This window comes from Momordica charantia (genome assembly GCF_013281855.1).
Source record: "Momordica charantia cultivar OHB3-1 chromosome 8 unlocalized genomic scaffold, Mcharantia_2.0 BLBB01000008.1, whole genome shotgun sequence".
Classification (NCBI taxonomy): domain Eukaryota; kingdom Viridiplantae; phylum Streptophyta; class Magnoliopsida; order Cucurbitales; family Cucurbitaceae; genus Momordica; species Momordica charantia.
In genome coordinates this window covers 10,763,375-10,983,667 of record NW_028275166.1, presented here as the reverse complement: position 1 = coordinate 10,983,667, position 220,293 = coordinate 10,763,375, and the positions used below count along the sequence as shown (strand labels likewise).

The following is a 220,293-nucleotide window of genomic DNA, read 5'->3' as shown; positions in this document are numbered from 1 at the left end:
AAATAAACAGAATTTAAAAGTACAAAAGCCAAATTAAACGTTTTGAAAGTACATTGATTAAAATTAACCAAAGTCGAAAATACATGAACAACGATAATATTTAAACCTAAATTAAAATACCATAAAACAAATATGTTTAAAAACAGTGTTTTCAATAAATATAGGAAGTTAATAATTCATCATAAATCAATTTCATAATATGGGCCGACATAGAATTCTCAAAATAAAAAATCCAATCTACAAATTAAACTTCATATTTGTTGGCCACCTAAAAAGAAGATCTCAAAATCAATAGATTTATGAACTTCGTTAAGACACATTAATGTCACATCCATCAATTGGAAATAATTTCAATTTCAAAAATTAGATTTTTTGCAAAACAAATAAATAATTGAATGAATTAAAAGTAGAATAAATATTAACATAAATAAAAGAAATAAAAAGGAAATCATAAGGACTCCCCAACCACCCCATGACCCTTCATGCCTTTCCACTGCACTTCGAGGGACCCTCCAGCGTGGCACTCTGGGCCCACTTTTTCCTCCCAGGGCGGCTTTATCATAAAACTATTTATTGCTACGGGCGCCACCTCTGGAAAGACCATTTTGCCCCTGCACAGTTGGAAAACACATTTGTTCAATTATACTCCTGATCAAGTAACGATTTATTTCCTGATATTTAGTTTGTAACGATTTAATATTTGTACTTTTAAATTGGTAACAATTTAGTCCATAGACTTTAGTGTGTAGTAACGTAATCCATGTAGTTAGTTTTTATCATATAATTATTTGATCTTTGTGATTTATAAATACATTTTGTCCATCATCGGTTTGTCGATCTAGAAACTGAATAAAAAAATTACAAGAGAGACTAAATTGTTATAGATTTTAAACTATAGGGACTAAATTGTTGTATACTAAATTTCATCGATTAAATTGTTATCTGTTTGAAAATAAAGAGACTAAATCGTCACAAACTAAAGTTCAATGACTAAATTGTGACTCACATGAAAGTATAGGGGCCAAAAGTGTGACTAAATCGTTAATCTAAAAATCATATAACAATTGATTTTTTGTTTTTCATCAATTTAATCGATCTATATATATAATAAACTTAATAAAAAATTTCACGGTAAGCACTAAATCATGACAAACTTTAAGCTACAGGGACTAAATTGTCGTTCGAGAATTAAATTGTTACTAATTTGAAACTACAGGAACTAAATCGCTACAAACTAAAATTCAGGGACTAAATCGTTATTTCAATAAAATTACATTGACCAAAAAGTTTTTTTTTCACCTAATTATAAGTTTAATCCCAATGTATTATGAGTCTATTCACTATGCAATATAGATTATGTTTATTATTTTACTGATTTAGTGAATATGTGTTTGCAAGATTTTGAATTTGAAATTTTAAAATGTATAATTACATTTAAAAAAATTAAAAAATACATCTCATAGTTGATAAAATTAAACAGGTAAAATTTAATATATTATAGGTTATATTATATTGTAAAATAATAATTCTACAGATTTGTAACATATAGGTTAATAAATGAATTAATAGTATTTTATATGGTAAGTAACTAACAATTCTACACATTTATAACATATTAATAAATAAGTTAATAATATTTTAGATTGAACTAAATGTTAATCGGTAGCCATCACTAATTTACAAATATATTAATTGATATTCAATTTCCAAATGAACTATTCAATTTCTATTGTTTTATCACCAATAAAATGCATCCTAAATTTGTGGGAACATCATTTTCGTAAGTTCATGGGTTTGATACAATTGACATGGACATAAAGATGAATCGATATTTTCATTGTATAATTGAAAAAATTGATGAAGTAAGAAAAATATAAAAAGAAATATCACTCATATACACATAATATCTAATAACAAAAATTTATAACTTATTTAAGAAGAGTAAAGTGCTTATTTATTAATTTAAATAGTCTTCATAATTTTCCATAAATATTTAAAATTGAGATATGGATATTTTTATCTACATCAACATTTAAAAACATTGTTTAATCCTAAGCTTTTGTTGATATGTTTCAAAAATTTTCAATTTTTAGTTCCATAAATTTTAAAATATATTTAATATATTCATGATTTATTAGACATTTTCAAAGTTTAAAAATGTTTTAGATACAGCCTTGAAAGTTTGAGAACAAAAATCTAAAAGTCAATTTGAGCATAGCACAATATATTAACATCTGTTACATTAATGATTCAATCTCACAAACTTTCATTGGTTAAACTAAAAAAACAGAAAGGCAAATTCTAAAGATGATTTTGCCCTTAAAGTAGCTATGAAAAATATTGGAGGGAGGAAAATATAGTTAAAATTACAAAATTGGTCTCCTTAATTTTGTTTCTATAGATTTCTAAATTTTAAAATCTGTCTTATAAATACTTAATTTTTTATTTTAAATTCTTGAATTTAAAAAATCTAAATACAAAGTTTAAAGTTGAAATACCTATCAGTCACTTTTAAGTGCATAAGTTTAAAATCAAAATCTTCAGAGGTAAATCATTTTTTACCTTTAATTTTAAAAAATTATATTAATTTTGACTGTAAACTTTCAATTTCATAAAATTAAACTTCAAACGTATCTAAGTGTTGCAATTTTGACCATTTATTTAATTTTTGCTATTTTGCTCACTAATTTAATGAAAATCAACTGTCAAATAACTTTGCCAAACTTATAATAAAAAAAAAAAACTACACTCTAGTGTCGTTTTTATCTAAATCTTATCAATTTAATTTTATACCAAAGATATGCTTTATAATCTATTAACCACATATGATAATACATTTTTTTCTAACAATTTTGCTAATAAAAATCTATCATATAGTAAAAATTACGAACGCTTCTCAAAATTAAGGTGAATATTTCAATACTTTGAAATTTGATGAAATTAAAAAGGGTTAAAAGTTAAAACTATATATTTTTTTCTCAAAAATCTTTTATCCCAAAAAAATAAATCTAAAAGACGATTTTACCCTTGGGAAGTGGGACCCCAGTTAATAATAGTGAAAAATTAGAAGGGGGGAAAATATTTATAAGCGCGCGGCCGCTTTTATTGGAGGGTTTTGTTACGGTGAAACGCGCCGTATGGGAATACAGCCGTCCACGTGCTTGGTGGTTCTGTTCACGTGCGTGCATGTGACTTCCCGCCAAGGAGTTAATGATTAATAATGTTCATTTTAATTACTTTCCCCTCCCCCATGTGATTTATATTAATATATTCATTTTGTGAGTTTTTTGTTTTAATGTTAATATATTTGGACATTATAAGACTTAAGTTTAGTACTAGTATTTATTTTCAATTTCGTGATTTATTCACAAGAGTTGGTGGAAATTCTACTTTAAAATTTTTAACTAATAAAAAAATTATAAAAATTATATTTTTGGTTAAAATAGACCATTAGTCTATGTGATTTTGATTTTATAATACTTTAGTGATTATGGGATTATTTGTTACATTTAATCAATTTTCACTTACTATTAAAGTAAAAAAAAAACACTCATATGCATAAAAAGTGCAGGTTAATGAAGCTAACGTAGTGCTTGTAGAGTATTGAATCATTAACTTTAGGAATGGTAATAGATATCTTATCTATTTGAGCTATACTCGGATAATTAGCATGGATCTTGTACGATTCAAATCGAAAGTGATTCAATTATCAGCCTATTCATATGATTCGATTATAACAAGCTCTTTAATGTATATGACTCAATTTTTACATTTATTTTAACATATATAGAATAAATCATTATAAAAAAGTATAAGTTTCAAAATCTTCCGAGCTAAAACATCATTTTGATCCTTACATTTTAAGACTTGTTGTTTTATTTTAGCCTCCTTAGTTTCAATAAATTTTTAAAATAGTTTCTATTATCAGTGGGAAGTTAATTAAAAAAAAAAACACAATGCCAATATGGTTCCCAAAATTTAAAGGGATAGACTACTTTTTTTCCTTCTTCATTTTTTTAACATCAAATTAACTAATGGAACTAATTTTAATATCTATACATGTTTAAAGACTGAATTTGGATATATGAAAGTATATAGACTAAAATAGAATAATTCTTAAAATATCGAAACTAAATAATATCAATTTTTAATATAATCACTCTTCTTATATTGTTGCCATTATTGTTCAAAGGAAATGAAATAACTTTGCATAGTTGAAACCAATAATGAGACATATTCAAGAACAAGCAATAATAATAGTTGTAACAATTTGATGCAAAATAAAGCTGGTGTTGCATTATTCACCCAATTTTTTTGGTTAAATCATAAGTATGTATAATATATTTCAATAAATGAGGGTGAGGATTTGAGCTTTTGACTGCTAGTCGATCATATATGTGTTAACCAGTTGAGATATGCTCGAGGAGACATAAATTTTATTTATATGACGACATTTATTTTTCTAAGAAAAAGGTAGAATTAAATGCATTTAAATTTAGGGTAAAAAAATATGGCCAAAATTAATATATTTAATAATGTAAATGATCAATTTGAATATAATCTAATAAATAAAATATCTATTACCATTTGAAAGGTCGATAGTTTGATCTTCACCTTATCATTATAGTTGAACTAAAAAAAGATTATGACGGCTACTAGAACCTAAACCAGACATGGAAAAATGTTAATATTGTTGAACAAATTTTTGAACATCAAGAAACTAAACACACACACAAAGAGAGACCAAGCTAATTAAAGTAGACACAATCATTTAGTCCTAAATTGATGGGTCTATAAATAACATGTTTGGTAATTTCTTGTTTCTCGCTTTAAATTTTCTTTAGAAATCTAAGCATTTCGAACTTAACTATGTTTCTTGTTTCTCCATATTTTGGAACATTATCAAAATTGTATAGACGTTTTGGAAACAACAAAAACAAGTTTTTCTTTCGTTACCAAACGAGCTATATTTTAATCCTTAATATTTTTCATATTTTTTTCATTTCAATTTTAGTTCCTACGGTTTAAAAAGTTACAATTTAGTTTCTCACGTTTTAACACTTTTCAATTTAGTCTCTCACTTGTGATAAATGTTAAAATTAGCTAATGATAAACTTAAATAACATAATATATAGTTATTTGAAATAAAGTTTCTATTCCTCCTCAAATTAGTAAAAGTTTAGAGTTTTCTTCTCCTATGACATTTTTTCTCCTCTAAATTTCTACTAATTTATTAATTATTATGTCATATAAATTTGTCATCAACCAATTTTATCATTTTCCGACATCCAAAGTCTAAATTAAATAATGTTAAATAAAACCTTTAAACAGGAGGGAGTAAAAAACTATATTTAGCCTTTAAAAAATGACAAAAGCTCTTCTAAATGAATAAACTTACTTTTGTGCTAATAATTAAAATTTAATTCTTATTTTTTTTTTATACACATGGTTAAGTTTATTTTTAATCCAATAATGGTAATGTAGTGTACTTTTCCAAAGGTTTGATTATCTATTTTACCAATGAATCATGACCAACATATTACTAAATAATTCCATTGTTAATAAAGTTTATTTAATTAAATAAGTCCACTAAAGCTATCTTTTATTGTAGGTCCATGGACTTTATCAATCATGAATTTTTTAAGTGAATTCCAATCTTTTTATAATATTGAGATTGATTGGAGCTAGTAAAAGCATCAAATAAGCTATTAAAATCATAGGCTAAAAATAAAATGTCGTATTTTCAATGTCTTATTGTTTGTTTGTTAGAAATTTGGATACCCAATATTTTTAGACGAGCAATATTCTTAGATTTTGTTAGATATCTTTTAAATTTATCCTAATTCATCAGTTTAAGTTTTTTAAATATGTTGAGATGATATCAACTAATCTCGTATGTAATTTCAATATTATCTTTATATTTATACAAAAGTGATACTTTTATTATTATGCTATTAAAGTATTAGCTAACTCGATTTAATATATTGAATGAATTTTTAATTAATTCAGTATTCTATTGTAAATTACATATTAAATTATATCGATTTTATGTAAAGTGTAAACAAAATATTTTCATTTAGTTTTAAATTAATTGTATATCATTTTAACATGTCAATTATTATAATTTTTTTATTAGCATAGTTATACTTAAATTAGTATGTAAATTTAGGAATATTATACAATTTAAATGAAGTCTACTTTATTTTTGAAAAAAGAAATAAAGCCTACTTTATATATGAAATGTTCTATAAATTAAAATAGTGAAACATATATAGTCATTTATTATTGAATTAATACCGCGGTTTTTGAAACGTGAAATAAAAAGTAAGAAATAAAGGGAATTAATGAAAGATTATATCAAGTGAAGAGCAAAAATATCATAAAAGATGCATTTACGCAAATATTTTCGGGATGACTTAGTATCGTACCTTTAAAAAATAAGCACGAAAATCTATATACTAGTTCTATAAAATCTAAGATTATTAGAAAAGTAACGCCTCTTTGTAACATTTGGTAGCATTAACTAACTCTCGTATCTTACCTATAACTTTTGGTGGGAGTTGTATGAGATGAAGTGATTTTTCAATGAAAGAAAAATGATGTCAAAATCAAACTTTTTTGAAAAAAAAAATTAACCTGGTAAAATTGATCTGAATTGAATTAAGATTGACAAATTTTCAAAATTTGTAATAAAAACTAATAATTAAAATATTATTTTTATGCAAAATCTAGAGATCAAAATAAAATAATTAAAAAATTAACGGTCCATTAATAACAAAAATACCATTTAAACTACTTATTATATTACACTTCATTATGGCCACAAGCTTTTTTTTTTTTTTTTAATTAAGTGTGGAAGTCTACCTGGCAAAGTTAAAAGTTAGCTTTGCCTTGAATATTGATATTTCTCTTTTTTAATCAACAAATAAGTGTTTTGAGAATTATTAAATATTAATTGATAATATATTGTTATTTTTGCTTGCATTATTAACTATAATCATTCAAACAAAAATTGTCCATCACCTGTTTTCATAAATAGATAAAAGAAAGTTAAAAAAATTAAGGTGGCCAAATTTTGGCAAATTGAAAATTATTGTTTAATAGTGATATAAATTGGGGTATAAGTATTTCGACTTCCAACCTCATGAGAATGAGCAAACGACAATTACCTCTGTGAGCTATATTTATGTTGATATTTTGGTCGACGTGATTTTCGAAAAAAATTGGTTCGACATAATTATTATATCGTCAAGTGTTTAACAAATTAACGACATGTACTTATTGGACAAGCCGAACAATTGATGGTAAAATAAGAACCAATGACTAAAGTGGTAAGTATTTTAAAGTTGTGTGACTAAATTGAAATTAGGATCAAATTCTATTTTGGTAATTATACTTTTTTGGTCTATTTTTATACATACACTTTAAAATATACCTTATGAATTTTTAAAATGTGGCTATTTTAGTCGCTTCTACAAAATTCTAGTGAAAAACATCTCTAAAATTCTCCCACACAAAACTATGATAATATTTCATAAAATTTATTGAGTGTAATATTTATACTGAAATTGTGATCAAAAAAATAAAATTAAGAAAAAAAATTGAGAACCAAAGTATCACTTTTTAAAAATTAAAAATATATATAGACGAAGGCAGACAAAACCTAAAAATTTAAGGTCCAGAATCTTTTTCTTTTTTTGGTTTACTGTTCTCTTTTTTTTATTACTATTATTGTAAAATCAGACAGAAAGATGTTTATTTTTTATTCTCTAAAATTTTAAATTAAAAAAAGAAAAATCTTTTATATGAAAATTAATTTTCAAATTGAAATATAAAATTTGTATCTTACATTTATTACGAATTTATAATTAAAAAATTATAAAATAATGTTTTTATTTATCTTTTAAAAAATATTGAAAAAAATATAATTTAAAAAAGGGTAACATGAATAATTACCCAACAATAAAACACATACATTTTAAAAAAAAAAAGAACAAAACAAGAAAGAACAGCGTTACGAAACATACCATTAAAAATTAAAATAGATAAAATAAAATAAGATTGAAATTAATTCAATTATAAAAATGAAATAGGTGACCCATAACAAAAATTGAGGGAGTGCCCCTAACATTTCCACTGGGTCCAATCACTTCAAAAAAAAAAAAAAAAATTATTAAACAAAAACAAGAGCTTAAGAACAAGAGGAAGAAATTTTCATGTAGGGAACATCTCAGAGATAAAGACTGCCATTTGTAACTTTGCTTCCGAACTTTGCTTCGTTTTCTTCTCTTAATTTCTCCTCTCGTCGTCGTCTTCTTCTTCTTCCCTCAAACGACGAGAAGATTAAAGAAGAAAAAAAAAGTTGCAGAAAAATTTTGTTTGCAATTATTATATTCTTCCTGTAATCCGAACTCTTTCTTTCTTGTGTTGGATCGGATCTGAAAGTACTTCGGGAACTCGGGAAAAAAGGGAGAAGAAGCTCTTAAAGTTGCTTCCCTTTTCTCTCTGAGGTTGCATTTTTGGTGGGTCTCCCTCGCTCTTCCCTTTTTTTTTCCCCTCTTTTTACTGCCGCCTGTCTTGAAAGATTTGCTTCAACTGCATTGTAGTTTTGAGGTTCGTGGATTTCTTGTTCGGCGTTTTTCGCTTTCTTACTGTTACTCTCTGGCTTTTTAAAGATTTGGGGACTGTGTGCTGAGTTTTTGTGCTTGATTTTGATTTCACTTACAAAGAATCGAAATCAGTAGTCGGAGCCAGTGGAAATTTGGGTTTTCGTATTCTAAATCTCTTGAAAAACTCGAGAGCTCAGTGTTGGAGATTTTGTTGAAGTTAGGCGTCTTTTTGTTTTTTTTTTTTAGTGTTTTCAAGCAATCGGAAGTAAACGTAGAAATTATTAGACGACGGATTAAAGAATCTGTTTCTGTTGTGTGATTACAAAGATATTTAGAATTTACTTCACATGATTTTTCCATTTGTAGGTTTTGATATTGCTTTGATTGTGAATCAAGGTTCACTGCTTGAGTTTCGGGTCAGCCACCAACAGGTACTTGTTATTTTCTTCATAATCTTGGGGGATTTTCTTTGATTGCTTAGATTGCTGGAGAATGGTATCTTCAATTTCTCTCATAGTTATCTGAATCAATTTTAGTTTTCAACTTCCAGGACAGATTTATATTCATTTGCGTTTGCAAGAAGGCATTAATAAGCGGAAGATTTTTCTAATAAATGACTGTAGCAATTACCATAATGGTTGTAAGCAATTGCTGCATCCCTTTCACCGCACCCTAAGATCTGGCCTGAGAGTGCTTGAGCCAAGGTGCTGCTGATGGAATCACTTGTTGATGGTATGAGTTCTTTGTTGAAAACTCAGAACCTGACGTCTACATCGAGGATTCCCGATTTGTCTCGCCACCCTTCTCCTAAACAATCTAGGGATGAAGCAACTTCTTCGACATCCTACAGTGCTGCTTCTCAAAGTTGTGCCAAGAAACCCGTTCGTCATCCAAATGGTTCTTCTGTAGGTAATAAAAAGCATTCTTACAATTTGAACCATGATGTGCAGCTTGAAGGTTTAACTGATGTGAAAAAACATACATACATTTCCAATAAGGGGAAATCCGAGCTTTTAAACCCGACGGATATTGTATATAAATCAACTGAAAGTTCTTTTCAGAAGAAGGTTCCTTTCGAGGGAGGTGGAGAAAAACCTCTCGTGAAGCATATTGTTGATGATTCTAAGGATTGTTGTTCGAGTGGCTCGGTAGAATCTGGGAATCAAGTATTGAACACATCGAAAGGAGCTGCCACACAAATAAATGATAAACAAAAGTCTCAGCCAGCTGAAACATCTTGTCCAAGTCCTCAGAACAGCTTATATTCCACGACTTTATATGCAGAGGCCAAACAAAGTTTCTCGAACACGGAAGTCAGTGAATGTGCAAGCAGCATCGAAAAGTCTTGCGAAAGTGTCGACATCTCAAATTCCTATGATCTTGATAAGAGCAGGAAAACGAGTGTTTACCGAGGTAGCACGGGCAGTGATATCAGTGATGAGAGCAACTCTAGTAGTTTAAGCAATACCATGTACAAGCCCCATAAGGCAAATGATACAAGATGGGAAGCAATGCAAGTTGTGAGATCTCACGATGGGATGTTAGGTCTGAATCATTTCAGGTTGCTGCGGAGACTCGGATGTGGCGATATTGGTAGTGTCTATCTCTCAGAGTTAACTGGTACCAAAACTTACTTTGCTATGAAGGTTATGGATAAGGCTGCTTTGGCTAGTAGGAAGAAGCTTCTGAGGGCTCAGACCGAGCGCGAGATATTGCAATCCCTGGATCATCCATTCCTGCCAACTTTGTATACACACTTCGAGACAGAAAAGTTCTCTTGTTTGGTTATGGAGTTTTGCCCCGGGGGCGACTTGCATGCGCTTAGGCAAAGACAACCCGGAAAATACTTTCCAGAGCATGCTGCAAGGTCTGGAATTGCTTTCTTACTCTTTAGCTCTATCTTGCTTTTCACTCTAATAACTGAACAGGATCCTTTCCAAAGTATAACATAGAGCTACAACATGAAATCTTGATAGGATCAAAGAATATATAAACGCTTGTATTTTCCCATGAAACTATTTTCTCTTATAGCTAGCAATTTGCACATTAATGTGGCTTTTGCGGACAGCCCCTTTTCATTAGAAAGGAAAATAATTATGGTTCACTTTCATTTTCACTTCATATTTACTTTTTAACTTTTTTCAGATTCTATGTGGCTGAAGTTCTCCTTGCTTTGGAGTATCTGCACATGCTTGGGATAATCTACAGGGACCTAAAACCTGAAAATGTGTTAGTGAGAGATGATGGGCACATAATGCTATCTGATTTTGACCTCTCTCTTCGATGCGCCGTCTCCCCGACTCTTGTCAAATCATCGAACTCGGGTTTAGAAGCTAAAAGCTCAGGGTACTGTGTTCAGCCTGCTTGCATTGAGCCAACTTGCATAATGCAGCCAGATTGTATCCAGCCAGCATGTTTTACGCCCCGCTTCTTAAGTAGGCACAGGAAAGAAAAAAAGTCCAAACCAAAGAGTGAAGTATATCATCAAGTGAGCCCTCTACCGGAGCTCATTGCCGAACCCACAAGCGCGAGATCGATGTCCTTTGTTGGTACACACGAGTACCTGGCACCTGAAATCATAAAAGGTGAAGGCCATGGCAGTGCCGTGGACTGGTGGACTTTCGGGATCTTTCTCTACGAGCTTTTGTTTGGTAGAACTCCATTCAAGGGGGCTGGAAACCGTGCTACTTTGTTTAACGTGGTTGGTCAGCCATTGAGATTTCCAGAGTCTCCTTCTGTGAGCTTTGCAGCAAGGGACTTAATCAGAGGTTTGCTTGTGAAAGAACCACAGCATCGTCTCGCTTACAGGCGTGGAGCTACCGAAATCAAGCAACATCCATTCTTCCAGAGCGTGAACTGGGCGCTTATCCGCTGCGCCAACCCCCCGGAGGTGCCAAGAGTAGATGTCATTGACTTCTCTTCAAGAATGGAGACACCACATGCACCGGCAGGCGAAAAGATGCCCGGAGTTGATGTGAAGCCTTCAGGTAATTATTTAGAGATTGACTTCTTTTGAATCTTATTGTCGTTTTTCGTTTTTCGGGTTTTCGACCAATCTCCCTTCTCCTCATTTGTATTGTGCTTCAACTGAATGCTTCCTTTTCCATTGCAATGAGATATGGGGAGGTTGCAGAAGTCCTCCTCTTGTGGTTTCATTTTTTAACTCACTTTGTAACTCTCTACTGTGCTGTCTGCTGCTGCATAATAAAACGTCTTGAGAGATGAAAATAAATATATATATATATATATATATATATATATATATATATAACTGGGGAATGGAATTGTTGGATTTCCTAAACTGACATAATTCTTTGAAACCGGGTTCGGGTTGGTTCAGTTCAGTTTTATCCTCCCCTTAACCTCGGGTTTCCTCTTTTGCCCGAAAACCTACTCGACCCGACCCAGTTACACCCCTAATTCGTTCATTATGACTTTGATTTATATTCAGACAGTCTGTTCAGGAAAAGATTATGCTACTTTCTCGTTGACAGCCAGGAGACAGTCTGTTTGGGAAAAAGTTCCATTCCTTTAGAGAAAGAAAGAGAGAAAAAGAATTGATAAAAAGATTGAATTCAAGTTAAATTATAAGTTTAGTCCCGAGATCTTGAGAGTTGTATCTATTCTGTCCTACTTTAAATCATTCTCTTTGGTCCTTATACTTTACCATATACTTTACAATTTTTAATAAGTCTATGAAATTTCAATTTTAATGATCAATAAGTCTATGTTGTGTTGTTAATGCCTTTTGTGTTTACAATTGCGTCACCAAACTTTGCCTTATAATTTGTAAATATTATTGTTATTATGTCATTTATTGTAGGTGTTAAATTGTGGATTTAATCATAGAGATTTATTATTCACAAAATTGAATGTACCGAGATTAAATTGACAGAACTTTGAAATGTCAAGAACTTATTGTAAACTTTTAAATTATAACTTTGAAATTTCAAGAACTTATCGTAAATTTTTAAATTATAGGGACTAAATAGATGAAACACTCAAAATTAGAGATTAAAGTTGTTATTGAACCTTGAATTTAATGACAATTTTGTTTTTAGTTCCATTTCTTTTGTGGAATAAACTAGGTTAAATTTAAGTTAAATTACGAGTTTAGTTCAGTATTTCAAAAATATTTTAATGGATTTTTAGACTTTGTTATTTATCTCGTTTCTATGCTTTAAAATATTTATAATAGGTTAATGAATTTTTAATTTTGTCTCGAATAGGTCTCTAATGTTAATGTTGCTTATTTACAATTGTACCACTGGACATTTTAACCTATTTGAAATCAATTCATCGTCTAATATTTAAATAATACCGCACCATGCTATGTAAGGATTTATTAAAAGTTTAAGTATCGGGGATCAAATAAACACGACTTTGAAATGAATCTATTACAATATTTCTTTAAGTACAGGGACTAAATAGATACACACTCAAAATTTAGGGAAAAATTTATAAATTAAAACACTTATTTTGTTTTTAATTTTCTATGCTGGAAAAAGTTTGATTTTACAAAATACGACATTGTTTTCTTATATTTTTATAAAAACTATTTAATTTTTAACGTTGGTACTACTTGCACTATGTTGGTTAGCCTGATATGTCCATTAAATAATTTTTAACTAAGTTGGAATGACATGATAAGTAACTAAATATAAATAGATTAATGGACTCATAACGTCATATTTTGTTAATAGTATTTATGATATGGGTAAAATGCAAGTATAGTTTAAATACAAAATCTACCCTCAAAAAAATTTTAAAGTTCAAAACTAAATAGACACCATGCTTGAAGAAATAGTTTAAATCTATAATTCCTATTCGACCTTCATTGAAGTTTTAGATGTTAATTTTTATTGAAATATGGTGGATGTGCTGTAATATGTTACTTTGACATGCCTGAGATTACGTTCTGTATATGTCAATTCATGTACTCTTCAACTCATTTGCATTGACAACTTGTCAAGTGCTATGCTTTGATATTTGAAAGGTAGATATGATCATGGTTTATTCTTGGCCAAACCACCAAATCCTTCTTTACAGCTATGCTTATACAGGCTACACTTTTGACCATGATGATTGAAAATCTACTCTAAATTTTGCCCCTTTTTTCAGGGATAATTCCACTATTTAGGACTCTAAGAAGCATATTATAATTTCAAGTTCTAGCATCAAAGCAGACTTTCGTCCATTTGGCACTAGTTATCACTTAGTTGTATGACTATATTCTTTGTTTAAGGAACTTCATATTCCTTTGCAGTGGCTCCCTACTGTTTTGGTATGACAATCTTAGTGGAGTCCACTTTAGTGTTAATTATATACTTCACTCGTAGACTAAACATGTCGAGATTGACATCTATTTTCACTCACCGACCACCGCTCAGATAGCAGATATTCTGACCAAGACTCTTTGGTGTTAATTTTTGTTTGCTCAAAGCCATGCTCAAGGTATGCTCTCCTTCATCTCTTGGCTGGATGCAGTGAGTTGTACACTGGGATTCAATTTTTTTTCTACCCTAAAAAATGGCCACACATGCCAAAAAAAGAAAAAAAAAGAAACAAATTCAACTATAAAAGGGAACAAGTAACAAAACACTAAACTAGGTATAAAAACCGATTCATACACCTAAACATATAGTTGTGGAAATAAGTTGTTTTAGTGTCCGTGAATTGATCAATACTGCAGTAGGATTTCATATTGCAACATCACGTAGTGTGATTAAATGAAAAACACCGTAACACATTTGATTCTAGTTGAATTTGTTTATTTATATTTGACTTGTAAATTGTGTAATCAGTATCATGTTGTTCATAATGCGGTCGTGTTACTAGATGGTCATCGCGTAACGTAAATCCTATCGTGATATATATTATGTGAAGAACGCATCTTGATGTAATACGATCAAATAGGAGAACATAACCATTTGATCGTGTTAGTGGGGATCGGACTCACACCTCTTAGTTGTAGATGCAATTACTGTTGAGCTATGCTCACTTTAACATATAATGTTATTTAAATTATAATTAAATTTGAACTAGATATAATTTAAGTTATATTATTTGAATTAAATTTATAGTTGAAATTATGATTCAAGATTATATAAATATAAATACGTTGTTAGTTTGTACGTACAGCAATTCAATTTCTCTCCACCCCTGAAATTATCGTATTAGAGGGGTCCAAACTTCAAGCAAACCATGGACTAAAAGAAAAAAAAGAGTATTTTTCCTATTTTCATTATTTCATTTTTCCCCCCAAAAGGCGCGCATTTATTTTCCCGATCTCAGGCGAGCTTCGCGACCGGAGACACGGCGGCGCCGCCCAGAAAGCTCAGCTATGCGATTTTGGCGTCCAAATCGTTCCCTCTCATTCGTCGGTAAAAAGCTGCGTGAACCACTCTTACTCTTTCGCTTTCCGAATCTCTCATCTTCGCAGCGAATTTCGTCGCCAATTTTGTTCAGTTCATCCGAATCTCACCATTTCTCCACACTGTTAACTGCCGAAGACGAGAAGTATGGCTTCCGTCGGCCGGAGATGTATCGGAGCAACCTTGCTGGAACAGTTGCTGCTTACGAGCGCCATGTGTTCCTCTGTTACCGAAGTCCTGAGGTCTGGCCCTCCCGCGTTGAAGACTCGAACGCTGATCTGCTACCTAATCTCCTTTCCGCGACCATTAAAGCTCGTAAAAATCGTACTGCTATCAAGGTTCGTAAAGTCATCTTTGATGATTGAATTTGAACGGTGGTGTCTTTGTTTTTGAGCTGGCTTTTGTTATTAATGTCGTTCAAAATTTTGTTCATAGTTTACAGAACTTGATTACTTGAGTACTCTGCCATCACTTTTATGGTCCTCTCTTTCGTTGTTGCTTGTTAGACGAAGCTGACGATATGCGAGGCAGGGGAGGGAACTGAGTATTCAGATGGAGATGTATTGATTTTTCCGGAAATGGTCAAATACAGGTGGGAGAATTGGTTATTTTCATTATAGATTGCCTAATTTTCTCATAAACTAAAAGGTAATGTTCGTTAACATATTGCTATTACGATATAAATTAAATCATGCTTTAGTCCAAAAGGAAAACGAGCTGTAATCCTTGAAGATTATAATACTGATTCCAATTATCTGGCAATTGTTGAGGGCCATTAACGATTAATGACACTGTTCTGATATGTTTTTTGCCTCGTGTACTGCTTCTCGGGTTCTTGTTAAGAACTTTCGATCATGGGTTCGTTTCTACTAAAGTATTCATAAATGCTTAAATTTATCATAACTCATCAGCTCAAGCATTTAAGTTTGAGTGGTAATTTAACAATAAGGTTTATTTTGTCCAGTCCAATATATTATCATTATCACTTTTACGTCTTAGAATTTTCCTGTTGAAACGACCTTTTAGATAGTAGCGGATCCCTTGTCAGATTAGGGGTTTTGTCTTGCTTCAAAGGTTGTTGGTGCAATCTCTCTGGCTGGATTCTTCATTTGGTCAGGGCTTTAGCTTAAGTGGCTCCTTGGTCTTTGCATTTCTACTTGTCGGATTTTATTTGTTTGCTTCTCCCATGGGCATTTTGTTCTTGTAATCTGGGAAACTTTTCACTCCTTTTGGGAGTTTGAATCCTTAAACTTTTTTTTTCTTTCTTTTCATACATCAATGAAAAGTTTGTTTCTGGTTAAAGAAAATTATTCCGTCAAAAGATTGAGCAATGAATGACCCCATCTCCCCCTCACACTCACCCATAACACAGGGGTTTGAAAGATAAAGATGTGGAGAGCTTTGTTGAGGAGGTGCTTTTGAATGGTAAACTGCGAGCCTCTGGAGTAGATGATGTTTTGGCTGGCTCTTATATTTTTGTATGTGCACATCGTAGTCGAGATCAGAGATGTGGCGTCTGTGGATCAGTTCTCGTTTCAAAACTCAAAGAGGAGATTGAACTGAGAGGACTGAAGGGTCAGATTTTTGTTAATCCATGTTCACATATTGGTGGACACAAGTACGCTGGGAACTTGATTATATATTGTCCAGATCCAGATGGGAGAATCGTGGGCCACTGGTAAGACGAGTTTTAAATGGAGACATTGTTTATTTCACAACCTTTTAGAGATATTTTCTATTGCTTAATTAGTCCATTATATATATTGATTTTAGGTATGGCTATGTTACTCCCGATGATGTGCCTGAATTGCTTGACAAACATATTGGAAAAGGAGAGATTATAGGAAGGCTTTGGAGGTCAGTGTTTTTCTTGCTTGTCAGGTTTTTTTTTCCTGATATCTCATTGGGAGTCCTGTTGACCCACGTAACTACTGTATATTAGTAGCTGCTGCTAGCAACTTATCTTCTTGTTAGTCTTATACACCTGATTTTAAGTACTTGCCTCTCCAGTATCAGTCAGACCATGCTGTTTATAGTCTGATTTCATATTTTAATGTTCATAGTCTTTAGTAAGATATGGATAAAATAAAAACCATTTTCTAAGTGATGAATGAAAAATCATCTTTATGAGCTCAAACTAGATAAGAATGTCTCCAATCTTGAATAATCATAGAGAGGTTGTAATTACAAAAAAAAATTGTATGTTTGTGGCACCACCGAGAAGAGGTGAGCTGTACGCTATGACAAAGAGAGTCACAAGAGGGTCTATCTTCAAAAGATCTATGAAAAGCCAAGTAGTCCAAAGGAGAGCTCCAGCCCCAAAATTCCAACAAACCTTTTGCCTTACCATTCAGCTGCCAACCTTGCAAAACTTCAAACAACCAATCATTGATGAGTCGCGGCTTACACCCAGGTAAACCAAAAAAATTTAAACAAAAACTGCCAACACTTTGCTGCATACTGACAGTGGATAAAAACGTGGTCTAGCGTTTCTGCCTTCCTAGTACAAACCAGGCAAATGACGGGGAAATGGTCCAGTTGGGGCACTTCCTTCGCAACATGTTAATAGAATTAAAAAGAAGCTTTCATGCGCTCTAACTTTTTGGGGATCGCTCGGGATAGTTAATGCTTCGGGGTGGACATAGACTCTTAAAATCCAGTATGCATAAAAGATCTAAAAAGATCTAATTATATGGCAGTAGAGCATTTCTTTTCTCGTTGGCCAATAAATTGAGAAATGATTGATATTGTCAATTGCAGGGGTCGAATGGGGAGGACCTATGATGAGGAAGGTAAAAAAGCAGTCGAAGATAAACTCCCTAGTGCCGAAGTCTGCAAGGGAACGGGAAACAAGCCTTGGGAGAATGACAACCGGGGAAACAATTAGAAAATAAGCTGCAAGGAAATGGGCAGGGCACACACTCCTGCTGGATCACAACTTTTGATCAGAGTGGTATTCTTGCTTCTCCTGTAGTTGTTGGAGCTCTGCCAACATTTCTGTGGCCTACAACTCCTAGCAGAGGTCTAGCTAAAATAGTCTTAGATTATGTTTATATTTGCTTGTGCTGAGTCTTTTCTTTAGGGGACGGGGGATTTGAACTTCGAACCTTTTAGGAGGTGGGTAATAATTTGACCAATGAAGCTATGCTCCTGATGTTCGGTAAGAATGCTTATTGGTAATTGTAATATTTTTCTTTAACGAGGATTAGGAGATTATGAATTGCCAAAACATAGCAAATAAATGGAATTCTTTTTTTTCTGCTCCTTTAGTCGTGGTTTTAACATTCTTAAAGTTAAGCACAAATCTTGTGTGAACTGATAGATTATACTAAAGTAAATGCATTATAATCAAATCACAGGTTAAAGGTGTTGCCTTGACTTGCATGACACCCTCAGCATAATATTAACTATAAAATTTCCTCAATGCCATGTAATAATATTTTGAATTAGAGTTATAATCTTCAACTTTATCCCTCATATTAACATTCAAATTTCCTAGCAACCTATAAATCTGGTCAGATTCTGGGTGTAATCTGTCATCAGCTACAAAACTATGTACCTCGCTTCCTACTTCAATCACACTTTTCCCAAGCATCTTCTTCAAACCCTTTTCCTTTATCACATGTCTTAGTTTTCCCACATTGTCCCAATTCTTCTCCACAGCATAGATGTTAGATAGCAGTATATAGTACCCAGCATGATTAGGATCTAACTGGAAGAGATTCTTTGCTGCAACCTCTCCCAACTCAGATTTGTGATGAATACAAGCAGCACCTAACAGGGCGCCCCAGACATGCGGCCCTGCAGGAATCGGCATTTTCTGAACAAAGTCTAGCGCCCTGTCGAGTTCTCCTGTTCGGCCAAGAAGGTCGACAATGATGCCATAATGTTCTGTGTTGGGCTTTATTCTGTATTCATGCAACATATAGTTGAATATCTTGATCCCTTCTTCAATCAGACCAGCATGGCTACAAGCAGATAACAATGAAATAAATGTTACTTCATTGGGCATAATTCGTGATGTCTCTGTCATTTTGTGAAACAGTTTCAAAGCTTGTCTTCCTTGTCCCTGGATTCCATAACCTGCAATGATGGCACTCCAGGTAACAATGTCCTTTACTTTCATTTCTTCAAATACTTTCATGGCATTAACTATGCTGCCACATTTTGAATACAGCTCAATAAGCGAAGCTCCTACAAAAATGTTGTTGGTGAAGCCACTTTTAACAACATAGTCATGAAGGCAAAGCGCTTGTTGGAGAATCCCCAAATCTGAACAAGAAGCAAGAATCTTCACCATGGCAACAGCATCAGGTTTTATTCTGTTCAACAACATGGTATTGAAAATTCCCATTGACTTGGATGACATTCCATTTTGGGAATAACCACTTAACAAAGCTGCCCAAGAAACCACATCTTTCTTGGGCATTTTTTCAAACACGTCAAGGGCGTCTTCAGGTGAAAAGCACTTCATGTACATATCAATCAGAGCTGTGGAAACTGAAACATCCATCTCCAAACCTTTGCTGGTAACTAGTTTATGGATCGTCTTTCCCTCTTCCAAGTTACATGCAACCCCACATGCCTGTAATGCACCAATCACTGTAACTGAATTGAATTCGATTTTCCTATCAATCATTTCATTGAACAGATTTAGAGCTTCAGCTGCAGCGCCGTTGAGAGAATAACAAGCAATTAAGGAGCTCCATGATATTACATCTTTTGCCGGCATTTTCTCGAACAAGTTGGCCGCACTTTTTACAGAACCCGTCTTCGCATATAGATTCAGCAACGAGTTGGCCAAAGATAAGTCATAGTCGAGATTTCGTCTGGTTATAAAGCCATGAATGCTACTTCCGAGCTTTGAATTTGACAGTTGAGTACAGGCCGACACTAAGCTGACAAGCGTGACACGGTCGGGATTTACATGCTTGATCACCACCATTTGAGAGAAAAATTCAACAGCTTTTTCGGGATTTCCATTCTGCTCATACCCAGTTATCATCGAAGTCCAAAGAACCACATCCGGTTGAGAAAATCCCAGGAAAACTTGAAGTGCTTCGTCCATTTTTCCACATTTCGAGTACAGTTCGATCAACGCAGCCCCCACAAACATGTCGAGGTCAGTTTTCTCATTTCTCTTAACAAACCCATGAATAGTTTTTCCAAGTTTGAGTGCCTGCAGCCCTGCGCAGGCCTTCAAAACTACAGGAACGGTGAAATTATCAGGTTTTCCCTCTGTAACTCCATGGGAGGAAGAGGATACCATGTCATGAAAGAGATGTAAACTCCGTTCCCACTGATTCTCTCTGCAGTAGCTTCTGAGAAGAGCATTCCATAGGTGTACGGTCTTGTGCGGCGTTTCGTCGAACACCTTGCGTGCGTGCACGAGAGAGGCGTATTTGGCATACAAAGCACTGAGTTTGGTGGCGAAGAAACTGTCGTGGGCAAGCCCAACTTTGAGCGTATGGCACTGCAATTGCGCCAGAATTTTGCCATTGTTACATTTCTCAAATAGCTTCACTAACTCCTCTCTGTTTCTCATGTATATGACTCACGAAAGTAGTTTGATCGCCGAGGAAATTGCTGGCAATTATTTGATCGGCGTTACAAGGAAGGTCGCCATTGCCAATAAGGTACCACCTTCTGTCTTCATTTTGTTATTACATGTTTTTCTTATAATTGGGAGTTTATCCCAGCGGCACCCATGCCCACCTAAGGCCCGGACCTAAGAGCTATCAAAGATTTTTTAATATCAAGCTCACCCGAACTTGAAACCTCTAACTCAGTATGACTAAGAGATTCCATGTCCTTGCCAATTGGCTGCCCTTTGTGGGCTTCTTACATGTCATATTAGCAAATAGCATTTCATGACATCGACATTCATTGAGAGAGAAATAGATTCCCATCATAGAAACGATAGTTACTATTTTGCTCATTTGATTAATATCCGCAACAAAGTTATTCCCATAGCTACTTCAATAATACTTCTTCCATACCATCATGAAAGAAGATTCAGGTAAAATATGCACTCGAGGATGAAAAAAGATTGACCCACTTTTATTTGTATTTGGTACTTCGGCTTAAGTTTTGACTCTTTGATATTCAATAATATCTTCTTTTTTAGAATTGAATGCACCCTATAGTCTTATATTTAGACACGCCTAAACTATTTATGAATTGGGATCATCGAAATAAGCCAGGAGATTATTTCTATAGAGTCCTTCAGGGAACTCACTTGTCTGCATCCTTGCATTTGAAACGGGGTGCTTAATTAGAAGTTGTGATATGAGTCCGTAGTCACGCATCAACTAGAAGCAGAGAAGATGCGAGTATTGTAAATATCTCCTTTGATACGAAGCCTTTGGGATGCAACTAAAAGTAAATCTCAATAAACTTAGGTCTAAAGTGGACAATCTCATATTATTGTGAAAATATAAAGAGGTCTATTGTCCTAACAAATGTCACTCTACTTATATAGATATAAAATTTATATAAAATTTTGGCAACTGATGAAGTGTCAAGGGTGAGATTTTCAATCTATTTGAAATGACAACTTTGACCATTTCCTAAAATCTCATGGGGTCGAGTTTTCTCGAGGCAAGACCTGATTGAACTCGACTCTTATCTTAATGTTGTCTACGAAGTAGTCAGTGAGGCATTCATTTTCTTATACCTAGGTTATAGGGTAGCATGTAACTGAGCAACCATGTTTTGTTCTTTCATTGCTTCCTATCAACCAATTTGATGAGAAAGGAATCTTTGATTCCATTTCAACTAGCTTCCTTGTGACCTAACCATAGGAGCTATATTCTTCTCTATGTCTATCTATTTTCTACTTTGATTATAAGCCTTTTAACCCGTAGAAAATACTTAATAACAATTCATTTTGATGTTTGATTCTACACTTTTAAGAGCTTTTGTAACAAGCAATTACAAATCACTTACAGACGTAATGATTTTGAGCGGAAAGTATTTAAGTCATGGTAAAAGTACTTTTAGACAAGCCTTATAACTGATATCACTGAGTGAAATGATTAACGAAAGGTTAAGTCTCATTTATAACAATTTTATTTTTAATCTATAGTTCAAAAAATTTAAACCATCTGTGAATGATTTATTTGTTTAGTTTTTTTTTTAATTAGTATACTTTATGAGATCTTGACCAAGTTTCAAAACAACTTAAAAAAAAAAAACTCGTTTTGCTATCATACACTTTTTGAGCAAAAGGTGAAAATAAGGTTTGAGTTATTTTCCCAAGTAGAAATTGGGAAATGTTTTCGGATAAATATATTTTCTGTTTACTTAATTGGAACGAAAATGAATGCTCAAAGTGAATTGTTGTTTGGAATATAAATTAAATTTAAGTAGTTCTCAAAAACGAGTATATCCATGTCATGTCAAAACAGATCCTTTATTTATTTTTATGTGTATATCGTGGGTGGCCCTTATGGGTCCTTTTTTTTTATAAAGATTATCCTTGTCTTTGTTTTTGTCTCGGATTGGAACAAATTACCATAATTTGTCTCTGCCTACGGATTAGTCGACATTTTTCACAAATTTTCCAAATGGAGGCCCTTATTTTCATATTTGTTCAGAAAAAAAAGGAATTAAATTTAAGTAGTTGTGGGCCATAATAAAAGGAGAGAAAAAAAGGAAAATGATAAGGAAAGTTGTGAGACTAATTAATGTAACATGTTAAAGACCACGATTTAAAGTCTTTTTTAAATATGTTATTATCTATTTCTATCGTCTTAAAATCTCTCTCATTTTGATTGGTCGTTGATTCAAGTTGAAAAAAATACATTGAGTAATAGATTACAATATAATTGACTACAAGTAAAGATGGTGTATATATTAGGAAAAAAAAACTAAAAATAAACTAGAAAAGAAATACAATGTCAGTATATGATTTGATAGTAGTTGATGAACAAATCGAGACACCGTGTTTATTCATGTGTACCTTTACCTAGAAGCCTACTTGAGAGCCAATGCTGGTTTGTGTCTTCTATTTCTACTCTCTTTTACTTCAAGTGTCTTTTTTCAATTAATTTTTGTAAAAGAATAGAAATGGAAATGAGGAAAAATGATTAAATGGGATGTGGTCTTATTTCTCAAAAGCAAACAAAATCAAAACTACTATGTCTAGGACTACACCCAAATTTGGGTCACATTTTGACCTAGACCTAGACATGGACTAAATCTTACCAAACCCTACCCCTGAGCACAGAGAGAAATGAAAAAGATGAAAAGAAAAAGAACATAAAATGATTCACCTCTAGATTTAAGAGAGCAGTAGACAAATGGGAGTGTTAAAATATTAAGAAGATGAGGATCACGTATTCATAAACGTGTTACCGCTTCAAGTCATGATCTTCAATTAGGTACGAATGCATCGTAAGATCATTTCACCAATGATAATGTAGATCTCCCTAGTGAATATGGTTTTAATTGAAGTCTTCGACACTAATTTCAAATTTGATTTAGCGCTACACACTTGGCAGCCAATTCTGTGTTGTCCTCTATTCTTGTTATTCGGTAAAGGTATTTATCGCTCAAACTGAGCATAGCGCACATCATTTTTTAGAAATCTCTACTCAATGATAGAATAAAGCAAAAAATTTTGGATTCGAGCTCCAAAAAAAGTCTACATAGCAAATTCCTTATTTTCTTTTCTATCTATACATGGATTAAGTTCTGTACAACGGTCTAAAAACGACCTACTGAAAAATAGATTGACGATAGTAAATGTGGATGCTTCGCTTTTGTGAGGAGTAGGTGACTAGAAACTTTTATGTCAACTTTACTGAGAAATTAGTTTTTTTTTTTTTTTTTTTTTAAGTACAATTTGGATGATTTGTTGAGAGTTGGGGAGATGTAAGGGAAATTGTCAAATCACTAATTCACCGACATCTCATTTTCACACACCAAAAAAATACTATTATCTTTGACAAATATAAATAAATAAAGACTTCTTTTTTTCTTTTTCAATTCTACTCTTCATGGCAGCTTTATAGAAACACAATCTTTTAAAACTCTACAAATTCAACTTTTTCATGGCCCCATTTTGCCCCTTTTTCCAAACCAACTATTATTGGATTTTAGAAAGCGCTGTGGAATAATCCTTTTAACTTTTTAGATTCAATTATTTGTGTGGCAAGAGAATTTTGATAAAAATGATTGTTCTTTTGAAACCGATTTCGGAACAACCAGGGTGTTAAATCGTATGAATGTTGGTTGCTAACGCAACACCCAACTCGATCGAACATGCATTCGTTAGAGCGGATTTGAATTGAGGACTTGCTTAGAATTTTGTAAAGAACTAAGAGAGAAACTAATAGAAATGTGCGGAAAACCTTTTGTAATTCTACATATGTAGTCTTCCAAACCAGCAAACCGTATATATGAGTGAGAAGCAAACCACGTCATAAAATAAATTAAACGTTATTAATACATACAGTTACTTTATAAGCGTTACAACAATTATAAATTAATGTCACGAAAATAATACGTTTAATTATATAAAACGGTTATTAAATCACTACGTTTAATAAAAAAATCTTTAAAATAACCAATTTGCTTGGCAAAACATATTTTTGCTTTGTCGTTTCCAACAATTTCATCTAGAATGATGATGGAAGTTTTTATTTTTTTTATTTTTTTGCGGTGGAATTACTATTTATTTTCACCAAAGATGTTTTATTGCATTCTCAAAGAGATATTTTGTTAGCGTTTTGGGAAAGGGAAATGAAGCGTTAAAGAAAAACGCGACCCTCAATTTGGTGCTTAATCTTTCAAAATTCTCTATTTTACCTTTGATGTATTGAAATTCTCAATTAAGTCATACTACAGAAATAATTATAGTTTGATAGCAAAATATTTATGTATTATTAAATTGTTGTTTTATCAACATATTAGAACACGTGGCCACGCCACCTAGATGTCTTTGACACATAAAACCCAAATCGTGCCTATCAACAAAACTCAACCATCCATCCAATAATTTCTTCAAATTGACATGTTATATCCTATCCAAAAATATTAATAATACAATAATTTAATGACACGTCAATTTTATATTAACAATTCTTTTGCAAAACAATTAACTGAATCACCTTAACAATTGGGGACAATTTAATATTATTGTTTGACCTTTAGAAGAATTAATTCCTAATCTCCCTCAATAAGATTTCTCTAAATTTCACCATTGAAACTTATCTCTTCTGTTCCTCCAATTTGATTGGCTGCATTTTACTTTCCCTATCAACTCTTTGAAGTTTGAAGAAATTAGAATTTTTCAAATCTCTTTCATTTGAGATTCTTTCTTTGATCTTTTCAAATACAGACCATAGAGAAAAGTCAAAATTTTCCATTCACAAAGGCATGTGAGAAGATGAAAATTCTTAGAGAGAGAAATAGGAGGTTGTTAAATATTGGATTGTTGAAAAACATAAGCATTTGATAACTTATTTTTTTTTTCCGATACTTTTAAAATTGTACAGAAATTTTAGTTTACAACATGATAAGTTTTTTTTTAAGCTTTCAATTTTTTTCAAAACATAAATAAAAGTATTATTTTATCGTTATTGACTCATATAATAAATATTAAAAATAAATTTTATATAAAAATCTTATTTTTTTTTAATTTGAAATTTTAGAGGAGGGAAACAAACCATTCCTTTTTTATTTATTATAAAAGAGAAAATAAGAAACAAAAATAAAAATAAAATAAGAAACAAGAAATTTATCTATTTAATCTTTATATTCTAAAAATATTTTAATAGACTCTTAAACTTTCAATTTTGTGTCTTATAGAATCTTACTATAAAATATGTGAGTTAAATTTAGCTAATACCTGAACTTATTGAGACCGACTATCAACATATCATATAAACATTAAATTAACAAAGTTCATTCTAAAAATAAAAAATAAAAATAAATTTTTTTTTGGACAATTTTAATGATAGAAATATATTGGATGCGAAATAAAAAATTTTAGAGCTCATTAAAAATTTTATAAAGTGCATGAATAATATATATGATTTTGAAGTTCATAAACTTAATTAAAACTTTTAGAGCTTTTTTTTGTTTTTTAATTCCAATCGAGGCGGGATTAGAACCGCGAAATCTCGTAAATAACCCATCAGTTAATTGAGTTATAGTCTTAAACACAACTTTAAAAATGGAGGAACCCAAAGTATAATTCAATTATAATAATAATATTAAATTCAAAAACTAGTTTTTTTTTAATATAACACATGTGGGTTGGAAGATTAAATCAACCATTTCAAAAAATAATTGTTAAAATATTACTTTTGTTCTTACTTTCAAGTTTTGATTCGTTGTATTTCATGTACTTTCAAAATTTATTTTGATCTCGTAACTTCTAAAATCTTCATTTTGATTTCTATATTTTTAATCTCATTTCTTTCCATCACAATTTCAATATAATATTAAATTCAATGTATTTCTTAAAATGTCCATAAATTTATATTAAATGATTTTCGTTAGGCGTAAAATTTATATTAAATTTTGAATTAAAAAAAAACTAAAATAGTTGCTCTTTGAAAGTATAAAAACCAAAAGAATATTTTAAGAGTACAACGATTAAATTGAACCTTTTAAAAATATAATAACAAAATTGAGGGTAAAAATATCGAAACTAAAATAATATTTTAATAAAAAATAATTAATATCTTATCTGAAATAATTTGTATTTTTTTTAGTACGACATGTAGAGATAAAAATTTAAACTCATAATAATTTGATTTAACCACACTTGGTTTTACAACAATTTCGAAAGCTGAGATTAGGTTTGAAAGGCTAATAATTCATTTTACCCGACAGCTCTAAAGTTAATGAACCGACGTGACGTCATGTCGTTCAACAATTTTGAGATTTTCAGACATGTCGAAGGTTCTAAACGTGTCGGTGTTTCCCAGTCAAACTCTGCGTTCCGCCACGTGCCAAATCCGACGGACATCCTTTCTCACACGTGCCACTTGCCGGGCCTTCAAATCATTATTTTTTCCCTCTCATTTTTCTCATATTTATCTTATGATTCTTATCCCAAATAACATTCATCAAATTTAAACCCTATTAAAATCTTGAATTTTAATATTTATTTCGTATTAAACTTTAAAATTGAGTACGGAATGGAATTATTAGTAAAGTTTCTAATTTTTAAAAAGGTTTGTTAAGCAGATTAGTGGTATCATTATTGCTTTTTCTAATCCTATTGGATACATTATTGCTTTTAATTTAATTGATTTTCTAGGTTTAACCATTTTTTAGTTAGTGGCATCTTTATCCCTCTCTTTTGTTAGTCAAATTTTGAATTATTTATGGGATAGTTTGTGGGCAATTTTTTATATTTAATCCTTTAAAAAAGTATTGATTCTGGGAATTCAAATTTCATGTTACATCTTTTTCTGAATTAATCTCTGATATTCAATTTATTAGGTTACGAGATCTCAAATAAGTGTTTTCAGCCACCCTATTAATTAGCAGCTCGACTTCGTTCGCCTTCATTATTTCTCTTTGAATTTCAAATAATAGAAGTGGGTTCTATCAATTTTTGTATGAAATTGATAGTTTAAGGAGAAAAAAATCGATACACTTATGTAAATGTAGTAGAGAAAATAATTTCGTTTAAAATGTGGTTTTGTTTTTTTTTTTTTTTCTAAGGATAAAATGTGGTTTGTTTTGGTTCTTACAAATCTTTATTATAAAATCTGATTGTTGTGTTTAAGCCAAATCTTACTGATTTGTATTACTGTAAATTGATAATTTAATCCTTGTTTTAGAGAAGATTCTTGATAGGAAATTTACATTATTATATTAGTTATAAATGTTTATGAAAAGGAATGTAGAAAAAAAAAGGTTTTTTTAGAAGGTGGAAAAAAAAGTTTAAATACTTTCAATTTTGAAAAAAGAACTACATTAAAAAAAATGAAGCTCTAACATTATTTTCGTCCTCTACCATTTCTTTTTTCATTTTGCTCCACACACTTTCAAAACACTCATTTTAATTATTTGTATTTTTAATTTTTATTTATTTTAGTTATTATAATTCCAAAATAAATCCATTTATTTTAAAAAAGAGATCAATTTAGTACACTATCTATAAAATTTTAACACGAATATCACAAATTTTCTCTTCTATAATATTATTCATATAGATTAGATTTTATGTGAGATAACTCATTTAGATATGTGATAATAATTTAATATTTGAATTATATTCTAACATTATTTATTTAAATTGATTGTTTCAAATTATTATTCACAAATCAAAATTAACATAGCATTTGGTGTACCAAATTGTTTCTTAAGGAAAGAAAGTGAAATGATTGGAGAGACGACAATAGAGAGAGAATAAATGTAAGTGGAGAGGGAAAGATGTTTAGAGAGAGACAATATTTTACTACAAAAATGAGATTTTCGTTTTTTTTAATAGAAAAATTTACTTAAACTTTCATAATTCACGACAAGAATGAGCTAAATTACCAATATTCAAACTTTTGACTCTATGTTAGGTAGACTTCTGAACTTTAATTGACCGTCGTGCGGACCTCCCGCTGGGGGCCGTTATGCCAAAAGCGAGAGAAATCTCATCCCTCTCTTTCTTTTTCTCACCCACATGTTGCCACACAAGAAATTGTAATAAATCTTTGAATTTTCAATTTTGTATTTAATATGTCTCAAATCTATTCAATAGTGTTAAACAGGTTTATGAACTTTTAATTTTATATCTAATAGACATGGACTAATTATTTGACTTTTTTTTAGTTCACAAACTTATTAAACATAAAACGAAAAATTGTGTCTAATAAAATCATAAAATTTCAATTCAGTATCTAATAGATCAATGATCGTTTGACATAAAATTGAAAATTCAATAACCTAGAGGAACTAATTAGAAACAAAATTGAAAGTTCGGGAACGTACTAGAGACGTTTTGCAGTTCATAGACCTATTAAACACAAACTTGAAAGGTTATAAACTAAACTTGTAATTTGAACTCAATAATTTGAACTTATATTTAATATAATCAATATAAATTTCTTTATATTGAATTATAGATTGATTGATTTACAATCACATAAATGTTAACTTAGGAATTAATAGAAATGTTGAATTGGCCAACATTAGCATAATTTAGTGGTAATTGACATGTAATCTTTCCTTTGAGGTCGGAAGTTCGATCCTCTATATCTCCAATTTGTTGTACTGAAAAGAAAAATAGAAAGGATCATGGATAGTTAATCATCGAACTCACGATCTTCTAATTAATAATAGGTATCTAACCAATTGAACTATACTCACGTTCGACTTGCCGGGCTTTTATTAATTTTTTTTAGGCCAAATATAACTATTTTGTGAATCATCATTTATCTATTTGTCTAAATGTTTAGATTTTTTCTTTTCTTATTGCTTTTGATATCATTGCATGGTTTTATTTTTAAAATGTAATCGATTCTTTCCTAATATACCTTATTTAATGAATCAAAATCACTTTTTTTTTTCTTATATATTTTTTGTTATTTTTCTATGTTTTCTAATTAAAAATTTATTTATGTTGCGTTTTATTTTTCCAACAAATGTATGTGTTATTTTCCATATTGTTATTATTTTAAATTACTATATGTTTTCTTAGTACAACAAATATGAAGTATAAATTTTTTTTAGTTCAATAGTATGTCGGGTAAAGATTCGAACCTTTAACTTTGTAGTAAAAAAATAAATGTCTTCATCAATTGAGCTACGTCATACGGTTGAGTTATATTCTTGTTAACTTTACTATATTATCTTTTTGTTATTGTGTTTTTAGTTGTTACATTACATTTTTTTAATCTGTAGGATAAAACTAAAAAGAATATTAAAGTATATGTAACCAAAAACATTATTTTCGAAGAACCACGAGAACGTCGTGTCTTTGTCTTGAAATTAAAATGAGGCAAAAATATTTCATCTCTATGTGAAAATTTAACACTCCTAACAATTTCACTATTTTAGATATAGAAACACTTGAATTTTAGGTTAAATTACAAGTTTTGTTCTTATACTTTTAGAATCATATATCTTAACTTAAAAAAGTGTCTATTAATAAGTTCTCAAATTTTTAATTTTGTGTCTAACAAATTTTTTACTTATTTGACATTTTATTATAAAATTCAAAAATTTGTTAGATACAAAACCAAAACGTCAACATCCTATTAGGCGTAAAATTCACTTCCATTTACATTTTTAAAAAGTGTTGAATAAGTTAGAGAGGTAAAAAATTAGGTTAGAATAATATTTTGGTCCATGAACTTATAGTTTACTTCATTTTCTAAAAAAAGGAACAAAAGTCGACTATTTTGGTCCATTAATTTTATTTATAATCTTATTTTTTTAATCACAATTTCAGCATGATGCTATACTCAATATTTCTTGAAATGTAACTATTATTTTATATTAAAGAGTTTCATTATGTGTGTAATTTGTGTTAAAATTTTACAAATAGGGATAAAACATTCCATTTTTCAAAGTATAGGAACCAAAACGAACATTTTAAAATTACGTGGACTAAAATGAACTAAAGTTAAAAGTACATTACCAAAATAATTATTTTGAAAGTATGGGGATCAAAATGAACTAAAGTCTAGCTTAAGTTCGAGTTCTTGAGTGGTCGTAGAGAAGGATGATGGATAACATCAGGCTAAGAGAGGACTATCAAAAGACCTAGCATATTATTTCCTAAATATTAATCCTATAGAGATGGCTAATTATTTGAACAAGAAGGCCGATGTGGTATAAGAAAGCTGAGGAAAATGAGTTGAGACGGCTTCTGCATTGTATTCAATTTTAGTTGTTTAAAAATAGAGAGGGCTAGAGAAGACTATTGATCTTGTTTGATCATAAAAGTGATCAAGTATGTCCGATATGAACTGACGTAGGAATTAATGACCTACAAAACAAGAGTTAGCACTCAGACGCTTAAGTTAGTACACTTAGTTGATCAGTACTCGAGACATAATATTGTTTCACGTACCTTGCGTGGGAGGCGGGAGTTCTCTATTTATAGATACGAGTTCCCAAGAGGGCTTCCGACCACCCAGGATCGTATTGTCATGTTGGAAAACGTGTGTGTCACCTTTGCGCCTGCTAATACTCTTTAAGGGCGTCTCTTACCTGTAAGTCGGCCGGTATGCAAGATGTAGATCGACTCTACTTCTATTGTCAAGTTGCTTAAACTTGTTTCACACGAGTTTTCTTATTTGATTCTCCTTATCATTTCGTCAATCGATGACTTTTGATGTTGATACGTGGCGAATGATAAATCGTCTCCAACCAATTTTTAGAGTACGAAAATCAAAATAGTATTTTAACTTGAAATTGAAAGGTAAGCAGGTAAAAAGTTTTAAACTCCTTTTTTAACTTTCAAGAACTTTTTAAAACCACTCGAAAAAATCATAAACTAAACCTGTAATTCATGGTTCTCTCCTTCTCTCTGTGAATCAAACCAAAGGGATTGTTTTTTAGCCCTTTTGGAGGATCACAGATCTTGTCGTTATCCGGGCATCCGGATTTCCTTCAATTTCAGCTTTCTCTCTCTCTCTCGTTTTGTGCTTCAATTTTGCATTCAAAGTCAAATCACGAGCCGCTGTACAGTGACAATAACTCAACTCTTTTGCAGCTTTAAATTGCAGATGGGAAAGGTAGTCAGTTCCATACGCGGAGAACGATCGCCATCGCCACTGCTCAATCTCCGCCGCTCCCTTCCATTTTCATTTCCCGTCGAGATAAGCCAATCTCTGACACAACCCCTTTTTCCGGTTTCTTCTAATTTAATTTCCTCCCTAAACTATTTAACAAATTCCCCAATTTTAAATTCTTGGGCTGCTGCATTTGCCCCTTCCCACATGTGGAGGAGTATATTCTTCCCCCACCAAGCAGAAGCATCCGCTCGTTTTTCTGGATCCGCGGGCGAGATTTTAGGGATGGGTCTGTGAAGAATCGGACATGGTTTTCTTTACTTCTTTGTCTTCTGCTGAGTACTGCGTCCGTACCCTTTGAAATTCGGATGGGTCTTTTTTGGGAAAGGTTCGTTTGTTTCATAGAGAAGAAGTAAGTTGGAAACTGCACTGTAAGTGTTTGATAAAAGTCCTGAGTGAAGAGATATGGGTTCTGGTAATGGGTTTTACTCGACTTGCGAATTCAATTTGGATGCCAAATGGCTGATCGATCCCAAGCATCTTTTTGTTGGCCCGAAGATTGGGGAAGGTGCTCATGCCAAGGTGTATGAGGGAAAGTACGTTTATCTGAAATCAATTGGCTTTTCTGTTTTTCTGTTTTTCTTTGTCTGTCCTAAATCTGATATAAATGACCCCTGTCTCTTTCTCTCTTTAAACTCTTTCTTTATCTCTCTTATCTCTCTCTCTTCTGTCAGGTACAAAAACCAGATTGTGGCTATCAAAATGGTGGGTAGAGGAGATACCCCTGAGAGGATGGCCAAGAGAGAAGCTCGGTTTGCCAGAGAGGTAGCAATGTTGTCCAGAGTGCAACACAAGAACTTAGTGAAGGTAATGATCAATTTTACTTCTATAACTTTTTTCTTTTTCGTCTGAATTTCATACTTAGTACTCAAATTTGTCGTTGTCATACTTTTCATAATGTTTCTCAGGCTTTAACAGAGCTGTTTTATTGATACCTCTTTTTCACCAGTTTATTGGCGCTTGCAAGGAACCTATGATGGTTATAGTGACTGAATTACTCACAGGTGGCACATTGCGCAAATACCTCTTGAATTTGAGGCCAAGTAGCCTGGAACTTCACGTGGCGATCGGGTTTGCGCTCGATATTGCTCGTGCAATGGAGTGTTTACACTCCCATGGAATAATTCACCGTGACCTTAAACCAGGTACACACATTTGCACTGTTCTTTGGAGACTTATATCAGGTTTTTGTAGTTTTGTCATCCACTTTGCCTTCTTTGATTGAGCTGTTGCCTTGTAAGAGAGTTGCTGATTTTGGGTTCTGAGATTGTAGTTAGAATTGGTTTTTGCAGTTTGAAATGAGGTCTTCTTGAGCTCTATCTTAGAGTTGCCAGCCATAGATCAATTGGGTTTCTTGAAAAAAAAAAATTTAAGATATATAAAGTGGGAGCTTAAGACATAACTTACGTGTGGATTCAATATAATCATGTGAATGTTGTAATCCAATACTTGGATTCGAACTACAAAAGGTTCAAAATCGCTTCGAGTTGAATTTTAGAAATTCCTTGTCTCACTGTATATTTACTATGACTGGTTTCAAGGTATGTAGTTGAGATGAGGAAACTCATTGGGTCATCCACAACACTAAATGCAGATTCCAACTGCGTACCCGTAAATATTTACGACACGTTGAGTAGATAGCGTTCGAGTGAAGTAAATCTTTAAAATTTCTGGCCTGTAAGTTTTTTTCTTTTTCTTTTGGTAGAGAACTTGATATTGACTGCAGACCATAAAACTGTTAAGCTTGCTGACTTTGGTTTGGCAAGAGAAGAGTCAGTAACAGAGATGATGACTGCAGAAACAGGAACATATAGGTGGATGGCTCCAGAGGTGCTTTTTCTGTTCTCTCTCTCTCTCTCTCTCTATGGCTGAATATTGGGAGATATTGTTCTTATGCATTTCCCTTGGGCTAAATTACAAAATATATCCGGAACTTTTCTCTTTATTTCAAAAATACCCCTGTCCTTTTAAAAATTTCAATACTACCTTGATCTTTTACAACTTTTCAAAACATACCTCTTGAACAAACATCCATTAATATTTGAACGAAAAGTTGACAGTGACAAAATGTAGAACCATGTTACGTGGCAATTATTGTCCTAATTTTGTCCGAATTTGCTTCTCGATTTTGCTTTTAAAAACGATAGTTTCTCCCATATTTTCTTTTTTCAAACTTAATTCAAACTTCCACATTGATTATCACATTGTTTCAGATTCTGTCACGTTCAACTTCCCGTTCAAAATATTAACGGATGTTTGGTTAACGGGTATTTTTGAAATCTTGATCAAATGTCAAGGTAGTATTGAAACTTCTGAAAGTATAGGGGTATTTTGAAAGTTGATGAGTATTTTCTGTAATTTAGCCTTTCCCCTATGGCTCTTAACAATTATATTTCATGTTTTTTGTTTTGTATGGTGGCAGCTCTATAGCACAGTAACTCTAAAACATGGAGATAAAAAGCATTATAATCATAAGGTTGATGCCTACAGCTTCGCCATTGTATTGTGGGAACTCATCCTTAATAGGTTGCCTTTCGAAGGCATGTCGAATTTACAGGCAGCCTACGCAGCTGCTTTTAAGGTAAGCAAGAATCATAATTAATTTCTTTTTTGTTTCATTAGAACTCATTTGGTAACGTACTCGTTTCTTGTTTCTCATTTTTTTATTTTTGAGAAACATAAGTTTTTATAGTTAGTTTTATTTCTTATTCTTCACCTTTTAAGAAACTTTTCTAAAATTGTGTAGAAATTTTGGAAATAACAAAATTAAATTTCTTGTTTTGTTCTTTTCAAAACATAAATGAAGGTATTATTTTATCATTCTTTTTAACTTATAAAATGCATAATAAATATTAAAAAATAAACCTAGGATAAATTTTTTTTAATTCTTAATTTAAAAAATTGTTTTCTATATAAAGAAAAGAAACCATTACCAAATGCAATTTTGTTTCTATTTATTAGAAAATAGTATAAAAAAACAATAAATGGAACTTTACCAAGCAGACCCGTACAAATTCAGTCTCAAAATTTGGACGGTTCTCTCGATTTAGTCTCTAAACTTTTTAAAAGATCTCATTTTCAGCCGATTCATAAAATTTAAAAATCGGTTTAGAATGTATTTTGCCTAATGCCTTTTCAAATTTTTTGTGAAGCTTTCCTTATTTTATTTAGTTGGTCTATTCTCTTTGCTACTCATTGCCACCTTATATAATATTGACTTCATTATTCCAAGACTTCCAAGACATAAATATAAATAGCGTTTTATCATTCTTGAATCAGAATCGATGAGTGTTGGAGTCATGCAATTCTATTTCTTTATTAAAAGAGATGAAACAGAAGCGAGAAATGGAAACGTTATCAAACGAGCACTAAATAAACAACCCCATATATTATTATAGCCTTTGCAAATATCCTGTTTTGAATCTTAGCTTTGGTTTGGTGTTTCAGAACATGAGGCCAAGTGCTGAAAATCTTCCAGAGGATTTAGCTTTAATAGTGACATCATGCTGGAGAGAAGATCCAAATACAAGGCCAAACTTCAGCCAGATCATACAGATGCTCCTACAGTCTCTCTCCCGAATATCGCCACGAGCACCCGTTATCCCAACTCGGATATGTGCTTCAGAAAACGTTGTGATGCCACCAGAATCGCCTGGTACAAACTCCTTGATGGCTGTCAGGCATGGCTCGGAGGAACCCTCGCACAGCATGATCGAAGAAACCCCGAGAAGCTCCTTCTTCTGCTTTAACAAGTGTTACTGATCCAATAATATTTGTAGTTGTATGAGAATACCCAATAAGCCAAACCATGAAGTGTAACAGAATTTGAGATTGTTCTCAACTTAGAAGTTTGAGAATCTCAGGTTTGTTCAACAGATATGTAGGATCATGAGAGAAGATGGCACTCATCTGTACAACTGGCATGAAATGTTCATGATTTCTGTTGGGAATTAGATGGTGGAAAAAAATTAGCGATCATAATGGTTGTAAACAAAGGGCTAAATTACCAAAAATACCCTTGTTTGATGAATGTTTCAAAAATACTCTTTCAACGGATATCTAACGTGACAACTAACGTCTTAATTTTCTTCAAAACATCCTCCTCGTCACGTTTCAAATTCTATCATGTCAACTTTGGCTCAAAATATTAACGACTGTTTGCTCAAATAATATTTTTGAGACGTTTATAAAGAATCAAAGATAATGTTGAAATTTTTGAAAGGATAAAGATAATTTTTAAATGGTAAAGTTAAAAGGGTATTTTTTATAATTTGTAATTTATGCTCAACAAATCTTTGATGTTTTTCCTGTTCTACTAACTAATATGAAAAAGGCAAATCTACAATGCCACCCTTCTGACCAAATGTTATCTTGGGGCAAAAGCAAGTCTATACATTGAAATCCTATATTTCCTACTGGAAGCAACATCAAGAATCAGAAAAAAAGAAGAAAATATTCATCAACATGTCTATATTTTCACACTTCCATAAAATGAACATTTCTAACAATATCAACATTTAAATTCTTACAACAATCTACAAAGAAGAGCATGATGTCTGATGAGGGAGAGGCACAAACTGTGGTCTCCACAAGAAGGCTACAATTTGGTGATTTGATAGTATTCAGACTAGTTTTACATAGTAAGATCTTACAAATGGATGCTCCCAAGCTGCTGTTCCTCTTCATCGCCTTCTCGCACCGTTACTCGTCACACAGTGAGGCCATGAGCTCGCGGGGTGATGCCCAAATGGGAAGGTCGATTAGACACTGTTTCAATCTGTCCTCTTGTGTCTGGCACAGAGCTTCGGCTATATCACAAAGCTTTGAAACATGATGAATGATTGATTCCTGAGCTTCCACCTGCACAGTTCACACTGAAGATATTAGGATGGATAACCTAATTCAGAAATTCATCTGTTTTCACGACGGAGTATGTTTGAGTTTCACTCCTTGTATTATGCTCGAAACTTGCCCCCCCCCCACTAATTCCCATGGCTGCCAACCCAAAGGCTTTTGCTTCAAATTACAAAATTTTTAAAACCAGGCTTGAACTTAAACCTTAAAGTTATCTTCAAAATCTAAGGCCTTTGCCACCAGATTTTGAAAGGTATCTTCAAACATCTAGGCCCTTGCCATCCGAGGATACACCCCTTAGGGTAACATGAATGAGAAATTAGAACAATAGTTAGTGTTTCCTCTCATGAACCAAGCCAGGGTAACAAATTTGTCTTAAACTAGCCCAGTAGTTGGGGCGAACCTGGCGATGAAATGATAAGAATTCCAAAATTTTATGTTCTCGGAATCAAATGTTTGGCTTCATATGGTGTTGATTTGTTCTGGTCGATTTTCCAAATCTAAACCTAATACCACTAAAAGAGAAACACTGTTTTATTCGCGCAATTTGTCGAGCGAGCAGATGCATAATTAGTTCGACGCAATTTCACTCCAATTTGCAAATAAGGGCAAAAAGGAACTAGAAACGTGTTCTCTCCTAACATGAAATTATACCAACGAATGATGAATTATGAGCAAATTGAAGAAATTCCTTAACAACACGACGCTTGAAGCCGTAAATCTCAGTTCCGTGCGTAATTTCCGATCTTAAATTGCGATACGAGACCGAAGGCGACTTACCTGAGAGAGAAGATCTTCCACCATTGACGCGCGTGATAGCTCCCTCTGCTGAACAACGGACAACGAGGAAGCCTCCGCAAGCGGCACCGTTCCTTCTTCCCCTTCCCGCCGGTACTGTTCCTGCAGCCTCCGATTCCGCTCCTCCATCGCCCGCAAGTTTCTCGACAAAACCTCCCACTGCTCAATCTCTCTCTGATACTTCGCCCTAACCTTCAACAACGTCTTCCTCCTGCGCTCTCGCCGCCGATTCTCCTCCGCCTCAATGTCCGCCGCTTGGGCCACCGACGAGCGAGCTGCGACGGCTTCCGCCGGGTCGAGCCGGCGCCTCTTCCGCTTGTAGACGAATCCGTCGTCGTTGCAGAGCTCCCAGTCCTCTTCTTCTCCGGCGACCGTCGCTACGGCGGCCGCTGCGTTCGAATCCATGAACCACAACGAGCGGGAAATAGAGAGAAAAGAGAAGAAGGGGCGCTGTCAATCAGATTCAGAGCTCAGTTTCTTCCGTCGAAATTTCGAAATCTGATAAAATTTGTGGGAGCGTGAGAGCGCGCGCACCAGAGAAAAAAAGCGTTTATTTGGGCTCCAAATTTTTACTAGAAAAAAGCCCAATTTCTAAATATGGGCTCCAAATTTTTCGGCCCAAAACTTATCTACTCCTCCCTCCCTCTCTCTTAACCAAAAATAAATAAATAAATAAAAATAAAAATAAATCAATTTTTATCTGTTTACTTGAGTTGGTAAGTCCATTTTGTAACTTTAAATGTTCAATTTCATCTATTTAAATTTTAGACTTATAATTCGTGCAACTAGTATCTTCAATTAATTCTCCTTTTTCCTTTTCAGATTTGTAGCCAGCTACTAGTGTTCTTATAGTTGAATAAGACTATTTTTTTTTTTAGTATTGATATGGTATTTTATTGTTCAGTTTGAGTATTTGTTATAGGATTAGTTTTGTGACTAAGTTCTGAGTATTTTGTGATTGGATGATTTTGTCTCTGTATAACACGATGTTGAGTATTTTGTTGATTAAATTTTGTGTGATTTGTTGGTTATCTAACAATCTCATAATATAATTTTTATATTTTGAAGATGTATTAATTGCTACATTTATTTAAAATTTAAAACTTTATTGAATCAAATTGTATGTTTGAAGTCAAAATAAACTCTCTTAAGAAAATAAGGGGTAAAAACTAAAATTAAAATATCAATAATACACCGTTAATGTAAATATTTACAGATGTGTTCAAAATATATATACACACACAGATATAACCTTTCTAGTACAGTAGTACTCTCGCTCTTTAAAATTGAGAGAATATGAGGTGGGCCTCAAATTTATTCCGCTCAAAACTCACATACTCCTTTTTTTTTAAAAAAAAAAAAGGAAAAAAAGATAACAATAGAAATAGCTGTTTAAAATGAGTCCATTCAAAAAATGACCAAAAAATGGCCAAAGTAAAAATAGAAAAATCTCTGCTAATTTTATCGGTACAAAATTGCCGTTCCGTGATTTTTAAATGAATATATTATTTGTCCTTTTTATAGGAGAATGATACCTATATTTTTTTTCTAATGAATCATTCAAATATTTTGAGAATCTTACTTGTATTAAACCTTAAAAAAATACTAATTAAATTAAAATAAATTTAAACAAGAAAATCATTTTAGAAATGAAAATACAAATCCTGAAGATGGAAACAAATACAGTAACAAGCATAATGAACAAATACAGTAAATGAACAAATACAGTAAATGAACAAATACGGTGAACAAATGAATAAATATGGTGAACAAATGAACAAATACAGTAACAAGTATGATAAACAAATACGGTGAACAAATGAACAAATATGATGAATTAATGAACAAATATACAAATGAACAAATACGATAAATAGAAGAACAAATGTCTATGAAAAATAAGGTGAACACATAATGTTTATTTTTGTGACACAATTAATACAAAAAAAAAAAATTACCCCAATAGAAACTCATACGGTTGACATCTCTTTTCTTTACCCTCTGTCATTCCTCACCCCACTTACAGTGTTGTCAACCACCTTGTTGTTCCACCGTTGTATCCCTCTGCGCCCCATCTACAGCCTATCTCATCTCCACAGTTGTCTCCCTTGTTTAATTTCATACCTTCCTTGCTCAATTTCCGTCCATTCTTGTTGTCTCTCTCGCGATGCTCATTGATCATTGTTAAGGTTAATCATGAGTAAATGTGTATAAGTTCTCTGTTAGTAGTTATAACAAATAATTGGTTTAGTTTTCTGTTATTGTTCACTTGAGCCTATATAATCAAAGGCTTTGTATCTGTTGAAGAATGAATGAAATGTATCGAATTCAGTCATGATAATTCCTTCTTCTCTATTTTTTATGGTATCAGAGCATGTGTCTAACGACATTCAGACATTTCAAGATGAGTGATTCAATGGAAGGAAACTCTGAAATATCAGCAAATCAAAGCACACAGTTCATAAACCCTGGAAGCAAAATTAATACAGTAAAGTTAGGCGATGATAATTTCCTATGTGGAAATTTCAGATTCTTGCAGCCCTTGATGGAAATGGATTAGAATCCTATATTGATCCAGATTCAGAAATTTTGTCGAAGTTTATTACAGTCACAGAAGGTGCGTCATCATCTCAGATGATTAATCCATCATATGCACAATGGAAAAGGCAGGATCGATTGATAGTCTGATGGTTACTGGGCTCAATGAAAGAAGAAATTCTTTCAGATTTGCTACACTATCAGAATGCAAAGGAGATTTGGAGTAGTCTTGAACAAATCTTCTCTGCTCAGAATCTTGCCAAGCTAATGCAATTAAAGACAAAATTGCAAAATCTGAAGAAATGAGGTTTAAGCCTCAAAGACTACATGCGACAAATCAAGATTTTAATGGAATCGTTGAAAGCTGCCGGAAAAATTATTCCTCCCGAAGACCACATCATGCATGTTCTTTCAGGTTTGGGCTCTGAGTATGAATCCACTATCTCTGTAATCACTGCAAGAAAAGAAATATCAATTCAAGAAGTAACTTCTTTGTTATTATCTTGTGAAAGTCGAATTGAGAAAGACTATATTTCAACCTTTAAGAATATATCTCTCCCATCTGCAAATTTGGTTCATCAACCAAATTCTTCTCAATCTGCGAATGATCACTCAAGATTTCAGCAGAATCAATCCTATGATAATAATAGAGGCCGTGGTAGATATAATCGTGGTGGCGGTCATCAATGGAATCAACGAAATAGAATTCAATGCCAAATTTGCTACAAATTTGGGCATACTGCAGATAGGTGTTACTTCAGAATACCAAATAACTCAGGGAATACCTCTGGTCGAGTTCCTTTCTCTCAGTAACAACCAAATTAGTATCACCAGCCGTCTCAAACGTCTGCCATGTTAATGACACCAAATCTGAATAGGGATACAAATTGGTATCAGACTCTGGAGCTACTAATCACATAAGTCATGATCTTGGTAACCTATCAGTAAGTAGTGAAATGGTAGGAGGACAACAAGTTCATACAACAAGTGGAGTAGGTATGTCCATCACCCGTTCTGGCCATTTATCTTGTATTACTTCATCAAATCATATATTTCATCTCAAAGTCTATTACATGTTCCAACTATTACTAAGAACTTATTGAGTGTCAATCAGTTTGCCAAGGACAATAATGTATTTTTTGAATTCCATCTATCTTTTTGTCTTGTTAAGGACCAAATCAGTGGCACTACTCTACTCCAAGGGACTCTTCTTGATGGATTATATGCTTTTCAGTTGAATACTGTGTCTCCCAATTCTAAAGGCTTCACATCTCATAAATCTTGTAATTCAATTACTCTTCCCCACCCAAATTCGTTATCTCCATCTACTTGTAATTCTTTTGAAATGTGGCATAAAAGACTAGGTCATCCCTCCCCCACTGTTATAATCAAGTTCTCAAATCTTGTACTCCAAATGTACCTATAAATAAAAAGCTACCTTTTTGTAATAACTGTGCTCTTGGTAAACATCATTCCCTTCCCTTTTTACCTTTTGCTACAATTTTTACTGCACCACTTCAACTAATAGTTTCTGATCTATGGGGCCCTGCACATAAAATGTCTAGAAATGGCTACAAATATTATATTAGCTTCATTGATGTTTATTCTCGTTTCACTTGGGTCGACTTCTTAGAATCCAAGTCTCAAGCCTTCTCAGCATTTCTCAAATTCAAAATCTATATTGAAAAACTTCTTGGCACACTAATTCTTAGATTTCAATCTGATAATGGAAGTGAATTCAAAGCCTTTTCATCTTATCTTCAAAACAATGGTATCGAATATCGTTTTTCCTGTCCCTATACTTCCCAACAAAATGGAATCGCCGAAAGAAAACATCGTCATATTGTGGATATTGGTCTCACTCTCCTATCTCATTCCTCAATGCCTTTAGAATATTGGGATGATGCATATCCGACTGCAGTCTATCTTATTAACAGACTACCATTTATAAATCTTAAATGGAAAAATCCCTTGGAGTTACTTTTTCATCAACCACCTAACTACAACTTCTTAAAATCATTTGGTTGTCTTTGTTACCCATGCCTTAGACCTTACAATGACCATAAACTCCAACTCCGTTCCACTCCATGTACATTCTTGGGATATAGTAACTTTCACAAAGGATATAAATGTTTGTCATTTGATGGGAGATTATACATTTCAAGACATGTCTTCTTCAATGAAACTATTTTCCCCTTTGCCACAAAATCCTACCCAACAAATAACTCTGCTACTTCGTCTATCTCTACTTACCTACCTATAGCCTCTGTCTCTAATACTTTTAATCCCACTTCCACTGATACATCTCCTTCTTCCTTAACAAGACAGTGCACTAGTTCTATGAATCATTCTTCTACTCCACCTATTGACACCATACAAAACAATACTACACCTACTGTCCATGCCGACATCAGCTGAAACTTTACCTTATGACTCTTTTAATCCACCTATTGATACCACTGCACCTCCTCCATTACCTGCTAATGCTCCTGCTGTTACCTCTCTGCCTTCACCTACTGTTACTGCTCCATCTATGAATATACATCCGATGGTAACTCGAGTTAAGAATGGAATTTTTCTACCAAAGGTTCTTCTTACAGATTATAAAGACGTTGAACCCTCTACTGCTAAAGAGGCTCTTAAACACCCCCATTGGAGAAAGGCAATGGAAGAGGAATATACAACTCTAATGAGAAATCAAACATGGGAACTAGTTGATCCATCACCAAATCAAAAGATAGTCGGCTGCAAGTGGGTCTTCAAAATAAAACGTAACACTGATGGATCTATCTCTCGCTATAAATCAAGGTTAGTGGTAAAAGGTTTTCACCAAACAGCTGAAGTAGATTACTTCGAAACCTTCAGCCCCGTTGTCAAACCTATAACTATCAGAGTTCTCCTTAATTTGGCTGTTGCTCATGGTTGGGAACTAAGACAAGTAGACATAAATAATGCTTTTCTCCACGGGTTATTAAATGAAATTGTTTTGATGTCTCAACCAATTGGCACTACAAGAAATATATGTTTCAGCGACGAAAATAATGTGATAAAAAAAATTAGTCGCAATAAATGCGACGAAAAGAGCTTTCGTCGCATTATATGCGACGCAAAGTGATTTCATAGCTAAAATATGCGACGAAAGTAGCTTACGTCCCATATTTATGCGACGAAATCACGTTTCGTCTCACAGCCCTTAATACAAAATCCCTAATTTCTCACCATCACGTCTCCTTCCTGCTCTCTCTCTCAGTCCACGACCCTCTCCCTCTACTCTCTCCACTACTCTCTCCACTGCCACTGGTTGCTGTTGCCTCACTGCCCTCCTCCTATTCGGCTTCACGTGCTGCCGCTGCCGTCCTCTCTACTCTCTCCCCACCGCCTCTGCCTTGTCGTCGCCTCGCTGCCGCTTTGCCGCGTTTTTGTTAATGTCTGTGCTAACTTTGGTTTTATACTTTGTTGAACGCATATCTTTTTCTGCAGGTACAACATTTTAATGCAGTAATGCCTTTATGGATCTTATTATTACATTTTCTGCTGTGCATTTCTTTTTTATATCAATTGGATTAATTACATTTGGAAGATGGTGCTTGTTTTGTATCTTCTGGTACTAGTCATTCAGTGTGGAAACTAAAGAAGACATTGTACGGCTTGAAACAAGCCCCTTGGGCATGGTTTTAACAACTGAGTTCGTTTTTGTTATCACTTGGTTTTGTATGCTCCAAAGTTGATCCATCCCTATTCTTTCAGTTTAAAGATGGACACTGTTGCCATGCTTTGGTATATGTAGATGACATTGTTTTAACTGGAAGTTCACCTTCTGCCATCAGTTCTTTGGTTTCTTTGTTGCATCAAAGATTCTCTCTTTAAGATCTAGGCAAATTAAGCTACTTCCTTGGCATTGACATCCTTCAACTGGTGGCCTTTTTCTCTCCCAATCGAAATATATCACAGATATTCTCTAAAGGACAAAAATGCTTAAGGCTAATGCAATCTTCACACTTATGGTCAGTGGTTCCTTATTATCTGCAAGACAAGGCGATATTTTATTTGATATGTTTCTTTATCGCAGCATTGTGGGAGCACTACAATATGTGACATTAACCCGACCTGAGATATCTTTTTCAATCAATAAAGTATGCCAATTCATGCATTGTTCTACTACTGATCATTGGCAGATGGTAAAGCGTGTCCTTAGGTATCTAAAAGGCACCTATGACCATGGCTTACATCTCACTAAACCAACTGATTTTCAAATTCAAGGATATGCCGATGCTGATTGGGCATCCGACCCTGATGATAGGAAATCTACCTCTGGTTTTTGTATATATTTTGGTGGTAATCCTATCTCTTGGGAATCAAAGAAGCAATCAATTATCTCAAGATCCCGCACAAAGGCCGAATACAGGGCCCTTGCATTGCCTGCTTCAGAATTAATATGGCTGCAGACCTTGTTTCATGAATTAAAAATACCTTTACTGAAGCCTCCTAACTCTATGGTGTGATAACCTAAGTGTTGTACATCTTAGTGCAAATCCCATTTTACATTCCATAACAAAGAATGTTGAGATTGATATTTACTTTGTTCGGGATTTAGTTTTGAATCAAAGGCTTCAAGTTCAACACCTTCCTTCGACTGCTCAACTTGCAGACATACTGACCAAACCGCTATCTGCTGTTATATTCAAATATATATTTAAAAAGTGAGATAGATGGTTTCTAAAATCTATGAGAGAAGATATAGGAAAGTGAGATAATATAACAAGAAATAGATTTGAGAATCTGAGGATAAGATGGTCACAATCAAATTTGTAAAATTGGAAAAATCGGAATTGACATTTTTTACTATCTAGCTATTTTTCAAAACCAAGTGATAAATAGACACATGTAAATTCTAAAAAAAAGAAAAGGAAAAGTATTCCATTTTTATCTATTTAAGTTAATTAAGTCAACTTTTAATTTTAAAATTTCAATTTCATCCATTTAAATTATATTTTTATAATTTATTGTGCAACCAATATTTTCAATAAATTATTTATTATTTATTTTTATTTTTATATTTGTTACTAACTACAATGGTTCTTATAGTTGAGCAAGAATAGTTGATAAACTTTAATATTTTTTTTATCTTATTGGTTTTATGAATAGGATCGAAAATTGTTGTAGTCATATTATTTGATCCTTTATATGATTTTGAGTGTTTTGTTTATTGAATTTGTGTTGGTCACAATTTTATAATTTAGTTTTAAATATGTATTAATTGTAACATTTATTTAAAATCCATAACTTTAGTGACTGAAATTGGATTTTAGAGTTAAAAATTAAAATAAAACATATCTGATGATAAAAGTGATCAATAATACACCATTAATGTAAATATCTACAAATATATCCTCCATAATCCTCGCACTACTTAAAATGGGCCAAAAATGCGCCGGCAGAGAATATGAAGTGGGCCTCAAATTTATTCGGCTCAAAACTCACCTTTTTTTTTTTTTTTCCAACCAGAGATATAGCTAAATTAAATAGTTTGATTTGAAAAATGACCAAAATAATCAGATATCAGAAAAATAGCTAAATAACAGTTAGAGCCGAACTACGTGATTTTATTATGTAGACAAATTTACCCTCCCCATCAAAATAGTTAAATTTATCCTACTATTACCTCTATAAATTCGTGACGAAACTACCCTTCAATAAATTTGTAGTGCACCTAAATTGTAGGAAAGAAGATAGTGAATGGAAATTATAGAGTTCAAAAATTTTAAATAATATATAGATTTCAAAATTTCCAAATTTGTAAGATAAATCTGTTGAATACTTTGAAATAAAAAAAAAAGATTGAATCAAAGTGTAAAATAGACTAAAAAAAACGTAAAATCAAATTAGAAAAGTGGAAAAATAAAAATTGAAATCGTAAAGTACTGTTTTTAAAATTATAGATGGTGTAGTTGAAGATTAATATCATATTAGGATTCATTATGGAAGGGAAGACAACTCAAATGACACCTTCCCACTTTTGCCCTTAACTCCTTATTCCCACACTTGCCCTAACTCTTCCTTCCCAAAATCAAATAAAATTTGATTCAATCAAGTCTCAAGCCCCTCAAGCCTCGTGTGCCTCAAGCTTTCGGCGTCCCTCTTCGGCGTACACAATCTTCGGCATCCATCTTCCCACTCTTTCCAGAACCTAAATAACCTCCTTCGGGTAAGCTTTCGGTGTCCCTCTTGGGGTACACAATCTTCTAACTTCGTAATCTCTTATTCCTCTAGTTGAAATCAAAATCTCTTGATTTCAATGGGTGGATAGCTTTAGGCAAAATCCCTTGAAATCAAAAATTGAAATTATAAGTGATTGTGTGATTTCAATTTTGAAGCTTCAATTGAAATCCTGTGTGATTTCAAATTGGGTACAAAATCCCAATTTTAGTTTCTGGCATTCCTTCGGCAAAATCCCTTGAAGCTTTCAGGTACAAAATCCCTTGAAATAAAAAATTGAAATCATCCATCGGCGTTTCTTCTCAAATCCTCCAAATTTCGACGTTCCTCCTCCAAGGGTAAGTAGTCGACTGTTTTTTTTTAATCGACTGTTTTGTAATACTCCAAACCTCATTGTTTTTGTTATCCAACAAGGGTATTCATCGATCGATTTTGAATGTTGTTTAAATAAATTAGGTTTAAATAATTGACCGTCTGTTAGTAACCTCAAATATTGAAGGGATTTTGTTGGACACAATCTGTTTTTAGGACACCTTGTAGATATGGTCAGTTGGGAAGATTATATTGAAAGTATAATTTAGATTAAATAATAAATAATAAAAATATTGTTAAAATTAGATTGTCAGGTAGTTTAGTTTGCAAAAAAAATTAAATAAAGTTTCATTCTTAAATCTCATCTTAAATTTCAAATTTCAATAAATTTAAACACAGATCTCAATTCTGATGTTTCAATAAATATCATTAGTACCTGGAATTTGTCAATTCCGATGTTTTTTAGCTCAATGTAACCATTTTATTGTTAAATATTTAAAATTTATTGTAAAAAAATCAAGAACATCCAATTAGATTCCCGTAGAACTAATTGATACTTATGTGGTAGGAACTAATTAATTTTAACAATATTAGGAATACGCATTCTTATTTGTTGGTTATACCGAACGAATTTTTTTTGGGCTTGATTCAATTGTTGAATCTTGTGGAGTTTTCTTTTTTCGTTAAGAATCTAATTTTCTAAGAACTGGGTTTGCTGCAATAGGAAGATTCTTTCGAGTAATGTTTCAGTAACTCGATGACTAATTCTCATATATCAAGAATTAAAATGCAGCTTCTTAGAATGTAATAATCGTGGCATATTAGTCATGAATGTTGATGGACAATGATAACACAATCAAAATAGTCATCTACTCTATAGAATCCTATATCTACCGTATTGACGTCTCTTGCTTATTTTGTGAAATAACCTCTAGTAGCCATATATTTACACATCCATCGTATCTCTCCTTAGGTAAATATTAATATATGTTTACTTGATTGTTAATATGCATTTTTGATTTTGTTGGTTTTGGTTACCTGTTTGTCATATTTTATACATTGATCTTTGTTTCGGTTTAGTGATAAAGAAAGATTGTGATGTAAAATATGACTATTTTCTGCAGATTCTTTCGAGTAGTGTTTCAGTAACTCGATGACTAATTCTCATATATCAAGAATTAAAATGTAGCTTCTTAGAATGTAATAATCGTGGCATATTAGTCATGAATGTTGATGGACAAGGATAACCCAATCAAAATGGTCATCTACTCTATAGAATCTTATATCTACCTCGTTGTATTGATGTCTCTTGCTTATTTTGTGAGATAACCTCTAGTAGCCATATATTTACATAACCATCGTATCTCTCCTTAGGCAAATATTAATATATGTTTCCTTGATTGCTAATATGCATTTTTTATTTTGTTGGTTTTGGTTACCTTTTTGTCATATTTTTGCATTGATCTTTATTCCGATTTAGTGATAAAGAAAGATTATGTGATGCAAAATATGACTATTTTCTGCAGATGGTTTTCAATCTATTTTCGGCGTCTGAACTTTCACTACCCCTGTAGATGGTGTTATATACGGGGTCAGTATCTACAACTATGCCGTAGTCGTTGCACCTGACAACCGCCAACAAGGATATGGCTCACGCCACGTCCTTATCTACTAGCATCCTCATAATTATCAACTTGCCAGTACCATTTTTGAAAAGTGAAAGACGTGTAATTTTTTTTCCTTCTAGAAAATGAAGATCTCTAGAGATACATTCACAGAGTTGTTGAGGGTGGAATCGAATGGAATTGAAACGTGCTCGGTAATGAACCCTTGATAATTGTTGTGCTCCTCCCAACTAAAATCGTCGCTAACAATGATCGCATAATGTTCCCGTGTTGATTGATTTAATTCTTGAAAAATGTAAAAATAAAATGGCTGATGATTATACCTTGTATAAGAATATTAAAGAAACATTGTATTTAAGGTTGCTGATTACAGTGGAATGTTCAAACCAATTAGTTAGGTTTATTTAAAAAAATTAAACACATTTTAAACTTGTTTGAATCATATATGTAGATTTGGTGGTTTAAATTTTGTGGAAAGATTTTAGAAATTATATAGATTTTATAGTTAAAGGTGGTTTCAATATTAAGTATGATATAGGTAGATTTTGTGATTTAAATTTTGTGGAAAGATTTTAGCAATTATGTAGATTTTGTAGTTAAGGTGGTTTCAATATTAACTCGATAACATTGATAGTTTAGGAGAGATTTAAAGGAATGTAGTGAGTAAAATGGAGAAAGATTGCAAGGGCAATATGGACATGAAATGTGTAGAGGGGTAGATAAGGAATTATACACCTCTCCTAAAATGTAGAAAACCAACTTTAGCCATGTCATGCAATTTAGAAAAACTTTGGCCATTTTGCTTAACGATAACGTGTGAGTAGCCATTCCTAAGGATTTCCTTTAAAAAAAATCAATTTTTATGTGTTTGCTTACGTCGATAAGTCAATGTTTAGAAATTTAATTTCATCGATTTAAATTCTACGTTTAGAATAAATTGTGCAACTAATATCTTCTATTAATTACGTTTTCTTTTTGTTTTCGTTATGAGTGTTTTATGTTGGAACAATTAGTTTTAATATAAAAAGATAGCCACGGTCTTGAAAGCAATTTCGATACGATCAACGTGCTAGATAATATGCTCATCGATGCTCCCCAAGGTTAATACAACTTCGAACCCTGCACTCGTCGAAAAAGTTTTCTTTAAAATAAAAACAAGTGAAAGATATTTTTGGTGGTTTAAAAAATACTAAAGTTAAAAATAGCATACTATAAATTTATCAACAAATTAGTCATTACCAATATTTTATAGGTTTTTTTCCAAAGTACAAACATAAAAAGTAGAACAAAATAAATTAAGGGAAAAGTGCATATTTGATGATAACTTCAAACCTCAATTTTGTATAGTTATTACAATTCAACAATACCATTATACTATTATTGATGATTATATTATTTTATTTTTATCTTTTATAAAGAATCAATATTTTTTTTATATAAACTATAAAAAATGAGTGGAACAATATCATAATACCATTATTAATCATTATATTATATTATTTTATCTTTTATAAAGAATCGATAGTTATTACAGTTGAACAATATCATTATACCATTATTGATCATTATATTATTTTATTTTATCTTTTATAAAGAATCGATCATTATTAATATGCGTGATGTTTTTAAAATTTATGAGTTTGAATATTTTTTATTTTATTAGTTTTATGAGTAAGCTCGAGTATTGTTGTGATTGAGTTATTTGATAATTTTTATGATATAATTTTGAGTGTTTTATTGGTTGAATGTTGTATGATTCATAGGTGACAATCTTATAATTTAATTTTGAAGATGTATTAAGGGCACCATTTATTTAAAGTTTAGAAATTTAATGAATGAAATTGGATGTTTAAAGTTAAAAATAAAAAATAATAATAAAAAAACCCTCTGAATATAAAAAGTATCAATAATACACCGTTAATGTACATATTTACAAATATGCCCTCCCTAATACTCGCACTCTTTAAAATGGGCCGAAATAGTGGGCCGAAAGAGATAATATTAAATGGGCCTAGAGACATGGAAATTGCAGTTATAAGGCCCAACATTCAAACAACTTCCAAAGCTGCGTCGGTAGTTCTATTTTCTGTAAAATATTTCCAGAAATTTTTTAAATGCTTCTTCAGAACAATCATGGAATTCTCTCAGCTCCCTCTCTCTCTCTAGAAACTCCAAAAAGGGAAAAACAAAATTATTTTTCAGTTGGAAAAAGGGCATTGGATGAGAAATCCAGAGCCAGAAGCCCATTTTTTCAGGTAGAATTTAGATTTTTTTTTTCTGTTCGAGAATTGATTGCCGGAGGAGATAGGAAAATTCGCCGAGTCGGAACAGTGAACAATGTCGTCGCTGGACATTGACGGAATTTTGGTTAACACCAAGGAGCTCGATCGGCTCCGGAAGGAGCTGGAGGTGGTTGTTATCGAGATTAACAAGATGCACAAGAAGCTTCTCGCCAGTGAGTATTTGTTTCATTCTTAACGCTTTGATCGAATCATGCTTGTTTTGTTTTGTGAAATTGGTGATTTCTCGCTTGTTTGAGATCACGCCTGGTAGGAATTGGCCGAAATGGCCGACTGTTGGTCTGCTGCTGCTTTAATTAGTTTTCTAAGTCGATAAACCAACGGTTGAAATTTGGATGAGGTGATGATAATCTGATTTTTCTTACATTTCGTTATCCTAGTGGAAGTTAGTTTTCTAATAAGTGTTAGATGAAAAATCTGAGGTTTCTGTAGATTTTTGTGCCGGTGTATCTTAATTATTGAGGAATAATTTATGAACTATAAGTTCAAACTGTCTTAATTAACTAAACTAAACTAATTTACTATCCTATTACTTTCCTACAGTCTCAAGATGATCAGAAGGGGCGAGTTTGTTTTTCCTTTTATTTTATTTATTTAATTTTTTTAAGGGTTGGGAGGAATATGGTCATAATCATGGGTGTGCTAGTTACGCCACTTGACAAGATACTTGTTAGAGATGTCAACACGGTGAGGTTTTATAACAAGTTTGTGAAAAAAGTTTTGAATTTTCTCTTTTTCCTGATCCGAAAATATTATGGTGCATTGTAGTAGTGTTGAGTGATTGCATCATATTTTGGTAAAATTTTTTGTGTAGGTCGTGTAAAGGCTAGTTTCTGCGATATTCTTTTGTTATGGAAATTTTAAAAGTATCACCTCATCTTACGTTTGATGCTCGTGTTTATTAATTGATGACAATGAGGTCAAATATGTAAGAAAAATGTTTTCTAAAATTTGTTCTAGATCTCCAACGTTTATATTAACTTGATTGGTGAGGATTAAAGCCTCAGTTATTCCTATTATTTTTGGATTGTTAAGTTAAAAAAAAAAAAAAGGTATCAAGCGACGGTTGTTTATCATCTCACTTTCTTTCTGGTGCTTCTAGAGTTTTATTTTCACCAATACTTGTCACTTTGATTTCCTTCAAATTTCTGTTTGTGAATGGCATTATCCTTTATATTTGGTTGTTTGCAGCTCCTAAGGTGGTTGAGAAGCCTGGCGATAATTCATTGTCAAAACTGAAGCATTTATATACTCAAGCAAAACAGCTTTCAGAGGATGAAGTGAGGTTGGTTTACTCTATTTTTCCCGAGTTTGTTCACTTGTGTTCTTTCTTTTGTGTGTCTAGATGCATACCAAGTAAAATTCATTTATCTATCCCAAGTATATCTGGATCATAACTATTGCACCTGGCTAAGTCCATATTATTTTTTATTGCAGTGTTTCCGCCGCCTTATTGGGCCAACTTGAAACTTTGTTACCCGCTGTACCTACTGGGCAACAAAGGAGAAGGATAGGTGTTTACAAGAACTATTCAATTATACTGTGTCTTAATGATAACTTCCCAAAAAGCCTTTTGATTTAGGCTTTTGATAACTTCTAAGATATGTTATAAACATTATCATGAAAAGAGACCCAATCATATTTTCCACTCTTCTGCTCCACTTACTCCTGTCCAAGTACTACACACTTGGATTAACCACGGGAGAGGACTTGTTTGTGTTCTTATAAAAACCAATCATATCATAATTAATAAAATGGTTGTATTAATTATCATAGTGGAGATGATCAGACTCCTGCTGATTTTATCAGGAAATTGAATACTAAATATGTTTTCTTCCTCTTTGTTCCCGAGTTTGAAGCTTTTTTTTTTTTTTTTGGATGGTCGATTAACTTGAGTCCATGGATTGAGTTGCTAAATTACCGTATATTATTTATGATGCCTAATACTCATGGACATACTGATGGTGTCTGAAATAGAAATTTTCAGTTTCTATTCTTGAGGAAACAACCATATGTCCTGTTATACCTCTTCTGATTACCAAATGCATGCATTTGTGTGGCTCCGAGTTTTGTCTACACTTATAATTGCTGCAAATGGATAACAAGACTGGTAAAGAAAAGGAGAAAGGATATTGACTTTTTTATTTGTTTGCTCAATAGGGCACCATGGGTAATGGATCACCTAAAATGTCATCTTGGATTTATTTATATGACTACTTACAGCTATCAATTATAGAGCAATCATTAATTCCTTACTGCTTTTTACCTTGTTAGAAACAACCATTAGTTAACTACTGCAGCTTCTCTTGTCAAATTCTAGAGAAAGGTTATGAAGCAGTAATCTGTTGATTTACTGATTGAATGCATATGGCAGATAAAGGGAAAAGAATGAAGGCAGATTCAGATAACGCTCGCTCACCTTCCATGAGAAACCTCGAGGCTTGTGCGAATCTGAAGGATGAACAGGTCTGTATGTCATTTGCCAGTTTGTCTTGTCTTTTTCTTTTTCTTTATCTTTTATCTTTTTAGTTTTAAACAGACTCAAAAATAATTCCATTGCTTTGATTAATTTCAACTAAAGGCAGCTATTTAGTTAGCATCTATTGTTATCTTCAGGTGGCAGCCAGGGTGACACCAGATGGGGCTGAGAAGGACGAATGGTTCATTGTAAAAGTGATGCATTTTGATAAGGAGACAAAACTGTAAGTCAAATCGTACTAGCAAGTTTTTAATAGCAAGGCATGTTGTAAGTTTTGTTGAATTAATATTTTTATTTGAAAGAAAAAGATAAACTAATTCGTGGGAAGTATTTTTACAATTTTTTCCTTTTATAATTAATTGCATATTTGATTCAAAATCTAAATCTTACTTTAGTTCTTGAACTTCTATGCTTACCCCTTTGCTTTCAAACATTTTCTTTTAGTCCTTCAACTTTACATTAAAAAAAAAAAAATTTAGTCCCTTTTTTTGGCATTTGGATAGGGAGATAAAACTGAGTTAAATCGTACTAGCAGGTTCTTAATAGCAAGGCCTGTTGGAAGTTTAGTTGAATTATTATCTTTATTTGAAAAAAAGAATACTAATTAGTGGGAAGTTTCTTTCATGGATAACTCGGTCCTCATCATGCCTATGAATCAAGGTCAAAATTCACTCTTGCCTTCTCACAGGCCTCCTCAAGATTAATAACTGACTAGTGTCTTTGTGTAAGTTTCCCTTGTTGGATATTAGAATTACTATTTCTGGATGAACTGGATGTATATGTAAAAGGTTGTCAAAGCAAAGAAAGATATAGGACTTAATAATTAGAGATCAGTAACTTAAACATTTCAATTGTGCTCCTTGCTTTGTCATTCATTCATTATTGTTTTATATGTTTGATTGCGTACACTGTTTTGAGATCACTTTGGAGCTTAGTTTGTGAATTTTCAGAACTAGACAATTCATTTAAAACATGCTTAATTGTTATTATCACACGTAGATGATCTTGCAAATAGAATTTTCTTGTCCTGTTTACAGTTGTTGGTTAAATATTGAGCATCGTGCTGTAAGTACAAGTTTGATCTTAATCTTGATGAGAAATCTCATGGTTTATCTTCTATAGAAAAAGAAAAGGAAAAAAAGACCACTCTAAAGATTAAAGCATGATTTTTTTTTTCAAACACCAAAGCTCCTTCATTATATATATTTTGTTGTTTAATATATAATATGCCCATGCACAGATTTGATGTACTAGACGAGGAGCCAGGTGATGAAGACGAAGGTGGAGGGCAGAGGTAAAGTGTTCTACGTGATTATATCCTCGCCCTCAACTTTCTTTCTGCACAATTATGTAGTCTTTTATTTATTATCCTTTTTCTTGTTATAGTTCTAGTAAATTGGAGCATTTCTCCTTTCAGTTTGGTGCCTAATCAACCAATGTTTAATTCAAATTTATTTCAGAAAATACAAGTTACCAATGTCAGCAATCATTCCCTTCCCGAAACGAAATGATCCTTCTACCGTCCCCGAATTCCTACCTGGAAAACGAGTTTTAGCTGTTTATCCAGGAACAACTGCTCTTTATAGGGCAACAGTTGTCAATGGTCATCGCAAGGTCAATATTTCATCCCTGCACCATCCATGAAATTATCTCAATTACATTGCTTCTATCCTCTAAAGGCTAAGGCTATTTTATCATACATTATATTTGTTCATTTTATGTGCAACTCACTGACAAGCAATTTCTTGTGCATGGATGTCATCCTGTTAACAACTCTGCGTGCTTCCAGAGGAAAACCGATGAGTAAGTTACCTCACATTTAAAAATTCGTTACTTCGTTTCTACTTTGATGATCCCCTCTTTGATGACTCTGGTATTTTGATCTCTTTATCTTTTCATGTGAAATAACATCTCCCTAGACCCTGATTGGCAATTAAACTCGAGAGAAATTTTTTTTTGACTTTTCTGCTGTCCATTTTGATCTCTTACAAAGTATATATGGGGTTCACTCAGGGTTTCTTTAGAACTTATTTCCTTCATGTCAGAATTGGTGTCGTGAATGCTGTTTCGACCCGATCCTAAATGTTATGGTACAATATACGCTTAGATGGTGCGGTATTAGTTTTGTTGTTTCTGTTCAGAGTTTCCTTCCTGTTCATGGTATATATATATAGCCTGGTTTTTTATCTCTCTTGTACCACTTTGTGGTATAGTCAATTGTGTTGGTCCAGGATGGTCGGATGTGGTTTGTTTTTCTGTTAATTTTGTGTTTTACTGTCGTCATTGATTACTGTCTTCTGCCGAGTTCGATGTGTTCATTATCTTTACCGTCCAAGTATCACTTGTAGAAAGAACACAAATTCCTTCTATGTTCTCGTGCTTCTTCTACACATGCAAACACTTCCATGATCCGAATATGTACGCCCCGTTTGATAATTGTTTTGTGTTTTTGAAAATTAAGTTTGTAAACAAAACTTTCATTCATCTATTTCTTTGTTTTACACCTACTTTTTAAATCGTTTTTAAAATCTAAGCCAAATTTTTAAAACTATATTCAAAAACTGCTTTTTGTTTTTGAAATTTAGCTACAAGTTTAAATGTATCTTTAGGAAATGTGAAAATATACCAAAGAAATTTTGAGCAAACAAGTATAATTTCCGTAAACAGAAAACTAAAAACAAAATAGTTATCAAATGGGTCTATATATTCTATTTTGAATTGCTATGCATTACATTTTCACCGTCATGTTTCTTCTGGACAGTTACTTGTTGGAATTCGACGACGACGAGGAAGACGGGTCATCAACGTTGCCCCAGAGAACGGTACCCTTCCATAAAGTGGTTGCCTTGCCTGAAGGACTTCGCCAGTAAGCTACTTGTGTTTATATTTGTGAATAAAATATAAGGTTGTAAATCGTAGACCTAAAATTATGCATTCTCTACTTAATTTGTCTTTAAATATTTGAGCGATGACAAATGGATTCAATATCTTCACTCTTGCCCTCTAAGATCTAACTACGTAAGGAATACCGACATCCATGAGTTTCATCTCAAAACTAATTGTAATTGACAATGAGATAAGTAGATTATATATCTTATAAACCGTCATTAATTTTTTTTATCTTTTCTATGTGAGATTTTTAACATATCCCTTCAAAATGGTGGTTCTTTTGAACTCACTGATCTTGGACGAATCTCATTTTACGAGATATTTGTCCGAGTCTATTGAGCTCTAATATCATATGATTCATGGAGTTATTGACAAGGAGAGGGATAGTAATATATATTATAAATCTAGGACTTGGTTGTATGTCATTTCAAATTTACTTATTCAAATGGAATAGTAATATACGTTTGATAGATTTTTTTTCTTTTTTGATTCAATGATCTAAATAGTGTAAGTTCTAAAAACAATATTTTTATATTTTCATTATTTTAAGATTTTGAATCTAAAACTTTAAAATGCATTTTTATTTAAACATAAAATGCATAATAAATAGGTACACTATTTTATGTCGTAAGTTCATTTCTTTTTTTTTATTAAAATTAATACTATTAAATTGATACATATTATAGTATATTGTAAAATATTGTAAAATAATAATTCTAAGAAATGTATAATTAATTAATAATATTTTAAATTACACTAAATATTTAGTTGGTAACTATCCATGATTTACAAATTTATTATAAGACACTTTGAACAGCTTTTTATAATTGAAACTTAATTTTCAAATCTACTACCAAATACATCCAAAAATACAAACGTGTTCTTACCTTTTCCATGCGTATCCTTAGCCAAATTTATTTAGTAATAATGTATTTTTGTTTTGTAATCTACTTTTTAGACGTGTTAAAAGAAATTATTAATTTGAGTTTTGTTTTTTTTTTATAATTAAACTTGTAAATACAACTTTTATTTATATATATATATATATATATATATATATATATTTAATTTAGCTAAGAATTCATATGTATTTTTAAGAGAAATTAAAACATATTAATGACATTGTTAGCCAGTCAAATTATATTTTTAAAAATAGAAAACTAAAAATGAAATAGTCATCGGACAAGGTTTTAGCATGTTTTTTTTTTAAGTTTAATTTTTGTTATATACTAGTGATAGGATTGATAAAATCTTCATGTAAGATGTCTCTATTGGATAAATGTCTGTAGCTGAGCATTGAGCATGATACATATAACATGGACAATTGAACAGGTTGAAGAGTTGAACCCACAAAAGATTGGGTGAGTTAAATTATTATATCCAAAGTTTATTCAAAATTTATTTGCTAAACATGAATATAGCTCGCCAAAACATCTATTACTTCCCTTAAAATCAAAGTCTCATCCGTCATATTTGCTAAACTAAAATTAAAAATTAATTAAATATATAATTCAAAGCTTAAAAATTTAAATTTATAATTTAATTAAAAAAATATCACTTTCAAAATTTTTTTTGTTGGAGAAACTTGGTTAAGAATTTGGAAGAGTGTTCTTAAAGGGTATGAAAGAGGCAACTGGAAGAAATTGTGATTCTAAGTAGATTATTTTTTAAAAAATTAAAAACAAGACATGAAGCTATTTTCAAGTAAACTTAAAATGTTCATTAAACTCATTATAGATTTTTGCCAAAGGCAATATTATACGAGAGAAACCGAGAACCCTACCCATCACCGACCTAAAAAACTTAAGTTTTTTTGTTTTTTTTATCGGATATTAAAAAATAGAACATTTATAATTTCTAACCTATAAACATTCTTTTAAATTGAAATTCTTTTTAATTTAATTAAGCCAACTAGTCAACCTAAACACATCTCAACTAATTAAGACATTTATCCCCAATCAGTATCCCCAATTAAAAAAAGATTGAGAGTTTGAATTCTCATTTATATCAATAATAGTTAAGTTTATCACCTATTTGAAACCATCATTTTTGCATGTCTATTTTTATTTGTAAATGAAAGTTCCAATTTCTTGATTTAAAAAATATAATCTTTTAATTTTATATTTCTTAAAATTATATTTTAAGAAAATAATGTGATATGCGACACTAACCAGGTAAAATCACTGTTAAATAACAAAATAGAAATATAATTCAAAATTTCAAAACATAACTAAAATATAAATAGACCCAACACTTTCAAGTCATAAACTAAATTTATAATATAATCCTAACAAAAAAAAAAAAAAAAGTCCTCAATATTAGTAATAGAACTTCAATATTGCCTAATATATATATATATATTAATAAATTTAACTCCTATGGCATGCTTGAGTGATTGGAATAGGAGGGGTTGAGAGAGAACCATTGAGAATGTGATTGGCAACAAAGTGATTAGCTGCCTCTGAATAATGGACTCCATCCCAACTCACAAACTGAGCTTTGTTTTCACAGGCACCTCCATACACCAACCTCCCATTAATGCTTGCTTTTGTCCCACACCACACATGGTCATACCTCACATGGTACCCACAGCACACCTTGAGCGGGTCGGGAAACCCTGCGAAAGTTCGGTTTCGGAGATACATATCAATCGGTTGTTATTTCGAATATATGTGGACTTAGAAAGACATGTAGCTGAACTAACCAGGAGCATAGGGTTCTTTTACCTAATTTGAGTATAGTCTACCATCACCCAACAGTTTGGCGGTTCTGTTTCCTATCCTACCCTCTTAGAGTTCGTTTGTTGTTTCCGTAATGGGTAGAGTCTTCCTTTTATGCTATTCGGGTCTTCCTTTTATGCTATTCGGATAGAATTAGGAATATTATTAGGATATCAAGGTATAATAGTAATGAGTTAGGGAGGTGGTTGATAAGAATTTGTTATCAATAGAATGAGGGCGAAGGGATGGAGGTATGCAATTGTTTAGTGTGGTTTAGGCTTGAGTAAGAATATTCGAGAGAGGAAAGGGTCCAAATACCTCGAATTACTGGACAGTTATTCTTCTATCTTTTATATTTTAATCTATTTCTAGTTGTTTGGGTTCGATCGCATACATCCATTTTCAAGAGTGTTGAGATGCTTCAACATAGATTGTGCACAATTGTGTCCTATACGAGCACAAGATTGACAACCGCTCATAATATCATTAGAATAACCCAAGCTAAAAAAGAAAAACTCGTTCCAAAAGAGTTCAGGACGTGTTCTAATTAACCTAACTACACACCACAATCATGTCCTATATGAGCACGTGTTCATCATAAGGAAAATATGATGGGTGAGCCTACCAACAGAAACACTTCTCTTTCGTTCCTATCCTCTCGGTTCAAGGCAATGGACTCTTAATCTTTTATTCCCTCGATACAAAACAAGACAAAATTTATGCAATACTTTCAAGTGTTGATGAGGATGGTGATGATGATTAAAGGGATGGAACTGACCTTGAGTTTTGCCATTGCTGATTAGGGCATACTTGGCAGCATAAGCATCCACATAGGTAATGGCAGCTTCAGGGAGCTCTGTCTTAAGCTTGACCAATCTGGCTTTGAGCTGATTATTGAACTCCACAGACATGTCATTTTGCGCCTTGATGCAGCCATGCTCATCAAGGAAGCCAGGGGCAGGGTTCAGTATGTAAAATTGGTTCACTGGAAGGCAACCAAATGGACCTGTGTTGTGTATCCAGAATGATCTCCCTCCTTGCTTGTATATTCTCTGAAATTAATCAAATCCCGCCAAATTTCGCTAACATTCTCACAAATAACAACAAAACAAAACAAAACTATGATCTTCATTAGTTTGAAACTTGTTTTAATTTCAGTCCAGACCGGTTTTTGGCCAAAAATGATGGCCATATAAGTCTAGGGAAATAAAGAAAAGAAGAAGCTGCCAAACCCTTTTGCAAACCGAATCGTAACAAAAATCTATATATATTTTGATAACCCGGAATTGAAGCTATTTAGCTTTTGGCTTACTTCCCTTTATCTGGGACACCAGCACCCGTCCCAAAGTTCGGATCCGGAAGACATTAAGGATTTTTTTGGTATTAAGATCGCCTGAAGGTTTAAACATGGGACCTCTTTGATAGGTGTTACCAACGGGGCTGGCTGTTAGGGGCAATCGTAACAAAAATCTATATAAAATGAACTGGGTGACTATTATTTGGTTTTAGGCTTTAAAAACCAGAACTAACCAACGAGCCTAATTCAAACCAACCTATAACCAAAGTCAATATTAAGTTCAAAGCATGTTGGAGTAATTTTTTTCCAAAACTCATTTCCCTTGCATTCTTATGGCAAAAGACTGTTTTCCAGCACAGTTGAAGTTGTAATTCTTTCTACGACGGACTGTTTGAAAGAAATTCGAGTAAGTTTTAAACAACTCTGTAAACTGGAAAAGTAGTTTTCAAAAACCACTAATTCAGAAAATACATCTGAACTAAACAGCCAAAAGCCTATAATATAGACAGGATATCAACAAATGGATGTTATTCAAATGTATCAGATGACATAAGAATGGGATGAAAACAATTTAGTGAGAAAGAGGAGAGAATTTTGGTTACTTGAACTGCAGAGGCAAACTGGTTCACAATGTCAGGCAATGCAGCATGAAGTTGATCAGTGCTCAGCTTTCTAAACCCAACAGAAAGATCATTCTGCCCAATATCAAATGTGTAGAGTGCTTTGGAGAAATCCTCTGGTCTTGGAAGTTTGTCTCTCTCAGATGGATTCTTGGCTAATAATGATCATCAACAACAAAATTAATAAAATAAAATAAATCAAGATAAAAAGAGAAAACGTCAAATTACGAATTTAATCTGAACTTTGATGATCGTGTTATTTAGTCTCTGATCCTTACAAAATTTTCTATTAGATTTGCAAACTTGGAATTGTTTCCTCTGTAGGTTAACTCTATCATCTAAATGATGATGTAATATGCTTTTTTATTTTTTTTATTTATTTAATTTTTTTTTTTTTGAAAAGGATGTAATATGCTCATTGGACAAACATTAGCTTATATGACATATGGTGACATACAGATGAAGAAGAAAAAAGATAATTTGGGCAAAATAAAACAACATGATCTATAAAATTTAAATGACAATATGACATGTAAACATGAGCTTAGCTCGTAATTGGAACCTATCTCTAACTAAAAAGGTCATGAATCCTCCGCCCCATTTATTGTACTAAAAAAAATGACAATGTGACACCAAGACAAACATTAGTTTATTTGACATATCATGACATATAATGAGAAAAAATAAATGGATAATGACTGACACGTTCAAAAATTTAATAAAATTAAGTCAAATTATAAGTAAGCACAAAATTCAATTTCCTAAATATTAGGATCTTGACTTTTCACTCGGTGTCTAATAAATCTATGAATTTTAAAAAATATTTAATATTTAATAGGCCAATCACCTATTAGATACAAATCTAAAACTACAAAAATTCAACTATGTTTCGAAAAGAGAATAAGTTGCACGACACCTTATCCAGATATCTACTCATTTCTACTATCTACTTATCATCGATGATAATCACAATTCAAGCTTTACTGACCTAATTGATTTTTTTTTTTAAACTTAAGGCTGAGTAAATGCAGCCAGAGTTTAGGGACCCAGATTTATAATTAAATTGAAAAGAATATGAAGATATTTATGGCCTAAATTTAGGATGAAGTGAAGCTTTAATTCATGGCATTTTGAAACCTTGGTTGTAGAGATCAATGGAGCGAGCTTTGAACTGTTCAAATTGGATAACCTGAATGTCGAGAGAAAATGGACTTATTCCATATTCAAAAATGGTTTCATTCTGCCTCCTCACCGTCGATCCGCCGGTGGCAAAATTGGCGCCGTACCGGAAATTAGCGCCGAGCGAATTCAGGTAAGCATTCAGGTACGGCAATCTCAACATCTCGGCTGCAAAATCAGAAGCCCTAAGTGAATTTCAACAACTTCGCCGGAAAGTGAGGGAGAATGACGGAATGTTACGTCACTTACCGATGAAGTCGATGATGAGACGGCCGTCGCTGTCCCGTCCAGACGGCTTGTGGAAGAATCCTTCTCCATACGGCGCTCGAATCGGCTCGAATGCGGCGGAGATACCGCCGGTGTCGGAGTTCGAGTCGCCGAAGTTGAAAATCGCCGGAAAGTCACACGGCTGGGAAGACACAACCACAACCTGTAAAACGAAAATCGCAGTCACTAACATCGCCGGAAACTCCATTTTTCTTCTGCAACTGCTTCCTTCGTTACTCCCTCGAGGATTGGAAATGTCGAGATTCTGAGTCCTGAAATAAGCTTTTTCAAACTTCACAATGCGAAGAGTGCTCCACAGTTGCCTCTCTCTCTCTCTCTCTCTCTCTCTCTCTCTCTCTCTCTCTCTCTCTCTCTCTCACATCAGAAGCGCCATTCTCGGAGCCTTGCGGCCATGGCCAGCGCTTCTGTAATCTGTTCCGTGGGAATAAAAACTTTTTGACGTCTTGTTATAAAGTCGGTGGGAGTGAAATTGAGAGCGAGGATCGTGGACCGTTGGATCGTGATTGTGCGGCTGTGATGGAGTTGCCCAATCGAGGAGAAGAATCCTGTGGTGCAATGGGCAATGGAAAACGATGTCGTTTACCATGTGATGGATATAATTAAACGGGGACCATCGTTGTCATTTTGTGGACAATACGGGGATCCCCCTGGCCTCTGTCACGTGAGACTTCTGTTTCTTTATCTCAATTATTTTCTGCTGACTTTTAAGTCTTAAATTTTTTGTTAAAATACATTTTTCATCACTTAGGACTTATTTGTCAATTTAGCAAGGCACTTATTCTTTATATAAAAAAAATCTGAGTTTTTCTACATATTATGTATTTAAAAAATACTTGTGGATCAACTACCATTGTGCAAAAGAAAAAATCATAATTAAGGTAAGGTCGGTCCCCTCTAAACAGCTCCTCGTGAGTATTTGACACACTCTCAAACATAATCTATATTACTATTCTTCTACTCTACTCTATTTGCTTCATACTCGTTCGCTTTCATTTTGAATTTTAACTTAAGCATTGCAGTGCATTCGACGGAGCACTACACCCGTACTAACGAAGACGTACATAGCACCACTAACACCTATCTGGCAAATGCCAATAAATGAGCATTAATAATAATCTAACCAAAAATAATGGCAGATTAAAATGATTTATATCTAGAGTTAAGAGATAAAACATAATATTAAATAATTGAAAAAATAGAAAATTACGTAAATGGTAAAATAAAATATGTATTCTTAAATATAGTAGCAAGTTTAGAACTTTACACGAATATAGAAAAACTATGTTAAAGACATTTTTGGTCCATATATGTTTTAGTTGATGTAACGATTTTGGTCAATCTACTTTTAAATTGGTATCAATTTAGTCCATGAACTAGTATGTAATAATATAGTCATTGTAGTTTAAAATTTTGTAATAATTTATTCTTACCATGAAAAATCTCATCAAAATTAAGTATCGTTTTTTATTATTGTAACAATTTAAATTCGGTAGTTTATAAATACATTTGACGATCATATATAGAAAATTCTATTATACCTTAGCAACATCTTTCAGATAGACACTAAATTATAACAAATTTAAATTACAATGACTAAATTGTTAAGTAAATTATTATAAGAAATGAATTATTCTAAGTACAACTACCAAAAATGTTTTTAACAAAAAAAAACTATTATGTGAGAAGAAAAACATGTCTAAGTCGGTAAAGCAGAGAGATAAAGTATATATATGAAGATATATTAAAGTCATTTATCTTCAACAATGACTTCAAAATAATTAATTAAAAATTTTCAAGTTAAAATACTATTTTGGTGAGGTTAATTTCAACTTTTATTGATTTTGGGTCTTGCATTTTTTAAATGTTGATTTTGACTTTTGTCATTCTAGTCCATTTTAAAAGGTTAGTTTTTGTCATGGTATTTTAAAAAAATGATAATTTTGATTATTATTTACAAATTTTTAATACAAATTCTACACATAATATAAATCTTTTAATATAAAGTATAGCTACGTTTCAAAAATTATATTGAGTGTAGTGTTGTATTTAACCATGATAGAAAAAGTCATATTAAAAATAAATTAAGAGACCGAAACGATCACTTTTTTAAAGTATATATATTCACAACGAATTTCAAGAATATAGAAACTAATATCAACAAAGTTAAATTTACACAAATCAAAATGAATTAAGTCAGAAAGTCAAAGACCAAAGCAGTATTTTAACCAATATTTTATTAGTCTCCATTTAATTTGTTATGAAGCAAGTCTTAACCTTTAACCAATTTAGACACCTATCTCGACTAATTCAGGAGTTCCGCTTTCAGCTCATATCTTATACTAAAAAAACGAGACTGTGTCAACTAATCACAGCCGTTGAAATCCAATCAGCCTTCTGAAAATCTACGGCAAGCGTGTGTGATGGGAACTTGTGGGTCCGAAAAATAGCCGTGGAGAATCCGATCGGCGATCCAACGGTTTGCAGCTTCCGTATAGTGGACCCCATCCCAGCTGATAAATTTGGAAGGATCAGGACAAGATCCAGCGTACACGTCGCTGCCGTTTATGACTGCTCTGTTCCCGCACCACACGTGATTATAGCCCTCGTGATACCCACAACATATTGCCCCCGTCTCCCTAAACCCTGATTAGATACATATGAACTTTAATAAATTCTTACAAAAAAAAAATAATAATAAAGAGAGTTGTATTGCCATTTTAGCCCTATAGTTTTTGAGCTTGGTTTTACTTTTTCAAAATATCATTTATAGGGTAGGATTGGAGGTTAATTTGGCTTATTGTTTATTGTATTATGGTTTGAAGCTTTAAGTTTGATAAAAGAAAATTTAGGAAATAAGGTAAACGTTTGGGCAAAGATAATGAGTTTGGACAGAAAATTGTTGAATTTTGCTCATAGATTTAAATTTCTTAATCGCAACTTTGGTTCCCACCTCAAAATTTTGTCCATTTTAGACTTAATGCTTTTAAAATATTTATTTTGATCCCCACACATTTTGACTCATTCATTTTTATTTTTATCTAATTTACTTATTATAATAATAATTTTGAAATATAACTATAAATTTGTATTAAAAAATATCGGTTATGTATAAAAATTTATTAAAAATGGGCCAAAAATTATGTCAACCAAAATAGTTTTTTTTTTTTGGCTTATATTTTTACCTTCCTCCTTTGCATTAGAGATGAGTTTGGTCTTAGCTGCAAACACATCCACATATACGAGAGAAACATCGGAGAGATTTGCTCTGAGTTGGAGGAGTCGTTCTTTGAGCTGTGTGTTGAACTCCGCAGCGGCGTCGTTTTGGTACTTGACGCAGCCGTTCTTGTCAAGGTCCCCCGGAACTGAACTACGAATCGCCACCGGAATGCAGCCAATGGGCCCACTGTTGTGTACCCAAAATGCCCTCGCCCCCTCTTTATATAGATCCTATCAAAGGGACTCCAAATCGAATAAATTGATCTAATTGAAACTTGACTTAGCTTTACAAAATAAATATTAAAAAAAATATTTCTGAGATAAAACATCCATTATTTTACTATACTATAAAAAAATAATATTAACATATATGCTTGTTTGATTAAAGTATATATTTAAGAGCGAAAAGTTATAGGTTATTTGTTATTAACTTAATACAAAATACAAGCCATTTTAACATTAAGGGGATGTAGCTCATATGGTAGAGCGCTCGCTTAGCATGCGAGAGGTATGGGGATCGATACCCTGCATCTCCATATATTTATGTTAATATTATTTCCTTGATTAATTTTTTTTTTTTTTTGTTAAATTTGTAGTAAAATCCCCACCCCACAATTTTTTTTAAGTACTCCTCGCCATACATGTTGCTGTACTAAAAAATACATTTTTATTGTGCTTATTGAGACTATACATATTGATTATTGAACATGATATCCATTTTAAAGAATAGTCTAAAAATATGTAAAAGAAATAGTTCTTTTTTATTTTTAAGAATACAACAGTATACACGTGGGTCAATTGAGTAAGAAGACGTTAAATCACTTCGAGTTAAAAATTCAAAATTTCGTAAAACAAATCTATGGCAAAATCCAAACTTTCACTCTATAGGAAAATTCATTGGTGAACATGAGAATGATTTAGTAGTTAAGACATCTCTGTTAAATCATAACTCTACTAAATCATAAGTAGAAACTCTCACATCCTCACAAGATAATATTGGAAATTACCTATGTTTCAACTCGTTAAAATTTGGCTCATCTCTACTTTGTGGGTCCAAGATAAAAGTACCAATTTCTCATATATCATGTACAAAAATTTTCGTAAATCAATGAAGATTAGGTAAGTTTCGAGATTGATGGAGATGATAGTTTATGAACTATAAACCTATAGAAAAGTTAAAAGTATAATTAAGGATTTACTTGGTAACTTGCTTTCGAGTTTTCTATTATTTCCTCTTCTTTTCAACATAATTGCACTTAACTTTTTCGTAAAAAAAAAAAAAAAAAAAAAAGACCCTTTTTAATTTTTGTGTTCACTAAAATTTTAAATTTAAAAAAGTAAAGTTTTAACATGAAAATTAACTTTTCCAAATTTTTATGTTATATTTAGTTTTTTATATTTATTATTACCAGACAAAAATAATATTTTGAAAAAACATTAAAAACAAGAAAGTCTTTGGAAAAAAAAAATCTGAAACATTTCATAAAAATGAAATAGGATAAGTTACCAAATACTTCTTTTTTTCAAAAGTTAAATTAGAAATTAGAAAGAAACAAACAACTTCCCAAACGTTAAGGTAAGGTCGTGGTTTCGAATCCCAGAATATGGTGTATTAAACAAAAGAACGTCTAAATTTTCAAATATTGCGCCTCATTTTCTCTGGTCAACAAATTTCAGAGTGCGGAAATCGTAATACGATTGATAGAAATCGACTTACTTCGACAGCGGTTGCAAATTCTCCGATTATATCCGGAATCACCGATCGAAGTTGTTCGTTCGTCATTTTCCGGAATCCGGCGACCAGATCGTTCTGGCCGATATCCATGGTGAAAAGAGCCTTCGAGAAATCTTCCGGTACGGGGAGAGTGCTTCTAATGGATTTCTCCGCAGTCGCTGCAAGTTCGTAACACCACAATTACAAACAGAAGAAGAAATCTCCACGATTCAACCAAAAATTTCAACAAAACCTTCGCGGTAGAGATCGATGGTACGATTCTTGAACTGACGAAACTGCACGACTTGAATATCGAGCGAGAACGGACTCGCTCCGTTCAAGAACACCGATTCGTTCTGACGCCGAATCGTCGATCCACCGGTCGCGAAGTTCGCGCCGTGGCGGAAGTTCGCTCCGATCGAATTGAGGTACGCGCTTAGGTAGGGCAATTCGAGATGATTCGCTGCAGATTCAACTCAATTTCATCAGCAGAATCGAAATAAACGGAATGTCGATGCAGATTTTTTTATTTTGGATGAGAAAAAATGGAACAGAGAAATTGAAGTTAACCAATGAAATCGATTATGTGGCGGCCATCGCAGCCTCGTCCGGCGGCTTTGTGGAAGAACGTCTCGCCGCAGGGCAGTATGGTCGGGTAAAATGCCGCCGAGATTCCGCCGGTGTCTGAATTCGAATCGCCGAAGTTGTAAATTGCCGGAAAATCGCAAGCTCTCGAATCGGCCATTGAAATCCATGCCGCGGAAAGCAGAATCCAAGCTACAGTAAAAGCCATTTGAATCTTCATGATCTCCAATTGAGGCACTGAAAGGAAGGCTCTGTTCTTCTTCTTCTTCGGATTCACGTGAACCGCTGCAGGATTATCAAAATTTATTGCAGAAAATCTGAAAGTGGAGCGGAGGTAAGATCATTGCTGCTTTGCTTTAATTAAATTATTGGGTGAATCTTTGTTTTTTATAACCATATGCACTGACATTTTCATCTTTCAATTTTATTTTAATTGAATAAACGTTTTCTTATTCGATAAAAAAGTTGATAATGTTGTGAAATTGAGAGAATAAAAGAGGAACAACAATACAAAATATTTTAAATTAAAAAGATTTTAATAATTTATATATTTTACAAATTTTTATTATTTATTTAAAGCTAATAATTTATACTTTGAAATTTATATGGTAAAATTTATTTTATTTAATAAATTATATTCTCAGAGTATATTTTATATCCTTTTATATTATATTTAACTAAAAATAAAAATAAGCAAACCTGAGTTAATGTATAAATTCTCAGTCAATAGGTCATGGATTCGAATTCCACCATACTGAACTGAAAAAAAATAGAAATATAAACAATAAATAGGATATAATTATCAAACATATTTTTCTTTCTATTTTATTTCGAGAAACAAGTACTCGAAAAAAAATAAAACGAGAACATTACTAAACGGGTCCATAAAAATTCCTTCTGGATTTATGGGGGAGAACATAGAAGTTTTTCCTAAGATTTGCTTTGATTTCTTCCATCAATTGCAAACAATAAACCTTTATCTACTTATAGCTGGCTATGAGGACTTGGGAAGCAAAGCTAACACCTACATGAGTTTTGTATAGGTGTCGTAAGCTTCGTGAATTAGGTGTCATGAACTTCTTGAAGATGGGTGTACAATTTGGTGAACAAGAAAACAAGGCAATTTTGGAATCGGAAAATCGCGTTGGTTTAGTAACATTATTATTTTTTGTTTTTTATTTACAATTTTATTAAGAAATCTAAGTATTTTACAACTAACTATATATCTTGTTTTTCCTTCTTTGAAAGCATTCTCAAAAGTATATTAGACATTTCGGAAACAACCAAAACAAGTTTCTTTCTTTTTGTTCTCATTTTCAATTTGTTTCAAAACATAAATAAAAAATTATTTTATCATACTTGAATTTATAGATGTCGGAGTCATGCAATTAATTTTTCTTTATTAAAAATAAGAAACTGAAACAAGAAAGAAAATAACAGAAAGGTTACTTATGAAACTTAATTAAACAAATAAGTTTTATAATAAATAATAGTCTTTCTGGTGAGAAAAATGTTTTAATCAAACAAATAAGTTTTATAATAAATAATCGTCTTTCTGGTGAGAAAAATTTAATAAACATTGTCCCCACGGTTCTTGGTTAGAAATTTGAAAATGGCAAATATTGCGACAAAATTTACGATTATTGTAAGTTGAGAGTCCAAGAATGTTACGCTCTTTTAGGTCAAAGTTCACGTGTATTGATTTGAATGTTAATTAAACCACTATTCTTTTTTTCTTTTTTTTTTTGATATTTGAAATTTATTTTTGTATTAAAATTTTCCCTCAAATAACTAGTGCTAATCTCCTTCCATTAAAAGTTAATGGGGGCAAATTAGGTCAAGTTTGGTATAGAATATGAAAATAATTTTATATATGTTTTAAAAAATATTGAAATTTTTTTCCAATCCAAGACAGGAGAAGGACATCGGGATTGTGATTAGAACTTTCAACTTTTTGACGATAGATGTTGGGTAAATATAGGATGTATGTATAAACTGTGTAGCATTGACAAACAGATTACAACGTAGTTGGCTACGCAAACAATACATATTCTGACAACTTGATGAACGTCAAAACTTCAATTGCGGGTGTACGCGTCCCGTAGTCTAACTGGTATTCATGTCTTCTATAGCAGTATGGTATATGTAACGTTGTTGGTTCCAGGTTGCTTAGGACTGTCAGGTTGCTAGTCTTTCGATGGTTCCCAACCCCTTTTCTCAAAAATCTCATTTCCTTCCATGAGAAACTATGAGAAATTTTTTAGTAGTATCCATTGAGTCACCTATCATATCAGCAGGGGAAGCAGCTCTTTCAAACGCACCCAAATTTGATGAAGGAACTGTGGAATCAGCGGTTTCTTTTATTCGCTGAAAAAACAACGCACCGAAAATCGAATCAAAATAATCTGATGGATCATAGCACATACATCATCCCAAGAAGCGGGTAAGGTTGAGAAAGAAGCTACCCCTTACTCACCTCTTCAACATGTAGTGAGGGCACGATTGATAAATATTGCGGAGGTATGCCTCAATAGTGCTGACATGAAAACAATTTTTCGCTCTGCTTAAGTTGCTAGCAAACTATCTCGATCGTCCCAAGTAGGATACAATGACTAACTCCGGTAGAATAGCAACCTCGAATTATTCGGATCTGACAGAATTTTTAGATACCTGCTCTCAACACAAACAAGAATAACAACTCAAAAAGAAGAGAGAATTCTTGTGATAGGAGGAGTAACTCAAATGAGAAAGTTTGATATCTCAAATGAGGAAAACTACAACTATATATAATTGTCCAAACATGCAACATCTCACAATTACCTTAAACACATGTAACCTTTTTACATATATTACATATGTAACTTTAACACATATAAAGTTACAAATGTGTAACTTTGTAAATTTAACCAATTAAAATATATGTTGAGTTTTAGGATCTTAATATACTTAAGTTAATAAATATATTAATATATTTATTGATAGAATTTGTATGTTGTATCTTAAAAAAGAAATTATAAAATGTAGATTCTACCAAACAAATACTTGAAAGTAGTCAAACGGTACACAACTCTTGTTTTCATTGAATTAAATGATAAAATACTGTCTTTATTTATGTTTTAGATAAAAAAAAAAAAACAGAAACAAGAGACTTTATTTTGTTGTTTCCAAACTTTTTATACAATTTTAAAAATTATGAGTAACAGAAACAGTTACCAAACACTTATATTTTAAAAAAATTAGAAACTAGAAAGTATGTTAGCAACATCATCTTTTTGTTAGATTAGCTAACAATCAATTGAGTTTATAAACTATTTAAAACTATTTTTCCGTAAGATTATTATGCACCTATATGTCACATATTAATAATATTGAATAATTAAGATTGAGTAAGTGCTTGTGCTCATGTATATGTGTGTGTGTATATTTTGATAGTGTAGGATGAGTCATACTCGATAAGATAGCTATCCATTCTGCAGTTATATTATAAAAAAATTAAAACCCTCATTTGGACAAATTCTTTTTATGAGATATTTAGGTTAGAATATAAATATTTATTAGACTCTCAAATCTCAAAACTAAGTTAAAATATTAGTTTTCATTAGAAATTTCCTGTTGAATTATTCTCATGGCAGTAATTTTAAGAATTTATTTATTTAAATAAAGACTTTTGGTAGGGAAATTTGATATGAACCAAGGAGCTACCGTTGTTATGCCTCATGGACCGATTACAAGATCGAGAGCTAGGAAACTTCAACAAGCTTTGCTACTTCGTGTCCAAGCGTTCTTGAACTCGACAAGAGAAATAAAAGGAAGATGTGCAAGAAGTTAGAACTATGCACTTCAATTTGGTGCAAGTTATGCATTTTTAAGTGTTTTTATGGCAAGTTAAAGTCCACTTGGTCAAGGTCAAAGTCAACTCCATCAAGACAAGTCAAAGTCAACTCATTCAATTCAAAAACCAAGTCAAACACTCACATCCCTCATTATGGACGGGATTGCAATTATTTTGGTTGGCTTTCCATGTTCTTAACCTTTTCATTTGCTTGTCTTTTCATTTCTCGTAAGTTATGTCTTTTCATTTACAAGTCTTTTCATTTCTTGTAAGTTACAAGTCTTTTCATTTGCTTAAGACTTTTCATATGGCTTGTTAGGATGGCTATATATAGCCTTGAGATGTCTTGTTGTAACACAATTTGAAGTTGAATGAAAAGTGAGTTTTCTCATTAGCTTGGTTGAGAGATTTATCTCCCATTTCTTGTGCAATTTCTTGTGTCTTTAGAATTTGCATCTTAGGATCATTCAAGCGGTGTTGATCATACCTCTTGTGGAGTGATTCGAATCACGAGTTTAGAAACAAGTTTTCTCTACTCTTGATATTGATCATCAAGGTAATCCGTTCTAAAACTTTTCCTTGGGTTGATTCCATACTTGTTTTCGGGGTTTTTGGGATTGAGTTCTATGGGTCTTGTTCGTTAGCAAGGTTCTTAGATCCAACTCTCAAGGGTTTCTTAACATTTTGGTATCAGAGCATTAGGCTCTTTGATCGGATATATGTTTCCTTGCATTTATCTCTTTGAATTCTGTGTTCCTTGCTTATGTTTTATTATATCTAAGCATATGCATTCTGTCAAAAAAATTACAAAAAAAAGTATCAATTCCATTCATCTTTTCCAATTTTCGTCTTCTGCATTATTATAGATCTGGATCTTATCTACAAATCTGTCTTCTTTGAAGTCTTATGATTCGACTTTCTTAGTGGTGAAATTCGTGCACTTTGCTGATTGATTTATAAAAAAAAAAAAAAAAAAAACTGAACGTGAAAGCATTTATTGTTAGCATTATTGTGCTTTTGCTGATCCATAACTGAAAAAAAAAAAAAAACGAAAGAAAGAAGAAAAAAAAACATAGAAGACCCCATTTGTCATTACTTCTTTGTGTAGCCTTGCATTGAAATCTCATGCTACTTCCTTGTTGCTTAATTCCCAACCATCTTTATCTTTAACTCTACTTTGTTTCTTTCTAGCTTCCATTATAACTCTGTCCATTATTTTTTTTCTTAACTTGTTTCTTTGTTGTTATTCGGGTTACTCCCAAAATCACACTCTTGTTTGAGTTCTTATGTGCTGTCTAAACCACTTGAAATGCACATAGCTTTTAACTTTGCTAGACTCACTTACCGATTTGTTTGAAGTGCATAAGAGTGTACTAAGTTGTGAGGGAGAGATTGTAAGGGAGCGATACATATTTTGAGTGTTGAGGGTTTAAACACGAGTGAACTTCACTAACGAGTGAATTAGTGAGGGAGTGCTTGTGAGGTCCATTTCTTGTCACTCTATTTTGTTTTTACAGCATGGCTAATCTTGGAGATGAAGGCAATATTTCTGATGCCCGGAGGAGAGAGGCGCTAGAAGGAACTGTTGAACGAATGATTCGTAGCATGGAGGCATTGACAGAACGGATAGGAAGGTTAGAGACTCAAAACCAAGCTCAGGAGAGAGTTCCACCACCTCCACCACCACGTGTTATGGATGAGGATGAGTATGAAGGTGATGGATCCGATCATTGGGAGGACGATCAGGCTACAGTTTTAGCGGGTCCAAGAGGGGGTGATAGACACGTTGGTCGTGGCTTAGATCGAGGGAGAGGCCGGGGAAGAGGCTATCATAATTTCCAAAGAGCCCCACGAGCGAATGCTCAAGTTGATCGAAACTTGGAAACATCAAATTAAAACTTCCGAAGTTCTATGGTAAGACTGATCCGGAAGCGTACATTCAATGGGAGAAAGAAGTGGAGTTCGTGTTTGATTGCCATAATTCAGTGAAGAAAAGAAGGTACGACTATGTCTTGCTCAATTCAAAGATTATGCAGTAACATGGTGGGACAAATTAATGTCAATTAGGAGACGAAACCTTGAGGCGCCAATCGATTCATGGTATGAGTTCAAGGAGTTGTTGAGGAGGCGATTTGTTCCTAGACATTTCCACAGGGACACAGCGCAAAAGCTCCAAGTGTTGAGACAAGGTAGTAAGTCTGTGGAGGACTATTACAAGGAGATGGATACGTTGATGAATCGGCTGGATCTTGAAGAGGACATGGAGAATCTCATGGCACGGTTTCTTAATGGCTTAAACAAGGAGATTGCGGATAAGGTTGATCTACAACCTTACTTTAACATCGAAGAGATGTTGCACCTTGCCATCAAATTGAGAAGCAGCTCCAAAGGCGATCTAAAAGGTATTCTACTAAGCCCTTTCCCATTCATCTTCTACATGGAAAACGGATAGTAAGAGTGCTGATTCTAAACTTAGAAATCGAGAGGCATATGAGAGAAACCAAAAGAAAAGTTTGAGAAAGGAGAGAGTTCCAAGAAGGGGAAAGAGAAAGTTGATGAACCTAATGTGAGGAATCGGGATATTAAATGCTGGAAATGTCAAGGAGTAGGACATTACAGTCGAGACTGCCCTAATAGAAGAACTATGATAATTAGAGAAGGAGAGTTTGTAACAGAAGATGAGAAGGAAGATGAGGTAGAAGAGGACGACAATGGTGAATGTGAGAGTGAGGAGTATAGTGAAGAGGACCCTACACATATGTCCTTAGTCACTAGGAGAGCTCTCAGTACTCAAATTAAGGAGGATGGCCTAGACCAACGAGAGAACTTATTTCACACTAGGTGTCTTGTCCAAACTGTGCCTTGTAGTGTGATTATTGATAGTGGTAGTTGTACCAACGTTGTAAGTTCTATTCTGGTCAAGAGGCTTACTTAGAGACAAAACCACATCCTAGACATATAAACTTCAATGGTTGAGTGATTGTGGGGAGGTAAAGGTGAGTAGACAAGCTCTTGTTTCTTTTGCTATTGGAAAATATGTTGATGATGTTTTGTGTGATGTTGTACCTATGCATGCCGGGGATATATTGTTGGGTAGACTTGGCAATTTGACCGTCGGGTAATGTATGATGGGTATGCCAATCGCTATTCTTTTACTCATCATGGAGAAAAACTACTCTTGTACCTTTGTCACCAAAAGATGTGCATGTTGATCAATGCAAACTTGAAAAGAAGAGGCAAGAGGCTGATGCAAAAGCAAAAAGTGAAAAAGAAACAAAAGAAAATGAGTTGAGAGAAAAAAAAAGTTTGAGTGAAAAGCAAGGGAGTAGTAAGTAGCAATCAGCCTAGTGGGAAAAATGAGAGAAAAGCCAAAACGGTGAGCTTGTATGCTAGTTCAAGTGAGGTTAGGAATTTTTTAATGGCGAAACGGACTGTTCTTGTACTTTGTACAAAGGGTCTTGTTTTCTTACTAACGAGCTTAACACCTCCTTGCCTAGTATTTTTGTTCTCTTTTACAGGAATTTGAGGACTTGTTTCCCGAGGAGATGCCCAAGGAATTGCCACCACTTCGTGGCATCGAGCATAAGATTGACTTCATTCCAGGTGCTACCTACCTAACCGACCAGCTTATAGGACTAATCCTACTGAAGCCAAAGAAATTCAAAGGCAAGTGGATGAATTGTTAGCTCATGGGTATGTACGCGAAAGCCTTAGTCCTTGTAGTGTGCCTGTTATTTTAGTGCCTAAAAAAGATGGAACTTGGAGAATGTGTGTAGACTGTAGGGCCATTAATAAGATCACTGTTAAATATCGTCATCCTATTCCTAGGTTAGATGATATGTTAGATGAATTGCATGGCTGTAGTCTCTTTACTAAGATTGATTTGAAATCTGGGTATCATCAAATTCGTATGAATGTTGGAGATGAATGGAAAACTGCATTTAAGACCAAATATGGATTGTATGAGTGGCTTGTTATGCCTTTTGGTTTAACTAATGCTCCTAGTACTTTCATGAGGTTGATGAACCATGTATTGCGTGAATATTTGGGAAATTTGTGGTTGTTTATTTTGATGATATACTTGTGTATTCGAAGTCTTTGGAAGATCATGTAATGCATGTGCGTGCTGTTCTAACTACACTTAGAAACGAGAAATTGTATGCTAACCTAAAGAAATGTAATTTTTTCATGGAAAGGGTTAATTTTCTTGGTTTCATTGTGTCTAGTCGAGGAGTTGAGGTGGATAGTGAGAAAGTTAAGGCTATTAGCGAATGGCCAACTCCCACGAATGTTGGGGAGGTTCGAAGTTTTCATGGGCTAGCTAGCTTTTATCGGCGTTTTATTAAGGACTTTAGCACCCTAGCTTCACCTCTAAATGAATTGGTAAAGAAAAATGTTCCTTTTGTTTGGGGTACATCCCAAGAGCATGCTTTTAATGTTTTAAAGGATAAGTTGTGCAATGCTCCTCTACTTGCTTTACCGAACTTTGATTTGACTTTTGAAATTGAATGTGATGCAAGTGGGATTGGAATTGGGGCTGTACTAATGCAAAACCATAAGCCACTAATGTTCTTTAGTGAAAAGTTGAGTGGTGCTTCTTTGCGGTACCCAACTTATGACAAAGAACTTTATGCTTTGGTACGAGCTTTGCACACTTGGCAGCATTATCTTTGGCCAAAGGAGTTCGTCATTCATACGGATCATGAGAGCCTAAAGCACTTGAGAGGGCAAAGCAAACTGAATCGCAGACATGCCAAGTGGTTGGAGTTTATAGAGACATTTCCATATGTGATTAAGTATAAACAAGGTAAGGAGAACATTGTTGCAGATGCTTTATCACGAAGGTATGCTCTCTTTAATACTTTGAATGCTAAGATTTTAGGATTTGAACATCTCAAGTCCTTGTATCTAGATGATGTGTTCTTTGCTCCTTTTGTTGAATCGTGTGAAAAAGGACTTGTTGTTGATGATTACATGTTGTTTGAAGGATTTTTGTTTCGAAAAGGAAAACTTTGCATTCCATCTTGTTCAATTCGTGAATTGCTTGTAAAGGAAGCTCATGGGGGTGGTTTAATGGCTCATTTTGGTGTTTCTAAAACTTATGATATGCTTGCTGAACATTTTTATTGGCCTAAGATGAAGCATGATGTGCATAAAGTGTGTAAGCATTGTATTGCATGCAAACAAGCTAAGTCTAGGTTACAACCACATGGTTTATATTCACCTTTGCCTGTTCCTACTACTCCTTGGGTTGATATTTCTATGGATTTTGTCCTTGGTTTACCAAGAACTCGGAAGGGTAGGGATAGTATATTTGTAGTGGTTGATAGGTTTAGCAAGATGGCGCATTTCATACCATGCCATAAAACCGATGATGCTAAATTGATTGCTGATTTGTTTTTTAGGGAAGTTGTTCGTTTGCATGGCATTCCTAGAACTATTGTTAGTGATCGCGATGTAAAATTTTTAAGTCATTTTGGCGTGTGTTATGGGGAAAGTTGGGAACCAAACTTGTTTATTCTACTACTTGTCATCCCCAAACTGATGGACAAACTGAGGTAGTAAATAGGACAATGGTTACCATGCTTCGAGCAATCATAGATAAAAATCTTAAAACTTGGGAGGATTGTTTGCCATTAATTGAATTTGCATATAATAGGGCTGTCCATTGTACTACTAAATGCACACCGTTTGAAATTGTATATGGTTTCAATCCTATCTCCCCACTTGATTTGTTGCCTATGCCTCCTAATGAATTTGTGAGTTATGATGCTAGCACAAAGGTTGATCTTGTCCATAGGCTACATAAAGAAGTTAAGGAAAGGATTGAGAAGCAAAACACTAAGGTTGCTTCCCGCATCAATAAAGGACGCAAGCTCCTTGTTTTCCAGCCAGGGGATTGGGTTTGGGTACATTTTCGAAAGGAACGGTTTCCAACTCAACGAAGGTCTAAGTTGCTACCACGAGGCGATGGTCCTTTTCAAGTCCTTGAACGGATCAATGATAATGCTTATAAGATTGATTTGCCAGGTAAGTATGGAGTGAGTGCTACCTTTAATGTTTCTGATTTGTCTCCTTTTGATGTAGTTGATGACTTCGATTCGAGGACGAATCCTTCTGAAGATGGGGAGGATGATATGAACCAAGGAGCTACCGTTGTTATGCCTCATGGACCGATTACAAGATCGAGAGCTAGGAAACTTCAACAAGCTTTGCTACTTCGTGTCCAAGCGTTCTTGAACTCGACAAGAGAAATAAAGGAAGATGTGCAAGAAGTTAGAACTATGCACTTCAATTTGGTGCAAGTTATGCATTTTTAAGTGTTTTTATGGCAAGTTAAAGTCCACTTGGTCAAGGTCAAAGTCAACTCCATCAAGACAAGTCAAAGTCAACTCATTCAATTCAAAAACCAAGTCAAACACTCACATCCCTCATTATGGACGGGATTGCAATTATTTTGGTTGGCTTTCCATGTTCTTAACCTTTTCATTTGCTTGTCTTTTCATTTCTCGTAAGTTATGTCTTTTCATTTACAAGTCTTTTCATTTCTTGTAAGTTACAAGTCTTTTCATTTGCTTAAGACTTTTCATATGGCTTGTTAGGATGGCTATATATAGCCTTGAGATGTCTTGTTGTAACACAATTTGAAATTGAATGAAAAGTGAGTTTTCATTAGCTTGGTTGAGAGATTTATCTCCCATTTCTTGTGCAATTTCTTGTGTCTTTAGAATTTGCATCTTAGGATCATTCAAGCGGTGTTGATCATACCTCTTGTGGAGTGATTCGAATCACGAGTTTAGAAACAAGTTTTCTCTACTCTTGATATTGATCATCAAGGTAATCCGTTCTAAAACTTTTCCTTGGGTTGATTCCATACTTGTTTTCGGGGTTTTTGGGATTGAGTTCTATGGGTCTTGTTCGTTAGCAAGGTTCTTAGATCCAACTCTCAAGGGTTTCTTAACAGAATTTATGATTTTTTTTTTATATTGTTAATTTTGAAATTTATTTTCAAACCAATATCCATACTTATTCCAAAAATAATCCTCTACAAAATTAGTTTGAAGATACCTCTAAATATGGTACTTTGTTAGCGTACGTCTGATTAAAAAAATATATATTTAAAAAAATCAACTGCATATTTATGGAAATTCAGATACTCCCTATTGTCATTTTATGAAATTCAGACACTCCCAATTGTCATAAAGGGATTCTCCAAATTTCCCTAAATATATATTTTATAAATTTCCCTAAATATATATTTTATAGTCTAAGTCCGTGTTATAATTTTAGTCTGTAATATTTTTACATATTTTATTTTAGTCTATCACTTTTGATACATGCGAAAATTGATTGATATGATAAATTTATATAACATAATATTTAGTGAATTGTTATAAATTAAGGAAGAAAAAAAAGTCTATCTAAGAGATTTTTTTTCTTTCAATTCTTGACATTTTTCTTATCTAAAGTTCCGTAATTCAATTACATATTATGCCATGTACATTTATCATTATTCAATTTTAATATTTACCAATGATGAGAGGCTAAATTAAAAAATATTAAAATACGTGATTAAAATGGTTACTTTTTGGACAAGAAACTAAATTGAAAAATATCAAAATATTGGTAATTAAAACATATATTTGGGCTGTTTCTATTGGTATATATAGAGCAGGTTAAATTTTATAGTTTTCAACCAAAATTTAAGGGCGGTAATTATATTTGCATTTCAGGATCGATATTTTTAGGTATTTTAAATATATGAAATTGTCCTTAAAATTTGCTAGGTAATTATCAATTTTATGATTTTATCATTAATATTTTAAAATTCTCAAAATTTTTTACAACAAATATGAGATGAGAAGTTCAAGGTTGGACTAAATAAAAAGTAATAAATATAAGATGCATTAATTATTAAACTATATCCGTGAAAATTCTCATTTAAATCCTTATGAAAAAAATCATGTTAGAATTTGTTGAGAGAGAGGTGCATGTGAATTAATTATTGCAAGGGCCTTCCATATCAATGATGTTGGGTATTTTGGTAGTTAAATTTTGTATGATTTATTGGTGAATTAGTATTAATTGCGGCTTTATGAATTAATTTAATAAAATCAAAAAATGGGAAAAAGAAACAATTTTTATCCTTGAATTTGAGGTTTCTTCTTCTTTTTTCGAAAATTGGCAAAGTTAATCAATTTTCTTCTCTACTTTTTTTTTTTAATTTCATCAGATTAAATCTTTTCTAAGAAAATCAAGATTTCATCTAATTTTAATCTCATCAAATTAAATATTTAAAAAAAATTTCATCAAATTAAATCTTAAGGTTCGATATTTCACCCCATATAAATCGTCCAAGTCTCTCTAATTTATTTTTATGAAGGCAAATACGGTAGAATGAAAGATTCAGGCCAATACATTAACTTTTATAAATCTGTTATCTACTATTTTTTTTCTCAATATTTTTTTAGTATAACATCTGGGGTGGGGATCGAACTCACAATCTCTCGAAAAATATATGTCAATTATCGTTGGCAATTATGACAACAGTCGCGACTATAAACAGATTCGCGACTATGGCAGTTTTAATTTATTTTTTCAATGTTCACAGTAATTGTGGAATAGTTTTTAAAATCTCTTAGGGAGCTAATGTGGTATCCAATTGAGGAAATTACTTACTACCTTCGTTGCTAACAAAGTGCAAAAGGGAGGAATTTTTTTTGTTTAAAAAAAAAATTAAAGAGAGAGTGTGGCAATCAATTCAATGATGGAAGGATAATTTATTTTCGTCGAGGGCAGGATAGATATTGGTTGAGTATTGTCCAACTTACGTGATGGGTTGTTTTAAAGTCCGGAGAGTTTCTATAATAAAATAATTAGAGAAATAATTAGATTTTGGATCCCGTTTATTTACCTACAACAAGCATTCTACGGTGTTTACCAAATTATAGAAATGGAATTAAATGGTGAGACTCGCCTCAAATTTTATAATCTGATTCCTAAAATAGTAATGGTTTACTTCTATTACAGTTCTACAATCATTCTAATTCTTTATTCCGTAGGCCCCACGTATTTATTATAATTACTTTACAACTTTTATCCTTTCTCTCCTTTATTAATTAATCCCTACAATTCATTTAATTATTCATTATTTATTTGAGGTAATGTTATTTTAATTATAGATTATTTATTAATATTAAATAAATTGTTATAATAAAAAATATTTAGTATCAATAATATAGTAATAAATTAAATTAAAATTTATTATTATTGTAATTAAAAAAGATTTGTGTAATTAACTAAAAATGAGAAAGAGGTATACTAGTAATTGTTATATATTTGATTCCGATTTCATACCGTTTTAATTCTGACTATGATTCCATAAAATTTATGGTAAACAACATCAAAGAAATAACATTCTCATTCTGATTCATTTCCATTACGATTGCGGATAAGTAAACGGGGCCTTAGTGTGGATCATCTTATCTGGATCCATGCACAATGTCATTGGTAACTGTTGCGTCCACACAATTGTCTTGGATATACGTGCAAGTGTACACTATATCCATCGATTGTAGTACGAAACGAGGTCGAATCCACAGAGACTTAGGAAAATATTCTAAACTATGTTTGAGGATATCAAAAGTACAAAAACAATAAAATATAGATTGTGTCGAAAGTAAAGAAAAATATCATAAACAAACAATAAACGATCCCAACAGTGAACACGCTTTAAAATATTGACAACAAGAAGAAATTACAATACAGAATAACAAAAGTGGGTAGTAAACAAATATGGAAAGACGGGGAGACATGACATGCTTTCTTCCCTAAGTGGATTTTATAATTAGTTATTCGACTAAGTGGATCTTCATATATTGAAGAAAGCATGGTTCCATTTATGAGGAGAATCATTCGTTGATGCTCAACTCGACATGGTTCCCTTCCGAGACACCCAAATATGAATACACACAACTCCTGTTGCTAAATATCCAAGCAATAAGCATAAGTTCTAAGCACGATTAGGGACCTCATTCCTAAGTATCCACAACCCTACTAAAAAAAAGTAGCTAATCACAAATAACGCGAGTCAGCTACCCGTAAGCCTTCCCGAGACATACAGACGCTTGCATACAAAATAGAGTTCCAACAATATTAAGTAAGGATTAAGAAATAAACACAACTCTATTTAATAACAAAGGAAATCAGCTAGAGTTTTAGTTGTTCATCAGTTACTGCATGTAAATCTCCCCCAAAATGACGTGGAGGAAGAAGAAAATACAATGGGTAAATAAAGGTTACAACCCATTTCAAGAAAAGAGAAGAAAGCCGAGAATGGAGATGACAGCTCGAAGCAGCATCCGAATATCCCTCTAAGTCGTTAGCTCTCAACCGAAAATGGTGAGATTCTTCTTCCTTGTCTTTTCCAACACTCACAATTGTGCCTCTCTTGGGATATGTGTGTGTCGGCCAGGTCAAAATGTCCTTTTTATATTGGGTCCCAATTTTAGGGCACCCGGCTGGAGATTGTACGGGTAGTAACTTGTCTGTATCTGGGACAATTACTGCTCTGTAAATCCATGCTCCAGCGATTCTTTGCTTCAGCTTTCTCCTGTCATGCCTTGAACATATCTCATCTACTATTTATGAGCTCAACGCTTTCTACATACTTTGTCTTTTCTTTCCAAACCAGCTAAAAATAAGAGAGTTTAGCATAGTTTTTAGCCAAAAGCATCCAAGACATGAGACTTTTAGCTCGTACTTCGATTTCTAACAATATTTATGAGATTTGAGAGCTAAATTAGACACACTTTGACATTTCTTCACACAAAAACATCTAAATATTTACTAAAATAACTCTCTTTTAGAGAGTTGTCAAACTGAACATATCTCAAGTGGTTAAGACAACTATCTCTAGATCATGAGTTCGAACCTCCATCCCACATGTTGTACTAAAAAAAGGAAAAAATAAAGTTTCTGAATTTTAGTTAAACAATTTAGTTCCTGTACTTCCAAATTAGTGATAATTTAGTATTGGAACTATTATTCTTTTGTAATGATTTGGTCCATATTATAATTTTTTTTAATTCATATTATAAATTTTTTTTGTTAATTTTCTTATATATATTAGACGAATAAATTAAAAAACTAAATCGTTGTATTGTGAAAATTTACACTTAATTTTGATGAGACTTTTTAAGATAGAGACTAAATTACTACAAATTTAAATTTTAGATTCTAAATTGTTACCTATTAAAATTTAGGAACTAAATTATTAATAATTTAAAAAGTATCGGAATTCAGTTATTACAAATTAAAGACTAAATCATTCTGGTATCTATTTTTTAACCAAAAAAAATATATATGTAAAATTCTCATAAAACTAACTAATTTCAACAAAATTAGCTCGACTAATATATAAGATCAAATAGGGCATAAAATCAAAAAAGAATTTATTGGACGAATAGAAGGAAATTTGATCGAGAAACCGAATTAATTTACTGAAAATGAAAACCCAGTTAAAATTTGTTTTTTGCCCTTAAAAATTTTAGGTTAAAATCGAAAAACCGAATTAATTTAATTAGTGAAAAATGAATTTCCCCCTTTCAGCAACGAATCTTGCAAAAAAACCCCCATTTCCGATTGACATTTCTCCCAAATTGTACAAGAAATTAAGCCCCCGCCATGGCGACGACCACCGCCGACGAGAGGGCGGCGGCGAATCTGGAAGGGGCCGAACTTCTGGGACAACCGACCTTCACAGAGCTCGACAATGGCCGCTTCCGCTGCGTGGAGACCGGCCACGAAGTTCTCGCCAAGAACAAGGACTCCTACTCTCGGACCAAGCGCTGCCGTCTCGGCCTGATCGACTTCGCTTTATGCCGTCGAAAAGTTCCCCTCAATATGTTCGAGCAGGATCCTCTCTTCTGGTACTCTAAACTTTCTCTTCTTTAATTTGCAATTTGCATGTCTCTGTCTTATCGCCTGAATGGTGTAGAAAGTTGTGGGAATTAGACATTGAAATGCAGTTTGTGTTTGATTTGATACAGTGCTGCTGGAGAACTGAGAAATTAAGATGAAAATAAAGTCAAGAGAGTTATGAGTACTAATTATGCTTGTTCTTGTGTTTTCTTGAGCTGCAATGTGAACTTGATGAATCATGAAAGTTGGTATTCTTGGCCTCTCAGTAATAGTGGTAGCAGTTCTAGAGTATATTTGGGAATGCTTTTAGGATAAATGCACTATAAACTTTTGATAAACACTTCAGTAAAAAAAAATGCTTAATAACAAAGTATTTTGATGCTTGGTTCCATACTTGTAAAAACGCTTTTTAAGTGCTTTCTCAGTCAACATTTTCCAAAGTATTTCATATTACTTCCGTACATGAAAATTTTGGGGGATGCGAATAGCACTTGCACACATAACCTTATTCTTTTTTAATGGCTTTGCTATTGTTAGTCATTTCAATTTCAGTTAACCATGGCATTCCTTTTGTTGCAGTTCGAAGTTAAAATGCAAACTTACTGGGGATACCATCAACAAAACAGAGGAACATATATGGAAGCACATTAATGGCAGACGGTTCCTCTACAAATTAGGTCTGTTCTCTGCGGTGTATGTGGATTGTTATATTTATCCTTTATCTTATCAGTGACCTGGAGGGCAATATTCGTGGCAAGTACTCTTATACTTATTAAGCTCAAGAAACCAGTTACATGCAGTTCGTACTATTTACAAAGTTTGTATTTTCATCACAGAGCAAAAGGAGTTAGAGAAAGATACATTGTCTAGGTCAGAAGAGCAGCAAGGAAAGAAGAATGCTGCTAAGGCTTCAAAATCAAGTACAGAAAATTCAAAAAGCAAAAAGAAGAAGCGTCAGGATTGTGACAATGGAGGAGATATATCGGCTCTAGTATCAGTTGCAGAGCATGTAAGTGATGGGGCTGCTATAGGTATGTTTTTTAGTCAATTTTGGTCATGTTGTTTGGAGAGAAAGGAATAGTAGGCTTTTTGAAGATAAAAAGTCCTTAAGAGGATTCTTTTTGTATGTGTATAACATATTTCTTCTTGGTAGACTACCCACTGCAAGAAATTCTTTTGTAATTATTGCCTACGGCTACATATAATCGTATATGATTGGAAAACTGTAATTGTTTAGAGCTTTGGGAGGGTGGCCTCCTCCCTGAGGCCTTAGGTTGTTCTCTCCCTTTTGTGTTGTTCTTGGAATATATTGTCTCTTATCAACAAAAAAAAGAAAGAAGCTAAAAGCACTTCCCACTAAAAATCAATCACCATGTCTTAGAGTATCATAAAACTTCTTTGGAAAAAGCCACTTTAAAGAAGAAGCTTTTAAAGTGCTTTGGCCCGAATGTTTCATCAGGAAAGTACTATAATCAAACATTAAAGTGGTTGTTATGTCTATCCTTTATCTTATCGATGACATGGATGCATGTCAAGTACTCTGAAGCTTGTTAACCTCAGAAACCAGTTGCATGCACGCGGGTACTGTTGTCAAAGTTTGTATTTGATTGCAGAGGAAGAGGAGTTAGAGGAAGACGCAGTGTCTAAATTAGGAGAGCAGCAAGGCAAGAGGAAAGCTTCTAAGGCTTCAAAGTCAAGTACAGAAAATTCAAAAAGCAAAAAGAAGAATCGTCAGGATTGTGACAATGGAGGAGACAGATTGGCATTAGTATCAGTTTCAGAGCATGTAAGTGATGGGACTGCAACAGGTACGTTTGCTAATCAATTTTGTTAACTTTGATTTTGTATTTACGCCATGTTTATAATTGCTTTTGGTCATGCCAAAAATACTGCCCATTCAAAATCAATCATCATGTCCTAGAGTAACTTAAAAATGTTTTGGAAAAAGTTACTTTAAAGAAGAAGCTTTTAGAGTGCTTTAGCCCGAATGTTTCATAACAAAAGTACTAGAATCAAACATTAAAGTGATTATTATGTTTATCCTTTATCTTATCATTGACAGGGACGACAATATTCGCGACAAGTACTCTGATGCTTGTTAAGCTCAAGAAACCAGTTGCATCGCATTGGTGCTATTGACAAAGTTTGTATTTTATTGCAGTGGAAGAGGAGTTAGAGAAAGACACAGTGTCTAAATCAGGAGAGCAGCAAGACAAGAGGAAAGTTGCTAAGGCTTCAAAGTCGAGTACAGAAAATCCAAAAAGCAAAAAGAATAAGTGTCGGGAATGTGACAATGGAGGAGACAGATTGGCTTTAGGATCAATTTCAGAGCATGTTAATGTTAGTCATAGGGCCATTGCGACAGGTATGTTTGTCAGTCAATAATTCTGTTAACTTGATATTATATTTAGGCTATGTTTAGAATTGCTTTTGGTCATGCCAAAGACACTTCCCACTCAGAATCAATCATCATGTCCTAGAGCAACCTAAAATGTTTTTGAACAATGTCAAAATTACCTTAAAATACTCTATGAGAAGCACTTGTGGAATGCTTTAGCCTTAATATTTGACTGGTGAAGTACTAGAATCAAACATTGAGTTGTTACTAAACATTTTAACTAAGGTGCTTATAATCACTCATTACTCATTAGCTCTGATTTTTGTAAGGTTATAGGGTCTCTTCTTGTTTTAGTTTAGTTGTTGGACTGTCTTTTTTAGGTCCTTTTGTGTTTTTTAATTCCTCTCAGACAAAGCTCAGTTTATCATTCAAAGGAAAAAATGATCGTTTTTTTCATTGAAATTGTGTGCATGGTAAAGAGGAACTGGAAGTGTGATAGGTCATTGAATGCAGAATCTAGAATGAATTAGGTAATGATAGTTGTTGATGGCATCAAGCATGAACTTAATGTAGATTAGTCGAGGTGCGCGTAAGTTAGTCCGGACACCCACGGATATTTTCATGATTCATCAAGCACATAATGTATTTCAACCCTCATGGAAGGCCGTTCCTTTTGCTTTTTCTTTGGGTCTTTTTCCCCAATTGCTGTTTGTTTCATTTCATGGGACAATGCACAACCTTCAAGTAAGTTTGTTTTGTTTAGTCTACTTCCTCCTTTTCATTGCCTTATGCTTTGGAAAGGGTGGTTTTCGATGATTTGACTTCTAGATTGGGGATGGGGGGTGGGGGTGGGGGTTCTTTGTTTTCTTCAAAACTAGTTTTCTTATTTCTCTTTTTGTCGAATTGTATATATATTCATATATGAACTAATATTTTTAATTAATAAATTATTTGTTCTTTTTGTTCAGTATCAAAAATGGATCCTGGACCTATTAACTCAGCTATATTACATTTACAACCTACACACCGTTCACAATTGGTATGGACTGACCAATCTGCTAATTGTTTGCAATGTCGGAGGAGAGAAGCTATCTTGCATCGAACCATTAATTTGGATGCACGAATAGTGCCTTACTTAAAACAGTCTGGATTTTGGGGGGTTGCGCGTATTGGATTCACCCAATTAGATTGGCATCTCATTACTGCTCTAGTGGAACGTTGGAGACCTGAAACCCACACATTTCATATGCCGGGAGGAGAGTGCACAATTACATTACAGGATGTGGCTATCCAATTTGGATTGCCGGTTGATGGAGAACCTGTAACTGGATCGTTACAACATGATTGGGCAACAATATGTGAGGATTTGTTGGGAGTACGACCCACACAGCTTAAGGGGTCTAGGTTAAGCCTACCATGGCTAGCATCACAATTCACAAAACTACCCGTTGAAGCAGACGAGGTCATGATCAAACGTTATACGAGGGCATATATTATGCAACTTATTGGAGGATTTCTATTCGCTGACAAGTCTAATACGCTTGTTCATCTCATGTTTCTTCCTCTCTTGAAAGATTTTGAAGAGGCTGGGCGATATTCTTGGGGTAGTGCATGTCTTGCATGGCTATACAGAGAATTATGTCGAGCCAGTCAAATTGATGCATTGGAGATAGCAGGCCCACTCATATTACTGCAGGTATGGGCTTGGGATAGATTTCCTGCCATTGCACCACAACGCAAACTAACAACGCCTAATGAATATGTTGGATGCCCTCTTAGTGCTCGGTACGTATTTTATTTACTTATTGTTTTATACTACAATCGTAAATAACAGTATTCTCATCCACCCTATAGATGGAGTGGTTCATTAACGGTCACCAAGGTATCCACACATGTGCTAAGTCAATATCGGTACACATTTGATCGACTTTCACGAAATGAGGTATGATAAAAAGCATTTTTTATTGTTCATTGGAAAGTCTGGCCTTATTAATACAATAATATTATTTATTTATTTTGTCGAATATTATTGATTTCAGATTGTGTGGATACCATACATGCATGAGATTATGTCCATCTTACCAGAATATTGTCTTAATGGGCAAGATGTTTGGTTGACTATAAGTCCTCTCATATGCTTCCATATTGTAGAGTGGCATCGGCCCGATCGAGTGTTAAGACAATTTAGATTACGACAATATGTGCCACCACATTGTAATACAGATACACAATTGCATCAGTTAGACTTGCGAGGTAGGTATGACAATGATTGGAGACGCGAACATGCACGATATATATCAGCATGGGGTCTACGCCGAGAATGTTGTGCATCTGGCAAGGTAATACAAGACGAGTCTGATGTATCGGATGACTACTTATCTTGGTACAACTCAATCACGAGGAGATACATTACACCTCAAGGAGCAGCCTATGAATACATGGCAAGTTCTCTATATGTATGTATATTCAATTGTGCCTAAATTTTGTAGTTTTAATTAATTATTTACTCTTCCACAGGCAAATATCATCAAGCAAATACATGATATTTCGTCGCAAGACGAGATCAAGTCTCTATGTGATAGTTGTTTCAAAGTAATGGACGATCTTCATGGTAGGAATAGCGTTAGACCACTAACTTATGATCCCGACAAGCGACAAAATTGTCGTAGGCGTCAACAGCCACCAACTGAGGACAACCTTGATCCTTGAGTCGACAATCAAATTCGGGCTACCCTCGTAAGTATGGATCTTGACACTCACTAATCTTTTGTCTCGGTACATATATCCAATCACCCCATAAGAAGAAAAGGAAAAAGAAAAACCTAAGGATGAAGAATATGCACAAATAACGTTTGATTGTACTCAGATGTTTTTCTAAGTTTTGATTTTGTTTCGAAGCTTGGAAAATTGTGAAGCATGTATTGTCATCGTTGGTTAGAGAAGAGAAAAAGAACGAAAAGAAAGAAAGAAAAAAAAATAGTGTATAGTTCAATTGGTTAATATAGAGGTTTGAACCTCGCATGTTGTTGAACTGAAAAAAGGCAACCTAATTGAAATATATGAGATTCTCCTCAACAAAATCAAGGTTATAAAGATTTTGAAGTTATCAACATATTTGTTGTTCCCTTCACAAAGTTGAGCTGAAAAATGAAAAATAATGCTTAGACGATGAGAGCTCATTTTGGTTGTCTAATGTTTTTCTTTCATTGTGTATTTTCTTCACCGAGTGGATTTTACCATTTTAGTCTCTATTTGCAAAATTTTAACATAAATTTTTATTTACAATAGAAATCTTTTAATATAGTTTTATGGCTACATTTAAAAAAATTTTGTGAGTGAACTGTCATGTTAGAATAGTGATGGGGATAACTTAGATAAATGGCTATTTTTTAAAAGTACATTATCAAAATAAACGTTTTAAAGGTATATAAACTAAAATGAATAAAAGTTGAAAATAAGAACCAAAATGAACTAAAATTAAAAGTGGAGGAACTAAGTAGTGTTTTAGTATTTAAATTTTAAAAAATCTTAAAATTTATTTATTGACATTTAAAAAATTGCACAAGAACTTTGAAGGTTCGCTTTAAATTTTAAAAAGTCTATAATTATAATAAATCTCGTAATTTAACAAGTTTATAACAAGTCTGCCTATACTTACTAATAAAATTAATGGGAGACAGAGTAAACAAAAAATTGAAAGCGGTAGGAGTTACTGAAAATTTTTAAAATACGAGAATTGTATAAACACAATTTTGAAGGTTTTTTTTTTTTCATTCTTTTTTCTTTCCTTTTAACTAAGGAAACTTAACAAATACACCTATTAGATAAGGGATCAAACTTATAATTTAATAATGGTGAAAACTCATTAAAAATTATGCTAAACAAAAACATAATATGTACACAATGTCTAAGAATATTTTTTTCAATTTGGTATTTAATGTTTTAAAATTTTCAATCTTAATGTATTGAATGTTTTTTCAATTAAAACCTTATTTTCACTGATTGTTAAAATGAATTGATTAAATAATGATGTGATATGAAAACGCACTTTGTTAGTTGAACTAAGAGTACCATGTATTTTAATTTGATGAAATAGACATATTACGTTATTACTTGCTCATAAAATAAAAAATTACTCATTTTATACTACTTAAAATGTAGTAACTCACTAGAGTTGAAATTGATTGTTCTTACAAAAAGTGGACGAGTAAAAATATTAATATACTAACAAATTGACAAACTCGTAAAAGTCACTAAAAATTACCATTGTTCTTTTAATGTTTAGTTAGTGTAAAGACTCAATTAAAGAAAAAATCAATACATAATTGAAACATTTAAAATATTAGTAATCAAATTGAAAAATGCAAACTTTAGAGACTAAAACATGTATTTATGGCCATCACATAAATAGTCAACTTGAGCTTGATGGTTAAGACGTACAACATCAACAAAAATAGTAAAAGCTTAAATCTTCACTTTCCACGTTACCCAATCTATCAGCTTAAATTTTTGGGTTGAGTGATGGTTTATTCATTCTTAACATGGTATCAGAGCGGGAGGTCTTTGAGATACTCATAAATGAATTAAATTTAGCCAACTCATCAATTCAAGCTTTTGGGTTGAGTGGTGATTTATTCATTCTTAACAATGCCAACATAAGCAAGACTAAGCAGTATCGATATCTACTATTTTTCACATTGGAGATTCAAATTTCCAATAAGATTAAAATACTATTTTGGTCACTCTACTTTCAGCTTTGATTCGTTTTAATCTCTATATTTTTAAAATGTTAATGGTTTCTATACCTTCAATTTTTATTCATTTTAGTCCTGTACTTTTAAAGTGTTCGTTTTGGTTCATGTGCTTTTAAAAAGTAACCATATTGATTTCTTAATTTTATTTTTAATCTCATATTTTTTTCACAATTTCAACATGACCACTATACTCAATGTATTTCTTGAAATGTAAGACATTTTAGGGTAAATTACATTTTTAGTTCCTAAATTTGGAGATAGGATTTTGTTTAGTCTTTGAGTTTCAAAAAGTGACAGCTTGATCCCAACATTTAGATAATGATTTTAAAAGGTCATTGAGGTTAAACTTGCGTTAAAGTTAACGGAACGTTGGTGTGGCTTAATGAGTTGGATATTTATTTAATTTTATATACATAATATTTAACTCCAGGGACGTAGAACCATTTTCTAATGATTGGGGGACTAAATTGTCCATTTTTTAAATTTAGGGACCAAATAGAAATATATCTCAAGACTACTGAACTAAAAATATATTTTACCTTTTTTTTATTATTAAAGTTGAAACGATGGTTCTAAATATCCGTCGACATTTCCATCGACATATCCATGTTTCCATGGGTTCGACATCGACATGAGGGGTGATTCGACATTTCCATCGTAGTACAAGAAAATTGACACAATATGAAAAATATCAAGAAATGTCACTAATATATATATATATATATATATATATATATATATAATATATAATATTAATATTAATTATTTTTAACTAATTTAAAAATGAAAAAATGTTTATTTGTTAATTTAAATATTTTTTACGATTTTTTAATTTTTCTAACTCTTATAGAAATATCCATCGACATTGATATTTTATTGATATTTCGTCGCGGAGCGATCTCCATCTCGACGCTTAAATGGTTTTCTCCGACCCTGCAGTAAAGGAAAAGTTCTTTCCCTAAATCGGGCCCGGGACATTCGACGAAAAAGGAGGACCCAATGTTATGCACTTTATCCCCCCAAAAAGACCCGGATCTCCTATTTCTTTTTTTATAGGAAAATCTGCCCGCCCCGAAGAAAAATATGTGTCCAGAAAGACTATGTAAATTAGGGTCTTTAAGCCCTCACCCAACATCTATTAGTTCAATCAACCAACATTTTCAAAATCATTTTGAAGCCGTATACCCATTTCGGCCTGACTCCCGGTTCTCTCTTAAATAAAGCTATGAAAAAACGTGAGTACATCGACATTTAAAACTTTAGATCCAATAAACCGTTTGAAAATATCCAAAACAAATAAGAGTGGAAATTGCATTTTAACCGATAAATAAATAAACAACCCTCATATTGTCCAAAACCCCCGAAGCCCGCCGACATTTGTCCCATGGCGACGAGTAGAGCCGAGGAGAGGGCGAATGTGGAAGGGGCCGATCTTCTGGGGCAACCGACCTTCACAGAGCTCGAAAATGGCCGATTCCGCTGCGTGGAGACCGGCCACGAACTCCTCCCCAAGGATAAGGACACCTACTCTCGGACCAAGCGCTGCCGCATCGGCCTCATCGACTTCGCTTTGTCCCATCGAAAAGCTCCTCTCAATATGTTCGACCAGGATCCTCTCTCTCGGTACTCTAAATTTCCTTATTGTTTACGCGTATCTCTGTCCTTGTTGGCTTAGTGGTTACGTTTGATTGGTTGGGTATTGTAGAAAGTTGGGAATTATACATTGAGTTGCAGCTCGAGAGCCGAAAGGTTGAAATGAAGATGTAGTCTAAGAGACCTGTGTGTTTGGGATTGATTTTTAAATAAAAATTCTTTTTCTACGAGCACTTTGAAAGAATTACTGACTTGGAGTGTGATTGATATAGTTTCGTGTTTTTTTTTTAAATATATAGTGTTTGGTACTAAATTAAAAAAAAAAAAACTCTAAAATCTGATGGATTTAAAAGCCATTTTTCAAGAAACGCTTATTTGAAAAGTGACTTTAAAGTGATTGGAATTTTTGTAGTTTAAGCCCTTTGAGAGATGATTACTTAGAAGGAACATAATTCAAATTGAAGCAATTGGATATCAGCGTGTCGGTACAAAAAAATGCTTAAACTAAATGATATGTTACCACTCCTAGAATACTATTTATTTGCTTTGCTGGCTGTTGCTTTGGATTCTAGGCCATAGTGAGTGTATAATTTCTGTTGTCTTGGTAATGGGTTGTGGTTATTTGATGGACTTCAGTTGGAGAACTGATAAATTAAGATGAAAATGAAGTCAGGAAACTTATGAGTGGAGTACTATTTGTTTACTTATCATCGTTTTTGCTTGAACTGCAATGAGAACTCGATTAATCTTGGATTTTGGTGATCTGAGTCTTCTTGAGTGTGAAATTTGTCTTTCCTTGGTAATTGGGCTGCTGTTATTTTGTTCTTTTTGAATGGTTTTTGCCCTTTCTCTTGTCAGTCATTTTAATTTCAGTTGGCCATGTCATTCCTTCTTTTGCAGTTCGAAGTTAAAATGCAAACTGACTGGTGATACCATCAACAAAACAGAGGAACATATATGGAAGCACATTAATGGCAAGCGTTTCCTCAACAAATTAGGTCTGTACTTCTCTTTCTACGTGGATTGTTTATGTTTTTCCATTATCTTATCGATGATGTGGTCATGGCAAGTTCTCTGATTCTCATTAAGCTCGAAAAACCAGTTGAATGCACGTTGCTACTATTGACAAAGTTTTTATTTTCATGGCAGAGCAAAAGGAGTTAGAGAAAGAGTCGGCTAAATCAGGAGAGCAGCAAGCCAAGAAGAAGGCTGCTAAGGCTTCAAAGGCAAGTACAGAAAATTCAAATAAGAAGAAGAAGAAGGAACTGGAGAAGACTACTTCTGAAGCAAGGGAACCCAATGGGGGGAATGACTCAGAGGACGCCTTCTGGATGCCTCCGGTAGGGCAGCGTTGGGATTGTGACAATGGAGGAGACCGATGGGTTTCAGGATCAGATTCGGAGCATGAAAGTGAGAAGGTCATTGCAATGGGTATGTTTTTCAATTTTGCAAACTAGACAATGTATTTAGATTTCCATTAAATCGCACTTGTGCTAAAGAGGAAATGTGGTAGGTCATTGAACGCAAAATCTAGAATGAGTTGGGTAGTAATTGTGAACCTCATGTATATTAGAAATTGTTTAAGTCTAACTTTTTGTGTGATTACTCTCTTGTTATTTTCAAAGTAGGCCAGTGAGTTTGTTTGGGGTTAATGGTTGTGTCAGGGGGACCTTGGGGGTCCTTTCTTGGTCTCGGTTTCTGGTTTGCTTGAGGGAGTTGGTTTTGCTCTGGGTTGCTTGTCTTTGGCTGTTCGGATATCTCCTACTATGCTTTTAAAAGGCAACATGGTGTTTTCAAAGGAAATCAAAGAACCATTGACGGAGGATCTGATACATGCAGCTCCGGTGAATTGCCATTCAAAAATTTGTTCAAGTTGCTTGTGGGTTGTCAAGGCTTGCATTATTTGGGTCTTTGGGTGGAGTTCTTTGGTGATTTTGAAGATGGCATTTGCCTAGAAAGCAATTTTCTCACTCATTTTTGGTGGTTTTTTTGGCCAGTTTTCTTTTTTATTAACTGAAGTTTTTGTATTTCTGTTCTTGTTCAAAATGTTTTTGTATTTCGGTTACTAAGGATATTTGTAATTATCGATGAGGCACTACTCTTTTGGATTGAAGTCCATTTCTGCAGGTTGGCCTCACTTTCTTTTTTTTTTTTTTTTGTATTGCCTTATACATCCTTTCATTTTTCTCAATGAAACCTCGATTTTTGTAAAAAAAAAAAAAGAAAAAAGCTGAGGTTTTTCTATTTCACTTGTACTTTTTTCATTTTATCAATGAAAAATAGCGTATTTTTGTGAGAAAAGTAAGTGCCAAGCATCCACATAATGACAATACCACCAAAAGTCCAGTGAGAAGTAGAGGTTAAGTGGAAACTTAGCCCGCCCGGTGTCTCGGGTTCAAGCCTCTGAGTTGAATTTAGCTAGAGAAAACTCTTGTTTTCTGTCCAATGCCATTGAGGCATGTAAAGTCTTCCCAAAGGAGTGGTGTGGAGTCTGATACCGTGAGATTTCAAAAAAATAATCTTTAGAAGCTTGTTAAAGCCTGCTCACCTGTTTTATTTTGATGAATTACTGCTTATTCTTCTATCCTTCCCAATGATAAAGGATTTTTCGCCCGACCAGTAGGATCTCATCTCGTGCCTGTAACATCTTGATTGGCTTTATTATGAACTGTCACGACACCCGAGATAAATTAGGTTGCCAGGACTGTATATTCTCTTTTAAAAACTTCTTTCACCTAGTTGTTTTGTGTTTGGCCACTTCCTATTTTACCTTAAATTGATTGTTTCTCCTCTACTCTACAGATGACGAGGATAAACCTGGTGAAACCGAGTCAGATGAATTATCTAAGCAGTATGTGAAACCGATAGCTAATATATGTTTAATTTTTTTTTTTTCATTCCGGTCTGAATTACGTCAAGTCCTCATGTTGATCATCATATTTACTTTCTGATGATCACAGGACCAAAAGAATGTCTATAGAGATTGGACCCAGTAGCTTTGCTTCAAGAAAGAAGAAAAGCAAGAAAAGCTCTAAGTGAGCAACATTTTCTCAAGCACTTCCGATAATCCGACCGTATTCAGGTTACTTAGGTGAGCACGGACCGCCTCCGCTCGCCATCTGCAGTATGCTGCATCCATCTTCATAGGTCCTTATTTAATCACCATTTGTTTTTATCTTCTTCCCTTAATGTCTGAATTGACTGTACTCTTCTTAGCTTAGCTGATTGAAGTTTTGCTCTCTTGTTCCTTCTTTTGTAGCACTAGATATATAGATATATAGACTGGTCCCTAATTTTTGTTAAAATTCCGATGGGTCCCTAATATTTATTACATTTCTCAATTGCCCCTATTTTTGTAAAAGTTTTCAATTTTACTCTTAATGAATCACTTTAGCTTAAAATTTCCTGAAAATTTTATGGCTGGTGTTGTCGGGTTTTTTTTGTTTTTTTATTATTTTTTTAAATAACGTATTTTAAAAAGAAAATACAGAAATAATGTGATTGGATGCGATTTCACTTCAATCGCAGCCATTGGATGTGAGTTCACCGTTACTTTTCCAGCTGGAGCCATGTATTTGATGGAAATCGTGCATGCCATGCATGTGATTTTCGTCTGTCTTCGGTGCAGTGCCTTCCCTTTCCCTTGGCGTTTGTGGTTCGATTTTAGTTTCACGTACATTTGTTGTCTCTTGATCTAATTGTTGTCGACAACTTCAAAGTTTAGTAGGAGTCCATGACTCCAACCAAATTGTTGAGTATTTCTTGTTTATTAAATTCAAAGTAAATTTTAAATTGTTAGTCCATAACTTATATGTATTTGGCATAATTGAAATATTTTTGGACTTATTTGAAAAGTTTTGAGCTAATTTAATGTTTAATTATTGCCAAATAAAATTTAAGACTATTGATACTGAAGAAGGGTTAATGTCCATGAAAATCGATCGAAATAAGTATAAGCTTAGGCATAGGGTCGAAATTTGTGAGCGAATAAGCCCTACCATTTGTTGTAAAAAAACCCTTACAGTTTAAATTCTGACTCAATTTTTACATTAAATAGTAATTTAAATTAAAAAATAAAAAATAATCTCTATATCAGTTTTGAAATTTCTTATTTAATTTACATTTCTTTGAAATCTACATTATTTTTGTAATTTATTGTGGAATTTATGAGCAATACAGTCATCTAATCTATTTATTATTATTTCATAAAATATATTTATTATCATTCCAGGCAGGTGGGTGTCATCTAATTATTAATTATATATGTTAACAAAACTATGAGAGAGTATTAAATTACAATTTTTTTTCTTTTGATTGAAATAAGACTCTTAAACTATAATGAGAGCATAGTTTAGTAGTGGGTGACTCGTTCATTTTCTTAAGGTCGGAGGATCAAGTTCTCGTACTTCCAATTTGTTGTACGATCTATTTGAGGTTTGATAGGTGAAGTGTTTAAATTTTTATAGCATGGTTCATAAAAATTCAGATCAATGTTTTAAATGTTTAGGTTGGGGGTATTTGTCAAAAATTATAAAAGAAATAATCAAATTAATAAATAATGATTTTACCATTTTTAAATTAGTGAAAGTTTCTTAATACTAATATTATGTCTTGGTGATATTTTGTTGACTTTTTTATATATTTTATTGATTTTTATACTATGTCGAGGTTGAGACATGAAAATGTCAATAGGTTGAGTTCTTCCAACTTTTTTAGTTAAACAAAATTGTCATATGCATGTAAACGTGAAACCTTTAAAACAAATGCATAGTGTCTTACCTAGTTGAGACTTAAGTTATCAATTTATGTTAATAAAACAATATTTTAACGTGACATTAAAGGTAAAGTTAAGAATTATAAAAAGAAGATTAAGGACTATTGATATATTTAGCCTAAAAAAAGTGGACTAAATACCTTCTTGCTCCCTAAAGTTTGGAGTAGATGTCTATTGGTCCTGAAGTTTGTAAAATGGGGCACTCAAATGTTTTGATGGTTAGTTGACTAACTTGCTTGATGAGTTGTTAAATTGATGATTGTAATTAGTGCAAAATATATTATTTAAATAAAATTTTCTTTTTTTTTTATTGTGATTGGATTATATTCTTCCCTCTTATATTTATTCTCTCCTCTCCTCCTTCCCCGACAAACTTCATCGCTACTCGTCTATCGCTTGTCTCCTCGTGTCGTTCGACTACCACAAGACGATAGGTGAGTGCATATGATAGATGAGCGATATTTGATGGGCGGACAACGATGAAGAGGCATGCTACAGGTGAGCAACTACGAATAGGTGGTCGACATGCCACCAAATATCAATTGGAGGGGAGGAAGAAGAGAAGGAGAAGATAATCCAATCAACACAAAAATATTATTTAAATAATATATTTTTCCATATCAATTACTACATTTAGTAATTTAACAGCCACATCATGTTGAAGTTAGTCAACTAATAATAAAAATATTTTAGCGACTATTTAGAATAATTTTACAAACTCCCCAAACTAAAAGTGTACCAAAAGTATATTTAGTTCAAAAAAGTTGATTTCTTTTAATACAATAAAGTGGATGGAAAATTGAACCTCGAAAGAAGAAAGAAGGGGATATCTCATGTTCACCTAAAAAAAGTAACTATCAGCTCCAAATTGTTCAATGATAAAGGCAACGTTAGTATATTTTGTTTTAATTAATTAATTTTTTTACAGACTTAGACTTGAATTTAGAAAATTGGTTATTGTTTTCTGTTAAAATATAATTTTGGTCTGTAAAGTTTACGTTTGTTTTAAACTTAATCTCTAAAGTTTAAGACTTCTATATTAGTTTATTAAAAAAGATCCTATATTAATTGTTCAAAAATTTATAAGTTCCACATGAGGCATTTATCAACAAAACTTGACTTGATAAGGGATTGACAAAAATAAAAAAAAATTAATTAATAATATTTTAGATTCTTGTTTACAAAATATATTACTAATAAAACTGTGATTCTAACTCCTAAATCTATCATAATGATTCAGCAACTTTTTATGCAATCTATTATTTTAAATTTTATATTTTCAAATAACTGAAGAACAAATTTAATTTTTTAAGATTAAAATATTATTTTGTTATTTTTATTTTCAGCTTTAGTTCTTATTAGTTTTTTTTAAAACATTTATTTTCGTCCTTATACATTCAATTTTGATTTATTTTACTTTAAGTGACAACTTTGGTCCCTCAATTTTATTTTTAGTCTCATTTTTTATCAGTATTTCATCATGATACTATACCAAATATATATTTTTGAAATAAAACCATGACTTTATATTAAATGATTTCCATTATGTGTAGAATTTATGATAAAATTTTGCAGATTTAGACCAAAATGACTATTTTTTAAAGTAAAAAAATTAAAATGAACATTTAAAAAATATATAAACTAAATTAAATCAAAATTAAAATTACACAGACTAAAACAAATATTTTAAAAGTAAAGTTTAAATTGAACCAAACTTAAAATTACACTACCGGAACAGTATTTTAAGAGAGAAAAAATTCAAAAAGGTATAAAAACCACCTCGTTTCGGTAAGAAATTTCGTAAATGACACAAAGCAAATCCGACGTCGTTTGGGCTTGAATTACTTTCACTTTTTCTTAAAAAATCAAAACGTCGTCGTTCCGTGTTCTTCTCTCGTCGCCCTCTGAACTTCTTCTTCTATCTACCCATCGGCGACGGTTTCATCATTCTCGTCGGCAAAGCGATTGCCGCCCCAACGGAATGGCTTTTAAACACCATTTTGTGCCCTTCGATTTTCGTTTCCTGGTCTCAACAAAAACCCTAGAAATTCGCCGCTGCCCTCTTCTTCTCCGGTTGCTCCACTTGCACCTCCGCCGCTTTACGCCCAAAAAAGTTACCGACGTCATCTGATCCCGGTAATTCCCCGGAGCTTTGGTCGTTGCTTTTTTATTTCAGTAGATCAGCTCATATTATTCTGCTGGCCGGTGATTATGCTCGAATACCCAGCCCCATTCCTTTGTTTTTGTTAAATCTTGCTATACATTAAACTAACAACTGATGTTTCTCCTTCATTAGGGACTGTAACTCTGCCACTCCAATTGATTTGTTCTTTTATAATTTTTATTCTCCCTATTTTGGATTTGGCTTTGATTTGATGGTCTGTGCTTTCACTTTCTGACAATTTCTAATTTGGACGGGCTTATTAAGTTGTTGGTTGGTTAGACCTGATGGTATAACAAATATTTGATTTTAGATCTCCTTTAAAACAGGGGGGAGAGAGATTGTTGGAGACCACAAATTGGTTTGGAATGATTTGTATGTTTGAATGGGTGTTTAATTTCAGGGGAAAAAAACACCTTAATTCATTGTTAGCTTTAGAAGTAGAGACAATGCTCATCTTATTTTATTGCTTACTTTCTTCTATTTATCTTAGATCCACTCTATTAAGTGTTTTCAAATTTCTATAGGAAACAATCATGAATGCCCCATGTGAAGATGTGGTATCTCCACCGAATGCTACTACCAAAGGTCAAAACGATAGGAAGCGAAAAGGTCTTCATGTGAAGTGCATGACATGTGATGCTTTATATCCTGGTCACTTTAAGAGAAATGAGATTGAAAGGATGAAAGCATATGGCAAGAACTACAGCCATGGCTTTCGCAGTCGTTGTCATTTTTCTTGCGGGGGAAAAGAAGTAAATAGAGAGTATTTGGATTCCAAAAGTAAATTTGTAGAAAATATTAGGATACTTATTGCAAAAATGATCATAATTGGTAAATTGCCCCTCAACTTTGTGAAGAATGAAGGGTTTAGGAGGTTTATGCAGCAGAGCGTGCGTCCATTTTGTCCTGAGTTTGTTATTCCCTCTTTGGCCACAGTTACTAGGGATATATTGGAAATATACAAAAGGGAGAAGGCATTAATGAGAACCATGATTGTAGATCAGAATAGTACGGTTTCTCTCACGGTGAATACTTGGACGTCGGATCAAGACATGAACTACATTGTTCTTACTGGACATTTCATCAATCTTGGTTGGAAAATACAGAGGAGAATTCTTAATTTTCGTCAAATTGAGAATCTCAGAGGAGAGACTATAGGAAGAGAAGTTGAAAAATGTTTGAAACAATGGAGTATTAAAAATATATTGACATTGACGGTAGACAATGCTCCTTCAAATGACACCGCTATTTCTTATTTAGTTGACCGTTTCAAGAATGGGTTGGTTTTGGATGGTAATTTTGTGAATGTTAGATGTTGTGCACATATTTTGAAATTGATTGTATGTGATGTGATGGAAGATTTTCATGAGTTGATATCTAAGGTTCGAAATGCTGTTAGATTTGTGAGGTCTTCTCCTACACGATATAGAAGCTTTGAAAAGTGTATCGAAGAGGAGAACTTATCCAACAACTTTGTGTGCCTTGATGTTCCAACTCAATGGGACAATACCTACGTAATGTTGGAGAGTGCTGAAAAGTTTGAAAAAGCATTTGAGAGACTAGGGATCCATGACACAACCTTTTTGAACGAGGATATTCCCGCTAGTGGAGATTGGGAAGTTATTAGAACACTTGTTCAATTCATATCATTATTTTATAAAGCGAGTTTAAGACTTTCTGGTTCTGTTCATGTCCTTTCAAATACGGTCTTTCATGAGATTATCACCATCCAAAATTATATCAAAAAGCATTCTTCCAATAGTGATAATCTTGTTCTCAATGACATTGCAATGAAAATACAGGCTAAGTATGATAAGTACTGGGGGAACGATGAAAATGCAAATTACCTTTTATATATTGCCGTGGTTTTGGACCCTCGTTACAAGATGAAATTTCTGTTATATTGCTTTAGTGAATTGTTTGGGGCCAATGTGGCAAAAGAGATGTGCAAGAAGGTTGAAGATATTTTGAGGCAATTATTTAGTGAATATAGATTGTTAATTCGTGACTATCACGACTCACCTACATCAAGCATGGACGGTTATTTCAATACTAGAACATGTACTACTGACGATGAGGATATTTTTGATGATGAGGCTTACCATTTGAAGGATATGTTTGAAAAAGTGAAGGAAGAAGATAAAAATGTTGATGCAGCCACAGAGGTGGACCTCTACTTGTTGGAGCCTCTTGTGGATAAATTCAAGGAATTTGACCTATTAAAATATTGGTGGCGTAATTGTCATAGATTCAGGGTTCTCAGTGAAATTACTCGAGAAATATTAGCAATCCCAGTATCCACTATTGCTTCGGAATCTGCATTTAAAATCGGTGGGAGAATGATTGATTCTACGTGCTTAACATTGGCTCCAAATTTAGTTGAGGTTCTCGCATGCTTGCAAAATTGGCTTAACACGGATAATGTGGGTATTGATCTTCGAGAACACATAAAGGACATTATTGGCATGGAAGAAGGTAAGGGAATCTTAGATTGTCTCCACGTCTTCTAATGTGTTATTGTTTGTTAATGTTATTTGTATTTTCTTTTATGTTTTTGATTTTGAAACAAGCTTAAAGGAAGCATCAATCATGGGAGAGAGGACGATAATGCTTGGTGAAAAGAAGGAATAAGATGTTCTAAATACGAACTCTTTAGAATTTCTCATCCAATTGATCTTTATGGTATTATGTTGAACAAACCATTTCAGGATTTTACCTTGAAAATTGTTAAACTGTGTCGTTAAGTTTTTGTTGCAATGAAGATTTTTGTTTGCTCAAGATGTTCTCTCCAGGTCATGTAAACAGTTTGAAGGAGGAGAACGCTTACACGGGACGGTTTCAAGGTACCCTTTTAAGTTTTATATTTGCATACTTCTAACCCAAAGTTATATGGTCGTTGAACAAACATGAATGGTGATGATAATTTTGCTATGTATTTTGGAATGGATTCTGGCTATTGTTCTCTTTTCTTACAAAATCCTTTATACGGTAGTTTGCAATGCCTTCCAATACAGCAGTACAAGCAGTATCCCATTTGTTAATTCAGTTTCATGACCCTTGTCTCTCAAAGATCTTTGTTTGTTTCTTTTTTTCGTCTTCGTGTTTCCGTGTATCAAAAGCTCTAGGACTAAGAATCATAGTGTAAGGAAACCCTCACAAAACTATATTCAGAATCAGAATAGAAGAAGCCTTACACAAGTTTCTCAAAACAATGAGGCAACCTGCAGCATAGAAATCCAAAAGCATATATAGACTTCTAACTAACTTGAAAAGACATAATTCCCAAACTAGCCTTTTGGAAATTCCCTCCCTGCCCCTCCTAAGTTTCTAACATAAGTATTGACAATTGGGGGTCTCACACATAGTCTACGATGATGTTTGTCGAAACGAGTCGATATATTTGGAGAGCAAATGTATAGTAAAACTAGGGCCCTTAAACTATCCATGGGCAAATTATAGTTATATGGATGTCTTATAATTCTCTTGAATGTTGTATACATATTTTGAACTTCTTTGCAGTTGCTTGTGATTATAATCAGGTGAAGAATTCTGAATATAGCAACAACAATCTCTTGAAATTCAGGATATTGGTTTTCTTATCAACTTTGGATTCTTGAGAGTGAAAAAGTTTAGATGAAATCTTATGAGATGAAAACTCTTAGGTGAAATATTTTCTGATATTTATTTATTTATTTACTATTATTATTTTTTTGAGTTCTATCACCTCTGCTAGAAGAAGGAAATACAGTATTGTTGTTGCTCGTGAACAAATTAGGTCTATTATTAACGTGTGATCCATCTGATTTATTATTGTTGATTAATGAATGAGCAGTAATCAGTATTAATAATTTCCCCAACACGTCACTCCATGGGCCATGTGTGGGCCTGCTTATTATGTTAAACTGGCTGATGATATTTATTTTCATTTTTATGAATGCATGTAAAAAAAAAAAAAAAAAAATCATCCTTTTGGCCACATCGATAATTATTTAATGATAAAGTAATGTTTTCTTGGCGATTTTATATTTATAGACTTGTTTGAGAGTTAGTTTGAAATTTTGACTTTTTTTTTTCCGTTAAAATATAATGTTCGTAAGTCTTTATCATCAAAACTTGAGTCGGTAATTAATTGGAAAAAATGATATAATTTTTTATTTATTGTTAACATCTATGTGCAATTAACTAATAATTCATACGGGAAGTATTGATTAAGTAACTTTGCGAGGATAATTACACAAATAGACAATTTCTTAGATCCTATTTACATAAAAGTCTATTTTTCTGTTACCAAAATTACCCATGTAGCTATTATTTTAATAAAGGAATAAAAAAAATCCCTACAAATCAGCATGAAATTTTATGGGTACAAATCATGGTTTCCATATTAAAAAAAAATTGTCCACCTTCTTCCGAAAAATATTATGCAATTTTTGCACTGACATCATCAGAAAAATCACCATCCTTCCAAATATAACCATTGAAATCTAAAACATATTAAACGAGTATATGTTTATTATGTTCTATATTATATTATAAAGTATGTATTAAATAACCTACCATTTTAATATATACTAATAAAATGTATATATTATTATAACATATTAGACTATTATATGTTTATCATACTATAGGTTAGATTAAAAGGCATATATTATATAATGGTAGTCGAAAAAATGAAACAAACCGCTGGAAAATTAATGGGTCATCGAAAAAATCAAACCTATGGAAAAACAATAGAGTAGTCATCATAAGTTTGAGAAGCTAAATAATAGAGAAGTTAAAAGAAAAACTGTCGGAAAATTAAACTTTTAAAGTGGCATGAAAATAGTACCCGCTGAGATGGAAAATATCATTGTAATTAAAATGGAATAAAAAAAATATTAGGACAAGATTTATAATATAATAAATACATAATGTCATAATAGCAATATATGACAATGAAGATCTCTATTAATTTGAAAATAAATAGTTGAATTTTATATAATAAATATTATAAGACAACATTAATTAAGAGTAATATTGAAACAAAAAAATTGAAATCGAAATCTCGAAATCTAGATTTATAAAATTTAAAAAAAAAAGTGTATTTTATGAAATATCATTATTAAATTTAGGTATTTCAGATAATTTCCCTAACTAATAATTAATATCTATGTGAGGTTATGAAACTATTATGAAGATAGATGGAAAAAATGAAAACTATAGAGGTTATGAGAATTTATGAAAAACAAACTCACATGTACAATATTACTTATAAAGAACGTTGAATAATGATCTAATCGTCAATAAAGTATGCATTGTCACTCAACTTTTTTATTTATAATTGCCGAGAAAATAAGAAAGTTCACGGCCAAATTTCACACTTTCAAGTTTAAAAACATTTTTATGATTTAGTGTTTTAAATTTTAAAACATAAAATACGTAAGTAGAGATAAAACTTTCTGGTAAAAGTAGAAATGATAATGAACTCCCTGAAATAATAATTATACAAAATTTATATTATCTATATTTGAGAAATTTATAAATAATATTTTAAATTTAACAAAAATATTTAGTTAACTATTACCCTTCTTACTTCTTTATAAATATATTACTAAATTCATTGAATAATTTTTTAATTGAGACTTAACTTGTCAAACCGAACATTTCAAGTGGTTAAAACACATATTTTCACCATATGTTGTATTAAAAAAATAATAATAACAAATTATATTTTCACCCAAAATTATATTTATTAAAAAATCTAGAAAATTCCGGATTGTCAATATAGATCTTTTATTTTCATTCAATCTTTTATTTCCAGATTATGAGTGGAATGCATTATTAGAAATTTTACTTTTTCAAAACTAAAATAAAAAACTCAAAAGCCAAACAAACATAACTAAGCGGTAATTAACATATATTTCAAATCAAGAGGTCGTGAGTTCGATCCTCCACTCCCACCTGTTGTACTAAAAAAAACGCGGTTACTTTACGCATTGCATTGTCAAAATAGTATTCAAACCACCAAAGAAAAAAATTAAAAACAAAATCTTAAAACAAAAGGAAGAAGACATAGACCTAAAATCGTCACGAAAACCTATATTTTGCCTTGACGTTTTTAAACATTCACGAATATTACTTTTCGTGATGTTTTCTAAAACATCACGAATACCTTTTGTGATGGGGGCATATGTGACGTTGTAAAAACGTCACGAAAGGATTTTGTGACGTTTAAAAAATGTCACCAGAATCCAAATTTCACTAGTAAAGTGACTGGTAAAGTGATAGAAGAAGATAAAAATCTTGATGCAGCTACAAAGTTGGACCTCTACTTATTGGAACCTCTTGTGGGTAAATTCGAGGAGTTTGACAATGCAGCTACACATAGAGATTGGATCGTAAAGGAAGAAGGAAGAACTGAGACCACCGATGACTGGGGCCGGCCCACTTGAGAGCCGACCCCACCTTGGCGCCGAGACGTTGAGTCCTTCTCGGCTTTAGGTCGAGAAGGTTCTTGACCTCTCTCTCGGTCCTAGTGCCAATCAATCGATGTTCGGGCCCAAACCTGATAAAAAGGCATGTGTGTATCATGATCTAGTAAGCCCAACTATCTGGAGATGACCTAAGGTTGGAGTTCGGGAAACTCTAAGGGGGAGATCAACCATAAATAGAGGAGGAATCACCCATTAAAGGTAAGTCGAAATACACTAAGTACTTTGCTTAGTGATTCTCCCATAGCTGACTTTTGCATTGGAGCCCATGTGACATAAGTCACACCGGTTTAGGGTTACTCGGTTTTACAAGTATCCTGTCTCTTTATCATCGAGTTTGGTATGCATTTTAGAGAGAACCGAGAGGGTCAAAATCCAAGCATCAACCCCTGCAATATCTTTTGTTTATTGATTAATCCATTAAAGTTGTCTGCAATGGAGATTTTTTGTTTCATAAAATCTAAAAAAGTTAAAATATAAGCTCTTCAAATTTTGAGAAGTTCCACATTTATGTCCTTTTTATTTTTATTTTTTTTGGGAAACTGTCATCAAAATTATAGTTGATAATGAATAAAAATGATATAATTTATTTTGTTGTTAACAACATCTAGGTGTAATTAACAATAATTAATGGTGTGAAAACAACGATACAAAGATACTATACAGATCATTAGAAATATTTCCAGCATATAATCTAGGGTATTGGGAGTGATTTTTGCTCCCCAAAATCAATTTTTCATTGTCAAAATCACTTCCATTTTAATTGATATGTTTGACAAATTAAAAAATTGATTTTAGGAAAACTTAAAATCACTTTAAATTGATTTTTGAGGTATCACTTGAATGGATTTGTAATCCGTTAACTACATATAAATTATATAATGTATTTTTGTACCTTCTTATATATTATAAATTCAATTAGTCAAGAAAAAAATTAAATTCATTAATACTACGTTAACTTAGTACAATAATAGAGATTTGAAACCATAATGATCAGAGAGATGTGTCAATTATTGCAGCCCACATGTTATTGACACAACGCTAGGATAAGTTTAACTACATGGATTTTTTAAAACTATTTTCCATCGCTTGATAACTAAACTAATGTAAAAACATATTCTCATATTAAGGGCTAAAAGTATATTTTACCGATTTTTTAAAGAAAAAAACTCGGAAATAAAGTTTTGGGGAAATGATACTGAGCCAAAGCGACGTCGTTTAGTTTAATGGCATTATTTTATCATTCTTTTATAAAACAGCAAGATGTAGCTGTTTCGCGTTATTGTTCTCGGTTCTCCTTCTTGGCTCTGAACTTCTTCTATATGTTCAGAACAACAGCGACGGTCTCATCAGCCTCGTCGCACAAACCAATGGCTTCTAAACATGATTTCCGTTTTCAGCCCTTCGATTTTCGTTTCGTGGTCTTTTCAAAAACCCTACCAATTCGCCGCTGCCCCCTTCTTCTCCGGTTGATCCCAAACAAGTTACCGGCGTCATCTGATATCGGTAATTCCCCCAAGATTTCATTCGATTTTCTGCATCTCTTGTTCGCTTCTTCATATCACAACTTTTTGCACCTTCATTTCTTTCATATGTTCTTGGTATTGTTTTAAAATTGGATTTGGCTTTGATTTGATGCCTATGTGCTTTCACTTTCTGACGATTTCTGCTTTGGATAGGCTTATTAAGTTGTTGGTTGGTTATACTAGACTAGGTGGTATAAGTATAACAAGTATTTGATTTTAGACCTCCTTTAAAACGGGGGAGACAGATTTTTGGAGACCACAAATTGGCTTGGAATGATTTGTATGTTTGAAAGGAATGGATGTTTAATTCAGGGAAAAAAAGAAACCTTAATTTCTTGTTAGCTTTAGAAGTAGAGACAATGCTCATTTTCTTTTATTGCTGCCTTACTTCTATTAAATATTTTCGAAGTTTTTTTTATAGGAAACCATCATGAATACCCCTTGTGAAGAAGAGGTTGAGGTTAAGGATGTGAAAGAGGATGAAAATGTAGGTGTATCTCCACTGACTGCTACTATGAAAGGTCAAAACGGTACGAAGGAAAAAGGTAATGTTGATGCCCCTCATGTCGAGCGCAAAAACTGTGGTGCTTTATATACTAGTCACTCAAAGAGAAATAAGATGGAAGAAGATCTTGAGATCTACAGCGACAAACATCCCCAGCATTGTACTTTTTATAATGGGGGAAAAAATGCAAATGAAGAGGATTTGAATTCAGTAAGTGAAGAGGAGGTAGAAGACTATCCAGACTTATGGGATTCATTTGACTCACCAGACTCATCAACCCCTCGTGGAGTTTTCAACGCAAAAAGTGCAAGAATACTTATTGCAGAAATGATCATAATTGATAAATTGCCCCTCAACTTCGTGAACGATGAAGGGTTTAGAATGTTTATGGAGAAAATCATGTGTGCATTTGCTCCAGAGTTTGTTGTTCCCTCTCTAACCACAGTTGCTAGGGATATATTGGAAATATACCAGAGTCGGAAGGGATTCTTGCGTAGACTTATTTTCAATGACAATAGCACAGTTTCTCTCACAATCAATACTTGGACGTCGAATCAAGATATGAACTACATGGTTCTTACTGGACATTTTATTACTTTTGGTTGGACAATAGAGAGGAAGATTCTTAATTTTCGTCAAATTGAAAATCTCAGAGGAGAGACTATAGGACGAGAGGTTGAAAAATGTTTGAAACAATGGGGTATTGAAAATTTATTGACAGTGACAGTAGACAATGCTTCTTCAAATGACACCATTATTGCTTATTTAGTTAGTCGTTTCAAGGATGGGTTTCTTTTGCATGGTGATTTTGTGCATGTTAGCTGTGGTGAACATATTATGAATTTGATTGTACGCGATGTTATGGAAGACTTTCATGAGTTGATATCTAAGGTTCGAAATGCTGTTAGATTTGTGAGGTCTTCTCCCACGCGATATAGAAGCTTTGAAAAGTGTATCGAAGAGGAGAACTTATCTACCAACAATGTCGTGTGCCTTGATGTTCCAACTCGGTGGGACAATACCTACGTAATGCTGGAGGATGCTGAAAAGTTTGAAAAAGCATTTGAGAGACTAGGGATCCATGATACGACCTTTTTGAACGAGGATATTCCCTCTAGTAGAGATTGGGAGGTTATTAGAGCACTTGTTCAATTCTTATCGTTAATTTATAAGGCCAGTTTAAGACTTTCTGGTTCTGTTCATGTCCTTTCAAGTACGGTCTTTCATGAGATTAGCACCATCCAAAATTATATCAAAAGATGTTCTTCCAATGGTGGAAATCTTATTCTCAATGATATTGCAACGAAGATACAGGCTAAGTATGATAAGTATTGGTGGAATAATAGAAATGCAAATTACTTTTTATACATTGCCGTAGTTTTGGACCCTCGTTGCAAGATGAAATTTCTGATGTATTGCTTTAGTGAATTGTTCGGGGCCAATGTTGCGAAAGAGATGTGCAAGAAGGTAGAAGATATTTTGAAGAAATTATTTAGTGAATATAGGTTGTTAATTCGTGACTATGACGACTCACCTATTTCAAGCTTGGTGGATGATTCAAATACCAGCAAATGTACTACAAATGATGTTACAGAGGATATTTTTTATGACAAGGCTTACCATTTTAAGGATATGTTTGAAAAAGTGAGGGAAGAAGATAAAAATGTTGATGCAGCTACAGAGGTGGACCTCTACTTGTTGGAGCCTCTTGTGGATAAATTCAAGGAATTTGACCTATTAAGATATTGGCAATGTAATTCTGCTAGATTCCGGGTTCTCAGTAATATTGCTCGAGAAATATTAGCGATCCCGGTATCCACTATTGCTTCGGAATCTGTATTTAATATTAGTGGGAGAGTGATTGATTCTATGTGCCTAACATTGGCTCCAAATTTAGTTGAGGTTCTTGCATGCTTGCAAAATTGGCTTAACACGGATAATTTGGGTATTGATCTTCGAGAACATATAAAGGACATTATTGACATGGAAGAAGGTATGAGAATCTTCGATTGTTTCCATGTCTACTAATGTGTTATTGTTTGTTAATGTTATTTATATTTTCTTTTATGTTTTAGATTTCGAAACAAGCTTAAAGGAAGCATCGATCATGGGGAAGAGAACGACAATGCTTGGTGAAAAAAAGGAATAGAATGTTCTAAATATGAACTCTTTAGAATTTCTCATCCGATTGAACTTTATGGTACTATGTTGAACGAACCTTTTCAGGATTGTACCTTGAAAATTGTTAAACTGTGTCGTTAAGGTTTATCCTTTTGGTTGCAATGAAGACTTTTGTTTGCTCAAGATGTTCGTTCTAGGTCATGTAAACAGTTTCTGAAGGAGGAGAACGCTTTCACGGGACGGTTTCAGGTACCCTTTTAAGTTTTATATTTGCATACTTGTAACTCAAAGTTATATGGGCGTTGAACAAATATGAATATTGATCATAATTTTGCTATGTATTTTGGAATGGATTCTGGCTATTGTTCTCTTTTTTTACAAAATCTTTTATATGGTAGTTAGTTTGCAATGCCTTCCAATGCAGCAGTAGCCCATTGGTTAATTCAGTTGCATGACCTTTTTCTCTCAAAGGTCTTAGCCCTTTTCTTTTTCTTCTTCTTCTTCTTGTTTGCGCATATCGAAAGCTCTAGGAATCATAGTCTATGATGATGTTTGTCGAAATGAGTTGATAGATTTGCTAAATCTATTGTACAACTAGGACCCTTATGAATTCAGTAAACTATCCATGGTCGAATTATAGTTATATGGATGTCTTATAATTCTCTTGAATGTTGTATATATATTTTGAAATTCTTTGCAGAGGTGAAGAATTCTCAATATAGCAACAACAATCCCTTGAAATTCAGGTTACTGGTTTTCTTTATCAACGTTGAATTTGTTAGAGTGAAAAAGTTTACAGTTACAATATTGATGAAACCTTATGAGATGAGAACTTCTGGATGAAATATTTTCTCATATTTATTTATTATTATTATTATTATTATTATTATTATGATTTTGGGTTCTGTCGCCTCTGCTAAATGAAGGTAATATAGTGTCGTTGGTCGTGAACAAATTAGATCTATTATTAACATGTGTGATCCATCTAAATTATTATGAAATGTCATCATACTGGAGATAGTTTAGCAACAGGAAGATGTAGAATCAATGGCCAATAGTCGTTTGGTTTGTTTCATTATGTTCCAATTTGATGTCGAGATCTTGATCTCGTGGTGATTGTTACTCACCGAATCGCTAATGATCATTGAACCAAAATAATGTCCATAGATATTAGATCCAGCAGCTTTCCTTATAGAAAGAAGAAGAGAGTGAAAATCTCCATGTGACCGATATGTACTTGAGCATTCTTGATAACCCAACTGTATTCACCCATTTTCTCCCTTAAATTTTTTTTTAATACAATATGTGGGCCTAGAGGATCAAACTCACAACTATATCAATTATTGTTGAGCTAGTCTCGTTTTGGCTTTTCCCTCTGGAGTTAAATTTATTATTTATGTATAATTCTTTAATGCCAAGACTCTGCATCAGCAATGAAGAGTAGTCGGTATTAATTTGGTAATTTTCCCAACATGTCACTCTATGGGCCATGTTTGGGCCTGCTTATTGTGGTAAATTGGATAATGATAATTATTGTCATTTTTATGAGTGCATGTAAAAAAAAATTATATTTACCCATTTTGCCACATTGATAATTATTTAATTGAGATTTAACTTTACTTCCAACTGTAGAAGAAACTTCCGATAAATCGAAAAAATTCTCTAAAGATCGCTAGACTGTCTGTAGATTTTCGAAGATTATAATACTTAAAATACTTTAAAAACTTAAAAGAATTATGAATTTATAAAGATATGTCATGCATACTTGTTTTTCATTCAATCTTTTATTTCCAGGTCACTAATGGGGTCAAACCGAACCTAGCTAGCTTAGTGGTAATTTACATAGAAACTGAATAACATCTTTATATTTTTGGGTTTTTTCTACCTATTGAAATTATAAAAGCACCTCAATCTTTGAGGTAGCAAAGACGAGACTTAGTAGGGTTTTAGATTAAAATTTTTAAATTTCTTGAAATGTAGTTAGAAATTTGTATTAAAGAGTTTTATGGAATATAAAAATTGTGTTAAAATTATGGAAGCATAAATTAAAATGGTCACTTTTTAGAACTACATCTAACAATTGGTTTGACAGTTGAGTTTCTTTTTCTTTTTCTTTTTCTAAAAAATTGAAAGTTCAGCAACTTTGATCCTCATACTCGGAACCGATCTAGTGGGGACGGGTGGGGCCTTGGTACTTATTCTTTCCATTTGCACTTGAAAGTTTCTTTATAATAATTCTTTAATGTTAGATTATACATCATTCTTAATTTATGTTAACTTTTTTTAAGTACAATGATGTTGAGGGTGGATATTCCAACCTATGATTTTTTGGTCGAAGATATATATCATAACTTGTTAAATTATGTTTAGGTTGGCAACTCATGCACACTTTATTTTTTTTAGTACAACAAATGTGGAGGTGGGGGTTTGAACTCTCGACCTTTAGTAAAAGTCTAAGATCCTTAACTTCTGAATTAAACTCATGTTGACTAATGCTAAGTCATCAGCTAAGATTGATAGATTTTGGTGGACGACAATGATAATATAAGGAAGATTTATTGGATCAAATTGGAGAATTTGCATATCCCAAAGTTTCAAGGGAGATTTGATTTTAGGGGGAGAGTGAATTTCCATTTGAGCGATGAGATGCGTAGAGATCGGAAAGGACACTAACGACGAAAGCATTCTGTTGGGTCGATACTGCATCATTTAAGGTGAAGGTTGTGCCTATCATGATGATTCCAATGACTAGCAACCAACCAGACAACCATATGTTTCGATCCGCATTGAACGTCGGACTGACTTATCACCGACGGTTTGTTCAGGGTTCCAACCTCAATGGTTGACAACTAAATACGAGGGTTGCGCTTGTTGCAAGATAGCTTCAATCAAGTACTTTTGGCAAGACGAGGAGGGCGTATTCTCACAAAACCCTACTCTCTTGTTGCTAGGGTCCTAAAGAGCAAGTATTTTCGAGCCTCATTCTTTTCTTGAACCAAATTATATGAACGAGAACATAAATTTGTTAGTCGCCAATTTAATTAACCTCACTTGACATTGAACCAAGTCGTTGGTCTGACAGCTGTTTGAAGAAGAGGGGGTAGACGGAATTCTTGGTATCATCCCCCCAAATTTATGTAGAGCTCCACTAAAAATGTGTTGTTCACGGTAAAAACTGCCTAACAAGGTTTTAAATATCAATAAAAATGTAGAGGTCTCAATTTCATGGAAATATCGATAATGTCAATGTCGATGAATATTTCTATAAAAGTTAGAAAAATTAAAAAATCGTAAAAAAATAAACAAATAAACATTTTTCCATTTCTTAATTAGTTAAAAATATAATTAATCTTGATATTATATATATATTAGTGACGTTTTGTTGATATTTTTTTATATTTTATCGATTCTCTTGTACTATAATGAAAATGTCGATTTACCCTTCATGTCGATGGAAATGTCGACGGATATTTAAAATCATGCTACCAAAACAGTCACTAATGAATATTTTAAAAATACAAGGACTAATATAAACAAAAATTGAGAGTGTTATTTTGAGAGAACTAAAATGAAACCAACTTCAATAACCAAAATGACATTTTAACCTATTTAAAAACATAAAACAAATACATTATCAAACACCACGACTAGATAATTAAAATTTACAATAATTTTGTTGATTATTTTCTTGTCAATAAACCATCTTAGAGAAATTCTTAGCATTTAGTTAATCAATGATATTATAAATTAGAGACATGACCACTCCCAATCAACAAATATGAAAAGTTTAATTCATTTGAACTGAGTTTATATATCACCACATCATAATTCAAAATGTGGGGTAATTATTATGGACTGTGGATCAGAACCTATCGTTTGCATGCAAATTGATTATTTAAACTAACCATTAATTGATATATATTTCCAATTAAGAGGTTGTGAGTTTGATTCTCAATACTTTCAACTTTTATTTGGACGTTTTGAAAGTGTACCTAGACTAAAGTGAACAAAATTTAAAAGTCCAGAGACAAAAATAAATTAAATTTTGACGTTTTGAAAGTCTATACAGACTAAAATAAACAAAATTTAAAAGTCCAGAGACAAAAATAAATTAAAACAAAAAATACAGGGATCAAAATAGTATGATAAACAAGAAGAGTGGGTGGAGAAAATATTAAATAAGAGGAACACTAAACAATGAATACACCCCTTCCTATGACTTCCTTTACCGTACAACTTTATTTACTCTTCAAAAGATTTATCTCTAATAGAAAGATGGTATGCTATTCTAAAAGGTTTATAATTAACTTTAATATTAAAAAAATTATCAATTTTTCTTTTAGTACGACATGTACTAGGATACATTTTTTGGTTGAGATATATATCTTAACTAGTCAAGTTATATTCAAATTGACCAAAAAAGAATTTGAGTTATATTTTTATGTTAGCGCGACTCAAAACTCTTCTTAAGTGTTAGTGGTAATGCATTAAATTTTCTTATTTAACCCCTTATTTAAAAAAAATGTTATAATTATTTAATATATAGTTGATGTGTCAATCAATTATTATTCTATTAACATGGTTAAACACGTGGACATGCCACCTAGAAAAAGCACAAAGTAGCATTCGATGTGAGGCTATTTTGTCTATTTTGCCTCTTACTTTTATAAAACTAGGGTTGAATCTTATTTTGGTCTTTAAACTTTCAAAATTATTTTATTTTAGTCATGAACTTTCAAAATGTCAATTTTGGTCCATGAATTTTTAAGTTTGTTTCATTTTGGTCCCTCAACTTCTAAAATGTCTATTTTAGTTTATAAACTAATAAATATATGTATATATACATACATATTACATACGTACGTATATACATACGTGTATATATATACGTACGTACACACATATATATAGACCATTTTGGTCCTTACTTTTATTTTGATTTTTACAAATTAATAACATGGCTTCGAATATGTGCACAATCACATAGGTCAAAAACAAATATTGAGTAAGCAAAATTAAGGTAGAAAAATATTCTTACAATAACCAATGGTTAATTTGGCAAATATGAACCAGGCTTAGTAGTAATTGACATATACTTATTGTCTGGTTCGATTTCCACACATTCCCAAACTATTTACTCAAAAGAAAGAAAAGAAATAAATTATTAATTTGAAGTTCAGTGACTAAAATAAATATTTTAAAATTTAAGAGACTAAAGGAACAACGCTGGGAGTGCAAAGATCAAAATAAAATAAAATCGTTAAAACGACTTCGTTTGGGTACTAACAAAATGATACTAAGCATAAAACGACGTTATGTTATGTACTATCTTTTTGAAGAAAAGCAAAACGTCGACGTTCCGCTTCTTCTTCTCTCTGCCCAGCCGCCGCCCGCCTCTGAACTTCTCCTCTCCGTCCACGCGCCGTCGGTTTCATCGGTTTCGGTCGGTTAGCCGAATTCCGCCGAACCGAGTTCGATTTTGATCGGATTTTGAATTTCCTTATTTCACCCCACGCCATTAATAATGGGTTTTAAACACGATTCTGTGCGCTTCGATTTTCGTATTGCGGTCTCAACAAAAACCCTAAGATTTCGCCGCTGCCCTCTTCTTCTCCGATTGCTCCTCCGCCGTTTCCGCCGCCCAAAGAAGTTACCGACGCCATCTGTTATCGGAAATTCCCGAAGCTTTGGTCGTTGCATTTTTATTTCGGTAGATTAACTCATATTGTTTCGCTGGCCTGTGACTATGCTCGAATACCCCGTTCCTTGTTTTTGTAAAATCTTACTATACGTTAAATAAACAGCTGATGTTTCTCTTTCATTAAAGATTTTTATGATAATGACTGCTCCAAATTTATTAAAATTTGAACTACTAATGTCAGGGGAGCTTGGGTTTTCTCCCCACTGTTCTTCTTCTTCTTCTAGTCTACTTACTCTTATTCATCGGAAGTTTTTTTTTTTTTTCTTTAAGATATCCGCGAGCGTTTTAGCCACCTTGCCTTGACTATTTTTTTTTCCGTAGATAACCGTCTTATACTACTATATTTAGTTGGCTCAAGTATCCAGAAAGATATTAAATCTTAAGTAGGCGGTTATCGTGGTCTTGGAAGATGACTTTCAAGGATCTAACTTCAAGAATGATTGAGGCATGTCAGTATTCTCTTAAGACTTTCTTGAAGGAGGATACTAATATGTAGGGGAGAATCTTTGTTTGCCCACGACTGCAATTGATGTTAGTTTTGGTTGAATAGAAGTAATTTTTCTTTTTTCAAGTACAACATGTGGGGTGGAGATCTGAACTCAGAATCTTTTAGTCTGTGATATATCTCTTAATCAACTATGGTTAGGTTGGCTAGAATAAAAACAATTTAGAGACGGTAAATCCGACACTTGAATTCTCACCCTACCATGATTATTATTTATTATGCTTCAATTGTATTTAGGCTAAAATCCTACTGATCACTCATTTCTCTATTTGACTTCAATTTTACTTTCCATCAATCTGAATTCTTGATGAATTAACCATTTGTCTATCTCTGTTTCTTTGATCTTTCAACCTTTGCCACTTATAAGTTTGTAGCTTAAATTATTGTTACAGTTAACCATTTTAACCTAAAGCCACATGTCTATATTAACAAATTTCTATCTTTTATGATGTTTTTTCGATTTTTTTTTTCACTTTTTTTTTTCTTTCAATTTTGTCTCTTTCCTTCGTGTGTACTTGAAATTGTTTTAAAAGTTGGATTTGGCTTTGATTTGATGGTTTCTGCTCTGGATAGGCCTATTGAGTTGTTGGTTAGTTAGACTTGATGGTATAACAAATATGTAAACCTCCTTTAATATTAAACTTTGAGTTGTTTTCTTAGTCGGGAAAATTTTAAAATGGGGGGAAGAGAGATTGTTAGAACCAAAAATTGTGTTGGGATGATTGGTATGTATAAAAGGATGTTTAATTGCAATATAGGAAAAAATATATTTGAAATAACTTAGAGGCTTTCCCTCTTTGATTGGATATTATTGTTAGCTTTATAACTAAAGACAATGTTCATTACCACTTATTGCTTACGTTCTCCTATTGATTTTAGATCTACTCTAATAAGTATTTTCAAATTTTTGTAGGAAACCATCATGAATACCCCGCGTGCAAACGAGGTTGAGGTTGCGAATGAGGATGAAAATTTACGTGTATCTTCATCAAATGCTACTACGAAAGGTCAAAACAATAAGAAGCGAAAAGGTAATGTTGACGACCCTCATGCTGAGTGCAAATTCTGTGGTGCTTTATATACTAGTCACTCAAAGAGAGATGGGATGAAAAATATGAATGCACATCTTGAGAACTACAACCGTTGTACTTTTTGTAGTTGGGAAAAAGATGCAAAGAAAGAGGATTTGAATTTAAAAAGTGAAGAGGAGGAAGGAGAGGATTCAGTGTCATCATACACATCACCTAATAACGGAGCTTTCGATGGAAAAATAGCACGAATACTAATTGCAAAAATGATCATAATTGATAAATTGCCCCTCAAGTTTATGGAGAGCGAAGGGTTTAGAAGATTTATGGAGCAGACCGTGTGTGCACTAGCTCCCGAGTTCGTTATTCCTTCTCCAGCTACAGTAGCTAGAGATATATTGGGAATACACGGGGCTGAGAAGCAATATTTGAGAAACCTTATTGTAAATGAGGGTCATAGAGTTTCTCTCTCAATTGATACTTGGACGTCAGATCAAGATATAAACCACATAGTTCTTACAGGACATTTCATTGATGTTGATTGGAAATTGCATAGGAAGATTCTTAATTTTCGTCAAATTGAAGATCACAAAGGAGAGACTATAGGAAGAGAAGTTGAAAAATGTTTGAAACAATGGGGTATTGGAAAAATATTAACATTGACGATAGACAATGCTTCTTCAAATGACACTGCTATTGCATATTTAGTTAACCGTTTCAAGAATGAGTTAGTTTTGGATGGTAATTTTGTGCATGTTAGGCGTTGTGCACATATTATTTGAATTTGATTGTTTGTGATGTCATGGAAGATTTTCGTGAGTTGATATCTAAGGTTCGAAATGCGGTTAGATTCGTGAGATCTTCCTCTCCACGATATAGAAGCTTTGGAAAATGTGTCAAAGAGGAGAACTTGTCTAGCAAGATCATTATGTGCCTTGATGTTCCTACTAGGTGGGATAATACGTACATGATGTTGGAGGGTGCTGTAAAGTTTGAAAAAGAATTTGAGAGACTAAAGATCCATGACACGACCTATTTGAATGAGGATATTCCCGCCAGTAGAGATTGGGAGGTTGTTAGAACACTTGTTGAGTTCTTATCGTTATTTTATGAAGCGACCTTAAAACTTTCTACTTCTGTTCATGTCCTTTCAAATAGCATCTTTCATGAGATTAGTACTCTCCAAAATTATATCAAAATGCGTGGTTTGAATAGTGACAATCTTGTTCTCAATGGCATTGCGATGAAAGTGCAGACTAAATATGATAAGTATTGGTGGAATAGTGAAAGTGCAAATTACTTAATATATGTTTCGGTGGTTCTGAGCCCTTGTTGCAAGATGAAATTTCTATCCTATTGCTTTAGAAAATTGTTTGATGCCAATGTGGCGCAAGAGATGTGCAAGAAGGTTGAAGATATTTTGAGGCAATTATTCAATGAGTATAGTTTGTCTATTGACAACAATGACTCGCCTACTCCGAGCATGTTCCATCATTCAAATACCAGAGAATGTTCTACAAATGATGCTACGGATGATGAGTTTGATACTTTTGATTATTATTATGATGTTATCCATAAGTTTTATGCGGCGATGGAAGAGGAAGACAATCTTAATTTAGCTACAGAGGTGGATATCTACTTATTGGAAGCTTGTGCGAATCAAGGGAAGGATTTTGACATATTAAAATGGTGGAAGGATAATTCTAGTAGGTACAAGGTTCTTGGTAAAATTGCTCGAGAAATATTAGCAATTCCAGTGTCCACTATTGCTGCAGAGTCTGCGTTTGATATCGGTGGGAGAGTGATTGATTCTGTGTGCTTTACATCAGCTCCAAATTTAGTTGAGGTTCTTGCATGCCTGCAAAGTTGGCTTAATGAGGATGCTACGAGTATTGATCTTCGAGAACATATAAAGGACATTAGTCACATGGAAGAAGGTATAGAAAATTTAGAATATGCTCATGTTTACTAATGTGTTATTTTTTTTGTTAATGTTATTTTTTTTTTAATTTTCTTTTTTGTTTTAGATCTTGAAACAAGCTTAAAGGAAGTATCAAGAATGGCAGAGATGTCTTTTCTGTTGAACTTCATGGTACCTTGAAAACTGTTAAACTTTATCGTCAAGTTGCGTATAGTATCCTTGATTTAATCCATTAAAGTTGTTGTATCTTTGGCTTAAATGGAGATTTTTGTTTGCTCATAAGTAGGATGTCGTATAATTTCCTTGCATTTATTTATTATTATTATTTTCTTTGATATCTGTGAGTGTTCGGACAGCTGGCACGTACCTCGACTATTCTCACAAGACAACTTCCTGACCATATTAGTTATATATATATTCGTTCCAATCTAACTCAAGACTCTAGCCCTTGAATTACCCGCTCATAAAAGTTGTAGTTGCTTGTAAGGTTATCTAATGAAGAATTATTGATGATACTTATGAATCGCTCGATCTCTTGAAATTCGAGATATCGTGAAGTAAAAGAATCACTCAGTCTCTTATGAAATGAGAGCATTTTGGTGATATACTTTGTGATTCATTGTTTGGAAAGACTTCGAGTTTTGAGTGGAAACTTAGCCCAATTTCTTAATTTCAAGCTTCCAAGTAGAATGCTTAACAAGAGACTTTTGTCTGTCTCTCGGAAGCCACTAAGAAAATATATATTTGGAAACTTGTTAAAGCTTTTCAACTTGCTTTATTTTGATGAATTACTGCTTATTCTTCTATGATTTTTAATGGCAGAGTTCTTGAATATGATCTATATGAACGACATTTCCTCAAGCGCTCCCCGATAATCCAACCGTATTCGAGTTACTTAGGCCTGCACCGACCGCCTCTACTCACCATCTCCGGTAGGCTGCATGTTCATAGGTGCTGAGTTTTCCAGTTTCAGCTGCTGCTTATTTAATCACCATGTGTTTTTATCTTCACCCTTGAATGTCTGAACTGGTATATTCTTCTTAGCTTAGCCTTATTTTGCTTGCAAACTTTCATATGGTCGATTGAATCTTCATTCTGCAGCCTTCTTTTTATTTTTGGAAGAAAAGTATATATAGATTGACCCCTAATATTCAGTAGATTTTTTAACTTTAATTCCTGATAGTAGTATATTTTTCAATTTTGTCCCTGTTCTTTCTAAATTTTCAATTTTGTTCTAAATCTATCTATCATTTAGTTCTTTTCCTTTTTCTTTTTTGACAAAAAAAAAGAGTCAAATTTGTAATGATAATAAGATTAAATATAAGAGGGTCGGCGGCGTTAAGTAGAAGTATTATAGGTGTTGAAAATAAAATATTATCATATATGAGATTACTTTGGAGGTGATTTTTTTTGGTCTGAGTGATTGACCAAGAATCGTCTAATAACATAATCATTACTTTTGATGTGACCTAATAGTAATTCAGCTATTCAAAAATTACTTATAAATAAAATATTAATCATTTAAATTTACTTTTTATGAAAATATTTTTTTTTTTTTTACAAAACTACTTAGAATCATGGTGCTAAATATTCGTCGATACGTCGACATTTTCATCGACATATCTATGTTTTCATGGGTTCGACATCGTCATAAGGGGTGAATCGACATTTCCGTCATAGTACAAGAAAATCGACAAAATATGAAAAATATAGATAAAATGTCACTAATATATATATATATAATGTTAATATTGATTATTTTTAACTAATTTAGAAATAGAAAAATGTTTATTTGTTAATTTAAATATTTTTACAGACTTTTTAATTTTTCTAACTTTTACAGAAATATCTATCGACATCACTTTTTTATCGATATTTTCATTAAATTAAGACCTCGACATTTCCTAGTTAACGTACTCATCTTCGACTAAAAGGTCTTGAGTTCAAATTTTCATCATGGCATGTTGTACTAAAAAAAAAGTTTCTTCCTAGAATTAGATTGAGCAATCCATTTACTCTCCTAGATTAGATAAATTATGTGAAATATTTTAAAAGAATATATATATAAAGAATATAACTATTCCATCTAAGGATGTTGAAGACCTCAACCTTCGTGTACAAGGTTGATACGGGACAATTAAAACTGCAATATTTTTAAAGATAGTTTGCAAATAATAATATTTAAATAATTTGTTTTATTTTTTAGTAATATAAAAAAAAATCCTAGGTTAGGTAGGTAAACTGTGTAGCTTTTTTTCAATAATTGAGAGAGTTGGTATGTATAATTAACAACATTGATTTTTGTTAGTTGATTTTTTTTTTCACTATGCAAATTTGAAAGTTGAGTTTGCGGTTCAAACTTAATTTTGTAATTAATTTAATTAGAGTGGATTATTCATGAAAATTACTCTTAATTATATCAAAAGAAAACAATTAGGAACACCAAACTTAAAAGGACAATGAGATTTTGCTTGCGTGTGAAGAATGCGAGACAATCCACGCAACCTTTTACTTCATATGGGTAAACATGACACGTGTCACTCTCACGTGTTTTGTCCAGCATCCGTTTACTTCCAGAAAATGAGCATCAATGAATCAAAATTAAATTGCTCCTTTGGTAACTTTTTTGTTTCCAATTTTACTATAAAAAGTTAAGAATTTTACAACGAACTATTTCTCATTTCTTCGGAAATATTCTCAAAAGTGTATAGAAATTTTGGAAATAACTAAAACATATTTCTTCTTTCTTGTTCGAATTTTCATTTGTTCCAAAACATAAATAAAAAAATTATTTTGTCATACTTAAATTCGTAAATGTTAGAGTCAATTAAATACATTTTATTTATAAAAATGAAAAAACATAAATAATAAATGGAAACGTCACCAAACCTAAAATTTTCATTTTCTTGATGTATTTACTATGAAATCAATTGATGTTGGATCGACCCAAACTTTGTATTCTCCCTTTTCCTACAATAGTATAATCTCATTCTTCCGGTAAGATTATTACTTTTTAATTAATTGATTTAAATTATTATTATTTCTTTTTTTTTTACTACTAATAATTTTTCTTCTAATAAAAATTTATTAAAATTTTATTAGTTGATATGATTTTACTCTAAAATATTACAAATTTCTATTTAGTTTTTTAGATAATTAGTTTTACTTATTGTTATTATTATCTTTTGTTACTATTCATTAATCTCAATACATTTTTAAAATATAATTTATTATTATTAAATGTTACAACACAAAAATTTAATAGTATTTTATATTACAGAGAGGTTACTCTAATAAAAAATTATTTTAATTGATGTTATTTTATTTTAATTATTTATTATTTGTTATATTATATAAACCGTAATAAAATAAAATAAATTATTATTATTATTTTAACTAAAAAATAACAATGTAACAATGTAATTGTAATTAGTTAGAAATAATAGTGCCGTATATTAGTAATTACTATATATTTGATCCCTATTTCGATTCTAGATAGCTTAAATAAATAAATTTCTTATCCTGATTCCAAAAAAAATTTAGTAAACAACATCAAAATGAATAATATGTGAACTTTTTTTAAAACAACATGTTGGGATGGAGGATCGAACTTACAACCTCTTGGTTGGAGGTATATGTTAATTATCGTGAGCTATGCTCGTTTTGAAAAATTGAAATGAGTTGATAACAAAAATTTAAATGCCAAAAAAAATGTGAAAGTTTGAATTTAAAAATATTTTGTCAATTTATTTTTAAAAAATAATTATAAATTTATAACCCTTGAAAATAGATTAAAAACACCTACTATCTTTTGTAAAATATATTTGGACAATTTTATTTATCCGTCAAATTTTAAATTTAAAAAATATGTTCGTCATAATCCGTTGTCAAAATCTAGTAAATTATATTAGTTTAATTTAAATCACAAAATGTAATATGAAAAGTTTTGTGTTAATCATATATATTTTTTCATTACTCTTATTTCACTCTAGATTTTTTTTATGCTAAATATCTCTTTCTGTACTCTCAAAATATTTTTACCAATAGCCTAGGAATATTTTCTAACTTATTTCTCTTTCATTATTGCAGTTTCCTTTAATATTATCAACATTTTTACCTTAAGTATGATTGTTGCTATCAACAATAAATTTCACTATCGTCAGAATGATCAACTACTACTACAATTCATATAAGTTATGATTGCATCAATCGTTCCCATAAAATAAAGTTTTCGTTATAACTTATAATGATATTATATATATATATATATATATATATTTTTTTTTTTTATAGTTAAAATAGAACTACAAAATTTCTCGTAGATGGCATGTTTCTAACTAGTATTATATAAATAAATGGTTGCCGGTAATTGAACGGTTGGGGTTGCAAACATAAAATATTTGAGGTTACGCAACATTATATTTATCATTTATTTTAATAAGAGACGTGCCATTGTATTTAATAGACATGACAACACTAAATATTTTATAATTAAAACCTAATCCAGATCAATAAAGAAGATTCAGTCGTTCGATTCCGAATTGGGAATCCGATAAAATTTTCATTTTCGTTCTTCAAAGTCTTCGAAACCCACTAATTCCAACCAATTTTTCTGCATTGCTTCGCTGCGAAACTTCAAATTTCTGCCTAATCAAGGAATCGTTTTACCGGAATAACAAACTCCAGATTCCCGTTCGAAGAAGTCAAAAATCTGATCCACTTTACAGTTTTCCTTTTCCTCTTTTCGCTGAATGATTTGATTTTATTGTCTTCGTTCTGCATTCCATCTTTGAAGTGGAGTGACTTTCGTCAATTGCGCAAAGGGCAAGCAAATTTAGGAACGCCAGGCGACGGTACGTAGTTCATTTTCTTTCTTTTTCGAGATGCTTTTCAGCTTTTTCATCATTGGTTTCCGGGAAATTCTGTTGTTCGATACGTCTGTAATTGCTCGAATGTGGGGGGGCTATTAATAGCGTTCGAGTCCCGCAGATTTAAACTTATAAGCTTTGGTTTGTGATTAGTGAGTTTGAGAATTTCGGATTATCGTGTGATTGGAGGTTGTAGCTGGTTTGACATTTCAAAGGTTGAAGTTGAGAAGATTAAGAGAGTTTACTAAATGAAATCGTGTTGTTTATTTGCATGTTTTTCCTTTTTTTATGTAATTCTATTCATGATGAGAATTATTTTATTTACCTTTGGCGACGTAGCAAATTCATTTCCGTTCTCTCTGGCCTTTCTCTAGCCATTTTTGACAGGCTGCTATCTCTTGTTTGAAAGGTCCTGGTTTTCATCCCTTAGGTTTTTTGTTTTTTTGCTTTCCTGAGTCGGTGAAGAGGCGTGGCGTGATGGAATTTTAAAGCCACCTGTTTTGATTTGAATAATAAGCTTGAAATCTTCTTTACAACTTCATTTACGAGAAAGAATACTTTATTATAGTCTTCTGATTATACTGGTTTTAGCCTTCTAGCTGTGGGTTTTGATTAACTTTGGCTGATTTTGTTGCCTTGCTTTGTCAATCAGACAAGAAGAGTTTCTTAGGAGTTTGGAAGAATTTGATAAAAGAGTTTTGGATTGATGGGGGCTGGAAATTCAAAGGAGGAACCGTCAGTTCGTTCTGTTTCGTCGTCGTGGAGTGGTGCATATCCTCAATCCCCATATCCTCAGGAAGCATATCCATACGTTCAGGGAAGCCAGAGTTATGTTCCGCAGCAATCATATTCCGCACAGCCATATTACCCTCCTCCTGAAAACCATTATGGTGGTGCCGATAATGGAAAAAAGTTCGAGAGGCGATACTCGAGGATTGCTGATAATTACAAATCCTTGGAGGAGGTAAGATAGAATGGAATGTACCTAATGGAACAGTTTCTTTCAATATTAACTTTTGTTCAAAAAGTTAATAGAAACAAAAAAATTTCCTGCTTATTATGTCATATTTAGTTTAATGCCTGCTTCTATAACACTGACTTTCTAAGAAAGAAACAGGTTCCTGTGGGCTTTGTGTTATATGCTTGGAAGAACAGAATATTAATTGGTTGATAGCCATTGTTTATTCCTCGCTTGATGTTGCTGTATTAGTTATAATAACTTAATACTTGTGCACTTTTGTGATTATGCTCTGCAAATCTAATATCATTAGGTGAAAATTGTTGTCTATAGGTAACACAAGCTCTTGCTCGTGCCGGGCTTGAGTCGTCCAATCTCATTATTGGAATCGATTTCACAAAGAGCAATGAGTGGACAGGTAATAGTCAATTGTTGAGCTTAGTTTTCTTACATTTCTAAGTTGCAGTGTTGAATGCTGTTGAATTTTAATTAGGCGCGAGTTCATTCAACAAACGAAGCCTTCATGACATCCGAAATGGCCCTAATCCCTATGAACAAGCCATATCCATTGTTGGAAAAACAATGTCCGCTTTTGATGACGATAATTTGATTCCATGCTTCGGATTTGGAGATGGTATTTCCTTAACCCGTCGTCTGTTGGCTTTCTTGTTCTGTTTCAAACTTTCCAGCCTGCACATATATAAATTTCTCATGTGATTGGCATTTGGCAGCATCTACACATGATCAAGATGTCTTCAGTTTCTATCCAGATGATAGATTTTGTAACGGATTTGAGGACGTGTTGAGTCGTTATAGGGAAATTGTTCCCCATCTACGTCTTGCAGGTTCTGGAATAAACTATACTTCTTCACACCTTATTTTTCATCAAATTAGTTCTCAGATGTGAATGATTCTTATGTCCCTTATTATTCATGACAGGACCGACTTCATTTGCACCGGTTATTGAGATGGCAACGACAATTGTGGAGCAGAGTGGCGGCCAATATCACGTTCTGTTGATAATTGCTGATGGGCAGGTACTACTTTCAGTTCTTCTAAAGAAACAATTCTGAGGGAATTTTGTTTATTGATTTAGGACAAAAATTGCGACGACGGCCAAATAAACTGAAGCTGCGTTCCACCAAGAATGAAAATTGAAACTCAATTTAGAACTCAATAACCATTTTGTTTTTGGGTCTCTGTTTTTTAAAATTAAGCTTACAAACACTACTTTTCTCCCCTTTTTTGTTTCTTTATTTTGTTATCAACTTTTTAAAAATCTAAGCCAAAATTTGAAAATGGTATAATTTTTAGAAATAAAAAGCTATAAATCAAATCATTGTTGATTTACCGGTCTTCATGTGTGATTCTATCTCAAATTTTATCTTTTTCTGAATTGGTAATTATCTCAGGTGACGAGAAGTGTGGACACTGAACGTGGAAGGCTAAGTCCACAAGAACAGAAAACTGTTGACGCCATCGTGGCAGCAAGGTGAGTTATGAGTATATGATTTATATATTTGTGAATTTAGTTAACATTCTGTTCAGCCTTTAATTATTTGCTATGCTTTCATTTCAGCAATTTCCCTCTTTCAATTATTTTAGTCGGGGTTGGGGATGGACCGTGGGATACAATGAAAGAATTCGATGACAATATCCCCGCCCGTGCCTTCGATAATTTTCAGGTAAGCGGAGGCACTTGCGTTTCGTTTTCTATATCTGTTTCCTTAACCTACAACTTCAAATTTCAGAGACCTTACAATTTTTACCCATCTCTCTCTTTAGTTTGTGAATTTTACTGCGATTATGTCGAAGGACGTTCCCCAGTCTCGGAAGGAGACGGAATTTGCGCTTTCAGCTCTGATGGAGATTCCTTCTCAATATAAAGCTACCATGGAACTTAATCTACTGGGGTAAGAAGCATCTTATCAAACATCAGGAGATATTTTCAAAAAGGAATCTTCAACTTTATTGTCCCAATCAATCATTTTATTCATTCTTATCTCAGGTCTCGAAAAGGCAATGCTCCCCAGAGGATTCCACTTCCTCCACCTGTTGCAGCATCTTTCAGCAGTCCAAAACCTCCTCAATCCTTCAATTATCAGCCAAGTGTGCCTCCATATCCTCTCAATACTAATCCGATCGAAACCACTCCATATCCTCCGCATACTAATCCAATCGAAACCGTTCGTTCAATTGATATTTCATCCTACGATGACAAGGTTTCTATATTTTGCTCTTTGTGATTTGTATTGTTGTCTTGAATTGGACGGTGCAACCAGTTTTTAGTTTTTATTTGTGTGAGTTTGAGATGTCCTTTAGAACGACGTACCATGCTTCTATTAATACCAAGAGCTTGTTTTTGTGGTCACAGTTGTGCGGCATTTGCCTTAGTAACCCAAAGGACTTGGCATTTGGTTGTGGACATCAGGTACTTAATCTTCTATCCTTCAAGTCGAAAGGTATTACTGAAATTTGAGTTCTCTTCTCTCACGGATGTGCTTGGAAATGGCAGACGTGCGGCGAATGTGGACAGGATCTTCAAACATGCCCATTCTGTCGAAATCCTATCCACACACGGTTGAAGCTCTACTGATCAGATCTCAACTAGGCTGAAAGAATCGCCCAGGTTCGTGATAAAGTACAGATACGATGCCTCGATATCAAACGATAGAAAGCAAGCAATGGATGTAGATATGAATCATTTGATTCTTAATTCTTTTTTTTTATCACTGAATAATGCTACCAAAAAAGTTTGATGATTTGTGAGTTTTTTTTGGTCCAGTAGCCATAGCCAGGCCTCCATTACACTATACTTTATGTACAAAATGAAAGTGGGTATTGTAAATGAAAATTGGCCACTGGACTTGATTCATGATTCTTATTCTTCCTTTTTATACTTTTTGATATGTCTTTGTACGGTTTATAGGAAAATGTATAATGTAATGATATACGAGAGTACTTTTTCTCAAGCATTAAACATGGAAAATAAATTATCTTTTCTGTTTTCTTTTTATTTTTTTTATTAAGTTCGACAAACCAAAAAGGCCATTGAGGAGGGCGAATTCAAGATCTCAAATTATCATGTAATTAGGATGGCTTGTATGGCTTGTAGTAGGGTTGAGTGGTAAGGTTATAGTTGATTTTCTAATTAAGGTATGATAAAGGTTGTATTTAATATTTAAATATGTTAGTTTGAGTTATATTATACTTATGATTATGAATATCACTTATTTGAGGTAAAATTGGAACATTTAAGACTATTATTAGTTTAAATGAGTTTGAATCTCTACCTACACAGGTTGTTGTACTAAACAAAAAGACTTGTTTAAACAAACATTGAATTGTATGGCTCAAACACCCAAGTTCAATAAATATAAAATAATGTTTTAAAATAAATTTGAAATGGAACAAGAACCAAAAAAACTTGTTTGTATTATTTCCAAAAATTTTTAAACAATTTTGAGAATGTTTTTAAAAAATGAGAAACAAGAAACATAAATATTTGTTAAATGCTTAGATTTTTTAATAAAATTGAAAACGAAAAATGAACCTACAATACGGTCCTGATATAATTTTGTTGTTGCAGTAAAAGATGGGCTTATATTACATTATTCAGAGTCAATTTTATATACAAAGGAAAAAAGAAAAATAAAGGGAGTGAAGAGGTAGGGTAGGAGATCAAAACTTTCAAGGTGTATCGGTATAATCATAATGATTATTTTCTAGAATGCTACGACATATAAATAAAATAAGTGCATGAGCATAATTGTACATATCTTCAATCAAGAAATTGTGAGTTGGAACCCTCAACTCTACATGTTGTACTAAAAAATAACATAAAAAAAGACATATATATTTATATATAATGAAAGGTGAGATTCCAGTGTACGTGTTCTCTTCATTAGAAGTGGCGGTGCAAGCACGCTGCCAAAAATCTAAAATGTTGTATATAAAATATACATGGTAATTTTAATTTGAGTTCATTAAGTGTCTGTATTTTTAAATTGTTTGTTTTGATCCTTATCGTTTTTAAAAGTAACTATTTTAGTCCCTTAATTCTTATTTTTAATCTCAGTTTTTCTATCACAATTTCAACACGACACTATATTTAATGTATTTCTTGAAATTCAAGCATGATTTTATTTTAAATGATTTCGATTATGTGTAGAATTTATGTTAAAATTTTGTAAATATTTAGAGATCAATTTTAAAAGTATAGAGATCAAAACGAATATTTTAAAAATACTAAGAATTAAAATGAACATTTTGAGAGACTACAAAGACTAAAATGAACCAAAATAATATTTTAACTTAAAATAGTCATGGTCGAATTTAGTTTGATTCGGAAACTCAAAAAGAAAACAAATAAGCATGCATTTATGATAAACTAGTAAGAAATACGTGCCTTGCACGTATAATCTTGTAGTTCTAAATCAAAGTAAAATAAATATTATTTTTTATGTCTATAATATTATCATTTTAAAGAAAGAAAGTGATTTATAAATTCAAGGTATGATATTGTTATAATAAAATAAGATGATGAAAGATTAGCATGGAAAGTAAGTACAAATTTGAAGTGTAAAGAAAGATGAAAAAGCACCAACGTGTACGTTTTTTTTTAATGAATGAATGTTCTTAATTTACCTCTAATTTTCTTGATTATAAATTATTATATTACATTTTATCTTTGTTAAATTGTGTGACATTAAATCATTAAGTTTGTTCATTCTAGAATGAAAAAGAAAGGTAAGAATGAGAGAAAGAGTAAACCCTAAAAGGTCCAACCTTATGATATTGAGAGGGATAAAAATTGTTTTTTTGCCCTAACTTTGTAAAAATAATTACAACATTTCACATATATAAATCAAAAGCATCGCTTTAAAAAAAATAAATGAATAAAAATCAAACTCATAAGCATTCTTATTATCCAAATTATGAGAATGATCGAATTTTGCTTGATCTCGATTCCATTGACCACCATCTCGACACATCGTACTCTAGAATTTCTTTCAATCTGAACAATGATAAATTTGGAGAAAGCGAACTAATGTCATCAACTCAGCTTTAATTTGGCTTCTCTTCACTATCAATTATCCTCTCGATCACCCATATGTGCATTGTTGTTGTCATTGTTAAAGCAAGAGAGTAATCTTCATACCTTCACACCACTTAGAAAATTTTCTACATTGTTCCATCCACCACCTCTTCATTTTTGGTTGGCATGAGAAAGAGAGAACACATATTTATATACGGATTGGAAGGGGGTTAGGAAGATGAAAGGATTGAGAGAGGGTATGTGATAATTGGAAGGGGGTTAGGGAGATGAAATGACTGGGAGAGGGTATGTGGTAGATCAAAGGAGTTAAAAAAAATAAAGATAAAAATAATGAAAGAATAATTAAGAGAGAGAAGATTAGTAAGAGAAAATAGAGGAATTTAGAGGGGTGAGATCCTTACGGAGAGAAGAGATAAATTTAGAGGGCAAAAATAGTATATATAGTTAATTATATAGAAGAGAGAGAGGAGAGAAAAACACTTCAAATTCTAGGATTAAAAAAATAAATTAAATAGATGATAAAACTTTTCATATTCTAAACCAGATTAAGTGAAATTATAATTTTAAAAGAAAAAAAAGATAAATGGTTATTTGGGTAGGTTAATTTGAGTAATGCATTTGGATTTGGATGGTGGAGAAAAAATGAATGGAGAATAAATGTGAAAGAAATATAATGAGAGAATTAAGATAAATGAAGGCAAGAAAAGTAACTTGCATAGGTGGAGATAAAATATTTTCAAAGAAAAGAAAAGAGATAAATGAGGAAGTTGGCGTGGGAATGGGAGAGAGGAAGAAAGTAGGAGAGGCAAATTAAATTTGCCATCAAATTTTTATAAAAATGAGTTATTGAAGAAGGGTAAAATTGACCTAAAAAGTTTCTCCTCGTCCCGCCTTTTATATATACTATAGAATATAGATATAGATAGATTTCTGTTCTTTCCCATTCAGATTTCTGTTCCGAATTGGGGTGGGCCAATTTAACTGGGCTACCTATAGCCCATCAATGGTTCTCGTCGGCCCAATTAATTTGGGCCAAGGCTCGTAAACTGGCCCATCGTGTCTCAAAAGGCCCAATATTGAGAAACGGAGGGTTTTGGTGAGAAACCTCGCCGGAGAAGAACAGAGCGAGCTCCCTTCTCTCCGCTCCGTCGATCGATTTTCAGTCTCAATGAAGCTTCTCCAATCCGTCACCGGTAAACTCTTCTTCTTCCTCTTCCCTTATTCGCCATTGAAACTCGCCATTTCTTGATCTCAATCCTCTATTTTGGCTTATACGTTTCTCGCGCTTCCATTTCTGTTCAGGTCACAGCCGCTCGCTTGTTCGTCTGCTTGGACAGCGTCGATCTTTTGCTGCTTCTACAGAAGAGTACAGTAAGAGGAATTACGCCGATAATGTCGCCGAGTACAACACTGTAATTGGCTCCATCACTGCCCAGAGAAGGTCTTCTTTCTTGTTCCTTCTCTGCCCATTTCTGGTTGTTTTTTTTTGGTCGTGTGTGTTTGAAATGTTAGCTTTGTTCTTCGACGTGTTTCCGGTTCAGGTATTTCTTGTTGAGGGATGTGTACGACGATATGATGTTGGATGGAGTGCAGCCTACAATGGATGTTTTCCACTCGCTGATTACTGGAACCATGAAAGGTGCTCGTTTCCAGGATGCAATTTTCTTCAGGGACGAGATGAAGGCCATGGGTCTGATTCCTGATGTAGGTACTTTTAGAATTTGAACTGGGTCTTCTTCTGACGTTTGACTGTTTCCAATTAGTTGTCTTTTTGGTGACCTTAATTTCTGTATGTACATATGTTTTGCAGGTTACTCTGTATAACATGTTGATCTCATTATGTGGTAAATGCAAGAACTCTGAGGAGGCTGTCCGGGTAGGTCTCTTTTTGTTTTGGAAGTCTCAGACGGCATAGCCAGAGCTTTTCAATTTTTATGGTTGTCAACTTTTATCTGTTTGAATTGAAGATCTTAGATGAGATGAGGAGATATGAAGTGAAGCCACATTCGCAGACATACATCTGCCTACTTAATGCTTGTGCAGCTGCTGGTAGATTAGATCGCGTGTATGCTACTTCTTTCTCAACCTATCATTTTATCATCTTGCCTGAAAACATTATAATAATCCTGTATCTTTGATGATTTATTGATGTATAAATGGCTGAAAGAAATATTATCACCATTAAATTCAGTCATTTTATACTTGCTATGGATTAATGGCCTTAGAGTCACCTTGCTATTAGTTTCTTCAAAATACACAGAGACTATGGGCATGACCTAGTACTCCTTGGAGATTTGTATAATAGTTAACGTTTTTCATCAATCTTTTAGGTATACAATTGTCAGAGATATGACTGCTGCTGGCCTTGGCTTAAACAAGTTCTGCTATACTGGACTCATAGCTGCACACATGAACAAGAAACCTGTGGCAGATGATTTTGCTACTAAAGTAACAATCACCTCAGCTGTTCTTCATGTCCTTCTTAATGATTAGTTGGTGATATATAAATACAATGTTACTTTTTATGATAAGGTTGTTGAATTTGTTGAACGGTCAAAGGAATGGTTGTCAGTTGAAGCATCAAGTATAACAGCTGAAAATGTAATGATGGGTGTTTCAGAAGAGGAATTGTATAACATTCCCACTGCTGAATACGTTAACAGACGTGGAGGATTTTTGAACAGACAATTGACTGTTTATCATGTTGCTTTGCATGCTTGTGCAAATCTCAGGAATGTAGAGGTATCATTCATAATACCAGCAAAATCTTGATTTTATATTATAGGACAAACTAATTCACATCAGTCCTCTTTATTTCTTTCGTGTCCAATTGCATATGTGATTAGCTCGTTCTGCTATTTTTAGGTTTCCCAATGTCTAATGTCGTCATTTATTACATCCTAGATCTCATCTATTCTCTTCTATATCTGTGTAATACTTCTAACATAATTTCCAAAGCAAATATAGCTTAACAATAATTGACATATATCTTCAGTCTAGAGATGGTAAGTTCGATCCTCTACCCCCATATATTGTACTCAAAAAATAACTTCTAACATAATTTCTACCATGTATTGTGTATAAACTTCCTTGTAATGAAGTTTTGTATTTGACTTATTTTTTCCCTATCATAATTTCTTCTTTGTTCATCAAAGTAGGTAATGGAAACCATATTGGAGATGTTAAAGAAGGATGGAAAAACTCCTGATGTCTACATAGTGATTCAAGTCATGAGGTGAAAGGCTCGGTCCAAAAATTAGATTCTGCTGTCAATATGTCCATGCAGTTTATTAATTAGTGTCAAAGCATATATCAGCTAGATCTGGACTATTACTGATTGCATGGGTATCATTTTGTGGCTCACAGTTACTTCAGTGATGGAAGTTTAGAATTTTGTTTTGTTTGAGTCTGTTTTCTTTAGCTGATTGCTTCTTGCTTTGATGATAGTGACTGCAGTTATAAATTCTAAACGATCAAACTGTGAATGTGAGTTTCTGCATATCTAATGCAAGTACAGATTTGCCTTTCTTTGTGCCTTGATTCACCACAGCTGGATGTAATTATGATTGCTGAATGAGTATTTTCTGGCTTACGACTACACCAATGATGAAGGCTTGAATTTACTTGATTTATCTTACTGTAACAGTTCATCTGATCATTATGTTTCCATGTCGAACATGCTGGGCTTAATGGCTTCTGTATTGATGTTTATTTCTATTTGTTAAAGTAGTTAGGTCAAGCTTTGCATATCTTTTATTCTTGACATGTAGCTTGAATGGAAGTGACAAAGAATTGCATATTAGCAAGTATGCAGAATTTGCAATTGTCTTGTTTGGTTATTTTCGTCATATCATTCATAGGATACTTGGTGATCAAATGACCAAACCATCCCACCCCTGCTGAGTGATTCTTTTACTTTCATTGATATCACAATATGACCTATAATAAAGAAAACACGTATATTGCAAGGACTGCCACTACAGTTTTTCTGCTAAATATTTGTGCGGAGTTAGATGCTTAATTATTAATAATGATTACGTTGGCTGGATGAGCAAAGCCAATGTATTGAGATCTTTAATTTAATTACTCATTTCCTGATTTGGCAACCTAACTTCTTGCAGGTGCTATCTACATTCTGGAGATATTGATCGTGGTCTTAAAACTTTTGAGGAGCACTTGAATTCTGGAAGCCCTCCGTCTGCAGAACTCTATGCAGTGAGTTTTACCCAACTATGATACATTTTTGCTCTTAAAGCATCAGAAAATTTATTGCATGTTAACTGTTAGAATTCAAGGACACTGATGTACAACCTATAGAGTAGATCTTGTTCAAGTAAGGCCGTATTGTATGTTAATTGTTTCTTATCAAAAAGAGTAAAAGATCTATTGCCCTTGCTATCTTTGCTTTCTTAAGTTCGAGTGTGTTGGAGATTCCTTAGAACACACAGTTTGAGAGAGTGTGAGTTAACCTTTTCCAATATAGGTCTACTTTATTTCCCTTGCAAATGACACTGCCGTATTATGGACAATTCAAACGAATGATATGAGATTTTTACCATTAGGAATTCAGGATAATTACTGCCGACATTTAGCTATTGTTTCATTTGGCTGTAGACGCTTGTTGAGGGAGCCATGATTGGTCATACGCCAAAAGGAATGCAATTGGCTCAAGAAACATTGGTAACTTCCAAGTGCCTATTCCTACTAACACTACAATTGAAATTAATTATGCCTTAGGCCCTTAGGAATGTGCTTTTGATTTTAATGCTTATTTCAGGTAAATATGAATTCCAGGGGCTTTTTCTTGAGCCCAAAAATGGGGAGTGATCTCCTCCTTGCAGCAGCGGGTGAGAAGGTAGGTGGTTTGTCATGTTCTAGTTTACACGACTCTTGTTGTTTGGTGCTCAAAATTCTTAGTTTATGGGGTTCATATATAGTTCATAAAACGAGTCCATTTTTTCGTGTTCTTTTGTTAAAAAAATTCAACGTTCACTTACAGACTGGTGGATATACAACTGCCAATTATATATGGGACCTCTTGCAAGCTCGAAAAATAACACCTACATTCCCAGCTGTGGAAGCTTATTACAAGGGGTTGAAGGTGACTCTCTTGCCCTTCACTTTAATCTTTTTGTTTTATATTTTGATATTTGATAATTAATACATATGACTCCACTGTAGTAGTTAGGATCTGGTCGAGTTGAGACTCATCATTGGTTGGTTCACCAAACTGTCACTGCATTCATTTCTGTGATATTTGTTATGTGTGGATGATCTTACTAATTGGATATACTTGGTTCTGATTACTTAATTGAGCAAGCTCTATGCATGCCCACATTCTATTTCCTCCTGTTAGGGAAAAAATATGAAAAAAAGAGGCAAAACATGTCACAAAAGTTGTGGAGTTGCAAAAGGGCTCACCAACGATCATAGGACGTGCTTTTTTTAGCTCTGTTTTCCAGTTGCAGTTATTTTTCCCAACATTTCATGTTTTGATTTGCAGGAACGTGAGATTCCTGAAGATGATCCTAGGCTTTTATTAGTTTCTCGAACCTACGACAATCTTCGGGTCAGATTTGGTGGAGGCAGACCTGGCCGATCATAATTCAAATCGAACAACGCCAGGTAAATTTCCATTGGTTTTTCTTTGCTGGGACCGACCTTTGCCTCTAGCCATACCAGGGGAGCTTTTGCAGAGTAACATTGTAGTGTTCTACATGCATTGAGTCGTGGGATGGAGAGCAGTGTGTGAGAAAGCTTATGTATGTTATTGGTTGCCATAGAACTAATGCTGTTAGGACACAGAAGATAGATTGTCTGTCCTTTACATTTGAAATTGCCATAATTCTTTCAGAATAACAACTGTTCCAATTTCAATGGATTTTTGTACCAGTTGAAATTGTGCATTATGTGATGTGTATCAGACCGTCTTCAGGTCGTTTACCTTGAGAGTTGGGCGTTCTGAAATGTGAAAATGGAGATTTAGACCCATTTGGTAACGTTGTTGTTTCTTATTTCTACATTTTGTTAAGAAATCTCATTATTTAGCAACTAATTATGTTTCTGGCATTCTCAAAATTGTATAGAAATTTTAGAAACAATCATGATAAGTTTTTTGTTTCTGGTTTCTGTTTCCAATTTGCTGCAAAACATAAATAATACATTGTTTGATTCTAGGTGTTGGGGTCATACAATTCTATTTTTATTTATTAAAAATGAAGAAACAGAAATAAAATACAGGAATGTTATCAAATGGCCGTTACGAACGGCCCTTAGGTATCAAGAATGGAAGGCAAGTTAGTTACGAACGGCCCTTAGGTATCAAGAATGGAAGGCAAGTTAGTTTCACTACTTTTTATGACCATATTTGAACATTTATGTGGCTATGTGATGTTTGGTAATTGCCATTTAGGTAATGTACTAGTTGATTTGGACCATTTTCTAGCATTATTTTTAGATTGAAATATTCTTAAACTTTAGTTATTTTTAAATTGATAACGATTTATTTCTTTGTATTTTTAAATTGGTAACAATTTAGTTTTTGTAATTTTAAATTTGTAATAATGACCTACTTTATTAGTTTAATGACCTACATATATAAGAAATCCTATTAATTCTTAATAACATTCCTCAAGGGAGGGACTTAATCGTTATAAATTTTCAACTACTAAGGACTAAATTATTTATTTAAAGTTCGGGAAGTATAGGGATCGTAAGTATTTTTAAACCTTATTTTTGGGAGATTGATTCTATTTTCTAGCAGTTCAGGTAATTTACTCACTACCATGAATGAAAATTTTATTAAGTTGTAATAAAGTTTCTTACGATTATCTCTTTCTATCCACTTTTTTTTTTTACTTCTTTTTAATATATGAGTGTTTTGACTAGTTTGAATCTCACATGGCAACTTCCCTACAATATTTGGTGTCGCAAAACTAATTTCAATATTTGGTGTCGCGAAACTAATTCTCACGGTGTAATCATCAGAAATTTAAACTTATCTCTATTCCTTTATCATTTTTAATAAAATTAAAATTCTTTGTATTTATGTTTCTCTTTCCTAGTTGTTAAATATTCAAGGGGATTGTGACAAGATATGTCATAACTATGGAGGAGCTAAGTAGTTTATGTAGATTAATTTGATACGGATCAAATGTATTTTTAAACTAAAGCAAGTAAATCGTTACAAATTAATAACTTAGTAAAATATATTTTTGGTCATTGAGTTTGAGGATAGATTTCTACTTGGTTTTTAAAAATCGACACTTTGGTCCCACATTTAGAAAATGATTTTTTTTTTTTTTCAAGAAGTCCGTAGAGTTAAACTTCCACAATTTGAGGTATTAAGTGGTATTTGTGCCTTTTTTTTTAAATTTTTTTTTTTAAGAAAACTGCATATATAAAACTTAATCCCACACAACACCCTTCAAACCTCCGACGAGTGAAGCAGAGAACTTCGGACAACTTTTTCAAAGTTAAACCGTCTTCGTTTTTCTAGTATTCTACCAATTCCTTCTTCAAAGTTACTATTAAATTTTGGCTCACCCTTGTCTTAGCATCAACCGGAGTAGTGGGCAAACATTGGTTCGGTTTTTTCTACTTTCCCGAATCGAACTGAACTAATGTTTTAGGTTTGAAAATTTAGAAATGTAATATTATCGTGTCGGGAACTTACACTGATAGGTATTGAGAAGAGTACCTTGAAATCAAGAGAGGAGGGAAGAAAGAAGATTGAAGGGAAGCGAGAGCAACTCCGAGTACAATGATGCTGAAGAGGGAGGGAGAGAACGGAGTAGGCAGCAGGCAGCTAGTGAATAAAGAGAAGAGCACAAATGCCACATCATTTGAAATAAACATATCAGCCATTGCCACCTAATACCTCAAACTTCTACATTAGCATTCCATTACACTAATGAAAGTATAACTCCAAGGACCTTTTAAAACCATTTTCTAAAGGTCGGTGACCAAATTGTCTATTTTCAAAACATAGGAACCAAACAGAAATATATCCTCAAACACAGTCACCCTAATAAAACATCATAAACTGGTCTAAAATCAAAATCATTTGCTGATTCATATTGGACTTGATCCACAAATACAAAGTAGAATAAAAACAGAATTATGTAATTCTGTAGGGAGGAGATGAGTGGACAAATAAAGAACTGACAAAAAATGCAGGATTCTCACCAAATGTACAAACTTTGTTAAACCAAAATATTGAGTCAGCAAAGTAAATAGCTTGCCTTGCCAAGTAGAGTTATGATGGTCACTATCACTATACATTCAATGTTTTTGAAAGGATACACTGAACTTAATCATGCTGTTTTTTTGCACAAGAGTAAAACAACTTGCACAAAAGGATTCATCATATACACAAAACAAGTACTTCCCTCCTTCACTTTACAATCACCCACAACATCCACCTCTCTGTGAAACTGTTCCATCTCTGGCCCCCGATGGCCCTTGAGGGCGTCCATAACCGATCTTGATTCCAGATGACTGCAATATTTTGTGAAATGTAGGAATTCATCTATGTTCTTCATGCTTGCAATAGGTTTTCGAGACACAAACTATGCCAAAAAAGCTCAGAAAAAATGAAAATTATATAAAGCAACCTCTCATGAATGCTAGGACATGTGCCAACCGCTTGACCCAAAGTACTCTTTTATGAGTTACCAAAGAACCCAACCCTTATCCCGACATGTGCCAAATGCTTACGCACATTTCAACTAATGTCTCGATTTGCTTACGCACATCTCTCAAGACAATTGCTCGACCCTACGACATTTGTTAACTAAAAACTCATCGATTTTTTCTTTCTTTTTTTTTCTCCTTCCAGCGAGCAACCAACTTTCCTTAAGAAAAAATAAAAGAATACACGGGCCATTCAGAAAACATCCTGAACCACAAAAACAAACTAACTAGGCTCTTATCCAAGAGAATCCAGCTTGAGGGACAGTTACAAAATTCCTTAGATAAAAATGCCCAAAAGGAAGCATTAAATCTAGATCAAACCTCTCCTCAAGATCACTCCACACTATTGAAAATTCTACTATTTCTCTCTATCTAACATCAAAGAACCCAACCCTTATCCCGAAATGGAGGGTGAAAAAGCACGTCCAACATAAAACCAATGTTTTAAAAGGCTAAAGGCGGCCTTGAGGCTTTTTCTCTTGAAAAGGCGAGGCGTAAGCCTCAAGGCGATATGAGGCGTAAGCCTAAATTTTAATTAAAAGAATTAAACAAATCCTAAATTTGTGTGGTCAAGTATTACCAAACATAATAGTTATATAAAATTATCAAAATATCCACCTGTTACTTGTCACTCAAAAAAATTCTAAAAAAACATCATAACATCACTACTATTATCACCAATAGAACTTACTTATTCTATAAATTGTTGTCTTCAATATTTTTAAAGTCTAAGTAGTAAAAGTAGTAATAGATTGAATTGTTACAACTCCTGCTTAGGATTCCATACAAAAAAAAAACCTTGATATTTTTTAAGAATTGGAAAAATTAATAGTATTCTTGTAATCATTACACGAGGCATATACTTTAAGCCTCAGTGCGTTTTCAAAGAGGCGTAAGCCTCTTCTATGCGAGGCGTAAGCCTCTTATAGTCCAAAGAAGGCGTAAGTCTTGAGGCTAAAAGTTAGAGCCTTGCCTCGAGGCGGGCCTCAAGGCGTAAGTCTCAAAAGCCTTTTAAAACATTGCATAAAACAACAACTCGTAGAATTTTAATATATTCTAGATAGATTGTTAGTATGGAGTTTGAACTCATTATTTCAAAGTCCCTTATACTATTTTCACACACCTCACCAATTATCAATATTTTTAGCACAAAAAATTGGTGCAACTTACCTCATTGGATACATCAAAGACACCTTCTTGAATATTTTGAAGTATTTTCGCTGAAGTCTTTATGAATGCCTGTAAAATAAAGCATCATAATGATCAAAATACTAAAAATAAACAAGATTCAAACTACTTTTTTCGTAAATCGTAAGCACACATCAGAAATAAACCAACCTCCTCAACATTCTGAGCTGTTCTAGCAGATGCCTCTAAGAATAAGAGTCCATTTTCTTTTGCAAATTGTTCTCCCTCTTCTTTGCTTACAGCTCTTCGATGAGCGAGATCAGCCTTGTTCCCGACGAGCATAATTGACATATTGGAATTTGCATGCTGGCGAGCATCCTCCAACCAGCTTGCCAAGTGATTGAATGTCTCTCTCCTGACAACAGAATCATGGACTGATCTTAGATTTCTCAAAAAGAAAACAAATCAACAGCTCACCCAACCAAAAAGTTTAACTCGTAAAGAAGGGGAAAATTTAAGATGGTAAGAAAAGTTATCCATCCATTCATAGTTCACACTCACCTAGTTATATCATAAACCAACAATGCACCAGCTGCTCCCCGGTAGTAAGATCTTGTGATCGATCTAAATGATTCTTGCCCAGCCTACAATAAACTAAAATGTCATTATCTACCCAAACAAAATTTCATAAAAGATAAATATCGATTTTGAACAATGCAAGAAAAAGAAAATCACTGTTCTGCTGTTTTGAAAACATAAGAAACTGTTTGGCAGATGCTTTGAGAAATAGCTTTCTGTTTTTTCTAGAACAAAAACTCGAAGGTTAAAAATTGTTCTCTCTTACATTCTTTTAGTTCAATTTACCAATCACGAGTTCGTGGATAATGATGTTAAGTATACAATAACTTTAATCTTATAAGCCATTTGTTGTATAAACTAAAAGTTTTGCCCCTTATTAAAAAAATTTCTGGATTCGCCCCAAAATAAAGAGCAACAAAAGACCACAACATGACAGGAAACATTCTTAATAGAAAATATTTCATAATCTGTTCTGAATCAATTGATATCAATAAAAAGATTACTCAACAAATTCATAAACCAAACAGCTACTCATCTAGAATTGCTCATCCTTAATGGAATCTTCCAGTAACTTTCTCAATTTCATTTTTCCACCAACATTATTCCTTCAGTAGGAGTACAAAGAAGCCAAAAAACTCACAGTATCCCATATCTGAAGCTTAATAGGACGGCCATCAATGGTGACCATACGAGCACCAAACTCAACGCCGATGGTGAGATCGTGAACAGGCTGAAACCTCTTGTCCGTGAACTGCAACAACAAGCAGGATTTCCCCACACCTGCAAAGTAAAAACAAAAACAAAAAAACAAACCCTAAATTCGAAACCAATCCTCACAATTATTCCAGAAGAAGAAGAATCAGAGTATTGAGAGGAACAAATTAAACCTGTATCGCCAATGATTATGTACTTGAAGAGGTAATCGTAAGACATAATAGACGAATCGGCGATGTGGGTTCGTTGAATTGGAAGGGGAATTTGGGGGAAGAGGAAAAATCCAGAGATTTGAAGAGAGAATTTAGGGAAGGGAAGAACTTTTTGACGGGAAAATCACCGACAGAGTATGAGAAAACGGCCCCGCCCGCGCCGAAGGCTGAGGGGATTTTGGTTTTGTTTTATTTTTTATTTTTTATTCTGGATATTGTGATTTTCCATTTTGTACGTTGCGTGTGGAGCAGGTATGTATTTTATTCCTCAATTTTCAAAATAAATATTTTTTGGTTAGCGACTGTCTATGCGGTCTTTAAAATTTTAAAATAGAGGCTATTTATTCCTTAAGTTAGAAAATTTGTCCCAAGCAGTCCTTGAAACAGAAAAATGACGTGGCAAAATATTAATTTTATACATAATTTTTTTAATCCAACTAAACACATTTTCTTTCTTCCTTCTCTCATTTTCTTTCTCCTCTCTTCTTCTTTATTATCTTCATCTTCTGGACATTGTCCACTGCCACACGTCGTCGCCGCTATCGTCGTGTGTAGTCGTCACTCGCCGAAGTGAGGGAAAGCTTCTCCCTCTCTCATTCGTTCTAAGACGGGAGAAAGAGAAAGGGAGGAGGAAGAAAGAAAATGCTACCTAAAAGAATAGGTAAAAATTAATAATTTTGTCGTATCATTTTTCTGTCAAGTCAACTACTGCTTAAAGGATGCTCAATGATGATTTAGAATAACTTAGACTTCAACGAACAAAAAAGTCTATTTTAAAATTTTAGGGACAAAATAGACCTCTACTTTAAACCTCACAGACCAAAAATGTTTAGTTTATGCTACTTCAAATTAAATTTTAGGACCAAAAATGTATTTTTTCCATTGACTGACTTAACCATTGAATTCATATTTTAATGTATTTTCAAAAACTATTTGCAAAAAGATATCTCAATTATTGGGTTATTGCACTTATACCCTCCAACTTTTAGTTTAATCAATCATATTTAATGTTGTGATTTTTTAAGGTAATAAAATATTATTATCCCTTGATTTAGTCCATAAATTTTAATTTGTAACGATTTAGTCTTTGTATCTTTTAAAAAAAAAAAAAACTTTAGTATGTAACAATTTAGTTTTTGTAGTTTAAAGTTTGTAACTATTTAGTCCTCATCGTGAAAAATTATGTTACGATTTAATTGTTAATTATATGATAGAAATCGACACTTGATTTTGATGCGATTTTTCAAAGTAGGGATTAAATCATTATAGATTTTAAACTATAGGGACTAAATTGGTACATGCTAAGTTGATGGGCTAATTTATTACTATACGTAGACTAAATCGTTACAAACTAAATGACTTTACTTCAATGAAAGTATAGGGACCAAATGCGTTTTTTTAATCTTTTTTAATTCAACAACATACGGAGGTGGAGACTCTTCCCACTTTTTAATTGAAGATATATACTCTAACTAGTTAAATTATGTTCAGATTGACAATAAAATAGAGAGGTTAAATCGATTGAGAGAGAGCATTAAAATTCAAATCAATGCTTTTAAAAGGATTGATATAATGAGAAGTTGATGAGTAAAACTACTAGAAAAAAGTTATTAATGTTGGAAGAACATATATTGAGTTTATAAATTTCGTTTTATTTAGTTAAATAATTAAGTTGAGTTAATTAATTTATTAATTAGTGTTTAGAATTTTAACTGCAATTTCCATTATGTTTGTGAAAATATAGGATCTTTGAAACTTTTCATGAATGAAAATAATATCTTCTAACTTCCCTCAATAAAATGACATCTCAATTCCTAATTAATTAACTAAAATTAACAAATCAACTAATAAATTCATATTTTCTTCCTCCTATACTAATAATTTCTACACACAACTGCCTTCTTTGTTTCACAATATGCGACAACATCCACCTCGTCGTGTATCTATCGCCTTCAATCGATCTTGAGGACGTCTGTAACCCATCTGGATCCCGCATGACTGCAACATTCAATAAAATGTAAAAATCAATCCTTTATATTCTTTAAACTAATAATTAATATTTAAACTCAGAAAAAATGTAACTTATAAAAAAAAAATATATCTTTATCAATGCCAACTAAATAATCTTACAATACATCACCATCAAATTAAAGTTCTACCTACAAATGATTGTTAATCAACAAAATTTTAGTTTTTACCAAAAAAAAGAAAAAAAAAATTGCCCAACATACCTCACTCAATGCATCAAAGACGCCCTCTTCAATATTTTGAAATATTTTAGCTGCAGTCTTTGTAAATGCCTGTAAAATCAAACAGATGCTAAAAGGTAAAATAGGACAGTAAACATTTTTGGAGAAACCTAGATCAAAATAGGACGATTTATTTCAATTTGGTCCATATAATTTGAATTGAATGATCTTTATAATTTAATCAAACTTCACAAATCATCCCATCAATTAATTATGGAAAGAACTTTCCTCGTGAATCCCTGTGTGGTCCAGTAACATATAAACAAGGGGATCACGTAGAAATTATACAAAATTTAAAAATTCAGGATCTTCCATCAATTACTATATCAAGAAAAAAAATATTATATGACAATAAAATGATTTTCTATTTGGTTACTATTGAAAAAAAAGAGAGAAGGATAAACCAAAATGAATGTTTATTTTAAACAAAATTTATAATTTAAATTAAAAAAAAACTCACATCCTCGACATTTAGAAATGTTTTAGAAGAAGCCTCCAAGAATAAGAGTCCATTCTGTTTGGCAAATTGTTCTCCCTCTTCTTTGCTTACAAGTCTTTGATGAGTGAGATCTGCTTTGTTCCCGACCAGCATAATTGTCATGTTCGAATTTGCTTGCTGTCGAACGTCCTCTAGCCAGCTTGCTAAATTATCAAATGTCTCTCTCCTAATAATAATTAATTTAGTGTTAATTTACTAAAATACTAGGATATGCTTTTTCATGTTCAAAACTGAAATCCTAATTTAGTTAGATTTTTAGAAAATAATTAGAAATAAATGAAAATGTAATTTACCTAGTTATATCATAAACTAAAAGAGCTGCGGCCGCTCCTCTATAGTAAAATCTTGTAATTGATCTGAATTTTTCTTGTCCAGCCTGTAATTAAATTATATTATGTTATTATCGACACGAAAAGAAATTCTCTATCCAGTACCAGTAGGGTTTAGCAAACATATTATTATATATCTTCTTCGAATTATTTAAATCAAACCACTAATGTAAATAGGTTGGACTTGGAAAAATAGGAGTGGAATTTGTAAAAAAAAAAGGTACTTACAGTATCCCATATTTGAAGTTTGATATGTCCGCCATTAATGTTGACAATTCGAGAACCAAATTCCGCACCGATCGTCACATCATGAATCGGCTGAAATCGGTTGTATGTAAATTGTAACATGAGACAAGATTTTCCCACGCCTGCAAAAACCGACAACAAAAAAATTCTCACAATCCCACGTTGAGGAGTGGGCTACTCCTTTTCTTATTAATTGGTTTTGGTTTTGAGATAGAACATTGGAATGTTGATACAATTTCAAAAAAAGAATTAGATTAAAAAAGAACAAAGACTAATTCATATCCAGAAAAATAAACCTGCATCTCCGATGAGGATGTACTTGAAACAGTAATCGTAGGACATGACGAACAAAATTTTACTTCTTTATTTCTAATTGAGAAGAATGGTACGCGATTAAACTTAATTAGCAATAAGTCGTATTTTATAAGACCCCAATTTGAGTCCTATTCCTACAAGAGTTTATAAACTTAGTTTTAATATATTTTGTACCCAATTTGAGTCCTATTCCTACGAGAATTTCCAAACTTATTTTTAATATATTTTGTATTATTCAAATATTAATTATTTGATTTATATTCCAATTCTTAAATTTCTCTTGTATTATATCTTATTTTTATCTAAAAAATATATTTTTTTCAAAATTTGAGTTATTGATTTAAAATTTTGAGTATGAGAAAAATTATGGGGTGTTGAATCAATAAGTCATGGGGTTTACGTTTATGCCCCCATTTTATTTTTGGAAATTTGTAATTGATGGTTAAAATGTTTGTCATATTTACGAATATAATAACAACTTTTAGGTTATTTTTTATTATTTAGATTTTACCCTCTTCAAAATTTTTAATATATCAATGGGGTATCAAAACAGGTATGACACGTGGCTTCAGATTTTGCTACTTTTGCAAATTAAATTGTGGTTGCTAATTTTGCTAGCATCTCTTTTATCTTTTTACATATTAATATAATTATTTAAATGATAATTATAATGTGATTTTTAGAATATAAAACACTAGTTGATATTTAAATAACTTTTAATTAATGTTCAAATATATCTCCAATAGATAATAAGACACGATGATATATCAAATCTTAGTTTTGCAATTGAATATGAAAATATTTGCTATACCTAATGTTTCACACTTTTCACAATGCAACTCAAATTTGATATGTGAATTTAAAAAATTATAGGAGTAAGAGATATAAAATATATAAAGTAGTAAATATAATTTTGTTATACTTAAAAATATGTGTATATATAGATTTTGTTTAAAAATTTTATAGTTCAAATATAAATTTTCGATCCAAAGTCTAATTTGTTCTAAGATTTGGATTATGCCCGGAGGGAAGCTAATGTGTGAGGATGCTCATTTTTTTGATTGGGTGTGTGCTCTATGATTTTAATCTCTAAATTCATAATATAATATAAAAATGGCAGAAACTATCTCTAAATTACAAGATTATTATTATTTTCCCACCCGTTTTAACTTTCAATATAAATTGATTATAACTTCGTGTTAGTGTGACATATTACAAAATACGTACACTACACCGAATTATAGTTAGTAGAGATTGTTGGTAGAATTGAACTCGTAACTAAATTTGAGTTTTTTGTTATTCAATAAAATTTAAGAACTATAAAATTAACTCTAATTTTTTTTAAATTTAATAACTATAATATGATTTGGTCAGCTCAATTCAATTTCGGTTTATTTGGTGGTCGATTTTGTTGGTATGAATTAGTTTTGGTTGGATGGACAATTTGAATTTTAGAAAAATCAATTCAATTTTGACATTATTTTCATTTTCTTGAATGTGGTTATCAACACACCAATTTGCTTGAATGTGGTTATCATATGTTTTGTGAACAAAAAAATAATTGTTTAATCTCACTTTTTTTTTTGGACAAAATGTTTAATTTCACATATACTTTTAATTGTGCTTTCTTTTAATACAACATACTCTTAATTAATTGTATTTAATAGGCTTTTATTATAACTCTATTAGTATAATATTTATTATGTCATTCTACCTATATTATATAAAGATTACTCTCAGAGCATGTCAAATAGTATTTAAATGGCATAATATTACATTATATTAACTAGATTAACAATAGAGATCTATTAAAAATATAAAATTTAAAGTTTAAAAACCTATCAGAAATTTTTTAGTGTATAAAGATTAGATAGACACAACGTTTAAAATTAGAGAATTTTTTAAAGTGCAAAAACTTATCGACGCAATTTTTAAAGTTAGAGGACCAAACTTATAATTATTTAACCTAAAATCTGATGTTTGAAGTTGTTGATGCAATTTTTGGGAACTCGGATCGGGTCGAGCAAACCAAGTAATTCGGAGAATCGACCGTCGAGCTTTTGGATAAGGATTTGGTTCGAAAGTTTGGAGGGGCTTGGATCTGCAATAAGAGAGAAAACAAGAAAACACTGGTGTGGTGTCGGCCGACCACACTCCGATGCTTAAGTCAGTTGATGAGCTTTAAGCGTGGAAGAGAGGAAATGAGCAAGTCTTGAGTGAATTGCTTGAAAAAGAATGACATACCTCCCTTCTATTTATAGGTTTTGATGGCAGTGTGAACAGATGTTGAAAAGTCAAAGAGGTTTGTGTCAAAGTCAACAGCCGCTCTATAATTGGCTCTATAATGAGACCAATAATTGCGCAAAGAAAGTCGGTGGGCATCTTACATCAAATATCCGCGCTATGGTGGCGGCTTCGTTGGCGGTGGTCAAAGAAAATGGTTGAAAAAGAGGGTGCGACCTAATAGGCCGCACAAAAACGGGGCCTACTGCCACAGGGCGGCGGCTCCGCTCACCTGTCCCCCTTTCAGCGTTTTATTGTGCGGCTGGAAGGGGGTACCGCACAATGCATGGTTATGTCATGCATTTGCGCCATGTATTGTGCATCCCATCGTGCATCTTATTGTGCATCCCATTGTGCCTTGGACTGATTTTTCCTTTTAACGGATTGGGTTCTCTTGGGCCCAATTCCTTTCTCACTTTACGGCTGCCAAAATTTCTTTTAATTCCTCTAACAGAAGTAATTCAACCTGAGTTGATCCACGATTCTCTTCTAAAAGCTTAGACCATTTTACATAGAATTTTCGACTTTTGGAAGAGAAAATGGCCTGATAAATTCATGTCTTCCCACACTAGTCATTGGTTTGCATGACTGCTTTCTTTGACTTGCCTCTCTCGTCCTTGACTTTTCTTATACATGTCTAAAACCGACTTTGATCTCGAATGATTGCAATATTATTCAATGGAATGAATCCGTTATATTAGTTATACTAACAATTAATAATTAATTAAGCTCACAACTCATTAAAATTAAAGATTATCTCTTGAATGCCAAATAAATAATCTCACAATGCAATAACATCAAATTAAACGTCTATCATTATCTTTGTCTTCCTTTATTGAGAGGTTCTAAAGCTCATTTTCTTCACAAAGCCCATTTTTTATACAAATTGTTCTCTCCTTTGCTTACAGCTCCTTGATGAGCAAGATCACACATATCCTCCATAAGACAAGACGGCCACGCCCTCCACCACCTCGACCCTAAAGCGAGGCGACTACGTCCTCTACCATAAGATAGGACGGCCACACGCCGTCAACCACCTCACCATAATACAGGGCGACCATGCCCTCGACCAAAATGCAGGATAGGCACACCCTCGACCATCTGGACTATACGACAGGGCTACCATGTCTTCGGCCAAACAGCATAAAACATATCCAGTCAAGGAGCGTCTTTTATCAGGATCTGAAGCATAATCTGAATCTACATAGCCCACGATATCATCAGAGTAATCAATTTCTCTGTTATAGACAAGTCCCTTTTGAAGTGATCCTTTAGCATATCTAAGAACCCACTTTGATGCCTCCCAATGTGGCTTACCTGGATTAGCCATAAATCTGCTAATCACATTCATTGAGTGAGCTAGGTCTGGCCTGCAGCAAATCATTATGTTCATAAGGCTTCCTACCAAACTTGCATAAGGAACCAACTTCATATTTTCTATCTCTTCAGCTGAAGTAGGTGATTGAGATGAAGATAGTTTAAAATGATGGGCAAGAGGTGTTTTTACTGATTTTGCGTCGTCTAACTGAAAACGCTTAGCAATTTTGCTTATATAACCCTTTTGTGTTATGCTCAACATGTGTCTCTGTTTATCTCGATTTAAATCCATACCAAGGATTCTTTTAGCAGCCCCTAAATCCTTCATTTCAAATTCTGATCCCAGCTCTTCTTTAATTTTCTTTATCTCAGTCATATTTTCAGAGGCAAGGAGAATACATAGAGTAATAACAGAACAACAGAACTGAGGTGTGATTATTTATTCTCTTAATGTATACACAAGTGTCAAAGAGACTTTTATAGAATCCCTTTGAAGTAATGAAAGTGTTAAAACGCTTGTTCCATTGTCGAGGTGACTGTTTTAGTCCATAGATTGACCTCTGAAGATGACAGACAAGATTCTCATTACCTTGGTCAATAAAACCAATAGGTTGTTTCATAAAAATATTCTCTTCTAAGAAACCATATAGAAATGCAGTGGTCACGTCCATTTGTTCCAAGTAGAGATCAATTTGAGTAACAATTGAAAGAAGAATTCGAATGGAAGTGTGTCTTACCACTGGTGAGTATATCTCATTATAGTCAATGGCCTCTTCTTGTGTGAAGCCCTTGGCTACTAGTCTAGCCTTAAACCTTGGTTTTTCAAAACCTTTTACTCCTGGTTTAAGCTTAAAAATCCATTTGCAGTCCACCAATTTCTGATTTAGTGGTTTTTCAACCAATTTCCAAGTATTATTTTTTAGTAGGGACTCAAACTACCTCTGCATTGCTTCCTTCCATTCCTTAGAATTTTCAGAATTCATAGCTTCTTTGTATGAACTAGGCTCAGAGATATCAGTAAGGTCTAAACAATTTAAAGCATAACGAGCAAAATCTGAATGATCAAATCTCGATAGTGGCCGAATAACTCTTCTTTCCCTGTCTCTAGTTAATTGATAGTTCTCAAGATTTTGTGTTTCAACATTGGGCTCTGTAGAGGAGTGGTCACCCTCTGAAGTGGAGGGCTCTGTAGGAGACTGAGGTGGAAGAATGCTTTCAGATGAATCTTTTGCTGTAATACCTGATGCTTGAAGTTCAATTTCGAATGTCTCAGTTTCTATTTTGCTAGTAGAGGCTTGATTTGTATCCTGTTTCCACGGCATAAAGTCCTCATTAAAAGTTACATCTCTGCTCACAACACATTTGTTATCACCAGATTCAAGAGACCATAATCTGTAACCTTTAACTCCTTGCTGATAGCCTATGAAGATGCAGCGTTTTGCTCGTGGTTCTAGTTTTTCCCTTTTTATGTGTGCAAAGGCCTCACAACCAAAAGTTCTCAAGTGAGCTAATGAAGGAGGTTTTCCTGACCATTACCTCTTGAGGTGTCTTGAAGTTTAAAGCAGTTGAAGGGCACCTATTTATAAGATAGGTGGCTGTATTCACAGCCTCACCCCAAAACACTTTAGGTAAATTTGCATTTGAAAGCATACATCTCACCTTTTCAAGAATCGTTCTATTAAAACGTTCAACTAAGCCATTTTGTTGGGGAGTACCAGGCACAATAAGATGTCTACCAATCCCAGAGGTGTTACATAGTTGTTTAAACTTTTCACTTAAAAACTCCAAGCCATTGTCTGTTCTCAACATCTTTATTCTTCTCCCAATTTGATTTTCAACTAACACCTTCCACTCAAAAAATTTGTCAAAAACCTCATCTTTTGTTTTAAGCAAATAAACCCATAGTTTTCTAGAAAAATCATCTATAAGGGTAAGGAAATATCTAGATCCTCCATAAGTCATAACCTTTGCAGGTCCATGAGTCATAACCTTTGCAGGTCCCCATAAATCCGAGTGGATATAATCAAGTTTTCCTGTGGCTCTTGAAGAGGATGGTTTAAAACTTTCTCACTAACTTACCTAATACACAATGATCACAAAATGAAATATGTGAGAGTTTTTCCTTCCCCAGTAGACCGTGGTGGAACAAATGATCAAGACCTTTATCACTTACGTGACCCAATCTACTATTTCATTGCTTAGTTAATTTCAAACTTTTATTGCTGGCCACATTTAGTTCTCCCACAACGGTATTGCCATTTAGAACATAGAGTCCATTTTTTAAAATACCTGTTAGCTTTAGCATAGAGTCTTTATAAACAGATAAGACTCCCTTTTCTGAAGTATATACACAACCTGACTTATCCAAGGTACCAAGGGAGATTAAATTTTGTTTTAACCCAGGTACAAATCTCACATCAGATAGTATTATATTAGGCCCATTATCCAACCTTAACCTGATTGAACATATGCCTTTAATCTGACATTGCTGATCGTTGCCCATTATCACTTGTCCACCATCAAACTCTTCTAATTCAACAAAATAATGTTTTTGTGGGGTCATGTGAAAGGTGCAACCTGAATCCATTATCCATTCATCTGAACCATTCAATTTTCCCACCACAAGAACCTCAGCGGACTCATAGCCTTCTAATAAATTTGCTTTGGCTTTATTTTCACTTCTTACTGGCAGCTTTCCTTTTCTTTTTAAAATTGGGCAATCATATTTAATATGTCCTTTTTTATGGCAATAGTTACAGGTAAGTTTTTCCTTTTCTTTTGTATTTCCTTTGCTAAAAGACTGATTCGACTGTTTACTAGAATGCTTATAGCGATTCTTGAACTGTTTAGTTTTAGAGAATAAAGCTTCAGTGTCTTTCTTTCCGGATTTGAATTCAAGTTCTTTGGATCTTGAGGAATCAAGAACAATGTCCAAAATTAATGCATCTCTCCCATATTTAATGGCAGATTTAACCTCTTTGTACTTGTCAGGTAATGAATTCAAAAGTATAACAGCTTGATTTTCATCGGTGAGTGTCTCCCCAGTATTTGTCAATTCCATACAAATCTTGTTAAAATCGTCAAGATTTTCTTCCAGTCCCTTAGATGAATCCATTTTGTAACCAAACAATCTTTCTTTTAGGTAAACCTTATTTGTGAGAGATTTTGAAATATATAGTGTATCAAGTTTGGTCCAGAGTTCAGAAACACTATCTATGCCATTTACTCTTCTAAGAACACTGTCAGAAAGATACAAAATCACTGTACTATACGCAATTTCAGTATTCTAAGCTTTATCTTCCTCGGATATAGATTCAGAATACTTACTTGGATCGAGGGCTTTAGCAACCTTTTGTTGCACGAGTAATGTCTTCATCTTCTTCTTCCAAAGACTGAAGTCCCCTTTTCCGTCAAATTTCTCTAACTCAAATCTTGCAATCACCTTATCAACATTTTGTTGTGAGTAACAAATTAATTATTTTATTTACATTATAACTATTATAATAGATGATGTAATTTTTGTTTTAATTTAAAAGATTGGTCAACTAGATATTTAGTTAATTTTAATCTTTTAATTAATATTACACTTCTTTAGAAATGGTCTGGAGTGGGTCATATTACTCATGATATTTTAGAAAGGTCCATTTTTTAAAAATATTTACAAATCTATATTTTCAAGATTTAAATAAATTCTTTTTTCTTAAATTGCACTCAATAAATGTCATTATATTACGGTTATTATTATATTTTAAAATGTATTGTTTCCCGCTAAGAATTGACGGTCATCTAAATGTAAATATTTATATTAATTATTAAATGATAATATTTTAATAAATAATTAAACAAATATCATACTTAATCAATGCACTTCTTCTTGCTTAATTTTCCGACCATTCTTCTTTGGATTTTCCTATGTATATTATTTTTCTTAGTAATTAAGGTTTAAAGTTTAGGGGTTAGGATTTAGAATTTAAGATTTTGTTTCTAAAAAAGAGAACTTGCCTCTAGTGTTGTTTATTTATTAAAAATATATAAATACAAGTAGATTTATAATTTTCACATGCACCCATCATAAACTGACCTTTATTTTGATAAGTTTATAAATATTAAAATTTTTAGATATTTATGTAATTAGGTGTCTAAAATATAGTTGTATCCCATGTAAACTAATGAAGGTTTTATAATGGAACTCAAAATTGATATAAATGAATTAAGAAAACAACAGCGGTGAGCGTTTTTTTTAATTGAAAATATAGAATCAAGATATATAAAGTAATAAATAAATAAATATTTTGAAAAATTTAAAGGCCAAATATATTTTACTTTTAAGGCCATGTTTAATCAGATTGGACAAAGGTTTAATAATGAAATTTAAAATAAATATTGATGAATTTAAAAGATTACAATGATTATTATCAAACTCACGAACCGTATAAAATTTAAGAACTCTAATATTAACCCTGAAAAAAAAATTATTTCTATAACTATGATATGATTTGATCAAATTAGTTCAAATTTCGTTTAATTTTGATTAATTAGATGGACCCTTTATTTTCAATTAGTTTCAATTACAAATATCAATTTCAACATTAATTTCTCAATTAAATTGATATGTCAGACTGTCATTACAGCATTAAATTAGGCCAAAGAAAAAACATCTTATTTTTAGGACGTCTCTACTTGAGAACAGGTTCTTTTTTTTTTTTTCCTTTTTTGTATAGATGAAATTCTCAGACTTCTTAATCAAATGTAGATGTCAATTACGGGTGAGTTAGACTCATATTTGCTATTTTGTTCAATCTTTTTTAGTTCAAATCATATAACACGATTAGTCTCTAATCTCAAGTAATCTTCTCAATTCTATGACTTGACTCGAGAATAAGCAATGCTCGTCATTTTGGATTTGCAAGAAAAGCAATTGAACATTGCCTTTTAGCAAGCCAATTTTTACTTGTATGTGGCTGTGACCTGATTTTACAAAGAGAATCATCTGTCTTCTCCAAGAAGCAAAAACACAAATGTAAAAATTTCAAATTTGGGAAGCAACAACATTTGCAAACGAATCCGATACCGAATACCGTTATGAAGCCCAATTAGTGACCTTCAGATTCATACGAATGTAAACAAACCGAAGATCATACGAAGCAAAGTTATCGAATTCTAAAGAAGATCAACCTTTTCTTCGGTAGCTCATGCATCTGCTTCGAGAATAACATCATCCTGAAATCAATATGTTTTACAAATGCGCTAAAAGTAAACACTGAACTAACCTTACATATCTTAGGGATTGTCTTCCAAAGTACTCAAACAGACCGAATCAAAACGTGCTCTCGCTAATTGCTGATAGTTATATGTTAAGCTATTAGGAGCTCTTTGTAAAATAAACTTTTGCTTCTGTTTTTAAAATCAATTTTCAAGACTTAGGAGCATCAAAACACTGAACATCGCCTTTCAGCACGCAATTTTCTTGTATGGGGCTGTGATATGTTTTTACCAAGAGAGTCTCATCTGATTCAACATCCCAAAGAAGCGCTCGTATGTAGAAATTTCAAAATTGGGAAGCAACAGCATTTGTAAATGATTCCGATACCGAATACCATATGAAATGAAACTAGCGACCTTCAGATTCATTTGAATGTAAACAATACCGAAGATCATACTAAGAAAAGTTATCAAATTCTAAGGAAGTCAGGGTGATTTGAACAAACAACTGGCTCTATCTAACAACAGCCCTCTTGGGTTGGAAATATTGATAATCAAGTTTAAATCAAGTCATTGACAACATGAAAACTGAATTTTCTAGTAATATCCACTCGAGGAAAGAAAAAAGAACCATACTTCGAAATTACCCGAGCCCCGCAACCCTGAGTTTTTCTTGTTCTCACTCCTCCATAGCATCTCCTCCTTCGATTATCTCGACTTTTTCCTTCAATGGCGTGATCTTCGTCAACAGAACCTCTATAATCAAAGGAAGCACAAGTCATCATAAGAGAAACAAAACATGAAGATACACAGGAAGAGTATAAGGAAGACGCGTGACTAACCCGTTTTCTTGGGGAAGGAATAGCCTTTCGAACTGACGTATGTTCGAGGGTTCGGTAAGAGGTAGTTTCTCAGATAATCCTTCTGCCCCTGCAACACCAAAAGAATATACATAACTTCAGGATTCAATTTTTCCTATATTTTCTTATAAGCAGTCAAGAGAACTTTGGATGATCACAAACCTTGGTTATGACGCAAACATCAACGTTACTTCCACTTCCCAAGTCATTAAATATCCCGGAACATATCGCCTCGGTTACGAGTTGAATCCCTTCATCCCTCTACAACGAGGAAATAGAAGCCCCCAATCAATACGGCGGATGGAAAAAGAAAGAAGCAGTTGCACAACTAAGGTACAACATATTATTCAAATTTATCTGCGGCTGTATAGCACATGAACTTACAGTCAGGCCTTCTTTGTACTTTGATTCAAATACAGCCATTGCAGCTAGAGAACCCGATCCCATTGTAGCAAATGGCAAGGTGTCAGTTGATCCATGAGGATATATCTGCAAACAGAAGTATCACATTTCAAGATGGCGAGTTATGCAACTTAAAATCATTCGTTTTTCAGAATGAAACTTACAGTGTGTAAATGAGGTCCAGTAACATCAACCCCACCGAGCACCAAAGCGGCTGACACGTAACCTCGATAGCTAGAGAACATAATGCATGTAAAGAATTAGATTCACTCTATAAATAGATGACTAGATGAGAGCCATGAGAAAAAAAAATATCCAAGACGACAAGAAAGGCTATACCCGAAAAGGTGTTTCTTGAGAAGGGTCAGTGCAGTAACAACCCTTGATTCTCGCCCAGTGTGGTAGCGGTGCAATTGCAATTGGGAGCTAACCATGTCTAATGAAATGCAAGAATAAAAATAATAGAATTAGCTCGGTTTGAGGAACAATATTGACGGAACCTAACTGGTAGTAGGTAGATATCACCAATTACCTGTTACTGCCTCTGTATCCGCAGCAGTTCCTGCTCCACAACAATATATGTTTGGTGCCATATAATGAATTTTCTCACAGTTCTTGTCAGCAACAATAGGGCCTTCGGTAGCTCGTGTATCTGCTCCAAGAATAACACCATCCTGAATAAAATCACAAAGATAAAAGAATATTAATTTGAATTCAAAGAAGAAACTTTGGTGTCATTATCATAATTGAAAACAAAAGGCCATACAGTGTACAAGCATTACATTTACTAACTATTTAGACCAGACCATTCAATCCAGTTATCTTTTAAAAAATGATATACATCACTGACAAGGTGAACGCTTAAAAGTTTAAATTCTCCAGCCAACACGTCCAGAAGGTTAGCAGCAATTTTAATATCACTCAGACTTTGTACCAAAAAGAAAAAGATATCTTCCTATAAAGCAGATCTACTAGGCTTCAGTATATGGGAATAGGGGCAGTGTTATTATATAAGAAAAATTATGAGTTAGGTCCCTAATCTTTCAAGGTTGTGTCTTGTCTATTAAGTCTTTGTAATTTAAAAAATTACCAATAGATCCCTCAACTTTCAAAGTTGTCTCCCTAGTCCACTTTAAAAAGTTTTGACTCCTTGAAATATTAATTTGGTGTCTGATAGGTCCCTTAATATAGGGATTTACTAAACACAAAATTGAAAATTTAAGTACCTATTAGAAATTTTTTAAAATATAGAGACCATATAGACATAACTTTGGAAGTTCGGGGACCTATTAGAAACTCTTCAAAGTACATAAACTTTAATATGCAGAACAGCGAAAGTTCAAGAACCAAATTTATAATTTAACCTATTACATATAACTTGAACTCCAATGTATGTAGTAATTCAACCTGACCTTGCTTCGCAGGTCTCTCTTCCAAAAGTCTAAACCGTTGTACATAGTGTATTTCTAAATTACATTTGGAATTGCTAAAACAAACTTGCTCCTAATAAAGCCCATCAATGTCAGTTCAGTTCACCACTTCAGACATTAGACATTATTGTAGAAAGATCCATTGCTAGCTAAAGAAAGCTAATTTGCTGAAACTATAGAAAGATAAAGTGAACTCATATGACAAAGGAGGGACATGATTTTTCCAAGTATCAATAAAGGCGGTGGCGAATCTCTACAAAATTATGACTGAAAGGACAACATTTAACTCTGAAAAAAACATGGAAAATAAGAAAGAACTATGTAACACTCTCAATGTCGCAAATTACCTTGAAAATTAAACCGACAATGGTAGTTCCAGTCTTAAGATAAGATGCAGATTTAAGACCCTTCTTCGCAAGCATATCATTTCTTCTGCAGAGATCAAAACTAAACCCACCCTTGGGAGGAACATCAATCGCAGAGCTAGCCATAGCTAAATTTCAAGTGCACCTGAAAAGTTGAAACAAAATATTGGATTGGCTTCCAAATCGAAAATGAACAACAAAAATTCAATCAATCCCACAACTAGTTACACTCTTCTTTCAAAAACTAAACGAGATCTTTATTCCCAACACTGAACAAAATTAATGGGTCGCTACATCCAGAAATGAAAGAATCCAACTTATGGTTAAATAAAAACAAACAGAAGAAAAAAACCAAGAAATCTAACATGAAAAAGTAAAAAGAATTTTTTTTATATCAGGAGAGATGGGGGTACGATGAGAGCACCTGCGGGCGAAAACTTGACCGGAAGAAGATCGTTCACCAGAGCAGAGGAGAGAGAGAGAAGGAGAAGTCGAGGAAATAAAAAAAATATATTATAAAACAATCCCTAATACTCGAAGTTCTCTCCTGAATCTTTCTAGCAACATCATATCAACGAATTTACTTGCCGAACGCTGGGATTCTTTCATTTCACGATCAAACAAAAACCTAAGAGAATTGCCCTATGAATTTGTATCTCAAATTCCCAATTCTTTGCGACCCATAAACCAGGAGTGAGCAGATCAAAATGGTAACATTAAATGGCGGAATACGAAGAACCAAAGAAGTGTAAGAATTCAGATTTGAAAACATCGAACCTGAGAAGAAGGAATAGTGAGGATCGAACTTGGCGTGAGTTCGAGTGAGGTTTTAGCGAGTTAGCTCCTCTTCCCGTTCTTCGTCTAAAAAGCAAATAACTTGCAGAGAAGGAAAACACTTTTATTTTTTTCAAATAAATAAATAAATAAGAATTTTTTTTTAATTATTTGGAATTGGGGAGATAGAAAATTGACCAAATAAAAACAGAGAGCAGTGCGGGTCGGGAACTCAATTTGGGCCTAAAAGTTATAAAGGCCCATTTTGTTGGGTTACAACTACAAATTTGACAAAAATTTACAAAAATAATAATTTGAAACCACACACGAATCAATCAATTACCCACATTAATAAACTTCAAAAATACCCAAAATTTGAGAACAGTCCAAATATCCATAGATTTCTAGGCCAGGTTACTAGCTTGTCTCACATCAGCGACCTGAACAAGCATATCAAAGAGAAGCTTACTCCTCAAGAGTTGGATATGTTCAGGAAAGAAATAATATTTGGGCAATTTGTGGACCTGGATATGATATTCTATCGTTTATTGGTTTATTACTTTATGCTTAGGGAGGTTGCTGACACTCCGACAGATTCAATATCGAGGGCACTGCTGTTACCTTCTCGAAGGTGGGGTTTCTGTCAATGACTAAGGCTGTGGCAGTCATCTGGTAGGGTCATTCAGAGGAAAGTCTCAAAGAAAAGGCTCTGAAGCCTATACTTCTTGGATAAGGTTGACTTATCTCTTCAAGAGTTCGAACGACCATAAAAGAACATTGTCTTCAACAACGACAAGGGCGTTGTGAAGGTGACGTTGGTATACTACACTGAATTTGTCATGATAGGGAAGAACAAGGTGAAATCTAATGTTAATAACGACCTCTTTGGGGACGTCGAGGACCTTGACCACTTCAACCACATGGATTGTGGGACAACTATATGGAATAGGACACTAAGGGCTCGTTTGGTAACATTCTCATTTCTTGTTTCTCGTTTCCAATTTTCTTAAGAAATCTAAGTATTTTTCAACTAACTTTGTTTCTTTGTTTCCCCTTTTTGGGAACATTCTCACAATTGTATAGAAAGTTTGGAAACAACCAAAACTAGTTTCTCTTTTCTTGTTCCCATTTCCAATTTGTTACAAAACATAAATAAAAAGATTGTTTTATCATACTTAAATTATTAGAGGTTGGAACCATGCAATATATTTTTCTTCATTAAAAATAAAAAAACAAAAACAAGAAATAGGAACGTTACCAAACGAGCCCTAAATGGCTTGCAGAGTGCAATGAAAGAAAAAGTTGCGCTCTATAAGTCCAAGGTCATTGGGAATAGAAACTACAAGGTGAAGTATAGTTTAACGGATTTGCCTCCCGCATTTCAAGTGACATATTTGTCATTACGACGATTGCACATGCGTTTCATAAAGAGTCCATTTCGTATGCGAAGCTAATATGACTGCTTCTTTCCAAGCATGGGTGTACAAGGTTGTACCAGCTCAGTGATGCGGAAGTGCCCCTCATCTTGCGGTACACCTGCCTCAAATAGGTCACCATTGACGTTCAGTATCCGCAGCAGTTCCTACTCCACAACAATATATGTTTGGTGCCATATAATGAATTCTCACAGATAGCAACAATAGGGCCTTCAGTAGCTCGTGTGTCTGCTCAGAAAATAACACCATCCTGAATAAAATCACAGAGATAAAAGAATATTTTGAGTTAAGAAACTAATAGTTATCTTTTAAAAAAGATGTACATCATTGACAAGATGAATGCTTAAAAGTTTAAATTCTCCAACCAACATGTGTAGAAGATTAGCAGCAATTTTAGTATCACTCAAACTTTGTACCTGTTGATGCAAAAATCTGTCGAGGTACAGACGATGACATGGGAGGTCGGGATAGGACCTTTAGAGAATGTTTCGGTGTACATGCAAGGAGGTAAGCCATTCTGAAGCCAAAGTCAGTATAGAATCCGAGTTCAACAGATCAGCATTAGACAGATTTTGTAGCTGGGTCCATGATTGACGTGATAGATAGCTGTCCCATCAGGATATTCCTCTGCTCGAGTAGTGCTCTCCTGAGCGACCTCTGGTCTTTGCTATTGACCGGTCCGTTCCCTATTGCGGTAGGTGAGATCTAGCACTCCGCTCCTCCTGCTAAGTGACCAAGACCGACATGTTAGGTCGGCTTCGTTGAACTGGTTTGAACAGGTGAGGTGGGCGTGGTTCGACCCCAACAGTACCTAAAAAAAATATCTTCGTATAAAGCAGATCTGCTAGGCTTTCAGTATATGGGAATAGGGGCAGTCTTAATTATATAGGAAAAATGATAAGTTAGGTTCCTAATCTTTCAAGGTCGTGGGAATGGAAAATTGAACAAATAAAAACAGAGAACAGTGCGGGTCGGGAACTTAATTTGGGCCTAAAAGTTCTAAAGGCCCATTTTGTTGGTTTACAACTTACAACCCCTACAAATTTGATAAAATTTACAAAACTAATAATTTAAATTTTATAAAAAAAAAGATAATTAAAAATTTATAACACGTGTTAATAAAATGATTTAAGCTATGTTTTGGCCAAAAGCACTTCCAACGTGAAATCATTGATTTAAAAGTGAACTATGAATGCTTTCGGTAAAAAAGGAAAAAAAGAAAGCTAAAAGCACTCTAAAGTGTCATTTTAAGTATCGATGGAAATATCGATTTCTCAATTTTATGGAAATGCTAATAAAAATTGATACAACTCATATTTTTAGAAAGATTATAAAAATAAAAAATTCGTAAAAAAAAATTAAATTAAAGCATTTTATCCTTTTTAAATTTAAATAAGTTAAAACTAATTAATATTAATATTATGTCTATATTAGTGATATTTTGTTATTTTTTCAATTTTTTTATAATATTATGAAAATGTCGATTTACCCCTTGTGTTAACATTGAACTCAGGAATATACAGAAATTTCGACAACAATTTATTAGTACTCCTAATAGAGTGGTTGATTCACTTGGTTTATCTTTATTAAAGTGAGATGATTGATAACCCTTTGAAGTTGGAGCTCAAAGAAAACATGTTGTAGATTAATAGTTTGGTGATCAAAACATAATTTGACAATCTTAATCATTCTAATCTCTTTGGTGTTAGTCTCTTAATCGAGTATATTAGACGTTATCTTTATAAGCATCGACGAATTGTCACCTCGTTCTAATATTCATCCTTTAAAATGATCTTTTCACACTTTTGTATCTTGTGATAGTTTTGATAGAATTCAAGTCCCTTGTAAACAAATTTAAATCTCTTAATATATATTTTTTGAAAATCTAACTTTTTCCTTGATCAATAATCAACCCTAAGAAATTATCAAGTAATATACTAAGGTTTCGTAATAATCATCACTCATTGATCACATGTCAAAAATTACATTCAAATTGACAATCAATCTCCTAAATCAATTTTTTTTCACCTGGTTGCATCCTGGAAAACAAAATCAACTTTTTAAACGAAAGACAAATTATAAATCATAAATCAACTAATTCAAGCCCTCTCAGTTACTTGCTTTGCCTCAGAATAAGAAATAGAAATTTCAGGTAAATATCATAGAATAAGATTTGATCCTGTTCATAGATTTGGTAAATATTCCATTTCAAATAGAGAAAGTTAGAAACAATCAAACAAATTGTTTGGAGATGGGATGTCATCATTAATTCACTCATTCACTCATTCATAAAAAGGGAAAAAAATAAAAAAATAAAAAAATAAAAAAACATATTTGAAAGAAACAAGTATGTGGGGCCCAAACAAATATGGAAGTAGAAAATGGCCACAAATGAAACCAACTTATCTCTGAAACTCAGTCCCGAGTCCCCAGTCCCAAAACTTGGTTTTTCCAAACACATGCTTGATGCTAGCCATTGACATAAGCTCCCAGCCATGGCTTCTTACCAATCATTATTCATACTCGGGCAAAGTAAAACCCCGCCGCACCCACCCCTATGCTTTGACAACCATCGCGAATCTGCAAGAAAACAGCCAAACAAAACAAGAATCCACAGCAGCTGCAGGCAATATCAGACGCCAAGTTCTTACACCACAAGGAAGAATCAAGCTTAATGCTTACCCGGATCGAGAATTCTATGCCTTTCCACGCTTCGTTACTCATGTCGATGATGGCTTCATTTCTACATTAACCAATTTGTATCGAGAAAGGCTGCGCCCTGGAATCGAAATCCTCGACTTGATGAGCTCTTGGGTTAGCCATCTCCCAAAAGAAGTCGAGTATAAACGAGTCGTTGGACATGGCCTAAATGCTCAGGAGCTTGTCAAGAACTCGCAGCTTGATTACTTCTTTGTTAAGGATCTTAATGAAGACCAGAAACTTGAGTTGGAGAGTTGCAGTATTGATGCAGTTGTTTGCACTGTTAGTGTGCAGTATCTTCAACAGCCAGAGAAGGTTTGTGAAGTCCTTTTGAAATATGTTTCTACACATTTATGCAGTAGCACAAATGGTGGTACATGTTGAATTAAGTTTGTAAATAAAGTAGATAATCCAGATTAATTTCATTGTATTTTTTTTCTTTGATATCCATGTGTCCAGGCCAGCTTACGCACACCTCGGCTATGATTAATTTCATTGTACACCCTAATGTTTAGGTGTTTTTTCAATACAGTCTCATGGTTTAAAAAATTTTAATCTAGGTTTTTTACAATTTAATATTTTTTCAGTCATACTATTTTTGCTGTTAATGTTAAAATTGGTTGGTAATAAGCTGGTTTCTTATAAAGGAAAAGAAAATTCAAAAGTGATTGACCATGAATCACTTTAGGATCCCTTTATAGTAATTTGACATTTGTAAAATCACTTTTAGATGCAGGGCAACCAAACAAATAAACTAGTGATTAAAAGTACTTTCAAGGAAATGTAACCAAGCACACAAGTACTATGCTATTTTTATCCAAAGATGATCAAAATTAGCAATCAAGCGAAAGATTTGAAAAAGATCTAGTTACAGGGTCATTACTAGCAGGCAATCCAAGATAACTAGACCATTCTCACTAATATAGAAGGCGAAGTTAAATTTTATGAAAATGGAAAGCTAACCAGTGAATATCATTGCAGGTGTTTGCTGAGGTGTTCAGAGTGCTGAGGCCAGGAGGAGTGTTCATCATCAGCTTTAGCAACAGAATGTTCTATGAGAAAGCTGTGAGTGCATGGAGAGATGGGTCTGCATACAGTAGAGTACAATTAGTCGTCCAATATTTCCAATGTGTCGAAGGATTTACACAACCCGAGATTATTAGAAAGATACCTGCTTCAAGTGGCGATGGAGAAGATAACTCACCATTCAGTTGGATTTTGAGGCTGCTGGGTTTGTTGTCAGGTTCAGACCCTTTCTATGCAGTGTTAGCTCACAAGAACTTCAAGCCTGTATATACAACTGAAAACAATTGATAGACCCTTGGGGAAAGCATAAATCTTCACGTCAATGTATTTTTGCAAACATTAGAATAAAAATTTGTTTAGCAATCGTCATAATACGCCCAGGCCTTGATAAGCGTGGAGATATCCTCCACGTCCTGAGTTCAAGCCTTTGGTTGAACTCAAAATCCTTGTTGGCTCTCGAAGTTAGTCTTGGGGAGAGTGAAGTCTCCTCAAGAATTAGAGGGGTGGGGCATGAACATAATGCATAAAGTAGGGCCTCTAAATACCCTGGTTTTTTTTTAATTGAACATGACATAGAAGAAAATCAAAACTGAAGCATAATTTACGGCAGTATGTCACACTTTCTATTGAAGCTCTTAAAGGTTGATAAGAGTATTAAGCACTAAGCTATATCCTGATTGATTTACAATCTCAATTAATCATTCGAAAAAAGAATGTGATTTTTAGCCTCAAAATCACCAAATTTCAAGCTACTAAGAGATCTCACCAACCACCTACAAAAGGCTAGAAACAAAAAGAGAGGGACTTTTTAACAAGGACATTGAGAGCCTTCAGAACTTCTTAAAAACCAGAGAAATAAGGCATCGTCTTCCTTCAAAAATGGTTTTTGGACCTACGAAAACATAAAAATTGTGGAACGGTCATCCCGATACAAGGTTCTTTGCTTTCTCAACTGCTTCGACGTAGTAATACAATCGCCAGAGAGTGATGTTATTCTGCAAAAAACACACGCACTTATATTCAGTCCATGGTTACTATTGCATGCATTAATGTGGACTTTTCACTTGCCTCTTTATCCAAATCAACATAGATTTCATCAGAGGAGTTCGTTTCATCTGTCCTATGTTGGATAATTTCTGCAACACGACCACAATTTTCTGGTGGAAGCTCCTGAATGAGTTTCTGAAGCTGTTCCTTTTCCTTGAAGGTCATAGGCCTGAAAAATAAAGACGACGGTAAACTAGACAGATCAAAAATAAATTTTAATGACTCATTTCTGTCATTCATACGTAAATATTCTCTGAAGGATAAAAATAGTTGGTTCCTGATGCCCATTGTTTAAAATATACCATCCATGAAATTGATTCTTCTACAAAATTTCTGAACAGCAAGAAATTCAACAGATTCACCAAAGTTTGTACATATTTTTTTTTATAAGAAACAAAGGAAATGTATTAAAAACCCGAAACCACCCAAGGGGGAAATAACCTAAAGGCGGAGGGCCAAAGAACTAATACAATCGTAGCTTTCCAATCGTGTATAATCAAATGAAGACATAATGAACTGAATGATAAAAGCATCATAGTGATCAACTTCATTATTCGGGCACAATACATTCTCACAAGAGGAAAAAGGTCGACTTCGTAGTACTAGTAATAACATCATGTTCCACAGGCGAACTTATTGAGAAGGACAAACTCAGTAGATGAGAAGAAGTGCCATGCTATACCCGCCTAAAACTTAACGCAATACCTGCAATTTGATATTACAGAATCAAGAACTTCCTCAAGCTGTTGCTCCATGTGCCCTAGCTGAAAACCCACTATTCAATGTTAATTAGCAGTTTAAGCACAACAACAGTAGCTTAATAAAGTATTAAAACACTGTGTTAGAGACATGATCCACTGGAATTACATATTACTGAAGGTAAATTGTATGAGCTGACAATATGAAACAAAGGCAAAAGGGAAAATGGATAATAGAATGTTACTGTTCCAGATAGTTCATTTGAAAGTTCAGTCACTATTTCTTCGATCTGCTTGCTATCATTCTCAAGAAAGAACTGTAATTCTTCATCTATCTGTCATGAAAAAAAAAAAAGGATAAGAAAAAATAATAGAAAGTTTGGTCTGCAGAAAACTAGACCATCACCATGCATTGTTATGCCAAGGAAAAATATTTTGATTCCCTATGAAAAAAAAAATTGACAAACTACATTGACTTGTTACCAATTTTCCAGATCCCCTATTTTATTCTGTCTTAGTGCACCAAACATAAAAGAGCTGGTCAAACTTGCTAAAAGCCAGAGATATCTTCCATTGACAATTAATCAAAGGAAGAACGAGGGGAGGTTGAATACCATTTTCTCTTCCAGTGAGTGGAGAATCATGATATGGAATAATGAGGTGCAGCCTAAGTAACACGATATTGAACAGCATGCAAAGGATACCCAAAGTTTTAACTAGGACATTAGATGTATGCAAGACCTGGTTGGGAAAGGGGCTGGACAAGGACCCTTCATATTTTTATGATGGTATGATATTGTCTACTTTGGGTATAAGCACTCGTGGCTTTGCTTTTTGTTTCACCTAAAAAGCCTCATACCAATGATGTTGTCCTTCACGTATATACCCATGATCTTCTCCTTTCCTAGTCGATGTGGGACTTTGTTTATACTCCCAATAATCTTCCACTCAAACAAAGTACAGGTATCCCTCAAATAGTCATCCACCAATCCAACTCCTATCCCAAGTCAACTCCTCTTCTTCAGAGCATATTGCCTGTCCACATCCAATAGAGTTCAACCATAGATCACATCACAAAGACGTTCTTTTGAGGCTTACCAAGCTCCCCTAAAATATTCATTCATCCATTTAGCTCTTGTACAGGTTCTGTCTGATAGAGCTCAATCACGAATTACACCATGGCTACATCTTCTAAGGCCCACCACTTCTTTGTTTAGAACTTGAACATTTCACCGATACAGCTAGGTTTAGACCATGTCTCTGATACCAGATGTTAAAGACAACAGTACCCTCAAGTATCTCCACAATGGTATGATATTGTTTGCTTTAGGCATAACTCTCCTTGACTTTACTTTTGGTTTCACCAAAAATGCCTCGAACTAATGAAGATGTTGTCCCTCACGTATGTACCAATGATCTTCTCATTTTCTAATCAATGTGAGATTTTGTTTGTACTCCCAACACCCCCATCCTCGAGATTTTAGGGTTAGGATCCCAATTATAAGAAAACAACGAGAAACTATATTGCAATATCAAAAGAAATTGATAATATCAATAACCTTTCGAAAGGACTATCTCTCCCACACAATCCATCTACTATGGACTGACTTCCCGAAACTATACCAATCCTCCACACTCCCTCTATTTATAACCATCCCTCAAACGAACTCACCAAGTAATTACAATCATGCCACTACTAATATCATAATAACACTCCCAATATATTCTCTATCAATACTCTAACGTTCAGCTCTTGAATTAAGTTCAGCTCTTGAATTAAGATACCAATGTAGAGAGGAATTAAGAAATTAGTATCTGAGAAAAAAAAGCAACTTAAAAATTTACCAATTGCATACCAAATGACCAACTATGATCACATATTAAAAACTACCAGCTTTCTTTGATTTTGCACACACCATCCTAAATATTTTATTTAAATCATGAGATAACCAAGACAACACCCATCTCTTGCCTTCTTCCAAACTGCTCAATGCTCATAATGTTTTAAAACTTGAAATAACATGGTCAATATCTGACTCTAACTCAAACAAAGAGTTCAGATTTCAGCATAAACCTAGGTTTTGCCTATCAAATGAAAGGATATTTAGGATCATCCATAAAGATACACCATACTATTATTCACTGTAGTAAATCAAAATGCATGGGTGCAAACCGAGGAGAGAGAGAGAAAGATAAAGGATGGGAACATAAATAAAACATTACCACTCTGCTAGATCCAAGATTAGCACAATCCTCTTGCGCAGATAGGCTAGTTGAATAGGGCAAGGATTTGAGTTTCTTAAAAGGAGCTTGCTCTACATCATTTATAGCTAATTTTTCTACATTTTCTGAGTTGGCTTTGGATCTCAAACATGACTTCAAGTGTTGGATAGATAGAGCAGGCCCGAGGATCTGCAGCAGCACAATAGTTACAATGGTAATTGGAAGACCATATATTCAATAAATAAGCATCAATTTGAGCTTGCATTGATTTTGAGAAAGGAAAGAAAGAAAGACAAAAAAAAAAGATGAAACCAGCTAGAATAAAATATTTAGGTACTTTGTAGTTCTACTTTCACGTATTATTTCTTAGTAAGAAGTTCTATTTGTTTAATACTCATGAAATTGAACTCAAAACATAACCAAAAAAGGTGGAGTTTACTCGGCACTTCATAACATAATTATTAAATTATCAAATAACAACCCATGTGCACCTGAGATGTAGTAACCCAATTATCTTTGCAACTATATACCTCATTTACTTCTTTTGACAGAATAACTGCACTCTGTCTCAGCAATACTTTCAGTTTTTCCTTTTTAAAATCAGAGAGCCTAGGTCCTATGCTATCACCAAATGAGGTCGAAGACAGAGATAACTGTGAATTATGGGGTGGAGAAGGGAGAATATCCTCTTGAGATAACAAATCTAGAACTTCCCTTTTGAAGTAACTGAAGTAATCAGGTCCAAGTTTATCTTGTTCATTTGCATTAGATGGATGCTTTGACATAACAAAACAACACCAGAGGACTGCACAGGCACAATACGTTAAATCAGAGAACTGAACTAGCCTACATCAAAGAAGGATTAGTAAAGCTTTCTTGAAAATCCAAAAGCTTTGCACAAAGATAACTTACTTCCCTTCCTGTTAATTAAAAAAAAAAACACACACACACACACACAGAGGAGTTTCCTCTGCTTTGTAAACCACAAAGGGGATATAAACACAATGCAAATATTCATCAAAATCTCACTCCTTAATCATAATAAAAACTCAAGAATAACGATAATCTTGCAATCAAAAGCCAAAACTAGTAAAAAGTGTTCGAGCAGAGGCAACAAATTCCCGTGGCTCAGCCTCTAAGAGAGCAGAATATCTGACGATGTCACGGAGAGCTGCACCTGCGCCATCTCCCGGCACTAACATTGTACAACTATCCAAACATCTCATTCAACATTAATAAATTTTCAGAAAAATTTTCGTTGAACATAAACTTTCAGTAAAACAATCTACCAAGCTCTTTATCTGCCATAATTTCTTCAGTGAGTTAACTAGAAACAGTAAGCTACTAAATAATGCCTAAAACTCTTTACATACAAAATTTCTACTAGCATAACTTCGAAGAAAGAGGACGAGATTAACGAACTGAAATCCATAAACGGAGAGGAAATTTTGCATTAATGGCAACCAAACAGATCTTAATCCAAGAAAGTTTCGCTAAACCAGTTCAAAATCATACGAGAAACCAAAAAACGAGGGAGATTTGAGAAGATTACGCGACAGAGAAACGCGAGACGATCGAGCTTCTTCCGATTCAGTGGAAGTGAAAATGAAGAGCTTCCCTTCGCATAATCGCGCCTATGGTTATTAATTTATATATTATTTTTAAAATATAAATTTGTTAGATTTTTTTTAATAGAGGAGGGAATTCCAACCTACAACTTAATGAATTGGTTTTAATACTTTTGCAATCAAGGAAGTAACTCCATTTACGGGTATTTAACATTTTAACCAAAAAGTTCCTGCTATAGGATCCTTTTTTTTTCTTTCTTTAAATGGGTTTAACTTTAATTCATACTCCTTCGGATTTTTTAAATATTTTATTTTTAGTGTCTTGAATCATAATTATTCAATAATTAAAATATCAATGTCAGTTAAAATACAATTTCAATTTTACAGATATATCAAATAAATTTTTTTTAAATGATTTCAATTAATATTTGAGTTCATTTCAATTTCTAAGTAAGTTATAGATGTTATTATTAGCATTTATATTCATACCCATAAATAGTTGTTGATATTTTTAATATTTCACAAATATTTATACGAGATATTAAATCTAAAATTTTCAAAAAGATTATAAGTTTAGTTTTATTGCAAATTGCATCTAATAATAAAGATTTCAAATAATTCTAATTAGAATCTTTCTAAGTTTTGTGTTTAATAAATAAATATCATATTTAAATGGGGAGAATTATAAAGATTTTTCAAAACAAAAAAAAAATCTAAAAAAAAAAAAAGTTGATTCTGTGTGTGATTTCAGCGACCGACAGATTTTTTAAAAAAAATTAGAAAATGATACAGATTTCGAAAGTAATTATTGTCAGTATATTAGTCGTAATTCACCCTGAAATTTTTTTTATTACTTTTAACCATCCAATTTGAGGTGCAGGAATAAGATTGTTAGGATAATTTTAGGAAAAAAAAATCTTGTACTCCTCCCCAATTTATTTATGTTTGATAATTTTATTTTTCAAAATATTATTAAACTTTCATTTTTCAAAAAAAAAATAGATATTATTTCTTTTTTTTTCACCAAAGAATAAAACTGCTCGCTTACAGTTAGATTCTGATTGGATCCAAACAGTTGGTTAAGATTATTCTTAAAAAAAAAAAAATATATATATATATATATACACAGAAACCGTGGAAAAAAAAGAAATAATAGAAATCGCGTCCAAATAACGCGATTTACCGTAAATCATGGCCGATTTCACTAATTTATTCATCATTCTAAATATTTAAAATAACAAAAAAAAACAAAAATTTGAAAAATACGTGGACCCCACAGCACGAAACGTGAATCTCTTATGGTACGCCGGTAAAATGGCATGGCCATAGAATGGAATTTTAATTTTGTAGAAACAGGAGACGCGTTGGTTGGTTCCCCTCCGAAATTGTTTGCAATGGCGAGTCAGGGAAATCTACCAGAAGATATGATGATGGAGATTCTGAAGCGGCTCCCGTCGGATTGTGTTGGTCGATTCAAGTGCGTTTCCAAATACTGGTACGCCCTAATCAACGACCCTAAATTCGCCGATTCTCTGCAACATCCAAACCTTCTTGTGAAGCTTACCGTAATTAGGAACGAGGAGTCTGGAGAGAAACAAACCATGCTCACCTCCCTCAAATTTCCCCTCGCATCCGCGGCTGTTGTGGACATGACTCTTCCATTATCCGACCATTTTCAGTATTGCGAATTCAATGGATGCTATTCTCGCTGTTTAATTTGCCTCTCCAATATGCTCGGCAATATTTACCTCTGTAATCCAGCAACCGGAGAGCTTCGCAAGCTGCCCCCCTCGATTCTCCTCACCGAACCCCCCGAGGACCCCTTCGATCGAAACGGTACAAGCACGGACAGAATTGGATTCGGGTACGATCCGAAATCCATGGATTTCAAGGTTGTTAGGGTTGTGACATTTGAAGAGGATGGATATTTATGTAACAGAACGGAAGTGTACGATCTGGGGAAAGATGGTTGGAGAGAAATCGAGAGTCGTGCTCGTGGGTTTGTAGTCCCGGATTTTTTCGGTAGATATGTATCACCAAGGAATGTATTACTGGATCGCGACGGAAGAGGAGGAGGAGGGAAGGAGTGAAATGATCCGGTCGTTCGACATGAGCGAGGAGGTTTTCGGGTCGATTCCATTGCCGCAGGGTTTCGTGAACTACACTGACTGCATAAATATGTGTGTTTGGAAGGGACGAATTGTTGTGCTTTTATATAATCCTGACTTTAGTGAAACCACCTTCGAAATTTGGGCAATGGAGAAGAACGATTCGAATTTGTGGGCCAAGGTATTCACAATCGGCTCTGTTTCAGGAATTGATAGGTCATTGGTGTTCGTGAGTTCTGATGAACTTGTAATGGTAACCAAGGAGGGACAGCTCGTTTTGTACAATCTCAACTCCCAACTCATTGTACAGCTTCCTCTAAAAGGACTCCCCGACAAGTTTGAAGTTACAGTTTTCATCAAGACTTTGCTGTCTGTCGGTTAACTGATATAACACAAGGTTTGGTTCTAAGATTTTACTTCTAAGAAATTAAGAAACATTATAAACGTCTGCTGTTTGGTTTTTTGTCATACAGATTGATTGCAAGGCATCTGTAACTCTAAAAGATTATATAGACACTTTGAATAATAAATGTGTGTACATTATCATATCACATTAGCAATTTGAGCTGGTGTTGTTTGATTGTTTTTAAATTGCAAATTTTGGATCTTAGTGTATTTCAATTAGTTATAAAGAAAATACTTAGATTAAACTCCTCACTTATATGCGGTTAATTAATAATAATCACCTTTTCATAGCAAATAATGTTTTCTATTTTTTCCTTTTTTATTTGATGCTAGTTCTTAATTAATTATCAAAAGTTGCTTGGTTGAGTAACTATACCTCATATTATCCTTATTTAGTTTTATTTATCGTTAAAATATGGTTATGGAATTATTAGAATCGTGTCCGACGGAGTTATTTAGATCAATAAGAGATTTTCAAGTAATTTTAACCTTTGAAATTTTTACATCTAATAAATATAATTTATTAAAATCCCAAGATATGAAACTAATTAAAGTAGAATAAGGGCAAAAAGGGAAAGAGCGAATCTAAATTGGCTAAGCTTGAAATAAAATTGGGAATTTTAATTTTTTAAAACGAGACATCTAAAGGCTAATTCTAAAAATAATGTAGATTTCAAAATAGAATCAAAAGAAATATAAATTAAATAACAAATTTCAAAACTAAGGTAGGTTTTAAAAATATTAACAAAAATAGAATGGATATTCGGTCAAAGTAAAGAATTGACACATCATATGAAAATATTGTATGGTCTATGCGATTTAAGAAAATTTGTTCACCATTTTTTTTTAAATTTAGTTCAAGATGTGTCAGTTCATTTGGTAGTGTTTCCACATTTTTTTGAAATACTTGTCATTTGTCATTTTATTTTACCACTTTGATATAGCATAAAGTATTTTCAATTTAACTTAATTTTATAATAACATAAATAAATGAGGAAAAACTAATAACATAAATAAATGAGGAAAAACAATACCATTGATAGTAAAATAATAACAATGATAACTAAAAAGGAAAATTAAGAGATATATATGCATACTTCATTACGATATATGTATTTTACTAATTTAATCATTTAATCTATGAGTGTATTTAAATTGTATTATTTCATACCACTTTTTTTTTCTTAATGAATTTTAGGTTACATTTCATATTTTTAATATATTAATTAAAAAATATATAAGTAATTTAATTTTTTATTTTGAAAATGTTATTTTTATCTAATTTGGACTCATTATTTTTTTTAAAAATATTTTGTTTGTTTATTAGAAATTCTAAAAAAAATTTGAAGCTAACATTTCATTAAATATTAAATATTTTAATTTATACTAATTCAACTTCATATTATAATTCAAATTATTAAAAAAATCTTTAAATTATATTATTGGAAAAAGAAAAGACAAAAAGTTATATATTCCAATTTTTAGATTTCATACCAATTGTTGATAATTAATTTATGAATTTACTATTTACAATTAATTAAAAACTTTTTGATATCCTTATACAATTTTTTTTTTCAACAAATCAACATGAGCTTCTAATGAGTTAATACATTACTATTTTTACTTTGTAAAAAAAAACATTCTAAATACATGATATGATACATTAGTTAAAAACAATAGTAACGAAAAAAAATATCAAACTTTAGCTATACACTAATCTAAAATATGCTAATGCTTGACGATCACTATTATTTACCCTAATAAATTATGAAACAATAACGTCGCAAGCTTTAGATTCAAGATATAGATTCGAAACATGTATTCTCTGCAACTTGATGAATATGCCACCAACATGATTTTGAGATGTTGAGATTGAATAATATTTAAATTAAAGAGCAATGTTTTGAGAGAATTAAGTGTTGTGAAAAAAATAGTGAAAGAAAGTATGTTTTTATAGTAGTAGGAGATAAAACGTCATAAAACTTTTGAAATTCTAATAAGAATGGTAACAAACGAAACAAAATATATAATTTTATGGTGTAGAAAATCTTTTGTATTCTAGTCGTTTACATTCTAACATTATTGTTTAGATCATATATGTATTTATTATTAATGATATAATTTGTAATTTAATAAATTAAGGAAGGGAAAAAAATGTTCAAAAATGTTTGTCCGAGATCCTCCCATTTTAGTATAGTAAAGATAGTGTTTGGAAGTTGATTAAGTAGTGGAAGAGTGAATTTAAGTTGGAGAGAGTTTGTAGTCTTATTGGAGTTGTGGTGTTTGTTGGAGATAAATTTGAAGGGTAGTGACCTAATTAGGTGAAGTTAGTGATCGGTTATTACTTTTTTTATAAATATTTTATAAATTCAATGAATAGAACTTCTTCCTTCATACAATTTATCTATTGCTTCCACTCTGTTGTTCTCTTCCACGATTTACACAATGTATACCTGTCAACATATCTTAGTTATCTTTCGAGTCTGTATAAAACACTTTTTCTTTAGTATTTATCATTAATTTTCCATTGCCATTGAACAAAAAGACTCAATCCATTTCAAGAGTTGACATATATAACATATTATGTATAGTTTCAAACAAAATGTTCATGTAGATATTTATTGATCATTAATTCATATAACACAAAAGATGTGTCCTTGTGTGGCTTCACATGAATAATATATTAAAAATTTTACGGTAAAGATTAAAATTATACATACATATACATATATACTTACTTGAACAAGGATTTAAATCACATTTTTGGTCTATGAACTTTCAAAATACATATTTTAATATTTAAACTTTCTTTTAATACAACATGTGGGTTTCGAACTCACAACCTCTTGGTTGGAGGTATATGTTAATTATTTTAATATTTAAACTTTTAAAAATAATAATTTTCAATATTGCTATTATGTTGTCTTTAATTACTTAGTAAAGGAAGGACGTGACTTAAAATGTGTATCAACAAGTTGACGTAAGCCCTAAGCCCACAGCTCAAATACGTGGTCTGTGCTATTTGACGTTTTGCTTTCTTTCGTCAGCATGGGGTTCTCCCGACGAACTTTCCGAAGAAAAATTTTATCGGGAGAACTTTACCCAACGTCTTTTAGATTTTTGCCGACATTTTGTTTGCGTAGGTAGAAAGGTAATTTTTAGTAGTTAACATGAAGAGCTGTCTTAATTTTTTTTTTTTTTGAAGATTGAAATTTTGAAAAACAAAATCGAAAAGGGAAATATTCGAAGGGTAGGGTTGTAATAATCACTTATCATTTAAGAGTTTGTAAAAAGGAAAATCTAATTGGAAATTAACATTTAAACCAACAAAATATAATCTCCTACATCTATTTTTTTCCTTGAAGTCAGATATTCAAATTCTCATATCCTGAATTTATTGTACTAAAAAATTAATATAATATTTTATTTAAGAAATGAGTAGAAAAACCAATCTGGAGTAAGTTGAACATTTTTTAGTGTTCTACTGATGGGAGTTTTTTTTTAATCCCAAGTAATTTTGTAAATTATATTTTTTATAATTATTTTAATGTTTATTTATGCACTTTTTTTAATGTGGTTTTCATATATATTTAAAAGTGATTTTGGATGATTAATTTTTTATTTAAAAATGATTTTAGAATAACCAAATTAATAACATATATTTGAGATAAAAGTTTAGAGATAGTACAGAGATTTAGGAAGAAAAAAATCAGAGAAAGGAAACAAAATTGACGATAGACAAAAGAATATATATATAGAGATAGTAAAAAAATAAATTTTCTCAAAATTTAATATAAAATAGAAAAACAATTTGAAATTTAAAACAATAACAATTTAAAGATTAAATTCTTATTAATTATTTTGATTAAAATCACTTGAAAAACTCATTTCTCAGGTGATTGACTGGAAATCACTTAAAATGATTTTTAATTTTTCTAAAATCCCTTATGAATCACTACAACATGTAAATTTTAAAATAAAAGTGATTTTGACACAAGTGAAAGTGATTTTAACTTTGTCAAAATCACTCACAAACCTGAACTTAATACTAAAAAATATGACTCTTCGCGTCTTAAACACCTAAATCTTATCTTAGAGGTCAAATGTATAATTTTTTCCCAAGAAATAACAAAAAATCAACACTAAAAAAAAGTCACAAGAAGAAAGTACCAAAACACTAATGATAATAATAAGACACATAGCTTTAGGACCATTTCAATTATAGCACTAATGATTACCATAGTCTAACTTAAAATTAATTATTAATGGCTTATTTAACGTTCCCACTATTTGGCAATTATTTCTATTTCAAGTTTTTCATTTTTAAGAAACCTTTACAATATTATCTAGAAATTTTGAAACGACAAAATCAAGTTTTTTGTTCTTATTTTCTAACTTTTTTCAAAACAAATAAAAATATTATTTTATCATTTTTTACTTATAAAATACATAATAAATATAAAAAAATTAATATAATATAAATATTTTTAATAATTAATTAAAAGATTTAATTTTCATAAAAAAACTTTTACTTTTTTAATTGAAAATTCTAGAGAGCAAGAAATGAGAAATAGTTACCAAAATATTATTGTTCCTTTTTTAATTAAAAAAAAAATAAGAAACAAGAAATAGTTACCAAAAACACAGTTATATTTTTATTTATTAAAAAAAATGAAACGAAAAGCAAGAAATGAGAAACAGAAAACGATAACGAAGAAACAAAGTAATATAAACGTTACTAAATGGGCCTACACTATAACTTCTTAAAACTTAAGATGTAAACAGGATCATTCCAAATTTCTAATTTTTATTATAAGTAGCCAATCTATACCTAACTTGCTTTAACTGATTAATGCATATACACCAACTAAACATCAGTGGATTCGAATGTCACCCCACTTGTACTAAAAAGACAAAAAATCTTCTTATAAGTAAATAGAATTAAAAAAAAAGGACACTCTCGGGATGATTGAAAAACTATACCAAAGAGACAAATAACAAAATTGAAGAAATCCACTTTTATGCTCCGTTTGGTGTCTGGAATTAGTAAGAAATGATATCAAATTACAGGATTTTAAATTATAGAAATGATTTCGAATTCTTGATTGAGTTTGGAACCAAGTTGATTTTAAATTACAGAAATTAAAATTTCTTGTTTGGATGTTCACAAGAATTGAAAAGAAAGTATATCATTCGACTATTATACCATTAAAATTTTGTATGATATTGTATTAATAATAATATAATATTTTAATATGAAATAAAATAAAGTTATGTATAGAAATGTAATCATTTAATCAAATTAACTTAATAAATTAAAAACTTCCAATGAAATTAAAAGTAAAACACAAAAAAACGTTTAAATATTTCTATTTAAATATATTTTTTAAAATCTAAATGAAAATAATCAAGATGTTTATAAGTAAAAACACTTAAATCGGTCGTTAACCAACTTTCCCTCATATTTTTCATTAACTTTATTTTAAGAAAAAACTTGGCTCCTTAAAGTTAAAGGGCTCCTTAACACCCTTAAATATTTGATAAAAGAGAGAAATGCAAAAATAAAATATAATTAAAACAATTAACAAGTTGTCAAATATTTAATGTCCTTAACTTTAAGGAGCTAAGTTTTTTCCTTTATTTTTATTGCTCGTCCTTCCTTATTAAAACAAATCCTAATAAACATAAAAAATTCTATACACACCGGAACATACAAAAATAATTGCACCTTTGGGCGTTGGCGCAGTGGCAAGAAAACCCAAGTTCGAATCCTCCTGTGTCCAGAAGTCAAAAAAAAAAAAACATGCAAAAATAATTAGAAAACAATACTTCAATTAATAAATATATATAAAAACATTCCTCTCAAAAAATGTAAAAAGTTGATGCATTTTATAACATTGAAATTATGCAATTAAAAGTAGACTTTCGCCTACCACTACGTCTCAAAAGCGTTATGGAAAGTCTACGCAGTAAATTTGTTATAGTGAAAACTCTCTAAAAATAGTAGATATACAAATTTTTTCTCATAAATTTGTAAGAAAAATTCTTAGTTCTTGAATACCCCTCCTCCCCCAGATTGAAGCTTTGGAAGATGAAGAATTGTAATATGTTTGCAATCAAAAGTCAAAACTAGTAAAAAGTGTTCGAGCAGAGGCAACAAATTACCGTGGCTCAGCCTCTAAGAGCAGCAGAATATCTGACGATGTCACGGAGAGCTGCACCTGCGCCATCTCCCGGCACTAACATTCTACAACTATCTCATTCAACATCAATCAATTTTCAGAAAGTTTGAGAATTTTATTTTTCAAAATATTAAAAAAAGTACAAAAATAGATATTATTTCACCAAAAAATAAAACTGCTCGCTTACACTTACATTCTGATTCCATCCAAACAGTTGGTTAAGATTATTCTTAAAAAAATATATATATATACAGAAACCGTGAAAAAAAAAAGAAAAAAGAAATAATAGAAATCCCGGCCATTTGACGCGATTTGCCGGGCCGACTTCACTAATTTATTTATCATTCTAACTTTTAAAAGTGAATATTTAAAATAACAAAAAAAACAAAAATTTGAAAAATACGTGGACCCCACAGCACGAAAAGTGAATCTCTTATGGTATGCCGTTAGAATGGCATGGCCATAGAATGGATAAATTTTAATTTTGTAGAAACAGGAGACGCGCTGGTTGGTTTCCCTCCCAAATTGTTTGCAATGGCGAGTCGGGGAAATCTACCGGAAGATGTGATGATGGAGATTCTGAAGCGGCTCCCGTCGGAGTGTGTTGGTCGATTCAAGTGCGTTTCCAAATACTGGTACGCCCTAATCAACGACCCTGTTGATGCAAGGATATGCACAACAGTGTGTTCCTGATTGCAGCTCGAACTCGGCCTCTGGGACGATCTGAATCCTTGGGCGGACCTGCACAAAAAGGTGAGCACTCCGACGATCAAGTCAGTATAGGTCGGATTCCCAGTTTAGTTCGAGGTCAGAAATCATCTACCTGATCGTGGAGTGAAGTCCTCTACTTATGGGTGGTAGTCCCGCTAATCTCGCAACGGTTACACCCGATAATCTCGGGATCGTCGATTACACCCGGTAATCTCGGGACCGACGGCTACACCCGATAATCACGCCGCTGACAGTAGTTCGCATAGGCCCCCACCGAGCTTTCCGGTAGGTCGGACCTCGGCCAGGTTCACCTCGGCCCTCATACTTAGCCTCTGTCAACGCTAGTGGTGGTGATCTCGTCCTTCCGAGCTGGGCATGACTCATGAGTCATCTTGGAGCACCAATAGGGGTCCTCCACGTGTCCAGGGTATTCTCTTCCCCAAACATTGGCCCTCTCTCTGTCTGGTCCGATCTCGACCTGGCAGAGAAGTTCATTCGATTCGTTTTGGACGCGTGGCGACTTCCTATTCGTGGGAAAATATAACCGTCGCGGAAGATTTATCGTCGGAATATTCAAATATTTCGACGCTTCGGATCTCAGGGAGGATCCTAGCCGCTCGTTGATTACACGTGTACGGTGGGGAAATCCTTCCGACGGGCTATAAATGCCCCCGATCCTTCAGGTCATACCTTACGTTCCCTGAATTCTTGGAGTTCGACCTGAAGACAGCTCGAACCCTTGGTAGGTCGGTCTCTTCCCTCACTTTCTCTTTCGAACGTAGTTGCCATGTCGTCCTCTTTTAGCAGCAACTTAGGATCCGATGAGGACTTAGCTCGTAGGTTAGAGTCCGAGCTCGAGGAGATAGAAAACTTTAGACTCTCCGATGACGGGGAGGATAGTGACGCCTCCACCTCAGGTCAGGGTTTGGAATACCCTTCTAGGATACCTGAGCACTACCTCGGATCCCTTCGTAGGGGGTTCGCTATCCCTGAGAACATCCTCCTCAGGCTTCCGGAGGAGGGGGAGAGAGCTGACAATCCTCCAGAGGGATGGGTCACTCTCTACTTCAAAATGTTTGAGTACGGCCTCAGACTTCCCCTTCACCCTTTTGTCCAAGAATTTCTCTTCCGGACTGGGTTGGCTCCGGCTCAAGTGGCCCCTAATGGGTGGGGTGTCATTTTCGCTTTGGCCATCCTTTTTTGGCTACGAGCTCGGGATAGTGAGGAGGCCGAGCTGTTGGACGTAGACCAGCTCCTCGCGTGCTTCGAAGCGAAAAGGATAGCTAAGAAGCCTGGTCGGTTCTATATGTGCGCAAGGAAAGGCGCAGGCGGTATAGTTAAGGGGCCGACCTCCATCAAGGGATGGGTGAGGAAGTGGTTCTACGCTTCAGGGGAATGGCTCGCAAAGGACGAGTCAGGTCGTTCCTTCTTTGACGTCCCCACTAGGTTTGGGAACCTAGGTACGGAGTAGCTCTTGCTTTTTGTAATTTTCCTTTCTGTCATTCAGGTCTAACTCGGATTTTGTCTTCGTGCAGTTTCAATCCGACCAGTCCCCGAGCTTACGCAAGCCTCCTTCGACACGCTGAAATATTACAAGGAGCGCTTTCCGAGGGGTAGGAAGGTCGGAACCCTGGTGACCGACGAGCTGCTGCTTGAGTCCGGGCTGCTAGATTACAACCCTGCAGTTCGTCCCATCGAATCCTCAAGGCCGAACTCCGAACTTGGTATGCCGAGCTTGCCTCCCCCCCTTTTCCTCTAACCTTGTGTTGACCCCTGTTTTTATTTTGCAGCCATGGTTTGCGGATTTGCAAGCAGCGTGAAGCGTAAGTCCAAAGGCCGAGCCCATGCTCTTGAGACCGCCCAGAGTTCGAAACCTGCCACCCCTACCGTGGCAGGGCCTGCCTCGGAAGATCCAGCTCCAGGGATCGAGCTGGAGTCTTCTGGGGGTCCCTCGAGGGAGAAGCGCCCCAGGGATCAGACCGAGGCGGGGGACGCCCTGCCTTTGGGCGAGGAGGTGAGGGAGGAAGCCCCTCTGAAGCGAAGAAGGAAGAAAAAGAATGCGATCTCCCCCTCGGAGGTCGGAGCTTGCGGGGTCTTGCCTGCAAGTTTCGCAGATCGGGTGGACGATCCTGCGGCCAGGATGGGCGGGACGTCCGACGTGACGGCACGGTTCAGAGTTCAGCCGTCAAGTGCCGGGGTGAGGGACCAGGTGTCCCGCATTTCGGCTGCAAGTTTGGACCGCTGCTTATGGAGGGCGTCCAAATTTGTGAGCGACCCAGGGTCCGTTCTGCAGAGGACCATCGACTACGCCGCTGAGGTAAGACCGATGTCCATTTTGGCTCAACTTACCTAACAGGTAGCTCGGTCTAACTTTCTTCTTTGTACCTTTTCTCAGGCATTTGTTGCTTACATTCAATCGGCTCTGGCCGTGAAGGCCGAGCTGGATGGGAGGGAAGTTCTGGCAGCGAGGGAGAAAGAGGAGTTCTCTGCTGCCTTGGAGGCTGCTTCCTCCACCATGAAGGATGAGCTGCTGAAGGCTCACTCTGAGGTGGAGATTTTGAAGGCCGAGGTGGAGACCCAGGCTGAGCTGCTGAAGAAGGAAGAGGACAGGCGCAAGGCCCAACTCCGAGCTGCCCACGCTATCACCAGGGGCTTGGAGAAGGAGAAGTTCCAACTCCTGAAGGAGAAGGACGACATGCTCCAGGCGCTTGAAGCGAAGGATAAGGAGCTGGAGCATGCGACTGCCGAGCTGGAGACGGCGAAGGAGCGTCTCAGCAATGGAGTCCTACTAGAGGAATCGTTTAGGCAGCATCCTGACTTCGATGGATTTGCCAAGGACTTCTCTGATGCGGGCTTCAAGTTCCTCATGAAGAGCATTGCTTCCGACATGCCTGACCTTCAGATCGATCTCAGCGGTCTGAAAAAGAGGTATGCCGAGAAGTGGGCGTCTGGGCCTGGCGGCACCCCTGGCCCCCAAGCGTTGGTGGATTAGTACGTCAGAGATCTGGACTCTGACTACTCTGATCTCGAAGAGGACCAGGTCGGCACCACACAGGAGGGCGCTCCTCAGGCGGACGCTTAGGCGATCATCCTTCATGAGGCTTTTCTCTGTCTCTCTTCTCTTCCTTTTTTGTTTGTAAGTGTCAGGGCAGAGCTGCAAAGTCTATAAGCCTTGGCTCTGCTCTTAATTCAATAAAGAGGCTCCCATTTGTTTCTACTTTGTTGTTGGCAACCTCTTGTCTTTGCTTTTCCTTTGAACTGCAGCTAATGTCACCTCGCACCTCTTACTTTTGAGGTCGCGCCTTTAATTAAAATAATTTGAAAGTTTGAATTTGAATCTCTGTCTAGCATTCAATGCATTGCACCAACTCTGGATTTTTTAACATCGCCCCCTTAACTTAAAAACGTTAAAAGGCTAAAATCCTAAGTCCGTAGCTATTCTTCACATCGCTCCTCGTACCCCCAAGTTCGGAGGCTTGACCATTTTGAACTTTTCACATCGTCCCTTTACCTTGAAGGTAGGTGTTTCACATCGTCCCTTTACCTTGAAGGTAGGTTTGAATTTTAAGTTCACGAGCGGTTTGGGCATCGCACCTCGTACCCTTAGGTTTTGGAGGATTGAATTTGAACCAACTGCTGGAATGCGACCGCGTGGGAGTCCGTGACCCCCATTTAATTTCTGGTCGAACTCGGAATCATGAAATGAAATCATCACATTTATTCCGATCATAATTCTTTTGAAACAGTATTTACAGATCCATTGAAAACCCTTCCGGCGTTTCAAGGATAATAACGCTTCAGGTGCCCCGCGTTCCACGGGTGCGCGAGGACGTCTCCTTGCAGATCGCCCAATACGTACGTCCCAGGTCGGATTATGCCCTTGACCTCAAACGGGCCCTCCCAGGCCGGATCAAGGGCACCCACGTGTGTTTGGACCCTCCTTAAGACTAGATGTCCGACCTGAAAGGCCCGAGGTCGAACGCGGGCATTGTAATGTCTGGCCATTCTGCCCTGATATTCCGCCAGGCGTAGCTGGGCCATTGCTCTTCTTTCTTCCAACAAGTCGAGGTTGAGGAGCAGCTCTTCCTCATTTGTCGTAGGCTCGTAATGCTCTACTCTGTCAGATGGCATGCCGATCTCAACTGGGACTACGGCTTCGGAGCCGAAGGCCAGGGAGAACGGGGTCTCACCCGTCGATTCTCTTTGGGTGGTCCGGTACGACCATAGAACCTCTGGTAGCTCCTCGGCCCACCTGCCTTTCTTAGAGTCCAATCTAAGTTTGATGCCACGCTTGATGATCTTGTTGACTGCCTCCACCTGCCCATTTGCTTGCGGATGTGCGGAGGACGAGCTAAGGTGACTTATGCCAAGCTTGCTGCAAAAGTCTTTGAACTTGGCGTTGTCAAACTGCTTCCCATTGTCTGTCACAATGACCTGCGGTATACCAAAGCGACATATGATATTTGTCCATACGAAGGACGTGACTCTGGATTCCGTTATGTGGGAGAGCGCATCGGCCTCGGCCCACTTGGTGAAGTAATCCACAGCAACCACAGCGAACTTGGTCTGGCCCTTGCCCAAAGGGAAAGGACCAATGATATCTACCCCCCACTGTGCGAATGACCACGGGGCCGAGATGGGGGTGAGCAGCTCGGGGGGTTGGTGGATTATGGTTCCGTAGCGTTGGCAATTGTCGCAAGTTCTAACGAACTTCTTGGCGTCCTGGCTGAGGGTCGGCCAATAGTATCCTTGTCGGATCACTTTGGCTGACAGCGACCGGGCGCCTGAGTGATTGCCGCACACTCCTTCGTGGATCTCTCTGAGGACGTACAGGCCCTTTTCAGGGGTTAGGCATCTCAATAGAGGCAGGGAAAAGTCGCGCTGGTACAATGCTCCACCTCGGACCACGAACCGAGCTACTCGCCTTGCCAACTTTCTGCGCTCCTTGGGGTTTTGTGGTGAGTTGCCCCTAATGAAGTCCGCAATCGGGTCCATCCATGAGGATTCTGGAGCGCCGATCTCCATCAGATCTGGCTCTGAGATCGAGGGATTATTTAAGATCTCGACGGGGACCGACCTGGCCAGGTCGGTCTCGTACGCTGATGCTAACTTGGACAAGGCGTCAGCATTAGAATTTTCTGCTCGCGGAACCTGGCTTACTTCGTGAGTTCGAAACTGGGCGAGGTACAATCTGACCTTGCCCAAATACTTCTCCATTCGAGAGTCTTTGGCTTGGTACTCTTCCTTGATCTGGCTCACAACTAGCTGGGAGTCACTGAAGATCTTAACACGAGAGGCCCCCAATGCTCTAGCGATTCGCAGGCCGGCAATAAATGCTTCATACTCAGCCTCGTTGTTAGAAGTCCAGAAGCCGAACCGCAAGGCATACTCAAATCGCTCGCCTCCTGGTCCAAGCAATAGGACCCCGGCTCCGCACCCCTTCTCATTGGAGGATCCGTCGACATAGACTGTCCACGGTAGGTCGGACTCGCTCAGCTCAGAAGGTGGTGTGAGCTCGGCTATGAAATCTGCCGCTGCTTGTCCTTTCAACGCAGTTCTGGGTTCGAACTGGATGTCGTACTCACTTAGCTCCATTGCCCACTTCATTAGGCGACCAGAAGCTTCTGGCTTATGGAAGATGCTTTTTAGGGGCAAGTTAGTGAGCACCACCACCGTATGGGCTTAGAAGTATGGTCCAAGCCGTCGGGCCGAGGTGACCAAAGAGAGAGCCAACTTCTCCATCTGAGGGTATCTCGTCTCGGCTTCGGTCATAGCCTTGCTTGTGTAGTAGACCGGGTTTTGTCGCGCTCCCTCTTGCCTGATTAGGGCCGAGCTGACGGCACTGTCAGACACTGCTAAGTACAATTGGAGCTTGTCCCCCGGCATGGGCTTGGCGAGCAAAGGTGCCGAACAGTGGTAGCCCTTCAATTGCTGAAATGCTTGTTCGCACTCCGCTGTCCATTCAAACGGCCCTTTCTTTCGTAGGACTTTGAAGAAAGGAAGGCACTTATCTGTCGACCTTGAAACAAACCGGTTCAGGGCCGCAATCCTACCATTGAGGCACTGAAGCTGCTTCAGCGTTTTAGGTGCCTCCATCTCGATCACGGCTTTAATCTTTTCGGGGTTGGCCTCGATTCCCCGGTTGTTCACCATGAAGCCAAGGAATTTTCCCCAAGAAACTCCAAAGGCACATTTAGCTGGGTTGAGCTTCATTTGATATGCCCTCAAGACCTCGAAGGCTTCGGTCAGATCGGAGAGATGCGACTTAGACTGCTTGCTCTTGACAAGCATGTCGTCCACATACACTTCCATATTCCGGCCGATCTGCTTGGCAAACATTTTGTTCACCATTCTCTGGTAGGTCGCTCCTGTGTTCTTTAACCCGAAGGGCATGACCTTGTAACAGTACAGACCTTGGTCTGTTATGAAAGCGGTATGACCCTGATTTGGGACATGCATCTTGATTTGGTTGTACCCAGAGTAGGCGTCCATGAAGGTGAGCAGTTCATGCCCGGCTGTGGCGTCCACGAGCTGATCAATCCTCGGCAGTGGGAAGCAATCTTTCGGGCATGCCTTATTTAAGTTCGTAAAATCTACGCACATTCTCCACTTTCCGTTAGATTTTTTAACTAATACAACATTGGAGAGCCACTCGGGATACGAAATTTCTCTTATGTATTCAACTTTCAAAAGTTTGCTAACTTCCTCAACAATTACATCACTCCTCTCCTTGTTTGTAGGTCTTCTCTTTTGTTTCACAGGTCGGAATGATGGATCTATGCTGAGGCGATGCGTCATAATTCGCGGGTCAATGCCAGGCATGTCTTCATGGGACCACGCAAAGACGTCCGAGTTGGATCTGAGGAAGTGGATTAGCTCCTCTCTGTCGGTGGCCCCCAGCTTGGTTCCTATGCTTACCTACTTCTCAGGACTAAGCAGAGGAACAAGCTCGAGCTCCTCAGTGGGTGCGGCAAACTCCTTCCTCGGTAGGTCAGCCTCGAACTCGAGCGTCCCATCCCTACCGGCGAGAGTTTCGAGGGCGCAGACCGATGAGCCTTTGAGTGCGGAGGCATAACACTCCCTCGAAGCGGTCTGTTCTCCTCGGACCGTGCCCACGCCATTAGGGGTGGGATACTTCAAAACTTGATGAAGCGTTGAGGGAATGGCCAGAAATGAGTGGATGATGGGTCTCCCAAAGATGGCGTTATAGGCCGATCTACCGTCAATTACCACGAACTCGGCCATTTGAGTGACCCGAGTTTGGTCCTGCCCCAGCGTGACCGGCAAGTCGATGCAACCCTCTGGGATGACCGATTCTCCAGAGAACCCAACCAGCGGTGTCGGGCTTTTCTTCAATTGCGACCTCGTCCATCCCAGGGCGAGGTAGGTCGGTAAGGACAGGATGTTAGCGGAGGCGCCCCCGTCCACCAGCACCCTCCTGACCACCACATGATCAATCAAGGAAGCGATCACAAGTGCATCATTGTGGGGCAGGTGGACCTCCTCCAAGTCTGCACCGTCGAAGGTGATTGGGCAGGTCGGCCCCTGCTCCCTGATGATGCACACCCCGCGCCTGGCTGCACGAGCTAACTCCTTTCTTTTATGTCCAGACTGACCCCCGCTTGGCCCTCCGAAAATGGTATTGATGACCGCAGGTCGGTCAGTGCGTCGGGGCGGCGTCCTTGAGCGCTTTCGCTCTTCCTTTTTCTCTGCTGAGCTGGTCCCCGGCTTTCCCACAAATTTCTTGAAATAGCCATCTTGAATTAGATCCTCAATTTGGCGCTTCAACTCCCAGCAGTCCGACGTGCTGTGGCCGTGCTCCCGATGGAAGCGGCAATACTTGTCCTTGCTGCGCCTCTCCGGGGCTCCCCGAAGCTTCTCAGGACGCTTGAGTAGTTTTTCCATTCCAGACTCCTCGATGTTCGTTAGGATCGCGGAAATTGGAATCGTGGTCGGGGTGAAGCGCTCGTAAGGTCGGCTCCTGGTAGGTCCGCTCTCCGCCCTTCGATACTCAGCTCGGCAGCTGGAAAAGGATCCCTTGTCCTTGGACTTGGGATCTGCCCTTTCTACATCTTTTCCACTTCTGCCCCGGCCGATCTTTCGTTCTGATCGGCCGGCTTTGGTTCGGAGGAGCTCCTGTCCATCGATGACTTTCTTTGCCTTCTGAAGCACCTCGGCGAAGGTGGCCGGGGCTTCCTCTCCAAGTTTCACCGTGAGGGCTTCGTCGGCTAGATTGGTGAGGAAATAGCACATGGCCGAGTCATCAGAACAGTGCGCGACCTTCAACTGCTCCTCCTGGAATCTGGTGACATATTCCCGCAGCGTCTCACCCTCCTTCGGTCTGATGGTGGCGAGATTGGTCGCTGTCTTTTTGTCATAGTGCCGAGAAGAGAACTGGGCGAGGAACTTCTTTCTCAGCTGAGAGTAGGTCGAGATCGACCTGGCTGGCAGTCTCCGATACCACAATCGCGCGCTACCGGTAAGCGCGATCTGAAAGGCGCGGCATTTGGTTGCGTCTGATGCCGCTTGGAAGTCCATGAGGCCTTCAAAGACCTCAACATAGTCCTTGGGGTCCTTCGTCCCATCATAAGGCTTCACGGTAGGAGCTTTGAACTTCGGAGGGATCGGTGCTTCCAAAACGTCCGAGGTGAAGGGCGATTCTCCCAAGTCGCCATCGTTCAGTGAATCTTCTTTCTGCTCACATTTGGCCTTTAAGGCCTCCACCTGAGCATCGAGCTTGCCCCTCAGCTGGTCGAACTCCTCCCTTGTGATCACCCCTGCGGGATTGTGAGAGGATTCAGCCTGCTGGTTGGAGCTCCTGCTTGAGCGGGATGGTGACTGCCCTTTTCGGAGAGACGATCCTCTCTTTCTGTTGAGATGCTCACGGAGGTCTCCTTTCTGGCGAGTGTACCCCTCGCTCTCGTTGTCTTCGGGACGTTCCTCCTCGGCTGGGCCGAGGTGGGAACCCCTTTGCTCGCGTACGTCCACGCGTGTCACTCGATTTTCAGATCGGGACCCTGCGCCTGCAGCTAGTATCATTTCGTTATACATTTCCTCCATGGACCGCATTTGTGTGCGCATTGCCTGCATCTCTGTCTGGAGTGCATCAAAGTTCTCACTTGTTGGAGCCGGGGCTGGACCCCGGCCGCCCTTCTTAGAGGTCCCACCTCGGCCACGGGTGGCCTTGGACGTCCTCGGGTGCGCAGGCGGTAGGATAGGCGCGGTGATCCGTGCCGACCTGCGAAGGGGTTCTGTTGCGAGGCCGTCGTGACCTTGCCCCTCTACCGCTACTGCTCCGACCTCCCTCTGGTGGGCATCGCTGGCAGCCATGGTCCTACAGTCCGCCGTATTGGTCGAGTTTGCGGGTTGAACCATTTTCACTCGCGTAATGGTTTAAAAAGATTGGAATGACTTAGGTTGTCACTCCCCACAGACGGCGCCAAATGTTGATGCAAGGATATGCACAACAGTGTGTTCCTGATTGCAGCTCGAACTCGGCCTCTGGGACGATCTGAATCCTTGGGCGGACCTGCACAAAAAGGTGAGCACTCCGAAGATCAAGTCAGTATAGGTCGGATTCCCAGTTTAGTTCGAGGTCAGAAATCATCGTACCTGATCGTGGAGTGAAGTCATCTACTTATGGGTGGTAGTCCCGCTAATCTCGCAACGGTTACACCCGGTAATCTCGGGATCGTCGATTACACCCGGTAATCTCGGGACCGACGGCTACACCCGATAATCACGCCGCTGACAGTAGTTCGCATCGGCCCCCACCGAGCTTCCCGGTAGGTCGGACCTCGGCCAGGTTCACCTCGGCCCTCATACTTAGCCTCTGTCAACGCTAGTGGTGGTAATCTCGTCCTTCCGAGCTGGGCATGACTCATGAGTCATCTTGGAGCACCAATAGGGGTCCTCCACGTGTCCAGGGTATTCTCTTCCCCAAACAGACCCTAAATTCTCCGATTCTCTACAACATCGAAATCTTCTTGTGCGGCGTACCGTAATTAGGAACGAGGAGTCCGGGGAGAAACAAACAATGCTCACCTCCCTCAAATTTCCCCTCGCATCTGCGGCTGTTGTGGACATGGATCTTCCATTGTCCGAGCATTTTCAGTATTGCGAATTCAGCGGCCATTCTCGCGGTTTAATTTGCCTCTCCAATATGCTCGGCAATATTTTCCTCTGTAATCCAGCAACCGGAGAGCTTCGCAAGCTGCCCCCCTCCATTCTCCTCACCGAACCCCCCGAGGACCCCTTCGATCCAAGCTGTACACGCACGAACGGAGTTGGATTCGGGTACGATCCGAAATCAATGGATTTTAAGGTCGTTAGGGTTGTGACATTTGAAGAAGAAGAATATGAATATGAATGTTACAGAACGGAAGTGTACGATTTGGGGAAAGATGGTTGGAGAGAAATCGAAAGTCGTGCTTGTGGGTTTGTAGTCTCGGGTTGTTCGTTTGATATGTATCACGAAGGAATGTATTACTGGATCGCGTTAGAGGAGGACGAGGAAGAGCACCAGGAATGTATTACTCCTTACTTACGATTAGATGAAAGTATAGCTTTCTTGGTTTTCACAAAACCAAACTCCTTCCATTTCTAACTTTTTTCATTCACCTTTTCATAGTGGATCTCTTCTGGGACAAAGCGACAATTATATTGCATTGAGTCCATGAGCAATCTTCACAATCAAATTTGAAAACAAATTGCTAGGAGTATTTGTAGTTTAATGGACATAATTTCTGTCACATCCTCTCTATTTGTAGTTTAATTTTAAAGGATTAAGAGTTTAGCAAAGAAATGTCGTCTTTCTTTTTTTTTTTTCCTTTTCATTTGATGCTAGTCCTTAATTACCAAAAATTGCTTGATTTAGTTGGGGAGAGTTTGTAGGCTTAGTCTTCGTTAGACCTAATTAGGTGAGTTAGTGATCGGTTATTACTTTTCTTATAAATACCTTGTAAAAGTTATCAATTCAATGAATAGAAGTTCTTTTGAACTTTTTTTTTTCCTTTGAAATACAATGTGGGCATTCAAACTCACAACCTCTTGGTTAGAGGTATATGCAAATTATTTTAATGCTATTATGTTGTCTTTAATTACTTAGTAAATGAATGACGTGACTTAAAATGTGTATCAACACGTTGACGTGAGCATGAATTAAAATTGCTTAGATTTGCTACCATGGGTATATAATCTAAAATCCTGTCTCTATAATACTATTTGTGCTTTTAAAAATTTGCTACATGTATATATAAGTTTAAAATTCTGGATTTTGAGTTTGTTTTACCTAATTTGTTGTTGGAAGTTGCTTAATTTGGAGTTAATTTTGCAGATACAATATGATGTGTCACATAAATGGTGAACTAAGACCGTCTAGAATTTAATATCCTATGAGTTTCCTTGTCAACCAAATGTAGAGTAAACTGGCCCGAACATACGGATATAAAAAAAATGGTGAAGTAAGACCACTTTTCTGAATTGATATGCAGTAGTAAAACTCGGCCTATTTGTCTAACATTAAATTTAGTCATTTTCTTAGGTTTTCCTTCTTTGTCATGACTCGTGACTTGTTTGAAGGCTTTTTTGTGTGTGTATTAAGCTTGAGCTAAATCTTCTTTTGTCCATTGCCATATTTGTGTATATTCGAGGCATTTACAAATCATAAACCCACAACTCAAATACGTTACACAAATCCAAGTTTAACAAGACGTTATCATAGACCACCTATGCCGATATTTTGCTAAAGCGTCGACATAGGTAGTCTGCACCGACACTTTCCAAAGTGTTAGGATAAATAATATTATGTATAAATTTGAAACAAACACAATCATAACATTTTCAAAACAAATAAAAATATTATTTTATCAACTTACAAAATACATAATAAATGCAACATAAATGAAATATAACAAATTTTTTTGGAATAATTAATTAAAAAAATTTTAATTTTCATATAAAACTTTTACTTTTATTAATTGAAAAAAACAATTACCAAACATGTTATTGTTTCTTTTCTAATTAGAAAAAAAAAACAATAAATAGTTATCACAGTTATATTTTTTTAAAATGGGCCTACAATGTCACTTCACAAAATCATTCCAAATTTCTTAATAAGTAGCAATCTTCATCCGATTAATACATGTATCTTAACTAAACGGTCTGGATTCTACTTACAAAAATCTTCCTTAGAATGATTGAAAAACTATACAAAAAATACAAAGAACAAAATTGAAGGCAATCATTTCAGGATTGCCCAACTTTTAGAGATTAATGATTCGACGTAACTTTTTTCTCCTTCAAGGAATCGAACTATCTCGACCCTATGATTCAGTCAAAACATATGCAAAAGCAAGGGATCAAGGATTTTCAAGCTTTTTTCTAACAACTTTCTTCACAGTTTGCCAACTTAATAAAAAGTAACAAAAGTTCTCAACTATATTTGCAAGTAAAGAAAGGAAGCAACCTTCACAATTAGTCAGGTTTATCTATAAAATATAAGAAAATTCTCAACAACATTTGCAAGTCAAGCAAGGAAGCAGCACACAGATACATTGCTGCTCTTTTTTTTTTTTCTTTTTTTCGAGTTCAACAGAGGTGGGAATTCGAACCTCAGGTCGATAATATATGTCTTAATCGATTGAGCTAGGTTCAAGTTGGCATAGATACATGGCCTTCAATCAACTAGTTACCCGATCTTAATTGGTAAAATTCAGTTAGTCTAGAGTAGGTTACAAAGGCTAATTTTGAATCCATACCAAATACCTTGATTTTGAAACCGTTTTAGAAAGTAGATTGCAAAAGAAATAAATTTTTAATAAAACATACATGGTTTTAGAAGATAGAAAGTTAAAAACAACAAAAATATTATGGTATGAGACTTGAAATATTCTTTTACAAATACTTTATATGCCATTTGTCAAGTCCTGGTGAAAAGAAAAAACACACAAAGGCCAGCTTTGATTCCATAGAACCAAATATCAATAATATAAAAACTGGCAATAAATAAGAGTTTTCTGAAAAAATGGATGAGTTGTATAATAAAAAAAAAAAAGGAAAATATCCTGCTTAATCCATAACCACAGAGAACAAAATAGATCTTTAAAATATTGATTCTAGTTTCATATACCATGATAGATTCATGACATAAACATAGCATTATTGACACATAAATCACTACTTTGCAGTTTGAGACATTGACGCTTTCAAAATATGCATAGACATAATCTGAAATTCTGAAATTCTAAATGTAAATGAAGTTGGATCTTACTGTCTCTTCATTTGTGATTTAACCAATTCAGGGCATGTGAGCACCAGATAATTATTCTGATCCTGTAGAATCACATTGAAAGGTATATGGTAAGATGGAGAGGCCCACAAGCAAAGGCCTCTTAACAATGAAAGAATTTAACTAAAGAGGAAGAAAAGAAGTTTGATTCAACAGAAATTATATTCCTTCTCAAGGCTATAAATTTGGCAACTAAACTTGCAAACATCCCACACAACCTCTTTTAACTTTCTCTACCTTTGAATTGTACAACCATGGTTGGCACTAATAAGTTCTCACCAGCCTCTAGGCAGCAATTGATCCAGGGTAACAAGTTCATGTCTGCCATTTCCGATGACAATGCGATGATGAAGCAAATAACAGCCACCCACGATCCTGATGACCGAGAAGTCGATACAAGATCCCTTCTTCATCTCGTTGAAAACATTCTGAAACGCGCCACCTTAAGCGATGATGCCACGGTATGGAACTAATCCTGTCCATTCAATAGACAGAAACAGAACAGCATTATTCTTGCTTCTGGACATTAAAAATTATCAAACACTCAATGCAGACAACATAGAGTGACTTGTTGAAAATTGGCGTTTAGAATAACTTTGCCTATTTGGTTTCTTAGCTAACTATGAATGGTAAATACAGGGTTCACATGAACAACTAGAGAGTTTGGAGGAAACAGGCAACTATCAAGCAGGCTTCACTACCATGTTGGAAGCCTTGTCCTACACAATCGATAGAATTTCCAGCGAGGTAACTGAAAAATGATTATTTTTAATTTTTCTAGTCTCAACTGAATATTTTCCATGCAATGACAATGAAGCTAGACCTACACATCAATGATATGTGATATTGAGTGGTATTGACATGCTAAAGTGATGAGCATTACCAGATATCATACAAGGCTTTGGAAGGGATAGATCCACATGCAACAACATTGGCAATCTTTAACATGTTGGCAAGCTACCAATGGGATGCTAAACTGGTGCTGACATTAGCAGCTTTCGCCTTGAACTATGGGGAATTCTGGCTTCTCGCCCAGATTTACTCACAAAACCAACTTGCCAAGGCCATGGCAATTTTGAAGCAACTTCCAGGAATCCTTGAGCACTCGATCGCACTAAAGCCTAGGTTTGATGCGCTAAGGGATCTTGTAACAGCTATATTGGATGTAACTTGGTGTGTCATTGACTTGAAGGAGCTTCCATCGGCATATATCTCACAAGAAGTTCCAGCAATGTCCACAGCAGTTGCCCATATCCCAACTGCAGTCTACTGGACCATTAGGAGTATTGTTGCCTGTGCAACTCAGATAACTAGCTTAACTAGTATGGGCTATGAGTACGTCCTCCTCCTCTCTTTTCCAGTCAGCTATCTTCAAATTCTTTTCTTTTTCATAGCAACCTATTACCATGAGCATTATGCTTTTCTGGTTTCAGGCTTGCTTTATCAACCAGTACCGAGTCATGGGAACTATCTACTCTTGCTCACAAGCTTAAAAACATACGTGATCATCTCAAAAAGCAGCTGATACTCTGCCACCAATATATAGGTAGATTAAATAGATCGTTCTCTAGATCTCTCTACACAATGCACAGACATGTATATGATGTAATGCTGATAAGTGACCAACCTTTACTGCAGAGGAGAAGAGAGACATTGAATCATTTCAGATGCTAATTAATCTTTTTGAAATGACCCACCTGGATAACATGAAGGTTCTCAAGGCTTTGATTTATGCTAAAGATGATCTACAGCCGCTAGTCGATGGCTCTACAGGCCAAAGGGTCTGGACATCTAACTACTGCAAACAAAACTCAATTTGACATTTCTGAGTCTCTACATTCTTCTAAACATCACTTGTTTCATTGTTAATAACAGGTTAACCTAGACGTGCTAAAAAGGAAAAATGTGCTACTGCTCATCTCCGACTTGAATATCTCCCATGATGAGCTTTCGATTCTTGATCAGCTTTACAACGAGTCAAGGGCCCAAGGAATGCGGGTCGAGAGCCAGTTCGAGGTCGTTTGGATCCCGATAGTGGAGCATTCTAGCAAGTGGAATGATTCATTACAAACACGGTTTGAGTACCTCCTATCAATAATGCCATGGCACATAGTGCACCATCCTACATTGATTTCCAAGGCAGTTACCAGATTCATTAAGGAAGTATGGCAATTCAGAAACAAGCCCATCCTCGTGGTGTTAGACCCTCAAGGGAAAGTGGTAAGCCCAAATGCAATCCACATGATGTGGATTTGGGGAAGTCTTGCCTTCCCATTCACCAGCTTGAAAGAGGAAGCTCTCTGGAGGGAAGAGAGCTGGCGGCTCGAGCTGCTGGTCGATGGCATCGACCCCGCAGTTCTGAACTGGGTAATTCAACCACCCCAAACCTGATGTTATGACTCATTACAAGAATCCCCAAATTCAAATCTTAAGCCATTATAAAAAAAGCAGCTAGTTTCTCACAGGTCTTTTTTGTTCTTTCCAAAACACAGATAAAGGAGGGGAGATACATCTTCCTATATGGAGGAGACGACATAGAATGGATAAGAAAATTCACAGCCACAGCGAAAACTGTGGCACAAGCAGCACGCATACCCTTAGAAATGGTGTACGTGGGAAAGAGCAGCAAAAGGGAACGCGTAAAGCAAATAATTACAACAATCACAACAGAGAAACTAGGGTACTGCTGGCAAGATCTTACGATGATTTGGTTCTTCTGGACTCGAATCGAGAGCATGCTGTTCTCCAAGATCCAATTAGGAAAGGCCGACGATCGCGATCCTCTGATGCAGGAAATCAAGAAGCTTCTGAGCTACGACAAAGAAGGAGGATGGGCGGTGCTGAGCAAGGGATCGACGGTGATCCTCAACGGCCATAGCACCACCGTGTTGCCCACACTGGGGAGCTTCGATTCATGGAAGCAGCAGGCCGCCGATAAGGGTTTCGATTGGGCTTTCAAGAATCACCACGACGAACTTCAAGGCATTACTCACCCCTGCTGCCGCTTTGAATTCCCGCACACCACCGGGAGAATACCGGAGAATTTCAAGTGCCCTGAATGCGACCGGCAAATGGAAAAACTCACCACCTTCCTCTGCTGCCATGACGAACAATCAAAAGAATAAACCCTAGAAAACCATCTTCTTCAACATTCATACAGATACATTGTTGACTAAATAAACTGCAAATCTGCAACCTCTCACAATAATTTGGACTTCGAGATTTCAAAGAATTGGAATTTGATGAGAATGTTTCAACGTTGATAGGAAGGTATTATGAATAATTTGAATATTTTCAACCAAATGTAGAAAATGACATATAAATTTATAATACCGGTCGATGGAAATGTCGTCCCGATTTGAAATATCGTTAAAACGTTTGATGAATATTTCCAGTAAGATTATAAAAGCGAAAAATTAGTAAAAAATATTTTAGCGAAAAATTAGTAAAAAATATTTTAGTTAACATATAACCGTTTCATCCAAATTAAAAAGGATTAATATTAATATTATAATATTTCGTTGATATTTTTCAAATTTTGTTGATTTTTCTTTTTTTTCATTGAAAATGTCGATTTATTTCTTATGTCTATTACTAATAATGAAGAGTGAATTTGTTCCTGAAGACCAAACTTTGGTCAATTGGTTTGGCCGAAACTTATGTCGTCGAGGACTCTCATTGTCGACAATCGGCTAGTGAAGCTAGTGGTCGATTTGAACGTGTGGGGACTATAGCAAAAGTAAGTAAGAAATTTAAACAAATTTAAAATCCAACCATTATTAAATTGTAAACCAATTTTTAATATCCACAAGGGCATAATTAGAAATTGTTAAAAGATGAAGAGTCATATCGAAACTTTTCAAACCATAAGAACTAAATAAAAAAAAATAAAAAAAAATCACGAACATGAGACTAGAACATATATTTAGCCTAAAATAAATAATAATCGATGACTCTCGAGTTCATAGTTGAAACCAGCGAAAATGAAACTTTAAGATTAAGATCGACTCAGATAAGTTAGATTTTTCTCTTACCCTCGTACAAGAAAAACCTTACATAAGACCCTTTTTTTTTTTCCTTCAAATGAATTGATGACAACCATTTTAACAGTTTCTCTTTGTTCTTGTTGAAATGTGATTAGAAAATACAAGCTGAAAAGGGAGAAATGTGGAAAGATCTCATCTTTTATGTGAACTAAGTAAAATAAAATACTTTTTCTCATCTCTAATGTCAAAATGTCTTAATATCTGCAGAAAAGAATAGGCTCCACAAACCTGAGAGAGGTATCAAACCCCAAATTTCAACTCCTTTTCCTGTTCAAACTCTTGAAAAATCTGTGGAAGTTGATAGAAGACGAAATGAAGAACCCGAAATCAAGAACTTGCGATCCTCATTCAGCCCGAGGAGTTGTTCCACAGGTTGCTTTGCCGCTGTCTTTCATGTCTACAAACTTCTGAATTCACTTAGCAGGAAAATACTACAAGGAGGCATCGAGATCTCGAACATACTTCTCATGCCCGTTCCGATCCATGAAACCTGAATATGAAGTGGTTCTCCTCTTGTTCCTGTGATGTTTGCCTCTCATCCCCTTCCCTTTTCGACCCGAAAACCTAGATACGATCACTACCAAGAACACCAAACCAGATATCACCCACAGAGCAATTATCCACAACCTCAGAGAACTAAACATCCCATCATCCTTCGCCTCCTCCGACAATTCCCGAGACAAATTGTCAACTTTTTCAGTATAGCTTTCATCAAGCTTGCCAACTTTCCTCGAAACCACAGCTTCACTTTCATATTCCGGGTTCGAGTTGGCCAATGAGTTGGGATCGGGGCAGTTCATCTTCTTATGATGCAAATTCAGAGCTTCATTCAGAGTTCTTATACACTCTATGCTAAGCAAGTCCCTGTCAAAAGCTTCCTTGTCAGTTGGATCAAGTGTGGAAGTATCTGGTGGATCAGGAAATTGAGCCCAGCATTTGTTCACCACATCAGTTTCCCTCCAATTTGCCTTATCAAAGCTCCAATTCCCCACTTTAAATTCAAGTCCATAGTGAAACACTCTGTAATGAACTCCAGATTCAGGAACGTATCCCGGGTATATCAAGATCTTGCTGTTTCGAATGTGCCGTAATTGCAGCTGTTCGAGAGTGAAAAAGAAATGTTTTCAGTTTCAGTATCATTGTAATGGTTTGAGGATATTCAATACTGATTTCAGCTTGGTTAACGATAAAGACCTGGAAATGATTGAATGGTGAAGAAACATGCAACCTATACAACAATAACCTCAACTTTCAGGCTGATTTGTTTTGGTCCGTAAACTTTCAAAATGTTCTATTCTAGTTCCTCGATCTTGCATTAAAAATTTGACATAAGAATGTATTTTGTTTACTACCTAATGAGCAGATACGTCTAAAGATAAGTATTTAAAGTCACTTGAAACGTGTTCAAATTGAAAACGGATTTTGAAATGGTTTGTAATTTTTTTCAAAAACTAATTAACTGAAATTCAACAATAAGGACTAAATCAGTCTTTTATGCAAAGCTACAAGGGCTAAAGCAAAACATTTTAAACTGTTTTTTTTTTCTTTCTTTTTTTTATAAACATTAAGTTGAGGAACTAAAATATAACTATGAGCCGAAATAAGCATGAAAGTTCAAAGACCAATCGAAGATTTAAACTAAAAAAGAACAACTAGCTAAACCATAGCCTAAGTACCTCGGCAGCACCGAATGAGTAACCGTACATCTCACTGATCCAGCCAGATTCATATATATCTCCCGTGATATTCGTTGCATAATGAGCTCGGTCGGCTCGGACCTCCTCGGTTTTATGCAACCATAGCATGGCAAATTTCCTGAGATCATCTACGTGCATGATAATAACACCCCCAACTTTGTCACAAGCTTCAGGATGGCTTGTATGGAGTTTGGCAAGCACATTGTCACAGCCAATAAGGTAACTACAAACATATATTTGACACAAGTCAAAATATTTCCTACTAAAACTTAAAAAGAGAAATCAAGTTCATATGCAAACAATAGCATTTTTTTTTTCTTAAAAGAATGAAACCGGACTTTCATTGAGAAAAGCGGAAGAATACAAAAGAGGCTTACAAAAACCACAGCCTAGAGAAGGGAGAGACAAAACGACACCTAGACCTAACGAGATAGAAAAAGAGCTCCACTTCAAACGAATAAGACCAATAGGATAATTACAAAAGATGCATATTCTTATGTCATTTACACGCCTACATGCACACATATATATGGGAGAGAGGGGTTCTGCATATTTATCAAAGAGAGAAATACTTGAATAGATTCTTACTCATAGGGAGTTGAAACGGGACGTCCACGAGCTGCTTTGAACTCCCATGGCGTAATTGGTCCTCTCAAGATCATATCAGCATCAAGAATAACGATAAATTCTGCATCAGTGTTTACATGATTGAGCCAATGAAGCACTGCAGCTGGCTTGTTTATGGCCGGATACCTAAGACGGAACAGAAAGATTCAAGATTTAATTTTCCTCCCAAATCTTTGAACATCTTTTTTTTTTTGGGTCAACATAGGCAGGATTGAAAAATGTGTAAGATTGTAGTTTTGAAGGGTAAATATAATGCACATTAGATAGCAGATAGAGAAATTTGTAGAAAATAGGAAGAAGATAAAGAAAAAAAATAGATGGTTTCTTGCTTTATATCCATATAAATTTTTTTTTTTTTTTTTTATAAGAAACCAAATTTTTCATTGAGAATAATGAAAACAAAACAGACGTACGGCATACAAAAACAAAGCCCTGAAGAGGAAAGCCAAACTAAAGAAAGGGCCTCCGATCCAAAAGAATATGACCTAACTGATAGTTACAAAACAATTTCGAAACAGACCCCATAAAGAAAACATTAAACCTTATGAGGTCCCAAAAAAACTCCATATAATGATACACAGAAATATTCCATTCCTCTCCAAAATAGTATGTGATACCTAATAAAATTGGGAAACCAAAAACAACCGAAAAAGCTGAGCGATAAGCAAAAGAGTAAAAGCAGGCTCATGGGTGAATACAAAAAAGAGATTACCAGTCGCCGGTTAGTGGATGTCGATTCATGGAAGGAACATAATGCGTCGGAGCCAGATCGTGACCTTTGTATTCTTTCAAGTCCTCACTGGTACAGCTGAGAAGTCGCGTAATGTTTCCAGGTTGGCCGCTCAGGCGGAAACTATGCATAAGGCCTACAGTCTGCCAGTCGAAATAAGGAGTACACTCCGTCGAGAAAAGTGTGTGAATCTTTGGATGTGATTTATTCGGCTCATCAAACACCGGTTGCTTCTGAACATGATTTTCCTTCACCGGTTGTTTCTGACCATGATCTTCCTTCATCGGTTGTTTCTGAACATGATCTTCCCTCATCACTAGAGTAGCAGGGGTTGGATACTTGGGTTTAGTTAGGTCAGTAAAAGTTTTACTCTTTAAAAAGCTTAAATATTTTGACCACTGTGGCTTCGGGCATTCGTTTCGCTTATGTTGCAACAATAGGCCCTCATTCAATAAGTTGATACACTCTATATTTATAAGTAGCGCCCGCTTCTTATTTGGATCAGATTCCATTTGTTGTATCTGCACAGAGTTCAATCTTAAGTAACAAACTAGAATATAACGAATTCAATGCAAAAAAATGTGTTCAGTGAAGACCTTCTCCAAATGTTTTTCATAAAAACGCATCGAAATATCTAAGGAACCATTCATTTGTGCACATACCTCTCGAGGATATGGAGGTTCTGGGAAAAGCCGGTTACAGTCATAGACAATACCATCTTCATGGTGATTTAATTTACTAAAGGACCAATTTCCCACACTAAATGGCAACCCATAGTGAAGAAGTATAGGCTCGATGTCTGGACGAGGAATATAACCGGGGTAGATCATCAAATTGTCATTGATTTTGTGTCGGAGACCAACCTGAAATAAGCAAAGAAGTTGCAAAACATAAATCTATAGAATAACAGAAACATATCGAGCAGTCAATAGACACGGCGAGATAGCAAAAGCTTTTCATATTGCCCTTTGGAAAAGTTGAAATAAAAATAAAGCTTACTTCTGCTGCTCCAAACGAGTAACCATACATCTCACTTATCCACCCTTTCCCATAGATATCACCAGTTATGTTGGTCGCCCAGTGATCTCTATCTTCACGTACTTCTTCCGTCTTCGAAAGCCACATTGGTGCGAACACTCGAAGATCATCTATATGCATTGCTAACAACCCACCAACTTTGTCACAGAGCTCTGGGTGCTTAGTGTGCAGTTTAGCAAGAATATTGTCACATCCAACCAAGTAACTGAGAGAAATATTATTTACATCATTCAAACTCAGTAACAACTAGGAAAGATATAAATGCAAGAAGTTCCTTATTGCCATACAAATCTCACAACAGAAATACCATATGTTAGTTTTTTCTAATCCTATTCTAGCCCTTAAACTTCATGCTTATTCTATTTTGGACCTTAAACTTTCAAACATTTTGTTTTCCTCTGAACATTCAACAAAATGCCCCTACATTTTTACTTAATCAAGAAGTATCTATATGGACAGGTATTTTAAGTCACATGTAGTAGGGAAGAGTTGAATTTCAAAATAGATTTAGGTTTTTCTGAATGATTAGTAGAAAATTAATGATAAGGACTAAAACCATTTTTTTATGTAAAAGTTGAGGGAATAATAATAGTGAAAGTATAAGGACTAAAACAAAACTTTAGGTATTTTTTTCTCTTTTAATAAGAAACTAAGCTTTCATTTAGATAAATGAAAGGATGTACAAGGGCGTTAAAGAAAAAATTCAGCCCAAAAAAGGAAGCGAAGTCTAAAAAAGGGGCTCCAATCCACAATAAGAACACCAAACTGATAAGTACAGAATTCCTTAGTAACCGAGGCCCACAAAGAAGTATTAAATAGGTCCCAAAACAAGATTTAAACCGTTTCTTTCCTTTTTTATTTTAACTGCAGAAGACCAGCAACATCAATCCAAGTAACTTTGATTGAAGTTTCCATTTATAAGAGACTGAACTAAAATAGAGAAGAAACAAACCCATAATATGCTGCAACAGGTCTGCCCTTCTCAGCACCAAGTTCCCAAGGTATTATGGGGCCTCTTATGATCATGTCTGCATCCAAAATCACAACCCAATCAACATTCTCTGCTTCTTTGCTATGTTTAAGCCAGTGGACAACCCCTGCAGGTTTATTTATTGCAGGATACCTGCAAAAACATGTAAATATTTTATTTTGGTATCATTCTTCTTTTCATTTGTCGCCAGGATTCAAGAGGAGGAAAAAGAAAAATTAACAAGTTGTGAAGTCGGAAGAAATATAGTAAGAGAGAGTTGTTCAAATCATCAAAAAGACAAGAATGAAAAGAAAAAATTTGGGATCTAATTGCTACTTTGATGAGTGAGTATGAAAAAGAACATCCATAAATTATCAAGTCAAACAAAGGCGAAAACAAGCTTTCTCCTCAGATATTAATTATCAACGGAAAACATCCCCCCTGTTCATCAGTGCAAAATTCAATCAATTTTTCTCAACAAAGAATACATATTCCGAAGTAATTCTAAAGCCTCTTGTTCGAGCAATTTACACAAATATTCTTCTTCCTGTAGCTACTCTATCCATATTCTTGAAAGTTGGATCGTGGAGAGTTATTGATACACAAATATGGGTACGATCTCTTCCATCAAGATTGAACAAGGTCAAAATGCAAGCCAGTCCCCAACCTTCTCCAAATAACTCTTCCCATTTTCTCCCATTTCATTTCCCCTTATCCGGTTTACAATTTCACGTTCCATTTCAATATCTTCTCCTCTAATCACCCCTACATCATTGATGATTGAACAACATTATCTTTCAAACCAGAATATCACAGCTCTCTACAGCCCTTGAGATATATTTTCTAAACAGGAAGCCTCTTCCACTGGCTTCGCAGTTACTGATTAGTAAACAAGCTAAATTTTGATCACTGAATAGCATCAAACGGTTAAACAGAGCACATAAACCAATCAGAATTTCATCATTTTCTGATCCTAATCCAACAGGTCAACGCAAAAACAGCCAAAAAAAAAAGGAAAAAGGGAAGAAGAAACTGTAAGCACACTGATCGATCTAGTCAGCAGATGAACAATTTCAGAACTAAAACCAAACAAACTAATAAAGATAGCAATCAAAACACAAGAAGATTACTAACCAGAAGCATAGGGGAAAAAACTGTACACAAACTGATCAATCTAGTCAACAAATAAACAATCTCATAACTGAAATCAAATTAAACAAACACAGATAGCAATCAAAACAACCATATTACTACCAAGAAGCACGCCAAAAGCAATTCAAAACCCAAATGCTCAACTCCAAAGTTCTAGAAATGAAAGGGAAAAGGTGAAGAAACTCTAACCAGTCCCCAGTTTTTGGATGCCTACTCATGGATGGGACCTCAAAAGTGGGAGCCAAATTCATCCCTCTGTAATTCTTCTTCTCCTCATCGGTGCAACTTAGCAAGCGGGTGATTGGCCCCGGCTGCTGCGACTTCTTGAAGCTGTTCATCAGCCCAACAGTTTGCCAATCGAAGTAGTTCTGGCACTCGACCGAGAACAGAGTGTGAATCCGCCACGGCGCCGCCGTGCCGGTGTTGTTGCTCCGCCCATTGCCGGCCACAAACCCCACCAAAGAAATCGCCACAAAAACCAATAATTCCCTCATTTTGGCTCAATCCAGGGCCAGATTTCAATTGGGTATTTGTTTCAGAGATCTGGCTTCGGCTTGCATGACCCGGATCGCAGCCACAGGTCAAACTTCCATTTTCCTACTCTTTTTTTGTTTTCTTTGACATAGATGAGAGGGAGTAATGTGGGGACATGGTTGGGAGAAAATAACTTATAAAAACAAACATTTGGGTGCTAATAAATTAGAACAAAAATCACAAAAGAAGAGCTTTTTTTATTTATTTCTACAAAAACCAGAAGCTTGGGATGGAAATTTGCTTCTCTGATCAGAACATGGGAGCAGTTGGGAATGGTTTTTCCAAGTCCAACCCAAATCAGCAGGAACCGCTTCTTCTTTCCTGGGTAATTATTGCGGATGCAAAGTTAATTAATCAACTAGTTACAAGCTGAAGATATTGATTGATCATCTCGGTAAAGGTGAGAAATTCCAATCCCTGCGTATTAAAAAAGTAATAAAGTGAGAAAAAAAATTAAAGTAATTTGAGTTAAAAAGATACACCTAAATATGAGTTACTCCTCGTCAATTTCTATAAATATTCATAATTTATTTCCTTACTTTTAGTTTAGTTTGAATTTAGTCTATCTAAGAAATAGCTTAACTGATAAAAATACATATTTCGACCAAAAAATTATATATTTGAATCTTCAACTCCATATATTAGTGTACAACATAAATTAAATAAAATAAAATAATTAGTCTTTACTAATTTTTTAAAAGAAAATTTTATTCTTTATGGTTTAAAATTAATTTCACTTTAGCATGTGATTTTAAAATTTTTAATTTGATTATAATAGTTTGATCAAATGTCACAAATTGTCCATATATTTTTTAAGGTCGTTCATTTTTTATTTACATGATAATGAACTTATGTGTTTGCTATTTGACTAACCAGTAGAGTATATTAGAGTTTAAACAAAGTAAATATATAAATAAATAAATAAAATAATAGATTGTTTTGCAGACAATATGTAAAGTTTAATCAAACTATATAGGGAGCAAATTAAAATTCAATAAGACTCAAATTTGAATAAATTCAAACCATAAAAATTTAATTAAAATTTTTTAAATTATAGGAAAGATGAGAGTAAAAACGAAAAAAAAAAAGTTAATATTTGGTGTAATGGAAGAACTAAACATATAACAAAAATAAATAATACTTTTGAGATACAAAATCATTACATAATATGTGTTATCCTCCACCATATGTTGAATCATTCATTTGAAATCTCTTTAATAGTTGTAGTAAGTTCGATATTTGCTCAATCGAGCCTAACTCTACAATAAATTGACATATATCTTCAACCAAAAAGTTGTTAATTCGATCTCCCACTTCCATATATTGTACTAAAAAAAGTGGTAATAAAAAGTAATAATAAAATTAGGTTATAAGTTATATACCGATGTAATTTAGTTTCAATGTAAATTTTTTTAATCCATAATCGGTGTCATGCGGCTTCGCCAATTGGATCCTTATAACTGGGAGGTGTCGACAACTGCCCAACACAATAACCGACGTTGCGGGACTGTTATAAATCTTGTCTAACATCTCAGTTAAAATGTCTAATAAAAATAAATTAAAGATTGAAATAAATTAAAATGGAAACTAACAGCTATGTTAGGGCATATTGTATAATTTACTTGGTTTCTTTCAATATGTCTCTATCAATGTAATTAGTTTAAATTTTGTCCCTAAAATTTAAAAGTTTCCATTATAAAAAGAGTTATCATCCGAGAGAACTTTTTATCTTATATTTTTGTAACAAATTAAAATATTATGGTAAATTTCAAATTTTTTAAAGCATGAAGAGTAAAGTTGAAATAAATTATATAGACCTAGTATCTCTTGTAATTTAGCCTGATAAATAAATGATATTATTTTATAAATAGTTGGGAAGTTTTAAAATTTAATTATTATGATTTATTGATAGCACTAAAATAATTCAAAAGAGCTAAAATGGTTGACTTAATTTGAAAAAATAAAATATAAAAGAAAACTTGATTTTGTTGAAAATGAAACCAGAAAGCAAAATTTTTATACAATTTTTGGAACATTTCCAAGATGATAAAAGGAGAACGTTACCAAATAGACCTTAAATTTGGTCTATATTTTCAATTAGGTGGATCATAAGATGTATTCTAAAAAAATAATCACAAAAATCAAATAATAATTTTTGTCGATGAAATTATACAAAATACTCATGAATCCTAAAAGTTGTTCAAGGAAAAAAGAAATTAAAACACTGCCTTTTTTTCCTTTTTTTAATGTCTTGCGTGTATTCAAAATCTTCAACTTGAATCCCTATCTATTTGCTCATTCATCCCTAGGAAGAGTGTAGGACTGGTTAAAAACATTGAAACAATTGGACAATAAATAAATTTCATTTTTTCTGGTCCCCGATAGAGGATGGAGGCTAGATTAGCCAAAAGACGGTGATAGACGTGTAAAATTATCTTTAAAGATCTTCCACATTGTATGAACCACTATTTCAAAGCCAAAATTTTATCTCCAAGACGTGAAAAGATGTATTGATGTGAACGAATATTAACGCTCCAATTCCGTTGCATCTAAATCAATCAACAATCTAAGTGGTTATTTAGTAAACTATTCTACTTATCACATGAAATATTTAAGACTCGCACAATGTTGGAATATGGATGAGGTATATGTCCTCTTGATCGCCTTGACCAAATATAAATCATTACATATCAACTCAAAAGTACCAGTTTCCAGGGATAGATCATAATGGTGGCTAAAATGGGCATAATGGTCGGAATGGCTAGAAGTAGACTAACTCTCCTCCATAAAGATATATACGGATATTTGGCCTTTAATGAGATGGTCGATCTTCTACACTCGAGACTGAGGTCGATCGATACACTGTTAGTAATTGTTAAGGTGATACGGTGAAAAACTGCCTTTAATAAGTGCAACCCTTACTAATAGTACCTTTACACCAAGCATCACTCAGCCATCCAAATTTTAGGAACCATCAAATCTTTTTTGTGTTTTTAATATCTATAAATATCTGGACTGACTTGCGCGCACCTCGTCGACAATCGTCTATCCTTACTACATTTGGTTGTGAAGAAAACATATACGAGATTAATTTCTAGATAAATAGGTGGCCATCACGAGGTTTGAACTCGTTCCTTCTAAACCCATTACATCAAACTTTCGACTCTAATACCAACTAAAAAACACTTCATTCGAACCAAATGCTAAACACCTAAAGCAACTCAACGAGAATACTAATTAAGTTTAAGGTTTATTTAACAAAACTGTACCTTTATCGTTAAGACCTCATTTCCTTCACGAAAATGAGAATTGAGAATGGAAATTTTAATTCCCTCTAATAGTATTTACTAAAATATAGAAATGAAATCAATGAGTGAGATCCATTTTAAACTTAAGAATCACCCCTTAAAAAGGGTATCTCATTCTTCTTCTGCAATCTCATTAATCTCATTAGCATTCTTTATTCTATAGGCTCCCGCCTTCTCAATAATTATTTTACAAATTTTACCCTTTCACCTATTTTCTAGCGAAGCACCGCGTTCATCTTACACAAACATACTTTTTGTGAAGAAATTAATATATTATTTCTTCTATACATTTGAATTAAATACAAGGTCTTTCCTATATGGGAGACCATCAACAAATCAGCAAATAGCTGAAAAGGTAAATATTAACATAATTATAGACAGCTAATAAATACACAACTAATATTTACAGTAAAGGAAATACAGCAAACATATTTTCAACTTCCTCATGAAACTATTGGCATGGAAGGCTTTGCAAACCTGATTTACCATGCTAGAGGTGGAAGCAATACCATTAAAAGTCAACTGGCTGTGACAACCCCTTCAAGTGATCAGAGTCCTTAACCAATGGCTCAGTGCTTTCAGGATCAAGTTGAAATGAAATCCTTGATGCCTTGGTATGATATAGTACAAAATGTTGATAGAAGAAAATCAGATCAAACATTATAGAGATCTGCAACACAGTATAAATGCAGTGAGCAAATAGTGCAAACTCGAATTACTCAGAAATGTTTGGATGCTATAGTTTTTTTTTCTTTTTTTTTTTTCTTCCTTATAACTGGGACTTGGAGCTTTGCTCCCCCTATACTCAAGGGCATCCACACCCACCCAAGCCCCGGACCTGGGAGACATCAAGATTTTTTTGGTATTAAACCCTCTAGAAGGTTCGAACTTGAGACCTCTAAATTAGTATGACCAAGAGACCTCAAGTTTTTGCCAACTTTAGAGGCTAAGTTTAAGGGCTATAGTTAGCTTCTGCAACTACTGAGATAGAGAGAGATCATACCAAAGCTAACAATGGCTTCCCTATATTTCCAAAGAAGTTCACCCAAGAACCTGGAAAAGAATCAGAAGACCAGGAATTAAGGATAATATTATTAGGTATCAATGATTTAGTCCATCGAGCTTAATATTTCTATCCTGTTACCGTTTATACATAAAAAAATATGAAACTATTCTTGTAAATTCATCACAACATAAGGGTGAACAACCATATCAAAATCATTAGCAAGGTGGCAGTTTGCAATATGATTAAGATTTTCACTTTATCACTTTTCATTTTTTCTAATTATGTGATAGAAATATGATTCTGGTTACCAAGCTAACCATAGACATAAGTTGCAACAGAAGGATTTGGAATTTGTTGGGTAAAGAAAAGAGTAGATGACCTTGGTCAATCGACTGCACGCTCATTTGAGCCAAACTTGCCACTCCTCCAGTGAAGTCAAGAACAACATTACCAATGCTGAATCCTACTGTGCTCTTTCGGGTGAAGTTCATAAATGCCTGTACGTAATAACAACAGAACTTAAATGAAATGCTAGCTTCTATGTTCTTTGTCAGTGCACAAACTCATTTTACTCTCAAATGGATTCCACAAGGCAATATTGCAAGTAATTCAATGACTTACCACGCTGCACAACTTTATGAAATATTACCATACTTGGGGTTGGACTATATCTTTTAAGTTTTCAAACTTAAGCCAAATTTATTGATTATCAAAAGTGAAATTCTAAAGCACAAAAATGAAACTTAAGCTTTTAGGAAGGGCGCTTAATGAGAATTTCTTCCAAAAGTACCCATAGAAGGAGAGTTTTAACTTAAAACTTAAAAGCAATTTGTTTTAAGACACCCCAAACTCACCCTTAGCCTTTTTGTTAACAGACAAGAACACTTCTGTCTTGTACTACAACATTTTTTAATATCTTAAGCAATTGGTTTTTACCAAAAAAATTAAGCAAAACTGGAGTAGAATAAAAAAACTTAATGCCAAATACAACGAAATTTAATAACAAAATGAAAACAAGTAAATTGTGGATTTAACAATTTTTCTCCATTACCTTTTCCTTATCTCATCTATAAGACCACACACATGAAAATATAATTGAAAAAAATGAACAATCTCTTATACATAATCTATTGTGCAAAGAAAAATAAAAGAGATTGTTTGATATTAAGTTGAATCATGAAAAAGAACCAGGAACAAAAGGACTAATAAATACTTTAGAATGAAAGCCTAACCTGAGGAGAGTATTTGATGATTGTCATAAAAACTTGAATTGTACTGCAACACATTGACAATGATCCTTAGTGAATTATTAGCAAATCAACTAACAATTTTTTTATTTATTTGATAACTGGAAGTCGGAGCTTTGCTCTCCTATACCCAAGGGCACCCGCACCGGTGCCCGCCCCAACGCCCAGACTCGAGACTCATCGAGCTTTTTGTATTAAGCTTATCAAGAAGGTTCAAACTTGAGACCTCTAAGCCAATATCACCAAGAGATCTCAAGCCTCTGCCGACTGGACTATCCGTTGGGCCTAGCAAATCAACTAACATAACTTCATAAGGTTAAAAAGGAAGAGGAAATGGTTACTTGAAGATGGAGACGAGCCAGAGCCATGAATGGGTTGGCAGAGCAATAAAAAAGCAAGCTGCTGCAAAAAACCATACTCCAGCGAAGATGGCGATGGCTATCTTCGAGAGCTTCTGGTTGCCACGCTGCGTCAAAATTCAATCAGTAGAATACCAAATAGTTACCCAAATTAAACCAAAGCAAGATGGAACCCTAAAAGAGCAAATAAGTACTGACTTCAGAAAATGCAATTTGAACTGAGAAAACGAAGATCAATAACAACGAGTGAATGGGGAAAATCACGTCGCTCAAAGCCACCGGTATCATCTGCAACAGTCAATTAAAACTGTTCAGATTCAATAAATGTATACAATAAATACAAATTTCTGCATCCAATTCTGTGAACAAGGAAAAGAAATGGGATTAAGCAGCAGTTTGAGCGTCTTAAGACCAAAATTATATCATCCCTCAATTTTCTACTGCTATAACGCTGAAATTTCCCGAGGAGGCACCACATGTTCGCATCAGACAAAGGAGAATAGGAAAAAAAATGCAAATCGAAAAAATTCATGGCCACATTTCGACTAATAACGAACTGAAGAACAAACTTACATTTCGATCGAACTCACTTATCCGATGTATACTAATTATCGGAGATATATTATCTAGGTTAATTTTGACCTAAATATTTTATGTTGGATTGGTGAAGATTTTAAGTTTAAATGCAGTAAATTTCTATTTTATCATATTTTGGTGAAAAAAATACTTGTCCACTCTAACATTTTTTATTTGCGTGATCATCGACACACTTAGTTTCAAATTTTTATTTGTTGTATGTAACTCTTTTTTTTATTCTAATTAAAATAAACCGGTTCTCCCTGTACATTTTTTATATTACTATTCAAACAAGGTTGATTTTCTAATTTTTTCTTCGTGTATTTAATTTTCTTTATATTTCAATTTTGTTTAAATTTTTATATATTTACGTTTTTTTTTATAGATTTTTCTTCTTTTCCTCTTTTACTTTCGTTTTTTGTATATCATAAAATAACTATGATAGTAAAAAATAAAATTCCTGCAAATAAATTGAACTAGTTTGATTTTAAGTTTTTTTTTTAATATTTTAATCAAGACTTTTGCAAGTTTTCTTTATTTAGTTTTTAAAATAAAAGTGTAGTTTTTTTTTGGGTTTATTTGATTAAATTATTTATGTTTTTCAACGTTGAAATTACTAATTTATGTTTTCTTTTCATTTCCGGTGAACATCCAAATAAGAATTTTAATTTCAATGATTTAGAATCAATTTGATTCCAAATGGAATTAGGAATTTGAAATCATCTTCGTCATTTGAAATCCTAGAATTTGAAATCATTTCTACCCGTTCCAAGTATCAAATGGAGCGTAAAAAAATAGCAGCCAGCGGATATGGAAATTCTCTCTCGGAGTTGAAAAGGAAATTCAAATAAAAAGGTTAAAATATTATTTCATCTGTGTACATTGAGTTTTGGTTCATTTTAATTTTTGTATTTTATGTTCATTTTGGTGCATATATTTTCAACTTTGGTGGTTTCTATTTTTAAAATGTTTGTTTTGATCGTTTGTACTATTAAAAAGTAACCATTTTAGTCACTTAATTTTTTTTAATCTCATTTTTTCTTACCATAATTTTAACACAATATTATATTCAATATATTTATTTAAATGTAAATATGATTTTATATTAACGGATTTCCATTATATGCAAAATCAATTAAAATTTTGTAAATATTTATCAAAATGGTCACTTTTGTAACATTTTGAGATTACAAAAACTAAAATAAATCAGAGTTCAAGTACACGAACCAAATAATATTTTAACTAAATAAAAAAGTGTAATAAAAGGTAAAATTTTACATTTAGTTAAAAGGGTCCCTATTCTTTTATGTAATTTTAAATTTAGTCGTATATTTTTTAAATCCTCAATTTTACCCGTAACGGATTAAAAATTCTCAATGAAGTCTCGCACAAAATCGATTTAGTGTTCAAATCTCAATGACTAAAAAGGTAATTTACCCTCAACTTTTTTACAATTTTTAAAGGTACGATTATTTTTGTCGTGTTTAATGCTTATTAACTGGATTTTGTTGTCGAGTTTGAATGCATTTTACATTCTCCATCGAGCATTTTAGTCGGATTTTCAAATTTGTGTGAGTAATATAGATATTGAATGCATATTAATTTAATCAATATTAAAAAATATTAGAAATAAAAAAGAGAAATTTTAAAATTTTACTACTAAGTTTGTAATCTTTAAAACTTCGATCAGTCCTATTAAAACTTAAACATGCAATCTTAACCAAGGTTAAGATACCAAACGCTGTCTATCAATTTGACGTAGTTTAATAGTAAAGGTAAAACTAACTTCCATGTTTTAAATTTATACTCTCACATTAAACTTGACATGACTCAAAATTTGAAAGTCGAAATCTCCACTCATGTGGTAATTACATAAAAAAGAAAAACAAACAACTCCAAACCACCATTGCTATACTAAAAAAAAGCTAAACTTTTCTGTAGGTTTGAAGGTCTAATCCTATGATGTAATATGCAATTAATCTCTCCTCAAAATTAAATTAAAAAGTAAAAAATTACTCCAAAACCAATATGAATGGTGAAAATATCCGATCCTACGAACACAAAAATAGTCTCACTTAGCCACTTTTAGGAAAAAATGTAACTAAATAACGTATTAATTATATTGTTGGTTATCTTCAACATAGCTCAATTGATTAAGATATATATCATCGACTAGAAGGTAAGAAATTCGAATTCCCACCGAATTGAATTAAAAAAAGGAAATAAATTTACACCATTATTTGTACTAAAAAATTTTTTCACCATTGTTTGTACAAATAACAAAAACATTTGCACCGTACAACTACTGGACACTTAAAAAGTTTTCTCAAATAAAAATAATATTTAAATACTATTTTAGTGAATGTATTTTTTATTTTTGTTTATTTTGATTCATATACTTTCAAAACTTCTGATTTGGTCTCTATATTTTAAAAAATGTGACTATTTTGGTCAAAAATTATAACACAAATTTTATACATTAACAAAAACTCTTTAATATAAATTTATACCTACATTTCAAGAAATTTATCGAGAAAATTGTTATGTTAAAATTTATGATTAAAATAAATAAGATACAAAATGGTCAAAATGAATTAAAATAACCACTTTTTAAAAGTATGGAAACTAAAATAGATGGTTCGAAATTTGAAAATTAAATGAACAAAAATTGAAAATGCATGAATTAAAAATCATTCAAAATAGAAACTAAAATAAATCAAAATCAAAATAACAAAACCAAAACAAGGTATATAAACCATAAAAATCTTGTGCATAAACTCAAAAAATATACTGCCGCCCAAAATGTCAGCGATGATAGAGGCACCTATGACCAACTTACACCATATTTTTGGAAAACAAAATATCCAAATCAATTTTTTTTTTCTTTTTCTTTTTTTTTTTCCTTTTTTAGAGTTTTTGTGTTCCTCCTTATTTGTCGGAGATTTCTACTTTTTGACCGTCTTCATTTTAGTACATCAACGTGTAAGATTGGGATTTAAATTTACGATTTTTAGATAAAAATATATATTTAAATTGGATGTCGGATTCATGCATTTCGGATATTCGTTTTTGTAATCTTGTAAAATATAATGTATTCTAAATTATGTAACTTGTAAAATAAATTCATAAAAAATATTAATAAATAAATAAATTAATATAATTTAGACTAAATTAAATATTTAGTTTGTAACTCGGATTTAAATAAAGGATTTAAGAAATATAAATTTAAAAAAAAAAGTTAGAGCTGAGTCAGTTTGACGATGTTTCTGTATTTTTTCCTCTTTTTGTTTTAAAAACTATATTCAGCGTCAGAGTTTCCTTATTGAAAAAGAAAATAAAATATGTTGGATAGTTTTTTTTTTTTTTCTCTTTTGCTTTTTTGTTTAGTTTTTTTTTTTTTTTTTCTCTTTTGCTTTTTTGTTCTCTTTAAAGGTTAGATCTATAACAAAAATCGGTAGGATTAGAATTAGGATTAGAGACTAATTTTGAAGAAAAATTAAATTACCTGATCGTAGCCATATTTATCGAAGTACTGGCGCTGAACGGCGGCGCTGAAGAACAGAGAAACGTTGTAAATCAAATACGACGACTGCTTCGTGAAATTCAGAATCAAGTAATCGAAGCTGAATCCTACAACACTGTACCAAAAACAAAAACAAAGAACATCAATATATAATCCTGCCGATGAACACGACGGCGCGGCCGCCGGAATCGAGAGTCGATAGATTTTTTCTTACCTTTTTCGCCGGAAATTCAGAATGACCTGTGGATATCCGGCGACTCCCCAGCATATGATTGAGCTCCATCCTAATACTTCGTAAACGATCTCCAGCGGAACTGAATTCCACGAAGCCATCTCTCTCTCTCTCTCTCTAAGATGAACTGTGGGGAGCGAATTAATGAGACGTTTTTGGGTGATTTTTTCTTTTAAGGTTTGAAGACTGAAGAGATTCCCTTTTGGCAATTTGTACGCTCATTGGTCACATTGACCCAAATGACCTAAATGTTTTATTTTGCTCAAATAACCTATTCCTCAAAAATTATTTTTTCTAATCCAAAATTACCTCTCATTTTATATTCATTACAAAAGAAGCTCCAAACCTTGGGCGATTTCGAAGAAAACTCGCCTGAATTTTTATGAAATTTTCTCGGAATTTGTTCACGGACGAGTTTTTATACTTTGGTATCTCAAACAAGTTTAAAATTGAATGTATAATTTTAATTGTTATTTTTACTACCAAACTAATATCTGGCCTAGTTGCTTTAGACCCCACTTTTTTTCGTTAGTTACCACGCGTGCAAGTGTTTGAATCGCATGGATAAAAATTAGGATAAAAATTTTTTAAAAATTCTTTAATAAAAATGTATATGGCAGGGATCCAACCTTAGCATAAACAAATGAAATTTCCACTCATGACCAACAGGCCAAGATATATATTATTAACATGATATACAAAAGCGTATAATGTTATCTAAAAAACAACCCAAGTTATTGAAACTCGCCCGTGAACCGATGTTTTCGGGCGAATTTCATAACTCGGGCGAGTTTCGAACTCGCCCGAGTTTTGGCCTCTCATTTTGGCCCTTGGATAATTTATCGAGAAATAAGACAGAAGCCTTGCTCGAGTTTAAGCCTCTTATTTTGGCATCTGCTTTATTTCCTAGGCGAATTCATGCCTGATAAATAAGTCAAAGGTCAATTCTCGAGAAAAATTTATGAGTTTTGGCTTCTATTTTTGCCCACTTCTTTATTTTTCAGGTAAAATTTGTTTGAGTTTTCATAAGTAATCAGAGTTTTGGCTTCTATTTTTGACCACTCATTCATAGGTAAACAAAATTATTGGTTTGAGATTGCATGAGACTTATGTCCATTTAATTTCAACAAACCCAAATTAAAAAATAATAAATGAATCCCTACCGAAATTATGCAATTTCATCGAGATTCAAGTCCGAGATTTATGCGGGCCAAGATTAAATAAATCCCAACCAAGATTATGCAATCTCACCGGGATTCAAGCCCGAGATTTAAGTATAGCAGAATAGTGGGATGCTAATGAAGCCATCGAGAAATGCGAGATTTATGAATTTTGGACGAGATTTATGCCATTCCAGGTAAGAACCAAGCCCGATATTTGTGGCCATTTAATTTCAACAACCCCAAATTAAAAAAAATATATCAAAGGGTACAGATTTATACAATATGGATTCAAATCCGAGTTCGATATCGATTGGAAAGAATGATTCGTTATTATAAACTTGTTCAAGAAATTTTAAAGAAAGTAAAAAAATATATATAAAGTTGGAAGAAATAGAAACAAAACAAGTATGTTATACTTCAACATCGGGTGTTTTTTATTAATAATGTTAATAATAAAAGTTATTTTAAAAATATTGTATTTTAATTAAAAACATTTAAAATATGGTATGTTTTGAAACTTTTTTTAAAAATATAGTAGTTTTAAAAAAGTGAAGGGTGGTCGTCAAGAGACAACCATCCAACATGGTCGTCTCTTCTTGAGTGGTGTAGTGGATGTATTGTTGCTCTATATCTCTTTCGTCCTAGGTTTGAAGAAAAACGCATGACCTAAGATTCAAACCCAGGACGGGAGAGATATGGAGCAACAGTACATTCACTACACTACTCAAGAATTTTTGGAGTTAAAGCTACTAAATAATATATAATATAAAACATAATACTTTTGTTTTTCAGAAATAAACCGACCGGGTGGTCGTCGTCTCGACCATCCCACATGGTCGTCTCTCGTCTAAATGGTCGTCTCTTGAAGAGACGACCAACTTTCAGTTTTTTAAAACTACAATATTTTTAAAATAAGTTTCAAAATCTACAATATTTTTAATATTTTTTATTAAACAACTATATTTTTAAAATAAGTTTCATTTACAACAATATTAAAAAAAACCCCTTCAACATAATAAAATAGGTTAGAAAAAACAATTTTAAATGGATAGGTTATTTGAGTAAATCAAAACTTTCTGTGAGTCAAATCAGTCACTATCCCCTCCATCTGCTATTTGAATCTGGACCGTTCGTTTCTTTTGAGATGACGTTGCAGCCAGGATTCGCTAAAATTAATTTTGTCCTCATTTCCTATATTTCTCACTGGTAAAACTTCATCGTTCGATCTCATGTTCGAAGCGTTCGATAAGATTTCTATTTTTAGTTTTTTTATTCTTTTTACCTTTTATTTTTTTGTTTTTAGCTATGTTTTTCAAAAATAAAATTTTTTATAATTATTTTTTATTTTTTATTCCTATGAAATAAATCAAACATGTTTCGGAACACTTTTATTATTATTATTTTTAAATTAGAAAGTTGAAAAGATATATTAGAAAGAGATCATCATAAGTGTCATGTGAGAGTCGAGGTTCCCTTTTACATCCTTATGTTCATATAAATTTTTAGTCCATGCCTCCATCCTATTCTCTGATTTCTAGAATTCAAGTTCAGATTGAGTAATCTCCGTTAAGAGATAGTAATCTTCATCGAAAAAATGACCGGTTTAGTAATTAATTTGAATTACCTATAAATAATAAAAGAATAATAAATATATATTATCATTTTTACCCAAAAATTATTTTTACTACTATAAATAATTAGTTTTAAAAAATATTTAATAAAAAATATATTAATTGCTTAAAAAATAGAATAGGCACGAGATTGAGATATGGTGGAAAATTCATTCCCTATTCTTGGAGCGAGAATTGGACACTACTGAAAATTTTGTCATGCCTACTGTAGACACATGAAAAGTTTAGAGAGATAAAAAAATATTTTTTAAAGAAAAGTTTTAGAGAGTGTAAATTTTAGAGAGAAAAGAAATTAAGCGAAAAAGGTTAGAAAAAAATTAAGAGAAAGAAGTTAAAAAATAGTAAGCGAAAAGTTAAAATAGAAATAGAAAATTTTAGAGAGGGTAAAGTCAGAAAGAAAAATATATTAGAAAAAGAAAAAATAGAAAGAGAAAAAAATTATAATGAGAAAAAAATAGATAAAAAATTTCAAAATATAGTTGTTAGTGAAAATAAACCAACAAAAGTTATACTTAGAACGAGAAAAAATTTAGATATAAGAAAGTTGGAGATATATTTAAAGAAAAAATTTGAAAGAGAAAACTTTGAAAAAATATCCATTTTTTTAAGAGAGGAAAGAATGAGAGCCATATGTTAGCCCAAGAAATAAAAATATAAAAATATATAGAGATCAAAATTTTGGAGAAATAAATAATAATAAATATTCCATTAATCTTGGAGTGGGAGACCCTAGATTTTGTCCATGGTCCATAATTTACTTACCTTGGTTTACTCTCAAATCTTTTGGTTTACTCTCAAATCTTTTGATCAGTGAGAGGAGGAACAATATTTTATTTTGTTCTACCTCTAAAATTGTTTTAAAAAAATGACACTATTTTTTAAAATTAATAAATAATTTTTTTAATGGCTTGCCGCCATGCTAACCTTTTATTTTTATTTTAATAGAAAAGTTTATCGTATAATTTGTCTGGATACATTTATAATTAACTCAAAGTTTTAAATGTCGATGTCGATGAAAATGTCGAAGTCTTAATTTCATGAAAATATCGATTGAAATATTGATAAAAAAAAGTAATGAACAAATAATCGTTTAACCATTTATGAATAAATTAAAAATGATTAATAATATTATGTTTATATTAATGAATTTTGTTGATATTTTTCATATTTTGTCAATTTTTTTTTATAATATTATTGAAATGTCGATTACAACTCATATCGATTCAAACCCATAGATATATGGACACATCAACATATATTTAATATAATGAATCTGACTCAACCAAACATGTGATCGTTAATTCAAATTAACCTAGTTTTATAAATAAAGCACTTGATTTTTTTTTAATAACTTTTTAAAAGCCACTTTCAAATTGAGCCCCTCAATCAACAACACACACTGTCCTCTTCAAGGTTAGTGGTAGTTATTTTCAAAAAATATAATAATAATAATACTAAATGGTAGTTGTTATGTATTAGAAAAATAGCAACAAATGAGTGTGGGGACCAGAAAGAAATTATTACTTGGAATAATGGACCAAAATGTCAAGTTATTTTATTACACAAGATTGTATATAATGGGCCACAGAATTCCATTGGAAAAAAACCAGTGATTAATGCGAGATAACTCCATAGATTAATCCATATGTATTCGACAATGAGGTTGAAAATTCGATCCACACTCTTATATATTAATAAAAATGTATATATTGAAAACCGTTTTAATTTCTTGAAATAAAGATTTAAACTTTAACCTTAGTTTATAGCCATTTAACTTTAACCCCTGTATTGGTAACAATATCCATCAGTTATATATCAAAACAATATTCTCCATTGATAATTCCTATTGCTTTACAAGTAATCTTCCATCCATGGATTTTGTTGGAGACAAATTCTCAACCTATACGTGGCATGCTATGGTTGGCTGTTCTGCACATGGTGTCCCCTTGCAAGTGTATCTACCTCGATCATGAATCCTCATGTCGAGCTGACCTCATTTAACGGTCGAGCCGACCAAATGTATTATTTGGATCACTTCGACTCAGTCTATTCTCCAACAGACTCTGCGACATCACACAGTACTTCACGGCAACCTTAAAGGGCCGTTGAGGCCTTGTCGAGAACGTTGTCGGGGATTTTGCCTATAAATAGAACCATTTCGCTTCATTTCAAGGTACGCGAACAACCCAATTCTCTCTCTCGAGTTGATTTGGATATTTGCTGACTTTAGCATCGGAGTGCTTACTTTGTTTTGCAGGTCTTCTGCACGGTATCCGGATTCCTTATCCAGTTCGTCCTAGTTGATCCAAAACTATTGTAGTCGATCATTTTCTTGATCAAACAGTCTTTCTCCATTAATATCCCAATATATATATATATATATATATATATATATATATTATAATAATATTATTATTGTTTTTACAAATTAAAAAAACATAAAACTTTTTCAAAATAATAATTTAAGAAAAAAATAGCAAAAAAAAAGAAGTGTTTTGTTGTAATTAGCTTGAGATCTGACCGGAGGTCAAATTGGTAATAATTTGGTTCTAGAAATTTAGTAGGTAACAATTTATTCTTGTACATAGTTTACAAGTTGAAACAACTTAATTTTTACCGTGAAAAATCTCATCAAGATTAAGTATCAATTTTTATCGTCTAACCATTTAGATTTTGTACGTATTTTATAAACACATTGGGTACTCCATCATTTTATCAATTAAATTTATAAAAAAAATTCATTGAAATTTTAACAACATTTTTCACAGTCATTACAAATTTAAATTACAATGACTAAGGGTTGTTTGGTAACGTGTTTCTTGTTTCCATTTTTTTTTAAGAAATCGAAGCATTGTGTAAGTAACTATGTTTCTTGTTTCTTCTTTCTTTGGAAACTTTCCCAAAATTGTATAGAAATTTCGGAAACAACCAAAATAAATTTCTTCTTTATTGTTTCCCTTTCCAATTTTTTATATTGTTTTATCATACTTGAATTCATGGACGTTGAAGTCATGCAATTGATTTTTCTTTATTAAAAATGAAGAAACAGAAACAAACACGAATGTTACCAACAAGGCCTAAATTATTATATACAAAATTTCAGATACTCAATTATTACAAATTTGCAAATACATTGACTAAATCGTTATTTTAATGAAAGTATAGAGACCAAAAATGATTTTTAACCAAACAAGACGATTGTCAAACGTGAAACTTTAACTAATTAAAGTATTGGTGACTCGGTTTGAGTTACACTTCAACTATATAATCAAAAAATTTATAAATCAGATAAGATTAAACAAATGAACATGATCTTAATATACAAAATGAAAATCAAATTTGAAAGACGAAGAAATTATTGAATTAATAATAAAATTATATTAATTGCATTAAATTACTTTTTATTTAAGTTCAACGCCATATGAGAATAGAAATTCAAACTGGATCAAAATATATAACCTATCCAAATTGGATTATGTTCGAGTTGCAATCATATTGGAATTATTAAATTGTATAGGGTAATTAATTACATTTCATTTTCACCCACTAGACACCATTCTTGATCATGCTCTAGAGCGTGGTTTAGTACGAGCTCCACGTGGCAGAAGCCCATTTCATCGTCATCACCATTTGATTGGACCCCACTTCCCTCTAGATTCTCTCTCTCCAAATTTCCATGATCACAATGATCGTCCTCATCACCATCCCAGCAATCGTTATTCGATAAGTGATCCACAGTTCGAGAGGCCGATGAGTTGAACATATTCAATTCAGGTTGAGAATTTGAATCCACAACGTCGATCATGATTGGAGTTTGTGAGTGCCTGTTGTTAAAAATATTATAAAAAAATTAGAATAGTTATCCGTCCTACTTTTGAATTTAATCACACAAACAATAAGTACTGTTGTATCTGAATTCATGTAATAATGTAATATCATTTATTTTTTTAATCAATATTGATAAATACTTATTTAGTTTGGGTTAATTTTCAAACTCACAAATGAAAGAGAATGTTAATAATATGAAAGAGAAAAGTAAATATGGATTAAATTACGAATTTGGTTCCTATGGTTTGAGTTTGATTATTTTAACTTAATCTTTATACTTTAATAAATCTCACAAATCATCTTTAATTTAAAAATCTACTTATTTTGCTTCTAAGCCTTCGATAAGGTCAACTAACATAGTGAGTCGTTAGACAACTTCAACTCATTATTACATAATTTTTTTTATAATCATATGATTACAATAATAGATATGTGAAATTTGACTAAACAATAGGATCTTTGTGACAAGATGTTAGTTTAAATTTGTTTAGTTTTGATGCTATCTTAATGTTCATATAGTTACCTTCTCAAAATCAATTGACAAAGAGTAACACATTTTTATGTTTATAAATCTTATCAAGTCTCTTGATTTTTGATTTTTTATGGTGGGATTTTTAACATCATCATATTGAAATTTATAAAATTTAGGAAATAAAATTTTAAACGTAATTTATAGAGATGAAATTCAAACCAAATTCAAACTCTAGGAGTCAAATCAAAAAATTTCAAATCAAGGTAGAAACTTTAAATATACCTTTGGTCTTGTTCCTGGCTTTGCAAACCGGATGCATGCGGCAGCCGGAGCACCGGGGGCGGCTGCACTTTCCGGTGAACTTCGAGTGGTTGGTCGGCTCGACTGGGGCTTTAGCGAACAATCCAGCCGTGAGCGGCGGTGAACCGGACTGGTTGACGAACCAATTCTCCGGCCGTGGGTTGACCGGCGACGGGAGGATCCGGTAGGTTCTGACCATTCCGTGTTGCCGGCCTTCTCTCTTCATTTTTTTTTAACGATGGATTCTCTCTCAGCTGATTTGAGTTTGTTATATATAATGAAGATAAAGCTAAGCTTGGGAAACAAGGAAGCTATATGGATGGATTGGAGAACTTGTTGACTAACAAATTCTGACAGCTCATTTGGATAAAAAAGACTTTTGGAAAAGGTAATCCAATTAAAATAAAATGTTTTTTTAGGCCTAAATAATAATAATAATAATTAAGAAAAAGATTGATTCGAGATATCTATGTTTAATTTTTATGTATCTCGATTGATTACTAATTAATAGGATTTAAACATATTTTGTACTCTAAACAAACGCGCTAATAAATTCATCCCTTTATTTATTGGTAACTTGTTGGATGCTACTAGAATTGGTGGCATATTATCTAAATATAGAGGTCACATCATTATTTCGTTAGTTTGTTAATGGTAAGTGCTAAAATAGTTTATTGTCAAAAGTTCAACCATCAGAACAAAGTTGAGGAGCAAAATGAAACAAAACTTTCAAAGTTCGGGACCAACGTGAGATTTAAACCGAGAAAAGATTAAAGGTTGTTATACAAAATGCCATTGGACTTTATAGGTATGTTTTAATAATACCTCTAAACTTTCAAGAGTTTTAATTTTACCCTTAAACTTTGTTTCAAAATTAGCTTTTTGACAACTTTTTTTGTTAAAATACAGATGGAAAAGTGATGTGGTGATGACTTGTAAAATATTGGTATATGTGGGAAAGGTTCTCGGTTTCATTTTATGTCCATGATCTTAAGATGGTATGTTTCAATTTACTACCATTTTAAAAGTTTGATTTTAACCCTTAAGCATTGAAATTGTTTCAAAACAACAATTTCAATTAACTTCCCCACTTAAAATTAAGATGAAAATATAATGTTGTGGTGAGTTGGGAAAGTAATCAAAGAGTCTCAATCACGTTTAAAATGATGTTATAATAATTTGGGGGTAGGGAGAACGAATTTGGTGATTGGTATAAAATATTAATAATAATTTGGGGGTAGGGAGAACGAATTTGGTGATTGGTATAAAATATTATTTCCTTCTCTCACGATCAAAAGATAAGAGAGAACAAGAATTCTTGACGAGTAAGTAGACTATAAAGGTCAGACAAAACTCGGGACCACTATCTCACGATGAATTGACGAAAATTAGTGTGACAACATAAACATAAGAGAGGAAAAGACAAACAAGAAAAATTCAAAGCAAATC

General features: G+C 33.8%; 24 protein-coding genes, 1 long non-coding RNA gene and 1 pseudogene across 44 annotated transcripts; 15 read left to right on the top strand and 11 right to left on the bottom strand.

Annotated features, from left to right (window-relative positions):
- The first annotated feature begins 8,211 nt into the window (after positions 1-8,211).
- On the top strand, positions 8,212-11,772 carry ATPK7 (Protein kinase superfamily protein). Of its 4 annotated transcripts, none has more exons than XM_022296433.2 (4): positions 8,212-8,522; positions 8,976-9,040; positions 9,160-10,476; positions 10,755-11,772. In XM_022296433.2, the coding sequence occupies exons 3-4, from the start codon at positions 9,323-9,325 to the stop codon at positions 11,623-11,625; spliced, it is 2,025 nt and encodes a 674-aa protein (XP_022152125.1). In that variant the 5' UTR covers positions 8,212-8,522; positions 8,976-9,040; positions 9,160-9,322; the 3' UTR covers positions 11,626-11,772. The 4 variants fall into 4 exon arrangements, with proteins under 4 accessions (XP_022152125.1, XP_022152127.1, XP_022152124.1 ...); XM_022296435.2 differs by having other exon boundaries at positions 9,146-10,476; XM_022296432.2 differs by having other exon boundaries at positions 8,212-8,613.
- A 3,034-nt stretch (positions 11,773-14,806) lies between these two features.
- Positions 14,807-21,121, top strand: LOC111019916 (altered inheritance of mitochondria protein 32). Of its 8 annotated transcripts, none has more exons than XR_015792709.1 (11): positions 14,807-15,321; positions 15,490-15,575; positions 16,356-16,661; positions 16,734-16,840; positions 17,744-18,143; positions 18,734-18,851; positions 19,029-19,086; positions 19,161-19,512; positions 19,635-20,105; positions 20,195-20,448; positions 20,550-21,121. XR_015792709.1 is itself a non-coding variant. In XM_022296436.2 (5 exons), the coding sequence occupies exons 1-5, from the start codon at positions 14,953-14,955 to the stop codon at positions 17,868-17,870; spliced, it is 972 nt and encodes a 323-aa protein (XP_022152128.1). In that variant the 5' UTR covers positions 14,810-14,952; the 3' UTR covers positions 17,871-18,252. The 8 variants fall into 8 exon arrangements, 1 of the variants encoding a protein (XP_022152128.1); XR_015792708.1 differs by having other exon boundaries at positions 14,810-15,321; positions 16,757-16,840; positions 20,302-20,448; XR_015792707.1 differs by having other exon boundaries at positions 14,810-15,321; positions 16,757-16,840; positions 20,299-20,448.
- LOC111019914 (Tetratricopeptide repeat (TPR)-like superfamily protein) lies at positions 18,309-20,666 on the bottom strand. Its single transcript, XM_022296431.2, has one exon. It carries the CDS (start codon positions 20,526-20,528, stop codon positions 18,387-18,389), a length of 2,142 nt encoding a protein of 713 aa, XP_022152123.1. The 5' UTR covers positions 20,529-20,666; the 3' UTR covers positions 18,309-18,386.
- Positions 21,122-31,531: 10,410 nt separating the features above from the next.
- LOC111019961 (serine/threonine-protein kinase STY13) lies at positions 31,532-35,814 on the top strand. The gene is made up of 6 exons (XM_022296485.2): positions 31,532-32,279; positions 32,418-32,550; positions 32,693-32,888; positions 33,449-33,573; positions 34,166-34,324; positions 35,191-35,814. Exons 1-6 carry the CDS (start codon positions 32,149-32,151, stop codon positions 35,503-35,505), a joined length of 1,059 nt encoding a protein of 352 aa, XP_022152177.1. The 5' UTR covers positions 31,532-32,148; the 3' UTR covers positions 35,506-35,814.
- A 382-nt stretch (positions 35,815-36,196) lies between these two features.
- LOC111019962 (cryptic loci regulator) lies at positions 36,197-37,902 on the bottom strand. The gene is made up of 2 exons (XM_022296486.2): positions 37,378-37,902; positions 36,197-36,603 (listed from the first exon to the last, which is right to left on the bottom strand). Exons 1-2 carry the CDS (start codon positions 37,798-37,800, stop codon positions 36,445-36,447), a joined length of 582 nt encoding a protein of 193 aa, XP_022152178.1. The 5' UTR covers positions 37,801-37,902; the 3' UTR covers positions 36,197-36,444.
- Positions 37,903-50,181: 12,279 nt separating this feature from the next.
- Positions 50,182-55,985, top strand: SGF29B (SGF29 tudor-like domain-containing protein). Its single transcript, XM_022296516.2, has 9 exons — positions 50,182-50,541; positions 51,578-51,671; positions 51,824-51,900; positions 52,761-52,852; positions 53,003-53,088; positions 54,106-54,159; positions 54,326-54,479; positions 54,655-54,668; positions 55,627-55,985. Exons 1-9 carry the CDS (start codon positions 50,424-50,426, stop codon positions 55,733-55,735), a joined length of 798 nt encoding a protein of 265 aa, XP_022152208.1. The 5' UTR covers positions 50,182-50,423; the 3' UTR covers positions 55,736-55,985.
- Positions 55,986-57,961: 1,976 nt separating this feature from the next.
- LOC111019941 (GDSL esterase/lipase At5g14450) lies at positions 57,962-62,278 on the bottom strand. Its single transcript, XM_022296460.2, has 5 exons — positions 61,820-62,278; positions 61,529-61,738; positions 60,374-60,546; positions 59,253-59,526; positions 57,962-58,371 (listed from the first exon to the last, which is right to left on the bottom strand). Exons 1-5 carry the CDS (start codon positions 62,043-62,045, stop codon positions 58,124-58,126), a joined length of 1,131 nt encoding a protein of 376 aa, XP_022152152.2. The 5' UTR covers positions 62,046-62,278; the 3' UTR covers positions 57,962-58,123.
- A 1,797-nt stretch (positions 62,279-64,075) lies between these two features.
- On the bottom strand, positions 64,076-67,789 carry LOC111019926 (GDSL esterase/lipase At5g14450-like). Its single transcript, XM_022296446.2, has 5 exons — positions 67,359-67,789; positions 67,042-67,251; positions 66,792-66,967; positions 65,041-65,305; positions 64,076-64,501 (listed from the first exon to the last, which is right to left on the bottom strand). The coding sequence occupies exons 1-5, from the start codon at positions 67,591-67,593 to the stop codon at positions 64,245-64,247; spliced, it is 1,143 nt and encodes a 380-aa protein (XP_022152138.1). The 5' UTR covers positions 67,594-67,789; the 3' UTR covers positions 64,076-64,244.
- Positions 67,790-82,796: 15,007 nt separating this feature from the next.
- Positions 82,797-88,577, top strand: LOC111019957 (serine/threonine-protein phosphatase 7 long form homolog). Of its 3 annotated transcripts, XM_022296481.2 has the most exons (9): positions 82,800-83,135; positions 83,707-83,804; positions 83,964-84,158; positions 84,741-84,935; positions 85,289-85,492; positions 86,434-87,250; positions 87,320-87,407; positions 87,505-87,906; positions 87,983-88,577. In XM_022296481.2, the coding sequence occupies exons 1-9, from the start codon at positions 82,891-82,893 to the stop codon at positions 88,172-88,174; spliced, it is 2,436 nt and encodes an 811-aa protein (XP_022152173.1). In that variant the 5' UTR covers positions 82,800-82,890; the 3' UTR covers positions 88,175-88,577. The 3 variants fall into 3 exon arrangements, with proteins under 3 accessions (XP_022152174.1, XP_022152173.1, XP_087984302.1); XM_022296482.2 differs by lacking the exon at positions 87,983-88,577 and having other exon boundaries at positions 82,797-83,135; positions 87,617-87,788; XM_088128176.1 differs by lacking the exon at positions 82,800-83,135 and having other exon boundaries at positions 83,740-83,880.
- Positions 88,578-91,558: 2,981 nt separating this feature from the next.
- LOC111019917 (Surfeit locus protein 2 (SURF2)) lies at positions 91,559-95,162 on the top strand. Its single transcript, XM_022296437.2, has 5 exons — positions 91,559-91,842; positions 92,713-92,810; positions 92,962-93,243; positions 94,615-94,663; positions 94,773-95,162. The coding sequence occupies exons 1-5, from the start codon at positions 91,604-91,606 to the stop codon at positions 94,849-94,851; spliced, it is 747 nt and encodes a 248-aa protein (XP_022152129.2). The 5' UTR covers positions 91,559-91,603; the 3' UTR covers positions 94,852-95,162.
- Positions 95,163-98,463: 3,301 nt separating this feature from the next.
- On the top strand, positions 98,464-101,528 carry LOC111019968 (zinc finger BED domain-containing protein RICESLEEPER 2). 2 transcript variants are annotated; one of them, XM_022296497.2, is made up of 3 exons: positions 98,464-98,722; positions 99,275-101,225; positions 101,321-101,528. In XM_022296497.2, exons 2-3 carry the CDS (start codon positions 99,284-99,286, stop codon positions 101,323-101,325), a joined length of 1,947 nt encoding a protein of 648 aa, XP_022152189.1. In that variant the 5' UTR covers positions 98,464-98,722; positions 99,275-99,283; the 3' UTR covers positions 101,326-101,528. The 2 variants fall into 2 exon arrangements, with proteins under 2 accessions (XP_022152189.1, XP_022152188.1); XM_022296496.2 differs by having other exon boundaries at positions 99,275-101,528.
- Positions 101,529-106,499: 4,971 nt separating this feature from the next.
- LOC111019972 (zinc finger BED domain-containing protein RICESLEEPER 2) lies at positions 106,500-109,748 on the top strand. Of its 2 annotated transcripts, none has more exons than XM_022296503.2 (3): positions 106,500-106,729; positions 107,171-109,247; positions 109,330-109,748. In XM_022296503.2, exons 2-3 carry the CDS (start codon positions 107,180-107,182, stop codon positions 109,401-109,403), a joined length of 2,142 nt encoding a protein of 713 aa, XP_022152195.2. In that variant the 5' UTR covers positions 106,500-106,729; positions 107,171-107,179; the 3' UTR covers positions 109,404-109,748. The 2 variants fall into 2 exon arrangements, with proteins under 2 accessions (XP_022152195.2, XP_022152196.2); XM_022296504.2 differs by having other exon boundaries at positions 107,159-109,247.
- A 4,799-nt stretch (positions 109,749-114,547) lies between these two features.
- Positions 114,548-119,697, top strand: LOC111019973 (zinc finger BED domain-containing protein RICESLEEPER 1-like). 4 transcript variants are annotated; one of them, XM_088127174.1, is made up of 5 exons: positions 114,564-115,085; positions 116,495-116,612; positions 116,740-118,546; positions 118,637-118,701; positions 119,353-119,697. In XM_088127174.1, exons 3-5 carry the CDS (start codon positions 117,412-117,414, stop codon positions 119,359-119,361), a joined length of 1,209 nt encoding a protein of 402 aa, XP_087983300.1. In that variant the 5' UTR covers positions 114,564-115,085; positions 116,495-116,612; positions 116,740-117,411; the 3' UTR covers positions 119,362-119,697. The 4 variants fall into 4 exon arrangements, with proteins under 4 accessions (XP_022152198.1, XP_087983301.1, XP_087983300.1 ...); XM_088127175.1 differs by having other exon boundaries at positions 114,554-115,085; positions 116,495-118,546; positions 118,637-118,733; XM_022296505.2 differs by having other exon boundaries at positions 116,495-118,546.
- A 3,324-nt stretch (positions 119,698-123,021) lies between these two features.
- On the top strand, positions 123,022-127,231 carry LOC111019965 (E3 ubiquitin-protein ligase RGLG2). Its single transcript, XM_022296491.2, has 12 exons — positions 123,022-123,383; positions 124,051-124,362; positions 124,690-124,774; positions 124,850-124,990; positions 125,088-125,201; positions 125,296-125,393; positions 125,769-125,848; positions 125,936-126,041; positions 126,142-126,269; positions 126,365-126,578; positions 126,731-126,787; positions 126,872-127,231. The coding sequence occupies exons 2-12, from the start codon at positions 124,105-124,107 to the stop codon at positions 126,950-126,952; spliced, it is 1,362 nt and encodes a 453-aa protein (XP_022152183.1). The 5' UTR covers positions 123,022-123,383; positions 124,051-124,104; the 3' UTR covers positions 126,953-127,231.
- Positions 127,232-130,460: 3,229 nt separating this feature from the next.
- On the top strand, positions 130,461-135,414 carry LOC111019974 (Pentatricopeptide repeat (PPR) superfamily protein). Its single transcript, XM_022296507.2, has 13 exons — positions 130,461-130,608; positions 130,718-130,856; positions 130,957-131,119; positions 131,226-131,291; positions 131,383-131,480; positions 131,746-131,863; positions 131,948-132,157; positions 132,574-132,650; positions 133,537-133,630; positions 134,030-134,095; positions 134,193-134,270; positions 134,415-134,516; positions 134,919-135,414. Exons 1-13 carry the CDS (start codon positions 130,584-130,586, stop codon positions 135,018-135,020), a joined length of 1,338 nt encoding a protein of 445 aa, XP_022152199.1. The 5' UTR covers positions 130,461-130,583; the 3' UTR covers positions 135,021-135,414.
- Positions 135,415-137,595: 2,181 nt separating this feature from the next.
- LOC111019951 (ras-related protein RABB1b) lies at positions 137,596-140,947 on the bottom strand. The gene is made up of 6 exons (XM_022296470.2): positions 140,704-140,947; positions 140,457-140,596; positions 139,799-139,881; positions 139,448-139,652; positions 139,280-139,348; positions 137,596-137,914 (listed from the first exon to the last, which is right to left on the bottom strand). The coding sequence occupies exons 1-6, from the start codon at positions 140,747-140,749 to the stop codon at positions 137,822-137,824; spliced, it is 636 nt and encodes a 211-aa protein (XP_022152162.1). The 5' UTR covers positions 140,750-140,947; the 3' UTR covers positions 137,596-137,821.
- A 1,563-nt stretch (positions 140,948-142,510) lies between these two features.
- On the bottom strand, positions 142,511-151,423 carry LOC111019952 (ras-related protein RABB1b-like). Its single transcript, XM_022296471.2, has 6 exons — positions 151,308-151,423; positions 144,048-144,187; positions 143,784-143,866; positions 143,452-143,656; positions 142,974-143,042; positions 142,511-142,740 (listed from the first exon to the last, which is right to left on the bottom strand). Exons 1-6 carry the CDS (start codon positions 151,354-151,356, stop codon positions 142,651-142,653), a joined length of 636 nt encoding a protein of 211 aa, XP_022152163.1. The 5' UTR covers positions 151,357-151,423; the 3' UTR covers positions 142,511-142,650.
- Positions 151,424-153,581: 2,158 nt separating this feature from the next.
- LOC111019980 (proteasome subunit beta type-7-A) lies at positions 153,582-157,172 on the bottom strand. The gene is made up of 9 exons (XM_022296512.2): positions 157,017-157,172; positions 156,222-156,384; positions 154,977-155,118; positions 154,784-154,880; positions 154,609-154,678; positions 154,427-154,531; positions 154,205-154,303; positions 154,025-154,112; positions 153,582-153,938 (listed from the first exon to the last, which is right to left on the bottom strand). Exons 2-9 carry the CDS (start codon positions 156,363-156,365, stop codon positions 153,862-153,864), a joined length of 822 nt encoding a protein of 273 aa, XP_022152204.1. The 5' UTR covers positions 156,366-156,384; positions 157,017-157,172; the 3' UTR covers positions 153,582-153,861.
- Positions 157,173-160,629: 3,457 nt separating this feature from the next.
- Positions 160,630-167,852, bottom strand: LOC111019964 (bromodomain testis-specific protein). Of its 3 annotated transcripts, none has more exons than XM_022296490.2 (10): positions 167,696-167,852; positions 166,674-166,948; positions 166,144-166,332; positions 164,166-164,255; positions 163,928-163,986; positions 163,244-163,391; positions 162,321-163,170; positions 162,113-162,236; positions 161,132-161,492; positions 160,630-161,029 (listed from the first exon to the last, which is right to left on the bottom strand). In XM_022296490.2, exons 2-7 carry the CDS (start codon positions 166,926-166,928, stop codon positions 163,096-163,098), a joined length of 816 nt encoding a protein of 271 aa, XP_022152182.1. In that variant the 5' UTR covers positions 166,929-166,948; positions 167,696-167,852; the 3' UTR covers positions 160,630-161,029; positions 161,132-161,492; positions 162,113-162,236; positions 162,321-163,095. The 3 variants fall into 3 exon arrangements, with proteins under 3 accessions (XP_022152182.1, XP_087983941.1, XP_022152181.1); XM_088127815.1 differs by having other exon boundaries at positions 160,994-161,492; positions 162,321-162,437; positions 163,072-163,170; XM_022296489.2 differs by having other exon boundaries at positions 160,994-161,492; positions 162,354-162,437; positions 163,072-163,170.
- On the top strand, positions 160,916-162,539 carry LOC111019963 (S-adenosyl-L-methionine-dependent methyltransferases superfamily protein). The gene is made up of 2 exons (XM_022296487.2): positions 160,916-161,464; positions 162,131-162,539. The coding sequence occupies exons 1-2, from the start codon at positions 160,916-160,918 to the stop codon at positions 162,461-162,463; spliced, it is 882 nt and encodes a 293-aa protein (XP_022152179.1). The 3' UTR covers positions 162,464-162,539.
- Positions 167,853-168,876: 1,024 nt separating the features above from the next.
- LOC111019970 (F-box/kelch-repeat protein At3g06240-like) lies at positions 168,877-170,357 on the top strand (annotated as a pseudogene).
- A 16,796-nt stretch (positions 170,358-187,153) lies between these two features.
- LOC111021484 (F-box protein CPR1-like) lies at positions 187,154-187,723 on the top strand. The gene has a single exon (XM_022298478.1). The coding sequence runs from the start codon at positions 187,154-187,156 to the stop codon at positions 187,721-187,723; it is 570 nt and encodes a 189-aa protein (XP_022154170.1).
- Positions 187,724-190,330: 2,607 nt separating this feature from the next.
- Positions 190,331-193,246, bottom strand: LOC148209501 (uncharacterized). The gene is made up of 2 exons (XR_015792870.1): positions 193,107-193,246; positions 190,331-190,880 (listed from the first exon to the last, which is right to left on the bottom strand). It is a non-coding gene; the product is annotated as an uncharacterized LOC148209501 (long non-coding RNA).
- SEOR1 (sieve element occlusion amino-terminus protein) lies at positions 190,660-193,668 on the top strand. Its single transcript, XM_022298442.2, has 7 exons — positions 190,660-190,866; positions 191,045-191,152; positions 191,292-191,740; positions 191,839-191,951; positions 192,044-192,186; positions 192,281-192,772; positions 192,898-193,668. The coding sequence occupies exons 1-7, from the start codon at positions 190,660-190,662 to the stop codon at positions 193,528-193,530; spliced, it is 2,145 nt and encodes a 714-aa protein (XP_022154134.1). The 3' UTR covers positions 193,531-193,668.
- A 903-nt stretch (positions 193,669-194,571) lies between these two features.
- On the bottom strand, positions 194,572-201,505 carry LOC111021491 (peptidyl serine alpha-galactosyltransferase). The gene is made up of 8 exons (XM_022298483.2): positions 200,855-201,505; positions 199,496-199,666; positions 198,505-198,748; positions 198,168-198,368; positions 197,488-198,026; positions 196,737-196,901; positions 196,128-196,371; positions 194,572-195,548 (listed from the first exon to the last, which is right to left on the bottom strand). The coding sequence occupies exons 1-8, from the start codon at positions 201,157-201,159 to the stop codon at positions 194,883-194,885; spliced, it is 2,535 nt and encodes an 844-aa protein (XP_022154175.1). The 5' UTR covers positions 201,160-201,505; the 3' UTR covers positions 194,572-194,882.
- Positions 201,506-204,758: 3,253 nt separating this feature from the next.
- LOC111021514 (cystinosin homolog) lies at positions 204,759-211,619 on the bottom strand. The gene is made up of 8 exons (XM_022298504.2): positions 211,433-211,619; positions 211,201-211,333; positions 207,318-207,407; positions 207,102-207,226; positions 206,746-206,788; positions 205,893-206,010; positions 205,511-205,560; positions 204,759-205,177 (listed from the first exon to the last, which is right to left on the bottom strand). Exons 1-8 carry the CDS (start codon positions 211,549-211,551, stop codon positions 205,019-205,021), a joined length of 837 nt encoding a protein of 278 aa, XP_022154196.1. The 5' UTR covers positions 211,552-211,619; the 3' UTR covers positions 204,759-205,018.
- Between the last annotated feature and the right edge of the window lie 8,674 nt (positions 211,620-220,293).

Excerpts from the sequence above, each read along its gene's own strand:
- ATPK7 (XM_022296433.2), top strand. The coding sequence starts at position 9,323 with ATGGAATCACTTGTTGATGGTATGAGTTCTTTGTTGAAAACTCAGAAC. Across the intron at positions 10,477-10,754 it reads TTTCCAGAGCATGCTGCAAG|ATTCTATGTGGCTGAAGTTC; the intron begins GTCTGGAATTGC and ends AACTTTTTTCAG.
- LOC111019916 (XM_022296436.2), top strand. The coding sequence starts at position 14,953 with ATGCGATTTTGGCGTCCAAATCGTTCCCTCTCATTCGTCGGTAAAAAG. Across the intron at positions 16,662-16,756 it reads GGGAGAATCGTGGGCCACTG|GTATGGCTATGTTACTCCCG; the intron begins GTAAGACGAGTT and ends TATTGATTTTAG. Across the intron at positions 16,841-17,743 it reads ATTATAGGAAGGCTTTGGAG|GGGTCGAATGGGGAGGACCT; the intron begins GTCAGTGTTTTT and ends TGTCAATTGCAG.
- LOC111019914 (XM_022296431.2), bottom strand. The coding sequence starts at position 20,528 with ATGAGAAACAGAGAGGAGTTAGTGAAGCTATTTGAGAAATGTAACAAT.
- LOC111019961 (XM_022296485.2), top strand. The coding sequence starts at position 32,149 with ATGGGTTCTGGTAATGGGTTTTACTCGACTTGCGAATTCAATTTGGAT. Across the intron at positions 32,280-32,417 it reads GCCAAGGTGTATGAGGGAAA|GTACAAAAACCAGATTGTGG; the intron begins GTACGTTTATCT and ends CTCTTCTGTCAG. Across the intron at positions 32,551-32,692 it reads AACACAAGAACTTAGTGAAG|TTTATTGGCGCTTGCAAGGA; the intron begins GTAATGATCAAT and ends CTTTTTCACCAG.
- LOC111019962 (XM_022296486.2), bottom strand. The coding sequence starts at position 37,800 with ATGGATTCGAACGCAGCGGCCGCCGTAGCGACGGTCGCCGGAGAAGAA. Across the intron at positions 36,604-37,377 it reads TGGAAGATCTTCTCTCTCAG|GTGGAAGCTCAGGAATCAAT; the intron begins GTAAGTCGCCTT and ends TGAACTGTGCAG.
- SGF29B (XM_022296516.2), top strand. The coding sequence starts at position 50,424 with ATGTCGTCGCTGGACATTGACGGAATTTTGGTTAACACCAAGGAGCTC. Across the intron at positions 52,853-53,002 it reads CGAATCTGAAGGATGAACAG|GTGGCAGCCAGGGTGACACC; the intron begins GTCTGTATGTCA and ends TGTTATCTTCAG. Across the intron at positions 53,089-54,105 it reads TTTGATAAGGAGACAAAACT|ATTTGATGTACTAGACGAGG; the intron begins GTAAGTCAAATC and ends GCCCATGCACAG.
- LOC111019941 (XM_022296460.2), bottom strand. The coding sequence starts at position 62,045 with ATGGAGTTTCCGGCGATGTTAGTGACTGCGATTTTCGTTTTACAGGTT. Across the intron at positions 61,739-61,819 it reads TCTCATCATCGACTTCATCG|CCGAGATGTTGAGATTGCCG; the intron begins GTAAGTGACGTA and ends CTGATTTTGCAG. Across the intron at positions 58,372-59,252 it reads CAGCAATGGCAAAACTCAAG|GGTTTCCCGACCCGCTCAAG; the intron begins GTCAGTTCCATC and ends GAACTTTCGCAG.
- LOC111019926 (XM_022296446.2), bottom strand. The coding sequence starts at position 67,593 with ATGAAGATTCAAATGGCTTTTACTGTAGCTTGGATTCTGCTTTCCGCG. Across the intron at positions 66,968-67,041 it reads CATCGATCTCTACCGCGAAG|CGACTGCGGAGAAATCCATT; the intron begins GTTTTGTTGAAA and ends ACGAACTTGCAG. Across the intron at positions 65,306-66,791 it reads AATTTGCAACCGCTGTCGAA|GATCTATATAAAGAGGGGGC; the intron begins GTAAGTCGATTT and ends TCCCTTTGATAG.
- LOC111019957 (XM_022296481.2), top strand. The coding sequence starts at position 82,891 with ATGGCGACGACCACCGCCGACGAGAGGGCGGCGGCGAATCTGGAAGGG. Across the intron at positions 83,136-83,706 it reads GAGCAGGATCCTCTCTTCTG|TTCGAAGTTAAAATGCAAAC; the intron begins GTACTCTAAACT and ends CTTTTGTTGCAG. Across the intron at positions 87,408-87,504 it reads ATCGACTTTCACGAAATGAG|ATTGTGTGGATACCATACAT; the intron begins GTATGATAAAAA and ends TATTGATTTCAG.
- LOC111019917 (XM_022296437.2), top strand. The coding sequence starts at position 91,604 with ATGGCGACGAGTAGAGCCGAGGAGAGGGCGAATGTGGAAGGGGCCGAT. Across the intron at positions 91,843-92,712 it reads GACCAGGATCCTCTCTCTCG|TTCGAAGTTAAAATGCAAAC; the intron begins GTACTCTAAATT and ends CTTCTTTTGCAG. Across the intron at positions 92,811-92,961 it reads GCGTTTCCTCAACAAATTAG|AGCAAAAGGAGTTAGAGAAA; the intron begins GTCTGTACTTCT and ends TTTTCATGGCAG.
- LOC111019968 (XM_022296496.2), top strand. The coding sequence starts at position 99,284 with ATGAATGCCCCATGTGAAGATGTGGTATCTCCACCGAATGCTACTACC.
- LOC111019972 (XM_022296503.2), top strand. The coding sequence starts at position 107,180 with ATGAATACCCCTTGTGAAGAAGAGGTTGAGGTTAAGGATGTGAAAGAG. Across the intron at positions 109,248-109,329 it reads CATTATTGACATGGAAGAAG|ATTTCGAAACAAGCTTAAAG; the intron begins GTATGAGAATCT and ends TTTATGTTTTAG.
- LOC111019973 (XM_088127175.1), top strand. The coding sequence starts at position 117,412 with ATGGAAGATTTTCGTGAGTTGATATCTAAGGTTCGAAATGCGGTTAGA. Across the intron at positions 118,547-118,636 it reads CATTAGTCACATGGAAGAAG|ATCTTGAAACAAGCTTAAAG; the intron begins GTATAGAAAATT and ends TTTTTGTTTTAG.
- LOC111019965 (XM_022296491.2), top strand. The coding sequence starts at position 124,105 with ATGGGGGCTGGAAATTCAAAGGAGGAACCGTCAGTTCGTTCTGTTTCG. Across the intron at positions 124,363-124,689 it reads ATTACAAATCCTTGGAGGAG|GTAACACAAGCTCTTGCTCG; the intron begins GTAAGATAGAAT and ends TGTTGTCTATAG. Across the intron at positions 124,991-125,087 it reads ATGCTTCGGATTTGGAGATG|CATCTACACATGATCAAGAT; the intron begins GTATTTCCTTAA and ends GGCATTTGGCAG.
- LOC111019974 (XM_022296507.2), top strand. The coding sequence starts at position 130,584 with ATGAAGCTTCTCCAATCCGTCACCG. Across the intron at positions 131,120-131,225 it reads CCATGGGTCTGATTCCTGAT|GTTACTCTGTATAACATGTT; the intron begins GTAGGTACTTTT and ends TATGTTTTGCAG. Across the intron at positions 134,096-134,192 it reads AATTGGCTCAAGAAACATTG|GTAAATATGAATTCCAGGGG; the intron begins GTAACTTCCAAG and ends TGCTTATTTCAG.
- LOC111019951 (XM_022296470.2), bottom strand. The coding sequence starts at position 140,749 with ATGTCTTACGATTACCTCTTCAAGTACATAATCATTGGCGATACAG. Across the intron at positions 139,882-140,456 it reads AGCTTCAGATATGGGATACT|GCTGGGCAAGAATCATTTAG; the intron begins GTGAGTTTTTTG and ends AGTTTATTGTAG. Across the intron at positions 139,653-139,798 it reads TTGGTTTATGATATAACTAG|GAGAGAGACATTCAATCACT; the intron begins GTGAGTGTGAAC and ends TTCTGTTGTCAG.
- LOC111019952 (XM_022296471.2), bottom strand. The coding sequence starts at position 151,356 with ATGAAGACATTACTCGTGCAACAAAAGGTTGCTAAAGCCCTCGATCCA. Across the intron at positions 144,188-151,307 it reads TGCTAAAGCCCTCGATCCAA|GCGTGGGAAAATCTTGTCTC; the intron begins GTAAGTATTCTG and ends CGGTTTTTGCAG. Across the intron at positions 143,043-143,451 it reads CATTTCTAAATGTCGAGGAT|GCATTTACAAAGACTGCAGC; the intron begins GTGAGTTTTTTT and ends TTGATTTTACAG.
- LOC111019980 (XM_022296512.2), bottom strand. The coding sequence starts at position 156,365 with ATGGCTAGCTCTGCGATTGATGTTCCTCCCAAGGGTGGGTTTAGTTTT. Across the intron at positions 154,679-154,783 it reads CTCAAGAAACACCTTTTCGG|CTATCGAGGTTACGTGTCAG; the intron begins GTATAGCCTTTC and ends TATGTTCTCTAG. Across the intron at positions 154,113-154,204 it reads ATGTTTGCGTCATAACCAAG|GGGCAGAAGGATTATCTGAG; the intron begins GTTTGTGATCAT and ends TTGGTGTTGCAG.
- LOC111019963 (XM_022296487.2), top strand. The coding sequence starts at position 160,916 with ATGCTAGCCATTGACATAAGCTCCCAGCCATGGCTTCTTACCAATCAT. Across the intron at positions 161,465-162,130 it reads ATCTTCAACAGCCAGAGAAG|GTGTTTGCTGAGGTGTTCAG; the intron begins GTTTGTGAAGTC and ends ATATCATTGCAG.
- LOC111019964 (XM_022296490.2), bottom strand. The coding sequence starts at position 166,928 with ATGTCAAAGCATCCATCTAATGCAAATGAACAAGATAAACTTGGACCT. Across the intron at positions 166,333-166,673 it reads TGTCAAAAGAAGTAAATGAG|ATCCTCGGGCCTGCTCTATC; the intron begins GTATATAGTTGC and ends GTGCTGCTGCAG. Across the intron at positions 163,392-163,927 it reads TCTGTAATATCAAATTGCAG|GCCTATGACCTTCAAGGAAA; the intron begins GTATTGCGTTAA and ends TTTATTTTTCAG.
- LOC111021484 (XM_022298478.1), top strand. The coding sequence starts at position 187,154 with ATGCTCACCTCCCTCAAATTTCCCCTCGCATCTGCGGCTGTTGTGGAC.
- SEOR1 (XM_022298442.2), top strand. The coding sequence starts at position 190,660 with ATGGTTGGCACTAATAAGTTCTCACCAGCCTCTAGGCAGCAATTGATC. Across the intron at positions 191,153-191,291 it reads TCGATAGAATTTCCAGCGAG|ATATCATACAAGGCTTTGGA; the intron begins GTAACTGAAAAA and ends GAGCATTACCAG. Across the intron at positions 192,773-192,897 it reads ACCCCGCAGTTCTGAACTGG|ATAAAGGAGGGGAGATACAT; the intron begins GTAATTCAACCA and ends TCCAAAACACAG.
- LOC111021491 (XM_022298483.2), bottom strand. The coding sequence starts at position 201,159 with ATGAGGGAATTATTGGTTTTTGTGGCGATTTCTTTGGTGGGGTTTGTG. Across the intron at positions 199,667-200,854 it reads CATCCAAAAACTGGGGACTG|GTATCCTGCAATAAATAAAC; the intron begins GTTAGAGTTTCT and ends ATGTTTTTGCAG. Across the intron at positions 198,749-199,495 it reads CCTGTTGCAGCATATTATGG|TTACTTGGTTGGATGTGACA; the intron begins GTTTGTTTCTTC and ends TATTTCTCTCAG.
- LOC111021514 (XM_022298504.2), bottom strand. The coding sequence starts at position 211,551 with ATGGCTTCGTGGAATTCAGTTCCGCTGGAGATCGTTTACGAAGTATTA. Across the intron at positions 211,334-211,432 it reads CTGAATTTCCGGCGAAAAAG|TGTTGTAGGATTCAGCTTCG; the intron begins GTAAGAAAAAAT and ends TTTTTGGTACAG. Across the intron at positions 205,561-205,892 it reads CGTGCAGTCGATTGACCAAG|GTTCTTGGGTGAACTTCTTT; the intron begins GTCATCTACTCT and ends ATTCTTTTCCAG.